This window comes from Crocodylus siamensis, chromosome 1, assembly GCF_052110815.1.
Source record: "Crocodylus siamensis isolate JL-2025a chromosome 1, ASM5211081v1, whole genome shotgun sequence".
NCBI lineage: Eukaryota > Metazoa > Chordata > Crocodylia > Crocodylidae > Crocodylus > Crocodylus siamensis.
Genome location: NC_143395.1, coordinates 419,487,185 through 419,734,526, shown reverse-complemented (window position 1 = coordinate 419,734,526; position 247,342 = coordinate 419,487,185). Strand labels below are relative to the sequence as shown.

General features: G+C 48.8%; 1 protein-coding gene and 1 pseudogene across 4 annotated transcripts; one reads left to right on the top strand and one right to left on the bottom strand.

Annotated features, from left to right (window-relative positions):
- Window positions 1-2,514: 2,514 nt before the first annotated feature.
- LOC149875510 (uncharacterized) lies at window positions 2,515-3,162 on the bottom strand (annotated as a pseudogene).
- Window positions 3,163-20,858: 17,696 nt separating this feature from the next.
- SLCO2B1 (solute carrier organic anion transporter family member 2B1) lies at window positions 20,859-181,293 on the top strand. 4 transcript variants are annotated; one of them, XM_090030908.1, is made up of 15 exons: window positions 20,859-23,618; window positions 84,061-84,157; window positions 102,807-102,944; window positions 103,059-103,221; window positions 105,318-105,545; window positions 107,480-107,578; window positions 112,833-112,963; window positions 133,696-133,804; window positions 151,890-152,054; window positions 153,653-153,845; window positions 155,239-155,398; window positions 172,567-172,736; window positions 176,540-176,604; window positions 178,263-178,383; window positions 180,751-181,293. In XM_090030908.1, exons 2-15 carry the CDS (start codon window positions 84,077-84,079, stop codon window positions 180,923-180,925), a joined length of 1,998 nt encoding a protein of 665 aa, XP_089887034.1. In that variant the 5' UTR covers window positions 20,859-23,618; window positions 84,061-84,076; the 3' UTR covers window positions 180,926-181,293. The 4 variants fall into 4 exon arrangements, with proteins under 4 accessions (XP_089887034.1, XP_089887033.1, XP_089887035.1 ...); XM_090030907.1 differs by lacking the exon at window positions 20,859-23,618 and adding an exon at window positions 57,813-57,909; XM_090030906.1 differs by lacking the exon at window positions 20,859-23,618 and adding an exon at window positions 76,512-76,530.
- Window positions 181,294-247,342: the final 66,049 nt, after the last annotated feature.

The following is a 247,342-nucleotide window of genomic DNA, read 5'->3' as shown; positions in this document are numbered from 1 at the left end:
CGTCGAAGTCCAGGCTTTTGTGAGACGTCTGCCTGGGCTCATATCATCCTAGCAGATGAGTCTGAGAGGCAGTAGCCTGGAGAAAGTAAACTTTCTGGTTCTCAGCTGACAGGCAAGGTGATGCTGACTTGCTCGCTGTCGCTCTCCACAGTGCCAGCTGAGAGGGAATATAAAATAGTGCCCTTGTTGTGCCCGGAAACTTTGCAAATCACTGTGTGCACTGGACAGGAGAAGGGTTGTGTAAGCAGTCAGGCCCAGAGCTTGTTCCACCCACGACGGGCCTTGGCGCGTGTCAAGGCAGGAGGCTCTGGTCGTGCTTTCCCAGTACCACAACCTACCACTCCAGGGGTTTTCAACCTTTTTTGCTTAAGTACTTCCAGTGGCTGGACATGGAAACTGAGGAAGCTGCAGAAGGCGGAGAGGGAGCAGTGGGGTGGAGGGGGTGCCAATATTATTCATGGGATGGCCAGAGCCCTCCACATCCCCCACTGCACGGGGGAGGAGATGCAACCGTCACCCATCTGGAAGGCTGAGAAGAAGGTCCTTATTGAAAACACAGAACGTATCATCTGACCTCTCCATAGCAACATACGGTATTAACCTCTTGCTTATCCCTGGGTCTCCTTAGAGATGCCTCCTTAGAGATGCCATGCTGTGCTATTTCCGGGGCATCCTGATCCCCAAATCACGTCTCTCGTGTAAGCGTCCCCCCCGTGCCTGCTCACATAGCCCTCTGACAGCCTAGACTGGTAGCGGGCCTTGAACGCCGCTGAAATCACCAGGTGAGCGTCCTGATGTGATTTTAGGACTTGGGCATCCTGCATATCCCAGTGTATCTAGGCCGTGTGGTGAAAGCCAGCCCTGGGCCTAGATACACAAGGGATCCAGAGTTCCCACACAGGGTAATAGGGTGCGCGCGGGTGCGTAAGTAAGATTATACACACATGCATCTAATAAATAATATTTATGTGCAATATGTTGGCACACAATGAAATAGCTCCACTTGTTAAAATGTACCGTGCAACCATTTTACTAGTTGACCCTCACAGCACCACTGTAAGAAAGGCACACAGGTATACAGCCTGAAGACCAGACTGAGGGGTGAGCTCCTCCTACGAGGTCATGACAGGTCACTTCTGTACTTGGCCAGTACGGCCTAAATTCAGGGTGTGTGTGTGTGTGTGTGTGTGTGTGTGTGTGCGCGCTGCGTCAGGAGACGCTGGACTAACAGGTAGCAAAGCAAGTTCCAGGGGTACAGGTGTGAGCGCTGTAATGTTTGGGCTTGATATAGACTTTCAGTGCCTGAATAAAATATCTTTTAATGGGCGTAATATGTACTTTCAGCGCCTGAATATCTTTTAATGTCCCGCCATATTCCCTTTACTCTGTGGGCAAGTATGGTGGCAGCTGTAGCAACAGCTCAAGGACTGTCTCTTCCTTCCAGTCATCTTTAGGACACACTGCTGCAGGAAGGTATATTCATAGTATATTTCTAGGCCCCAGCTTTAACGACTCTCCTCAGAAACGCTCCCCTAGTATCTCCGGAGTGCCACTCCTTCAATGAAATCTCGTGTGAAAGGAGCACACGTCTGTTTAGTGACACAGCTTAACCCCTGGGTAGTGAAATGATCTTGTCAAGATGGGAATTTATGGCCAGTCTCCTCACATTTGGTGTTTCCTTCCAAGCCCCTGCCCTGGCATTTGTGATCTGGCATGGGCTGCGCCGAGGCGAGTGGGAGGGAGGGATGTGTTTCACGGTGCAGACACAGTGCAGGGGCAAGGCAGGGATGCCCCAGATCAATCTATTTGAGCTGAACCAGTACACCTTGATATGTAGACAAGCCCTTGCTTACAGAGAAGACATTCACTTTCAGATTTCCTGAGGCCCATTCTTCAGACTGCTAATAGCCTTCAGGAAAGGGATGCTGAGCCCAATTCTTCTCTCACTAAGGGCTGGCTTAAAAGCCTACTGCAGTCAAGGGACCTTTAAATCAGCTCCTTGCACGGGTGCACGTTAGGAGCGATAGCATGCAGTGGAGCATGCATGTCCACCTGCTGGCCAGCTCCATAGCTGCAATGGAGAATTAAAACCTTAACTGCTCTATGCTCAGCCTAGTCCTTTTCCTTTGTCACCTTTTTGGTCCTTTGATAAACTCAGTCTTTTGTCCATTGATAGACTGGTTGTAATGATATCTCTCTAGACTGGATATTTCTAGATCTCATTTCATTCCGCACAACAGAGCCCTGCTCTCAGCTGGGTCTCCAGGTACTGTTGTCATACAAATAATTAACAATAGCCGTTATAACTGGACTCAATCACTCAAGGCTGGCCGAGAGAAGTGGAAAGAAGGGGTAGTTTGCGAAGAGGTTTTGGACAAATTTAACTTCCATTCACCCAACAGACACATGGTTTGTGGATCAGAGGTCTATTATAGGGATGCTATGGGTGTAAAGTAGAAGAAATCTGGCAACAAACCCAAAACTATAAATCTCTTTATTTTAAGCAGATACATTTCAAATTTTGGGAAGACTGGTAGAGGACTTTGGACTGCTCTCTCCAGCGATGCTCGTCCTTTCAGAAAGGGAGGGCTGCCTTAGAGACTCCGCGGAATTACCTTGGTGTCCAGTGGGACAACTGAGGACTTGCTGGCACTCCTACTGGCAATGCTTGTCCCTGGAGAAGAAGAGAATTGCCTTAGGGGCTCTACACAATCCTGGCTTTCGGTGCCCAGTACAAAAGCCAAGGACCTTCTTGCTGCTCCCTGCCACCGTGCTTGTTCTCCGGGAGGACGGGGCTTGCGCTCGGTGCTGCACAGAATTCTCTTCCGTGTGCAGTCAAACAGTTGAGGACTTTCTAGCGCTCCCACTGGTGATGCTCACCCTTTGAGAAAGTGAGGATTGCTTCACAACTTCTACAGAACTTTTGTCTTCCATGCTGAATAAAGCAACAGCTACTTTTCTCTGACTATTAAGTACAATGCTGGACTTTGTAGAAGAAGATCTTTCTTGGAAAAGTTCAACAGAATCCTGCTTTTGAGAGTCTTCTCCGGGTTGTGGTAGATCTTCAGGGAAATTTAGAGGTACTGACTCAATTATGTCTGGCAGACTAGTGATATGTTTCTTAGGAGTTTTCCTGCTGAATTCTGCCTTGCCTCTCACCATTGTTGGTTAATAGTTAACACTGTACTACAACACAGCTGACTGGCAGCAAACCCCACGTATGCCACAGCCATGTGCTCCAAGAGAATTTGATTCATCAAAATTCATGTCTGCCTTAAAACTATTGCACATTAGCTAAACTTGCAGCTTTTTAGTCTTTTAAACACCTTAAATGTGCCTATCCTTAAATGTTCCTAGTTATTTTAATTTGTTCCTAGCAACCATTTCTCTGAATTGTAAACTTTACCAGTAAAGTACAGTCATTCTGCGTACCTGTATCTGTGCCTCAGCCTTGGCCAAACTATTTCATGCTTTGTCAGGAAATCCCACAATTTTCTTGAAATCTGTGATACAGGTTTCAAATATACTTTTTGTGATACCATGGGGGTGATGGAGGGGAAAGAAAGGGGGTTGAAACATAGCATGAACACATTCAGAACATATCACTGGTACAGAAGCATGTCTACTTTGAGGAAACCAACCAAATAACAATAATAAATTCAATGAACAGAAACTATGTATGGGCACGTACTTCATAATACTTGTATGTGCACTACACCCTCTTGCCTAGAAGCCCACGTCTTCTATTCATGTACCTCTTGTATGGTAACTAATTTTTTATTTCTCATAAAGAACTGTGGTCTGATCCAAAGACCACGCGTTCCCAATCCCTTACTAATGCGTGGCATGTTGCATAGAGGCACTAAGCATGCTGTAAAATGTAGCGATCCTGTTTTATTCAACGTGTTACAAGCTACAATCATTCTTCTGTTTTCCCAGGGGGCAGTATGTGAACAAATGTCAATGTATGATAAGGAATGGCCAATGACTAACTTATGAGTAATATTCAATTCGGCCAAGAATATCTCATCATAAAATACAAGCAGTGAAACAATCCAGTTGCACTGTACGATCAAAAAATAGGATGAGGCAGAAAAAGGAAAACTGCTAGAGCATCCCCAAGCCCATAACTATCGACCTACTCAACAGAGCTTCAGAAGGACATGGGACAGATTCTGCTGCAGAGGGAAGTAGCTAGGACAATGGAAACTGCAGACCTGCTATTCGTTGCACAATATGGAGACACACAAATGCTATAAAACTACTTGCGATGGTGGCAAAACCATATTTTCACAGCACTGGGCAAAGGGCATCTGTGTATCCTCACTGAAAATCACAGATCCTCATATTGCACTGAAACCGTTCAGGCTGATAAGTGCCTGAGGACTTTTACTTCAACCCGTCTGACGGTGTGGCGTATGAGTGTCTTACCATATTCTACTGCAGCGTACTCCGCTCTGTGTCCCTGGCAGTTTGGAAGAGTGAAAACCCCAGGCATCAAGCGGACAACACAGGGCTAGTCCTCAGCTACTCTACATCAACACAGCTCCAGATGATTAAGTTCATCCGGAGGGACGGGCTGGACCACGGGGCTGGGCGGCCAGGCAGTGAGGACCTATTGCCCCGACCCCCCCAGCACCCGAGGGCCCTGGCATCTGCCCACTAGTGCTGACCGTTGCCCCTGCAGGCTCCCACCACTACCAGCATCTCTACCCGGGGGTGTCGGACCCTGGCCTGGATGTGCCCCACTTCACTGCCGTGGGCTACGTGGACGACCAGCAAATTCTCCGCTACAACAGCGAGACGCGGAGCCCGGAGCCGCGCAGGGCCCGGGTGCGGGCGCCGTCGGCCCACACCTGTGGGACAGGGAACCAGGTGCTCGCAGTGCTGGCAGCGGGGATTTCAATCCAACGTGGTCCCCTGCTGTATCGCTACAACCAGACTGGGGTGAGTGTGAGCACGCGCGTGTGAGCAGGAGGCCGCGGGGGACCCTGACACTGAGGGGGACAGAGGGCATGGGGAGGCACCTGCCCATCAGCACCTCGGGGGGGGGAGCCGGGAGGGTGTTGTGTTGTCTCATGTCTGGTCCGTGTGTCCCTGCAGCCAGCTCCTCCCTGCACTGGCCCGGGGCAGGGCCGTGTGCTGTGCAGGGCGGGGGGCTGCCCCCTCCCTGGGCACTGTGCAGAGACTTGGTGTCAAGCACCGGGAAACCCAGGCGAGGGGGCCAGATCCTGCCCTCTCCCCTGCCAGCTGCAGGGTCTGCCTGGAGCCCCCTGCGCTGCCCATCCCCAGCCCACGCAGGAGGGACCTGGGATTCATTTGGTTGATTTGGCTTGAACACGAAAAAAAATCTTAAAAAAAATAAAGAATTCTGTAGTTCTTGCGGGCGGGGGCTGGTGCGGGGCATGGGGGGCACTGGGCCGGGGAACCAGCCCCTGCACTCAGGGAGCTCAACCCCCCCGAAGCCCTGGAGAGCGAAGCGTCGCAGTGAAGCCTTGCCGATCTCGGGTGAGTGTGAGCGTGATGGACCTGACCCAGGGCAGGGCACTGGGGCCTTGGGCAGTGGGTAAAGGGGTGGGCTCGGGGCTGGCCCCAAGAAGCTGCCTCGGGGCAGGGCAGTCCTGCTGGGTCTCAGCTCCCCCCGCTGCCAGCCCTGCCGGTGCTCCCCACTCCCGACGCGCAGCCCCTTACTCAGAGGAGGAGAAAGTTGAGGCATTGTGGGTTAGGGTACGCGGAGGTTGTGGGGAAAGGCCATAGCGCAGGTGAGATCCTTTATTACAGCAACTGCGTAGTTGGAAAGAAGTTCTTTGCAAGCGTTTGGGTGCCATCGCCCTTCGTCAGGCACGGCGAGACTCTGCTGTGCTGATACGGGGGGCAGGCAGGGGCACAAGGGAGCTCCTGGATGGCTGCCTGGCCTCACGGTGGGGGTGTCTGACTCCGTTCAGAGGGTCAGAGGTAGTGTCATTTTCCCATCTGTCCTCTCTCTCTTTTTCTTTTTTTGTTCAAAACACCAACTATGGGCAAAAATTTGCAGAAAAGATCTACGCTGGAGCATGAGACTGCATTTAAACTCTCCTGTCCAAGTCATTTAAGTTCCTGTATACTTAGGAAAGCAACACAGCATTTGCCATTACTCGAGCTCAGCGAAGATGTTGAAGGTTCGGCAGCTCAAAGACTGGTCCTCTCCATCCCTGCCCGACTGCTCACGGCTGAGCTACGGGACCTTTAGAGACAGGAATCCCAGCATGTAAAGAAGCCTGAACCGGCACATCCAATTCTAAGACTGGGCAGCTAAAACTTGTGCTTCTTGCTCTCTCTAACGCTCAATTTGTTGGGGGGAGAAAGGAAAGCTTGTTCGCAGTGGCATTAAGTCAAAGGGTTGCTGGAAGCCAAAGCTAGTAAACAGCTGAACGTGCTCCTGAATGAAAGGGGGCGCCTAACAAGTACTTTCTAGACTGTGATGCAGCAGCTCACGAAGAGTGAGTTCAAGCTTTGGCCAGCGGTGTAATCACTCACTTGAAAACTGCCTGAGTTTGGACTCTACTTCTGTGCCTCATGCACATTGTGGTCAGGGCAGACCCAGCGTCTCTGGTACTGCCTGGAAACACAATACGAGGCTTCCCAAAGCATCCCAATGTAAAGCGGGTGGAAGTTATTAACAGCACATCTGCGGGCTTGCTAAACACCTGAAGAAAAAGAAACTTAATTAAATGCCACACTGCAAAATTAAGTCTTTAGTGGACAGTTAACATGCTGGGGGAAGACATTTCTTTTTGCTCACCGGTAGTCCAGAGCTGAACTAGTAGTTCTCTCTCTAGAAACCTCCGGCGTGCCCAGCATGCAGCAAGGGTCAAAACTATTTGGGAGAAGAATCAGGAGAATGGGGGCTGATGTCCAAGGAGAGTGAAGGGTAAATGTGGGAAGGGGCTATGTGCAAAGGGTGGTGTAGCAGGGCACTGGGGTGCCTGCTACTGGTGTCAGGAATATGGGCAGCTGCCACTCACCAGGGCAGCACAGGTGTGGGTTGCCGGGACAAGCCCAGCGGGCCTGGCCTTCAGGAAAAGCCCGGGTCAGGCCAGAGGTCGGTTCCCCTCTGGCTGCCTAGGAAGAGGGAGCTCTGCTGGCGCAAGCAGAGCAGAGCAGAGCTAACAGAGAAGCCTGGTGGCCGGAGAGCGTCTGCTTGACAATACCGGGTGGAGGAAACCCTGATAAGGATATACGTGAAAGGGAGCCAGGTTGGCTTGAAATTTATGTTGGGACCCAGGAGTGGGAGTTTTCTGTTTTGGTTGTGATATTACACCGGAGGACCAGGCGAGGCTGTAGGGGTGGAGGAGGCCTCAGGGGAGCTCCCCAGTAGCGTGAGGGGGTCCTGGCGCTGGAGAGGGCGCTGCGTTTTGGGGTGTCCCAACCCCGGCCCCAATGCGGGCGGGCGTGAGCGCAGGGAGCACAGAGACAGGCCCCAGTGCAGGCGTGAGCGCGGAGAGACAGCCCCCAGTGGGGCACTGTCTGTGCGGGAGAAGCCCCGAGGAGGGGGCGAGCACGTTGAGCAGGCCCTCGTGCGGGCGGCGTGAGCGCGGGGGACAGGCCCAGTGCGGGCGACAGTAGGGCCCACGGGTAGCCCCTAAGGCAAGAGTGCACTGGGGCAATGTGGCGGGCCAGTGGGAGGCGCTCCTGCGTCGAGCCGCCCACCTCCCTGCGCCCGACCCCCCGCCGGCTCCGAGCGCCTCCCTGGGGCGCCTTATGTCCGGCCGACCCCTTCCTGGAGCACACTCGCTAGCCTGGGGGTAACGTCACCGCCACCACCCCAATAATGCACTCATTCCCGGCCCCGTGTCCTTGGGGAAACACAGGCCTAATGTCCGACGGGTACTCGACCCGGTACAGGCACTTGGGGCACTTCCCCAAGTCAGGGGGCAAAAAGTACAGTCCCCCTTAGTCTGCAGTCCTAAGGGGTCTCTTAGGCGTAATTTAGACCCACCCTTCAATATGTCTCCCACACCGGTCACAGAGGAGAACTTTATTGGTTACAGGGGTAGGGTGAAAATAGGGCACAAGACTGAGCAATATCCTAGAAATCCTAGACAGCAAACAGCCTGGCTGAGGTAGCCTTTTGATCCCGCATCTGAGTTACTGCCAGCTAGACCTCTACCCCGATCTCGAGTCGCTTACTCACAAGCATCTTCCAAAGGCCGGTGAAGTTTCCATCACCTGTTACCGGGCGGATCCCAGCCCACCAGGTAGATGCCCCTTCCCCAGGTGCCAGTCCCGTGGGCAGAGGGAGCAGGTCCCCCCTCCCTCAGGACTGCAGCCAGCTCAGGTGACCTAAAGAGACAGGCTGAGGTGTGACTCCTCTGCTGAGCCCACCCTGCTCAAATGGTCACAGCACAGAGATATTATCACATTGTCACAGGGCAGAGATTTGGGGGAGAAACCAAGGTGGCTTTCCGCCACAGGCAACTGGACAGATCCTTGGCTAAGCTGCATCAAGGCACCGTGTCAAAGCAGATAGAAAAGGCAGCCTCCTCTAAACATTGAAAACATCAAAGACGTGGCGGGCGAGATCGGTGAGGGTGCACTGACAGTGGCTTGACACGGTAGCCCGGGGGCGCTGGGGGGGGTCACAGCACCCCAGAGGTGGCCCTGCCGCAGTGGGAAGCATGCTTCGGTGAGTGTTTAGCAAAACATCCCCCTGCCCAAGTGAAATATGCTATGCAGGTCATGGACTTAAATTTCCTCTTTGCTAGATTACTCATTGCCTTCATTTGCAAGGAGTTTGTTGCTCTCTTCTCCCAGCCCACCCGTGTGTACAGCCCACACGGCCCACGTACTGATAACACACCGCGAATTCGGCACGTCTCACAATGTTGCCAGACAATGGCACTGTTTATTTGCTCTTAGACTATACTTCTAGTTATTCATTTCAGTTCCTCCCAATGGCAATTATTCACTGACATGCTGTCAGGTGTCCAGGGTGCAGCCATATCGGTTGGAGACAAAAGGGATCAGGACTCCTGGCAGAGGTGATATCTTTGATTGGGGCAGGGGGCGCATTTCCCCCAGCACACGGGCAGGCAGCAGTGAGGGGGGAGCAGCGCCAGCAGCGCTTCCCCCATCACCAGCAGGGACCGAGTCAAGTTCAACAAATGACACAAAATAGAATGAACATGTTAATCACAGGCGTTAATCACGGCTATTCTCACCCTCCATCAGCAAGGGCATCCAGCCTAGTATCTCCAAATAGATTTGCATTGGAAAATTGGAGACAGGGTGTCAAAAACTTGCCCTTATTACACACCCGTCCGTTCCTTTCAGAGACTCATAGAAAGAAGGACTGGAAGGGACCTGTAAGATCATCAAGGCCAGTCCCCTGCCAGGGGCAGGAGGTAATTGGGCTCAAATGAGCTCAACAAGGTATTTGTCCAGCCTCCTCTCAAAGACCTGCACACCTCTGCTGGAAGTGTGTTCAGATTTCACTTACCTGTACAGAGAAGTTTTTTTTTGTGTCCAGCTGAAACTTTTCCTTGACTAGCTTGTGTCCATTGATCCACATCTTCCCGGGGGGGGGGGGGGCGTTTCCGACAAGTTGTTCTCCTAGTTCCTGGCGTTCTCCCGCGATGTGTGAAGGCGGCTGTCAAGTCACCTCTCAGCCTCCTTCTGCTCAGGCTGAACAAACCCAGATCTCGACATCTCTCCCCACAGGGCCTGTCCCCCAGGCCCTCCATCATGCGGGTGGCCCTTCTCTGCACCCTTTTGAGCTGGCCCACATTGTGAGGGAGTGAGAGAGCGTAAGCAGAGTCCCCAGGCGCCTTATGTGCTGGGCAGGGGAGACTAAGGGAGGAAGAGCGGCTGGCAGCGACAGGGAGGGGAAATGGAAGTAAACAGAGCTCACGGCATGAGCATACAGCGAGGCTGCAGCTGGAGACCAGAGCAGAGGAAAAGCGATCACAGCAACACTTCTGGAGCAGCCTCTTGCTCCAGACTGGAGGAGGGAAGCTGCCAGGAGGTATTTCCAGCCCTGGATGGGGCAGAGAAGTTTGATTCCTGGTGAGCTGTTGAGACAAGTGGTTGCACATCCCTGCAGGCAGGTATTGCTGACCCTGCCAGAGAAACACTGCAGGAGCAACCAAGACAAGGAGGCGTGCGGAGGCCGGCCTACGCAAGGATTTTGGAAAGTACTGAACATCCAGGTGTTCTGTTTTACTTCTGCCCCAAGACCAGTGAGCATTGCCATCATTTAACAAACATGGTTCAGGTTTTACTTGCTTAGACAGGGGGAAAACAGGACTGCATGCAAATAAAAATACAGAGCGACTCTCTCAATTCTACAGGTAACAGAACGGAAGCAGGATGCAATAAAATGTCATGGCAGCATATATTAATGGAAGCCATCCACAGTTTAGAAACCCACTGCTAAAGTGAAGCCTAACAGCCTACAGTTTAATAACTTTTCCAGAATGATTCAGGGCTAGGATTGCCATGGCAGAAAATTCTTTACATTTTTAAGTGACCTCAGATATTACCCAGTATTTTGCCATAACTTGAACTGTGGCTTCTGTGGTTCCCATGCTTTACCTGTGGCGGGTGAGGGTGTTAGGTCTGTGTTGTGTCAGGGTTGACGGTAGTCTTATGTAGCGTTTAGCTCACAGGTGGGCAATTATTTCGGCTGGAGGGCTGCTTACTGAGTTTTAGCAACCTGTCAAGGTGTTTGGGGTGGATAGGTGTGGGGAGTGTGGATGTGGGCTGAGAGAGCATGTGAGTGTGTGTGTGGATATGCGGGGTGTGGGTGGGTATGGGCTTTTGGGGGGGCTGTGTCTGGGGAGAGAGCGGCTGAAGTGTGTGAGGGGGTGTGTGTGGGTGTCTACGTGTATGGCAGTGCGGGGGGGGTGCATGAGTATGGTGGGGTGTGCATGTGGGACTCACCCTACGAATACACACACACACATTCTGTCCATCCCTACACACACACACCCCTTCCGCTCCTGGCCCCGGGGTACCAGCATGGCCCTGTTCTCCCCAGTCCAGCGATGCAGCCAGGAGCCACATGGTGCTGGAGCAGTGCAGGGGCAGGAAGGAAGGGAAATGGCTGGGGGCGGGTCAGGGCTGGGCTGCTTGGTCCTGCCAGCTCCCGTGGGTCCTTCTGCTCCTGGCTCCTGTTATCTTTGACAGGCAGCCAGGAGCAAATAAATATTAATTTACTAATTTTTTCAGGGGCCCCATGAGCTGGATAGAATGGCCTGGCGGGCCAGATCCAGCCCATGGGCTGTATTTTGCCCACCCTTGGGTTAGATTATGGTTTGTATAGGCTAGTTTGGATGGGGTGATCCTGCCTGAGGCAGGGCGTTAAACTAAATGACCTATGGAGGTCCCTACCACCCCTGCTTCTCAGTTTCCATGATTCTATGACTTTGTCCCCAGAATTATTAAAACATGCTAAATAAATAATTGTGATGGAAACATTGTTCAATTTTCCCCATTCATCCCCGTGCATTTGTATGCATACGTACTAGGTGTGCAAGGGGTCTGAAGCTTACCTGAGCTGAGACTGCAGCTTCCCCACTTGATTTTAAAGTCTTCCCAAACTAGGTACCTTCCCTGCAAGAAAAGAAGGAGAACAACAATAATGCATGTTGTTTTGGACATTCAAAGCTCACGTGATGATATGACAGGCTAAAGCAATAAATGCACTCGGTTTCTGTTAATTAAGCCATGAACGCAGTTTTCTAACAATTTATCTGGCACCTTGTTTAAAGAAAACCAAACACATCATCCTAAAAACAAGACTAAAACTTCTGGTTGGTCCTCAGTTTATGCAATCCATCTGTTGAGCACAAGCAGCAGAACGTAGAACAGCACAGGAGCTAAGAGACCAAGAGTCCAAAGACTTTTATGAGCCCAGAAACGTTCATTCAAACCTGATCTCTAATATTGAAGTGTCTACGTAACACCTTAAAATCTAGTCCTTAGACTCTCTGAGCCTCAGTTCTCCAACTGGGAAATGGACTTCAACTCATACTATGTTAGCCCGTTTCCCCAGGGTATCGCAGAAGTGACCCACACGAAGAGACACTGAGCTGGGACACTGTGTTACTGGGGCTGTGTTAGTACCAAAGGGAGAAGACAGACTTCCAGTGCCTGTTGCTGCACCTTCTCCCTGTGACAACTACCAGGTCCCAGGTCTCCTTTTGAGAGCTTCTCAAGCCACCGTGCCCAGTGCCCAGAGGGGACCTCAAAACCATCGTCTCCCAGGGTAAGAGGAGAAAGCTCAAACCAGAGAAGAAGTCCTGGAGGACTGCAGACAATGGGGCTCTTTCGACAACTGCTTCTATCCCTAGAAGTTGTTTCTGGAATAGGTCACATTGACCTTGGCCTCGGACTTCAGAGCTGGCAATGGGAATGAAAGGGCCAATTATCTTTGGGGGCATTTCTGAAGTATATCAAACCTTCCTTCTCTAACAATTCCTGGGAACCTTTTATGGCTTCTCAATGAGAAAACCTTGAAACTTTTTTTTCTTTTGATGGGGCCAGGGAGGGAATTCTGAAAAAAGCAAAGCATATTAAACAAACAGGGTGTCCATTTTTAAATGTTTTTCAATTGCAAGCGACCCTGGGAACATCAGTTCACCCCAGCACACATCCATTTGCTTTCCACCAAACTGCACAGAAAAATACTTTCCATTTGTACTCCTGTAGTGCCCAGCAGCTCTCATCCCAGAGCAGTACACATAATGGACAGTGGTATTAGCACACCACTGGCCTAACCACTGGCAGGTGTTTCCCCCCACAATCGTATTTAGTCTTCAGATAGAGCATTACATGGGAGGGGCAGAGGTCACCCCACTCTCCAGCATGAATTCTGTACCAGGACTGGGTTTTCACTCCTTGATTTGCTGCCAGGCTTGTCAGTAAGCAGAATTATGCCAGGTATCTCCCCATCCCTATCACCTACAGTCCACCAAATTGCAAGAAGAGGAACCAGACCCAACCTCAACTCCCAGGAAAACAACACCTCAGGCTCAGCCCCTAAGAGTCCAAGCGAGAGGAGGAGGACCCATCTCAGTAACTGGGACAAGATTTGCACTGCCCAGTAACAGCACAGATCTAATGGAAGACCTGACTTTTCACCCCAAGATTTAAAAGCCATTTCATTTTTTAGGTTTCCATCTACAGCACACAAGGAGATGGGTACAAAAGGGTACAAACTTACTGCGCAGTAAATCCATATAGCATTACCTGCATGTGTAGACATGCCCAGAGACATCCAAATACTGGTCTATATTTAGTTACACTCTAATAACTTCCTATCAGTGATGGGAGAGAACGTAACTCCTCATTTGCTAGGGGTGACTACTTGCCAAACTGAAAAGACCGCCCAGGGTGGAAGCTAGCCTGTTCAGCCCAGCCTGGCAAAGAGCTTACCGAGTCCCAGCATCCTTACTCTTGCTGGCATCTTTTCAACTGCTGCTATTACAAAAACATATTGCAGCACAGAGCAGAGCTCGACAGAGCAGTTTTTTAGGGTGTGACTGAACCATGTCCGAGGTCTGCGTCCAAGACAGTCTCCGTTCAGACACCCTGATAGAAGCATTCTGCAATTGCTGTCCGTTAGAGGTGAGAGTAGGAATGTGAATGAAGGTGTGTTTGATGCCACTGAGGACTGAGAACTACCGAGTGGAGAGAAGAGAGGGGTGGGTGATTGGTTTATGACGCTGTAATGAATGGATTTGGGGAAGCAAAGGGGGCGGCATCCAGGCCAGAGGAAAGGACGTGGCAGTAGCTGAACTGTGAGATGATAAAGACAGAAATAGGATCCCTTTCCAAATGGCTGGGAAGACGAGGCTGAATCTTTGAGCTAACAGAGAGGTCGAACGGGTGAGGCTTGGAACAGGTGGAGCGAGAGGAGGGCAGAGGATGCCTGGGTTACAGGTCTAAATGAGTGGGGGGAAGCGCAGATTCGTCGGGTAGAACGGGACCCCCAGGGTTACCTGGTCCAGGGCCCTGCCTGCACGCAGGATGCACGTCCCAGAAGCATCTCTGCCAAACACCTCTCAGCCTCCCTCCAGGGAAGGAGATGGCACAGTTTTCCCAGGCAGCTGGTTCCAGCGTCCTCCTAGCCTGGCAGGAAGGAAGCTTCACCTGAGAGCTAACTGAAATCTGCTCTGCTGAGGACAGTTGTCTTCCCTTTCTTTATGGCACCCGTCGGGGATTTGCAAAGTGCCATTACGTCTCCTCCCTTAAGTGCCTTGTCTCCGAATGAGGCATATCCAATCCTCTCAGCACCCTCATACAGCTGTATTCTTCTAACCCCTTTATCATCCTTGTTCCTCATCTCTGGACCCTCTCCAGTTGCTGTACATCCTTCTGCAATAGAGGACTCCTACCCCTCTTATGGGGAAGGAAGAGAGCCAGGCAGAATAAGGAGAACAAAACCAGGCAGCTTGCAGCAAGCCTGGCTGCAACTAGCAGCAGGTGGGAGTAGTCGACCCAAATGGGCTACAGGGCCCAGCCTGCAGGCTGCAGGTAGCGGTCCTTGGGTTGATGATGATGGAGTCAGCAGCGCCTGGACCAGTTAGCTGGGGGAAGGCTGAGGTCTAGCGAACCTGACTGTACAAAAGAACCCTTTTTCATTGTCTTCAGGCCCAATATTTCATTCAAGATAATCATCTGCTTTTGACAAATGAATGTGAAGCTACAATTTAAATTTCTTTCTCATCTATCATGAAGCTAATGGGAGAAAGGGCTTGTTCAAATCTCACTCAAGGACCGATAGAAAAACAGAAGCAGGATCTTTATTTGCAATTAGGAAATAACAAATTAGAAAAACTTTCCAATGGTGGAAATTACTTTCAGATAAGGGAGAAAAATACTATAGATTCCTATAGAGGTATTTAGGAGAAATGACAAGGGTGCAGTACAGCTAGATTGGATGCAAGTATTCATACTTGGAGCCATGGATGAACCTAGGATCTTGAAACCGGGGTACAGAGGGAGCGGTGCACCATTACATATCACATAATACATTTTTCTCCAGATGAAAAAACAAACACGCTAGAAGCTTTACTAATATGCTAGGGGCCTATGGCTATATCATTCAGTTTAGAATTGAAGCAAGAACAAATATAACTATTAGAATGTACGTTCATTTGCTCTATCGTACATTACGTATGAAAAAACACAACAACTAGGAAAAAATACCGAAAAGAAGTTGTTTCTTTAGTCCAGTTATCAGAAGGAACCGTACGTCTCTTTCAGATTCATAAAATGAAATCCAGCCTGTCCTTGAAACCTCCCCATCAGGAGGAAGAGCTGGATCGGGAATTCTCCAGGCAGCTGGGGGAGGCCGTGCGTGCAAGGGATGTTGTGCTCATGGGGGATATGAACTACCCTGACTTCAACTGGGGGGAGCAGGCGGCCAGGTCGAGCCACTCACGAAGGCTCTTGATGTGCGTCCGGGACCTGCACCTCGTGGAGGAGGTACTCATCCCGACAAGGGGAAACACCACCCTGGATATGGTGTTAGCCTCTGGGGACGACCTGGTGGGGGAGGTGCTAGTACAAGGGAGGCTGGGGACAGTGATCATGAAATGATCCAGTTTGCTATTCAGAGGAAGGCGGGGAGGGGAACTAGCACAGCGCAAATGCTTGACTTTGGGAAAGGCAACTTCGCTGTGCTCAGGGCAGTAGTCAGGGAGGCACTCGGAGCCCGGGGGGTAGCCAGTCTGGGGGTCCAGGAAAGGTGGTCCTTCCTCAGGGAGGATATCCTTGGGGCGCAGCAGGACACAATTCCTCTGCGCAGGAAGGTGGGAAAAGGGCCCAAGAAACCTCCATGGCTGAGCGTGAATATCCAGGCTGGCCTGAGGGCAACGAAAAAAGCCTACTGGTGGTGGAAGCAGGGGGCAGGGACCCAGGAGGAGTACACCTCCCTGCCCCGAGCTTGTAGGGATTTGGTTAGGGAGGCGAAAGCAGCACTGGAGCTTAGATTAGCTTCTGGGATTAAAGATTACAAAAAGTCCTTCTTCAAGTATATAGGTAGCAAGAAGAAGTCTCGGGGTAACATTGGACCCTTACAGGGCAGGGCAGGGCAGTGGTTACGGACGCGCGAGAGAAGGCCGAACTCTCCAACAGGGTCTTTGCCTCCGTGTCCCTGTCCGCTGACAACGGGGCGCTCTCGGGTGACAGCGTAGAGAGGCCGGGAAGGCTGCGAGTCCCCGACTGCTAGTTCAGACCTAGTTAAGGATTAACTGGAGGGCTTAGATGTGTCCAAGTCTGCGGGCCCGGATGACCTTCATCCGCGGGTGCTGAGGGAATTGGCTGGTGTCATCGCGGAGCCGTTGGCACGGCTGTTCGAAGACTCCTGGTGCTGGGGCCAAGTCCCTGAGGACTGGAAAAGGGCCAGTGTGGTGCCTATTTTCAAGAAGGGGAGGAAGGAAGAGCCTGGCAACTACAGGCCAGTCAGCCTCACTTCTGTCCTGGGGAAGGTCTTTGAAAAAATTATTAAGGGCCACATTTGTGAGAGCCCTGAAGGGGAAGTGATGTTGAGGGGTAACCAGCATGGGTTCGTGCCAGGCCGATCCTGCCTGACCAACCTGGTCTCTTCCTATGACCAGGGAACAAAGAGCTTAGATGGGAAGGAGGAAGTCCGTGTCGTCTTCTTGGACTTCCAGAAGGCTTTGACACAGTGTCCCCCCCAATTCTGGTGGGCAAGCTGAGGGGCTGCGGCATTTCATAGATTTCATAGACATTAGGGCTGGAAGGGACCTTGGGAGATCATCGAGTCCAGCCCCCTGCCCAAAGGGCAGGAAGTCAGCTGGGGTCATAGGATCCCAGCAAGATAAGCATCCAATTTACTCTTGAAGGTGTTCAATGTAGGTGCTTGAACCACCTCCGCTGGCAGACTGCTCCAGACCTTGGGGGCTCGGACAGGAAAGAAATTCTTCCTTATGTCCAGCCTGAAACGGTCTTGCAGGAGTTTGTGACCGTTCGACCTCGTCATCCCTTGGGGTGCTCTGGTGAACAGACGTTCCCCCAGATCCTGGTGGTCACCCCGAATAAACTTACAGGTGGCCATCAGATCACCCCTGAGCCTGCGCTTTTTCAGGCTAAAGAGCCCCATGGCTCTCAGCCTGTCATCGTAAGGTCTGTTTTCCTGACCTCTGATCCTGCGCGTGGCTCTCCTCTGGACTCTCTCAAGCTTGTCCACATCCTTTTTGAATTGCGGAGCCCAAAACTGGACGCAGTACTCCAGCTGCGGCCTCCCCAAGGCCGAGTACAGGGGGAGAATGACGTCCCGGGATTTGCTCAAGAAGCATCTATGGATGCACGCCAGCATTTTGGTCGCTTTACTAGCCGCAGCATCGCATTGCCGAATGCACGGTCACACGGGTGGCAAACTGGCTCCAGGCACCCACCCAGAGGTGGCGGGGGAGGGGTCGATGTCGACTTGGGGGGGTGTGGTCAGCCGAGTCCCACAGGGCTCAGTCCTTGGGCCGGTGCTGTTCAACATCATCGGCGACCTGGATGAGGGGGTGGAGAGCACCCTGCTCAAGTTCACTGATGACACCAAGCTGGGGGGTAAAGTGAATACCCCGGCAGGCAGGGACCGCGTCCAGGCAGAGCTGGATAGGTTGGAGAAGTGGGCGGATCGGAACAGGATGCGGTTCGACAAGGACAAGGGCAGGGTGCTGCACCCGGGGAGAGGGAACCAGCATTACGGTCATAGGTTCGGGGCTGCCCCTCTCGGCAGCACAGAGGCAGAGAGGGATCTTGGAGTCAGGACTGACTCCAGGATGAATATGAGTCGCCAACGCGACGAAGCATCAACAGCGGCATCACTGACAGGGCCAGAGAGGTCTTGCTCCGCCTCATGCGGCACCGGTCAGGCCACAGCTGGAGTCCTGTGTCCACTACTGGGCACCGCACTTCGGGGCGACGTGGGGAACCTGGAGAGGGTACGCACGAGGCCACTCATATGGTTGGGGCCTCCATGGCCAGCTCTATGAGGAGAGGCTGAGGGACCCGAATCTCTTCAGCCTCTGCAAGAGGAGACTGAGGGGGATCTTGTGGCTGCTACAACCTTATCAGGGTCCAGCAGCAGGGACTCGGGGACAGTCTGTTCCCCAGGGCCCCCCTTGCAGTCACCAGGAACAGTGGCCACAAGCTGAGGGAGGAGAGGTTGAGGTTGGATATTAGGAAGAACGACTTCACGGTAAGGGTGGCCAGAGCCTGGAACAGGCCCCCAGAGAGGTGGTGCTCTCCCCTTCCCTGGGGATCTTCAAGAGGAGACTGGACAGGCACCTGGCTGGGGTCTCATGACCCCTCCACCCCCAGTGCTCCTTCCTCCCCATGGCGGGGGTCGGACTCGATGATCTGTCTGGGTCCCTTCCCACTCAGTGATTCTGTGATTCTATGAGACTCCACAACTTTCCTGAGCAGCTCATTTCACTGCCCAACTCTTCTGAGAGTTAGGAAGTTTTCTCTGAGTTGTAATCCAAACCTGCTCTGCTGAGAAGAGTTGCTCTCCCTTTTCTTTAGGGCAGTTTTTCAAGTATTTGAAAACTGCTATCAGACTTCCTTCTTAATCTTCTTTTCTCTGAATTAAACATACCCTGTTCGCCCAGCCTCTTCGTACAGCAGGCAATGCAACCCCTTTATCACCTTTGTTCATCCTCTCTGGATACTCTCCTGTTTCTGTATGTCCTTCCTAAGACACATTGCTCAAAACTGTACACTATACTCAAGGTAAAATATAACCCATGCCAGCCTAGCCACCCGCCGTGCCTGCCATACAGTGACCCTGTTAATGCACGGCCAAATGGATTTGCCTTTGGTTGTGATTCTGTCCCATTGCTGACTGACGTGGATCTGCGATAGACCAAACCCCCAGGCCTGTCTCAGCAGCATACCTGCTTGGGCAATAATCTCCCATGTTGTATTTGGGTGCTGCTCTTACCTATGTTTACAGAAAATGTTGAAGGCAAGGCCAAGACTAGCTGGAAGGTGCATATTTCATGTCTTTTCCTCTGTATGTGGCCGTCTTCCAAGGGTCTAGGTCATTGATCTGAATTCAATCAGAGATAACAACTCTAACTGGAGATGCAAATAAACCATTTTTTCTCTAATCATTGTGTCCCTAGAGGGTGGTCTTGCCCCGCCGGATGCATTTGGGTGGCTTTTCCCTAATAACATCTCAAATTGGTCTCTCAGTGTTTGCCTCTCCTTTGGGTCTTTTGAAATGTTTTTGATAGTTATCAACCCCCAGGGAAGGGTGATCAGGAGTCGTGCTCTTCATTTGTGAGCAAAATAGAGAAAAACATGAAAGAAGACATGAGCAAAGCTTTACGGGGACACTCAGCAAACTGTATCTGGTCACTGTGGTCGTGCCTGCCTGTGCAGTTAATATTACCTGGCTTTACTGCACAGTAAATTTACTATACGGTAGATTAATCTGCTGCACAGTATCTACACATGCAAACAGAGTCACTTTGTGCAGTAGATTAGTCTACTCTGCAGTAAAGCGTCTCGTGCAGGCACGGCCTGTGAGCCACAAGGAGGAACACGCTGTGGTATACAAAGTCACTGCTGTGCCCGGGACCTGCTGGAGGCACTGCCCCAGTGGTAGCGCTGGGTGGGTTTCTGCCTGCACCAGCCACTGGCCTGCGCCCCTTCCCCCTCACACACCTGTGCATGAGCAGCCTGACTATGGCCCTGCCTGCTGACCATTACAATGAACTGAATGAAGTGAGAGACACCGCATCTAAAGGTATTTAGAAGGAATGATTAAAGGACAAATATCTATGATGATCCCCTCCTTACCTTCAAGAGACTTTAGGTCAGGTCCTTCCTGTATGAAGACCCATAACTGATGCACCATACCGGAGCACTGATACCGGAGCACCGTACTGGAGCACTGATCAATATATCTCCTGCTCATGCAAAGGCTTTGCTAAAGCATTGACTACAATAGGCTGGACCAGCAAACCTGAGTGATGTATGAAAAAACTTGGCATGTGTGCTAGTAGTGGGCTAGATGTGCCCTCCAACCCGAAGGTGGGAGGGGGAGGTGGCAGTACAAGTTGTAGGATAGTCCAGGACCAGGATGATAAGATGGGAACCTGAACACCAAGATCAAAATGTGAAACAAGCTCATGGTACAGGCTGGTTGAAGATACAGACGCAATACATCTTTTGTTTTGTTCATTGGATGAAGGGAGATTTGGAAATCAGGGGATATGGAGCGGCCTGGGGGAGCCTGTCTGCTGTTGTGATGATGAGCTGGCCGCAGGTACAAATGTCTTAACTCCTGGTCTAATGCACTTGTTAGGCCCAAACATCGGGGTTGTGCTTGTAGGCAATAAACCTGACCAAATCTTTGCCACGGAATGGAGTCTGTGGTCTTTCTTTAAGACAAGATTCATGTTAGGATTGTCTGTCAACACTGTCATGCCAAAGCCTTCAACACTGACAACGCATCAATGACACCTGCCACGGACAGCAGTGACAATGACACGGCTAACACCCGAGGACAACTGCTAGTGATCGCATGCCATGTGTCCTCCATGGTACTTATGTGGGAGTGAATTGAAATCACCAACCTCACTGTCCTTGTGACCAAGCAAAAACACCATACATCTATTCCTTGGGTTTAAAAGAATATTTCCTGTACTGTACAGTAACGACAGTTTTCAGCACTCTGTGCTGCGCTGTTAGATTATCCACAAAAATGGGATCATCCAGACTGATGGTGATACATGAACATTTCTGTGGCTCATTCAATAGAAGTCATTGAAATGGCAATTAAGGAAAGACAGCATGTCAAATTCAGATACAAATATCTCATTAATGTTTTATTTCAATCAGGCTTTCATAAATTTGACTTTATATTTAACAGAATGTTTTTTTCCAAGGTTGGGGAAAAAAGCCACCAAAATTTCCCCTGCATAACAGTAGATTGTTACTACTCGGATCCATCTTTTCAGTGTCCAAATGAATACCAGCTGCAGAAGCTTCAATAGCAAAACTTCAGACTGTCCAAGAGCAAATACCCATTTTCTCTTACAAGTATAAAATATAGTGTAGGCTCATTGAGTTCTCTGATTCCAGCCAGGATTTTATAGTCCCGTCTATGTAAAAACTCTTGAACAAATGAGCTATAAATGAGCCCTGCCATGTGGTGAATGCATTATACATGTGCCCGTTTTTAGCCTGTAATTCATGAGGATCCCACAAAATCTCCTAATTTCGGGGTTCCTTCCAGCAGCTGCACTTGTGACCAGAAGGCGGCCTGAGCGGGAGGGGAGATGTCCACGGCCGAGTGAGGAGTACCCCTCCCGTAACCCCGCACAGCCAGTCCAACCAGATAGTACCAAAAGGTGATACAAGATCCCCCCAGTGTCTTGAAGCACTGATATTTTTGTATCCTAGCTATAGTAGAAGAACTGAAGAACTGCCATGTCCGGGCTCGGACCATGGGTCCACCTCGCCTGGTCTCCTGTATCACACGGGGGCAGAGGGCAGGTGCTGGGAGGGAAAGTAAACGGGCGATGACCAGGGGTTTTTTCCCCTGTTCCTCTCCCTCTTGCAGCCTCCAGCATTTAAGGCCTAGGAGGTTTTCATGCAGAGGCCATGCCCCGTGCTCCCATGCTAAATAGTTCTTGATGCCTCTTTCCTCCAAGAATATGTCCACTCCCCGGGGGAGTCTGGCTAAACTCTCAGGTTGCCCCACGTCTGGTGGCAACGAGCCCACCCCTGAATGACAGCCTGGGTGGAAAAGAGCTTCCTGTCTTATCATCATAGTCACTTCTGAGCTTTAAACCCAGCACATATTCAGCTTCTTGCCTTCTCTTCCAGCGCACAACGCGGTGTCTCCAAGCTGCCCTCCAGCAGCAATGCTCCGCAGCTGCTCTCCCAGCGGCGCCGGCACTCGGAGCAGCCGTCTCCCAGACACACCCCAGCTCTCTCCGTGCACACGCAATGCTGTAAGTTAGCATTGCTTTAAGGGCTTTCGGTTTTCCCTGCATTTTGGCCTTTGCTTCTCAGCTCTGTCATTCCCCGTCTTTGCCATTGCACCTCCTGGCGTAGTCGGCTCCGAGCCGGCGAGCCTTCCCGGAGGAGCCTTGTCCTCTCTCCGGTTTTCAGGAGCCCCTGAATGTAATGTCCGTCTCACCGTGCTCCCAGCAACAGCTGGAAGGAGCTGCCCGCGATCCCTGGCTGCAGACGTGACCAAACCAGAGGCCCAGTCGCCCCCCGCGACGTCCCGGGTAACCTCCGATCGCCTCCCACATCCCCGGCCCAGAAAGCCTCCTGGACGCTGAGCGTGACGGTCGGAGAAACGACAGCGGTGCGAGACTGCAGTGGTTCAGTGGATCCAGGTCCGCACTGGAGCAGGCTCCCCCGGGAGGCGGTGGGATCTCCCCCGGGGAGGCTGCGAAGGCCGGGCTGGACAAAGCTGTGGCTGGGACGATGCGCTTGGGGATGGTGCTGCTTTGGGGGGGGCTAGAGGTGACCGCCCTCATTTCCACCCTCATTGTCTGTGACTGTACGACTGGGGCGTAGGCCCGCACCCCCCAGCTCTCCACGGCGCCGTGACAGGGGAAGATACACGCCCGCGGCCTGTGCTCCCCGAGGCGCAGCGCGAGGCGCGGCACGCCCAGGCCCGGCGGTCCCCAGGCCAAGGCCGCGCGCCCCGCCGCCCGCCGCTCCAACCGCCGCTGCCAACCGCTCGGGCTCCGGCCACGCGCCAGCTGCGGCCGAGGCCCAGGCCAGGCCAGGCCTGCCCGGCTGCGCGACACCCATGGACAGGGAGGAGGCCGAGCGGGGCGCTGCCCACGCCTCCTGGTAAGCCTGGGCGGAGGGGGCCGCCCCCGCCCTCCTCCAGCGCGGGTCGGGGGCGATCTCTCCCTCCCGCCCTGGGCCGGGCGCCCGCGGCCCAGGCCCAGGCCCCACGCCCGCAGCCCGCTCTCTCCTCACCACGGGACCCTCCGTCTGCCCCAGCCACAGACGGAGCGGCGTGCGGCTGGGGCAGCCGCTCTCTCCTCCCCCCCGGGGCTGTGCTCCTGCCGCGGCCGCGCGCGTGGGGCCCCGTCCCGCTCCCCTGCCGCCGGCGAGGGCCGAGCCGCTGTTTCCCGCGCGGCCCTCGGTGCAGCGCTCCACGAGTCTTCCCTTGAATGTGCCTGCGCCTGCCTCCGCCTCTGCTGCCGTTTCTGGCCTCTGGGACGGAAGCACTGATCCCTGACCTGGTGATCCGCGTTCACTACAGACCATGCCGCGCTCTCCCCTCACAACGCTGGCGTTGCCGGCGAAGGTTCCTGCTTGCGCAGATGTTCCTGGGCCTGTCCGCTCTTACCCCACGAAGCAAAGGAGTCGGAAACCTGTCCCTGCTCCAGGAAGTCGCCTAGGCCCGTGCTTACGTTCCTCTCATTTCGGTGGGGTTTGCTGTTGCTTGAAACTACGCGTGTGCTTTCCTCTCCGCTGGGCAGGGGTGCTTCCCGAGGGGATCTGTGACAACGCTGCTGCCTCCAAAAGTAGCTCAGGATTAACTCTCTTTTAACTCTTTTGGGATGAGGGCCAGGCCTCGAATCCCGCTGGTAATCTTCATACTGCGTGCTTCTTTTTGCTGGTGAAAGGTGAGTGAATTCTGTACCTAACCTTCGAGTTAGATTGTGTTCATACTTGGGTTAAGAATATCCCCAATGCATCGTAAGTAACTGAGAAACGGCGAATCTCACTGATCCAGCATTTGTGGATGTTTTCTCGTTCTTGGCTCAGGAGTACAGACAAAAACCAAGTGCGCCGGGCAGACTTGTATACCCTTTCCACACCTTCCTGCTCTCAGACCTCGCCGTCAGGATTGCTGCCATGCTGTTCAGCCCAAATCTCCCTATTGATGCCAATAATTTATTACATTTATAAGAATTGCATTTATGCGGTGTACACTGAAAAGGTTCAAATGAGCACTCGTCATGTAGAAAGTTCATGTGAATTAGACTACCGGTTCCTTTTTAATGAAAAGGCAGTACTGAAAATGTACCGGTCTCATATATGTACTCTAATTAGAGTTATGCATATTTTCTAACATCAGTAAATCCCTAATTAGCTCCAGCACGATCCGTCTTTCAATAAAAAGATGAAAAGCAGGATTCATTGTTATAAAACAGGCAGATTTCATCCTCTGTCTCACTGACTTCAAACACCCACGACACCTGCCGCTAGATTATCTCTATCCTCCACTCTGACCGCTTCTGCTTAATTACTTCCCCCTGCATTGTTCTTTCACCTTTGCAAAGATTTGGGCTAACAAATGCATTTTTGTACCATAAAAAAATCAAATGGTTTTAATGCATTTAATTAAAGCTTAAATGTCTCTCCATCCTGGATTCCATCAGAAAAAAAGAAAAAAACCCAAAGCTAAACCCATGTGAAACAGTTAATTAGATTTTAATTTGAATGCCATGGTGTAACCAGGAACTCACTTGCACGTTCAAGTGATGAAAAGGTCTTCCCTGTGGGCAGGGTCACTCAGTGCTAGATGCAAGAATCAAACAACAAAACTTTTGGCATCTGGACTGACTTAAGGCGATTGTGCCTCTTCTGAACAAACTGCTGCATCACCTACAGTCCCCAAGGATGGTAACAGCATTGTTTTCTTGCCTTCAATTAGAAGAGTCGTCTATAAACTCAATTACTTTAATGAGACGTTGGAATCTCAGCGGCATTGCAGACTTCACGGTCACTGTAAATTGCAGCGGGTGCCTTGACGGGGGAGACAATGAAAGCAAGACACTTGTGTAATACGATGAAGCTTTATCCTCACCCATTATTTCCATCCCATTGCTTGCACTAAACTCCGTCCTGCTCCCGTTGAAATCAGCTGGAATTTTTTTCACTGATTTCGCTGGTGGTTGCTCCACCCAGCGGTGTCGTTTCATTTTTCCTCCCAAGAAATGGTTAGGCTGTATTTAAGGAACCATCCAAGCACTCATAGATTCAGTTAATCAAAAGCTCACGTGCTAAGGCCTCTAATGGTAAAGGGTATCTCGAGGATGATGTGGAGGGATGGACTATTTTTCTCCTTCCGTGAAAGCATCTTGGGCTTAGAGGAAAGTGTGCTGCAGTCACCACTGGTCAAAAAGCTCCACGGCCGTGAGGACAGAAACCTGACTCCTGGCATATGCAGTTTTGGCTTGAGATGGGTTATAGGACAGCTGTTAGTGGCGTGACTGAAGGGTATGGGTGTGCAGGTGCCAGATGAGCTCCATTCAGGTCCATTCCCATAAAATCTGCCGTGTTACACAGTGCAGACTGAAATCGTGGAAGAAGGTCGAGAAGCTGGGGAAACGGAGCTGTTTTCCGGTAGTCTGCCTTGCCTTCTAAAGAGCTTGGATAAAGGCAAATAGAAATATTGCCCTGCTCGGAAAATGTGCCTTTGATTGATGCACAGTGTAATATGCCATGAAACTCCGTGCGAAGACATGAGGTTGTTTCAGATTTATAAGGGCTAAACTGTGATTAGAAGCTGCCCCCAGAAACGTCTGTTCACTGGCAAGGTCCTGCTTTGTCCAGGATTGGCCTCGTCTCAGGACACCTTAGAGAGACGTGGCTGTTAAATTGTCTTCTGGCTAAGACTGTTCTAGGTAGTCTAACTGAATCAGGCACTGCACATGTTCTGGGTGGTGGTGAACTGCACCTCTCCCACTTTTTGAGTTTCTTTGGCTCTCTCTGGTTGTCTCTTGGCCCTTTGCTATCTCCAAGTGCAAGTCTCCATTCCTGAACTGTGACTCAAGCAACTGCCCCATGTCTAGCAAACAATTAGGCTTGTCCGCTGCATTTCAAGCACCATCCTTTCTGAGGAGTGACCAAGGCAGACTTTTCTTTTGATCCTCCCCAGGGCTGTGTCTGGGAGCAGCTCACCCACCTCCACCTTTATGCTCCAGGGAGAATATCCTTGTCAACTCTGAAATGTTGGAAGTTTCTCCAAATGATGGTGGGCTTTTACTCACTGCAGTCAAAGCAGCTTTGTTGGTTGGCTGGGAACCTAGCCAGTCATTTAAGTTAACAGACCTGACCTGGTCCCTTCCTTAAGCAGAGGTCATTAGAGAGGGTCTCCTTCCTGCAGACTCTGACACCCAGACATCCCAAAGGATTGCAATAGAGAAATCACAGAGGAGTTGGCCCATGAAGGAGCTCCAAAGGTCACCTGAGGTCCTCATGCAGGATCATTCCTGTCCAAACAATCCTATACAAATCCATTGTCTGACCTCTTAGCAAAACTACCATCAACTCTGACACAACATGATACATCACACCCAAACCTTCCATGGATAAAGCAGAGGGGCCACAGCAGGCAGTGGCTTGCTTCTGTAAAAGGTTATTAATATATGGTCAAGAGATCCCAGGAAAAAGGCCGTGGCCCCTGCTACAGAGGAAAGCTGAAAAAGGTCTGAGTGATGGATTAAGATACAGGATTAACAGTATTCCTCATATTTATCACAAGCATAGAGAACAGAAGTATAATATGCAATATGACCTAAGGAAGGGTACTTCATATCTGAAAATGTGCCCATATCCCTTCCAACTATATTGCTGGCCTAATAACGGAGATCACCCACAAAAATACTGTCTCTCAAAGTTGCAAAGTAAGGCTTTTCCGTTGTCTTCAAGGGCAATATTTGATTCAAGAGAAAAAATAATCCTATCTCACTTTTGACAGATGAAGGAAGTGTTATAAATGCAGAGCTACAATCTACATTTACCTCCCATCTATAATGGAACATGATGGAAGAAAGAGCTCCTGCTAATCCTACTCTAGAGAGAATTAAAAAAAAATAGAAAAAGGATATTTATTTGAAATTAAGAAGTAATGAATGGGAAAAACTTTCCAATCATGGAAATGACTTTTAATTATTGGAGAGGAAGAATATAGATTCCTACAGAGATATTCAGTAGGACAGAGGGTAATGGTAACGAGTACCTAGGTTGGACTCTTGTTCATTCTTGCCTTTGGTGTGATGGGAAAGTTGACATGCATCCAAGAACAGCTGTGGTTGCATAGATGCATTATTATTTGTATTACAGTACAGCCTCAAAACGCCAGTTGGGGGCCAGGCCCCCATTGTTCTTGACGCTGTGTTATAAATGTTATAAAAAGTTATACAAGTTATAACAGAAGTTATAAAAAAGAGCATTCCTGCACCTTTCAGATGTTATTCAGGACATAGGAAGTGGACAAAACTGACATGTTGGAGGCGCATTTCCTTTGCTGGCTCAGGTTGAGATTATGATCCACTAAAACCTTTGAATCCTTCTCCATAACACTGCTACCTGGCCAATTATCACCTCTTGTATTGGGCCATGGTGTTATCTGTGTTAACAGACAACATCAAAGAAGATAAGGCTTGGACCAGATAGATGAATGCATATTCCATGGCTTTTTTCTGTATTATCTGTGGACATCTTCCAAGGCTCGAGGTCATCAATGAATTTGACCAAGGATGATAATTCTAACTGGAGATGCTGACGGAGGCCCAAGCCCTAGTTTTCCTTTTACAGTTATGTCTCCCCACTACCTACAGAGTGTAATTTGCATTCAAACTTGCACATCCTTGGCATTTTCATTCTTATCTCAGTCTCCTCCACGTTACAGTAACATTGTGTCTAAGAGTCATTACGATCAGACAGAAATGTGGTGGTCTGTGCAGCCCTATGTAGAAACTACAGGTGTTAAATTTACCAGCTGTTTTTAGATACATTGCTCCTACAAACACCATAGAGTAGATGCTTTCCAAGCTGTGCAGCATCAGATGTGCTTTATTGTCCTGCTCCTTTCTGCTATAGGTCTGAAACTCTTGCCACTTGTTTTGTTGCATTCAATACTCTTCACAGCTTATCCAAATCATTTTGTTTCATAGATAATGAGGGTTGAAGGGACCTCAGGAGATCACATCTAGTCCAACCTCCTGCTCCAAGTAGGACCAGCCCCAACTCCATCATCGCAGCCAAGGCTTTGTCTAGCCAGGCCATGAAAACCTCCAAGGATAGAGACTCCCCCACATCTCTGGGTAACTTGTTCCAGTGCCTCACCACCCTCCTAGTGAGAAAGTTGTTCCTAATATCCAACTTAAACCTCCCTTGCTGCAACATTTAGTTGTTGGGGACATTTCCTCACAGTCATCTAGAAATAAGGACAGTGATAAAAATGTGAGTTGCCAATGCAACAGATGCAACATTCTTCACTCATCCTTCTTAAAAGGCTAGTAAGTTGTATTTCAAGCAGTTAAAAACAACACACAAGTCTTTAGCTAGCTCAGAAAATGTTAAACTTGGAAGCCTTCAACTACTTGCTGGCACAAATTCTCTGAGGTCAGATCTTTCAGTTGATATGAAATACATATTTAAGAATGCATTGATTCCAGTGCCTTTGATTTGTCCATGCAAAAGTTGCTGCACATTCATCTCATCACCTAGCACTGGCAATGCTACTTTTCTGTGAAAGGGAATGGCCTAGGATTTCCACCTTGCAACTCTCTTCACATCAGAGCTGCAAGGTAGATGTGGGTGTGCTTCAGTTAACTGGTGTATTTCATGTCTGTTTAAATGCATCAGCATCTCTTCCTTTATTACAGTTACCAGATAATATCTGAAAGCTAAAGCTACTGCATAGCATCTGTAAAGATTTGAAAAATATTGATGAATACGGTGCTTGGGAGAGGGGCTAGACTAACAGCCCAGAAGATGGAAGTCTCTTCCATACTGTGCTGAGGCTAGACAGTGTAACAGGGTGTGTCTACACATGTGCATTTAATGCACATTAGACCAATGTAAGGTGCATTAAGGGCACGTGTCTACACATGAGCACCCTTAGTGCCCTTTAAAAATGGCAGTTTAGGGCTATGTGAGCCTAAGTTTGATACCTGTATAAAGGAAATATCAAATTTAGGCACAAATAGCTAAGCCGCATTAGCGCACGTGTAGCTGCGCTAATGTGCACTAACGCGGTGTACCTCAATAGATACACACTGCATTAATGAGTGTTAGTGCATGTGCACTAATGTAATTTAGCTATTTGTGCCTAAATTTAATGTGCCTTAATGTGCATTAGCATGTCCACATATAGACACGTACCTAAATCGCCTTAACCAAAGGCACATGTAGGTGCATGTTGTGGCAGAAAGCCACCTTGGTTTCTCCCCAAAATCTCTGCCTTGTGACAATGTGATTAAATGGGCCAGCACCTCAGCTTGTCTCTTTAGGTAACTTGAGCTGGCTGCATTCCTGAGGGAGGGGGGAAACCTGCTCCCTCTGCCTACGGGACTGGCATCATCCACCTGGGCGAGGGGCATCTACCTAGGGGGCTGGAATCTGCCCAGTGACAGATGATGTATTTCAAATTGGTTGGCTAACAGCCAGCTGGGACTGATCTCCACTGGACCAGGTGAATGAGATCACAGGGTCTATATAGGTTAGGATGGGCAAGGAGGTGGGCTCTGCAGCCATAAGGTGAGGCAGCAGCCATGCGGGGGACACAGAGGAGCTTTACCATCTAAAATTGGCTCTCTCCCCCAAACTCACGAGCTAGAAACCGCCTGCCTCCAGAGGGGAAACTTCACCAACCTCTGGAAGATGCTTGTGAGTAAGCTACTCAAGATCTGATTAGATATCTAGCTGGCAGTAACTCAGATGCGTGATCAAAAGGCTACCTCAGCCACACTGTTTGCTCTTTAGGATTTCTAGAATATTGCTCAATCTTGTACCCTATTTTCACCCTACCCCTGTAACCAGTAAAGTCTTCTTTTGTGACTGGTGTGGGAGACTTATTGAGGGGTGGATCTAAATTATGCCTAAGAGACCCCTTAGGTCTGCAGACTAAGGGGAACTTTACTTTTTGCCCCCTGACTTGGGGAAGTGCCACAAGTGCCTGTACTGGGTCAAGTACCCGTAGGACTCTTAGGCCTGTGTTTCCCTGAGGACACAGGGCTGAGACAGTCTCTTCTCGGGGTGGTGGGGGCGACGTTACCCCCAGGCTAGCGTATGTGCTCCAGGAAGGGATCGGGCCAGACGTAAGGCGCCCCTAGGCAGGCATTCGGAGCCTGGCAGGGGGTCGGGCGCAGGGAGGTGGGTGGCTCGACGCAGGAGCGCCCCCTACTGGCCCACCACACATGTAAATACATGTGTAGACACACCCATAGAGAACTGGTGGCTCCTGTTACTTTAAGAAGAGAAATTGCAGCCAGAGGGGCCAGGCAGTGGGAAAAACCCTGTTGCCCAGGCGGGGGCAGGTCCATCAAGGTAAAGAGTTGCTCCTGCCAGCAGTCAGGCCTAGAGCCAGCGCTGCAAGGGAATAGGCAGTTGGAGACCAGAGGTCATGATTGCTTACTGCCAGCTTGGTAGCCTGCAACAAGCCCACAGGGCAATGCCTGGCCTGAGCTGCAAGAGGGTGCTTGAGTTTTAACTGGCCATTGCAGCCAGTCATCAGGCCCCAAGGAGGAGCTCCTGAAGGTGGTCAGGGAGCGGGCTGAGCTTGAGACATAAGCCCAGGGCCTGAGCTGGTCAGGCAGCCTAGCTCTGCAAGCTGCTGGACAAAGAGCTCTGGGTCAGGGAGCCTGCTGGGGATGCCAGGCAGACTTTGGGAACTGCCCTTTGGGCTGCCAGATGAATGCTGGTGTCTTACAGAAGGACCACAGCCCTGGGTAAGGGCAGAGGCTTGCAAGCCTGGCTGCAAGGCAGCTAGCTACTGCTCTTGGGTGGCTAAGGACAGGTGAGACATGGGGGTACCTGAGCTCCAAGGCCTCTGGGCTTGAGGCCTGCTTGGGTGACTACCTTTTCCAAAGGGGAAGGTCGGACATATGCCCACCTTTTCTGCCTCCCCACCACCGCTGGACCAGAGCGGAGCGGGGGCAGATGTGGGCTGCTCACTGCAAGCTACGGGCTCCCTGCCCTGCTGCCTTTCTGTCAGGAGCCCTGTGCGAGCCACTCACCCCTGCCTGCCCGGCAGCAGCAGGGAACACAATTCTGGGCTGCCACCCCTGCTGCCAGTGGGGCAAGGTATAACTTGCCATGGTGGCGTGACTGGTGCGGGGACCTGGGGGGCAGGGAAGCAGGCCGGGGAGCCCTGAACCCACAGCGGGTGGTCCGCTTTCACCCTTGCCCCATGCACAAATCTGGGTGGGCACATGTTCCCCTAGGTCCCCCCATCTGCTGGATGAGTTGCATGTGGCTCCATCCCACTCCTCGCCCTGGTCCCATGCACTGCCCTGGTTGAGCAGTGCCCCCAGCCCCTGCCCCATTCCTTTCCATACTGCAGGGGCCTTGCTCTGCCCCCTGTACACTCCCTCCCCTCCATAGACTTACCTGCATGGAGCTGCTCTCCAGGTTGCCAGGCTCTTTCCTGTCCATGCGCATGTGTGTAGGTGCATGTGGTGTCCCCTGCGTCCTGCTCCCGGCAGCCCCTTGCAGGCTGGAACACTGCCTGCCTGCAAGGGGAAACCCACCGTTTCCTGTGGATCCCTGCACAAGACTGCAAATCCAGGACCAGGACTTGAGGTTCCCACTCTGGGACTGTCCTGCCCAATTAGGAACCAGTGGTTACCTTGGGGCCTGCACATAGGATGCCTGCCATGGATATGGGGGTATCTTAAGCCCAAGACTGAAGAGTCTGGGAGTGATGAGACTAGCCAGTGGTAGCACCACACAGTTGTGAACAATTGAGCTCTGCTCAGTCCCAATTTGGCACTTAATTGGGAACTAATTTGGCCTTGGAAGCAAAGTATTATTTCGAAAAATAAGCGTTAGGTTCCCATCAGCATTTTTGGCACCAGGGGAGGGTATTGGGGCTTGCTCCAGCCTCCCTGAATGCGGACCTCGTATTGCAATGCCTCCAGGCCTGATGCTCACCCCTTCTGGAGGAACAAGTGCCCATTTTGTTAAGGGACACACACACAGAAGGCTCCCAGCAGCATTTTTGGTTCGTATGGGCCATATGTTTCATAGTTATACTTAGTGCAGCCTGCATTTAATCAGCTTCATAGTTGCTTACCATTTGCCAAGAACACACTGCTTCCAGCCACAGTCTAATGATAGACAATGTATTCAGTGAGATTTCCTTGTACGTGATTATAAGACTTTTATAAGGTTATAAGGCTTTTCTCCCAATGCTAATCAGGGGAAACAAGTTCATTTTGTATTCAAGTAAATACAGTAGTAGGCCAACTGCTAAACTTGATGAGGAACCACTTGCTGTTGGAAATCTCAGTTGGTGGCCACCGGTTATTGCTGTCTTCTCAAACCAACACAGAGGTGCCCAATGAATCTAGGCACCTAATGCAGTCTTGTAGCGGCTGAGTAGGATTAATCCAGATTGTTCTTTGTGAATTGCAGCAAAGTCCATCAAAGGTGCCTATGGGAATGACATGGATCTGCCCCTGAATACAAGCAGCATGCACAGTTTAATCATGCCATGTCACTCTTGTAGCTATTATATGGCTGGATTTGCTAAAGCAATTCAAGGTATTAATTATATTTACATGGCCACGGCTTATTTGGTTTCATAGTTTCATGGTTGGTCAGGTTGGAAGGGACCTGAGTAGATCATCTAGTCCGATCCCCTGCCATGGCAGGAAAGAGTACTGGGGTCAAACGACCCCAGCAAGGTGTTCATCCAACCTCCTCTTAAAAACCCCCAGGGTAGAAGCCTGCACCACTTTTCTTGGAAGTTGGTTCCAGGCCCTAGCCGCCCTGACCATGAAGTCGTGCCTCCTGATATCTAACCTAAACCTACCCTCTGCCAGCTTGTGACCATTATTCCTGGTCACACCTGGCAGTGCGTGGGGGAACAGGGACTCCCCAAATGCCTGCTGGTCCCCTCGGACTAGTTTATAACAGGCCACTAGATCCCCCTCAGCCTTCTCTTGCGGAGGCTGAACAGGTTCAGGTCCCGTCGCCTCTCCTCATAGGGCCTGCCCTGCTGCCCCCGCCCATGCGAGTGGCCTCCTCTGGACCCTCTCCATGCTGTCCACATCCCTCCTGAAGTGGGGTGCCCAGAACTGGACGCAGTCCTCCAGCTGCGGCCTGACCAGTGCCGCACAGAGGGAGAGGATCTCCTCCCTGGACCTGCTCGAGATGCATCTGTGGATGCAGGACAAGGTGCGGTTGGCCTTCCTGACTGCGTCCCCACACTGCCAGCCCATGTTCATCTTGGAGTCAATGATGACTCCAAGATCCTTTTCCGCCTCTGCCCTGACAAGAGGGGAGGTCCCCAGCCTGTAGGTATGGTGCCAGTTGTTCCTCCCGAGGTGCATCACTTTGCACTTGTCTGTGTTGAATCCCATCCTGTTCTCATCCACCCACCCCATAACCTGTCTAGGTCCGACTGTAGTCTGTTGCTTCCTGCTAGCGTGCCCACTTCCCCCCACATCTTAGTGTCATCAGCAAATTTGAACGGGGTGCTTTTTACCCCCTTGTCCAAGTCACTGATGAAGATGTTGAACAGTGCGGGCCCGAGGACCGAGCCCTGCAGAACCCCACTGCCCATGTCCTTCCAAGTTGAGAAGGACCCATCCACCACCACTCTCTGGGTGCGGCCCTCCAGCCAGCTGGCGACACATTTGACTGTGTGGGTGTCAACAGTACAGTCCGCCAGTTTCTTGATGGGAACGGGGTGAGAGACAGTGTCGAAAGCCTTCTGGAAGTCCAGGAAGGCTATATCCACTACTACCCCTGCATCTAATGATTTGGTGACCTGATTGTAAAAGGCCACCAGGTTGGTCTGACAGGACCTGCCACTGATGAAGCCGTGTTGGTTGTCCCTAAGCATGCAGTCCCCTGCTGGCCCCTCGTGGATGTGTGCCAGAATAATTTTCTCAAACAGCTTACCTAGGATTGAGGTAAGACTAAGTGGCCTATAGTTTCCTGGGTCCTCCTTCTTCCCCTTTTTGAAGATGGGGACCACGTTGGCCCTCTTCCAGTCCTCCGGTACCTCACCGGAGCACCACGAGTGCTCGTAAAGCCGTGCCAGGGGACCTGCAATGACCTCAGCCAGTTCCTTTAGAACTCTAGGGTGGAGATCGTCTGGACCGGCTGACTTGAATACGTCCAGTCCCTCCAGAAGTTCCCTAGCGAGTTCCTCACTAACCCTTGGTCCAGGTGTGCCTCCCCCGGGGCCCGAGAGGAGCCTAGCAGGGAGGTGACTGTTCTGGTCCCTACTTAGGAAAACGGAGGCAAAGAAATCATTAAACATATTACCTTTGTCATCTATTGTGACGACCAAATTCCCCAATGTGCCCTGCAAGGGCCCCACATTACCCGGAACCTTCTTTTTACCCCCTATGTATTTAAAGAAGGACTTCTTATTGTCCTTAATCTGGGAAGCTAGTCCTAATTCCATCTCTGCCTTGGCCTTCCTGACTGCCCCCCTACATCCTCGAGCGACTGCAGTATAGTCATCCCTCATGATGCCCCTTCTTTCCATTGGGTGTACGCCACCCTTTTAGCAAGGAGACATTCCCGGATGCTTTTGGTGAGCCATGGGGGCTTGTGTGCTCTCCTGCTTCCTTTGATCCGTGTTGGGATTACTTCCCTTTGGGCTTGGAGGATCATCTCCTTAAGGAGCGACCACTCTCCTTGGACACCTGGCTCCCCTCCCCCCCAGGACCTCAGCGCTTCCCCAACTATCCTCCTTAGATCATCAAGTTCGACCCCCTGTCATGGCAGGAAAGAGTACTGGGGTCAAAAGACCCCAGCAAGGTGGTTGTCTAGCCTTGTCTTAAAGACCCCCAGGGTAGGAGCAGCACCACTTCTCTTGAAAGTTGGTTCCAGATCCTAGCCGCCTTGACCGTCAAGTCGCGCCTCCTGATATCGAGCCTAAATCTCCCCTCTGCCAGCTTGTGACCGTTATTCCTGGTCACTCCTGGCGGTGCTCGGGGGAACAGGCACTCCCCCAGTGCCTGCTGGTCCCCTCGGACTAGTTTGTAACAGGCCACTAGATCCCCCTCGGCCTTCTCTTCTGGAGGCTGAACGTGTTCAGGTCCTGTCGCCTCTCCTCGTAGGGCCTGCCCTGCTGCCCCCACCCATGCGAGTGGCCTCCTCTGGCCCCTCTCCATGCTGTCCACATCCCTCCTGAAGTGTGGCACCCAGAACTGGGTGCAGTACTCCTCATAGAGGGGGAGGATCACCTCCCTGGACCTGCTTGAGACACATCTGTGGATGGATGACAAGGTGCGGTTGGCCTTCCTGACTGTGTCCCCACACTGCCGGCCTGTGTTCATCTTGGCACCAGTGATGAGTCCAAGATCATTTTCTGCCTCTGCACTGATGAGGAGGGAGCTCCCCAGCCTGTAGGTATGGTGCAGGTTCTTCCTCCCCAGGTGCAGCACCTTGCACTTGTCTGTGTTGAATCCCATCCTATTCTCATCCGCCCACCCCTGTAACCTGTCTAGGTCTGAATGCAGCCTATTCCTCCCTTCTAGCATGCCCACTTCCCCCCACATCTTAGTGTCATCAGCAAATTTGAACAGGTGCTTTTTACCCCTCGTCCAAGTCACTGATGAAGATGTTGAGCAGTGCGGGCCCGAGGACCGAGCCCTGGGGGACCCCCCCTGCCCACGTCCCTCCAAGTTGAACATGACCCATCCACCACCACCCTCTGGGTGCGGCCCTCCCGCCAGTTGGCGACACATCTGACTGTGTGGGGGTCGACACCACCGCCCCCAGTTTCTTAACGAGAACGGGGTGAGAGACGGTGTCGAAGGCCTTCCGGAAGTCCAGGAAGACGATGTCCACTGCTACCCCTGTGTCTAATGATTTGGTGATCTGATCATAGAAGACCACCAGGTTGGTCTGACAGGACCTGCCGCTAATGGACCCGTGTTGGTTGCCCCTGAGCATAACCTCCCTCCCGGCCCTTTGTGGACATGCGCCAGGATAACTCTCTCAAAAAGCTTGCCCAGGATCAAGGTAAGACTAACTGGTCTATTGTTTCCCGGGTCCTCCTTCCTCCCTTTTTTGAAGATGGGAACCACGTTGGCCCTCTTCCAGTCCTCCGGCACCACACCAGAGCACCGCGAGTGCTCGTACAGCCGTGCCAGGGGTCCCACAATGAGCTCAGCTAATTCCCTCAGCACTCGGGGGGTGGAGATCATCAGGACCTGCTGATTTAAATATGTCCAGCCCCTCCAGGAGTTCCCTGACTAGGTCCCCTTTGAGCTTTGGTACAAAAGCTCCCATGTTTTAAGTTTAAAGAAACCCTGTAAACATTTTGGAAAGTTTCATTTCAAAACATGTTTATTCCCATCAACTAATTTTTATGCTTAGGTTGTCTGTTGGTAAAAACACTCCAAATTAGTCTCTCGGTGGTTGCAGATCTTCTGTGCCCCAGGTGATGTTTTTCACAGTAATTAATACCCAGGGAAGGAAGTTCAGGGATTGTGCTGTTGGACTGTTGCTTTAACACACAGTAACACTCGAGGAGGCCTGAGCCAAGCTTTAAGCTGAAAATCAGTAAATTGTGTTTTATTCCTTGTGGAAGAACATGTGGCTTTGAAGTCGTGTCTGGAAGCAGTGGGAGCACTGTCCCGGTGGTAGTGGCTGGTGGCCTTCTGCCTGCACAGGTCATTAGCAAGAGGATTATCTGCAAGGGAAGTAGAGAAGGCACATGCCCACATGCAGTGCGTGCCAGGGTCTTCTTCCCCATGTGCCCGTCTTCATGGGCAGCCTAGGGGAGGATGGGCCTCGGCTGTGCTCCGTCGCTCTCAAGGTGGCTTGGATGGTGGAGCTTACTTTACTGCCTTGCCCCTTCTCTCTTACATATCTGCACATGATGAGCCTGAGTGTGGCCCTGACACTTTCCTCCTGCACTGAACAAAATAAATTGAGAGTCACCACTTATACAGAAATGTAAGAGAATTAAACCACAGCTGTCTCCAATAGTCTCCCCATTACATTGAATGGACTACTGGGCAGGCCCTTCACGCATGAGTGATTTTATGCTATGTGTGATGAAGCAGTAATTAGTAGGGGTTTAAATGAGACCTCTGAGGTTGTTGTCCTTGTGATCTAGGACAGACCACAGAAGAAATCTGAGTTCTTGCCTTAGCCTGCACCTTACCCAAAATCCCAAGAGGCAAAGGGTTTTATTCCTCACTTTGCTAATCATTTGCTCTATAGCTTTTGATAAATGCAATGGTGCACAGATGTGCAACACTGGTTTTTATCTTTCCCCATTTTCATCTTGGTGCACACTTAAGTTAGGCACAAAAAGTGTGAAAACACATGTGGATGCATTGTGTAGAAATGTGGGGTGGCACCTCTGTGTCTATTTTTTTTGCCCATTTGTAACCAGGATTTATTCTGACCTGCTCCTGTACAGTGTTGAAACTTGTTGGATGGTACAATAAGGATGAAGTATTAGTAATTCATTCTAGCTGTAAACTCTGTGGATTATTCAGTACAAAACATTGATGTGACAATTCCAGGGAATAAGCCAAATTTAAAGCTGAGCGTCTAGTAAATATTGTATTCCCATCCGTCATTCCTAAATTTGTCTTCTTTTTATAGATTTTGGTTTGCTTTGTTTTGTTTTTTTGCCAGGGTGGGAAATAAAGTAACTAAAAATGCCCCTGCAAAATATTTTCTGATTCATGGTTGGATAACAAGTCTACCTTTCAAGTGGCCAAATGATTACTGGCTGCAGAAGTTTTAATATTAAAACTTCCGAATTTCCAGTAGAGAAGAGTGGCTTTCACTTACAAGTATAAAATATAGTATATGCTCATTCATTTATTTTAATTCAAAGAAGCTTTGTTGGATGTTTCTTTCTAACATGTCTTCTCCCTGAGAAATAAGAAGCTAATGAACAAATAAATTATGAATAAGCCCGGTCTTGTGGCTAATGCATTATACACATGGACTTTTTTTAGTGTGTGCTTCATAAAACATTTGAACGTTTGAATAACTTCTGTAGGCTGTTCTTCTTATTGTAAGGTGCTCAGAAAGGGAGGGGAGATGTTCCTGGTAGAAGAAGGCAAAGCCCCACACAGCCGGCAGAAGTGCCAGTCCAACCACATGCTATTCAAAGGTGATGAAAGATGCCCCAACACCTTGAAATACTGATGTTTTCTGCATCTAGTCTTGCATGTAGTTATATGACCTGTAAATTGCTCTACAGATCATTTGCCCCAAGTAACTTTGTGCTGAGGGATTTGCTCCATCATGAGTGGGGCCAAAGCGGCTAGTTTCCTAGAGAAGCTGGGTTCAATGGGGACTCTATCCCACAGCCAAAATTCTGTTTCACCTAACAAACCTCTAACATATCGCTTCCAGGTACCCTCTGATAAAGGGTTCATACCAAATTCTTCAGGTGTTTAATGAACAAATTAAGTCGTTACAAGATTTTTTTACATGTTTTGTGGTGCCTCTAGAAAATATATTCAACCAAAGGTTTTTTTTTTTTCACTTGAGGGAAAGGAAGGGCTTAGTGTTTTGTCTACCCTTTGGAAAATGGGCGGTTGCTGACAGCTAGAGCTAGCAATGAACAGAAGTTTGACTTAAACTGATGTGCACGTTAACACTTGAGCTCTGATGGGGGGTCTGAAATGGCACGGGACTTTGTTGGGTCTCATGCACACTTGCAGCTAAATTACCTTCAAGACCAGCTACTCAATGAGAGCACCTTTGATCACCCATAGGGGTGTTGCCAGCTGTGGAGGTAATAATGCCTAACTCTTATATTGCATCTCTTATCAGTTGCACCTGACAAAGGACAGAGCTGTGTTATCCCCATTTAACAGATGGGGGAAAATAAGTCGCAAGGGAAATATGACTTGCCCTGGGTTACCTAAGGGGTTAAAACAGAGGTTGGGAAGGAGCCTGGGTTTTCACAGCCTCAGATCAGAACATCTAAGGACACTAATTCAGTAACATGGAAATGGTTTTTAACTGTATACATGAACTCCTAATCAATTATAATTAATTATAATGATATTGCATATACATAAGAGAAATGAAGTCATGCATGTAATAGATAGTTAACTAAATAAAGTCTGTAACAGTGTTATGAGACTGGCCAAAATGTCTGGCAAGGGAACTGCTGATTAATAGCAAATATCTGTGAACAGCAGTGACAGTGAACTTCTGGTTTGTTAATTTTATTTATTTATTTATTATGATTGCTAGGGAAGAGAGGTCTTTCTTCAAGAATGCTCATGGACAGACCAGGAGATATAAAATACTCTACCTACTGACATTTTAGTTAGACATTAAAAAAAAAACAAAAACAGCTGGGAATGCTATTGATGCAACCTTTTGATTTGTTCTTATTGGAAAAAAAAAGTTCATGAATGCTTCCCTGATGCATTTATCTATCTCTGGCTGTTCGCACTGCAGGCGCTCTCATCCTGTAACACTGCCTTTGAGTGGCCGCAGTATTTACTACCTGTAACAGGAGTATGACATGCCTGCAATTCGGAATTGCCTTGCAGCTTCCCTGTTGTTGTGGAGAGACAGTAATTTGTTGTTGGCCCATACTAGCAGGGAATGATAAAAGCCATCCCTGTCTAGTCCTTTGGGTTGGCCAACAAGAAGGTGCTTGCTGAATCAAGTCTCTGGATCCTTCCATGAGCTCTATGGAAAGTAGCTGTGTAGCAAACTGCAGCTCTCTACTTATCATTCTCATTTCTGTGCGTGATTCTATATAGTCCAAGTCGTAATTTAGCCCATTGCTCTATTCATATCTGACCAAACACAGTGGGTTTTTCTTTTTTTCCTCCCTTTGACTCGGATTAGGTTTTGGAAGCACCACCAGCATTTTGGAAACACAGGCAGTCCTCGGACTTATGCCACAGTTGGTTCCTGAAAACTGTATCTTAAGTGGAAACGTTGCAACTCAGAACCAATTTTGTCATAAGAAACAATGTTATAAATGAGGGATTGGTTCCTGAATGAAGGCCCAATACCCTATTTTCACAAAAAATACCCCAGAATGTTGTACTCGATCCATTATAGATGAGTAATGTAGCTACATTAATGTAGTTATACTGTAAATAGCAATCATATTGATTCGGAAGGACTTCTTTGAGGTGACTTTGCTGGACTTTTTGAAGAGCCCTTGGTTGGACTTTTTGAGGGGTTCTTGGCGGGAGTCTTCTCAGGAGTCTTGGCTGCAGGTTTTTCTGGAGCCTTGTCTGCTTTCTTGAAGAAAGTGTCCAAGGAAGTTTGGACAGATGTTCTCCAGGGAGATGGGCGATGCAGCAACCTTGTTCGCTAGCATGGCGTCGCATTGGATAAAGTGTTGTAAGTCGAAAGTGGCGTTGTAAAGTTGAAACAGGGCGTCAGTTTATAAACATTGTAAGTGTGAAATGTAACTCAAAACATTGTAAGTCGAGGACTGCCTGTACTAAATGACTGTGCAGTAATCAGCATTACTACACAGTCGCAGCCCCGCACGGCTCCTTGGTGACATTGCACAGGAGCTTGTTACTACTGCACAGTAAGCATCTACTGTAGAGGGAAAATTAAATTGGCAATAGAGAAGCTGAGAAAAAACAATCCTTGAAATTAAAAAAATCCTATCCCAGTCAAGTTTCATAATGATGGACAGGAGAATCAGATTTGATTAATCACCCAAGTTTTAAACCGTTTCTCTTTTGTGGCTGTAACCAGTGACTGACCTCTGAAGCCTGGCCCAAAGAGGATGGTCTAGTTTCACTGCAGTTGTTCACTATCCTGCACTTTGGATGGAGCAGTGGCATGACCCGGGACAGGCTGGGGGTGACTGGCTGGGCAGCAGGTCTGCAGAAAAGGGCCTGGGGAGACAGGGGACAAGAAGCTGAACAGGAGCCGGCAGTGCGCTCTTGGTGCCAAGAAGGCGACCGGCATCCTGGGCTGCATTGGCAGGAGCGGTGCCAGCAGATGGAAAGAAGCAATCTTTCCCCTCTATTTGGCACTGGGGAGGCCACATCTGGAGTCCTGTGTCCAGCTCTGGCCCCCACTGCAGAAAGGATGTGGAGATGTTGGAGAGAGTCCAGTGGAGGGCAGTGAAAATGCTTGCGGGCTTGGGGGCATGACTGGCGAGGAGAGGCTGAGGGAGCTGGGCTGATTGAGTCTGCAGAAGAGAAGACTGAGGGGGGATTGAATAGCAGCCTTCACCTCCCTGAGGGGGGCTGCAAAGAGGATGGAGCTGGGCTGTTCGCAGTGGGGGCAGATGACAGGACAAGGAGCAATGGGCTCAAGCTGCAGCAAGGGAAGTTGAGGTTGGATATTAGGAAAAACATTTTCACAAGGAAGGTGGTGAAGCACTGGAGCAGGCTCCCCAGAGAGGTGGTGGACTCTCCATCCTTGGAGGTTTTGAAAACTGGTAGACAAAACCTTGGCTGGGATGATGTAGTTGGGGCTGGTGCTACTTGGAGCAGGGGGTCGGACTAGATGTGATCTCCTGAGTGCCCTTCCAGCCTTTGTTGTCTGTGATTGTAAGTGCAGTTTCAAAGTTAGGGCAAAGGGATTTTTTTTTCTAAATTTCTGAATTAGTAGCCTTAGATTCTGTGATGTGGGACTATGAACACGTGGGCTCATTTTCCACCTCTGTTATCTGTTGAATGACCCAGGGCAAATCACTTCCATTACTGTGACTCATTCTACCCCCTCTGCAAAATGGGGAGAATGATAGCAATCTCTTTTGTCAAGCGCAACGGAGAAGAGAAGCAATGTAAGAGTTAGGCCTTATCACAGCCAGTTAGAAATGTCCCTGTGGCTGATGAAAGGTGCCCTTGCAGAGTGAACTGGTGCTGAACATAATGTATTTAAATACTACAAAAACACTGTACATTAGAGGGTATCTAGAGCGGGCAGTGATGGGCCACCTCTGAGCGCATTTGTAAGTACGATATAGGCAGTATGTCATCAGATCAAAGTCACTGTCTGAGAATGCATTAATAAAGATATGAGAAATGGGGATCAAAGCCTAAGGGGCAGAGAGAGGCAAGGGTACTGTAATGCTGTCAGGGTCACCAATTTTCTGTCTAGCCGTGTCTCACTTCATGATTTGCCGTAAACACACCGCTCTGCGAACTGTCGACACCTCTTCCTGCAGCACCTTTGAGGTTATTCCTCCTGGGGGTGACCTATTAGGCTGTTCCTTCATATGCAAAACTGATAGGATCGCAGCATAAAGCCCCATTCTGGAAGAGCATGATGAGGATGACCTTGTCTCTCACAGCTGTGTCAGGAAGATCTTTTCATCATGTAGCTTGAGCTCAGCTCACATCTTCTCAGAAGTGGCCAAGCTGTCTGATCACGAGAAGACTAGCTCTGCACAATGGAGGTTGGCAGCAGAGGAGATTGGTTATCTGGCTTTCATCTGGGTTGAATTGGTCATTTATTAGGCTGTTCTTTGAAAATGTAACACCCTAAATAGTGGTGGGTCTAGTGTCCTTAAGCCTGTCCTTCAGGCTAGAGACCCTGAGGGTCACTTTAAAATCAAGATAAACTAAGCGTCTTAACAAAACGGTTTGGAGTGCTGAGTTTGCTAGGGTAGAAGCCTTCAATCACAAGCTTTCTTGCTAAAGAGAGGGCTTTCTTGCTGGATTAGTGCCACTTAAGCTGGCTCAGCTCCAACTTTGAGTCCTGTTAGCGGTATGCTTGACTCCGAACATCACTTGTGGTCATGCACACAGCGTGGATCCCATGCAGGTTGTTGGCTCACACCACAAGCCAACCCTGGCTAATGGTCTGATCTGGCCCACGGCTGCACCTTTTCTGACCCGTTGTTATTTTGCACTCCAAATGACTCCTCCAGACCAATAATATGCCACTGGTTTGGCTGGCCTTTGTTCCAACTCTCTTTGGGCAGGTCGTTTCAGATGACAATACATACTTGTTAGTGGCATCGCTGTTTATGTAAGTGCCCCGTCAGCAGCACAGGCAGCCTGAAGTCACTGTCCAGATTTGCCAGATATGCACTGATGTAAAGGTGGCTAGAGTCTGTGGTGCTGTGGCCATAAACCTAGTTGGTATGCATTTCATAGAATTATACAAAACGGGGGTTGGAAGGGACCCCAGGAGGTCATATCTAGTCCAACCCCTTACTCAAAGGAGGACCAGCCCCAACTACATCATCCTAGGCACGGCTTTGTCTAGCTGGGGCTTAAAAAGCTCCAAGAATGGAGACTGCATCACCTATCTGGATAACCTGTTCCAGTGCTTCACCACCTTCCTAGTGAGAAAGTTTTTCCTCATATCCAACCTCAACTTCCCTTGCTGCAGCTTGAGCCCGTTGCTCCTTGTCCTGTCATCGGCCCCCACTAATAACAGTCCAGCTCCATCCTCCTTGTAACCCCCCTGCAGGGAGGTGAAGGCTGCTAGCAAATCCCCCCTCGGCCTTCTCTTCGGCAGACTAAATCAGCCCAGCTCCCTCAGCCTCTCCTCCCAAGTCATGTGTCCCAGTCCCCTGACCCTCTGCTGGACTCTCCCCAATTTCCCCACATCCTTTCTGTAGTGGGAGCCCAAAAGTGGACACAGGACTCCAGATGTGGCCTCCCCAATGCCGAATAGAGGGGAAGTATCACTCCTCTTTATCTACCAGCACCGCTCCTCCCAATGCAGCCCAGGATGCCGGCCGCCTTCTTGGCACCAAGGACATGCTGCTGGCTCCTGTTTAGCTTCTTGTCCCCTGTTCCCCCAGGTCCTTTTCTGCAGAGCTGCTGCCCAGCCCGTCACCCCCAGCCTGCACTGGTGCATGGGATTGCTCCAACCGAAGTGCAGGACTTTGCACTTGTCCTTGTTGAACCTCATGAGTTTTCTTTTGGTCCAATCCTCCAATTTGTCAAGGTCTATCTGAATCGTAGCCCTACATTCCAGCATATCTATTACTCCCCCCAGCTTGGTGTCATCTGCAAACTTGCCGAGGGTGTACCGCATCCCATCTTCCAGGTCCTTGATGAAGATATTGAGCAAAACCAGTCCCAGGACCAAGCCCTGGGACACTCCACTTGATACTGGCTGCCAGCTAGACATTGATCCATTGATTACTACCCTTTGAGCCTGACTGTCCAGCCAGTTTTCTATCCACCTTACAGTTCACTCATCCAACCTGTACTTCCTTAGCTTGCTGGTGAGAATTTTATGAGAGACCATATCAAAAGCCTTGCTGAAATCAAGTTATTTCACGTCCACTGCTCTTCCCACTTTCATTGAGCCAGTCATCTCATCAGGGAAGGCAATCAGGTTGGTCAGGCATGACTTGCCTGTGGTGAATCCATGCTGACTGCTCCTCATCACTTTCTTCTCCTTCAAGTGCTTAGAAATGGATTCCTTGGGGATCTGCTCCATGATTTTTCCAGGGACCGAGGTGAGGATGACTGGGCTGTAGTTCCCTGGATCTTCCTTCTTCTCTTTCTTTCTTAAATATGGGTACTAGTTTTGCCCCTTCCCAATTGTCTGGGGCCTCCCCTGATCACCACGAGTTTGCAGAGGTGCTGGCCATTTTCTTTGAAATCACATTGGCCAACTCCCTCAGCACCCTCAGATACATTGCATCTGGCCCCATGGACACACCCAGCTTTTTTAAATTGTCCCTAAACTGTTCTTTCACCACTGGGAGGTCTGTACCTCCCAATTCTGCGATCAAGTCTCTTCCGTGCTATGTGTTGATGCTGGCGCCCCTTCTCTTGACATTGCTTCTGCTAAATTGCATCTAGTTCAGAAGGAATTTTTATTGCTTGTTTGCTTTGTGAAGGCACAGAGGAGCAGTGGTTTTAAACAACAGACTGTGGTGGGGATAACTTACTCCGTTTTCCCAGACAGCTGCATGCAAGATGTTGATTCCTGTAGCCTGTCCTGGCTCTTCACATCCCGCCACAGGACTCTTTAAGCAGTCCTCTGGACTCAATTTAGAAAGGATTATCGACAGGGAGAATTTTAACAGCCCGAATCGTAGTTTCAGGCTGGAAAAATTCCTCCTGAAAAGTGAAAAGCAGAAAGTTATGGATGTCCTGTTCTTCCTTCCTATTTCCTGTTTATAGTTATAATTAACAGGATTGCCAGGCTCTACTCATGAACCTGAAAGTGCTTTAAAAGAGAAGTGATGCTCTTCTACCATTCTGAAGCTTTTTTTTTTAATTTACCGTTCATAATTTTGATAGGGGGCCCTTATTTTATGCAACTGAGAACAGGGATCAGTTTTCATGAATGTGCCAAATGCGAGCTACTAGCTTAAGCCAGTTGATTAAATCTTAAAAAAGCAATTACTTCTGGTTATTGGCTGATGTTGCTGAGGCTAATTTACTTGGACTTACAAAGCAGAAGCTTACCTAGAGCATGAAAGCCGAAATACGGCTCTTGGGAATCTCACCAGGGTGCACTCTCCACAAGATAAATTTCAGTGACTTATTATTGATCAACTATTAGATGGAGGAACACAGAAATCCCCTGGCTGAAAAGAAACCTCTTCATTTCTTCTCAATTGTGGCAGCCCTAGAAGAGGAGACCTGTCTATCTTGTTTGTCTCCATCTTTGGAGGTTTTGAAGACCGGGGTCAACAAAGCCTTGGCTGGGATGATGCTGTTGAGACTAAATGACCTCCTGAGGTCCTTTCGACCCTCATTTTCTATGATTCAGTGCCTATCTGTTGCCCACTAGCTCAGTGTTTGAGGCATGTACCCAGGATGGGGAGACCTGGACTCTAGACTCCAGCGCAGTTTGAGGAGGCTTGAACCCATATCATCCACTTTAAAGTACTAGGCCCTAATCATGAGGCCATGGGCTAGCAGGGCCCAAAGCACTCATGGCTACTTCTTTTGTAACTGGGCCACAGGATAGCAAGCAAGGGAGATCAGCGGTCAATGATCCAGTAAAGGGGACACAGCCCCAAGAGGGGATGAATACAGGAGGCTGCCTGCACAAAGGCTACAAACAAGGACCCAATCAAGGATTTTAGGAAAAAACTTTCTCACAAGCAGGGTAGTAAAGCACTGGAACAGACTCCCCAGGGAGGTGCTGGACTCTCCATCCTTGGAGGTTTTGAAGCTCCGGCTAGACAGAGCCTTGGCTGGGTTGATGTAGTTGGGGCTGGTCCTGCTTGGAGCAGGGGGTTGCACTAGATGTGGCTTCCTGAGGTCCCTTCTCACCATCATTGTCTGTGATTGTATGATTTGGGGAGTTTTTATGTGGTTTTTCTTCTTTCCCTAAGATACAATTGGCCCAGAACGGGTCCAAGGTGGAGACAGACATCCAGGTGGAATTTCTTGATCGCTTCTGAGTATGCCAGAAAGCCCGAGTCTAGTTGCCTTTGGACCTCTTCAGCTTGAAGTTCAGATGCAGAAAGAGTCCAGGCAGGTGTGTGGCTGCTGTGGAGAGTACAATAGGAGTCCCATTAGTGACTTAGAGGTGCCACTTAGCTGCCTTAATAATGGAATAAAATCGGGGCTGAAATGCTTGATACTGCTTCAGGAGTTTTGCAGCTGCTTTTGTGGGCTCGATCAACTCTCCTTAGTCTTCTTAGGAGAAAAGGCCATCTGTGTTGGTTCAGGAAAACTCCAGGGTCCCCTACAGGGACTTCAGTTTTATATACCCTGATTTAGGGTCTGTTGGGGGTTTTTTTCTTCCTCTTGCATGGACACTTTGGCTCTCAGATTTCAGCTGTTAGTTTCTCTGCTCCTTCCACTAATATCCAGAAGGTGGTGACAGCGTATAACAAACGTTCATCTTTTTTCTGAGTCAGAGAGTTTTTATATTTCATGTTCCCGAATTACCTGCAATTCTTTGAAATGTCCCCTTGCTGGGAATTTTTTAATGTCTCAACATGATACCCTCATTAGATACTTACATTTTGTCCTGTATTCTCTTTTCTTTTTTGAGCCACACAATCTATGGCATGTTCACGCCATAATGCAGTAGCCATTTAGGAAGAAAACTGAAATTCTTTCTAGCCCCTTCACATTTTGTGCCCATAATACGCACACTCTGTGATGTCAATGGGACTAACTCACAGAAGGTCAAGTAAGTGCATGCATAACACCTTTGACAGCTGGGGCAGAATACGGGACAGAGAACCAGGTCACGGAAATGAGCCAGACATCACGTTTCTCCCAGGAGAAAGCCTTTTATCCTGGGATTGTACAAGTCCGTTGTCCCATAGTGACCTAGATGAGCTGTGTTTTCCTGGGACAATCATGGCTCCTCCAGGGTAAGTGTCATTCATTCAGGGACAAGCTGTGTGTGCAAAGAGCTGTGTTGCTCTTTGTGCTTAGAACACACATTTCTCCTGGGACAAGACAGGTTTTGACTCAGACCCAGTTCAAATGCAAGATCTGGTTTTAGGGATGTATTTGGCAGCCGTGTTGGTCTCAGACAAAAAAAAAAAGAAGCAAAACTCTAGAACTCTTGATTCAGAGACAATACCTCTTATTAGACCAACCAATATATATATATGTATATATTTAAAAAATTGAAAAAGATCTTTTTTTGCAATTTCTCAGTTGGTCTAATAAAAAAGATCATCTCTGAACCAAAAGTTCCAAAGTTTTGCATTTTTTACATCTGTCTTTAAGCAGACACAGTCTGTTTTGGTCTATAGGTGGCAACAGTGGTAAAGAAATACTGTCCGTTCACTCCCACTTCTCAAGTCCTATCTCTAAATAATCAGCACTCTTTCTTTAGACATCAACAGCCTGCCAGGCACTGTACAAAAAGCAGAGGATCAATGCGCCATGCCCCAAGGATCTTGGATCCTATCTTTCTTATTGCACTCATCATCATTACTAGGTGTCAGGATTTCCATAGGCAATCCTTAACTTATTCTTGGAAAGCTCACAAGTGAGGGCAGAAGAAATTGTTAGCCTCATTTTACCGAGGGAATAGAAGACTTCCACAAGGTGACAGGGAAGGTCAGTGGCAGACCTGGAAAATAAACCCAGTCTCTTTGCTGTAATCTAGCGTACAGTTTGCTCCCGGTCAGCATCTACACAAGCCCTACTGCACAGTATTGACTATGCTGTTAGTTTAGTACTCATATTTACAGGTACTAGCTAACTGCAAACTAGACTAAATTACTGCACGGTAGTTTATGAGCACAGTTACTTGGTGACGCTTTACTGCGCAGTAGATTACTGCACGGTAACACGTCTCGTGTACACACACCCACTCATGCAAACACTGCAGGATACAGAATTTGGTCCTAGAGATGGAACAACTTTTTCTGCCCCTTGGTTTAGCATAATGAGCACAACCTTGCTTGTCGTCAGATGCATTGTTCAACTTCTATGTGTTGGAAAGGGGATGAGCAGAAACCGTAAATTCAAACGGTAAATTGTGTTTTCACATTTCTGTATGAAATGGCATAGGCAGTGAGGCAAAAACACAGGGTGGCTTTCTTCAAAGCTTCCAAAAGAGGCTCAAATAGCAGCTTGGATAGATATAATGTAGTGTTATACTGATCACGGCAGAGCACTGCAGTGTATACTTGTGGCTGAAATCCATATGTACTAACTTGAGCTATAATTATGGCAGCTCTTTAAGCTAAAAATGAATGGCTAGGGTCTAAGGAGAGACCTAAGAAGAGACTTTCCCAGCAATTCAGGGGGCTGGAGAAGTGGTCCTGGTGACTCAAGAGCTGGCACTCCACCTTCAGCTGTTACAAGATCAAGTGCACGGGAGCTTTACTGGAGTTGCAGTGAGCCCAATATGGGGATAAAGGAACGCTCTGATCGTTTTCCCTTTGTGGTGCCTTAAAAATTGTTATCAGGGCACAAAGGCAACCCCAGAACTGTCTCCTGTTAAGTACCTGTGAAGTAACCAAGATCACACTTCTCCCCAGGACAGCTGCTGCTAATTTGAGTTAATTGCCATTCATGCTGTTCCAGCTGGTACAATCGGACCCAGGATAAACCAGACATCTGTTTTTACCCCTTTGGTCCCGGGTTTGGCCATGGATCAATCAACCTCCTCTGAACTCAGAACTAGGGAGTTAGTGCTGGTTTTCCAGCTTGATTGGCATGCTGTTAATTGTACCCTGCCCCTGGACCTTTCCTTTATGTAACATCCTTCTGCACTGCTCATCTTCCACTTTTGCACGCTGTCCTTTGCTCTTGGGAAAAAGTCACATTCCACCCCAGAGGGAGCTGCATTTCATTGATTTATAAGCCAGCATTTTGTTAAGCCATTGTCACTGAAAGAAGATGTGAAAATATAAGATCTTAATAATGCACTCCAGATTTAAGACCTTCCTTTGTGTCCTAGCACAGCCAGAAACCGCCGAAGCTTCTAAAGTTTGCTTTGTCTGCACTGCATTATCTTTCTGGAGCAGTCCTGATTGAGAAAGCAGTTCAGGGTCACTTGGGCGAAGGATATTTTTGCACAGGCTGATTCGCTTGACTTCTACTTAGCCAAGCATATCTCCCCCTCTAATGAAAATAAATGGTTGCTTAATGAGTTTATGCCTCAACAAGGGACATTGCCCCTCCAAAAACACTGATCTCCCTCTACCCGCCAAGAGACGGAGGCTGCGGTGTTGGCCTGTGTCTCTTTGACATGTTCCCTCAATATGCAGCTGGCCAAAAAAGCGTAGAGCCCAGATGAAAGATAATGGAAATCAAGCATACAAGTTGGAGGTTGGGAAGCAAGGAGGGAATGGGGGGGAATATAGGGTGCCTGCGTTTTTGTGAAGCTCGCACAGCAATTCAGAAGTTGCCAAATGGCTTTAAGTTTGTAATCCTTTCTTATACCTGCTCGAGTAGTCCCTAAAGATGATGGCTGGACCCAGATGTTGCCATGCTGAGCAGTGTACGATGTCTGCAACAGCCCTTGCCTCAAAAGACCTCTAAATATCTGATGCATCTTGAATAAGGCAACTACTATGAAGTAGGCTATCACTTAGGACAGGGGTGGACAAAATGCAGCCCGCGGGCCGGATGCGGCCCACCAGGCCATTCTATCCAGCCTGCAGGTCCCCTAAAAAATTTAGAAAATTAATATTTATCTGCCCCGGCTGCCTGTCATGCAGCCCTCAATGGCTTGCCAAAACTCAGTAAGTGGCCAGCCGCCCAAAATAATAGCCCGCCCCTGACTTAGGACAAATAGGTTGCCGCGTAGGCAAAGGAGAGACAAAAGGATCAGTCAGGCAGTCCAGATTGACTTGAATACATAGCAAAACATCCACTCCCTGGCTACTGCCATGTGTTTTATTAGCATCACTTCAGAAGTGAATGTCACAGAAAGATTTAGGCCATTTAAAGCCAGGTTTGTCCCCCAGGGTGATTTTTAGTGAAGTGCGTGCAGTGTAACACCTCCACCAGGTCATATCATCAGAAAGAAAGGCCGGGTCCAATTATCTGGTGCTCACTTCTGAAGACTTAAGTAACTACATCAGCTTAAGATGCCAATCAGGAAGCTAGGAAAATTAAACTACCTCCCAGGGCACCCTTGGTTGGCAGCACTCCCACACTCACAAGCATTGAATCCAGGGGCTTAAGACAAGGGAAACTTTAGCAAGAGCAGAAAATGAGGGGCACTGACTACACATGGGCAATGCAACAGTTAATACATCAGCAATAACTATTAAATAAAACTCTTCCTACCGCCTTGTATCAGTGGGTGCGACCATATCTCTGCACCCCCTGGATCCTTCCCGGATGGCTAATGAGGCAGGGCATCCTTGATTTAGGCCCCTCTTCCTCCCCTGACACCCGCTGTGTGGTGACTGGCTCAGGTCCATCTCCCACAGATACGGGACCTACTGGGGCTGTCCCACCTCTCCCAGTGCAGTTGCTAAATGCCTCGGCCAGGCTGCTGCTTTCTCTGTCTTCACTGTTCCCAACTCTGTCCACAGTTTCAGATCGTTCCCTGCTCTATCTGCTGTCACAACTGGGAATGAAATCACCGGCATACTGGACCCTTCCCAGTCCTCGCTGCAAAAGGAGCGTTTGTAGCAGAAAATGGAAACCTATTTCCTCACTTATTTCATATGCACTATTACCTGCAAGACCAAATAGCATTTTTCTTCTCAGAGCAATCACTTCCCAGAGGCAGAGTTGCTACTGTTCTGTTATCCTTTCACTGCCCAGCAGAGATAATAGCATTTTAATGCTTCAAAATCATCCTCTACCCCCATATTTTAAGCAGCCTGCTCCAAACTGTCACAGCACTGGCACAAAAATGCAGCCTGGCCCTTCCGCTCGGTTCCCATTGCTTGCCAAGAGATGCCGCCTCCCTTCCATCTTTCATAGCTTCATAGTTTCTAGGGTCGGAAGGGACCTGAGCAGATCATCTAGTCCGACCCCCTGCCATGGCAGGAAAGAGTACTGGGGTCAAATGACCCCAGCAAGGTGTTCATCCAGCCTCCTCTTAAACACCCCCCAGGGTAGGGGCCAGCATGACTTCACTTGAAAGTTGGGTCCACACCCTAGCCGCCTGGACCGTGAAGTTGCGCCTCCTGATGTCTAACCTAAACCTTCCCTCTGCCAGCTTGTGACCGTTATTCCTGGTCACTCCTGGCGGTGCTCGGGGGAACAGGGACTCCCCCGGGGGGACCCCACTGCCCACGTCCCTCCAGGTCGAGAAGGACCCATCCACTACCACCCTCTGGGTGCGGCCCTCCTGCCAGTTGGCGACACATCTGACTGTGTGGGGGTCGACACCACAGCCCCCCAGTTTCTTAATGAGAACGGGGTGAGAGACGGTGTCAAAAGCCTTCTGGAAGTCCAGGAAGACGATGTCGGCTGCTACGCCTGCGTCTAATGATCTGGTGATCTGATCGTAAAAGGCCACCAGGTTGTTCTGGGGCTTCCCCGTTTCCCCAGTAGCTCTTGGCTGCTCTCCTCCCAGTTCCCCAACTGGTGTCAGTAGTTAATCCTTGTTCTCTAGGGCTTCCATCTACATAGCTAATGCCTGGGTTAGGGAGGGAATAATATCCTAAAGCATAGCTGGCGGGGGTGATTATCATCCAGACATGATCCATTGTTGTTTTTGCTCCTTAAATACTATTCCTCACCCCCTCCCTGCATCTTTCATTGACACTCTGCCTTGATTTCTTATACCTTCATTGTTTTTCATTAAGCATCACAACCTCTTACCTCTGATGTGTTTTTCCCCCACTGCAAAATAACAGCGGAAGGCAAAGCCAGAAATGTTTCAATCCAAGCCGTATTTCCATATTACATTGTGCAGCCACTCTGAAATGAGATTTCTCAGCATGCGTCTGTCCAAAATTGTGGGAGCTGAGCAAGAATTAGCATAAAACTGTACATCAAAATACAACTAAACTGTTTCTGCCCGGGTCAGAAGCTTATATTTTCAAAAGCACCTAAGTGATTTAGGAGCTCCAGGTTAACAGATTCTGAGAACCATTGGCTTTGAAGTGACTTTGGATTATTTTACCCAAACCCACTAGGAAAATTACCCATGGAAACATCATGAGTCCATTCAAAATCAAGTCATCCCAGTCACCTGTTCTCCGCCCTCCCTGCATCCAAAGCTAAAGGTGCAGGATGACTTTGCAGCATTTCTGGAATACAGTAAAACCCTTTCTTAGATATTTTCCTACATCCTTTCTAAGCCTAACATCCCCCTCTCCCTCCATCTCTCAAAAGACGAGTGCTTGTGAAGTATCTGAGCTATGCAAAGACACTGCTTGTGAGCTGCAGCCGGGTGGTGAGACAGCACCCTTTGATGTAAAAGCCACAGAAAACAACTCTGCCGCTTTTCCCTAATTTGGGAACCTGCCATGAATGAAGTGGGGATGTGAATGCTCCTGGTTCTTCTGCATGAAGAAACCCCGGCTCTCAGGAGCTGAGATGAGAGGCAAGTTGGAGCATCAAGGACTTCTTATCAGGGACTGGGCCTGTTTAAATTGGGGGGCTTCAGGTCAAGCAACGTGGAGATTTGCTACTTGGCAGCATGGCAGAAAGAGACAGGGAGAGGGCTCAGAGAAGCAGCCAGGATGGAAACGATTCAAGGGTTTCGGTGTCAAAATCCACACCTTAGCCTTCACTCTGAGATAGCTTGCTCACCCCTACTGAAAACCAAGGACAACTGTTTTATTGCTGGGTTTTTCTAGGACTTAAATTAAGGATGGGGTAGGATGTCAGATATCTCCTGATGCCGGCTCGGTTATGGCTGGGGCAGCATTTGGCTAGCTGTGTTGGTGTCTGTAGTGAGCCACACACCAAAACCCAGTCCCCCCAGCCCTGTAGGAAGGCTCAGGCATGTGTCTAAATCCAGATCCAAGTGCAGAGCATGGTGAGCTGCTTTGGCACCCTGGGTGGGGTAGGCCGATGGGCCGAGAGGCATCTCTGGCAGCCCCTCAAATCAGTACCCAGGACCGGTCCTCCCTTGCCCATCTCTAGATATGCTTCTGTCCAAGCACCGTGATTTGGGCTGACCTCTGGTCACAGTACAAAACCTATGTGCCCGTGCCCAAACACTGAGATCTCCCTGACCTTTCTTCATACATCTATATCTTATCTTATCTTTTTTTTTTTTTTTTGCCTCCTTATCTCTGAATCCAAAGGGCAGAAACCTATTTCACTTTACCTGCCCAAACAGCAGTTTTCCAGTCGTACAGCTGGCCCTGGGGGCACTTGTGCGCAATTGTAATCCTATTTCCAATGCAGTGCAGATGCTGAAGTGTCTGTGTGGCTGCTGGGCATGATGAGTAGCGCGTGCCCTGGCTGGACAGGTATGTGGCTCTGTACATACGTACTGGAGCAGGTCCTGAAACTATGACTCGGGCATTGTTGATGATCCCTCAGTGGGTCATGCGGTGATTAAGAGTCCAGTCCTTGAGCCACAAACCTAGCCACAAAAGTTGCAGGTCTTTCCGCAGGGGTGAGTAGGCTGTAGGCTGGGATTCCTCTTCTTTTCCTTCCCCTGCTTTCCCTTCTCTACTTCAAGTGCAAGACACTTTTCCTTGAAACAGGCTGCCATTTGCTTGAGGTGAAAGCACCATTGGGTTTGGTTGGCAGCCAGCTCCTCCCCGCTCTTCCTGGGCAAATGTGGCACAGCCTCCAAGGTTTCGGCCCTAATCGTGAGGGCTCAGGGCATTCACAGTGGAAATGAGAGATGCATCCTCCTTACTCAGGGGGGTTTGAATCTTCTTCCCTCTGATATCCCAGCACACTGCTCTCATTACCAGGCCGCCACATAGGTTTTATTGAGGCATCTCTCCAGCCTTCCTATTGAAGCTGGGCCACTGTCCCTTGCCCAATACTATTCATTGGGTAAAACAGATGGAGCAGTGGGGAATTTTTTGCTGCACCGGTAGGAAAGGTCCAGGATATAACCCAAGACCCCCTTCTTTCCAAAGCATACATCATCTAGCTTGCCCCCTTCCTCCTGTTTCTCCATATGTCCCTCACCTGGCTGTCCAGGAACCAGCCTCAAGTGGACTGGACAAAACTGGGTAATGCCAAACTGGCAGCCTGGTGGTGAGAGCATTATGCTGAGGGACTCTGAGAGATGTAGGTTCAGATTCTCTCTGGGCAAGGGCTTAGCTCTCGTCTTTCCTGGGAGTGCTCAACCGCTCGGCTGTTGGGTTAAAATATATTGTGGGCCCTGCTCACGGCTAGCAATGGGCTGCTGCTGGGGAGACTGTTGTGGCTTCCGCTTGCCTGGTATATATGCACTTTGGGCATTGCAAACTGTGCATAAGTGCCCAAAGGGCAGTTATGCAGCTGGAAACCTGCCATGTAAAGTGAAAAAGGACCTTGCCCCCAAAGCACAGGAAATCCAAGGGTAGGTTCAGCACAGAACCATCAGGCAACAAGCCGTTCATACGGCCTGCGGACCCATTTGAATAGATGTGGATGGCAAATTTAACGAGAGATGTCGATGCCCTCGAGTGACTGGCAAGAGACTCGGTAGGCGACTAGAGAGCAGAACGAAGAAAGCTTCTCTGAGCTCGCCCGCGCCAGCTGCTCATCTTATGCTGCAAACTTAATCAGCCCAGTGCAAAGCAAGTCAGGGGAAGGAGAAACTACTTAAAAGCTACCACAGGCCTGACATTATGGAAGGATGGGAGACATCCAGAGCCATAAATACAGCCATGAACATAACTATAGCTGTAAATATAGCCATGGGAGGAGCTGTTCTGTCTGTGCCAGGGAGAATAGCTGCAACATACTCATATGGGATGGGTGAACCGGTGTAGATATGAAAAAAAATTACGCCTGAATGTTCACTTGCTACTTGCACTAAAATGAACCAAACCTTTCATTTTAGATCATTCTCTCCTAGCCATTTCCAGGTTCTCATGGCTGCACGTTAGATTATTTCAAGAGGGGCTGGTTAACGCAATTGCTTCTGCCAGGTAGCACTGGAAATCTTGTGGTTAAAGCTGGCTCCTCCACTACAGCCTGCAGAAGGAGCTTGGATAGGCATGCGTGTGTCTGGATGCTTATTTGAAATAAACTTCCAAGGCAAGGCCCACTTCTCTTTCCCAGCGACATCAAGGCGGCACAAAACGGGCAGCCATAGTCAGATCTAGCTGAAGCACCTGCATTTCCATTGGGCTGTATTCAACCCTGGCAGAAGCAAGTGCAAGCCTACCAAGGGCAATGTGCGAATGAATGAACTGGGACCACTTGCCTGATGCTGGGATTTGAGAAGCGTACATCTCTGCTTCTGATAAACCCACGCTGCATTTCTCTAGTGCTTTCCATGCAAAGATTTCAAACACGTCCCTGACATCAGGGAGTTCAACCTTGCATGCCCCCTTTCGTCTCAAGCAAGGAAATATTGTCTCCATTATACAGATTCGCTTCTCTAAAAGGTCAGTTAACTAATTAGTGAGAGTATAGGATCGGGGAGAAATAGAGCTGGAAAGGATCTCCAGAGGTCACAGCTCATGCAACCCCCTACCTCCGGCAGGATCCGTCCTACCCAAACCATCCCAGAGAAACCCATTGACTAAACCCTTAGGAAAAGCACACAGTCAGCCCTGACACAACACCTGAGTGAATAAGACCCAAATCCCCAGATCCTTAATGGTTTTCTAGCTATTAGATTGTCTGCATATATAAAAGCTACCATAGGACCTAAGGATAGTGCCAGGAAAACAGCTCTCCCTATTTAAGACTGGCAGTCCCTATTTTTTAGTAAAATACTTTCCATTCTGCACACCTTCCAGAATAGCCTTTTATTGCCACTGCATTTCAGCGAAAGCGATGTACTTTTTTGCCCCGCAAAAGGTGCTGTTCACAGCCCTCAAATTTAGGCAATGGATCATTTTTATTCCCTCCATTACTAAAGCACTTAGAGCACCTGATGGACGACCCAGGTCATATTTACAAGGCACTAAATACTCCTATAAAAAGGGAGTTCCCATCCCAATGTAAAAGCCAGACAAGACCACACCAGATGAATAAAAGCAAACAAATGGAGAGGAGGACAAAGTGTGCTAGACATCATCCGGATGAGCTTAACAAGTAGATGTGTCAGTGCATCGTGTGCCACAGATGTAATGTAAGTGATAGAGGAGGGCTGTGTCACACTTGGTGCATGTGGACTGACTGCTGGGAATTGGATACTGGAACAGACCCTGGTTTTGCATCTCCCCAGGGTTCAGAGCTGCGGTTTTGGCTGTGCACTTGGATTTGAATTCCTAAATGACATTGCCCCCCTTCTTTCCTCTTCAAAGTTAGACAATATTGAGAAATTTGGGCTTCCATTAAGGGCTTCTCTCTGCAGGGAGCCTCCAAGTGCAAGTATGGCCTGGAGTGTGGACGCCCTGGATAAATGCAAGCACCCAAAAGGGAGGAGATCCCTAATTCCAGGCAGCAGCAAGTCCTAAAACAACAAGACTGCAAACACTTCAAAAAGAAGCCAAGCAGGGAGATGTGGACAGAAAATCCACTTCTCCTTTAATAGCTTTAACTGGTGCTGTGTGTACATTCATTTCTCTTGTGCTCAACTGCACATACTATAGAGAGTTGTGGGGTTTCTGGGTTTTTTTTAAGGGTGCAAAGTAGTAGCAATGAGCCCTCTACAGCACAAATCCAACCCCAACACTGCAGCTTTCAGGTAACCTGAAGAGTTACTTTGAAGAGCCACCACGGTGTCCAGTGTTGGGCCCCCACTACAGAAAGGATGTGGGGAAATCAGAAAGAGTCCGGCGGAGGGCACTGAAAACGGCTGTGGGGCTGGGCACAGGACTGGTGAAGAGAGGAGGAGCGAAATGGGCTGATTGAGTCTGCAGAAGAGAAGACCGAGGGGGATTGAATAGCAGCCTTCACCTCCCTGCAGGGGGTTGCACAGAGGATGGAGCTGAACATGTCTCAGTGGGGGCAGATGACAGAAGGAGCAATGGGCTCAAGCTGCAGCAAGGGAAGTTGAGGTTGAATATTAGGAAACACTTTCTCACGAGGAGGGAGGTGAAGCACTGGAACAGGCTCCGCAGAGAGGTGGTGCAGTCTCCATCCTTGGAGGTTTTAAAGCCCTGGCTAGACAAAGCCCTGGCTGGGATGATGTACCTAGGGCTGGTCCTGCTTGGCGCAGAGGGTGTGACCTCCTGGGGTCCCTTCACCCCTCATTCTCTGTGATTGTCGAACCCACTGGAATAATAAAGATTAAAAAAAAGCAAAGGAGATGGATCCCAGGAGAAGCTGTGGCAGGGAGCTGCTGGGGGGGATGCTGCATCAGGACACAATGCTTTCCTCCCGCAGGCTGTCGGGCAGAGCTGCCCCCCTTGCAAAGCCAGTGCCCCCAACAGCTAACCTGCCCTAGCCCCACAACCCAGAAAAGGCTGGGAGCCAGCTCCAGGGACCCCGGCAGCTGTCTCTGGGCAGACACACGGAACATGGGCAGGGAAAAGGCATTTCTTGTGAAACCGGAGTGAAGCCCAAGCCACTCCCCTTGCACACTCCCCTTCCCCCAGTCCTTAAACGCCCAAGGGTAAGAGCATGCACTGGATTGCTTTGCAGAGAGCCTGCCAGGGGGTGCCTGCAAGTTGTGAGTATGCCAGCTGCTATGTGGGGCACAGAGAGTGGCAGGGGCTTGCCAGGAGCTGGGGGCAGCTTCAGCCCCATGATCCGCAGCTGCTTTCCCCTTGCAGGACGCCTTGCTCCCTCCAGGACTGAGCAGCTCCGAGCAGGGCAGAGCCCAGCCTGTCTCTGGCTCCTTTCCCCAGCTCTTTGCACTTTGCAAAATGCCTACACCATGGGGTGGGGGGGCAGGTGTGCTGTCAGAGGTGGCAAAAACAGGCTCAAGGGCTTTAGCTCAGTCCCTTTCACTGCTCTGATGATCTCAGTGAGGATGTGAAGGGGAGACCTAAATCCCCACCCTGTCCCTGGGCACTTTGCACTAGTGACGTGGTGCTTGGCTTCCTAATCCCTGGAGGGGATTGTGTGTGTGTGTGTGGGGGGGGTCAAGTGCTTTGCATTTATTCAGAGCAGTTGCGGGCTGTCCTGGGTAGAGTTGATTCATTCAGCGCAGGTTTGGTAAGGCTGGCCTGGATAGAGAGCACCTGGCCCAGGAGTGGAGAGCAGATGTGGCACTGCATGCGGGCACCCAGCTGTGCCTAGCGGCCCTCCTGCTACATTCGATGCATCGGGTGCACGCAGTGCTGGGGAGAGGCGGAGCGAGCAGGGAATGGAAACCTCTAGGCGCTGCACAGCGGAGTTCAGCAGCAGATGCAGGTCTCCTTCTGGCGTCCCGTCCGCCTTGCCTGGGTAGGATCAGCTGGGGGCGAGAAGTTCAGTTATCTACGACCCATTCAGCCCATGATCAGAGACTTGGAGGAGCTGCCTGTCTGGATCAGACCAGAGACCCATGCTGCCTCTGGCAATGACCAGCACCCGAAGCTCCCTAGATAGGTATCAGAAAGCCAGCAGTTGCATGGGATAGCTGGTCCCCCTCTCCCTTGTTTGAGCCCTTGACTTGGAGGTAAGAGCCCTACATGGCACCACTCCACCAGAGACCGCTTCACGGGCACCTCCTCTGCCATGACCTGGCACCTGCACACGAGAAAAGAAAGATGTTGGGTCATGGGCAGAGAAGGGGGACGCAGAGTTCAATTCCTAGCATTTGCTTTATTCACATTCCCCACCTGGAAAGCTCCCTACCTCACTGGGGACTTATAAGGCTCATTTGGCACATGCCATAGAGGTGAAAAACATTACAACAGGGAACCTTCCCTCTGTCACTGCTCGGGACTGGTGTTGTATAAGTCCTGGAGCGTGGGCATTCTTAATTCTTCTTTGCCGTTGTGTCTCCAGTCTCGTCTTTCTATATGAGCTGTTCCTAATATTTTGCACAGGCCACTGCTTCTGGTAGTGGGGTTGGCATTTCTTGTGGGGCGCATTGTGGTGCTACAGGGCATCTCCGATGATCCATGGCATTATTTATGTTTGACGGGAATGGCCAAAACCATTCCCTGACCGTCTGGAAGGGGAAGACTTCTGTGTGATAGCCCGTATGTCTTAGATTAGGAGTGAAAGGAAATATTTGTTAACCTCTGCAAAAGTAGACTTTGTTCCTCTCACACCCATACATGATGGACTAATAGATCAGCAACTAGCAGGTCTGCGTGTGCCCTGTCGCTTCGGCTGGACCGAACAGTGTTGCTCAAAAGTTTTGTATCTCTTGCTAAAATCTGTTACTGCTTCAATAATGAAGTCTCCTCTAGCTCAAGTAAAGACTTGTGCTTTGGGAACTCAACAAAGTCTTAGGCTCTGTCTGTGCTGTATGTAGTTCGCAGATGTGCATCCATGTACTGCCGGTCTTTTTTGCATTTCATCTTATGAGAAAGGCAGATCTGAACATCTGAAATCACTTGGACTGCCATCATACCTACAGGCTGGGGGGTGACCTTCTCAGCTCCACTGAGGCAGAAAAAGATCTTGGAGTCACTGCTGACTCCAGGATGAACATGAGCTCTCAATGTGATGAGGCAGTCGGCAGAGCCAGTTGCACCTCGTCCTGCATCCACAGATGCATCTCAAGCAGGTCCAAGGAGGTGATCCTCCCCCTCTATGCGGCACTGGTCAGGCCACGGCTGGAGTACTGCATCCAGTTCCGTGCACCGCGCTTCAGGAGGGATGTGGACAACATGGAGAGGGGCCAAAGAAGAGCCACTCACCTGATTAGAGGCCTGCAGGGCAGGCCCTACGAGGAGAGGCTAGGGGACCTTACCCTCTTCAGCCTCTCCAGGAGAAGGCTGACGGGGGACCTTATGGCGGCATACAAATTCATAAGGGGAGAGAAACACAAAGTAGGCGACAATCTGTTCACCAGGGCACCTCCTGGGACAACAAGGAGCAATGGCCTTAAGCTACTGAAGAGCAGGTTTAGACTGGACATTAGAAAAAATATTCTTCACAGTCAGGGTTGCCGGGATCTGGAATGGGCTCCCAAGGGACGTGGTGCTTGCCCCATCCTTGGGGGTCCTCAGGAGGAGACTGGACAGGCACCTGGCTGGGATCACATGACCCCAGGCTGGGTGACTCTTTTCTTGCCTGCCAGGAGCAGGGGGTTGGACTAGATGGCCCACTGAGGTCCCGTCCGACTCTGTGAATCTAGACGGTGGGTTTGAAACAAACACACAAGGTGTGCATGCACATACTTCTTGTGCAACGCTGCTGACTTTCTCTGGGTGTGTCTACACATTCATTAATGCACCTTAGTCACTGTGCATTTAGTTCAGTACCTCTCATAAGAGGTGTTAACTGAATGCGCAGTAACTAGAATTACTGCATAGTAGTGCTGGCGCATGTTTTTTAGTGATGCTTACTGCGCATTAGCCTAATAATGCTACACAGCAGGCTATTATCATGGTTAATAACTGCTACGTTAGTGCACAGTGTTATTAGGCTAATGCACAGTAAGTATCTCATGTAGACACATCCTCTGGCTAGGGAATAAATGCAAAAAGGTCAGATTTGAATAAAATCCTAATTCTTCCGGTAATGGGAAAGTAGGGTTGGAAGGGATCTCTCAAGGTCACTAGTCCAGCCCCCTGCTCAAGACAGGATCACCCTGACTATGCCATCCCAGCCTGTTGTCCAGTCTTGCCTCTTGTCTAGCAAAGCGCTTGGAGCAGCAGACCATGGGGCATTTGGGGAGAGATGGTCAAAGCAGCATGGCAGACGCAGGACTCTTTCAGGGATCTAACATTAAAAGTGTGAGTGGATAATGCTAGGCGAGCAATACACTAATTATTCACACGTAGGGCCCCAGGTTCACATGTCTGGAAGCTGTTTCTGAAATGGTTTGTGTGGTAGCCTGTGCCTAGATATAGCCTGATGTGTGGTGGCAGATGCTAACGTACTGTATAATTTGGGCTCGATGGCAGACCCTTCTGAGAAACCCAGGACTGAAACGGGCACTGGCACGGCCACATGTGGGGAAGCTGGGATGGCTAGTGGGAATGTATGCAGTACAAGAATGTCTTATTTCAGCAGTTTGGATGGTTTCTGCTTACCCTGGGGGTGGCTTCAGCTATTGTTTTGACCCTGGCTGTATCATCCCCAAAGCATGGCCAACTAGTAAATCATCAGCAAGGACTGAAGCTTACAAGAGGCATAAATTACCCAAACCAAGGAAGCCACTAGCATGGGTAATATAAACTCAGGCTGTAATGGGACTGCCGTGTCAGCACAAACAGGCTGAAGCAAAAAAACGCTGTGTCCGGAGCTTGTCAGAAATGCCATATCTCCGTTTCCTCCTGCCAGTGTTTGCCGAAAGATAGTCCCGTGCATGGCCAAGTTAAGGCGCTGTGAATTTGTCTGGGGGATTCCTGGACAGACTGCGTTCCCCGGCGTGAGCGGGTAAGGCCTCCCTTACACAGGCCATGCTTGACCGCTCGCCTGCGGGTTGAGTCCCAGGATCGTTAGCCCCCCACGGTCCCATTTGCAAGGGGTGTCCCATCCAGGTTCCAGATCCCTGGGCACTGTGAGGTGGTTGGTCTGTCTTCACCGCTTGCCACGGACTGGAGCAAAATGTCGTGGTCACTTAATCAGCTACTGCCTTTTAGCAATGGGCAAAGCGATGCCTGCGTGGTGCAGGTGTGTGCGCATGCGTGTGTGTGTGTGTGTGTGTGTGATCTGAGGCTCTTCTCATTTAAACTGATGTTGGTCTCATTTAAGCTTGTACCATAGGTCAGTGGGGGCCACCCTTTTTAGCAGGTGTGCTGCATATTAGCTCCATACGCCACTCCACACCCCTTCTCCTGCCTGATCTGCTGCTCTGCTTTCTGCTTCCTTCACCATGCTCCCTGCCTGATCTGCTGCCCTGCTTCCTGCTTTATGCACATGCTCCTTGCCTGATCCGTTGCTCTGGTTTCTGCCATGTGCTCCACTCCTGCTCTGCTTTCTGCCACATCTGTGGGCATGCTGCCTGCCCCTCTGATCTGCCGTGTGCCCACACCACTTGTAGCACACCTGCTGTAGGTTGGCTACCCCTGCTGTGAGTTGTACAGTCAGCTCATTATGGTTTTGAAGGGCCTTGGGGATAACTTTTTAACGTGACCTAAACTACAGGAGGCCCAGTGATTCTCTCCCTGCCGCCTGGTGAATCCAGAGTCTTTGTATCTCTTCAGAGTCATGGTTACATCTCCTAATTGCCTTCTTGTATTTTGAATACCCTAGTTTATGGCACTTGCGATTAAGTTTGCCTAACCTGAGTTTCCAAATGAGTGCCCCTCTTCAGCTTGCATTACAGCTTGTAGATGGCCGTTTCACCTTCCTGGTATTTATTCTCTTGCCTTCCTGTTTCCCTGCCTGAAGAGTTATGTGACCTGGCTGTCTCCAAGATAGGCATTAGGATGACTTTTCTGGCATCTGACTTTAGGGTCTTTCTGTTGAACATCCTCCTTTTCTTTCTTTCTTTTTTTTTCCAAAAGAAAAAAAATCCCCTTTTCTATAGTTCTAGTTTTTGATCAGATGCTTCCCCTTGATGTCCTCCAGCTCGGTTCTGTTTTGGTCCCTCGAACTTCAGGGCTCGCACCACAGATACTTCTGGAGCCAGCTTCTCTCCTTACCCAGGCTCTGCGGAGAATAGCACGCATCTGTGTGTACCGGCACTACCTATCCCAGGGTATAATTATTTGAATGTCTAGAGCAGCAGTTTTCAACTTGCGGTCTGCAGACTATGTCTAAGGGGTCCACGAAAGGTGACTGTGATCAATCAGAAGTATGTGGATACCTACACTTCAATTCAAACCTTACAAACCTCCACCTGGTTTTTTCTGTAGGGTTCTGCAGATGAAAAAAGGTTTAAAATCACTGCTCTAGAGAAGCCTCCTGGTTGGTCTCTGCAGTAGTTGTGGGTGCTCAGTGACACCAAGGTTGGGTCTCTTACACTGAAGGGTTTCATATGGGTCTCGGTACTCGCCTGTAGACACACACCTTTGAAAACATTGGCTTCAAAACAAATATGGCAATAAAGGCAGCTCGGTTCAAACCGCTGCAGGACAATCCATGACGCGGGGACTCTTTGGCCCAAGTAATGACTCAAATATCATAGGGTCCAAAGCAACAGGTAGCATAAGAAATGATGTAGTTGGGGCTGGTCCTACTTGGAGCAGGGGTTGGGTTAGATGTGATTTCTTGAGGTCTCTTCCACCCACATTTTCTATGATTCTGTCACCAAAATCAATTAAAAAATTGTCTGGCCTGTCACAACCCTGGAATTAGCTGGCCTGTAAAACTAAGTTAAAAGGTTTGCCTTCTCTCAGTTGCTTGACTATGAACCATTTTGATAAGCATGTACCTTTACCTGGGTCACACAGAGTGAATGGGTTGATGCCCATGGGTTTTACCCACTGCATTTGAGAAGCTGGGGGATTACAAACAGTAGCAGAGTCTCACAGCTGAGGTTTTAAGTTTAGTCTATCCGTTTATGTGTGCCAGAGGCTTAGCTATTTTCACAGGAAACAAGCACAGAGCTCACTCGCAGGTCTGTCTCCAAAGGGTACTTAAAAAACTGCCAAAAACTGAAAAGGAGGAGAGAAGCAGCATCTCCTCATAGTAAAAAGCATTTTCTGCAACCATTAATATTAAATAACAGAAGGAGGACACACAGTTGTGACATGAATTAATGATGGCCTCTGCAGTATAACAAGTTATTTCACTGTAATGACAGTATTTCCATGAAAAGCGGTGCTGATTGCCATATAACTACTTTGTTCTATTGCTTCTGGATTAATAGAGGAGCAGGGGAAAGAAGTGGTATTCTTTTGTTGAAGTCCTGTAATGAGAACAGTGGTGTCACTTCATCTTCCAGTTAGAGATTTCTTGAATAATGTAAGTTTTCATGGAGAAGCAGAGAGAAGATTGCCAGGACCAGACTGACAAAGCAGCTGCATCCTATGTGGGGAAGACAGGCGACCACATCCACCCTGCACCAGTATACTCAAAAGGGCCCCATTCTGCCTTCAGATATGCATCGGCTGCTCCTGCTAATGCCAATATACAGCCGAGATCAGGATTTTGGCCCATAGTGCTATTCAGGGAGCTTTGCATTAACAGCTGACTCCAAATTTTCTATGTAGGCCTAAGTTAAGGACTGTAGCAGCAGACGGGACCACTCAGGTCACGATTGTTTCAGGCCACCAGGCTATAGGGTACCAGGCATACATTTCTCAAGATCAGTCTTAAAACTAGTTCATACCTAGTACTCCCGTCAGAGGGCTGGTCCAGAGCTTTGCTCCTTAAACTGGACAAAAATCCTTGTATTTTTTTTTCTTTTAATGTTTAGATTTTTAGCCTGAATTTATCCCTGTTTGTTCTAGTGCCAAAATTGTTCTTCTAGGTGCTCCTCCCTTCTACTTCTCTGCCGTACTGCGCGACGGCCATCGTTATCTCCTCCTCTCAGTCTTTCTTCTGCAGGGCGAGGGGAGACTGAGAGGAGGAGATATGATGGCTGTCTCTCAGTGTATCATAGGTAAAGGGGAGGCACACCCAAGCTCTTTCAATGTCCGTCTGCAAGACGGACTCTCCTTTCCACTGGTCAGCCTAACCGTACCTATGTCTGGCTGAATTAATGTTCTTGACCCTGGCCCGTGTTTCAGCGGCTAGCACCAAACACCACCACGTGATAATACAGTCATAAACTTCTACATCAGGTTTTGCGTCCTCTTGAATATTACGTCACCGATGTATAAATCAAGGTGCTTAAAAGGAGGAAAGGAGACGTGCCGCAGAATATTTTAGATACAGTGGACTCCATTTATATGCATACCAGATAAATGTATGCTGTACCAGGTTTTTTGGGTAGATGTGACAACCAGCAACCCTATTTTGCATATCTGCGCCAGTCCCAATGCATTGCTTATTGTTTCCGCTATCACAAACACTGATTATTTGTATATCGTTTAAGTGGATAAATCACTTAAGCGCATATTCTTTTCAGCCATATCGTCTATTTTGTTAGCTAAATGTATGTCCGTTTACTACATGGAAATGTTGAAAGAGAAGCAGCTGTCAACTTCCTGCAGCCAGGAGACTTGAAATTGACAGAAGCAGGTCAGTTTCAAGGCTCCTACTAGAATTAGTCTGTAAGGTGCAACTCTCCCTTGCCTTCTGCTACTAGAAACCTTGAAAAATGAAATGAACTAGTTAGTTTCCTGATTCCTAATACCTTGTTGACATTATATTCAGGTAAGTGCTTACTCTAGATAAGTGCATAGGCAGACAAGATGCTTCAGGTAAATGTGGTATCTTGTATTAGACCAGCTAAATAGTTGGAAAAGATGTTCTTTGCAAGTTTTCAGGTGCAAACATCCTTCTCCAGGGATAGGGAGAATCTGCTGGTGTTTTGTGCTCTCCACAGTGGACTAGAAGGCAAATGTAAAAATGCAAATGCGTGGCAGTGAGGATCAGAGACAATGGGAGATAACAGGTATGAGACAGGTAGGTGGGGAGGGGAAAGTGGGGACTGTCGACCTGGTGAGGGAATGTAGCTAGCAAAATGTACAGAGGTTACCTGGGGTTATCAGACAGCAGGCAGGTTATTATGTGCCTAAATCCAATGTCTATATTTAGTCCATGATTTTTGTATCTAGTAGGTTTATGAAGTGTGTAGGCTTGTCTATGAGAGGTGTTTTGTAATTTCCCCTTGAGGACTAGAATTGAGAGATTGGAGAGAGAGGGCTGTCTTGTGAGAAGTGTGCACCCATGAGTCACTGGTGGAGTCTTTGATAGATTTTTGGTGTGTGCTCATTCTCTGGACCATGCATTTTAAATAGAGTACACAGTACACACTTACTTTGTGTGCCAGCACAAACTAGGTAATTGCACGCAGAGTTTCAGTAACTGCAAGTGCAAATCAGGCTGATTATGTGTATGCAGGCACAGCCCAGTTGTTGTGTAAATAGATCCAATATGCATAAAAATCTGTCTAGACAGGGTGAAGCTGACAAACCACAGTGCCTATGAATATTTTTTGCATGGTTGATTGTCTAAGACTTAGTGGGCATGTCTACATGTGCATTAATGCACCGTAATTATGGTGCATTAAGTTTAGTGCCAGGTACTAAATGTGCAGTAATCGGTGCTACTGTGCAGTAGCACCCATAGATGTCTTTTAAGCAGACTTTTAAATCTTTTAAGTAGACTAATTAAGTCTACTTAAATTAAGTCTTTTAAGTTGACTAATTCTACTGTGCATCAGGGCATTAGCATAGCTTTCGCCGTGTTGCGCTAATGGGCTGTAGAATTGGTCTGTTGCACTTTTAGCATCCTAAAGTGACTTCTTCACTAGCACTTTTGGTGCTTGGATCAGCATCTTTCACTGCCAGCCTCCTTCCTCCAGAGCACTGCAGAAATCCCCATGCTTCAATTAAATGTTCCAGCACATCTAACCACTCTTATTCTTTTGGTATTTTCCCAGTTCGCTTTTCAGCCTGCTAAATTTTGGGGATAGGCATTCATGTATTTGGCACATTTCACCTGTGTTCTCTGGGACTAGGTGCTCTTCCAGCATTATAGGATGGAGAAGACTGAACTGAGGATGCATGAGAAATGTACCGGAAAAAAGATGGGAGGAGAATATTATTTTTTCTAATGCCAAACTTTAGAAACTCTGGAAATTCTAAGTAAAGGCTAAATTCTGCTCCAGATTCATCTTTTCCAGTTAGGTCTGATTAATGTTGCTGCCGGTGCTCAATACTTCCATAAGTTAATGAAAGGAAAAAAAAATCAACTAATGATAAAGCTTGCTTAGCTCTTTACTGCCTTCTCATCTTGTTTTTCTTTTTGTATTGCAAGCTGTTTGAGGCAAGGAATATCCTCCTACCAGGCTTGCACTGAATGCTTATATAATAGAAAAGATCAAATAATCATAACCTGATCTGTCTTTTAGCATTTTATATCAAATCTGTTTACCTCCCTTGCGACACTATGCAGCCCCTCCTAGGGCATAGTCCAGAACGAGACATTTATTATGGTATAATGTTCAATTAAGGAGAAAGTAAAATTTCACATATACCTGATCAACTCGTTGTACAACAAATCTCTCAGATCTCCTTGAAGTGATTTGGCTTCAGTCTAGATTAAACCTGCTGGCCAGGTCGAACAAGCACATAGCTGCTGTAGCTGGCTCCCATGAAGAGAAAAGAAGGAGGGACATATATAATTGCAGCTACTTGTATTACCCCAGACTCATTCCCCTGAGTGGTGCTAATGACACCTAGAAAAGCTTTCTAGGCTTCCATTGATCTGGAAAAGGTGTTCAGTATTTGCTGGTTTAACCTAGTACGGAAGAGAATGGATGAAATCCAGTTTGCTTGCTGCCTCCAAAAGTGAAACTGTGGAAGTGATGCATGTTTATTACACAACCGCCGCCACCTCTCCTTGTACAATATGCTGAGATTTGAAATCCCAGCTTAGAGTTCTTGCTTCCTTCTTTCGCTGCTACCTCCTTTACTTCCTTCCCTCTCTGCTGTTTTGTTCTTTGTCCATCACTGACATATTGAATTTAGTGAACTTTGGGATTCAGGTCTGTATGCAAGATCATTCCCAAACCACTATTTTATAGCGTGGCGACTCATAAGATAGACTTATTACGGCACATATATTCCTTAAAGCACCAATAAAGCAGGTTTGGTACTGATTTCCTCTGTCTTCTTTTCTTCTGTCCAGGGTACAGTCCATTCTGTCCCTGTTCAGCTCCCATGCCGAGTGCTCATTTGGCTCACACCTATCTGAAATGACATGTAATGAACTTCATACTGTGCTTATGAACTGGGGATTTCCATGGATTTACACTGATTGATACGTAGGCAGCTTATACCTGATATTTAAATAGTGGCTCTTGCTATACGTGACCCTCTCTGCATACATTTCTCTTCCTGGGATTATGAACGGCATTGTGCAATGTCTGGACATGCAGATCTTCAGATGAACTCAATGCAGAGAAATAATTGCACAACTCACCTCCTGCAAGGGTAAGACCAAGTGATTGTCAAATGGGGTGACGTTACAGCCTAGGGGGCCGTGAGATCCATTTAAAAGTATGCAGAGAGCTGCGCAGTGGTGGCACTGTGAAGTGTGCAAATATCTACATGGTTCACAAGATAAACCCAGAATCCATAGGGTTCAAACCATTGTGAACTGCTGTGGTCTTCATGAGTTGTTTGCAACAGAAGAATTGCTTTATTATTTTTCCATAGTCAAAGAACAAGTAAAAGCTAAAAGCTGGCATTTTCTGGGGGGTGCCTTGAGTCTAATGAGAGGTGCCTTGAGTTTTAAGGGTTTAGAAGCACTGGGTCAGACATAAGGGAAACGATTGGCAGGGCCGGTGTGAACAATCAGCAAAAGGATGCTAAAGGAAGCGTCCTAAGTGCATGTACACATCGTATATAAAGTACACGCTTCATCACAATCAAATCATTTAAAATTGTTGCTTTTGATACTTGCATTTATATCTTTTCTGGATGTGACCTGTGAGATCTCACTAGGATAGATCCAGTAGCATAAGGGATGGAAGATCTCTAAAGCAAGCTTAAGGACCCAGCAAGCGTGGCGTGGGGCATTATAAAATAAAGGCAAATGGCAGAACGCAAGTTTGCATTTAAAATCCCTTGAACCTCATGAGTGAAGTCATTGTTTCATAGTTGGTCGGGTCGGAAGGGACCTGAGCAGATCATCAAGTCTGACCCCCTACCATGGTAGGAAAGAGTACTGGGGTCAAATGACCCCAGCAAGGTGATTGTCACCGTGTCAGTGTTCAGTTCCTAAACTTCGTATGTCAGCTTTATCTCTATTGGCAACTATTGTTTCCTTTCCCTTTTTAGCAATGTCTTATTTCTCAGGATGACTTAAGAACCCTAGTAATAGTTTATTTTATTTTCATTTCTTGTGGCGCTTCTCTAATACATGACTCCCCGTAATATTTCTCAGTACAGAGCGTTATGGAGTTTGTCTTAGCTTATTTCCATTTTCTTATTGTCTAATGGGTAAGAGTTACCAGTAATCTTAGGGCACATTCTTACATCTGCTTGCTTGCTTTCTCTTTCCAAGGAAGAATAGTTGTGAACATTGTGTCTTTTAGATTTCTTGGTATTGTATGAGGCCTTTTTCTGTGAAAAGTTTCCCAATCACCAGCCCATTTAAAACAGTCCCACAAAATATAAATGAATATAACTTACCTGCGAATTCAAAGGGAAAATAGAGAGCTAGACGTTTAGTGGTCTCCCTTGTTGAGTTTCAGTGTGCTGTATTCATGGCTCCTTTATTTACCCAAGCTGCATAAAGCCGCAGTATGAATAGAAGCAAGTGCTTTTTTTTTTCATTTTATTTATTTATTTTTTATTCTCAATTAATACCAATAGCATTGCAATTAATAAAAGTATCACTATAGATTTGTGTTCTCATAGGAACACAGGACTGGAAGGGATTCCTGGGACATTGAGTCAAGTCCCCTGTTAGTATAGGTGAGCACATTATATCCTCCCTTTTATAATTCATCAGATTGCAAAAAACGGCCTCATCATTAATTGGGAGACCTACAAGAATGTCTAACGGGCACTAAAGGCCTACTGATATTAATGAGTGTGATGACTTTGGATCAAGACTAGCATATTAGGCATTAGAGATGAAAAAACAATGGCAGGGGGGCATCCCCAGGGAGGACAATATTGTGGTTGCTCGGGGGTGCAGTGGGGGGTCAGGAAGGCCAAGGCGGAGATGGGACTGGGACTAGCTTCCTGGATCAAGGACAACAAGAAGTCCTTTTTTAAATACATAGGGGGTAAAAAGAAGGTACCGGGTAACATGGGGCCCCTGCAGGACACGCTAGGAAATTTGGTCATCACACCAGATGACAAAGGCAACATATTTAACCCTTTCTTTGCCTCCATTTTCCTGAGCAGGGACTGGGTCACCCCACCAAACCGGGACCCCCGCAGACCCCAGGGGAGGCGCACCCAGGCCAAGGGTCAGGGCGGATCTAGTCAGGGAGCATCTGGAGGAACTGGACATGTTCAAATCAGCTGGTCTGGACAATATCCATCCCCGAGTGCTGAGGGAATTGGCTGCGGTCATTGCAGGACCCCTGGCACGGCTGTACGAGCACCCATGGTGCTCTGGTGTGGTGCCAGAAGACTGGAAGAGGGCCAGTGTGGTTCCCATCTTCAAAAAGGGGAAGAAGGAGGACCTGGGAAACTATAGGGCAGTTAGTCTTACCTCGATCCTGGGTAAGCTTTTTGAGAAAATTATTCTGGCACATATCCACAACGGGCCGGGGGGGACGTCATGCTTCGGGGCAACCAACACAGGTTCACTAGCGGCAGGTCCTGTCAGACTAACCTGGTGGCCTTCTACGACCAGGTCACCAAATCCTTAGACGCAGGGGGAGCAGTAGACATCGTCTTCCTGGACTTTCGGAAGTCCTTCAACACTGTCTCTCACCCCGTTCTCATTAAGAAACTGGGGGCTGTGGTGTCAACCCCCACACAGTCAGATGTGTCGCCAACTGGCTGGAGGGCTGCACCCAGAGAGCGGTGGTGGACGGGTCATGTTCGACCTGGAGGGACGTGGGCAGGGGGGTCCCCCAGGGCTCAGTCCTCGGGCCTGCGCTGCTCAACATCTTCATCAGCAACTTGGACGAGGGGGTAAAAAGCACCTGTTCAAATTTGCTGATGACACTTAAATGTTGGGGGATGTGGGCACGCTAGACAGGAGGAATAGGCTGCAATCAGACCTAGACAGGTTACAGGGGTGGGCGGATGAGAATAGGATGGGATTCAACACAGACAAGTGCAAGGTGCTGCACCTGGGGAGGAACAACCAGCACCATACCTACAGGCTGGGGAGCTCCCTTCTCGTCAGTGCAGAGGCAGAAAAGGATCTTGGAGTCATCACTGATGCCAAGATGAACACAGGCCGGCAGTGTGGGGACACGGTCAGGAAGGCCAACCGCACCTTGTCCTGCATCCACAGATGCATCTCGAGCAGGTCCAGGGAGGTGATCCTCCCCCTCTCTGCGGCACTGGTCAGGCCACAGCTGGAGTACTGCGTCCAGTTCTGGGCGCCGCACTTCAGGAGGGATGTGGACAGCATGGAGAGGGGCCAGAGGAGGCCACTCACATGATTGGGGACAGCAGGGCAGGCTCTACGAGGAGAGGCGACGGGACCTGAACCTGTTCAGCCTCCAGAAGAGAAGGCCGAGGGGAGATCTAGTGGCTTGTTACAAACTAGTCAGAGGGGACCAGCAGGCATTGGGGGAGTCCCTGTTCCCCCAAGCACAACCAGGAGTGACCAGGAATAGGGTCTGGACCCAACTTCCAAGAGAAGTGGTGCTGGCTCCTACCCTGGGGGTGTTTAAGAGGAGGCTGGATGAACACCTTGCTCGGGTCATTTGACCCCAGTACTCTTTCCTGCCATGGCAGGGGGTCCAGACTTGATGATCTGCTCAGGTCCCTTCCGACCTGATGAACTATGAAACTATGAAAATATTTAAGGGATTATCTACTCAGTCATGCTAGCATTTTATCCCAGAGGACAGTCCTTGTCACATGCTCTCTTGGGTTGTGCTGCACCAGTACTGTAGGGCAGTAGGACACAGCCCCATGACAAGGATTGCACATGATTTTACCTTTAACATTAACAACAGTAGCAAAGTTTCTGGGCTCAGTGCCTTGCCAACCTCTCCTCAGAAGGGGAGAACTGGTGACATGCATTATGGTAAGTCAAGGGCCTGCATTGATGGACCCCAGAGGGAGTCACATCCAGCCTTCCCAGCCTAAAGGAAGGATCACTGGGCACATCTACATGTGCATTAATGCAGAGCCATAAACCTTGGTGCTTGTGTGCTGGAGTTTATTGTTCCAGGGTTTGCTGGTTGAACGTGCGTCCAGGATTTGCAGCACATTGAGCCAAGTTAGAGCAGCCCCAGCTGCCAGGGGGACCCTGGGCAGGGAGGTTAGCCAGCCAGCCCAGGGTTGCTCCGTCACAGCTCAGTGTGCTGCCGAGAGGCTGACTGGGACATGGAGATGCTCCAGTGCAGGGCTAGCCAGCAGGCAGCCCGCTTGCTGAAGCACCTTGTGCCCCATGAGTGCCTACATGTGCAGTGCTGCAGAGTAAAAAACTCTGCAGCAGGGTAGTACTTGTATTTACAAGTACTGCCTTGTTGCGGAGCTTATTAGTTTCCTGGGACCTAACAGGGCTACACATGTAGATGCCAAAACATTTACTGTGAAGCTAATTGGTCAACTGCAATAAGTGTCTCATGTAGATGTGCCCACAGAGGCTCAGGATTTCCTGAGGCACAGAGGAGAAACTAAGAAGACAAAGAATATGCAGAAGTCCTTATCCTCAGTGCTCTTGGGTTAGTTTTTCACTTGGGGTTCATTGGATGAATGACAGCTTGCCCCATGTATCTAAAATCCTAAGACAGCTAACAGAGGTTCCTGTGCCTGGCACACTGGCTCTTCATGCTTGGTTTTCCAGAAGGATGAGCTGTCCTCAGCCTCTTAGCGGGCACGTCTACAGGTGGGCATTAACTGCACAGTAACCAAAATGACTGCGCAGTATGGGCATCTATACGTGCACACCTTTACTGTGCAAGAAATATGACAACTTATGCTGATGTGGGTATAAATTTGATACCTGTGTCATGCAGGTATCAAATTTATACCTTAGTTACTGCGCAGTAACTCATGTCTAGATGCCTTACTGCACAGTAACACTGTGTGTGTGGACTGACTTGGGACTAACTTTAGTCCCAAGTCAGACCACACACAGCATTCATGTACTTTAACGCTTGCACATGTAGAAGTCGGCCCATTCCTGTTTACTGCACAGTAACTTTAAGCCGGCATAAATGCATGTGTAGACACACCCAGCTAATAGCTGGCCTACTCTTCCATGTCTTGCTGGCCTGGTTCAGTTAGATGCTGTACCTTCTGCAAAGCAGAAACAAGGCATGCATGTTTCCAAGGACTTACTTTCTCCTTGCTTGAGCCCTCAGTAGTGCAAATATTGTCTCCTGGAGTTTTGACAGAGGTTGCATACAGAGAAACCGGGCTGCCTTTGCATCTGGTTATACCCTTTTACCCCCTGTCATTCATGTGGAAAGTCCCCACTCGTTTTTCTGGAAAAAATACTTTTACTTTGAAAAACCAAGTGTTTACTTTCAAGCATATAAGTAAATAGTGTTTCCATGCCCCCACACTTCATCCGAATGCAGCAGTGATTTAATAGGCTTTGCTCTTGGGTCAATGACACTATTTAAAATTATTGATCCCACCACGCTGCCAGCTGTTTTTTGGATCCTGCCTCGTGCTACAGATGTTCCTGAGCTTCCTCCCTACTCACACTTAACAAATAAGTCAGGACTCTTATTATGAGGAGGAGATGGGGGAGAAGTGAATGCAGAGTTGGGTAATAAACTGTGCAGTTTGGGGGAATCAATGCTGAACTTGGCATCTCTGCTGGGCAGAGACAGCAGCTCTCTAAGATTATTAATTTGTGCAAAGATTAAATCTATGGTCAGGAGCCCAGTAAACTCATGCAAGCTTTGGGGAATAATAAAAGTGTTCTGGCACTCCAAAGTGCCTTAACAGGCATAATCCTATACCAGTTTACACCCAGAATGACTTAATCCATTGCAGAAATGCAGTCATCTCAGGTGTAAAACATAGCTGCTCCATAGTGAAAAGTTACCCTCTACCACAGTTTGGGACTGGAAGTGAGATCTGAGACTGCAATGCTTTGAAATGAAGACTTTGGTGAAGGAGAGCTTTCTAATTTGGCTATGTGCTAATGCTGTCGGGTCTTGCATGGGCTTGTTCATCACACAGCAACTGAGTGGACACCCAACGACATGCTACAATGCCTCTTGTGTCAGGCAAGGTATGCCCCACTCCACTCCCATGGCTACCAGTCCTCAGTAACATTGCCCCCCTCCCCATCTCACCTGCACAGATATTGAAGTAAGCTTACTAGCTAGACTCCGTGGTAATCCTACACTGCCAGTGCATTGGGACATATTCCACCCACCAACAGCTTGGCTGCCCTCAAGATGCCCAGTATGGTCCACCTTTCAAAACCCTTTTACTTTTCATTCTTCATGCCAATGAGTAAGGAAGAATCAGCACAAGCATCAATGAATCACCATATCATCGCCGACTCTGCAGTCAGTCAGCTAAGATTTGACTGGTCATGCTGTTATGGGGCAGTTCTCAACCGGTTTTGACTTGGACAGGATCCCTCAAACCTATACCTATACAGGGTCCCTCAATCCTATACCAACAGGGCCTTCGCAATGATGACAAATGCTCTCATGGGCAAGTTCAAACCATGCCACGCAATGCTGACTAATTTACTATGCGACCTGTTCACGCTAGTGATGACATTGCTTTAAAATGGCTGAAGCAATATGCCGAAATCACATATGCTAAATAAATCAGGTCTGGGACTTGAGGAAGGCATAGTGTAGCTGCAAGCAGAATTTAGTGTCCCTTACAGAAAGGGCGTGATGTCTTCAGTCTCCACAAGCAGTCACAACCATGTTAAGGGCAGTGCCTCTGATGATAAATAGCTATTATTCCCACGGGAAGGGAAGTCATCAGAGAGAAATCCTTGAAACTGTTCCAGCATGGCCTGGGTGTATCCTTCCTTCCTTCATTGTTATGTCCCTGTTTATCCCTATAGGTAACAATCCCATATGAGCACACGCGCTAAAAAGCAGGATGCCTAACAATAATTCAGTGGATAAACTAAGGGCTGCAAGCACTGCACTGATCTGTATAACACCTCCCAGGGAGCCGCGGAAAGCAATCACACTGGCGTTGATCTGTCCTATGCCCAGCTGTTGCAGTATTAATGGGCACCTGAAAATAGCACAAGGAAATGCATTACATAGAAACCAAACCAGCCAGTCTGCACCACCAAGAGCCTCAAATATAGATTGGAGTGCAGGGATGGATTGTGGGGGGGGAATTATCCAGGAAATCTTGCATAGTCATTATTTAAATCTCCTGCGACTGAAAGAGCTCTGTCTCATACCCCACCCTGCTTTGGAAATGGCTCCTGGATCATTTCTATGAGAGAGCAAAGGACTTACCTTTTCAAGGTGCCAGGTATTTTGACCAGAACCTCCCAGGGGAGGATTTCTCCAGCCATACAAAGCCCTGCCTCAGCATTGGCTAATTGATCTCGTTTAAGGGATTGTGTTCATTACCCAATTACTCACACTGAGCTAATTAAAAACATCACTATTCACCTGGGGGTTGTGAAAAAGGACTGGTCCATGGTAGAACACAAGAGGCTCTGATGCTTTGCTAAGCAGCGTTGTTGTGAATGTGACCTTTGACGCCTGTCACAAAACTGAATTAAATATGAACATATTTACACTGCATCAGCCAGGACTTCTAGTAAAAGAGATTCTTGATTCATAGTCTTGATTCGTAGTCTTGCAAACTTGGCGGTTTCTTGGGAAAAAAGATATTGCAACACTGCTATTTCATGCAAATAGGCTGCAGTCTGTGTAACCCAAGATGACCTTTAAACTTTCACTAATCCTGTTGTGCTACCCAGAGGGCACAGCTACACGAGACACTTTACTGTGCAGTAGAGTAACTGCACAGGAAAGTGTCACCGCCTGCTCAGCAGACCCATGTAGAACAAATTGTACATGTAGGTGGAACCAGAAACTAGTAGAAAATAGCTTCTAGCCTCCCTGCCCGGTTTAGAGCTGCCCTTGTTCACTATCCCGGTCCAATGAATGAAGCAAAATTCATGCTTTGCTCTTTCAGCAGTTTCACAGTAGAGAAAAATTGATTCACGTGAAAGAGCTGCCTCCTTGGTGCATTGCAAGCCTTGGGTCGTAATGTTATCAGAGCAGGGATTAGAAAGGTCAGCCTGCGCATTGCAGCGGCTCAGTATTCAGTGATTGTTTATAACAGAGCTCTTTTGTGGTAGGAAGCTGACTCTGAGATGCAGAAGTCTGTCTGAACAGTAAACAAGTCTCTGTTGGAAGGACGTCTTGTGCGGATTAAAGTGAAGGCTGTGGAGCTGGAATAGCAGACAGGCTGGATTGTGCAATCGCACCTAGTTTTCAGGTGGGGCACTTTGAAAGCTTTCCAAAGGAGAGCAGAAGCACTGCACCCATTTTACAGATGAGCGAACCGAGGTACGTGGCAATGTAGTGACACCCAAGAGGCAGAGCCAGGGAGAACTCCAGTCCCTCGAGTGCTAGCTCGAGTGCCAGCCCAGTGCAGTACCTGTAGCCCACACTGCAAGCAGTTCTGGCCTGTTTTGTAGCCATTCAGAGGGTGCAGACAGAAGTGCAGTCCCCTATGTAACCCAGAGTGCTTTACTGGAAATGACATGAGTTACAGAAATCTCTTGGACCCAACAGTTGTTCACTGTTGGCTTCCAGGGGTTGGAGGATCCAGCTGCAAACTGGAGTGCCTGCCAGACTGCAACCGCTTTCCCCTAGCCTGACTCTTGTGTCCTCCCAGCCCCAACACTGTCTTCAGAACGGGAGGGGTAAAGGGAGAGGGGAGAGCTCGCTCTGGGTTTTTTTCAGCCGGCACTGGAGGATGGGGTGGGGGGATTGCCTGCCTGAGGTGGGTGAGGGGGCTTCAATCTGCCCACTCCCACCCGCTAGTGTCGGCTCAAAACCCCCCAGACAGAACTCCCTGCGCTCCCTTCCCCAGTACCGGGAGCAAAGCTGGGCTGCGTCACAGGGAGCAGGGGGCAGGCCCGGTGCAAGCTGACACAAGTTAATAAAGGCTTATCTGAACCCTCGTGCAAAGTGAAACTAAAGCTGGTACTTCAGCATTTACTGATTTATGGCTGTCGCCCTTGGCGGTGAGGCGCATGCATGAGTGGCAGCGCAGCCTTGGTGCACGGTCTCATTGCTGTGCTGTAGAGAGTCAGAACGAGTGTTCCCGGTAACACAAGTCTTTCGGGGGCTCGGGGGGTCATTCTCAATCCTGCCTGATGGGTTAGGCACTCCAGGCTTAACCCAGCCATGTGTCTGAGTTAGGAACCAGCTGTGTTTTTGCAGCTGGAATGGCCTTGCCCAGGTCCGAGGCCTCCTGGCAGTACGACCCAGCCACTGCCCCTGCTGCCAGCTGTGGCACAGGGGAAACTCCCCACCACTCATCTACAGCTTGACATGGGCTGAGTCCCTGCTGTCAACCCCCCTCCTCCCCCTTGTCTGTAGGCTGAATCCAGTGGCTCCATGAGCCGGATCTGGCCCACAGGCCATAGATCCCTGACCCTTGGTTTAACAATTAAGTAATCCCATGGAAATTGGAAGAAAAGGAGTATTTTTTTTTCTCTACTTCTCTCTCCTTTCACTGTATTCCTAATAAGAAAACTGCCTGTTTTACAAAGGAGCATGTCCTCTGTCTTGTCTCTGCATCTCTCCCTTCCTAAGAGACTCAGTTTGGGGGAGGGATCTTGCCTTTCGCTAAAATACTTCATCCAGAGCCCTTACTACATTGCTCTTTCTCTGCACCAGAACCATTTGTTCATTAGGGAAGAACTGCAAAATGGAGGAGAGTGCTTTTATACAGCAAGCCCGGCCCGCTGGAGGTGGTCTGATTCATTGGAGGAAAGCTAAAAGCTTGTATAGGCAGCTTGGGGAGGGGAGTGTGGTAACCTGGCTGGCTTTTGAAGGAGAGGAAAACCAGTGGGACATTAGTGGCTGTTGCAGTGACTCTTTAAAATTATTTCTTCCTTTTGCATATGAGCATCTATCAATGTAACCTCGTCTATTTAGTTACCCGATATTCCCTTCGCTCATAAAGGAACATTGTGCTTAAAAATAATATTAAAATCCACAGATTTACCTTGTTATGACTTGCGCCTTCGTCACTAAGATTAGATTTAAAATGACGGAGTTTGGAATATCTCTAATTAAAGTTTCACCCTTTAAGCTGAGTTACTTTCACATCTTGGGCCACATACAACGCAATATTGAGTTGTAAATCAAGTAATCTAAATTTAAAATAAAATCTGTTTTAATGAGCTGTTCAGTGTGCACATGATAACTGAGCAGTTTTGATAGGATCTAATCTGTCAGAGGCCCTATATTGTGACCAGCTTGACTCTGTTACTAGCTGCCCTAAAAGGTGAGGGGGACTGGTATACAAGAAAGGGATGATCCAGGTCTACTTGGTCATGGATTCCACGGATACTATTTGCAATTTGGAATTTTCCCTAATATAATGAAAATCTGTCTAATACGATAAGCTTTGTAAAAGCTTTTAAAAAAGAAGTTGGACTATTTCAAACTCCAACTGCTTTCAAAGTGTACGAAGAGGTTAAAGGGGTAGTGAACTAAAATGTGAGGGCAGTAAAGAGGAACAGACTTTATGCTTACATCTGGAAGTGAGCATGCAACAGCAAATGATGAAAGGGGGGGCTCTAACTTGTGACCTGTTACAAACTAGTCAGGGGGGACCAGCAGGCATTGGGGAAGTCACTGTTTCCCCGAGCACCGCCAGGAGTGACCAGGAATAACGGTCACAAGCTGGCAGAGGGCAGGTTTAGGTTGGATATCAGGAGGCGCTACTTCACAGTCAGGGCAGCTAGGGTCTGGACCCAGCTCCCAAGAGAAGTGGTGCTGGCCCCTACCCTGGGGGTGTTTAAGAGGAGGTTAGATGAACATCTTGCTGGGGTCATTTGACCCCAGTATTGTTTCCTGCCATGGCAGGGGGTCGGACTAGATGATCTGCTCAGGTCCCTTCCAACCCTAGAAACTATGAAACTATGAAACTTGCTCCTAAAGTGCATAACAACACAATGAATGCATGTAGCACTGCATACTGCACCATAAAAATCTGTGTATTGGGTTCCTTTTACTCTTTGCCCTCCTATACGTTGGCACCCATCCTGCCACCGAGCACCATTTCTGAGACTATCCTCAAATTCTTATCTAAATAAGCAAAGACTATAGCTGTAAATAATTCATCACACACTGCTTCTGAAGCATTGGACTTTTGAATATAGACATAAATCCAACGTTTTTACTACTGTACCTGTCGTTTAACCTTTCAGTGGTTGGCAGACCATGGATGCTTTGGATGCTTTAACTTAGCAATAACTTAATTTTTTTTAAATCCCATCTTCTGTTTTGCTTCAGCACTGCCCATGCTCTGGAAAGATGTACTCCTTTTGTACAAGACCACAGATAACTTAAGAACAGGCGTTGCTTGGTCCTTGCTCCTGTATTTATGATCCTTGAAGAGCTGTATGCACATGGCAGTTAAGCCAACCTCTGATCCGACTCGAGATGGCCGGGCTTTGCAGCACCAGTAAAACTGTTTGTTTGATCCCAATTACATTAGCCGCTCGATTTCCTATCCTCAGGAGGGAAATAGAATTATAGAAAAATGAAGCATAATTTAAAGCACCCCCTTCACAATTTGCACTAGAGTTTATGACAGCTGCTGCACAGAAATACTAAACAAGGAGACGGGATCATTTATTAGAAGTAAACCGAGGGAAGAAAATGCCAGACAAGTATAGCTAATAAGCTTAATGAGCCTCCAAACTAAGCAGCTTCCCGAACGGGAAGTCTGGATCCGAAAAGCGGAAGGAAGAAATCAGCTTTCTGCACATCATGCAATCTAGATTTCACCAGAGAGGCTGTGCCTGGGGTTATTTTCTATCTGAACTGTTTAGGAGGTCTGTGGTTTGGGCTCCAAAGAGTTTGGGTCAGATGAGCCATTTTCATTATGATACAACTCCATTTTGAAGAGTGCCTTTCATAGATACTGCCCCTCTACCCCCCCTTCAAAGATTTGTATTAAAGCGGAGGGAGTTGGATATTGAAGATATTTTCGTGGTGAGATCAGAAAAGCCTGGAAATGAAAACGAAGCAGACAGCAGAGGAGGCCCATACGGCATCGATGGGAGCATATGAAGGGATAGGGACAAGTGTGCTGCACTTAACATCACCTTCTGTGTGCCCGCAGCCAACCCCAGCTAAAGGGCAGCCATCTCCCCCACACCCACATCGTAAGGTCGAGGCCAAGTATTAATTAACTAAGGATGTGGTCATCATGGGGGACCTGAACTTCCCAGACATCTGCTGGGAGGAGCAGTCAGCCAAGTCTGATCGCTCACTTCGGTTCTTAGCCAGACTGCAGGACCTCCATCTAACCCAGGAGGTGCACAGTCCCACCAGGGGAGACGCCTTGTTGGACCTAGTGCTGGCCACGGGTGATGACCTGGTGAGGGGGCTGCGGGTGATGGGCCACCTGGGAGACAGTGATCATCGCTTGCTGGAATTCACCATCCAGCGTAAGGTGGCAAAGGGCTGCAGCAAGGCAACAGCCCTAGACTTTAGGAGGGCTGACTTCAACAAGCTAAGGAGGATAGTTGGGGAAGCGCTGAGGACCCAGAGGGGAGGGGAATCAGATGTCGAAGGTGAGTGGTTGCTCCTTAAGGAGACGATCCTCCATGCCCAAAGGGAGGTAATCCCAACAAGGGTCAAAGGGAGCAGGAGGGCACATAAACCCCCATGGCTCACTAAGAGCATCCGGGAATGTCTCCTTGCTAAAAGGGAGGCATATACCCAATGGAGAGATGGGGTCATCGCCAAGAAGGACTATGTTATAGTCGCCCGAGGATGTAGGGGGGCAGTCAGGAGGGCCAAGGCAGAGTTGGAGATAGGACTAGCTTCCCGGATTAAGGACAATAAGAAGTCCTTCTTCAAATACATAGGGGGTAAAAAGAGGGTCCCGGGTAATGTGGGGCCCCTGCAGGACACGATGGGCAACTTAGTCATCACGCCAGATGACAAAGCTAACATATTTAACGATTTCTTTGCCTCTGTCTTCCTAAGTAGGGACCAGTTCAGCCACCTCCCTGCTGGGCCCCCCTCGGGCCCCGAGAGAGACACGCCTGGGCCAAGGGTTAGCGAGGAGTTAGTTAGGGTACTTCTGGAGAGGCTGGACGTGTTCAAGTCCGCTGGTCCGGACGATCTTCACCCTAGGGTTCTACAGGAACTGGCTGAGGTCATTGCGGGACCCCTGGCGCGGCTCTATGAGCACTCGTGGTGCTCTGGCGAGGTGCCGGAGGACTGGAAGAGGGCCAATGTGGTCCCTATCTTCAAAAAGGGAAAAAAAGAGGACCCGGGAAATTACAGGCCAGTTAGTCTGACCTCAATCCCGGGTAAGCTCTTTGAAAAAATTATCCTGGCACACATCCAGGAGGGCCTTGCGGGGGAATGCATGCTCAGGGGCAACCAACATGGGTTTATCAGTGGCAGGTCTTGTCAGACCAACCTGGTGGCCTTTTACGATCAGGTCACCAAATCATTAGACGCAGGGGTTGCTGTGGATGTAGTCTTTTTGGACTTCCGGAAGGCTTTCGACACTGTCTCTCACCCTGTCCTCATCAAAAAGCTGGGAGACTGTGGTGTCGATGCCCACACGGTCAAATGGGTCGCCAACTGGTTGGAGGGCCGCACCCAGAGGGTGGTAGTGGATGGGTTCTTCTCGACCTGGAAGGATGTGGGCAGTGGGGTTCCGCAGGGCTCGGTCCTCGGGCCCGCACTGTTCAACATCTTCATCAGTGGCTTGGATGACGGGGTAGAAAGCACCCTGTTCAAGTTTGCTGATGATACTAAGATGTGGGGGGATGTGGGTGCACTAGAAGGGTGCAATAGGCTACAAGCTGACCTTGACAGGTTGCAACGGTGGGCGGATGAGAATAGGATGGGGTTTAACACTGATAAGTGCAAGGTGTTGCACATGGGGAGGAAGAACCGGCACCACACTTACAGGTTGGGGAACTCCCCTCTTGCCAGCACGGAGACGGAAAAGGATCTTGGAGTCGTCATTGACTCCACGATGAACATGGGCCGGCAGTGTGGGGAGGCAGTCAAGAAGGCCAATCGTACCCTGTCATGCATCCACAGATGCATCTCGAGCAGGTCCAGGGAGGTGATCCTCCCCCTCTATGCGGCACTGGTCAGGCCACAGCTGGAGTACTGCGTCCAGTTCTGGGCGCCACACTTCAAGAGGGACGTGGACAATATGGAAAGAGTTCAGAGGAGGACCACTCGTATGATCAGGGGTCAGCAGGGCAGGCCTTATGAGGATAGGCTACGGGACCTGAACCTGTTTAGCCTCCACAAGAGAAGGCTAAGGGGGGACCTTGTGGCCTGCTACAAACTGGTCAGGGGGGATCAGCAGGTATTGGGGGAGTCCCTGTTCCCCCGTGCGCTGCCAGGAGTGACCAGGAATAACGGTCACAAGCTGGCGGAGAGTAGGTTTAGATTAGATATTAGGAGGCGCTACTTCACAGTCAGGGCGGCTAGGGCCTGGAACCAGCTTCCAGGGGAAGTGGTGCAGGCTCCTAGCCTGGGGATTTTTAAAAGGAAGTTAGATGAGCACCTTGCCGGGGTCATCTGACCCCGGTGCTCTTTCCTGCTAAGGCAGGGGGTCGGACTAGATGATCTACCTAGGTCCCTTCCGACTCTAGCTACTATGAAACTATGAAACTATAATGCATCCATCAGTCAGGGTTTTAGGGCTCTGCACTACCCTGCCTTTTGAAAGGAAAGAAAGGTGGATGTCCAGCCTCCATGGGAAGACATGAGCTGGGCTAGCACCTTCTACAAATCCTCTTCAGCAGGTGGTGGTTGAGCTACAATTTGGGATGGAGGCCCAGTGATCACTCTAGGCGTGCCCTGTACTTGAGTCGAGGAATGTCTGGACCCGGCTCAAGCATTAGGTTGATATTCAGCTTGGTCCTGTCTCAACCTGTCCTTCCCTCCCAATAACCCCCAGAGCATCTAGGTTGCCTTCCAGAATATCGGGAAAAACCCTTGTCTTGATGAACCTCAAAGAAAAGCTGTGAGTGACACAGATCTCGCTCCCATGAGGAGGGTGATGAGTACCACCTAAATACCTACGCAGGTAGGCTAAATAGATGGTATGGCACAGTGGAGACAACAGCCAAATCCGGTGTAATGAAGTAGTAGCACTGCGGAGGCCTGGGAAACGACAGGGCGGTAAATATATTGGACGTGAAGGGAGGGTGAGGCACAGCAGATTTCCATTTGTATCTATGCAGTCCTCTCCTGAGACCAGAACCTGACCCAGACAGCAGAGAAGTAGGTGCTGGGAGGGACCTCAAGCAGTCATCTAGTCCAGCTCCCAACTTGAACGATCCTTGCACCCTCGTCACTGAATTATGCTGCGGGATGTGGGAAGACCAGAAAAGGCCTATATTAAGTGGGAAGTTGATCCAAGTGACTGGGGAGATGGAGCAAAGTCCTGCGAGGCAGGCAGAGAGACAAAAGGAATAGCGAGGACCGATGGCTGGATAGACGTGCCGGGGCAGCAAAGCCTCCAGGGAGGAAGGAGGGCAGATGGGAGCCAGACTTCTGTCTCTGGGGTCTGCCTCGCAGCTCACGTTGTGGCCTGGAGCAAGCTGTTTACTCAGTGTTTTGGTTTCCTCACCAGTAAATCCCCTTATCTCTACCATGAGCTTGGCTTAGATGAGGTTTTGCAGGCACAAAGTGCTACGTAAGTTATAAATATTGATAATAATTTATAAGCATGTCTTCTGGCCACGCACCAGTCATGTGGCTGTTTACAGAGCACCCCTGGATTTTGCGGCACCGTGCCAAACAAATAAACTGAGCACACTTAGCAATGTGCTAAATGGCTTTTTTTTCTTTTTTTGGCAGGCAGATAAGTGACAGAATGACAGCCACCACTGCAAAGGACAGCTGTCAGGATCAATCCAGAAGAACATTTTGCAAGAGTCCATTTCTCAGCATCAAGGTAAATGCCTCAAGCTTTCCCTAATCCCCCCGTGGGATTACTGGCCACGAGAAAACGGGGAGTTTGGCTTCCTACTGGAGGCATCCATATTTCTGTCTTTTCATGAGACTGATTTTTAAAGCTTGGGGATGGAGCTTTCTCCTTGCAGAAGCTCACCTAAGACAAAAAGTGCTGGTCAGCTCCAAAGGAAATATTGCAGAGATGATGCTCTGAGATGTGTTTTGCTTATAGATTTGCAGCTTTTTACCTTCCATGGTTAAGCTCTTGGCTCTTGCACCGAAGCCAGATTTTCGAATGAGCTCAGGTGCAGATCCTCAAAGACATTTAGGCAGTTAATTTCCATTGAAATTATTGCACTAGTCACCTAAATACCTTTGAAGATACAGGGCACAGCTCCAACTTGGATGCCTAGTGTAGTGCCGTATTTTCAGACCTACTCGTCACCTAGTATAGGCAGAAGGCAGGGCAGGGTAGCATCTAGAAACTGGTTCAGAGAGGCATATGCTTTAATAGGAGTCAGCCTATTTCCTGAAAATCTTGGTACTTAGGTTGGTGTCCAGCCAGGAGCTGAGCTCTTTTGAACATTAGGTCCTGTGTATCTATAACTAATGCTGTAACCCTACTAACGATTATGTTCATGAGTAACTTTACACATGGGGATAGTTCCTTTGTCTTTAGTGGGATTGCTCTACTCCAGTGGGTATCCTTAACCATGGGTGTAAGTGTTTGCAGGATCAGACATGTGGCTGGTGGCCCTTTTTCGGGGAGGTTCCCTTTATGGCTAGTAGCACTAACAGAAGAAAATGTGTCCTGGCTTTAGAAGTGAGGGGTAGATAGCCATGTTAGTCTGAAGTCAAGCAGAAGGCAGGTTAGATTTGCACCTTACGCTAGCCCTATGTGTACACTTTAATGTGCATTAGCCTACTTTAAGGTACATTAAAGCATTGTTTAAAAAATGTGCTATTTAGTTCACATGCATCAAAATAGGCTAATACGCATGAAGGGTCACCTAAAAAACCATGCTCTTCAGTTGATGTGCATTAAGACAGGCTAACGTGCATTTTCCTAGTATCTCAGGTATCCTGGTTGTACCCATATTGATTTAGAGGAAAAGGCAATCAGGACTCGTAGTAGAGAATTAAAGAAATTAAAGACTTTTTTTGCAAAAATCTTGTTGGTTTAATAAAAGATATCATCTCTACTATGAGTCCTGATTATCTAGTATCTCAGAGCATTTTTATTTGTGCTTTGGGATGCAGTGTCAGGTGCTTTAATTAGCGAGCTGTGCTAATTAAAAGTGCTCGTGAGTCACATGTATCAGCATCCTCACACATCCCAGCACTGAAAAAATGGCAGCAAGGCACTTTGAATTAAAGTGTCTCAAATGTGTTTTATTTCAGAGCGTCCCACTGCCACTTTTTCAGCGCAGAGACACACGGGGGGGTACCGATACGCATGACATGGGAGGCTGCTGGAGCACATTGATTTCTGTGCTCCAGCAGATTCAATTAATCAAGTCTGCTCCAATGCACTGGATTTCCAGTGTTCGGAGCAGACTCGCTGCAAGTCTACAGGAGCCCCACAATGGAAGAACTAGATTTAATGTGCATTAACTAAAGCATATTAATGTACGTGTAGATGCGCCCTCTTCTGATTCTTAGGCAGAAGGCTCATTGCATATAAGGTGAGTAGAAGTTACAAGGTACAAATATAACCTATGAGGTTAGAATCTATAAGGTACAAATCTAACCTGTGTTCTTGCATAAGAAATCATACAACAGTAATTAGACTCTGCAGCCCTAGGATATTATTGGCCTGGTACGTTTCCAGACCAGAAATTGTTGTATTAATGAGACTAGCATCTGCAGTTACACTAGGTAGAACAAAAATAAAGAGAGGTATTGACCGTTATGATTCAGGCCAAAAGCTAATCACCAGCCTGCATCAAGCGCAACTTTAATGCCTAGCATTCCCTGAATAAGCTGCATTTTGGAAATGCTATGCCTGCTTCTGACACATTTGCCATTTATCACTGCAGGATACAACCCTGCCTTAGGTAGGCTGTCGGTTTGTTCTGGAATGACAATTCCTGCCTTCTACAGTATCCATTATTTCTCTCATTATCATTGATTTGTATAGTTCTCTTGTTTGAACGAGCTAGGTTGACAGATACAGAGTGCTTTGCTGTGCCGGTACCCTATGGAAAAATTGTTATTTGTTGAGGCCTGTTGAACTTATTGGGAAGACTGCCCCTAACTTCAAAGGGCTTTAGGTCAAGGGCATGCTCTGTATGGGCCAGATCAGACGCTGGTGTTAGTTGAAGTCACAGAGTAACATTCAAGTTGTATCACCCATCCTCTGCATGTCTAAAGCAAGATTGAAAGTGTTTTTTCCTTATTAAGAAGGGCGCAGCTTTGGGGATTTTTTCAAATGCAGTCTACAAAATAAGCTTTTGACAGCACTGCAATATTATTGTGTCTCTGGAGAGATTCATAGATGAAAAATGAATCAATTATGGCATAATATTGCCAGTAAACTTGCAGCAAAAATGTCTGTTGAAACTGCTATTCTTTTCCTCTCTGCATTTTTATTATCGCGTCAAAGAAAAGTTACAGAGGAAGTATGACGAGGTCACCTTAACTGTGAAAGTCTCACTTAATGTTTAGAAAAGAGGGGTAGAAGTCCACATTTCTTATTCTGCTTGTTGGCTTCTTGTTGTGACCTTGGGCAAGTCATTTAGACCCCCATCCTGTAAAGACTAAGGTCCTGTGGAGTTCAGTCAAACTACTTATGTCCTTAAAGGACACATCTACACATGCATTAACATGCCATAATTACGGGGCATTAAGTTTAGTACAGGTTTCCCTCACTTTATGCGGGTTCTGTATGTGTGGATTCGCTCTTATGTGATGACTCTTTTTATACCATAAATTCGTTATATGCAAGGTAAATTCACTCTTATACAATCAGTATGGTGGCAGCCCGCAGTCAGCTGCGGTGTGCGGTATGTTGTGGGGGGGACACTCACCAAAATATAGCTTCTCATGTGGATCTGTGCTCCTCGTTCCTTGTCTGTGATACGTGTTTCTGTAGTTGCCATCCCCATTATGATAGTGCCCTGTGCTTGTGTGCTGCTGGTGAGTACCAAAACTGTCTTGTAACAGTGGTAGAAATGGGCCTGGGGGTTAGTACGGTCGAGGTCTTGGAACGCATCCCAATTTGTTGCGTTGTAAAGTGGGGTCCATTTATGCGGATTTGAGTTATGCACCATTTTCCTGGAACGTGTATACAGCATAAAGCGAGGGAAACCTGTACCTGTAATAACAGGTACCAACTTAATGCACTGTAATTGGTGCTACTGTACAGTAGTGCCAGCACACGCCTTTTGGGTGATGCTTATGTGCAGAAGAATAATTCTACTGCACAGCAGCACAGCTTTTGCTGTGACACACTAATGTGCAGTAGAATTAGTCTACTGCACTTTTAGAGTCTTGTGTAGATGCACCCAAAGATAAGCATCTGCTCAGCTCTTTGAAGGTTCGAGTCTTTAACCTGTCTGAGCCTTGGAACCTCTGTAGCTCTTTATCAGTTGCTGAAGTTGCTTATAATAATATTTACTACTTGATAGCAGCGGGGTTATGAGGTTTGATTTTTTTTTAATATTTGTAAAGCACTTAGACCTTTCAACAAACAGTGCATTCATACAGTTGGACAGTAGTACTGTTGGCTTCCTCCTCGTGTGTCCTTATTACTAGGTTCAGGGACTTGGTATAGTGTGAAGTCAATCATCTGGCCTTTTGCTGATAAATCATTTGACTAGGTTATAGAGCAATATTACATAACTAAGGTATGGATTTAAAACTCCTGGAATAAAACAGGCATTGCCCTGTCTCATACTAAGGGTTTGTACTTTGAAATGATCTATTACGGTCCCTTCAGCCCTAATTTTCTGTGTTTCTCTGATTCTATGAATCTCAAATTATTTTATAAAAGTTAGTGATTTTTGCCATCAGTCCCTTCTGCCATAGGAAAGATTGTGTCCATTTTGCAGCCACAGAAGTGGAAACTCATAACTTGAAGCATAATTTCATGGGAAATTTGTGAGAGAGCTAAGACGGATTGCCTAACTGTGATCCTGTGATGTTGCCAGAAGGGCAGATTTTTGAGCCATGCTTTTTCTTCATGCCTGTCCAAGTGAAAGCACAGCAAAGGTTAACATTTTTCTACGAAGCTGCTTCTAAAATAGCTTGTACTGTAAATAGTTTGTAATCTCTTGACATAAACAACGGTATGAGCGTGACAGATGTGTGCTGAGTACCAGTTTGCCTAGAAAGCTGCCAGCCCACAGGTAGAATCGGCTTGTGTCTTCCTCTTCCAAGATAAGAAATTCACACAAAAATCTTCCTCGTGACTATTTCAGGCCAATTTCTGATTACAGACCAGCATTTCATGAATTGGAGATTTGCTTACAGATCCTTGAGGCCTCTGTTTGGGAGGCACTGAGCTGAAGCTGGCCCAGGTGGTCACAGAAAGGAGTTCGTGTTTGGGGACTTTACTATTTCTGATGTGACGCAGTGGTCTCAATCCAGCTCCTACCAAACAGGTCACACTTAGCCTCCTCCTTGGTAAGCTTAGCAGGGACCAGTGGCTGATGTCATGGGAACACTGGGTTTTCTTCTTGTCCCTACAGCAGATCCCTCCAAGTTTGGATTGAGCAGTGGTGTACCTAGGGCAGGTGAGTGGGGCCGCGGGTGCCGACTTGGGGAGGGGGCAGGAAAACAGCGTCTGACAACAACTGGAAGTGGATACTTCTGTGCATGACCCCCATACCCGGGTCCCCAGCCACGTTATTACACGTCTGGAATCGAGGCACGTCGTCCGAGCCAGAAGAAGCTTGTACTTGTCTCCGGTGGCTGACCTAGCACCTCTCACCAATGCTAAAGCCAAACTCCACAGTCTGCGAGAGAGAAAGTCGCCCATTCCATTTCGTAATCCCGTGTGCCGCATAAAGGATGAACAAAGCAGCCCAGGCTCCAAGCAAGCAAACCCTCTTTGCAAATAAATCTAGAGTCTGCTTCTAGAGGCTTGGCAAGGCTTCAAAAGACATTTGCCCACCAGAACCTCCTCTGAGAGATTGTTCTTTGTCAGAGAGGAAATGATGGGTCTGTCAGGAATCCCACCAGCAATGTAAACCCGAGGAAATGTGATCCTGTGGTCCGGGAGCGGAAGTCTCTCATGCCGAGGCTGCAGTGTACTGAGCTGGAAGGCGGTGAGAACAGATTATCAGAGCTACCATGTGGATTTATGTGTGTGGCGGGGTGGGGACTCTGCAGGGAAGGTCTCGGAGAGTTTGGTCACCCTTTCCGGTTTTGAAATCAAGGTTCAACTTCACTTTCCAAGGTACAGCTTTAGAACCAGACCAATCCCCCGCAGACAAATCTGACAGCTGCCTCGCTGTCTTTGCCTGCCCCCAGCAGCTGAACCAACCTCCTTGACTTCTGAAATAATGAGGCCCAAGTAATAATTGCCAGATGTCAAAACGTAACTCAAAAACTTGACTCACATAGTCCTTCAGGGGAATGCTTCCCAGATTAAAGTCTTTAAAACACTTAGTGACTTCTGACTCAAACTCTCACAATATGCCTACATAAATCATAAGGATCTTCCACTGAAGTCTATGGCAAAATTCCAGCTGATTTCAATGGCAGCAAGACCTAGCCCTGGTTTTAACAGGAATCCAAGGTGTCAAAACCATTCTCACATGGGCTTTATGAGCTCTTTGCAACACATACCTAGGCAGCGCATAGCGTGTACAAGCGCCCTTATTTCTCCATAGTCAAGAAAGAAGTGAAGACCAAGAGCTGGCATTTTCCAAAGGGGGCCTTGACTCTAACAAAGCAGAGTCTCACGTTTGAATGAGGCTGAGAACCACTGTATTTAAATGTTAAGGGCAAAATTCTTCTCTTGGGTACACAGCAGCATTTCCATTGCAATGGATGTGGTTACATCTGCACAAACAGGACAATTTGCTGTTACACTGTGCAACAGAAGCTATCAGACAGGGTACACAAAGCGTGCTTAAGTAGGCTCGTTTTTTAATTGCTTCCATGAATGTGACGACATTGAAGATGAGTGGTAGGGGGTCTTTCGGCTGCAGCACAGGGCTGGACACCATGGCTCAATAGCTTCCATGGTTTCATAGTTTCATAGTTTCATAGTAGCTAGAGTTGGAAGGGACCTAGGTAGATCATCTAGTCCGACCCCCTGCCTTAGCAGGAAAGAGCACCGGGGTCAGATGACCCCGGCAAGGTGCTCATCTAACTTCCTTTTAAAAATCCCCAGGCTAGGAGCCTGCACCACTTCCCCTGGAAGCTGGTTCCAGGCCCTAGCCGCCCTGACTGTGAAGTAGCGCCTCCTAATATCTAATCTAAACTTACCCTCCGCCAGTTTGTGACCGTTATTCCTGGTCACTCCTGGCAGCGCACGGGGGAACAGGGACTCCCTCAATACCTGCTGATCCCCCCTGACCAGTTTGTAGCAGGCCACAAGGTCCCCCCTTAACCTTCTCTTGTGGAGGCTAAACAGGTTCAGGTCCCGTAGCCTCTCCTCATAAGGCCTGCCCTGCTGACCCCTGATCATACGAGTGGCCCTCCTCTGAACTCTTTCCATATTGTCCACGTCCCTCTTGAAGTGTGGCGCCCAGAACTGGACGCAGTACTCCAGCTGCGGCCTGACCAGTGCCGCATAGAGGGGGAGGATCACCTCCCTGGACCTGCTCGAGATGCATCTGTGGATGCATGACAGGGTACGGTTGGCCTTCTTGACTGCCTCCCCACACTGCCGGCCCATGTTCATCGTGGAGTCAATGACGACTCCAAGATCCTTTTCCGTCTCCGTGCTGGCAAGAGGGGAGTTCCCCAACCTGTAAGTGTGGTGCCGGTTCTTCCTCCCCATGTGCAACACCTTGCACTTATCAGTGTTAAACCCCATCCTATTCTCATCCGCCCACCGTTGCAACCTGTCAAGGTCAGTTTGTAGCCTATTGCACCCTTCTAGTGCACCCACATCCCCCCACATCTTAGTGTCATCAGCAAACTTGAACAGGGTGCTTTCTACCCCCTCATCCAAGTCACTGATGAAGATGTTGAACAGTGCAGGCCCGAGGACCGAGCCCTGCGGAACCCCACTGCCCACATCCTTCCAGGTCGAGAAGAACCCATCCACTACCACCCTCTGGGTGCGGCCCTCCAACCAGTTGGCGACCCATTTGACCGTGTGGGCATCGACACCACAGTCTCCCAGCTTTTTGATGAGGACAGGGTGAGAGACAGTGTCGAAAGCCTTCCGGAAGTCCAAAAAGACTACATCCACAGCAACCCCTGCGTCTAATGATTTGGTGACCTGATCGTAAAAGGCCACCAGGTTGGTCTGACAGGACCTGCCACTGATGAACCCATGTTGGTTGCCCCTGAGCATGCATTCCCCCGCAAGGCCCTCCTGGATGTGTGCCAGGATAATTTTTTCAAAGAGCTTACCCGGGATTGAGGTAAGACTAACTGGCCTGTAATTTCCCGGGTCCTCTTTTTTTCCCTTTTTGAAGATAGGGACCACATTGGCCCTCTTCCAGTCCTCCGGCACCTCGCCAGAGCACCACGAGTGCTCATAGAGCCGCGCCAGGGGTCCCGCAATGACCTCAGCCAGTTCCTGTAGAACCCTAGGGTGAAGATCGTCCGGACCAGCGGACTTGAACACGTCCAGCCTCTCCAGAAGTACCCTAACTAACTCCTCGCTAACCCTTGGCCCAGGCGTGTCTCTCTCGGGGCCCGAGGGGGGCCCAGCAGGGAGGTGGCTGAACTGGTCCCTACTTAGGAAGACAGAGGCAAAGAAATCGTTAAATATGTTAGCTTTGTCATCTGGCGTGATGACTAAGTTGCCCATCGTGTCCTGCAGGGGCCCCACATTACCCGGGACCCTCTTTTTACCCCCTATGTATTTGAAGAAGGACTTCTTATTGTCCTTAATCCGGGAAGCTAGTCCTATCTCCAACTCTGCCTTGGCCCTCCTGACTGCCCCCCTACATCCTCGGGCGACTATAACATAGTCCTTCTTGGCGATGACCCCATCTTTCCATTGGGTATATGCCTCCCTTTTAGCAAGGAGACATTCCCGGATGCTCTTAGTGAGCCATGGGGGTTTATGTGCCCTCCTGCTCCCTTTGACCCTTGTTGGGATTACCTCCCTTTGGGCATGGAGGATCGTCTCCTTAAGGAGCAACCACTCACCTTCGACATCCGATTCCCTTCCCCTCTGGGTCCTCAGCGCTTCCCCAACGATCCTCCTTAGCTTGTTGAAGTCAGCCCTCCTAAAGTCTAGGGCTGTTCATGGTGACTAGTTCGTTTGTAGTCTTAACCAGGATCAGCTTCTGGGCCTGATTTTCAGAGAGGACTGGGCACCAGTCCTCTCTGAAAATCAGGCTCCTTAGGAAGGTATGAAGCTGAAATGTCTGAAGCACCCAAAATCCCTGATCACTTTAAGTAATCCTGACAAATTGTCTCAGTTCTTATATCTGAAAGAAATTTTTTCCACTTTTTCCTTTCCTTTCCTTTCCTTCCCTTTCCTTCTAGTTTACATTTCTTCTTCTTTTCTTTTTCTTCTTTTCTGGTATTGACTTTCTTCTGAAAACCACTAGACACGTTTACCCATGCACCTTAATGCTCGGTAGTGTTTCACTGTGCATTAAAGCATCACATAAAAAAACTGTGACATTACGGTATTGGACAGCAAAGTACTCTACTGTGCATGAAGTGTTATTAAAAAGCATGCATTAACACAACCAAATGTACATTAATTTAGTACCTCACATTGGAGGTACTAAATTTAATGCGCATTAGAAAAGGCACATTAATGCACATGTAGACGTGTCCTCTGAGAGTTGACCTCTACCTGGCCAGGATACACTGGTGCTCCTGGTAGGTCTTGCCCACATGCTCAGGATTAAATCAGTGGCCATATTTGACACCATGAAATAACTTTTCCCCAGGTCAGACCATTGCAACTTTTTTGCCTTCCTCTGTAGTGTGGGGTATGCTGCACTTCCTTGGTTCATCTGGACATACTTTACTGCACATACGACCTTTGTGGCAAGCACCTAAGGCTTTGGTGGTGCTTTTGGTTTCACCTGCTGTCTTCTAGGACACGTTGTAGCTCTCTGAAGCTCTGTTCTTTGCTCTAAAGATCCTAAGCTTGCCACAAGGTATTGGCTTTGGCATGGGAGGGCCTGGAATGGCTGCTCTTGTGGACTTCTTTGGATGAAACTTTTATTCCTTGGTTGCCTGGAGCTGCAGAGGACTGTGCTGGATGATCCAGAATCCCTTCCGGTTCTGTTACCCATATTCTTGTTTCTCGCACTGCTGCACTTTCCCTTGTACAAGTAGCATACTTTTCTGAGCCAGGTCTAAAATTGGACTGAAATGAGATTTAGGCAGAGTTTAGTCCTCCAAGCTGATGCAAATAAAGCCCACTCCGGTGGCCACAAAATCATGTATGTGGCTAGCATCTTTGGCACCTCCCATTTGGTCCGGAAAGGTCTGTAGCATCTAGACTGAGACTTGCGGTCCCGCTCAGGAGCCATCCACACTGAAAACTTGGCTGCCTAACTCCCCTTCAATCTCAGCTGTGATCCCAGATGGAGCTGGGAGATGCCTAAAACTTCAGTTTTGGAGCCATTAGGCTTGACTGTGAACACGTAGCACTGGACAGCCTGAGATTCAGTCCAAAGCCACTCTTAAATGGCATCAGTGTGGTGCTGTTGCCTACTGCTTGCTCATGAGTCTAGTGGTGATGGCACTGGAGCAGGAAGCAGAAGACCTGGGGCCTGGTCCTTCCTCAGCCTGAGGGATTCAATCCCAAATTTCCCACTTCCTGGGAGAGTTGTTTTTCTGTGAGGCTGCAGACGAGCCAGGCCTCTGTAGCCATAAGGGCATTCCCCTGGAAATGAAAGCCTGGGTTCAAGTCCCTGCCTCCAGGGTGAATTCTGGGTTTTAACCAATTGCTGTTGACTGTAAAATGTGAAACCAGCTCTGGGACAGTCCCCTGCTTTAGCCACGTCCTTTCCCTTGTGCTTGAGAACAGCTCTGGGTATTGCTGTGCTTTGCACTGCCCTCAATACTGTCAGCGCGTGGTGCACGTTGTGGCCAGGTGAGCACTGCCCATCTGGGTGCTCCAGATCCTAATCAGATGGCCTAATTTGCAGTCCTGAGTCAGATGCCCAAGCTCCAAGGAGGAGCGGCAGTTCAGAGTGGCTTGCTCTCGGTCAGGGATGCCAAATTCACCTTGTCCCCTGGAACATGGGGCTCCCATGGGCTGGGTCCAAGCTGGGGCATGTGGAAGCTTCAGCTGCTACGTCCTTTGCAAGGACCTGACATTATGTGGGCACATTGCAGCTCCAGCTCTGGCTTTTGCATGGGGCATGCAGTGACCACAATAGCTCTGGCTCCCACTATGTGCCCCTTGCTTGGGCTGCTGTTGTCACTACCACTGCCACATGCCCCATGATGTGGTCGCAGCTCTGGATCCACTGTCAGTGGCCAAAGAGATAGGGCTGTGACCACGACAATGGGCAAAGGGGCAGGAGGGCAACTGGGGTTGCAGCAGGCCACTCCTGGCACACCTTCAATGTCCAGTTGTCTGGTGGTAACCCGGCAGTCTGGATAGAGTGGCTCTGCAGACTGGATCCGACCCATAAACCGGTACGTTTGACACATCAAGTGGAGATACCTGCTACAACAATTTGAGTCTGGTCCTCTCTGCCTCTGGTTCTCCACCCGGAAAGACAAGGGTGTTGTGAGGGTTGATTCATGAGCCTGTAGAAAGTGCTTTGAAGAGTCTCCAAAGCAGTGGAAAGGGGATGTGGGAAGGTCACTGTAATGAGGAATTGCTGCTTGTGTCTTGGTAGCAATTCTCCTGTCCGAAAAAAGGAAGTAAGCAGTGAATACCCTGTAGCCTGTTTGGCAGCAAAGACATATTGTGCATTGTGTGTCATGCTGTAATTAATAGGACCTTTTAACAAATGAGGTGGGCAGTGGGGCATGGGCTGGACTTGTCCAGATGCTACACAGAGAAAATCTGAGGCTGCAATTACAGCGTGGTTCTTTCTGTTCAGATATTTTTGCCCTGTTTCGTATATTCTTATATTCTATAAGACCGGTTTCATGGGCTTTCATGCCCTCCTTCCTGTCGTTCTTCCCAGGCATCAGCCCAAAGGCCAGAAATTTGTCTGAGTAACTCAGATTATAACAAGCAAGTTGCTGTGGTTCAGAAGCCAAGTTTTGTAGGACTTTTAAATAGCTCCCTATATCTTGCCTTTGCCTGGCTGTCAAAGTTTGCTTTCAGGGCTGCCCTGAGGTCACATGCGACCTTTGAAGGCAGCGAGACAGAAGCCCTTGCACCTCTTCAAGCCAGTGACAAATATATTAAGCCTGGATATTGTTGGGCATGATACTGCCAGGCTGCACAGGTGACAGGCGAGATCTCTGCCTCTTTTCCCATCAAAAGTTGCAAGACCAGCAGCGTAGCTAGGGCTGGGTGATGTGGGCATCAGGCCTGGGGGTTGATTTTGGGGGGCTATAAGAATGGTTGCCGGTCACTGCCACCTGCCTGGTCTCTACTACCAACTCAGCCAACCCACTGCTGTTGCCCCAGGGCCAGAAACTGCTTCTTATGCTTCTGTGCAAAGTGCAAGATGGTACATTTACTTTGCAGGGGACAGCTCAAAAATCAGAGCCAAAGTGATTGAGTTGGGGTGATTTTCCAGCCTCTGACCCAGCCATCTCAGAGTCCCACTGAGTCAGGTCCTTGCAGAGGATGAATGAATAATTCCCTGGGGCTAGCTGACATACTTGGGAAGGGAATTTTTTTTTTAAAATGTGGAGTGTACCCGATTGTGCCTGGTATTTATCATAAATGTCCCTGGGGAAGGACACCTTCCTGCTCTCCCCACCCCCTCTGCTTAGCTGTCAGTGTGCTCTGCATTGCTGTTTTGGAGTAAACGGGAAACATTTCTAGCCCTTTACATCAATGGGTTTGCATGTGGCTTAGCCCCAGTGATGACAACAAGCAGATGCTATTGATTTAACGGGAACACCAGCGTTGCTCATCTCTTCCTGTCTCTTAGCACAGACCAGCCTACAGGCTTTTATCACAGACCGAGGGGGAGAATATCCACAGCAGCTGGTTCTTAATATCAGCAGCACATCCCTGAGCAGCAAGGAAGCAGCTTGCGGGCAGCGTGATAGACACTTTCCTGGCAAACGCTGACATTTGGTGCCCGCCTTTTGGAGCGGCGGTCAGTGAGAGGGTTTTCCACCTACTATTTTAACAGCACCGAAAGGAGAGTGGAACTACAGAGAAACTTTTCAGGTCACTTTTTTCAGCCAAGATACCCTTGCTGCATTCCACCTCCCCTTGCCCTCCCCCGCCCCCGCTTCTTACTGCCTGCATAGTCTTGAATAGTTTTTCTCCATCCTCATACCTGTGTCTATTGCCTCATGGGGCAATGAGTGGCGTAGTGGATGTGAGTTTGTAAAGGGCTACAAGCTCCAATGCTCTCTATGGATGCAAGGAATTGCATTATAAAATGCATCACTCTATCTCAGTGCATTTAGGAGAGTGCATAGCTATTCAAACGGTCAGCATGGTGAAGGACCATAGGCGACTAGGACAGGAAGGGACTGCAAAGTCATCTAATCTGGCTCCCTGCGCAAGGCAGGTTCCTCCGTGATGAAATCATCCCAGCCACGTGTCTGTCCAATCTGGTTTGTAAAACTTCCAAGGATGGAGATTCCCCAGTTTCTCTAGGCACCTCTTCCAATGCCTGGTCACCCTCAGTTGGAAAGCTCCTCATCATCTCCAACCTCAGTTTCCCCTGCTGCAGCTTGAGGCCGTTGCTCCTAGTCCTGTCCCTTGCAGCCACGGAGAAAAGCCCATCTCCACTAAGATGCTTAAATGAGAGTTGCTCCTTGTTCTGTCATCTTCCCCTGCTGGGAGCTGAGCAGTCACGGCCCTTTAGCCTCTTGTTCCCACATGTTGTGAAACTAGCTGCACCGAAGCAAGGGGATTGCGTCACGTTTGCAATGCTGACTCCTCATTCATTTCCCTTGCCACTTGGTAAGAGCCCAAGTTCAACCCTGTTTATCGCAGCGGCAAGGATCCATGTCTTCGAAAGTGTGGTTTATTATTTCTGCCAATTTGTTGCTTCCTTCCCAAGATGGGGCACTTACTCTTCAATTAGCAAGGCCAGGGGAGGGACACTCTGAAGTGCTTTGGGTTAGAGTACAAGGCAGTCGAGGGGAAAGAGACTTAACGGCGGGAGTCTACTACAGACCTCCCAACCAAGGGGAAGACCTTGACCAGGATTTCTTGGCTCAGCTCACAGAGGTAGTGAAAGCTAAGGATGTGGTAGGCTTGGGGGACCTGAACTTCCCAGACATCTGCTGGGAAGAGCAGTCAGCCGGGTCTGACCGCTCACGTAGGTTCTTGGCCAGAGTGCGGGACCTCCATCTAACCCCGGAGGTGCACGGCCCCACCGGGGAGACGCCTTGTGGGACCTCGTCCTGGCCACGGGTGATGACCTGGTGAGGGGGCTGCGGGTGCTCGACCCCCTGGGCGACAGCGGTCATCGCCTGCTGGGATTCACCATCCAGCGCAAGGTAGCAAAGGCCTGCAGCAAGGCAGTGGCCCTAGATTTTAAGAGGGCAAACTTCAACGAGCTAAGGAGGATAGTTGGGGAAGCGCTGAGATCCCAGAGGGGAGGGGAGCCAGGTGTCCAAGGTGAGTGGTCACTCCTTAAGGAGACAATCCTCCAAGCCCAAAGGAAGGTAATCCCAATGAGGATCAAAGGGAGCAGGAGAGCACACAAGCCTCTGTGGCTCACCAAAAGCATGCGGGAATGTCTCCTTGCTAAAAAGGAGGCTTACACCCAGTGGAAAGAAGGGGTCCTCACCAAGGTGGACTATTCTGTAGTTGCTTGGGGTTGTAGGGGGGTAGTCAGGAAGGCCAAGGTGGAGATGGAATTGGGACTGGCTTCCCAGATTAAGGACAACAAGAAGTCCTTTTTTAAATACGTAGGGGGTAAAAAGAAGGTCCCGGGTAATGTGTGGCCCTTGCAGGACACGTTGGGGAATTTGGTTGTCACACCAGACGGCAAAGCTAACATGTTTAACGATTTCTTTGCCTCCGTCTTCCTAAGTAGGGACCAGAACAGCCACCTCCCTGCTGGGCCCCGCTCGGGCCCCGGGGGAGGCACACCTGGGCCACGGGTTAGCGAGGATTTAGTTAGGGAGCTTCTGGAGGGGTTGGATGTATTCAAGTCAGCTGGCCCGGACGATCTCCACCCCAGAGTCCTAAAGGAACTGGCCGAGGTCATTGCAAGTCCCCTGGCACGGCTGTACGAGCACTCGTGGTGCTCTGGTGAGGTACTGGAGGACTGGAAGAGGGCCAACGTGGTCCCCATCTTCAAAAAAGGCAGGAAGGAGGACCTGGGAAACTATAGGCCGGTTAGTCTTACCTCCATCCTAGGCAAGCTGTTTGAGAAAATTATTCTGGCACACATCCAGGAGGGGCCAGCAGGGGACTGCATGCTTAGGGGCAACCAGCACGGGTTCATCAGTGGCAGGTCCTGTCAGACCCACTTGGCAGGCTTCTACGATCAGATTACCAGATCGTTAGATGCAGGGGGAGCAGTGGACATCGTCTTCCTGGACTTCCGGAAGGCTTTTGACACTGTCTCTCACCCCGTTCTCATTAAGAAACTGGGGGCTGTGGTGTTGACACCCACACAGTCAGATGTGTCGCCAACTGGCTGGAGGACCGCACCCAGAGGGTGGTGGTGGATGGGTCATGTTCGACCTGGAAGGACATGGGCAGTGGGGTCCCCCGGGGCTCGGTCCTCGGGCCTGCACTGTTCAACATCTTCATCAGTGACTTGGACAAGGGGGTAAAAAGCACCTGTTCAAATCTGCTGATGACACTAAGATGTGGGGGGATGTGGGCACACTGGAAGGATGCAAGAGGCTACAATCAGACCTAGCCAGGTTACAGGGGTGGGCGGACGAGAATAGGATGGGATTCAACACCGACAAGTGCAAGGTGCTGCACCTGGGGAGGAACAACGAGCACCACACCTACAGGCTGGGGAACTCCCTTCTCGTCAGCACGGAGGCAGAAAGGGATCTGGGGGTCATCATTGACTCCAAGATGAACACAGGCCGGCAGTGTGGGGAGGCAGTTGGGAAGGCCGACCGCACCTTGTCCTGCATCCACAGATGCATCTCGAGCAGGTCCAGGGAGGTGACCCTCCCCCTCTGTGCGGCACTGGTCAGGCCGCAGCCGGAGTACTGCGTCCAGTTCTGGGCACCGCACTTCAGGAGGGATGTGGACAGCATGGAGAGGGTGCAGAGGAGGCCACTCGCATGGTCGGGGGCAGCAGGGCAGGCCCTATGAGGAGAGGCGCCGGGACCTGAACCTGTTCAGCCTCCACAGGAGAAGGCCGAGGGGGGATCTAGTGGCCTGTTACAAACTAGTCAGGGGGGATCAGCAGGCACTGGGGGAGTCCCTGTTCCTCCGAGCACCGCCAGGAGTGACCAGGAATAACGGTCACAAGCTGGCAGAGGGTAGGTTTAGGTTAGATATCAGGAGGCGCGACTTCACGGTCCGGGCGGCTGAGATCTGGACCCAGCTTCCAAGAGAAGTGGTGCTGGCTCCTGCCCTGGGGGGGTTTAAGAGGAGGTTGGATGAACACCTTGCTGGGGTCGTTTGACCCCAGTACTCTTCCCTGCCACGGCAGGGGGTCGGACTCGATGATCTCCTCAGGTCCCTTCCAACCCTACTAACTATGAAACTATGAACTCTCAAGGATTGGTTGATACTTGAACACGGACAGTCCTGAAAATAGGAAAGGGTTTATGAGTCAGTTTGGGGTAGATTGTTCTATTCCCCACACCACTATAATACTTGAATAATTTAATACAATATGTACATCTTGTCTGTTCCCTTGTCAGGGCAAGGGTCTTTCCCTGGTCTATTATCCATTTTTTTCTCATTATAAGCCATGGCTTGGCCCTCCTGATGATCACATTGGAGTGCCTTGTCACTGTTAAAAAAATGACACTAGTAGCCTCTCTTTTTGTTTCTTCTTGGCCCATAAGAAAAAGTGCTTGCTTCGGTTAGAAATGCAAAAATCTAGAACCCTTGGTTCAGAGGTGATACCTTTTATTAGACCGACCAAAACTGAAAAAACAAATGTATTTTTCTGCAAGCTTTTAGACTCACATGCCCTTCCTCAATCTCAGGGAAAGTTGGTAAAAAGTCCCCATATGTAGGAAATAAACTTCATTTTTGCACACGGCTACCAACTACATCCCTGATTAGCTTAGAGGATTGTTCAAAGCTTGGAAGAGACAAGAGTGACCACAAAATGAGCCACCTGTGGACAGGGTAGGGTGGCCATCATAGAGGACAGTCCAGTTGTCCTCTATTGATATGAAACCTGACAATTTTATGTCCTCTGTTTCTCTTTAGGAGAAAAATAGAGGACATAAAGGCATCCGGTTTCATATCAACAGAGGATAGAGAACACCTGGACTGTCGTCTGTGATGGCCACCATAGGACTGGGTGATGGCTTCACAGGTCCTATGTTTGACACTCCTGACGTGTTACACTCTGGTCTCGGGACGCTCTGGGGGCTTGCAAAGTGCTTCGAAACAGTTATGGTCAAAGGGTCTATTACTAGCTCATGTGTTGCTTCAGCATTAAAAACATCAAACCATAGAAAATGAGGGTGGGCAGGACCTCAGGAGGTCACATCTAGCCCAACCCCCTGCTCAAGACAGGACCAGCCCCAACTACATCAACCCACCCAAGGCTTTGTCTAGCTGGGTCTTCAAGGCCTCCAAGGATGGAGACTGCACCGCCTCTCTGGGTCACATGTTCCAGTGCTTTACTTCCCTCCTAGTGAAAAAGTTTCTTTCTGATATCCAACCTCAACTTCCCTTGCTGCAGCTTGAGCCCATTGCTCCTTGTCCTGTCATCTGCCCCCACTGAGACCAGTCCAGCTCCATCCTCTTTGCAACCCCCTGCAGGGAGGTGAAGGCTGCTATTCAATCCCTACCTTGGTCTTCTCTTCTGCAAACTAAATCAGCCCATTTCCCTCAGCCTCTCCTCACCAGTCATGTCCCCCAGTCCCCAACCATTTTCACTGGACTCTCTCCAATGTGTCCACATCCTTTCTGTAGTGGGGAGCCCACAGCTGGACACAGGACTCCAGATGTGACCTCCCCAGTGCTGAATAAAGGGAAGAATCACATCCTTCAACCTGCCTGCGACGCTCCTACCACTGCAACCCAGTGTGCCCTTCTTGGCAACACGGGCACACTGCTGGCTCAAATGGAGGCAAATTCTGCTTCCAGCAGCCCCTTGAAGTCATCACTTACCTATAGCCAGACATTTCACCTGCATGTTATTCCTGTGTCCATAAATTGGGACCTGTGGGGACCTACACTGTGGAGGAGGCCTCTGTAGGGGGGGAGGGGATTAATTATGTGGCTACTAGATTTTTAAAAGGTCTCTTTGGAAATGTTGAGCACATTAAGCTTGTTCCCAGTTTATTTGGCAAGGCCTCCATCTCATCCTATTGCCTAACACGGAGGGGAGAAAAAGAATGACTCAAGGCTTTTCCTGCTTCCTGCCTATAAAGAAGGCATTTGCTGAGTTTGGAGGAGTGTTTGTAACCACATCTCAGGTTTTCATTAGAGTCTTGAGTGACAGGATGACACATGGCGACAGGAGAAAAAGTATGGAAGTTTCCTGAACTTAACATCCAAGTCACACTCAGCACAGCTTGGCCATGTCCCTTTGGGAGTGAACTCAGGGTTCTGTGAACAAATGCCACCCACTTCAGCCCAGCTGACAGTAGCTAGTTGGCTTGACAGTCCCAGCAGAGATAGGTTTAATGGCCTGGGTGACTTGAATTGTATAAAGGTTTCTTAGGGTACAGATCAGGGCATGGTATCTAGCGCAGGAAGGTTGTGCTGTAACTGCCTTGGGTGGAACGGGATCTGGGGATTGGCACTATGGCTCATTTTTCCAGCAATGTCCACAATAAATATGACCGAATCCCACCCTAGCTACTTCAAAGCTGGTCCCTTATATTCGATGACTCTGCTGTCTCTCTCTCTTTTTTTTTTTTAAATAGAAATGAAATGGTTTTTTTGTTTCTGTTACAGTTTTTCGTAGCAATAAGGCTGCACACAGACGTTGCATTTGTCCTGGGAGAAATCATTTCATGCCAGGAGAAAGTGCAGTCATGCCCGTTGTCCCAGGAGAAATCCTTAACAGGTTCATGGGTTAAGAAGTACTAATGGTTATCCTGGGACATCACAAATTGCGTCTGAACGGTTGTCCTGGGATTGCATCAAAGAAGCAATGGCAGATTCAGCCGCTCGGTGAACCCTGATTCGAACGGCGATGTGGGTACACGCCCGGTCCCGGGACATTTCTGTTCCGGGACAAACACAGAGACCGCTTGTCCAGGGATAAATGCAGTGTCAGTTCATAGCCTAAACGCCTTGACTGGATTATCGCTTGTCTTTGCAGCTCTTTGTGTTCTGCCATGGGCTCCTGCAGCTCTTCCAGCTCTCTCTCTCTGGCTATCTGAAGAGCTCCATTTCCACCATCGAGAAGCGGTATGGCATGTCCAGCCAAACGTCAGGATTGCTGGCTTCCTTCAACGAGGTGATGCTTGCTTTATTCAAATGTCTCTTCATCTTCCAGTCATGCAAGTCTCCCTGTACTTGCGCGTGTCCCGGGTAATACATAAGCAGCTTCTCGATCGGTCTCTTGCTGCAGGTTGGAAACACGCTGCTGATCGTCTTCGTGAGCTACTTTGGCAGCCGCGTGCACAGGCCCCGGTTCATAGGCTGCGGCGCTCTCCTGGTTTCCCTGGCCGGGTTGCTCATCTCGCTTCCTCACTTCATAACTGAGCCCTACAAATATGACAAGTCCGTTGCCAGTAGGTACTCTAGATGTCTGTCCCTCTTACAGATTAGGGAAAGGAAGAGAGCTTTTCACGGAGAATCCTTGCCTGAAAAGCATAAGGGGTTAGAGACTGATACCAAGACAGCAATTGCTGAATTTTTGTTTTCTGATAATTAAAATGTATTGGCCCCAAGGGGTGAATATTGACTGAGGGGGGCTGCATATTGACTATCTAATGCCAAATGTATGATTAGCTCTGTATGGACAGCCCAGCTGGCAGTAAGGAGTTGACTTGTTGGTCCCAGCAGAGATGGGTGTAAAGGCCCTGGCGATTTGACTACTCTCTGGGCTGTAAACAGGTCCCTTAAGGTGGGGATCAGGGCACTCCTGCTGTCTTACGGCGGTGCCCTCCTTGCTAGGCTACAGGGTCAGGCAGCTTTTTGGCCTGCAGCCCTTGCATCCCTTTCTGCTCAGAGGGCCAGTGTCATCAGGAGGAATGGGGATTGCCTTCAGGCTTGCCAAGACATGCTCTTGGAAAGTGAAAAATAAGGGGTCAAACCCCATCGGGGTCAGGAAGGACCTCTACCCTTGATCTGCCCCTTTATTGGGCAAGAAATGGGTGTTATCTCTCTCCTCCTCGTAAGCATCTTCCCAGGGTGGGGTAGAATCTGGAAATGGCTAAGTTGCGTGAAGTGCAGCCATGGGGTCAGGCGCACCTTTTTGCGCAGCATTTCCAGTTGCCTGCCTGTGATAAACCAAAAATGCCTGATCGTGCAGAGATCAGGCTTTGAGTTTTATTCCCTCCCACCACCATTATTTCTTGATTATAGGGATTGAAATCTTATTTCAAGATAAATCTATTATTATTTTATGACTAGTTCCTTATGATATCTATATCTTTTTTTATCTCCATTACAGTACAGAGTAACTCCATCAAAGCCAGACAAATGAAATCAGATGCTTTAACTGGATTTGATTTTTATCCCTTGAATTTTCTAAAACACAATAGCTGCCAGTCTTATCAGCAGCATCAGCTTGGTTTCATGCCATATTTTGTATCATAATTATTTTTCATAACCCAGCTAATGTGTTTGTGTTGCGTTGCTGATCGGCTGGCTTAGGTTTGTTCATATATAGCTGTTAAATTAAGGCCGCGCGTTCGTTTGATGTACAGGTAGGTGCATGCTGTTTTTTTCTGCTGGTTATTATTGAATAGGTGAGAGATTTGGATTTTGATAGCAAATTCTTTTGTCTGTGCAAGTCATGAAACCTCTCTTGCTCCCTGGGGAGGTGAGGGGGTTATCGAAAGCAGAAGGTAGCCCATTGTTTTAGTTATGTAAATGGTATATGGCTCCGGAGAGCCTTCAAGAACCAGTTTCCAGACTGCAGGATTGTGGGAAGCCCGAAGGACTTCTCAACTTCTGTACTTGGAGTGGAAGGAGAAGGCAATGGGGATGTCTCCACCACGTGTTCCAGAGAGGAGCATCCTTGACTGTGCCCCACTGACCTGGCACATGGCAACCCTGGAAAAGTGGGGGTGGACGCTGCTGCAGGGGTGCTTCTCAAATATCTGAGACAGAGGTCATGAGAATAGCTGTGACGACTTCCCAGGGACGACTTCACCATTGCGCTTCCTAGTTTGGCTCTTGACAGCAGGAATGGGTGGGTGGGATGTGCCCAGTGGCCTGCTTTCCAGGGACCGTCAGGACATCCTGTAGACATAGCCCGTCCTCCTGCACCCCACTGGGCTGGGCACCTGGGCAGGGGCACAAGGAAAGGAAGGTGCTTGGGAAAGCTAAACATCATGCTCTGGGGAGCATGGGGAGGGATTAATCCTCCTATGACCATGCCCCATAGCCTGTCCCCAGTGCTGTGCACTGCCTTTGGTTTAGGAGGTCGCCAGGTGGAGCAGCGCAGGATGCTTGAATACATTTGCTGTGTAGACCTGGCCTCAGCTGCCCCGTGGGGCAGTGGCCTCTTGATTGCCCTGGATTCACAGCTGTACCTAAGTGTTACACAGGGATAAGGGGCAGCCTTCAGTCTACGTGGCATTTCTCATGGCTGTGTCGCCAGCAGTTGCCCAGTGCTAGCAGCCGGGAGCATTCAGAGACGTTTCATTTGCTCCTGCAGGTTTCTTCAGCAATAAGACGGATATCTGTCAGCCTGATGCTTTGGGGCACAACGGGCTTCTTGCCGACGAGACCTGCACACCGCACACGGAGAAGGAAAACCGAATGGTCCTGCTAATTATGTTTCTCGGGCAGGCTTTGCTGGGCATCGGAGTGGTCCCCATCCAGCCCTTCGGCATCTCTTACATTGATGATTTTGCCAGTGAGAGAAACTCCCCTCTCTATTTAGGTAGGACTAGAAATGAGTCCCAGCAGAGCAAGGGAGGGAACCAGGAGGGGCCTTGGGGTGAGGGGTCAGCTCAGTAGGAGGTTTGCAAGAACGGGCCTTTAGAGTTCAAGTGCATTTATTTTTACCGACATCAGACTAATTCCAGTAAGTGCTGTAAATTCCTGAAACGGAGTCTGAAAGGAATAAATGCAGAAGAGAATTGGTTTTTAGATGTGTTTGTTCATTTTATCAGTACTTCTCATGAGAGAGCTTCCTGGTGCAAGATGAAGGAGAGGCAATAAACTAAGGTATGACAGTGATTTATTGAAAGGCTTGACCCATGTGTTAAGGTGAGCAGTGCCAGCATACGTCTCGACTGACTTCTTTGAGCATGAAGGATTTATTTCACCGGGGTCCCTTTTGTCGCTACATGTTCCCCAGCGTGTGAGAGTTAGCAACAGGCGCAGAAACGAGTGACAAGAATGATCGAGGGTCTGCAAAAACTCTCCAGTGAAGACAGACTGAAGAGCAGTCTTGTTTGCCTTAGAAAGGAAACAGAGAAAAGTATATAAACTAATAAATCAGTTAGAAGAGGCAGATAAGACTCCCATAGTGCCTGAGCAAAGGTTGGCCAATTCAATTGCAAGTCAACCCTGATGGAAGGACACTTTTTTTCATTTGACCCATTGTTAGACTGTGAAACTCACTGCTACACAAAGTCATCCAGAGCCAAATACAGATTGGGCATTTGTACAGAGTACAACACTGAATTATAATGAATTGCAACTGTGATTTGAGGGATTATTACATCTCATATTATTCCCCTCTATTCTGCACTGGGGAGGCCACATCTGGAGTCCTGTGTCCAGCTGTGGGCCCCCCACTACAGAAGGGATGTGGGTACATTGGAGAGAGTCCAGCAGAGGGCAATGAAAATGGTTCAGGAACTGGGGGACAGGACTTGTGAAGAGAGGAGGAGGGAGCCGGGAGGATTTAGCCTACAGAAGAGAAGAACAAGGGGGATGGAATAGCAGGCTTCACCTCCCTGCAGGGGGCTGCAAAGAGGATGGAGCTGGGCTGGTCTCAGTGGGAGCAGATGACAGGACAAGGAGCAATGGGCTCAAGCTGCAGCAAGGGAAGTTGAGGTTAGATATTAGGAAAAACTTTTTCACTAGGAGGGTGGTGAAGCACTGGAACATGTGACCCAGAGAGGTGGTGCAGTCTCCATCCTTGGAGGGTTTGAAGCCCTGGCTAGACAAAGCCTTGGGTGGGATGATGTAGTTGGGGCTGGTCCTGCTTTGAGCAGGGGGTTGGACTACATGTGACCTCCTGAGCTCCCTTCAACCCTCAATGTCTATGAATTTAAACCAGTTTCTAAATATTAAAAACAGATATGATCTAATAGGGGAAGCATATCTGGCTACACCTGGGTTTTCTCTCCGAACATCTGGAACTGGCCACTGTCAGGGACAAGGTACTGGGCTAGATACCCTGCTGGAAGTGTTGTCAGGGCACCAAGTTCATGTGGCATAAATTGAGGTGGTTGTTCTTGGCAGCTGCTGCTTGGCTCTGGATCTCCCTTCCTCTTGAGACCCACCAGAGCCTGAGCCTGGACTTCTTTTGGAAGCATTGTAAGAACTTCCTACTTGGGCAGACATTTAGCAAAGAGTCAGGCTGAGATGTTATTTAGGGGGGTGTCTCTGTTTTAGGTTGATATTTTAGTTCTGTTTTCAGTGGCTTTGTTCTCTTATCACTCTCCTGTTTTTCACATTGTTCTGTTCTCTTATTTTAAGCTGCCCTGAGCTCTTGTTGCAAAGGGTGACATAGAAGCAAATAGAGTAGGAGTCTTATCTAGCCTGGCCAGTGCGTATGTTTGCACACATCCTGCCCCCAATGTGCTTTTCTTTCCAAAGCTGAACACCCTTCTGAATAGAAACCTCTTTTTTCTCTTTCAGGGATCCTCTTTGCTGTGACTGTTATCGGCCCCGGGGTAGCGTTCATGTTGGGATCGGCTATGTTGCGTTTCTACGTGGACTTTGACAAACTTTCCAAAGGTGACTTGAGGCAGCGTCCAAAAATCGCCGCGCGTTGCATGAGTATGGGCGGGTGAGAGTAAAAGAGAAACAGAAGGTGTACATTTGAGTTGGGAAGGACGGGAACTCCTTTGTTACTTAAGGCGATGTTATCTTAATTGCTGTGGGCTAGCAATCTCATGCCAAAGAGGCAGAAAGGATTTGAAGCGTAGCATGATGCTGTTTACAAGACATGTTGTCAAGTGAAGCAAAGCCCTGCTTCCTCCCTGTCTGCTGACACACTTCATAGCTGTTGTTTCCCAAATGCCTTAATGAGGCGTCCTGTAATCATTCAGCTAGACGCGTCCTGGGTTCATTGATCTCGAGCAGGTACAGTAAGCGCAGCTGTGGAATTCCCCAAGGAAATGGGTTTTCCTATCTGACTCCTCAGGTCACAGGCTAATATGGAGGGAGTCTCACTAAGCAGGGCCGTTGCAGGAATCCCAGGTTTTGCCCGTGCCTCCTCAAAAACACACACGCCTGCATTGCTACCGTCCCGTTGCAGAAAAACCTGCAACTTGTGTGGACGGCTCGAGGATTGAGCTCTTAAGTTGGCTAAGGAACCAAGGTCGAGAGCAGCCTTGAATTGAGGGACTGCCACTGCCAGCAGTCATTCCAGTAGTGATGCCCGGCTTTACATGCCATGCTCACGAGATTTGCACCTTGGTACTTATGATTCTCTTTTGCTACCTCTCATGACGAGCTGCCCAGTTACGAATGCTTCATCCTGTGCTGTGGATGGGGAGAAGGAGCAATGCAAGCGGAAGAGGTGATTGGGAAAAAGATGAGCGAAAAAACCCTAGATCAGAGGTTTTCAGGCTTTTTTCGGGAGTGTACCTCTTCTGGTGGGTACCCCTCCTGGACTGCACCCTCTTCCGGATGCAGAGCAGGGGCTGGGTCCGGTCGGCACATGGGTGGTGGGGGAGCAGCATGCGGCAGCGGTGCAGACTGCTGGACGGCGGCAGTGGCCCCATCCCCTGCGCTGCCACATCCCACGTACCCCCGGGGTAGACGTACCCTGGTTGACAACCTTTGCCCTAGGTAACAGGAAGAGCAAAGGGAAGGAAAAGATGGGTAAAAGAGGGGGAAAGTAGAGAGAAGAGGAAAAACAGGAGGGAAAGAAAGGCATGGGGATCGTCCTTCAAAGCTTTCCTGTAAGAGCTGGCAGGGAGCCTGTCAGCACAAGGAATATCTGACAGCACAGGGCAAAACGTGGGACCGCTTCAGCAAGTGGAGACGCGTGACGATGCCCCATCCCAACGGAAACAGCCCTGCAAACGCAGCGGGGGGGTGGGGGCTGCAGAAAATCCAGAGCGCGAACAAAGCTGCCGTCCCAAGGAAAAGCAGCCCGAGGGGAAGCTGGTCTGCAGACGAAAAGCAGCAAACCTTGGCAGTCTCCAGTCATGGGCCTGGCAAGCTCCCTGGGACCTGCAACGCAGCTCATGAGAAGCTGTCTGGGCTCGAGAAGTTACATAATCCTGGCCTGAAAACAGAAGAGGATTTTTCAGAGCTGGGAATGCATACCTTGCACAATTCTTGCACTTCAGGAAAACACCGCTGAGAGAAGCTCCCCAGCACTAAGAGCAGACGGCATCAACGTCCGGGGAGCAGGATGAGAAGTGGGTAGTTTGTGCTAGAAATATAAGAGATCCTGGCTCTTCCTTTTGTTTCTGGCATTTTAGTGCATTGGAAGCATGGGTTTCATGAGACACTTTCTCATCTGGATTTAGGATGCTTCCAGGAGTTGCAGTATCATCTGTCCTTAGCCTTCATTTTCCAATATCTTCTGTCCTTAGCCTTAGCTTTCCAGTGGCCACATCCACATGAGATACTTATTGCACAGTGCCTCGTTACTACTGTGCATTAGCACTGCACGGCACGTGTCGCGACCTGACGCTACTGTGCGGCAGTTAGGAGCTGCTGCACAGTCAGCATCCCCAGGAAGTTGTGCGGGGGTGCTACCACACAGTCATTCAGTGCTTGGGTATGCAAGTATTAAATGATTGTGCAGTAACAACTGCGCAGTCCACATCTCACGTACACACAACCAGGATCATCTATCTGGCAGCCTTAGACGCCGCATGTTATCTGGAGAGATTGCACACCCCTCCTGCCCTTTGAAAATGAATCCTGATGGCCTCTGTTAAGATCATCGCCCCCCTTTTTCTAGCAGTGCTGCACAAAAAAGGTCTTTCCCTTTTTCTCTTACCAATCTCGACAACAGTTGTACCTTCGTCAGTCGGGCGGGCTGGTCCTCTTATCCTGCCACGCCGGTGCCCCTTTGGAGCGAGAGCAGGAATTCAGCCGTATCATCAGCTTCAAGAACAGGCGCAACAACACCACTGCTTCGTCGAGACTTGTTGGCACCTGATGCAGCGCCGGGTGCTGGCTGTACCGTGCTGCAAGCAGTCACGTGGGTCTGAGTCCGGCTTGTCCACAGACCCGTTCTTCAGGGATGCTTGTAGCCCAAAAAAGGCCGCAGGTGGAGTGTCGGGCATTGCAAAGGTGTGGGAAGCCCCGAAAGCTCGACTGGCCCTACAAGAAAGGGGCACCCTGAATGATGGTGTGAAAGCTAGCTTGACACAAACGCAGTCTAGCCAAGACTCTCAACTTCTATTCCCCTTGGACCATTATTTGTGGTCCACTGTCCCTGCCAACTCTGCTCCCTGCTTTTGGAGCGGCTACTGCTGGTGCATCGCACACCCATGGGTTAGACCGTACGACAAAGGAGGGGAAGGAAGAGCTGAACCCATGTCACTAGGCCCCAGGAGAGGGGTCACCCACTCAACCAATAGGAGAGGACGAGAAAGCAGGGAACTGCTAGAGGAACCAATGAGATGAGCAGCTGCCACGGCCTCGTGAATATTCAACGTTCAGGGGATAGGTGGTAACCACAATGACACCCCTGTGGAAGGTCTCCAGAGTCTCGGGCAGTCTCGGGGGTTATGTGGGGTGGAGGTGCCACTCCAAAACCTTTACACCTTTTTATTTGATGTCCCTGGAGCAGGAGAAATCTTCTGCAGTTTCTTCCGGGCTCCAGTAATACTGCGCAGACTTTCCTCAGCCCGCAGCTGCTTTAACTGGATCCTGCGTCATCGCTGTCACTGGACAGACATCAAAAGCTAAATCCTGAAGGGAGGAATCAATGGTTCTTTTCAAGCACAATCCCACCCACCCCCCCTTTATTTTTTTTTTGCTTCCATTTTTATTGCCTCAGAACCCAGACAGAAACCGTCCTGCCTGAGCGATGCCTCTCTATTAAACGCATTACCTTTAGATACCGGTTTTTGCACTGATGGACTCTCAAGTTCTTCACGAACTACAGACACCGCAGATCAAAGAAATGCACCCACCTCTGGGATAAGGGCAGCAGCCAACGGACAAGCAGCAGCTCACGTGCAAGGAGAGAAGGGACATTTGGAGCAAGGACACCGGGGTTGTCTGTGCCCACGCAGAGGAGACAGAGCTTTCCATTTATTCTACTCCAGAAGATCCTTGGCTGGTGACTCCATGATATTCAACCTCGGGAGGATGAAGAGTTGGGCCAGTAATTAGCAGGCTTAGAGTCTCCTATTCAAAAAGTCTGCAGACCATGCTTAGATGGTCTGAGTTAGGGGTGGCCAACCTGTGGCATGGGCATGCGGTGGACGGAGGAGGGGACAGGCAGCACAGCAGTAGGGCAGAAAGCAGAGCAGCAGACCATGCAGGGAGCACAGGGCAGGGAGCAGAAAGCAGAGCATCAGATTGGGCTAGAAGCAGAACAGTAAATCGAGCAGGGAGCACAGGGAAGGAAGTAGAAAGCAGAGCAGCACATTGGGCAGACAGCAGAGCAGCAGATGAAGCAGGGAGCACAGGGAAGGAAGTAGAAAGCAGAGCAGCAGATTGGGCAGGGAACGGAAAGCAGAGCAGCAGCTTTGCCAGGGGAAGGGGGTCCGAGTGGCACAGAGGGAGGTTACAGGGATAATGTGTGGCACACCTGCCAAAAAGGTTGACCTCCACTGGATTAGATGATCCAATCTGATATGAGGGATCCCATATTTGAATCATGTTCTGTACTGTAATAGCTAGCCGGCACAGAAAAACAAAGGCATGTAGGAGATCCTGCTCATCCTTTTATAAGTAGTACCGTATCTAATCACAGGACTCCCATGATACTTAGAAATACTTGTTGGTTAGAAATTATCCCATTCGGAAATTTGCATTCTGGCTTCTGAATGTCGTGTTTTTTATGCCCTCACCGCAGCGGGTGTTTTCTTTGGCAGGTCCTGCTGCTACTGCAAAGGAAAGGGGGAAATATTCCAAATACTCTCTCTGGTGAGGCAGCTAGAGAGACAGGGTTCATTAAAGCTGGAGAGAAAAGCAGAAGAGGGAGCAAAGAATGGGAGCTACCAAAGGATTTTAGTCAAACGAGTGCATATGGGTCTGTATGTTGGAAAGGGAGTGTTATGCCGTTGTCGGAGCAGCAGCAGCCTGCAAGGCAGGACACCTGGGTTCAGCTCCTGCATTGCTGCGAGAGAGAGGCCGAGTCTTTAGAGCTAAAACAATCAAGTCTGAGTGTCTAAAGTCTGGCACCAAAAACAACATTTAACCACGCACAATCCTTGCCCAGATCTTAGCATCCTAGGGAAGCAGGGCTGGAAGGGACCTCGTGAGGTCATCTAATGCAGCCCCCCAACTCGACCAACCCAGCCACGCGTCTGTCCAGCCTGCTCCTGAAAACGTCCAGGGATGGAGATTGCACGATTTCTTAAGAAAGTGTTTTCCCTGCTAGGGGACCTTGCTGTGGTGCGCTTGAGCGGGCACTCCTGACTTTTTGCAGAAGTTGGATCAGTCTTTAATCAAGATCGTCATAATGGGCACCTCCTTTCCCACTGGCAGTCACATAATATCCCTGCACAAACTGCAGCCATTGCTTATTGGTAGCTCGATACTGGAAAAGCATTTTTGGGGCTATCGGTGCTTTTATTACTGGTTAGCAGGTGGAAAACAAGGAAAAGCTAAAGTCTTGTATAAGGCGGCTTTTGGTGGACCGCTAACTGGTACAGCGTAGCCCTCCAGTGATCCATGGACCACAGTCTGGGAGCCCCTGCATGAACCTAGCTGGTTAGGTTCAGAGGGTGACATCCAGTGCAAACCACTTGCTGTCACCTTGTGATGTAGAAGGTGGCAGGACAGTTAGGTCCTTTAGTCCTTGTCATCTGTGTTTCTACTCCGTTTTTATCTTTTTGTGTTCCAGAGGAAATCCAGCTCACCAACCAGGATCCCCGGTGGGTTGGCGCCTGGTGGCTTGGCTTCCTGGTTGCAGCCAGCCTTGTGGCCCTATCCGCCATCCCTTATTTCTTCTTCCCAAGGGAGATGCCTAAAGAGGTAAGAATGGGATTTGCAGCTGCACAAATTGTTCAGCTGATTGAACCGGTTCCATAAACAGGAGTTCACCTCCGTCCCCTACTCGACAAGTTCAGTCCGAATCGAGGTGTCTGTGGGGCTGCTGGGTCTGAGGTGTGAGCGAGAACATCCTGAGGCTTTGTAGGGGTACGTGGGGCCAATGCCAGGTAAGATATATAGGATGGATTGTATCATGCTACAAAGATGATGCTGTCTGTGTGCCACCTGCCTCTTCCCCTCCCTGCTTTGGGCCTGTTGGAGATGGCTTCAAGCTGGGAGACCCAAACCCAAACTTCTCCAAAGAACAAAGGGTTATGATTTGGGGGGTCAGACTCTTTTTCAGCTTTGCAAGCCCTCCCATCTCAGAACCAATATGGTAAGGGGAGTCCAGCTTGGCCACGGGTTGGCCTCGTTGCAACTGCCCTGGTCCTTCCTGCTGTGAAAAATCCCTCCTTTTGTAAATGAAAACACAAAGCAATGTGGGCAGCTTAGTAGGTGCCACTCCTGCGTCTGCAGAGGTCTACCCAGATAACAAACCAAAGCAGCAGCTCCTGGACTGTGCCATCTCATTTTCACAAGGACATGAGTGGTAGCATTAGTGCTTTCCCAAATTTCCAGGCACTGCACTATCTCCTGGTACATAAGATGCTCTGCAGGTTAAGCTGCCGAGGTAGTTCTCATGTAAAGGCTAATTGTGCAATCTTACATAACCCCGGGGACACTAGCATGACTGGCTGTTGCTGCACCCCAGACGTGACTGCGTTTCAGTGATGGGTAAAATTATCCCTTGATTCATACCAACATGAGGAACACTCCTTGAGCCCCTGACGGGGCGGTGTAAGCGCGTCCTCGGGTGGTTTGAAAACGTCCTTGAAAAACCCAACTGTTTATCAGCCAGCTACGAAGTCATGTCCCAACCTGTTTCCGCCAGACTGAGACTGGTGTGGCTGTGGCCCTCTCCTTTCCCTGAGCTTAGCAACTGTGTCAGCATTCACTCGTCACCGCGTAGGGCTTCGCCTATGACTCCGCTTGCCCCAAGGAACGAGAGATTTCTGATGGCTCCTGGCTAGAGAGCGTCCTTTTGTTCTGCCTCCTCTCTTTAATGCTCCAAAGCAAAAGAAAAGCCCTGGGCCCTGTTGCAAACTTGCTAAGCTACTTAAGGCAAGTTGCTTTGCTGGCAGTTTTCCAATGGTAAAATAGGGATAAGGATAATTGCTTGGAGAGCGCTCTGAGATCTCTGGCTGAAACGAGCTGCCTAAGAGCTAAACGCTGTCACAGGGAGTGCTGGTGTTGTCCTAGAAAGGCGACGTTTCACATTTCCATCCCTGCTTTGGTGGCAAAGAGGTTAGAAGTGCAATTTTTGTAACTCAACATCTGTTGAGTCCTGCTGCAAGGTCACTTAGCAGTATCTTCCACTGGATCCGATTGAGTTCAGATTGGGAAGTGGTTTTTTCTCTTGTCATCAGGTTTTTCCTTTGTATCAGCAGCCCAGTGAGTGTGTTCATGCTCATGCCAAATACCAGAGAGATTCACAAGCATTGTTGGGGCTTTCTTGGCTGTAGCTCCTCATTTCTGGTGAACAATTTGCTGCGATAGCACTGAGAGTTATTGGAAATGACTTGTTCTTTCAGATGAGGCGTACAACTGAGGCCCTGGTCGTTCCTGCTATTAAAAATCCCATGGCACATTTTGTAAATGATTTGGCATTCATTGCAATGGCTTGGCCATATTCCAGTTGAGCATTGGATTGTGCACTGTTTGTGACAAGGAACAGATCTTAACTCCCATCCCTCCGGTGACTGCATTTCAGCGGTGCTTAAACAGTTCTTGTGTAGGATTCAGAGCCTTCCACACTGGAAAATTGGACCAGTTAAACTTTCCTTCCTGCAGCTTGAGCCCATTGCTCCCTGTCCTGTCATCTGCCCCCATGCAGAACAGTGCAGCTCTGTCCCCTTTGCAACCGTCCTACAGGCAATCAAAGGCCACTTAAAGTTTGACCAGTCTTACGCCTGATGCGGACGCTCTGAATAAGAGTGTCCTTCCTGGCTTAACTGGAACCAGCTCAAAAGCAAAACAAAATCAGGCAAAATCGGGGGTCTGATGTGGGATGAAGTGATACGGGAGCTATTTTGGCACGCCGCTTTTACTGAAACCCAAGGTGACCCCAAGTTGAAGACAACTCCCCAGTAATTAGATTCTATACATGGAAAATGTATATATTTGTTAGCACTTTCCCTCTAATTATTGGAGGTTCATCTTTTATTCAGTCCCTTCATGGTGGACGGCTGGGGAGGGGGGCAGGTGGTGGGGGTCAAGTAGTAGGCCAGGGAGTGGGTGGCACACAGTGGGACAGGTGGGCGGGGGGCAGGCAGCTTGTCCCCACTGCTTACCCTTCTCTTACGCCTATCCTCCCTCAGACTCGGGCTCCTGCCCCCTCTGCACTACTTCCACCCCCACCTTCAGCCTTGGTGCTAGCCGGCCTCTTCCCTCCGCCCCAGCCTGGCCCTGTAGCAGCAGTTTGGGGGGACGTCGAGGGGCAGTGGGGGCCCGAGGCCACAGGAGAGGAGAGACCACAGCTGCCTGCCCCCATTGCCCCGTATTCAATTCCATGAAAAGGGGCTCTCCCCCATGATAAATGGGAGGGGACCTTGTCTTGGAATTGAGTAAATACAGTAATTATATTGGTTTAAATTCCCACCTTGGCTTTTATGGAGACTAGCCTTTATTCTGGCCAAGTGCTGAACCCAGCGGGAAGTGAGGGCACTCAGCCTCTCGCAGGATTGGGTCCACTTGGCTTGTGCACCTCTCTGGGCAGAACCAGGCTCAAGAGGCAAATGCCTCTGTGCTAAAAGCTGTATTATGAATTATAAGCGGGGACCCGCTTCTATCGTGGTTTCATGACTTCTGTGGAAACCGCAAAAAACAGCTGTTTCCACAATCGCTGTGAAAAATGGTGTTTTCCACAATTGCCCCCCCCAAAAGTTGAAGGCTGACCGGACCCCAAAGAAAGCGCAGCAGTCCCTGCAGCCACAGAGCATGTGGTTTGGGACGTAGGCTCAGCCAAGGCGCCAGTCTGGAAAGTGAAGGGGTTTCAGTGCCGTCTTTTTAAGAAGCCAGCGTTGCCGTCTGAAGATGAGTGATTGGCCTCTTGGCCAATCAGTGGTGAGAGACAGGGCTACCAGCACCCCTCAGCCAATCAGCATTGGGGGGCACCACAAAAAGACTGTGAAATCAGCTCCAGGCGCCATGACCAACCTACGAAAATCCCTTTGTTGTACCGTGATTTCGGTAGGGCCTTAGTATAAGTATCCTTGAGAATCGTAAATCAGTGGGCTGGTCAAGAAAAATATAATCTTATAATTAAACCAGACTGCATACCTCCCTCTGCATGATCTGGCCGGGGGCAATTTGGTAGCTGTTGTGACACCGAAAGCAAAACTGCTTTGATGCCAGCAAACCTTGAACCTTCCTCTTCTCTGCCTATAGAGAGTTAAAAGGAGCTTTTACTTGCCTCACTGCAGCGCTGATTTTTGCTGGGGCTCTTTGATTTCACATGCTGCCCATTGAGCCAAAGGGATTTTTCCCAGAAAACTTAGGGGGACACTTATGCAGTGGAATGCATTTCAAAAGAGAAAACCTGAAGGAAAGAAACGGTCCTTGATCCACAGCGCGGGAGAGAGGCGTGGCAGTGGCAGAAGCCGACAGGCTGATTGCTATGAGGAAGGCATTTGCCGCAAAAAGAGCATTGAAGGACTTTGCCTTTAACGGTCGTTCTAATACTTTGACTACGTGCCAGTCTGCCGGCAAGCACATTTGGCTGTCATAGGGGACCCTGAAAAATATGTTGGAAATCTACTTTAGCACACGCTGTTTCCCGCAGCCACCGTAGAAAACCCAGTACTTTATGGCCTTGTCCTTGCAGCAAATTGGTGTTCATTTACCAGCACAATGCTGATCACTTTAACACCAGAAAGAGCAATTTTCCCTCTTTCCCAACGAGTTGGGGGAATTAGAGTTACGAAAGCGCAACGTTCCCCCAGGAGCGCTTTCTCTTGCTAGGGAAATGTTCCAGCTCCCTTGACTTTTCAGGTTGGCTCTTCTGTAAAATCACGAGGAAAAGGTGGGTAGGTGCTAAGCAGATGCCGCACAACGAAAACTAACCCTGGGGAAAGAGAGAAGGGTCTATGTGCGTGTGCTGTTCAGCTACAACTTCACCCTGGTCCCTGCATGTTCAGAGCCAGGGTTTTGTTTCGGCCTATTTCTTTTGTTACATGCCCCCGTCCTTGAGAGACCACAAAGTATTACATGTTGAATAGGCTCCCTTGACAACCCCTGGCCTAATTTTAGTTAAGGAAATAGGATCCAGTTTTCCATTCCTGGCTGTGTCCTTCTCCTCCTGTTTTGTCATTCATGAGCCACAACGGTAGCAGGTGTCATCTCACTTGCAAAGGTACAAATGGTGACACAAAGCATGAAGCAAGGGAATCAGCCCCCTCATTTCCCTCTCTACAGCAGCATCCAGCATTCGCAAAATATGTTTTCTCAACGTTGATTTTACGGCTGGAGATTCCCCATTTTATCCAGCACAAAGTAAACCTAAATAAGCAAAGACGTATGCATGCAGAATGCCAGCAGACTGAATATATGCAGACTGCGGGTTGCCATTATTGCCAGTAAAAAAATTAAACATAATGGAAGAAAGGGGAAGTAGAGCCAAGGCATGCTGGATTCTGGGGTGGCAGTGGTTGTATACTAATGTAACTCTGCTGCCTTGCTCCTGATGTGGTGGAGATCAGTGTCTGACCCCAAATGATTTGAGTACAGTCTGTACAGATAAGTCCCTGATTCTGTTTGTCTCACCAGATGTAGTAGTAGAAGATGGGTATCATAAATGTAAATTAGATGACAGAATATGTCCTCTTTGCAGTAGTCTGTATCCTGGGAGGTAGAACGACCTGGGCCAGTGACAGGACATGCAGCTTCTCAGCATCTCTACAAAACTCCCCCGCCATCTCATGATGGCACCCACACAACAGTGCTGACTTTTGACACTTTTGGCTTTAAAAGACTTAGCTAAATCTCACTGCGGGATTAATGCCCGAGCTTGCAAAAAGATTCCCAGAGTCCTGGAAGCTCGTCCCCTGCCTAACTACCAGACCGCACTCCCTGCTGCAATCTCCCTTTGAACTTCCATTTTATGAAAGCCCTGGTGGGGAGGAAATGTTGCTGCAGAGGGATGAAGAAATATGAATGACTGAGGAGGAGAAGGGAAAGGGAGTTACTGTAGCTATCCTAAATAGAAGTAAGGTTGGGCCCCTTCCATTCCAGTTGAGTTCGGTTATTTCTGAGATCAAAGGCTGAATGAAGCCATCTGGGCTGGGCCATGCCCCCAGTAGCTAGCAGCCATCATCCCCTCCGCAGTGCGAAAGACAGCTTTCGTTTTTATCTGCTTCTAAGGAATTGGAGGGCTGAAAGTTCAGGATTGCAGCCCAATCTGTCAAGCCACTGAGCCTTCACCCTTCCTGCCTGTGCACACAGTGTAGTGGAAGCAGCAGTTAAATGATCATAGAGGAAAGCCTGACATAGAGCAATGTGAGATTGTAGGCTCTTTGGGCCAAGGGCTGCGTTTGTATGACACCTAGCACAGCAAGGTCCTGCTCCACAACTGGGACTTCATGGAGCTCAGGTGGAACAAATGCCTCATCTGCAAAAGAGTCCACATTACTGGCAACTCTGCATTTGGGGCCCTGCATAGGCTAAATTGGGCACATCCACGTGAGATGCTTTACTGAGCAGTGGAGCTAATCAATGCGCAGTAAGCATCTGCATCTGCACACGCAGGCACTTGCGGCACAGTAATTAGTTCTAATCATGAGCAAATTTGCTACCTGCAAATGCAGGTAGCAAATTTACTCGAGATTACTTACTGTGCAGTAGCGCACATGTAGACACCTGTCTGGGAACAAATGTGCTCCAAGTCACCTTAGCAGCAAAGGTTGGGAGACTGCTCCCTACCTGCAGAAGCTGCCTGCTGCTGGGCTGGGCTCTACCACCAGAGCCCGGGTGGGGACAAAGTCCTTCTGCCCTGGCAGCAGGGACCTCCCAACCCCCACTCGATGATTGCAAGGCCAGCACGTGGTGCCAGGCCAGGAGCAGCAAATCTGCTTCTGCATCCCTGCACATTTAAACACATGCCTGGAAGAGTTTACTCTCGAGTCGTTTACTTGAGAGTAAACTGCTTCCAGATTACTTGCACGTGTACATGCGGCCACTGTGTCCTAACAATCATGAAGTATCCCACTGCCAAGGGAAGAAACTGATAGATGGGAAGGTTGATACTTCTAACTCCGCCTCACCAAGCTAGAAGCATTGCAAACAGCAATACCTGCTTTCCAGCTTGCTGCTCCCAGAACCGATACCAGGATCTACACGGATGAGCTAGGAAGAGAAGGGGGTCTAAGAACTTTCCTTCTACTCTAGTAACCTTCACAGGAAGGCATCATTTAGCCAAATCCATTCACGGATTGAAAAAGACCAGTGTGGGAATCTTAACCTAAGGGTCAATGTACAATTCTCTTAGTGTTTCTTCCAGTCTAGATTTAAAAAATGGTAGGAAACTATTCCACAGTTACATCAAACTTGGTGGCAAGAGGTTTTTCCTGAAAGCCCCCATTTTCCTTCTCTGCTATTCATTCCTTCCTCTCAGACAGCATGAGTTGTCCTGGGCTTGCCCTGAGATAAGGATTATGGTTCACAGCACATTGCCCTCCAACAAGTGCTAGGACTTTCTGTGTAGTTTTGCTTGGATTCATCTTGTCTTTGTATGCCAACCTGTAATGCATAATTGTTTCCACAGTGGCATATGAAGTGAATGCCGTAGTGTTTGGAAGTCATGCATTGCAGAATATATATATACATATGCACATATATACATATACATACATATATATATATATATATAAAATATAGATGTAATTTTGTAACTTCTGAAGTTCACATGGAATAATCCTGCTATCAGCAATACAACACTTGAATAACCCCTGCTCTTCTTCCTGACAAAGACCATCTTTGAAAGGGCAAAGCATGTCTTGGACACGTGGGAGCATCTTGAGCTGTCAGACATCCTCGATAGAAACACAGGATTTTCCCACCATAATATCTCTTTCATAAATACACTGAAATCTGGTTAATTAGTCACTAGAATAGCTCATCTCTAAGCTTTATTCACCAGTGCACTGAATCCCTTCCAGAGTCTTACTAATTACAGAAAACTCCTTGGCTAATTTATCTGTTGAAGCATCATTAGTCATTTCCTGATGTAAATGCCTGTAAAAGTCAGAGTAGAATTTGCTCCTGAGACCTAGTTACCCTGAAAGGTACTAATCTGTGCCATCCATAGCACATCTGAAGCCAGCTGATGCTTGCGAAACACTGGATATGTTTCAGGTTTTCTTGGCTCAGTGAGAGAGAGGCAATTTACCAGAATCATCTTCTGCTTTGGTAATTAGTTTCTGTAGGAGTGCAAAGCAAATACCTTTGATTATTTTACTCCCTAATAACTGCAATTCTTATGGCGAGCACTTGAAATTTTCGTAGCAAAGAATTGCATATCAAGCCGTTATCTATGTAATCATACAGGTTGCATTTAGGTTAGGGACAGATATTCAAAAAGCCAGAACCTGAATTGATTCAATCTTTTCAGGTTAGTAATAGTTTAATAGTTTCTAGGGTCAGAAGGGACGTGAGCAGATCATCTAGTCCAACTCCCTGCCATGGCAGGAAAGAGTACTGGGGTCAAACAACCCCAGCAAGGTGTACATCTAACCTCCTCTTAAACCCCCCCAGGGTAGGAGCCTGCACCACTTTGCTTGGAAGTTGGGTCCAGACCCTAGCCGCCCTGACCGTGAAGTCGCACCTCCTGATGTCTAGTCTGAATCTCCCCTCTGCCAGCTTGTGACCGTTATTCCTGGTCACTCCTGGCAGTGCTCGGGGGAACAGGGACTCCCCCAATGCCTGCTGATCCCCCCTGACTAGTTTATAACAGGCCACAAGATCCCCCCTCAGCCTTCTCTTGTGGAGGCTGAACAGGTTCAGGTCCCGTAGCCTGTCCTCGTAGGGCCTGCCCTGCTGCCCCCAACCATGCGAGTGGCCTCCTCTGGACCTGGATGCAGTACTCCAACTGCGGCCTGACCAGTGCCGCATAGAGGGGGAGGATCACCTCTAATTATTAACTCCAAGATGAACGTGGGCCAACAATGCGAGGTCACAGTTGGCAGGGCTAACCGGACCTTGTCGTGCATCCACAGGTGCATCTCAAGCAGGTCCAGGGAGGTGATCCTCCCCCTCTATGCAACGCTGGTCAGGCCACAGCTGGAGTACTGCATCCAGTTCTGGGCACCCCACTTCAGGAGGGACGTGGACAACATGGAGAGGGTCCAGAGGAGGCCACCCGCATGATCTGGGGACTACAGGGCAGACCCTACACTGAAAGACTGCAGGACCTGAACCTGTTCAGCCTCCACAAGAGAAGGCTGAGGGGGGACCTGGTGACCGTCTGTAAACGCACTACGGGGACCAGAAGGGTTTGGGAGAGACCTTGTTTCCCCGAGCACCCCTGGCATAACAAGTAATAACGGCCACAAGTTGTTGGAGAGGAGGTTTAGATTAGACATCAGGAGGCGCTACTTCATGGTCAGGGCGGCTAGGATCTGGAACCAACTTCCAAGGGAAGTGGTGCTGGCTCCTACCCTGGGGGGCTTTAAGAAGAGGCTTGATGCCTACCTGGCTGGAGTTGTTTGAGCCCAGTTTTTCTGCCCAGGCGGGGGATCAGACTTGAAGATCTATACGGTCCCTTCCAACCCTACTTCTGTGATTCTATGATTCAATTTGTACGTGAATAGACATTCCCTTTTAACTCCGGAAATGCAGGCACATGCCCATGGACAACTGATACCTCCTGACACTGGTGGGGCACTAGCGGCCGATGGCCGACCAGGGGGGCACAGCAGCTGATCACCAACCCCAGAAGCACCAGTGGCAAAACCAGAAGTGCCACTGGCACTTCTCAGAGGGGGCACTAGCTGGCACTCCTCACTCCCTGGCTGGCAAGGGCCAATCTCTGGGGGGGCACGTACCCCACCACGCACATCACCTGTGCACACGTCTACAGTGGCTCGGGTCAGAATCTGGGGGATGCTAGAACATGCCCTTGGCTGCAGAGGAGCTGTGCTGGGGAGGCATGGCCAGCCCCGGCAGTTGCCTGGAGCAAACTGGCTGGGGAGGGGGTTTAATTCCCCCTCCCTTTCCCATCAGCACAGACACAAGCCAGGGTCTGCCTCAGAAGGCGCAACTTCACTGTCAGGGCGGCTAGGATCTGGAATCAACTTCCAAGAGAAGTGGTGCTGGCTCCTACACTGGGGGGCTTTAAGAGGAGGCTGGATGTACACCTTGCCGGGGTCGTTTGACCCCAGTACTCTTTCCTGCCATGGCAGGGGGTCGGACTTGATGATCTGCTCAGGTCCCTTCCGACCCGACTAACTATGAAACTATGGTGCTCCCCCTGTGCTGCTGTGGCGGCAGGGGTGGGGGCATGGCCAGACACCAGCTGACATGGCCCCCTGAGGCAAGGGGGGGTTATTACCCCCTCTGACTCTGGGGGACCAGGCCAGAGTCTACCTACCCCAACCACCACCTCCAATGATCAGGGGTGAGCGGTGAAATAAGTTCCTACCCTGCCTCCTCTGCCAGACACCAGAGGGAGGGTGGAAATAACCCTCCCCCCTGCCTTCTTTGCCTAAGGCGGCCATGCCCAGCCAGCCTCTGGCTGCACCCCCACCCTCGCGCATAGAGCAGCAAGGGGGGAGTGCCAGGCAGACCCCGGGCTTGTGCTAGTGTCGGTAGGATAGGGAGGGGAGAATTAAACCCCCTCCCTGGCCAGTGCACTCCAGGCTACTGCTGGGGCTGGCCACACCCCTGCCACTGGAGCAGCAAGCAGAGAAATACCTGACAGACACCCCTGCCTGTCAGACCCTGCTGGGATCCATGATGGTGGGAGAGGGAGGAGGAATAAACCTTCACGTTAGGCGGGGCTGGCATTTGGCCATACCCCTGGCCCTGCCCACCTCTGCTCTAGCAAGGGAGCATAAGGGAGGGGCCTGCCATGCTCTACTGAAGCAGAGAGCACGGCCTAGCCCAGGTCTGCAAAGCATGCTGGGATGCTGGGGGACTCTGCTTTAATTTAAGCCAGGAAGGCACCTGGGACAGAAGTTCCATAAACCGGTTTGAACTTAATCAGTTAAGTCTAATACTACATTCAGCCAGGTTTATCTCAAACTTGTTTCAGTCATTTTGAAACTGGTTTATGTGCACAGAACTCATGTTCTGTTACAGGTTTAAATCTGTTTTTGATCACTTAAACTAGTTTATGTGTAACTTCTGTCCCTAGCCATAGGGAGCTTGAGGGCATACAGTGTGCACTCACTTTTTTGTAATGCATTTTTTCTTCATTATGAATGTCAGAAATCATTCCTTGTCTTTATATGGAAACTGGAATACATCTCCTGAAAAGCTGAAAATGACTAACTACTGCTAATTAGTTACTCACAGATAACTAGTCATTGTTACCAACCACTTGGAGACACAAATTAACCAGATTTTACTGTAAATCAACCTCCATTTTAAAGGTAGCCAAGTTTTTACACGCCATTTTTTCTGCTGGGTCACTGTTTAAGAACCTCATTAGTCTGATGCTTAGAAATCATCTTCTAATTTCCTGCTTAAATTTATTCACAGCTAGTTTTTGTCCTTTAGCTTAACAAGATTTTTTCCCACTCTGGCGCTTATCACCTTGGTACACTGATAGGGTGCATCTATATGAGACATTTTACTCTGCATTAAACTAATCTGATCTGCAGTAAAGCATCACTGTCTACACACATGCAGCAATTACTGCTCAGTAGATTAGTCTAATATACCATGTTCTAGCACCTGTAGATACAGCTACTAGAAATCGGCACATTAAACTAATGTGCCGAAGTGCACGTGTAGACTCTGACCAGAAGCAAATTGCTCCCGGTCAGCCTAAGCAGCAGGCGGCAAGGAGAACCCCCTTCCACTGCCCCACACAAATTGGAGATGCTCCCAGTCAGGACAGCTAGGGTCTGGCACCCAGGGGAACGTGGAGTTCCCCTTGGCTGCTGCAGGGGGAGCAGAGCAGGGCGCAGTTTGCTCCCAGCATGGGTGCATGTGTAGATGTACACTTGGGAGCACTTGAATGAGCCTGAATTTTCTACAGAGAAAATTCAGGAACATTAATTGCAAATGTAGATGCACTCAGCGAGTAGGTATATATCCCTGCTCAGCCTGTGTCTTGCTGAAACAAGGACGCCCTTTTCAGCTTTCTCTTGTCAGAAAGGTTCTCCGCCCCTTTGATCATCCTAGCAAGCCTTCTTTGCTCCTGTTCTCACTTGGCCATGAGTGCCCAGAGCTGTAAAAAGTATTCCAAATGAGGTCTTACCACCATGTAAAACGACATCAGCATCTCCCTGTTGATTTTCCAGTCCTTTTCATCGCTACTTCATGTTGGTAGCTCTTACTCATTTTACGATCCGCTGCATCCCCTGGTCTTGATCATTTCCATTTCACTCACCCTTTGCTTTGAGCAGAAATTCTTTTTGTTGGTCTCTCAGTGCATGATCAGCACTGTTACATTGCAGTGCATTTCTATTACTCTAGTCCTTCACTGTGTCCAATTCTTCCTTGTGATTTCCTGACCCTCCTGTGTAGTGATGATGCCTTCGAATTTTGTCATCCTTGCGGGTCATTAGCACGTGGTCCCCTCTGTGCCAAAGTCATTACTAAAAATAATAAACAAGATCCACCAGTAATCTCCCTCCAGCCCAAAACTTTCTGTGTCAGAATGATTCATTTCTGTCTTCCTTTGGAGATAGTTGAGGAACGAGCTAAACATTCTTGTATTGTTCCCCATCTTTTCCAACTTAATTAAGAATTTCCCTTGTGCACTGTACCAGGTTGTTTTTTAAGTCCAGATAAATTACATCTGACACACTTCCATTGTATTAGAAAATCTATTCTCTTATCCCTAAAATAGATTAGTCTGGCAGGACCTACCTTCAATACACCATGTTGCATTTTATCCCATTTTGTATTTAGTTCCATGTCTTTAATTATTCTGTCCTTTAAAATATATTTTTCTACTGATGAACACTGTGTCATCATTATTAGTCTTTTCTCTCTTCTTGCTTTTAAGTATAAGAATACCCTCAGATAGATTCACTAATGCTAACACAAACCAGAAGAGAAAATATACCCTTTAGTCACTTTATCCTTCTAAAGGAGGAAGAACTTGTCTACGCGCACTTGAAGTATGCAATGAGTGTGTAATGCTTGACATCACAAAAGGATCGAGTGGCAATTTCATGACACTGGGCTGAATGATTTTTTTCTTCAGTCTTCCCAGTCCTGGTTTGTGATCCCTTACTTTCAAAATATTTAATTAAACAAAGCCTTTAAAAATTGCTCTGCTACCATTCAGCCTTGCAAGGTACCGAGAGCAGCCTTGGAAAGTGTTGGGCAATCTCTGCTCCTGCTGCGTTGAAGTCAATGATTGATCACCTTGAAGACAGAGTAGATGTGCACCTTACAGGCTAACTAAATAAGATATATACCTCTCCCTCTCCCTTGCTCTGAAGTCAGCAAGTGCCATGCAGAATATAGGTAGTGCTCACTCCCCTGTGGTGTTGGACTTTTATCATCCCGAACTGCTGCACTTCCACTGTGACTGTTAGAGAGGAATGCAAGAGAGAGCAGAAAACAAATGGGACTATAACTAACGTATTATTCCTTTAACATGATTACATTATGTCACAATGCAGCAACTGAAGGGGATCCGGTATTATGGCTGAGCGCCACTGAATAGGCATCATAATGCAAAACTCATCCCTCCTGGTATATCCAGTACATTTATTTTTATAAACCACTCAACTCTGCAGACAGCTTCATTGTACTCCCAGACAGGTGCTCAACCAGAAGGTTGTACAGCATATGTTCAGCGCCCCCAGCTTGTGTCAGTCAGCTGGAAATAGATGAAGCTGAAATCTCATTTCTTAGCACAAGACACTTAATAGAAGGAAAATGGCAGGTTTGTGTGTGTGTGTGTGTGTGTGTGTGTGTGTGTGTGTGTGAGTGTGAGGTAGTTTAGAAATAATAGAAAGATAACCTGTAAGTCAGCCTACAGCTAGTGCATGTCTACACATGCATTAACATGCTTTAGTTAACATGCATCAAATCTAGTACCTCTGAGCACATCTACATATTCATTAATGCACTTCAGGTAATGCACATTAAATCTAGTACCTCCCTTGTGGGGTACTAGAAAAATGTGCATTAGCCTATTTTAATGTGCATTAGCTAAACAGCATGGTTTTTTCACAATGCTTTAATGTGCATGTGTAGATGCATCCAATGGCCATGTCCACACGAGGCGCTGACTGTGCAGTTGTTAATGCACAGCCATTTATGCAAAATGTGTTTTTGAGGGTGTCACATAGGAGATCTCATTCGTAGATTGTGACTTCAAATCCAACCCAGGTCGGTTGTGACCAAAAAGCATTGCAGTACAATGACTATTCGGTGACTTCAGAAATGTATCTCCTAGATTTCTGCACAGTGTGCAGATGTGGGAACCCTTCACTGGGAGTCAGTTGCTCAGTGTTTTCTCTGAACAAGGAGGCTTTCTCTGAATTTTCCTCGGCACCAAATCAGACAGAGAATTTAGGAAATATTGTCCCACCCCTCCACACACACAGCCTATCGAAGAGTACTGAAAGAGTCTTAACCTTCAAGGGAATTTCTTTGTCCCTGCAGTTCATGATTGTGCCTTTTCCTCTTCTCTCCATGGCATAGGATCTGGGACCAAAGATTGGCCGCGTGGCTTAGGGGCTGCGGCACAGGACTGGTGAGGAGAGGCTGCAGGAACTGGGCTGATTGAGTCTAGAGAAGAGAAGACTGAGGGGATTTGATAACAGCCTTCACCTCCCTGCAGGGGGGTTGCAAAGAGGAAGGCTGGATAGGCATCTGGCTAGGGTCATCTGACCCCAGCACTCTTTCCTGGCTAGGCAGGGGTCGGACTCGATGATCTGTTGAGCATCTATGAATCTATGTTCTCCGTGGGGGCAGATGACAGAACAAGGAGCAATGGGCTCAGGCTGCAGCAAGGAAAGTTGAGGTTGGACATTAGGAAAAACTTTCTCACTAAAGGGGTAGTAAAGCACTGGAATGAGTTACCCAGAGAGGTGGTGCAGTCTCCATCCTTGGAGGTTTTGAAGACTCAGCTAGACAAAGCTTTGACTGGGATGATATAGTTGGGGCTGGTCCTGCTTTGAGCAGGGGGGTGGACTGGATGTGACCTCCTGAGGTCCTTTCCAGCCTGAATTTTCAATGATCCTATGAAAAGAGAATCTTGCTCGAATTATTTAAGGCTGAATTTCCAGAGGTGCTCCAAGCCGCAGAGAACAGCAGCGGGAGGCAGAGGTACTTAGCAGCTGGCAAAAAAAAAGGTGCAGGCAGGTTCCCCCTTGGGGAACACCCAGGGGCATCTCATGGGGAGAAGAAAACCTCCCACCACTGCTGCTGACTGCAGCTGAGCCTGGCTTCCCTGCCGACTCCGCCCACAGGAGCTCTGTCGAGCAGGGAGCAGGGGTCTCTCCAGAGAAGTGATGAGTCTCCGGCAGCAGCTTTTGCTATAACATTTAGGAAAGGAAGTGAAAAAAATAACTTCTTCAATGTTATGCTGACACCAGCTTGGCTCGCTAACCAGGGAGCCTTTTAACGATGAGGCAGCAATTCCTGGGAGTTGCGTGCGGGGTTTCTGGTGAACACAGAGAGCTAAAAGGAAAGGAAAGATGTAGAACTCTTTCCAGCTAAATGTAGATTGAATGAGCCAGCTAAGGAAGAGGGGTTTTCTCACACTTCGAGTCCATGAGCAGGTACCAGAAAGCCTCGAGTGCTGCACCTGGCTTTGTCACAAGCGCTGTCATGTTGGACCTTTGCACTCCATTTTGCCTAGCTGCAAAATGGGGGTAATGGCACAGCCCTACCCACGGGCATGTTTGTGGCACTGTGCTACTATAAAAATAATCATCTAGACAAATATAAATGATTTTCTTGAATAAATAGTTGGGCCCTGCGTTTGCTGGAGGAGACATAATGAGGTGTTTGTGGAGAGTGTGACCTGCTCATTAGCTGAGGACATTAATAACTCTGAATTGATTTTTATGGGCAGCCAGGGAGATTTTTTTTTAATATACCTTATATGTGTAATATTAAAATAATGCCTGTGACCTTGTTTTTCCCCAAGCCCTGAGGGTTGCGTTTTGCACAGCAGGAGAGGGAATCAGCGGGAGCCCTAGAAGAAGCAAAGCAAAGCTGTCTGTCGCAGTTCAGGGTTATTCATATTTAAATTTTGATTTAGATTTCACCCCAAATAACATCACATTGGCCATGCCTGCGACCGCCCTTCTTGCAAGTGAAATACCACAGAGACACAAGCTGGGACTGTATGGTCTTGCCAGAGACCTGGCCCATTTTCAGGCCAACCCCATCTGCTTTTCTCTGCGAAAAGGAAATTGGGTTTTTCCAAGGTTCAGAGTCTAGCTGGCAAATTCCAGTGCAGGGTGGCTCTGGGCCTTCCCCACCATGATGCTCGTCTCAGGGAGGTGCACCCAAATCGTGCTGGGACTTCGTTCCACATATCCACATCCATTATTTGGTGCAATATGGGGTCTCTGCTTAGGGAGAGAAGTCCATCATTCGCGGAGTCCTACAGGTGAGACACTCGAGGGATGGCACTTGGCTAACGCCCTGCTGGAGCAGCATCAGACCACAAGTGGTGGGGAGGAGCTCTCAGTAGCTGGAGCTAATTAGCAATCAGGCTGGGCAATACCTCCTGGAGGCATCCTTGTGAAACGCTCCCCAGATGCCTGCATGGCAGCCCTGTAACGAGCAAGCTTGGCTAATCATTGCATTTGAGACCTGGCAGCACTGAACTCAGTGTTCTGCTTCTCCGCAGGGCAAATTAGCCCACAGGGAGATCCGTGCACCCATAGATAGACCAGTACCTGAGCTAGCCAGTTGAACTGGCTAGGTAGTTTAACTTGGCCATCCTTTCATAGTATTCAATTAATCAGAGACTCCTAGAAAATGAGAGTGGAAGGGAGCTCAGGAGGTCACATCCAATCCAACCCCCTGCTCGAAGCAGGACCAGCCCCAACTACATCATCCCACCCAGGGCTTTGTCTACCCGGGTCTTCAAAACCTCCAAGGATGGGGACTCCACCACCTCTCTGGGTAACCTGTTTTGGGACAACAGTGTAGACATACCCTCAGATCTGCAGGACATAATGGGGGTGGTCCTAGTCACAACTGCTCTTCCTTCTGACTTGGTAGTTGGTGCTCCAGCTGTGGTTAACAGCTGCTTGGGTACCGTAGTCTTCCTTCATCCCAGAGCATTAGTTGCAAGAGAAGAGGTACCTAGTCATTTTGTTCTGCCTCCTTATTTGGTCTCCACTTCCACATCTTCCTGTGCCTAGCTTCTGATCTCTGTTAGACACCAGGGTAACTGCAGGCTCTCCGTTTACCCTTAGGTAACTGAGATCAGTCCAGGGCTCTGGCTTAAAAAGCATTTCCCCATGACACATGTTGGAGAAATGGTAAATCCTCATTATTTTCCTGGGGGTGTTCAGCCCTAGGTTCGCACGTTGTGGGGGGTGCCCTGAGAAACACAGCTGAACTTCCCAAAATGAACACCAAGAGGTGATGGGTGTAAAAAAACAAAAACAAAAGTATGGTAAAACCCAGCCATTGCAAAAGGCTCTTTGACGAATGGTTTTTGAGGAGTCAGTTTAACCCCACTTTCCTCCCCCACAGAAATTATTTATAGAAGCTCAGTTTTCAGGAACTGTGCACCATTTCTCTGATTTCCAGATCACTGTGCAGGAAATACACTGGCCGCCTTACAGAGGGCAGGTTGCCAGATCTGTCCTCCCTGAGTAACAGTGAAACCCCGTGTCCTCGCTCCTCAGTACACCAAGAGCTGTTGGCGAAACTCCTCTGCCGTGTTGGCTACTTCTGCTCCCCAAAACTACTTCTGCTCTTCCCGAATGTAGCTGCATTGTGCACTGAGCTGGATAGCCCTGAGATAGGGAAGAGGGACAAGAGCTGTCAGTGGGGGGGCTGAAGCAAGGGCCAGAGACAGCATTAAGTAGTCGGAGATCTTCCTTGTGTTTAGTGCACGTTCCAGAAGGAAACGTCCTGAGAAATGGGGGGCCGCTCTATGGCAATTGAAGGGGAGCTGTCTTAGGAGCTCGACTTTCCATCTCTCTCCTCCGGCAGCTTCCTCTGCTGGTGAACAACCAGTTGTTGGCAGGCTTTGGCGCCAAGGAATTCATCTCCTCCTTTCCTCCTCCCGGCAAGAAACATCCAAGAACCAAGGGGGAAGAAAGTCAATCAGAGAAAGACAGTGGGGAAAGCTGGGAATGAGAAATGGGAATTTTCTTCTTTGGGATCAGATTTGCACATGTGAGCCACTGGATCTCTAGGGTCACACTAGTGCCTTTGACTTGGATCCTATAAATGTGGGTGCAAGCAGTGTTTCTCAATGCAATCCTTCCCTGGGACTGCTTACATGCTGCTAAACGCATTTTGGATCAGGGACTATTTTTTCCTATGTGGCCAGAGCCTAGCACCTTGTCACAGAATCATAGACCATGAGGGTGGGAGGAACCTCAGGAGGACACATCTAGTCCAACCCCCTGCTCCAAGCAGGACCAGCCCCAACTACATCATCCCAGCCAAGGCTTTGTCCACCTAGGTCTTAAAATCCGCCAAGGATGGAGAGACTCCACCACCCCTCTGGGGAACTCATTCCAGTGCTTTACTACCCTTTTAGTGAGGAAGTTTTTGCTAATATCCAAGCTCAACTTCCCTTGCTGCAGCCTGAGCCCATTGCACTTTGTCCTGTCATCTGCCCCCACTGAGATTATCATCTCGCCTGGGAGACAAGCACATAATAACAAACCTAGGTGGCCTCATTCAATACAAGCTTATTGTGTTTCTGGAGACTAATGATCAAGGTGAACTATAACCTTAGGTCCTTAAGTTCCGACTTCATGAAAACAACCAAATAGAGGATGGATGCTATTATACCATTTAATGTAGTGAAAGGGAAAGTCCTTTTTTATAGGATTTGTTTATTTTGTATGTTTTAAACTGTAATTAAATCAGGTTCTACAAGTGAAAAATGACTTTAAAGAAGGGAGTCTGGCCTTCTCGGTGTTTGCTACTTTGGCCCTTCTAATGCTTTAATAGCCTCTCCTGTTTCCAGAGGAAAACAAATCATTTTAACATAAGAGTTGCTCAATTCTTCTTTTGAATTAATGTTGCTAAGGACAGTTAATCTATATTGAATTAGTTCATTTGCCCCGATTCCCATTAAATTAATGTCAAATGTTGCAGCAGCCACCTCATTACTGAACCAATGACACTGTGTCAGAAGACTACCAGCATAAAAATATCCTGTGGCTCTGTCCTGAAAGCCACAATCCAGCCTGAACAAATTTGAACTGCTATATATATGGTATTAGTCTGCGCTCTAATTAGTTCCTCCCAGCCACTGAGCCTTGCAGCGCCCTGCAGAGTAAGGACTCCTCCCCAGCTTGTAAAGAGCCCTGTCCTTGTTCATCCCCCACAGTTAAGGAAACGAGCACAAAGAAGTTGAGCGACTGTCCTGAGGCCACCCAGTGAGTCCCTGGTACATACAGGAATAGTATCTCTGTCTTCAGCATTGACCTTGCGATTGTGGCCTCCCTGCATGCTTGCTTAGAGAAAGTGAGCACAAAACGGGGCCCGCTCAGCACGGCAGAACGACCCGCCAAGCCCACGGGTCCCCTCAGATCCTACTTGCTGCAGCAAGCAGATGCAAAGTCAGTAGCAGCAGCATTCAAACTGGGAAAAACCAGATGGAGGCTAAACTATATCAGGGACCAGAGGAAACCAGCCCGCTAGCTGCCTTCTGTCTCTGTGCAATTGCTCCCACCGAGACCAGGAGGGAGGGGAGCTATCGAGCTGCTGAAGTGAGTCGGTCTCTTGACCTGGCTCCTTGAATCATCACCCCAGAGATGGGTGGAATGGGAAAAGAATATAGCAAGAACAAGGTCACCCTGGTATTAATTTTTCTCAACATAAAACAACCACAGAAGGCACCTAGAGCAGTGATCCTCAACCAGGGTGCTGGGGTGCTCTAGGGGGTCCTGAAAACCTAAGCGAGGTGAAAAAGAAGCAGCTCAGAGCAGGCTCAAGCTCCAGGAGATGAGCAAGGCTGGCTTTCCCTGCCTGGCAGCTCCTCGAGCCTCCCTGCAATAAATACATTCGTTTTTGAAAGGGGGTGCACCTCCGTTCACACCGTGGGTCCAAGCAGGAAAGCCTTGAGCCTAGCAAGGTTGAAAACCACTGAGCTAACGGCTTGCCCAAGTTCAGCAACGTGCTGGTGGCTGGAGGATGAGGCCATATTATGGGGGTTGGAGACTAACTTGAAGCCCCCAGGTTGGAAAAACACGGCCAGGGATTTGTCCCCTTGCATAGCCCTGCTCCAGGTCACCGTCAGTGCAGTGGATGCATCAGCATGACCCTGCATTACTGCATATGCACACGCAGCAATACTGAATGTGCATTTTGCGCCCAGCGCTGCAGCATTTGGGGGTTAGATGCTCTGCTGCCTTTGATTTCTATGCCTGCCTCACATACAGCCAAGGCTAGGGCAGCCCCTTGGAATCAGAGCTCTTCCAGGCTGGTACCTCTCTTGTCAATGCCAAGGCTAAGTTCCCTCAATTTCCATATTAACAGCAGCCTGGCACATGCTGTTCTGTACCTAGATAATGGTCCGATTTGATATTTATGAAGCACTATTCATTACTGTTAGAAAAATGAAAGGAAGGGAAAGAAAGTCTGGTTCTGTCCCTTTTAATGGAAACAGCAGATTAATTCCTTTCTGCACGCTTGGCCTGCAGCCATGGTGTCTTTGTCAGCCATCTGCTGAGATGTCCAGAATGAAGCAATGCTCTGTAGGGAAATGGGAAAGCAAGGGCCTCTGGGAAGTGAAGCTGGAGCTTTGCTATTTGGCCCTCTTCTGTCTGAGCCAGCAGCGACCAGCAAGATGTTAGGCTCGTCGAGGTGCTGTCTTCATTGTGGGTAGAAAATCAGTGTGACCTGTGCATTTGTGATCATTTCAGGCTTCCTGACACTCCCTCGAGTAGGGGATGTCTGTCCTGGTACCCTGGGCGAATGCTGAGTTGGAGGCCTGCATTTTGCTGCTTCAGTTTCTCTTGCAGTTGCAAGAGCATCCCAGGCTATTGTATGTCACGTGCTGTATTCTTCGCTTCCGGCCCACGTCTATGCCACCCAGTGCTGTTGAGTGGTATTGTTTTTATGTCATGTGTTAAATGCTTTGAGGTTGTTGGGGGGTGAGACGTAAGTCATTCGCGTCCTCCTCGGGATAGAAGGCTGAGCCATGATCCAGGACGAGCGTGTGTTCTTGTAGTTAAACCCTGCAGCTGGGCTGCAGCTGCAGAGAGCAGGAGAGTTCACCAGACCAGCTGGCAGCACGCTCAAAACCTGACAGCCTCTCTGTGGTCTTTTCCCAGGTGGCACGAGGGAAGGAGAGTGATGCTAAGAAGAGCAAAAGCATGCTCAGCCAGCTCAAATCTGAATCGGATGCAATGCAGGACGTCTCTTTAATCAAATTCGTCAAACGTAAGTTCCCCGAAGTGATCCCTCTGCTTGCCCGAGCAGGTGGCGACTGCCTGGCACCAGCCTAAAGAATAACCATCTCCCCTGTACACGGCTGAACGTCTTGCCCAGCGATTCCCAACCCGGGTGCCTTGAGATTTGTTCAAGGGAGCTGCAGGGTGCCACACCATGTTAACACTTGGATGTGCAAACACGATTCATGAGATAAATCTGGAGGTTGCAAACAGGGATCGGTAGTGGCCCACACTTTGAGCTGCTGCGGTTTTTCTGAGTTCTTTGCAGCAGAAGAATTGCTCTATTATTTTCCTGGAGTCCAGAAATGATTGGAAATGAAGAGCTGGTATTTTCCAAGGGGTGCCTCCAGCCTAGAAAGGCCGGGAGCTACTGTTGTAGACGCACTAAAATAAGGCACATTTCAGGTGTACCTGTGACTGCTGATGTTTGATTTATAGATTTCCTGTTGATCTCAAAATGCAAGGTATTTATTGCTGTGGGCAACAGTCAGCTCCCCCCCATGTTCATCTAAATGTCCTGTTTCTGTTTTTCTCTCTGCTCTTTCACTCCCTCTTGGAGCAGTGATTTCCATCCCCAGTGCCAGACTGGAATATGGGAAATAGAAACCCAGTCCCTGCTTGACAGTATTCCTAAAGAGGCTTGTATCTGCATTTAAGCTGGGACCACTGCCTCCTCGAGTTGTGTTTGGGAGCAGGATTCTTGTAGTTAGTCATGCTGCTGGACACCTGCCCTATAATTTATCTCCTTGGCTTTGCGTAGGAGTCCCAAGAAGAGCAGAGGTCGCCTTGTTCTGGTGCAAACCAGCTGTGGTTTCACCCTCGGTATCTTTTGCCAAGAGGCATTTTGAAAGAACTGCTCTCAACTCTGACTTCAGAAAAGTGAGCCTGTGAAGCTGCCCTCCTGCCTGCTTCCTTGCCACAACTTTTTCTCCCTACATTTTTATTAGGGTCGACGCAGAGGTGATATGGCCATGAGGGTGCAGGCTGCATTTTATGCTGCTAGTTTCAGGGCTTGACGGGCAGCCCTGTTTCAAATCAGAGATCCAGACCTAGAGCTTTAGATCCCTTGCTGACCTTCTTGCACCAGGAAGCTGTAACCGGCACACTATATTCCCCGTGCAAGCCATTGCCAGTCAGAAAGTTTGCATGACCCGGGTGGGAGATTCATACCGTCCTGCTTCTGTCTGTCTGCAAAGAGATCTCCCATCGAAATGGATAAAAATGAATTTGCTCCCTTTGATAGGGATGAATAGGGACCTACTAAGCAGTTTTTGTAGTTGGTTACAGCATAAACGGCAAATTTCGTGTCTATTTCCCGGGTGTGCTCTGCTGGCCCCGCCCCTCAGTGCCGATTGGTGGAGAGACACTGATGCGGGAGGAGGGTCGAAAGAGTGGCTGACATCTTGTCTTCTGCTCTTGTCTGTTCCCCATTTGAGGGCCAGCATTTTATTTTTATTACTTTTTTTTTATTTGATTTCACAGATAATCCCGGATTTTGCGGTTTCCACGAATTGTGCAGAATCATGGCTTGAGTAGATGAAGGCAAACACATCTTTTTTTTTGGCTTGGGGCTATGAAAGCAGCAGAGTGAGACTAGGAGATGACTATCTGGGGTTATTCTGCTGCCACAGTGGCTGATGCCACTGATCAAGAATCCGGCCTGTTGTGCTCGGGTCTTTAGCTGCTCATAGACAGGCGCTCATCCTGTCTCAAAGAAGAGACTGTGTAAAGGCCGTGACTTGTAAACACGTGTGGCCTGATTGTTTCATATATAATGTGCCTAAGTGTGATTCCACCCTGTTCACATCACTGAAAAAGAATTAACATGCCTAGTTTTGTAACAGTCCATCATCTTAGTCTTATGACTAGGTCACGAAATGCAGCAATCAGGAGAAGGACGCATCCACTTTTTTATATTTTCTGGTTTTCAGGGTCTTGAACAGCAAGAAGTAGTATCACACTGAGGTACCTAACAGGTGGAGTCGTTTCTGGCCTTTCACCAATGGATCTACTCAGTATTAAATATTATCAGTGGTACCCAGAGTCCCCAGTCAGGATTGCAGCTCCATTCTGCAAGGCACAAGACAAATCCAAGGAGGGACAAAGCCCCATCCCAAACAGCTTACATCTGTTTTATTTGAATTGTAATGGTGCCTCTAATCCTAGATCATGGCACAGCGTGCTAAGGTGAAAGAAAGATGGCTTACTGTTCAAGAGCAGAGATAAGTGAGTACAACCTACAGAGAAGGGCAGAGCAAAGTAATGTGAGATAATGTAAAAGCATCATTTGTGACAGTAGGTCCTGATTTAAGACAATATATTGCAGATAAGTATAATAAACAGCAGGAAGGAGGATGAAGGTTATAAATACCATGACCCCAGAGTTGCAAGCCAGCCATGTTTCTGTCTAGATTGGTGATGGGCAATCGCTTGTGAACGAGCATGATTGTCTTCCAAGGATCTTAATAGTGAGTTTGCCGGTGGCTCCATAGCCCAGTTCTAGATCTGCATGTCTAGTTGCAGTGAGGACATGTGTTTCCAGGAGAGGTGGCCACTGTGTTGCTGTGTTGGATGTCCTCATTTTCTTTTTCACCCGTTCCTCTTTTCCTCTTCTGCCTGCCAATGAGGTGTTTCAAAGTGTTGGGATCCCTCCCAAAGAGCCTTCCTCCACTTTGTTTGGTCCCGAGCGAAGGTCTCCCAAGTATTGATGTCAATGTTACCCCATCTAGATGACAGGCCAGCTCAGCAGTAGTTTCTTTCCAGTTCTGGTGTAGTAAAATAATACTCCCTAAATGTGTCTGCTTCACAATAGTGGGACTTCACTTTTTTTAATGGTACTTTGTAGTGCCAGTTTTCATTAACCCACATTTAATAAACAGCACAAATATTTGTGCCTCCCTTCTGGTATGAGCTGAGGATATCAGATGTTACATGGAAATGTAGGAAGACCTGGGATTATCTAGTCTGGGGAAGCAAAGACTGAGGAGGAATTTGATCGTAGTCCTTAAATAGCTGAAGGGTAGTTATAAAGGGGATGCTAACAGACAAGTCTCAGTGGTCACAGAGGACAGGAAGAGGAAAAAGGGTGTTAAGATACAACAAGGGATATTTAGGCTGGATACTAGGGAGTTTAAACAGAGATGATCCTTCCTTGATTAGGGGGTTGGAGTCAATGACTGGTGCCAGGGGTGCTCCTGCTGCAAGCCATGTGTTGGCTTGCATTCCCTCGGACCTTGACATCATAGAAAGCATGACCACAGGTTCAGCTAGGTGGCAAAAGTACCACTTGTGACAAGGCACTCGCTAGCCTAAATCACATCCCCGCATCTCATGCAATGTTACAACTGTTTCCTGTTCTTTTTTATGTGCGGATCAAAACAAATGCTTGTTCCACGTGCATCATACACACCCCATGCCTTGCATCTAACAAACACCCTTTTCCCCTGTGCATTTTTCATCCTGTGCATTTTAGACCATAAAGTACCATATTATTTACGATCAGCTTTGTCATGGGGCTGTGCAACCTGTGCCCATCCCCACAGCAAACATGCACTCATGCTACTCTAAGGTCATTCAGCCATTGGTGCTAGTTTGAAGTTGCCACAGTGACCTCCTGAGGTCCCTTCCAGCTCTATTTCCCTGCGGTCTTCCAAGTACTGACCTTGATTGTCAGGTCATGCATTTTTCAAGCTAATAGCCCATTGGCTTAGCCTGGTTAAAGCACACCAGTTGCAACAGCCCTCAAGGGAGGGTTTTGGCCAACATCCAATCTACTCACCTTCGACTCCACAAGTGACATGAGAAGCTGACTCAAGGTGGGCTTGCTCTTATGCCTCTGGAACCAGAGCAAGAAGCCTTTTCTGCCATGCCTGGCTGTAAAATGCCTAGTACTATAGTAATAACAGTTGATAAAGTCTGCATTAGCTGTGATAAGATAGTAGTGTAATGCTGCCATACACTATTGAGCTACTGGGACACTGTGCTAGAAATACAAATAGTCTAGTCACTGTTATCACTTAACATCTCTTTCTACAAACAGTTATCATCACAGTGTTGCCTTTCAAAGCTCCTGTCCCACTTCTAGCCTATCTGGCAGTTCTAGGGCACGATCAGATAAGTGCCTCCTGCCTTTTTGACTGGACTCAGCAGATAGCAGCGCTTCTTGTTTGGTCTATTCAGGCAGGACTGTATTGTTCTAGTACAGAATAACGAGTGGCAAGTGATGCTGGTATCTTGCTAGGCTTGATGGCCTTTGGGACAGGCAGCCCAGTACATGTGTCTGGTACGGAGACAGAGAAAATGTTGATATCCACTATGGCTTTCAGGTGGCCATCACGTTAAATACCAGGGCCCCCATTAACTTTGGTGGAACCAACATTTGGATGGTAGATATTATAGTAGAAAGCTGGAAGAATCAGCTTTAGGGACAAGCATTCAATGCATTTGCCCCCCTTTAGCTTCTGCCCATGGCCCCCATAAGCCTAATACCAGCTCTGGAATTCTGGGTGAACTGCAGAGAAGTCAAGGTTATCCCTACTTTACCCAGTGTAAAGGAGATTAGAGTTTTGCCCACAGTTTATATTATTTTCCTTGTTTATTTTGTTTATTCTTTCTGGAGCTAAACTTTATTGCCTCATTAGTTTTAATATTCTTTTGTACACAGCAGCTTCTATAAAAGCTATATTTGGAGGCCTTCCAGTCTGAATAATCATTAAACTTTTATATTTCCTATTGCTAAAACAAGGCAGAGCAAAGTTTACTTGATAGAGAAATGAGGGAAAAGAATCCGATTTACACTCCACATTGCTGGTCTATCATTTTAATGCATTAATATAGAGGGAGCAGTAGTTTCTTAAGGGAAAATTGCCCTGTTTTTCTGATCTCAACCATCTAAAAGTTCATTAGCAAGGAGTGATTTGTTGCCCTGTAAAAGCCTCACAATATTACTCTTTAATGTTTTTAATTAAAACCAGCATTTCTGTGCATTTGTACTAGAGGCATCCATCTTGCTGAAAAGCAGTCACGTTCATGACCTGGGCAATAGAAGAGTCCAGTGGAAAAGAAGACTTCAAACCAGAATTCAACTCCTAAGAAAAGCATAGGACACTTTAAACAAAGTAGTTACTCTTTCAAAAGTTACACACCTTTCTTCTTCTGCCCATAAAGCAAATATGACTGGGATGTATAAGCATGTAGTCAAAGAAGGTCATTCGGGTAAATGTGTTATCTTTTATTAGACCAGCTGAATAGTTGGAAGAAAATGTTCTTTGCAAGCTTTCGGGCACAAGCCCCCTTCTTTAGGCATAGGGAGAGTCTTTTTCAGGCAGAGGGAGAGGGTGTGTGTGTGCTCTCTAGGGGTTGAATAGAAGCTTAAGCCAATTTGCAAAATGCAGGTCTGTGAAAATGCAAATGCGTGGCAGGGAAGATCAGAGGAGATGGAAGTTAATGGGTGCCAGACAAGTAGGTGGGAGGGGAAACAAAAATGGGGAATGTTAACCTGGGATAAAATGTAAAATGTTAACCTGGTAAAATGTAGAAAGGTTACCTGGGGTTATCAGATGGCAGGCAGGTTATAATGTGCCATAAATCCAATGTCTATTTTTAGTCCATGATTTTTTGTATCCAGTAGATTGGTGAAGTGAAGTCCATAGGCTCATCTGCGAAAGGTGTTTTGTAAATTCCCTTTGAGGACTAGAACTGAGAGATTGGAGAGAGAGGGTTGTCTTATGAGAAGAGTGTACCCACAGGTCATTGGGTAGGTTTGTCTTTGATAGATTTTCGGTGTGCATTCATTTTGGTGTGCAGCTGTTTTTTCTCCTACCTAGTTTCCATCAGGATATTCAATGCCCTGGATGAGATGTATTTCATTTCTGGAGGTGCAGGTGTAAGATCCAGGAATAGTGAAGGTGCTGTTTGGGGGCGCACTTATTGTGGGAGTGGTGATATATTGGCAGGTTTTACATGTCTTGTCCTGGCATGGCCTGCAAACGATCCCAGATTAAGGCTGGAAATGTGGACATCAGAAGTTTATGGGAATTAGAGGTGGGGAAGACCTCGGTACCATACACTCCATAGCGCTAGAGGCATTACAAGATTATTGCCTGCACTGAATTATCTAGTTGGGATCTAGATATGAATTCAAACACTGCTGTCTGAACCCAGTCCTCATCAAAGGCATTCACACTGAGGAGCCCTTATCCTGGAAGTCCCTATGACCCCCCATGTGACTACACATGGGACTGCTTCTCTACATAAACAGGCAGAATCAGGTGCCAGGTGAGGATTTTACACAAGATCCTTTTCCTGACATCCATCCCAAATTTCCCTTTTCCAATTTAATCTGTGCACTGAACAATCCCTCTCCCTCCTTGGCATTTACACTCTGCATATACTTGAGCATAAATATAAGATGAGAATAGTCTCACTCCATACTGGGCTTTGGTGAGTCACACTGGGGAGGGAGGAATTACCACCAAGAATGACCATCTGCAGCACAGATGGTACTTGAAGGAGGTAGTACTTGGCTGACCCTAGGGGTCAAGGTAAAACATAAGGGGCAAGGCAGTCCCTTAAGTTCATAGGGTCTGGATCATTTAGAATATAAGAATATTCTAAATATTCTCCTCTAAATAACATAAGGATATCCTTCAAGTAAAGCATCTTCTGAACAACTTTGTTGAATAAAGTCTTAAATTGCTAAGTTGACCCAGAAAAGAAGGAAATCCCAGAAGGGTTGCTCAGTATTTCTTATAGCTTGACAGGGCACGAAGTGGAATATGGTAGTGAAGGTTGAACTGCACTGGCACTTACACTTGCACTTGCACACCATTGAGATCCATGGAGCTGCATGGATATACCTGAGAGCAGAATTTGGCCCCAAGGCTCAGATCCTGCACCCACCACTAAAACTAATAGGTGAGGTCTAAGTCGACCAAGCTGGATTCCTTCTTAAGAACCCATAAGTACCTGGTGTTCAGTCTTTGTGCAGTCATTGGGTGTTGTGAGAGGTTTGCAGTTTTCAGGATCAGCCTCGCTGAGAGTGCTTTGGGAAAATGAATTTGGGAAATGAATGTCAAGGACGGGAAAACCCTGTGTTTAAAATGTTGCTACTAATAATAACTAGAAATAATAGGATGAGGTTGTGAACAGGGTAGAAATTCAGGCAAGGCACTGGGGATTCATTCAGACAATGAAGCCAGTTATTTCAGAGGAGTGAGCCATGCTTTAATACTGGAGTTATTTGAAGTTTCCAAATTAGGAAAGTTTATGTACTGTAGGAAACAGTCCTGGTTCCTGCACAGATGGTTTGGATAGTATTTGGGCTACATCCTGCTTTTCACCTATGCTTGCACCTCCCATTGCAGACCCAGGAGCTGTTCATCCTAACAGGAAGCAGCATTTAACTTCCAGTAAGTCAGTCCTTTCTCTAATTGCTCTGCTTCTGTTACTCATCTCACAACTTTAGTACAATCATAATTGCTGTTAGAGATGAACTGCAAAGCCATGGAATGATTTTTTATGGCCATTTTTGCTTCTTTATGATACCTAGTGATGGTCTCAGAGGTTTTTAATTTTCAAGTTTGAAGATTTTTTTCCCCCTTGATCTCTTGTATCTCAGAAGCATCAAGAGTTAACTTCCTTGTTTGGCACTAGAAGACCGGGGAGATAGTAGGACTGGGACCACCATCCTTCAGCAGACAGAGGAGGAGCTTTTCACTGCGACCATTTCAGAACTTTGATTGTGTTGCTCTTTAGTTTGACTCAAATGCATGAGATATTCTAGAGAAGTAATGCTTATGGAGCAAGATAATATCTCATTGGACCAATTCATGCACTTGGGAGAGGCAAGAAAGGCTGTTTTTAGCTTCTAGTGCCCTTTGTGAGGTCTGAGAAAGAAGCAGTTACAGTTTTAGCTAAGTACAAATCAGCACGGTTGCTCTCCTTTTAACGAGAGGCGAGGATTTCTTAGACAGTATCTGTTATCAGACCAACTGGGCACATCTACATGTTCATTAATGTGCTGTAGTTACTGTGCATTTAGCTTAGTATTCACTGAATGAATTACTAACTCAATGCACAGTAACTACAGTTGCTGTGCAGTAGCACTGGCGCACGGTTTTTTAGTGACACCTACTGCACAGTAGCCTAATACCACTATGCAGTAGCATATTAGCAGGTTTTTTTGCCCGGCACACTATTGCACAGCAACTGTAGTTACTGCGCATTAAGCATCTCATGTAGATACATCCGCTGTATAGTCGGGATCAAGTTAGACACATTTTTGAATGTAAGACATTCTTCCTTGGGTCTCTGATTGATCGGGTCTTTTAAGCTAATTGTGCTAATCAACTGGGTGACTTGAGAGACAAGAGGGTAGTTTGCCCCTATGAAGCAGAGGCAGAGGTGAGAGAGAAGTTGTAATAGGCCCTAAAACCAAAATGTCTGTTAAATGCATTCCCCATCCTAGGGAATTTCTATCCTAGGCGTGTCTTCTGAAGGCATTGTACAGGTTTCCCTGGAGGAGGACTGTGCTGTTAGAGGTAGAGCAGTTGCTTTCTTTCTGTTTCCAACTCTGCAGAGAAATCAAACAACCTCCACGTTCCAGAACGACCCCCTGCAGAAAAGCAACAAAGGACAGAAATCCCGTCAGACAAAGCCAACCTCACCTCATAACAGCCATTGTTAACAAATTCAAGTGGGAAAAAAATCCCCGTGACCCGATGACGTTGGCTATGTTCCAAGTGGCTTTTCTAGCAAAACAGGAAAGTCAAGACTTCGTATTCCTTATTTCATAGGTAAAAACAAACACAAAAGCAGTTTGAATCTCAGTGTATATATTGTAGAAGAGCAGCACTAGCATTCCTCCCCTGCACGGTTCTTTCTTTCATCTAGCCCGTGTGCCTGTCCCTCATGAGCCATGTTTCCCTTGTAGTAGTGACTTGACAGCTCTTTCTATGCTATTTATGATTCTTTTTTCTTAGCATATGATGAAGTAGGTTGTTACCTAGGCAAGTTCATGCCTCTCTGCTGCTCCCCTACCTTCTGTTGTCTTTTCTTAATCTCTTTAAGGCACCAAGAAGGAAAGAAAGACAAAATAATGCAAGTTTTAAGTAGCTGAGTGCTGTTAAGTCTGGTCCTGCTCCCATTGGGCACATCTATATGTGTATTCATGCGCCGTAATTACGGTGCATTATGTGTAGTACCTGTAATAACAGGTACTAACTCAGTGCTCAGTAATGGGCACTACTATGCAGTCGCACCAATGCAAGTTTTTTAAATGATGCTAAAGAGCAGTAGACTAATTCTGCACATTAGTACAGCTTTCTCCGTGATGCGCTAATGTGCAGTAGAATGAGTCTACTGCGCTTTTAGCCTCTCATTTAGATGCATCTGTTGACTTCCAGTTGACAGACCCTTGGTCATGATTGACAAGAGAGCTTCACCGCTATTTAGACCCGTAAGCATGGGACATTTGCCCCTTGTGACGCAGATTTGGAGTCACCTGGTCAAGACTCTCACAAGTTCCAGCCCCCTCTGAAGGGACGTTTATGAAGCGTTCAGATCTTCCTTACCCAGATGCAAAGCTATGGGCAAAAAGTAAAACGCTGACTGTTGATATACTGGTATCACCAGTCTGTCCCTGTGTTCTGAGATTGACTGCTACCAAAGACTAATTTGGACGTATTGCAGAAGTACATGAGTTCAAGTGGGTACTTCCTTTGGGAGTGATGTGCACTGAGCGATTTGGCAGCTGAGCAGAACAGGCAGTGCCCCTTCATCCCAAGGGCTAGGCATTCGAGTCCTCTTCCCAGGAGATGCATATGCTGCCTTTGGCTTCATGCCTGGGGCTTCACAAAGGCCAACAATGATGATCAGGAGTATGGAGCTGCTGCCCTACCATGAGAGACCAAAAAAGTCTAGCCTCTTCTGTCAGAAAAGGAGAAGGCAAAAGGGGGAATGTGATAGAGGGCTATAAAATCAAGCAGGGCATGGGTAACGTGAACAGGGAACTGCTATTTACTGAGTCCCAGCATGCTACGACTAGGGGGCACCCACAGAAAATTAGCGGGAGAGAGATCCAAAATGAATGAAAGGGCTTTTTTGGATGCAGCACATAGCTGAGTTGTGGAATTTGTGGCCCCAGGAGGTTGAAGAGGTAGATGGTAGATCCAGGTTCAAGAAGGAATCGGACACATTCATGGAGGACCAGGCCATTGAGAACTGCTAAATAAATCCATCAGGGATGGATCATTTTATATCCTTATTAATGCCAGGCAGGGCGTGACGGAGAATGGGTTATACTAGACATGCTTCATTCCTATGCTGTCCCTTGAAATCATCCACTACTTGTCACTGTCAGAGACAGGAAGTTGGACCCGATGGACCATTGGTCTGACACAGCTCGATACTTCTTACGTTCTTATATTCTTGGAAGTCTGTGCAATCTTGAGAAAGTTCAGCATCTTGCAAGCTTGCACTCAAATGCTGTTAAACCATCTACCCAAGTCCTGCTCTGGGGCATCTTCAAGACCAGTGCTATGGCTGGGATGTAAAACCCGGTGTGACTTAGATAGGAAGCCCGGTGTGACTCAGATGATGTGGGAAAGACTAGTCCCTCCATTGAAAATGGCCCCAGAAGAGCCAGACAAGGGTCCCAGGCAGCATAAGGGGAGAGGTCCACTAAACTCTTGGTAGGAAGCACTAGATCAGTGCCTGACAGAAGAAACAAGTATGCTCAGTGTAGAACCTGTTCACAGGATGCCAAACCCAGCACCTCTGGGAGTTCATGCCTGACACATGGCACAGATACTGAGACCAAGGGAAGGAAGGTGAGAACATCCAAGGAATGAACATTCACCTGGGAGGACCATGCAACCTTCCCATGCTCCAAGTTGGTGTGCAGTCCTTCATGCACTAGGCCCAGTTCTGGGTAGGAAATCTGGAGTTCTTTGCTGTTTCTGAGTATACCTCAGTATCTGGTGCACCCGTTCCTCACAACAGTGCCCATATCCCTCTACCCCATGGTCTGTTCAAGCTTGCCAGGGACACAGTATCTCCAAGAGCAGAGCGGGAATAGAATTGAGTGCCAAAGAGGTTGGTTTGGAAGGTACCTTTGTGTCCTTATAAGGTCTTGTTAACCATGTCTATCTCGCAGTCAACATGATGGAGATTTCCTTAATGCAGAGAGGAGACATCCTGGCACAAACCCATTCCCCTCCAATGTCCAGTTCGTCTCCACTGACACCCCAGGAAATGGAGAGGTATAGGAAGTATCCTACTAAGCACAGGAGGCGTAGAGCACGTCCATGTTGCAGAAGGCGTTACACCTTGTCTTCATTGGGCCTGGTGAATGTACAAGCTACGGTTTTCCTGTTGATGGCCTCTTTGCCTTCTCTGCAAAACTTTGAGCAGGGGGTTGGACTACATGTGACCTCCTGCAGTCCCTTCTAACCCTCATTTTCTATGACTCCATGGAAACCATTCCACATTTGCAGCCAGAATAGACTGTGACACTTTCCTCCGACAACGTGCACAACTCAGTGTAGGAACAGGAGGTCCCTGCTCCCTTGAGATGCAGATAAACCTCACTTGATTTCATAGATTTCATAGACATTAGGGCTGGAAGGGACCTCAGGAGATCATCGAGTCCAGCCCCCTGCCCAAAGGGCAGGAAGTCAGCTGGGGTCATAGGATCCCAGCAAGATAAGCATCCAATTTACTCTTGAAGGTGTTCAATGTAGGTGCTTGAACCACCTCCGCTGGCAGACTGCTCCAGACCTTGGGGGCTCGGACAGGAAAGACATTCTTCTTTATGTCCAGCCTGAAACGGTCTTGCAGGAGTTTGTGACCGTTTGACCTAGTCATCCCTTGGGGCGCTCTGGTGAACAAATGTTATTTGGCATCAGTTGTGATAATCAGATGCAGCTTAGTCCCTCCACCATTCAATTCCAGTGCTTTACAGTTAAACTAGACATGCCTCATTCATATCTCCTCCCTCAAAAGCGTCTGCTACTTACCACTGTCAGAGAGAGGATATTGGGCCACATTGGTCTCACACAGCTCAATACTTCTTATGTTCTCATATTCTGAATAGCTGATGACATGCAACATGTGGCAGTGAAGAGCTATGGGAACGCATGCAGGTGAATGAGGGCAGACAGTTCAGTGCGGCTTATCTCAAGCAATGCAGAACGTGACACGGCCCTCATCGCTTTTTATTGTGGGGCAGCTTGATTGTGGCCAGCCTCAGGGGAGGACGGGTGTTATAAGAACAAAGCACTGAGGGTTAATATTAAGGTTAACATTGAAGATGAAAATGGATGAGGGAAAAGGAAAGATCTGAAAGGATAAAAACACCCTGAAAAACAAAAAGAGATATTGGGGGGGGGGGGAGGAGAAGCAATCTGAAGCATTTTAAGAGGCCTAAAAACAAAGCCATTAAGATGCACTGGGGGAAAAAAAAAGCCCAATGCCTCAAAATAAAGAAGTGGGCAAAAATAGAAAGAGAGAAGGAAATTGGAAAAACAGGAACAAAGCGGCAGTAAGCGAAGGAGACAGGAGAGGATGTGCTGTTGCAAATTGTCTGCACACAGCAGTTTAGACGCCGCGATGCATTTGGGATGCCGTGTGCTCTGCCAATCAGTTTCTTCCCAGTTCTCGACACGGAGGCATGATACCTTCCCCCTGCAGAAAGCCGTCTGCGGTAAATGCCAGGTTAAGAATTGTCCTCATTTGACAGGTATTCTCCTGCTCTTAATGAGCTGCTGAGAATGAATTTATGCTGGGTGCTGGCATGAGTCTCACACATTCGTTCCTCCTCCGTGTCGACATGTTCGTGTTTAGAACGAACATCTGGGGAAAGCAAGTTGTGCTTGTGCAGAAGCCGCGTTCAGCTGCGTGCTTTGGGTTCCACAAAGATATACAAAGAGGAACAGGGAAGTTTTCTGTTCATGGGGAAGCAGAGACAGGCATGGGACGCAGGCTTCATAATCTGTGTTAATGACAGAGGTTGAAGTACAGCTTGATGAACGACCGATAAAGTGAACTTCAATTCATGAAACCTCAAGCTCTCTAGGTATCTTTAGCTAGTCTAGAAGGTGCCCAGTGACCCTGCCTGGCTTCAGACTAACACAGCTAACTATGCGTCTTAATGAGAAATCTTTGCGAGTTGGAAAATTCCACTGTTCCAGATGGTGAGAGTTACTCGTCTTTTTTTTTTTGATTCCCCAGTGGAAGCAATTGTTTATTTTAGTAGCTGATTTTCCCCTTGCTGTATGGAGTTAAGCTGTTTTCTTCTGTGCTTTCCAGAACCCCAAGAGGGGGTTGGCTGCTGAGGAAGTCACTAAAGTATTCAGGGTTTGTCATGTCAAAATGTTTTTCTTGTGCAATCCAAATGAAAAAGGATGCCAGAATCATAGCAGCCACAGCCAGCAAAGAGCAAACTACGGGCCTTAGCCTCTTACAATGTCAAAGACCCTTTCATATTTGCTTTGCAGAATCCCTGCAAAGACTCAGGGAAAGGAAAATCAGATGCAAATTTTGTACGGCAACCTGTGTGATAGCACAGCCCCAGGCAATGTGACATACATGCTATATCAGGGACCAGATTTTGCAGCACTTTCTCGATTTCCACTCCTGTTCGTTGCAGCGTGAGTTCACCTGCATCATGAAGAGAGTAAAAGTGCAGCACTGGCGTCAGAATTTGGCTTGTAAGGGAAAGAGACTCTTTTTCCCATTCAGATCTCAGCTGCGGCAGTATGGATTCATGCCAAAACCACTGAAGGCAGTTGAGTTGCTCTGGATTGGTTTGACTGATGCGTGTGGTCCCTCAGTTATTTATGTGGGCTATAGACCTCTGCACTGTATAAGCAGGAAATATTAACACAAGCAAAGAGAGGTGAAGTGCAGGGACTAGCACAGTGGGCTCAGAGTCCAGACTCTGAGGATATTATTCCGACTCTCATCAGAAGCCCATTAGGGGAAGATTTGTGGCTGGCAATTGCATTGCTAAACAGGGGTTGGAAACACACAAGTAGCTCCCCTGCAGCACGAAGCCCTACCACGTTCAGTCCCTGAATCCAGATCGTTCCCTCCACCTGCTCTTGAAGGCCAGAAATCACCCAAGAGGAGGAAAGACCAAGCCCTTCCCTCCCAGTGGGTGTGTCTAAACATGTATTCATGTGCGCCTAAATTTAATGCGCCTTTGCTTAAGGTGCATTAAGGTGCATGTCTACACATGCGCTAATGCACATTAAGGCACATTAAATTTTAGGCATGAAATGCAAAGTCACGTTAGCGCACATGCAGGCATGTTAATGAACATTACTGTGGGGTGTTTCTATTGACGCATACCATGTTAATGAACATTAGTGTGTCTACACATGTGCTGATGCACTTTAACTAATCATGCCTAAGTTTGATGCTTGTTTTATGCAGGTATCAAATTTAGTTTGGATTAGCCTAAAATAGCCATTTTAAGACACATTAAGGGCACACACGTAGATATGTGCCCTAAATGCACCTTAAACCAGGCTAATGTTCATTAAATGTGCATATGTACACATGCCAATGTCTCACAGAGTAAGCCTCATTTTAAGGTGTAGGCCGCATAATTCTGGAACATGGGTGGCCAACCTGAGGCATGCATGCCACAAGAGACATGGGCAGCCTGTGCACATGGCATGCAGAAGATCAGGGAGGGGACAACTGGCATGGAGGTAGATCGGGCAGAGAGCAGAAAGCTGAGTAGCAGGTAGGGCAGGAGTGCAGGGAAGGAAACAGAAAGCAGAGCAGCAGATTGAGCAGGGGAAGGGCATCAGAGAGTCACCCAGGGAGGGTGCAGAGCTCCTTTGCAGCATGCCTAACAAAAAAAGGTTGGTCTCTACTGTTCTAGAAGATGGTATCAACTCAAAGCATATGCACATGCCCAAATACCGAGGAGCCCAGAGAGAGTTGTGCCCAAATGGCACAGCCATGCCCTCGCCCTCCCTGTGCTTGTTTCACCATCTACAACAGAGATAATGATATGTAATTTTGTAATGACTCTTCATATCCTTGGGTGAAAAATCCTGCAAAAAAACAAAAAATTCTGCTCCGTATCAGTTATGCCACCTGAATGCATAATGAAATGATTTCTTGTGACGTGTTGTGTTGTAATTCAATTGGCCGTGTCAGTAGTTCATCTAAAACTCCTTTATTAAATTCAAAACCCAGTAGCCATTATACAGTTACTTTAAATGAACACTAAAATACTATGGCAAAATACTCATTCTGTATTAGATAGCAGAGTCACACTGCTTACTAGTGTTAAAGACTGTGCCCACATAGTAATTACAGATATAAGCATTTGTTCAGACTACTTTGACTGGGCTCCTGAAGTGTACCTTATTATTCCCAGTACACAAAACCTTATTTGCTTTTCCTTATTCCTGAGGGGCTTCCTTCTAGGTTTCCAGGAGCCAGAGTTTGGCCTACCAGTCTCCTTGTTCCTACATTAGTGTATCTGTGGCTTGCCACCCTTTAGCCTGGCAACAGTAGGGTTTGACTGTGTGTGCACGTGTGTGTGTGTGCACATGCATGTATATGTCTGTCTCTGTTCTTTTCTCAAGATATGGATTCCTGGAAGATTGCCATGCTAATATCTGATATAATAAAACATCCCATCATCTAGCGCATAATCCCAGGAAGTTTCATAATTCCTGTGTACCCACATAAGGGTTTGGGGTACATTAGAAACCTTCACTGTGTTTCCTGAAAGTCAGTATTGCATGAACTGATGACTTCTATATATTTCTCCTGTGAGTTGAGAACAAAAGGACATTGGGTTTCTTTAGCAAAACCTGCCCGTTCAGAATGCCAAAAGATCTCGATAAATTGGAGAATTGGGCTTTTCATGCCAAAATGAAACCCAACAAGGAAATTCATAATGTGTTTCCACTGGGAAGAAAAAATGATATGCGCATGTCCAGAATGAGAGAGAATTAGCTAGGCCCTAACACTGCTAAGAAGGATCTGGAGGTTATGGTGGAACACAACATCAACACGAGTCAGCAACGTGGTGCATTTGCAGCAAAAGCAAATGCAGTTTGGGGCTGTGTTAGTTTAAGTATTGGACGTAAGACATGGGAGACGCTCGTACCATTCTCCTCGGCACTGGTTAAGCCTCAGCAGGGGTATTGTGAGCTGTTCTGGCCTTCTCGTTTTTGGAAGGATGTAGTAGAGGAACAGGAGAGGATTCAGGGGTGAGCAATAAGGAGAGGACAGTTGTTGAAATGCAAGCACGATGAAGAAAGGCTGAAAGAGCTAGATATGCTTAGTTTGAAGGAAAGAATATTAAGGAGAGATATGATAACAGTTGTCAAATATTTGAAAAGCCAACTCTTCATGTTCGCAGAGCAGTTGATCCTTGAGGCCCTGTCCTGCCTACCATGCTCTGTGTTTCAGTTGTCGACACATTCGCAAAGGCTTTATCAATGATAAATAGAGTGTATTACAAAGTCTAGAGATCATCCTTGTATATATTTTCCTTTTGATGCCTTAGCCCCTATGAGCTGCTTTGCCCTGAGTTGTCTCATGTCAGTATGGGTGCATATTGCTGGCTGCCCTGCAGCGGCAGCAGGGTCACTTACTTTGAGTCATCTGCAATCAATAAAACCTTTTAAAGGTACCCCTGGAAAATCAGGAGAGGAACTGCTCAAAGTTAAAAGTACTTACTTACATTCATCTGACACAGCACCATGCTAGCTCTCCCTCTTGCAAAATTATTCCCATAATGACACTGGGACAGACGCCACTACTTTGCAGTTTGTGGCAAGGAAAAGTTGAACAGAGCCCAACCAAAAGTCTGTGGGATTAATGGCTCCAGCAGCCTATCCATGGCACTGGAGGGAGGAGAAGTGTGTGGGAAACATTTAGTCTTGGCTGTATACCTCATTTGGTTTCAGGCATGTTTCTCCTTGGACATTTTGCTTCTTGAGCCGCACTCACTTACCTTCTGCATCTATAATATACCTGATGGGGGTGGGGAGGGAGTGTGCAAAAACTGGACGGGAACCTTGTAATTGCATCTCTTGCTAGAGCTACATGGCTAAGGAAGCTGTACAGCAGCTTTATTCCCATTTTCTGGGATCTGTAGGGCTAGGAGGCGGATCCCCTTGCCAACCCTTATTGGTTTAATTTAGAAAGGCTGCAAATAGCACAGAGTTTCCCAGCGTTCACTGCGGGTTTCCTACCTATGAAGTGACATCTGTGCTAGCCTGGTGCAAGGCAGCTGTTTCAAATTTCTGGCTGCTCCTATCCCTTCTATCACATTTGCTGCCTATTGTTACTGTTGCTATTGCTGTATGAATAGAACTGGCAGAACATTTTCTGATGGAAGTTTTTCATCCAAAAATACTGATTTGATGAAGCCAAAATGTTTCGCGGGAGTGTGTTGATTTTTGTCAACCTTGGCACCAGAAAAGCATCAAAATATTTTGTTTCCGACTTATCCAAATGTTTTCTTTCGGCAAGGTCAAAATGTTGTGATTTTTTGAGTTAGGACACAATTAAAAATGGATACAATACTGTCTAAACAACACAAAACATTCTGACCTTACCTAGATGACCTTACCGGACAGAACAAGGGGCAGTGGTCTCAAGTTGCAGCAAGGGGAATTGAGGTTGGATATTTGGAAAAACTTTTTCACTAGGAAGGTGGTGAAGCTCTGGAATGAGTTACCTAGAGAGGTGGTGGAGTCTCCATCCTTGGAAGTTTTGAAGACCCGGGTAGACAAACCCTTGGCCGGGATGATGTTGTTGGGGCTTGAAGCAGGGGTTGAACTAGGTGTGACCTCCTGAGGTCTCTTCCAGCCCTCCTTGTCTATGATCCTCTATGAAATATTTTTTATAACATCAACCTGAAATCTTTAGAATGTTTCATTTTATGAAAATTTTCAGGAGTTTAATTTTTTCCCCAGTGTTAGAGAAAAACCAATGTTGAAATCTTGAAATTTCCCAGAGGATGCACATTCCGGGTTTTTTTTGGCTTTTTCTATACTAATAAGATAAAATTATCCTTTTTTTTTTTTTTGCAGTCTTTCCTACAATCTTATTGAGAAATCTCCGACATCCAGTCTTTATGCTGGTGGTATTGGCTCAGGTCAGTCTGTCAGCCATGGTTGCTGGTTTAGCAACATTCATGGGCAAATTCCTGGAGAGGCAGTTTTCGCTCACAGCATCCTTTGCCAACATGATCATAGGTAAGTCTTGCCCATTAATATCAGAGACATTCCAGTTCTTAACAAATATGCTGGCTAGTACTCAAGCTCTTATTTCATGTGGGGCTAATCCCAAATGCATGGGAATATTATTACTGTCATAACAAATCTCAAAAAAATCATCAATCCAAATGACACCAACCAAAAATATGGCAGACTTTTTTCTTCAGAAGTAAGGGAGGCAGCAATGGCTTGATTTATGAGGTCAGTCAAGGGGCATACATCCATACAAAAATAATGTTGGTAACAAAGTGTGGTTCCTGCAGCCAACTGAAAAGCAATCTGGCACAGTTTTCCATGTGGGTATCTCACAAGACTTGTTCTTTCATGCAGCTGATTATATGGCCCTGGGTAAACCCCTCAAACTTTGTGCATCATGGTCCAAAAAATGAGTCTCACCCTATATCTTGGGTGCAAACTTCAGATTGATTTTTGTCAGGTTAAAATAATTCTGATTCAGACTCATGGAGAAGCAGGGCTGGAAGGGACCTCCAGAGGTCACATCTAGTCCAGACCCCTGCCTCAGGCAGGACCATCTTTGTAAAGATTCAGACTAAATCATTCAGATGAAATGTTGGTCATATTGTCTATTTATCCTGCAGTAATATCTAAAAGCCCCCAACAGGTAGCCGGATCCCATTATCCCAGTGCTACACAAACATAAATGAGAAAGATCATGCTGTTTTTCTCTTTCTTTCTCTGGACTGTAGGTTTTCCATCCTTAAAATCAAGAGTAAGAACTTCCTTCACAAAGTGTTTTGAGCTCTGCCGATGAGAGTTAGAGGTCCACTTACACCTAAAAGTTCATTGCATTTGCACTTAAAGCACACAAGGAAGTGACATGGGCTACATACACACATTCAAAAGCCTGGGAGAATTCTCCCAGAGTTGTTCTCATGACAGAGAAGCTTATCCAGGGCCATGTGTACTGATATTTGAATGTTGAGGCCCTGAAGGGTGGAGAGCTTGTGAGGCTGATACTGTGCAGCCAGGGGGCGGCCTAGTGCACACATCTTAGTATCCTTTTCAGGCTCCCTGAGTCTTCCTGGCAACAGATGACAGCAATGAATAGGGAAGCCCTGATTAGCTTACCAAGATGGCCCATGGTCAGCCTGTGTTATCAGCTGACCATGGGCTGATGGGAGAATCCCTGTGTGTTCACGAATTATTTTTCTCTTGGAATGGCCATTTTTACTGTGGGAAAAAAAGTCCACACATGTGGTACACTTGCGGTTTCTCCTGGGAGAATAGCAATGCTCCTGGGAGAAACTGAATGCCTGTACAAGACTGTAGATAGCACTGTGTCCCTCTCCCTTTGACTCCCCAGCCCAAATGTCCAGGTTCCCACATATAGCTGGGGACACAGCTTGAACTCCTGCCATGGCAGGAAACCTTAATGGCTTAGCCACCATGGTCTCCCCTTATGGCAAGCATTGGACATGATGTTATTTACAAATTGCTCCTCACAGCCTATCAAGTAACCATGTTATCACCACATTTCATATGCACCTCCTTAATTGGAAGGTACTGAGGTATTCTCCTTAGTATTTGGATCTCTTGACATCATTTCTTTTTCCCAGGTGCCGTGAACATCCCTGGAGCAATGCTTGGAATAGTGTTGGGTGGAGCCATCATGAAGAAGTTCCAGATATCTTTGAAACAATCTGGTGCCCTGTGTGTCTTTGGCATGCTCCTCTGTACCCTCTTTGCCTTTCCTCTCCTTTTCCTGGGGTGTCCAACACAGAAAGTTGCTGGCCTTTATCCAGTAGAAAGGTACTAACAGTTTTAGTATAGCTGAGATACCGGTCTTCCACACTGACATGTTTGCTGATTTATAAAGCATTTTATTACAGGTACATTCTACAGACTTTAGACAGAAATTGAGAAATGGAACAAAAACTGGTTACGGTGACCAGGACAAAAAGCCATGCTCTTTAATGAAATGAGTCATGGTGGTGAATAAGACTGAAAGTGATAGTGAAGGTGTTTGTGTAATAACAGAATGGATCACATTCTAGAGTTTGGGGTCATATTTTTCATGAGTATTCTGACGACAGGAGATTTAGCCATGGGAAGGTCACCAAAGTTTAATGGATTTTTAACACAACTAATTGAGGATCAAAAAGTCAGACTGGAAAATGAAGAGCACTATTCAGTGGCTGATAATTCTTGGCAACCTCCCTACAGACTGAAATGTAGTTTTCATAACCTTGATCCCACTCTTGTTAAACACCATATAGGTAGCTTCCCATAAAGTTAAACAGAATTTGGATCAGGCCCTGAGATAGACATTCATTGTCTCCATCAGCTCTGGACCCCACTATTGCCATTGCAAATCCCCCCTTATTGAAGTAGCTGTCTCATTACCACACCCAAATATTAGGGAGACAGGGGTGACCTTGGGGAGATTGAGGGTGCAAGATGCTAAATACACAGTAGACTAATACTACTGTGCATTAGCGCATTGCTAATGCACAGTAGATTTAGTCTACTAGGCATTAGCATCACTAAAACGGCATGCACTGGTGCTACTGCACAGTAGTGCCAGTTATTATGCACTAAACTTAATGCACCTTAAGTATGGCACATTAATGCATGTGTAGATGTGCCCTGAGAAAGCCAAATCTGAGGGAGGAGCACTCATTTGCTACTGCACATAAACTTGTAGGGAAGACTTAAGGTAGACTCTATTGTCTTAAATTTCTTTTTTAATAAAGCAAAATACAAGGATTAGTTTTGATGCTAAGCAGAGTATGCTTATAGGTTAGAATAAAGTGAGAAAAGAACATGTTCACACTACTGACAGGAAAATGGAAATATTCATTTCTAAATAGGCTGTATTTTTATTTTTATTTGTTACTGATGTATTGACCAACAGTTTTCTTCTTTGACTAAGTTCCACTTGGATGGGGCAGTAGTTAATGAAGAAGAAAGACGAGTCCTGAATGTACTGACTGAATTCCCTACCTGTTCATGTCCCAAATTTCAGGCTTTTGAGGATGTTTTTGTTTAAATTAATCTACAAAAATTATAATTTATGTGGATTAGGCAGCGGCTATAGATAAACACTCTGGCTGTTAAGAAAGCAAGTTTTTGCTTACCAATAGCTATGCAGGTACAGTACATCATGTTCAATGGGTACATTTATATCTTTCCTTTTCCCTAGTGCTGAATTTGACCAACACTCTTTGGAATGTAACAAGAGATGTAAATGCCCTGATAAAGCCTTTAACCCTATTTGTGGGTCCGATGGGACTGAATACATTTCTCCATGTTATGCTGGCTGCGAAGTTGTAAACCTTGATAAGTTGGAAAATTCAGTTCTGGTAAGTAAGGTTTCTTTCTCTTCACCCTGAATCAGTGCCCTGAGCTGGTATGACTATACAGTAAGAATCCAGTGCAAAGCTCAATCTTGATAATTGAGTTCAATGTTATTAAATAGATAAGCTGCATAGTGGGAAAGAGTGTCTTTGTTTGAATTGGGGATGGGCAGGAAAACCCAGCTCCCTCTCCTCAGTTATATCTGGCCTGTTTTCTCTTTCTCATGCCACCAGTGCCATAAATGACGCAGCTGGTGAAGAATGAGTCTGTGGAACTTTTGGCACAGTCAGACTCTTAGCAGCTACAAGTATTATGTTATCTTTCCCAGATCAGTGCTTCACTTTCTCCATCCGTTGCAAGGCAGGGAAATCAGTCAGCAGAGCTGAAATCCTTGATTTTAGGAAAGCTGGCTTCCACAAGCTTAGGAGTTTAGTTGGCAAGGCCCTGAGGGACTGTGGTCCGATAGGGCAGGGGGTCCAAGACGAGTGGTCGTTTCTCAGGGACGCAATCCTTGGACCATTAAGGGAGTCCATTCCAGCTTGCAGAAAAGGTAGCAAAGGTCTGGGAGACCCCTTTGCCTCAATAGGAAAGTCATGGACCTCCTGAAATTGAAAAGAGAAACTTACAGGGAATGGAAGTTGGGAAATACCACCAAGGAAGAGTACACAGCAATAGCCTGCACCTGTAGGGAGAGGATTAGAAAAGCAAAGGTGGAAACTGAATTCAAATTGGCAATGGAAGTCAAGAACAATAAAAGGTCCTTCTTCAGATACATAGGAAGTCAGAGAAAAATAAGAGAAACATTGGACCCCTCCTGAACAAAATGGGACAGCTGTCAACTGATGTGGCGGGCCAGTAAGGGGCGCTCCTGCATTGAGCCACCCACCTCACTGCACCCGACCACCTTCCAGGCTCCGAGTGCCTCTCTGGGGTGCCTCACGTCTGGCTGACCCCCTTCCTGGAGCACACTCGCTAGCCTGGGGGTAACATAAGCTGCCACCACCCTGAGAAGAGACTGTCTTGGCCCTGTGTCCTCGGGGAAACACAGGCCTAATAGTCCTATGGGTACTCGACCCAGTACAGGCACTTGGGGCACTTCCCCAAGTCAGGGGGCAAAAAGGAAAGTCTCCCTTAGTCCGCAGACCTAAGGGGCCTCTTAGGCATAATTTAGACCCACCCCTCAATAAGTCTCCTACACCGGTCCCAAAGGAGAACTTTATTGATTACATGGGTAGGGTGAAAATAAGGTACGAGATTGAAAATATCATAGAAATCCCATACAGCAAAACAGTGTGGCTGAGGTAGCCTTTTGATCACGCATCTGAGTTAATGCCAGCTATGTATCTAACCAGATTTCGAGTAGCTTACTCACAAGTGTCCTCCTGAGGCTGTTGGAGATCCCCTCTGGAGGTAGGCCATTCCTAGCTCATGAGCTATGGGGGAGAGAGCCAGTTTCAGATGGTAAAGCTCCTTTCTAAGTCTGAGTCCCCGGCATGGCTGCTGCCCCCTCCTCCTGGGCAGTCGTAACTTATAAAGCCCTGTGACCTCATTCACCTGGTCCAATGGAAGCCAGCACCTGTTGGCTGTCGGCCAACCAATTTGAAATATATCACTAGTTGCCGGGCAGACTCTAGCCCACCAAGTAGAAGCCCCTCACCCAGGTAGGTGATGCCAGTCCCGTAGGCAGAGGGAGCAGGTTTCCCCCCTCCCTCAGGACTGCAACCAGCTCAGACTACCTAAAGAGACAGGGTAAAGGTGCGTCTCCTCTGCTGGGCCCATCCTGATCAACTTGTCACCGAGCAGAGACTTTGGGGAGAAACAAAGGTGGCTTCCTGCCACAACTGACACCCAAGAGAAATCCGAACACCTAAACGATTACTTCATGTCAGTATTCCACCAATCAAAGGGTGCTGTCCAGCTTGACAGGGTACAGGATGATCAAGATGGGAGTGATCACCCATCAACAGTTGGCAAAGATCTCATGAGGGAGCATCTAGAGAGGCTGGACAGCTACAAGTCAGCAGGCCCAGATGAACTACACCCGAGAGAGCTGAAATAATTTGTCAAAGTCATTACACAACCCACGGCAAAACGATTTGAGAGCTCATGGTGCTCAGGAGAAGTTCCAGAAGACTGGAAGAGGGTCAGTGTGGTACCTATCTTCAAGAAAGGAAGGAAGGAAGATCCAGGGAATTAAAGGCCAATCAGTTTGACCTCAGTCCCAGGAAAAAACCCTGGAAAAAATTGTCAAATTGGCCTATTGCTAATGGAAGGCAGCATGCTAGTAGACAGCCAGCATGGTTTTGTTGGGGGCAGGTCATGCCTGACCAACTTCAGTTCCTTCTATGATCAGCTAACTCGCCATGTGAATAAGGGAGATGAGGTTGGTATCATATACTTGGACTTCAAAAAAGCCTTTGACTTGGTCTCCCATGACTTGGTCTCCCATGACATGCTCATGATAAAATGGGAGACCTGCAGCCTGGATAACCCAGTGGTCTGGTGGCTAGGAAACTGGCTTTGAGGCAGGACTCAGAGAGTGGTAATAGACAGAGCTGAGTCATCATGGTGCTTGGTAACCAATGGCATCCCTCAGAGCTGAGTACTTGGACAAGTGCTTTTTAACATGTTCATTAATGATTTGGACTTGGGTGTTAAAAGTGGACTGGAAAAGTTCACAGATTACACCAAATTATGGGGGACTGTGGTCATGCTGAAGGATAGGCTGAGGATACAGGCTGACCTGGTCAGGCTCTCAAGGTGGGTGGATCAAAACCTGATGATGTTCAACACTGAGAAGTGCAAGGTGCTCCACCTGGGAAGAAGCAACATGCAACATACTTACAGGCTCGGCAGTGCTACACTTACCACCACCATAACTGAAAGAGACCCTAGGGGTCCTGGAAGACCAAACAATGAACTTGAGCCACCAATGCAATGCCGTAGCCAGCAAAGCAAACAAAACCGTGACATGCATCTACCGATGCATCACAAACAAGACTAAAGATGTTGTCCTCCCACTTTACTCAGCCTTGCTGAGGCTGCAGCTGGAGTATTGCATCTGTTCTGGGTGCCACACTTCAGGAAGGAAGTGGAGAAGCTTGAGAGAGTCCAAAGGAGGGCTGCACATTTGGTTAAAGGTCTGGAGAGCAGGCCATATAATGAGAAGCTGAGAGACATGGGTTTGTTCAGCCTGGAGAAGAAAAAACTCAGAGGGGACTTGGTGGTAGCCTATAAGTATATAAGGGGTGTACATCAGGGAGTGGGGGAGCATCTGTTCACCAGGGCTCCCCAAGGGAAGGCTAGGACTAACAGTCATAAATTGCTAGAAGACCACTTTAAATTAGACATAAGGAAAACTTCTTTACAACTCAGGTGTCCTGGGGATAGAATAGACTCCCCCCAGAAGTGGTACTCCAGTTTCGCTGCTCCCCCTCACCCCCCAGTTGACAATCGGCCATGGACGGTAGGGCGAAAATGTAAGCATTGGCCCCCAGGCACCGGAGACCCAAGGTACACCACTACCCAGCAGTCTTTCCTGCCCAAGCACAGGGGGACTGGACCTTATGATCTCAAGTGGTCTCTTCTGGCCCCTAACATCTATGAATCATCCAGGGATGGGCTTCTGGGAAATAGGAGTTTTTAAAAAGGTCAGGCAGTCTGAACACTCCCCTCCTCTCTTGGTTTTCATCAGATCCAGTTTTGCCATTGGGACCCTTATCTAATCTCTGATATCGTCCATGCTCTTCAGAGGTCCCTCTTGATTTCTGCTAGGACAAGTGAAGGGCATATCACATTCTCTTCCCAAGTTTTTGCTTTTTTATGGTGTATCTATGTCATGGAACAGCCATACAAAGACATACGTTATGTGCTGGAGAGAGTGGCCAGCCTAGTACACTACATTGATAACACAGTGGTGTTTGCAGCCTACCAAGTGGTTACAGCAATGGTTCTCAACCTTTTTTATATTTGAAGCACCTCTCTTTAGACTTGAGATACCCCTTGGAAAATGCCAGTATTTAGCTTTCATTTATTTCTTTACTATAGAAAAATACTAGAGCAATTCTTCTATTGCAGATTGCTCAGAAGGACCACAATAGGTCAGAATGTTTTTAACATTATAGAGTCTTATTTAAAACCTCTGCATTTTTCTTGTGAACCATGTTTGCACAGCTAACAGTGCTAATATTCTGGGGCACCCTTGAAAGGATCTCAAAACACCCCAGGCTGCTGCGGCACCATGGCTGCAAATCCTTGAGTTATAACATCTGCAGTAAACCAGAGTTATTAACTATGCAGTGATGTAGGTGTCAGTCCAGTCCTCAAGTAAAACGTTGGGCAAAGTATCCCTATCACCATCATTACTGGTTCATCTCAAGCGGGAGGCCAGCGATTCAATAGATGTGGTAGCTGCCCCTCCTTCCTAGGGATGATTCAGACAAAGACACATGCACCAGCTAGAGAAGTTTGCCCAGCTAAAGCTTTTGCTGTTTTATTCTGTATATTGACAGTTTTTCCCACCAATAATGACTTGATCCAACTCTCAATGACTCTAGCAGATTCAAGCCCCACAGGAGCAGCTGTAGTACCCCCCCTCTTCCCTCCCCCAGTGACTGGACTTAGGCTCCCTGGGTGTCCTCCCTCTTATCTTTCCTGCCATGCCTTAATGTACTTAGTTGATTTGTAAAAGGGAGGCTGCCGTAGGGTCCCAGAGTGAGCCCTCATCCATCCTACAGCCAGAAGGTCCCTCCCGGACCACACTGGATCTAGTCCTGCCCCTCAAGCGCTGAGTGGGTCCTCCTGGCTCATCTATGCCTCGGGGCACCTGTTGCCTTGAAGGCTATTTGTGTCTGCCTTCCTGCCCGAAAGCCATGCCCATACCTCGTAGATGTCACCAGTTATCATTTCAGGCTTCCTCAGGCCTCCATACCCTTGTTGTGGCTCCTGGCTTTGGCTCCTTTTAGCTGACAGGGCTCCTCAGCCTAGGCCCACTGCACTCAGCCTGGCTTCTGGGCTCCAGCCCTTGGCTTCTCTTGCCTTTCTTCGTTTTTGGTGTCCTTAGCCTTGGTTTTTCCCCTCTCAGGCTTTGGGGCACCTGGCCTTGGTTGCGTCTGTGGCAGAGCACCTTTGCGGGTGCTCGCCACTAAAGGGCTCCCACAGGCTCCAAGGGGAACCTGTTTTGGAGAAGCAGCAGGGGAAACCTTCCCCGGGTACCATTTAAAGGGGGAAGATATGTGGCAGGTCACTGTTTGTGCTGGCCACTTTAAGACCAGAGCCATGTAGCCAGCAGGTGCTTGATTGTGGCAGCCATTTTAGATCCCTAGATGCCTATATAACCAGCTCAGTTCCCTGCTGCCTGGGGAAGCAGTAACATTGTCTGGTTGCAAGGCTCCATAACATCCTGGAGGTAAGGTAGGAGCTGTAGGGGACGGATTGGAGGCTCCTTGTCCTGGGTATGACCTAAAACTGCACCCTGCCAGGGGTGAGTGGACTGGTGGGGCTCTCAGTGGCACAGGAGTCCCCAGGAAATGCCAGGGCAGTTACCACCCCAGTGAAAGGCAGGGTGGGGCACCTTAATCCTAGCCCTCACCTTCAGGTGTGTTAAGTAACACTAGAGGTAGTTGGGGGCCAGGCATGGCTGTGGCCACCTGAGCCCCATGGGGTGAGAGACCCTGAGGAGGGAGAGTGGGGGCCAGGCACAGCTGCAGCCACCTGAGCCCACCAGAGAGTGAAGCCCCATGACCCCGAGTGAAGGGGGCAGAAATGAGAGCCCTGAGTGAGGGGGCGGTGTGGAGCCCCAAGTGGAGGGGGAGAAGAACCAGAGGGCTGAGGGCCCAGTACATATACAGACACTTAGTGTGACCCCAAAAGGGGCCAGAGTAAGCTTAGAACCTGTCGGGTAATTAGCTGGCCACTACCCTGGTGAGGGTTGCAGGAGAGCCCCAAAAGATGGTACGTCTGCCACCCAAGGGATAGACTAGCTAAGCCTATGGTCTAAGGGGCCCGCTCCAAGAGGGAGCAAGGCAGAATAAGTTGTTGCTGGACTGATGGATGAAAGAGCCCCTGTGAGAGAGGGTGCGGTGTGTGAAGCCCGAGTGAGAGGTGGGCGGTATGAATGTGCATGTGACTGAGGCCTGACAGCGCGACTTAAGCTTGCGCCAGCGGTAGGCCAGGAGCACAGTAACATCTGGATGCCATCTGCGAGTTATGGGCTGCCGTATAGGGGAGGTACAGAGCTGCAGTTAGCACCCCCTGGCATTGGGGCATGAAATGGGCAGCCTTCCATCTAATTAATATACTCATTAATTAAAAGCAAGACATGGCAGACAAGTCAGGTGTGAGGTGTGCCCAAAGGCAAGTGGGGAACCTAGCACTGTGGGTAGGTGGGGAGTCCCACTTTGCCAGAGCGCCCCACTTGAGCTGTGGATTTCTGTCCCAGGTTGTGCCCCTCTTGGACTATGGCCCCTGTCCCTGGTTGTGCCCTTCTCAGCTTTATGCCGGCCTGCTCTTGAGCCCCAGCCACTGGCTGGGCTTCAAAACTGCACGTGCCCCTTGGGCACCAGTGTGCACATGGGGTGTGTCTCCAGCACCCCTCTGTGGCCTCCTTATCACTCTTTATAGCCATACCCAGTCTGCCAGTCTGAAGCTGAAACAAAAACACAACCCCACTGGCTATAGCTAAAATACCTCCCCACAGGGTACCACTTCCCTGCAAGCCTCTTACTTGCAGTTCCCAGGGCAGCTCCGGAATCAGATAGTTACTCTTCTGCACTCATCCTGCTCCCCCTCAGGGGTTTCCATCCTGGGCCTGATGACCAGCCTGCTTTCCCTGCTAGGACTTAGCTCAGCTGCCTGCACCCCTTTGCTTCGGGGCTGCCTAGACGCCTGCCCTGGGGCAGCCTGTGTCTATACGCCTGTCCCCGAGCAGTTAGCCTACTTTCTAGCTGCCAGCCCTCCCTGAGCCAGCTATAACTTCCTCTTAAAATAAAAGGAGCCTTTGGCTCTCCGTTACAGGGACCTCAAATGGGAACTGAATCAGATCCAATGTTCACCCAAGATTTTACTCGCACAAATGTGTTTCACTGGCCTATTTTTGAAGCAGCAATGCAAGATACTGCCTGTCATTATGATGAGACAGTTTCTGATTAAAAAACCCCAAAAACATTAACATGGTATTGCAGGGCTGTGAAAAGTTGAATCAAAATCTTGAAAAAAGTTGCCAGATTTCCATTTCTCTCAGTGACATGGTAGCTGCATACTTCTTACCCAAAAAATCTTGGACAGGCAGACAGGACTCTGTGTTCTTCTCAGAGCCTGGAATCGGTGATACATCAGCTGCCTCAAACTGCACTAACTCAGAAGATAACCAAATCCCAAACTCTCTCACGGCCACCTCTTTTTCTCTAGTGCCACAGCGCAAGCTGACCAGGGTTATTAACACCCAAATACAGAACTCGGAGGGAATACAGCTGCCTTTTAGCTGAGTGGAAGCAGATCTGTTTGTTATAGGAGAAGAAATTGGTGACATAGAAATAGACCCTGGGCATTTGTTTTATTTAACTAATTCTCTATATCAAGGCTGTCCAGTGAACAGCAAGGGACTAATTTGCAGTCCCCCAGCTCCCACCGAGCAGCAGCTGGGGTATCTGGGTTTCCACTCCTTCCTCTGATTTCTGCTTCCAGATCTCACCCCAGGGTGTGGGGTGGCTCAGCCTGGCACAGCCTGCTGTGCCAGGGAGACCACATCTCCTTAGCACAGTGCAGTAGGGGAGCCCACAGCCAGGGAGCTGAGGGTGGGGGCCAGGGCACCCACACACTGTGGTGTAGCAGGGGGATGTCCATGCAATGTACAGCTTGGGGGGCCCGTGGTGCGGCCTGCATAGTGTGTGACCCCCAGCCACGTAGAAGCTGGACAGCCCTGATCTATATATTATTTCACCGGTCCTGGAACAGATGCAGCCACAAGTAGACAAATTCCTGTTTCAGGAATATCAAGCAAAACACCTAGATCCAGTTGGCAGGGAGCAACTTTGCACCTTAAGTGTTAGCTAAATCTAAATATATCACTAACTCAGGTGCATCCAATAACAGCCACTGTTACTGTCTACAGCTGTATACAGGAAAGAATCATTCTTAAGTTTGCTCTGGTCCCTGACACCAGCATCCGAGAGATGCTGATCCCATATGGAAGCACCACTGCTGGCAATGGCAGACCCATAGCAATTAAGAGATTTTAGAAGAATCATTCTAGGGTATAGGCAGACTAGGCTCTTTGGGTAAATCTGATATCTTTTCTTAGACCAACTCAGATAGTTGGAGAAATTCTTCTTTGCAAGCTTTTGGACACAAAAACCCTTTGTCAGGCTGAGGGAGCATCTGCAGTTGGTGTGTGCGCTCTTCATGGGTGGAATGAATAGTAAAGAAGCCAGAGGCTGGTGTGCACGCCTATCATTTTGGGGTATTAATTAGGCTTAATCCTTAGACAAGTATGTTGAGGAGATTTTACTAAACCAACACTTAATACCGGTGGATATCTGCAGACATTCAGCAGAAACTGCCAAGTGTTGGTTGTGGTTGTTACCTTTCCTAAGGTGCCTCTGGTCAAGCATCCCACTTGAGTAGCAGCATAGCTCAGCCACTAAGCAACTGGAAACACCTTCTATTCCTAGCTCTATTAATAGACAAGACGCTTCACCTTCCTGCAGCCGTGTTCCCTCTTCCATCTCCTGTCAACCCAGGTGATTAGATGACATTGAATCATAGAGAATAAGGGCTGGAGGAGACCTCAGGAGTTCACATCTAGTGCAGCCCCCTGCTCAAAGCAGGACCAGCCCCAACTGCATCATCCCAGACAAGGCTTTATCTACCCAGGGCTTCAAAACCTCCAAGGATGGAGACTGCACCACCTCTCTGGGTAACTTGTTCCAGTGCATTACTACCCTCCTAGTGAGACAATTCTTCCTCATATCCAACCTCAACTTTCCTTGATGCAACTTGAGCCCATTGCTCCTTGTCCTGCCGTCTTCCCCCACTGAGACCAGCCCAGCTCCATCCTCTTTGCAACCCCGTGCAGAGAGTTGAAGGCTGCTATTCAATCCCCCTTCAGTCTTCTCTTCTGCAGTGCATGGGATTTTTCCATCCTTAGCACAGGACTTTGTCCTTTTCCATATTAAACCTCATGAGATTTCTTTTGGCCCAATCCTCCAATTTGTCAAGGTCACACTGAATCTTAACCCTATCCTCCAGCATATCTACTACTCCCCCCCAGCTTGGTGGCATCTATAAACTTGCTGAGGGTGCACTTTGCCTTCTTTCAGGTCGTTGATGAAGACATTGAACAAAACCGGCCCCAGGCCCAACCCCTGGGGCCCTCCACTTGAGTCTGGCTGCCAACTAGACATCCCGCTGTTGATCGTTACTCTTTTAACTGGACAATTCAGTCAGTTTTCTATCCACCTTACAGTCCATTCATCCAACCCACACTTCCTTAGCTTGCTTGCAAGAATGTTGTGGGAGACTGTAGGAAAAGCCTTGCTAAAGTCAAGGTATATCATGTCCACTCGTCTCCCTGTGTCCACAGAGCCAGTTATCTCATCGTAGAAGGCAATCAGGTTGGGGAGACGTGACCTGTCCTTGGTGAATTCTTGCTGACTGTTCTTATGTTTATACACACAAATCCTAGCACGGGCTGGGGGGCAGTCAGCTGAACACTACCTCCATACAAATAAATATTAGGTACCATCATTTTTTACAGAAGCAAATAAATTCTGCATAACTTTAATAGCCTCTTTCAAGCAAGAAGCCTTCCCTGGTACACACACAAAATAGGAACTGAGTGGACGCCATTCTTGGGAGTATTCATTTTAACCGATAAACTTCCTGCCTCACTTCCGAAAGTGCTCATCTGTGGCATTGTTCTTGTTTCAGCCTAGTTTCCTCTGCTTTAAAGTGCTCACACTATGGATTTGTGCTTATGTGATGCATGCATGTGTTATTTGTCTTACAGAAATCTTCCAAAGCCCCACTGAAAATCAGGGCCCCATTAGACTGGGTGTTGTACAAGCAGCGTTTGCTTAAGTCAGCAATAGCATTTCTGCAGGCTTTATGAGCTCTTAAGAGGCATCCCCTGCAAATTCCCAACCTAATTGCACCAGGGATATGCATTCTTCTGAACAGCAACCAGCTATTACTATGTGTTTGTATAATGCCCAGCACTATCTTGACACAGGAAGTGAGGCATGACATCTGTCCGTGCACGCAGGTCATGGCAACAGAGCGATGCTACCCACTTGCCATCTGAAGGGCTGTACACCCAGTTTTCTGCAGGACAGCTTTGATATCTTTGTGCTTCGGGTTCAGCAACGGCACTGTCAGTAGCTCCCGGTTCCTCAAGATTAAAACTTAAGGCCTATCTGTCACGCAGCGAGAAGACGAGTGTGCCCATGACAGGGTGTGTGTCCTGCTGCTAGCTAGCCTAGATAACAGAGCCAGGTGGACTGCATCTATATGAGAAGGAATGTGCGCAAACACAGCTGAACTTTATTCTCCAGCAGTAAAGCTACGTTATTGGTTTCATATTCTCTGCTTGCAGAAACGGCACAGGAGAAGGAAAAACGAGGCTATTACATTGATGGTATTACTCCAGCTCATGCCATCATAGCTGTAATTAAGTTTCTGTTAGGGTTTCCATTTCTCTCAGCTGCTCCTCACGGTGCTCAGCCCTTCTCCATGCGTGGCTATGGAGCGGTGATGCCGTTGTCTTATTCGCTGCATCGCCACGTACCTAAGCACTCCTCCTGTGTGCAGAGCTGGCATCCACTTCATTTCTGCAGCCCGTTTCAGGGGAGATGCACACACCGTGCCTTCCTCTTGCTTTCCATACTGCAGTAAAAAAAGGCCTTGTGGACTGAAAGCAAATGCTTTGGCCTTTCTGAACGGGAGCATCAGAATAATCACATCTCCCTGTGGTGTATGACAGGGCTGCCCAGACTGCCCAAGTTGGAGGCTGCACTCTTCTTTCCGTATTTTTAATTTATTTTTGCCAGGAGCGGCCTTCCTAGGTTAAGACAGTCTCCTGGGGCTCTCTGCCTGCAATCTCCCTGCTACTGTGTGCTGTGGCCTTACGCTGATATACCACCCTGAACCCAGTCCCTGCAAACCCAGTATATCAGAGCTGGTCTTTCAAAGGCTGTCTTCTACAGTGTTTGTACTGAGGATCGCTTCCCCAACACCTGATTAACTAAAGAGCTTTTAGGGCCCTTTGTACCCTTTTACATGATCTATAGGGGCCAGTAGGAGGATGAGATCCTTCACCCCTGGAGTGCATTACCATATATTTCCCACATAACTTACTCCGTTTCCCCAGGGTTGAGGGGTCTGGCCTCCAGGGTATCGCCTTTCATGCCAGCTGTGGATGAGACTTGAACCCGTCAGTGCCAAGGAAGGTGTTTGTACCCTGTAAAGAGTAAGGAAACTCCAGAAGTTTAAATACCCACCAGGAGAATGGATGAGGGAACAGGCACAGGTTTGAGGCAGCCTAGTTTTCCCTTTGAGAAAACAATTGGCAAATATTACTGTTAATATTATTTGACTTCCTGCTATGAAAGTGCTTGTGCTTGGCAGCTTGCCCAAGCAAAAGCTTAGCTGCTTTTCATTCCTGCAAACCATAAGGCTGTGTTCAGTGGCCTGATCAAATTATTTTCCTGGGAGCCTTGATTGGAAACGCTACGATTTTTTGATTGGAAATTTGAGCTCGGGTTTACCTTGTGTTGCACTTGCATAGTAATAATAGTATATATTGAATGGAGCATGGTAGGTGACAGCACCTCTTTGCCAGATGCTCTCAGAGCTGCTCAAACACCCATGGTTTTGTTATGTGTTACCCATTAGAGGCGCTGTAATGAACCTGTGACTCGCTTGGTACTGGATAGTTTATTGAGATGCTCAAATGAAAGGGAAGGAGCATTTTGATATGCTTTGAACTGCACCAGTACTGACTGGCTAAGCAGCAGCTCTGCAGAAAAGGACCTGGGGGGACAGGGGACAGTAAACTGAACAGGATCCAGCAGTGTGTCCTTGGTGCCAAGAAGGCTACCAGCATCCTGGGCTGCATCGGTAGGAGCGATGCCAGCAGATCGAGGGCAGTGAGTCTTCTCCTCTATTCAGCACTGGGGAGGCCACATCTGGAGTCCTGTGTCCAGCTGTGGGCCCCCCGATACAGAAAGGATGTGGACAAGCTGGAGAGAGTCCAGAGGAGGGCAATGAAAATGGTTCGGGAAGTGGAGGTTGGATATTAGGAAAAACTTTCTCACCAGGAGGGTGGTGAAGCACTGGAACAGGTTACCTAGAGAGATGGGAGCATCTCCATCCTTGGAGATGTTTAAGACCCAGGTGGACAAAGCCTTGGCTGGGATGATGTAGCTGGGGCTGGTCCTGCTTAGAGCAAGGGGTTGGACTGGATGTGACCTCCTGAGGTCTCTTCCCGCCCTCATTCTCTTTGATTCTATGATGTTTTTGGTGACTGAATTAGGGGCATGAGACACAAAAGTCTTGGGAAACTGTTCTGACTTGAGGTTTGGGGCAAATTGATTTCTACACGATTCAGGTTCCTTGTAATTTATAGACTGCCATGCTTGTAGATTAGAGAGGGGCTTTAATTAAGCTGAGCTAATAATATTTTGTTAAGCCCCCTGTGTTTCTCTGCTGAAAGATATTGTAGAAGAAAAGAGTGTTATGTTATGCAAGGTATCCAGGTTGTAGTCATATTGATCTAGAGGAAAAGGCAATCAAGAGTCATAGTAGAGATGTATCTTTTATTAGACCAACAAGATTTTTGCCAAAAAATTTCTTTTTCTTTTTTTTTTTTTTTTGCAAAAATCTTGTTGATCAAATAAAAGATATAATCTCTACTATGACTTCTGATTGCCTTATGTTATGCAAGACATCCACACGATTAAGCAGCTGTGGACTTCAACCTGAAGAAAATGGTGTGTGGTCTCAGAGAACTGAGGTTTTTCAAACCTAGTGTTGAAGTACAACATTCATATGCTACAGCCCACTATTGTATTTACGTGATAAAGCATAAACCCGTGCCTGAAGAAGGAAGACGAGTGCCTTGATTTGTAATTTCTCTCATGCATGGCACTGCTGATGAAGTTAAAGGAGTGCCTCTTTATCTGAGCATGGTTACCAGAAGGTCCCAACGGGCTGGTCGCTGTCCAAATACAGATCAATTGGGTCATTGGCCCAAAGAGTTTAGAGTCCGGTTGGACAAGACAGATGGCACATAAACAGTATCTCGGTGACACAAGCCCTTTTAGTTTCATACCAATCTGGAAACTCAAATCCTGCATCCTGCCTCATGACAGCTGATTTTTTCCCATGGAACAGAAGTAGTTGCTTCTAAAGGAAGCACATTTTTGCTGGTAGCAAATGCAGACAAGTTGGAAAACGTGACGTACAAGGAGCGTAGTTTGTCACCCTTCTGCCTGTATGGATTGTGTGGCATCCTATAGCATGAGAAATCCATTTAAAGAGATGTAGCTCATGTGCAAAGTAGCTTTATTCAATCTACTTCCTTGAGGCTGAAGGAAAGAGCATGTCCTGTCTTGCTCAAAATCCTCCCCTTTTGGCCCAGTGTTGTGAGTCAACATACTGCTCAGCTTGGCTCTAGTTTGTGGATGCAGGTTGCTTCTCATGGAGCTGGAGTGATTAACAGCAGGGTGGAGCCGTGAGCCCGCCTGCCATGCCTGTTGTACCTGTTCTATAAAGAAACAAGGGAGTTCAGCTGTCAGGTTATGACGCCAGCCCCTTCTGCGAGCACTGACATTGCCCTCAGCTTGTTTTAAAGCAGCTGCTAGAGAGCGAGATTCCCTGTAAAAAGATGAATGGTAACTAAAAACGTAGGAACTGGAAAAATCTATATCCTTTGCCTATGGGATCCTTTCTTAACTAATAACATGCCAGTTATTTATGGCCCTCTCTCAAAGGCGAGGCTTTGCATTTCCCCCAAGCAGAGTTTTTAATTTAATATTTCATGTGGGCTTCATGAAAACAAGCGATTAATGGCTTTGGCTAGGACAGGCCCTACAGGGACAAGCAGATAAGTTTGTTCGAAGTTACCTACTCAACTCCTGCCAGTGCCATTCGGCCTTATGCAGCAAGACAGTTTTATTTACACTCTAGACCCAGTTGAGACTATCAGCTACACTGGATCTGGTGCTTTAAGATGTATTTCTCTAGCCATTCTTTTGCTTTTATTTTATTGGTTTGAAAGATACAGACAAGCCCAACAGCCCACTTGACTAGGGTGACTCAGACTCTAGTTTCTTAGCCACTGGCACATAAGGGAGTGTTTTACCCAGTAGTGCATCCCACTGCCTGTGCTACTCCAGCCCAACTTAGAGCTGGGTCAGCTTGGCATAAGACAAACTCAGATCCCCTGCACCATAATGAGACACCTAAGCTACTCTGCCACCCACTCTGTTCTCATGAGGGGTCACCAATCATCTGATTCTCCTCATCCCCCTGCTTTACCCATGGTAGGTTAGGGTACTTTTGGTGTCTGTGGGCAATTTGCCCTGTAAGTGTGCAGCGGAACTGATTATGTAGTTCAAGGAATAGATTGAACAAAGACTTGCATGGGATGGTTTGATCCTGCTTTGAGCAGGGGTTAGACTACTTGTGACCTCCCAAGGTCTCTTCCAGCCCTCGTTTTCTATGATTGTATCCATGATGGGCCCTGGCTGCAGAAAGCAAACCCGCTTCATGCCAGAGATTGCAGACACGCTAAGGGCATGTTGCTAAATCGAATAAAATCAGCACAGGAACCTTACCCAAAATGAAGGGGAAGTCATTTCAAATGATGCATGGACCTACTAAACTCATTCACTCATGATCTGAATTATGTCTGCAAGCCCTCAGCTTCACAGCGTCACTGGCTTCCTTGGGACTTGAAGACTTGGGCCCAAGTCAGAAGACCTCCTCAAAACAACCAAATGTAGTCATACTACTCAACAGAAGAAGAGATGGTCTAGGTGGGCCTCTGTGACTCTGGACAGGCCTTCATGTAGACCATTGCTGTCCAAATGGCACCTCATGGACCACGAGGCCCACAAATGGTTAAGCTGTGGGCTTCAGGGCTTATTAGCACAGCTGCCAGATCTGCTGCATTGGCCTAGCTTGCCTTCCTGTCATAGTTTTTGGATTATCACAGGATTTGGGGGCATCCAAATTCCCAGCTGGCAGGGCTGGAGGATCAGCAGAAAAGCTAAATAGTGGCAGGACCTCTCAGAGGGGCTGGGTTGTAGCCAGATGAGAAGGGAAGAAACTGTACTTGACTTTGTGCTCTATCTTCAAACTATAGGGTCAGATTTAATTGTGTAATTCTTTTCTCCTGTATAATAAATCCGTTGGCTGTTTTCTGTCCTTTGTGACTGCCTATGGTAAAGCATTACATGAGGGCAAGTGGTATTCCAGGCTAGGCCATTCTGCAGAAAGGGGAACCTAAAATTGTTTCACAACCCAAGAGGAAACTACCTGGAGCTGGGAGAGATTCCCCTACTGCCACTGTGAGATGCGGTATAAGGGCAATGGAGCTGAGGCTTGTGGGGATAAGGAGTTATCCCAGGGCAAACCTTGGTCCGTTCCTTGAGACAAGCAGTGAGCGGTGGGGAGGAACTTGGAGCTGCGGCAGTACCCCATGGCTGGCTTTGTAATGGACCCATAATTAATGTCATCCTTTGCAAGCCAAGGATGAGATTGCTCTTTAGCAACAAAAATATGATGTGACTGCTCTTAGGTGCTAAGATGTTCAGCTGCACTAGCAAATGCTGCCATGGCAATAAATTCATGTGTAAACATCTTATGCATATAGGAAGCATGAAATGAAATCCTTGAACAGCAAGGAATGAAGAATCACTGCCAGAGCAGGCAGGGAGGAGCATATTCAAGCTGTGGGCTCAGCTGCTCGACGGGACAGTGGGTGGGAAACTGGCTGCATAGTAGGACACAAACAGCTCTTATGAACGGACCTACCTCATCCTGGTGCGAAGTGGTCAATGGTGTCCCTCAGGGGTCCATGCTTGGACCAGTGCTTTTCAACATCTTTATCAATGATTTGGATGGGGGAGTGAAAAGCTCACTGGCCAAATTCATGGATGACACCAAGTTATGGGGCAGTATGGCCATGCCAGAAGATAGGTTGCAGATACAGGTGGACCTGGACAGGCTTGAATTAGGCAGACCAGAACCAGATGAAGTTTAACACTTCCAAGTTTAAGGTGCTCCATCTGGGGACAAACAGCCCTCGGCATACATACAGGCTCAGAGGTGACAGCCTGACTTGCACCACAGTTGAAACGGAGCTACGGGTAATGATTGACTGTCGCATGAATATGAGCCATCAGTGCAAGGTGGTGGTCATCAGGGCAAACAACATGCTGGCATGCGTCAGCTGACACATCTCGTGTAAAACCAAGGAAGTGATACTCCCGCTGTACTCAGCAGTAGTGAGACCACAGCTGGAGCACTGCATCCAGTTCTGGGCGCCACACTTCAACAAGGACATGGAAAAACTTGAGAGGGTCCAGAGAAGAGCCACCCATATGATCAGGGGTTTGCAAGGCAGACCATGCGAGGAAAGCCTGAGGGACCCTGGCCTCTTTAGCCTAAAGATGAGAAGGTTGAGAGGGGACTTGATAACAGCCTACCACTATATCAGACAAGTGCATCAGGAGCTTGGTGAACAACTGTTTGCTAGGACACCCCTAGGGAAGACCAAGACCAATGGATATAAACTCCTGGAAGGCCACTTCAGGCTTAATACCAGGAAAAACTCCTTCCCAGTGTCCAGGCTGTGGAATAAACTCGCTCCAGAGGTGGTGCAGTCACCCACCCTGAAGGTTTTCAAGAGGATACTGTCCAGTCACCTTGCTGGAGTCATCTAACCCCAGTTGTCTTCCTGCCTAGAGTGAGGGGACTGGACCCGATAATCTGCAAAGTCCCTTCCAGGCCCTAACAACCTATGAATCTGTGAAACCCAACTGATGGGATGCATGGTCTGACCTGTGTGGGAGGCCCCCCATTCTCACCTTCCCTTACATCTGCCCTCTGCCTCTTGCATCTCCACAGCCTGGGGCAGCTCAGCACCCTCTGGCTTCTTTTGTCTTTTCAGAATTACACAAAATGTAGCTGTATCCTTGGAAATGGGCTGGAAGGATTCGCCAAGCCTGGCACCTGTGGCACCAACTGTTCCCGGTTCCTCATCCCCTTTATTGTGTTGTCCTGCCTGGCAGGCATCCTGGCGAGCATTTCACATACGCCTTCCTTCATGCTCATCCTAAGGTAACGTGGCACCACGTGCATGCACTGCGCGTTGTCCGGTAGCTCCCCTTCCTGATGGCATAGTCTGGGGATGGGATTATGAGGGTAGGAACCGTGAGCCAAGTACATTTTATCCAAACCACAGATGTTTGGGGTGGAGGGTGTTACACTTACCTCCTCTGCTAGACTCATGCCCAAGTTAGGGCTCATGTCCCACCCATGGGGGCTCTGTAGAAATGAGAACAGGAAGATAATTCCTCCCCCCGGGCAGCACTATGACAAGACCCAACAGGTGGATAAGTAGACAAATGGGAATGGGCTCACTGACAAGGTAACAGTAAATCTGAGTCCATTCATAGGCCTGATTCTCATCTCAAGCTGAGTTTGCACCTGGGGAATAGCTCTGGGGCCTGCTCCCCCAGCCTCACACCTTGTATCACAATGCACCCCAATGCAAAGTGGGGATAAAATACAACCAGAGAAGAATGATAGCACATGCCATACCTTTGCTTTCAATGGAGTCCCTGCTGGTGCCACTCCAGTCTCCTTCTTGTCCTTTACCACGTACAGCTAGCGTGACCTAAATCTGCTGCTGGCTTTGCCTTGGTTTCTCTCTCTCAGTCCTGGTGCCTGTGTCTTTACATTAGAGTAGATTGCAGACCCAGAAAAGGTAAGTACAAATTCTATATAGTTCTGCCTTTGCAGCAGCATGCAACAAACTTGACCTACTAACCCCGTTTGCCAGCAGATATGCGGAGCCCTCTTATGTGCCTGAGCCAGAAAGAAAGAGCTGTTTTTCAGTCAAATGTCAGATCATTAGGACTAATTTTCTGTTCTTGCACAAACCCTTCCTAAGGGCTGTGACTTGTTAGTAGACCCGGCATAGGGCTGTACTACAGTAGGTCCCTGCTCCTCTTCAACTGCAGAGGCTTTTTCCATCTCTCTTTATCCACTGCAGCTCCATCCTTTGCAGCACTAAGCAGTGAGTCAACAACATCAGGCTGTAAGCTGCTCCCTGGGTGTGTCTACACGTGCATTCACTCCACAGTAAGTTACTGCGCAGTAAGTGTTTTTACGCCAGCATCTACACGTGCAGATGTTACAGAGCAGTAACACTGTGTGCAGACTGACTTAGGACTAAAGTTAGTCCCAAGTCAGTCCACACACACAGCGTTACTGTGCAGTAAAGCATCTACAGGTGCCTTATTCCACAGTAACTTTTTGGGGGTTAATTTATGCCCAAGTTGCCATAAGCCACCATAGTTGCTGCGCAGTACAGGCACGCACATATAGACATGCGCCCGTACTGACCAGTAATTTTCAGTTACTGTGCAGAAACCTAAGTTACTGCACAGTACCTGTGCATGTGTAGACGCGCCCACTATGGGGCAGCCATCAGCACTGAGGAGCTGTCAGCATTTCAAAACATTCAATTCATCTCCTAGGACCTGTGACATTGTCCACTGGAGCAGCTGTTTCTATCCCTGAGGACTTGGCCATATGTATATCCCGCTCTTGGCACATCTGCAGATCAGAGTCTGTTGGCTGGCAGCAAGTGCTGGGGCTGGGCATGTGCCCAGGTTCCCTTGTACTCTGTGTCAAGGGTGCAGGGTATGGTCAAAGCCAGCAGCTACCCTGACCTCACTGCCCATGGCAGATATTGTAAAGAGGTGATAAACCAGTTTAGGACTGGATTGTTTGAGACTAGTTTTTATAAGTCTTGTAGTTAAGAGATTGAGTTGCCTCCTGTCTTTAAATCAGAGGCTTAGGATAACACATCCTAGGTTTCTTGGGCACTGCCCATCTTGGAAAAGTGCAACATACATAAGGCCAATGAAGCAAAGATGAAGGGGGAGTTACCTGCTCATAGGATGACCCACGTACTTTGCTGTGTGTTGTCTGTGTGTATGCCATGACCCACCAGCCTTCCCTGCTATGGTTGCTTATGTGCTGGTAAAGTGGCTGAATGCTATGGTCAGATGCTTGCTGCCCTTTCTGGCATCAGTACGTAGCACGAGAGCACAGGTCTCTGATCCCAAGTACCTGAGCTATGTGTGCAGAGCACACCTATGGACACCACACCCTAAAAAACTCCAGCCGTTATACTGGTAAATAGTTTCTCCACTGATAGCACGTGTGTATGTAGGACTGCTCACCCTTTGTGATGTGAGGGGCTCAGCTGACAACCAGAGATGCCCTCCTCACAGATGTATTTAAAATACATAACTTCCATTATTTCTGCTTGTACATGCTACCCCCTTCAGACGTTCACAGCATTTTAAAGCCAGGAAGGGGTCATGATATTTATCTAGTCCAATCCATATCGTGGTCCATTGGCGGGCAATGGCAGTGACTTCATTGAAAGCAAAAGGCTTGATCTGGCCAAGGTATTCTATCATTCTGGTGTAGTGCGCCCCTGGTGCCAAGAAGGCGACCGGCATCGTGGGCTGCATTGGTAGGAGCAGTGTCAGCAGATGGAGGGCAGTGATTCCTCCCCTCTGTTCAGCACTGGGGAAGCCACATCTGGAGTCCTGTGTCCAGCTGTGGGCCCCCCACTACAGAAAGGATGTGGACAAGTTGGAGAGAGTCCAGCGGAGGGCAGTGAAAATGGTTGGGGGCTGGGGGACATGACTGGCGAGGAGAGGCTGAGGGAGCTGGGCTGATTGAGTCTGCAGAAGAGAAGACCGAGGGGGATTGAATCGCAGCCTTCACCTCCCTGCAGGGGGGCTGCAAAGAGGATGGATCTGGGCTGGTCTCAGTGGGGGCAGGTGACAGAGAAGGAACAATGGGCTCAAGCTGCAGCAAGGGAAGTTGAGGTTAGATATTAGAAAAAGCTTTCTCGCTAGGAGGGTGGTGAAGCACTGGAACAGGGTCCCCAGAGAGGTGGTGGACTCTCCATCCTTGGAGGTTTTTAAGCCCTGGGTAGACCAAGGCTTGGCTGGGATGATGCAGTTGGGGCTGGTCCTGCTTGGAGCAGGGGGCTGGACTAGATGTGACCTCCTGATTCTGTAATGCTGGTTACATTGTGTTATTCTCCACAGAAACTGTATGTTACACATTTTCACTTAGGACCAAAGCCAGCGCCAATGAACCCAAATGGATTTTTTTGTTGAGTTCATAGAAGCTGCATCAGACATTTATTGTTTGAGCTGAAGCATATGCTTATGGGTAAAAACCAGAATGGCTCTCGGTAAATTAGTTCTGTTCCCAATGCTACTCACGTCCCATTATGATCCTGGATATATCACTAGTGGCTCCATGCCTCAGTTTCCCCATTTGTAAAGTGAAATCATCTAGTAAGTGGTGTTTTCCTAACTTTCCCATCAGGAATGGGGCAGGAACACCAAGCACATGCACTGCTTTCCAGCAAGCATGACACGGAGTTGATTGACTTTGTCAGGCTTTTCTAACAATTTATCTTCTGTGTTTCCATGTAGTAATTCCGGTCACCTGGCATCAAGAACTGTCTTTATTGTTAGGTGATATTTTGAACACTCAAACACACACTAGGTCCTGAGGTGAACCTCTAAAACGATGGCTACTGGCTGCAACAGGGAAGCGCTAAAACCACCACCCGCTCAAAGTCAGAACAGTCTTTGTTAAACACATGAATGCTTGGAAACAACATCAATCTTAAAAAAAAAAAGTTAGCTGTTAACAGTGAATTCCGTTGGGCAAAATATGAACACAAAGGAACAGGGAGATTACAACCCCCTGGTTGTGATACATCTCAAGGACCGAAGCCAGAGCTCCAGGATTTGTGTGGGTGTAAATGAGCAATGCTTGTTGGAAGGTAGCCAATCCCTCTTGCTATTATTTTTCAGGACTGTTCAACCTGAAGATAAATCTTTTGCTGTCGGGATTCAGTTTATGTTGCTGAGAGTTTTAGGTAAGTGAAAAGCTGTTGCAAAGCAGACATGAAAAGTTATGCCACTCCTTGGCATCCACAGGGCGCAGGTGAGAGGTGAATGAAGATACCTTGGGGGGAGAGAAGAAGAGGTATTGGGGGTTAAGAGGGCATCTTGCTTGCCTCAGCCAGTGCTGAAACATTATCACCAGCCAGGGGAGACGGTGGTGCTGGACCCCTGGGGTCTGTCCAGGGGGAAGTGGGGAAAAGATCTCTCTAAATAGATTCTGCAAAGACCTTGGGGACCTTTCTGGTACTTGGACAATGTCTGGGCCTAAATGGCTATTTGCTTCCAACACATCCTAATGGCTGGAAATAATGTTCAGCAATTAGGCCCATTATTTTTATGATGATGGGAATTAATCCTCACCCAGGGAGCATTGCACTTGCTACTGCATTCCTGATAACGAGCATTCTCATAATGTTCCCAACAAACAGGCAGAAATGAGTTTGCCTTTATATGCCACAGGCCTTTAATATAGAAAAGCATGAAAAGAAAAAGCCATCACATCTCATCCAGCCCTCAGGCAGGCCAGGGCTGTGCCCTGCTCTTTGGACTGAACTGATCTTCAACTGCTTTATATATGGCATCTGCTCATCAGCGAGTGAGGGTGGATAGTGCAGTTATTCTGCTGACTGGTGGGGCGTTTTCTCTTGTGGCTGTAGAGACCAATGTTAGACTTGCAGGTCCTGCCACAGTGGTCACAGGTGCATGTGGCATATGGGGCTGTTTCCTTCGGTCACGTTTCTGTTGTAATTTGAGTGGCCAGTTCTTGTCATGATGTTGGGCTCCATGGTGGAGAAGGGAGCACCACTTTGTCCTGTCTCCTCCTAAGGCCTGCCCAAGATTTAGGCCAATTCCAAAAGCCTTCATATCCTACATGCAGATGTCTTTCAAGCACAATTTTGGGCACCCTACTCTTCTTATAACTGCTTTTAACACTCCAGTAATCACTGGACATGTCTACACATGCATTTACGCTGGCTTAAATTTACTGCGCAGTAAGTTACTGTGCCATAAGTGGGAATAGGCTGCATCTACATGTGAAGGCTACATGTGCCTTAATGCTGTGTGTGGACTGACTTGGGACTAAAGTTAGTCCCAAGTCAGTCCACACACACAGTGTTACTGTGCAATAAGGTGTCTACATGTGCATTACTGTGCAATAACTAATTGGGTGTTAATTTGATACATACATGATGCAGGTATCAAATTTATGCTCAAGTCAGCATTAAGTCACATATTTGCTGCACCCTATGGGCATACACATGTAGATGCACATCCATACTGCTCAGTATTTGTGGTTACTGTGTAAATCTACACATGTAGATGCACCCACTAATTTTCACCATGTGTCTGTTTTGCTGTGGCCACAGAGTGAACTTGGTCCTGTCTGGTAGAAGACCTGCACTGTTCCTTCCCCGCTGCACTAGCTTTAGGCATCCTATAGCTACATGGCCACTTCAGGCACGGGACAAAGCTCTCTGCTCATTGCTTGAGTCTCTCTCGAGCGTCAGGCCAATCTCAGGAGACCTCCCCCCAGCCATTCTGCGATTTCTCAGATCTGCCTAGGAAGAGAAGCAGAATAGGTCTGTCCTTGGGCATGGAGATGCTCATGTGCCATCTGCTTGGTTTGCAGCCTGGATGCCAGGACCGGTGCTATACGGGAGCGCCATTGATACGACCTGCATCCTCTGGGAAAGGAAGTGTGATCAGAAAGCCGCTTGCCGGTACTACAACAACGATCTTTTCAGACAAAGGTACGGCCCCTGCGCGGCTGCCTCTCCATGCTCCTTTTGCATAGGCTGGGGGCATCCTTAAGAGCAAGATGCTGCCTCAGTTCAGGTAGCCAGGTGATGAGCACGAGAGGGGAGGATGGGCAGGTAGAACAGGAGGAAGGCAACGTCATGAGTTTTGCTCAGTGGGATTTTCACTCTCACAGGGAGGCACCAATTAGCTTTCACAGAGGAGCATCCACAAACCATCTTGCATTTTCTGAGATACCTGAGTTGGTAGAAGTCAGGTGAGGAACCAGGGACCTGTTCATTGGTTTCCCTTATAAATATGGATACCTTCTCTAGCCGCTGCCGAGCACAGGAGCCTGCTCTGCCCAATGGACAGCCTTCCACTCAGTCCTGAACAGCTGTGCACCTGCTTCCTGGCAATGGTCTGAGTAGGACAGAGCGCTCAGCGGAAAGCAGGGTGGAGGGCTGCCAGGGGGGTTCAGGGCAGTCGCCAGAAAGCACTTGATGCACAGTGCAATCCCATGTTGACGTGTGTTTATGACATCCTTAGGGATTCTCCATCTCTCTCAGGGATGATACTTCATCCTGGGGTGGCACATCCATCCCAAACTGTCCCACGGTGCATGAATGAACACAGGGCACCCTAGAGCCTATGAGAGCCACCCTCTGACATGTCACCGATGCCCTGTCACCTAATGCTGTTGGTGACTTCAGTGGAGCAGTGAGGTTGAGCATCTAGCTCTTAGAGGCCTCTGTTATCATTGGGAGGTTGGAAGGGACCATCCCACCTGCCCCACAGCAAGACTGACACTCACATTACATTCCATTATCACCCCTTGCAGTGCAGCTGCATCTAGTGTCAGTGTTTCATCCGTCTGCTTCTCACCCACTGTCAGAACAGCTAAACTACGGTGTTTCCACCCCCTGTTTAAGTTAGGATTAAGTGACTGAGGTTTAACTTCACTTCCTGAAGATTAGGAGCAGACGGATGAAGCGGTAGGGACCAGCAGACACGCGCCACTCAGTGTTAAGTCTCCTCTCCTTACACCAATGTCATTCAACAGTTGTCCATGCTCTGAATTCATTAAACAGCTCCTGATCAAATGACCTAACTTGTGGCCTGACTCTGTCATCCTTGCACTGAGCAGGATTTGCTGCTGCCCTGAGGAGGTGCCCATCAGCCTGGATTCTGGGCACGACCTTTTGTCAAATGTTTCCCTTTTGCAGTAATACAGCTCGACACAGCTCTGGCTGTGGTGATCTAGTTGGGGATGGCCCTGCTTTGAGCAGTGGGTGGACTAGACCCCCTGAAGTCTCTTCCAACCATTATCTTCTATGATTTTATGATTCTATGTGATTTACTGGCACCAAATTAGGACAGGGGCATTATCCTTTGGTTGTGCTATGCTGTAGGGATTCAATCCTCCAGCCATTACTACACCGAGGTCAATATTCAGTTCCTGTTTCCTTTTCTCCACTGGCACCATTGTCAGGGAGCAGTCACACGTCATCAAACCGATACCCCATGTCACTGATTGGGGATTGGTCTACAGCTTGGGGGGAAGTGTGGTGTGGAGGGGAGTGCTTGGCGGTGCATAAGCTGTGACTGGGGACATTTTCACTTGTTTTTTGCTTTCCCTTCTCTCCTAAACAGCAGTTCAGAAAGGTTTGTCTGGATTGGTTTGGATTGGGATGATCCTGTCCCAGGCAGGGGTTGGACTAGTTCACCTTTGAGATCCCCTCGATCCTTAGTTGTCTATGAGCCTATGCTTTGATAGCCTGCATTTGACTGATACCTGCAGTGTACTTGGTGGGGGGGTAGGGTTTGGACCCATATTCCTGAATTCCCAAGGGCTGAGGCAGGGGTATGATGATGGGGGACCATGATTGAGGGGAAGTGCGGACACGTCTGGCTGTTAGAACAACAACTTTTCTTGACGAAGCAGTGCAAGGGAGCTGAGTGAAAAAAGTGCCGAGAAAAGCCAAGAAAGGGGCAGTAGAGTTCTGGAAGTGCAGGAAGGCGGTGGGGGAGAGAAGAACAATGCAATGTGGGATGTCTGGAGGACCAGCCAGACCCATGTCACATAGCACTGGTGCCCATATGTAACTTTGGACCACTTCAAGAGTACTTGATTTTCCAGGTACGCTCTTGAACCATTCCAAGCCGCTTTACACCAATTGAATAGGCTTGTATGTCTGTCTGCTTGAGATTTAATAGCATTTAAGCCAGTCTAGGTGTTACCTGCCCTCCCTTTGAGTTGACTGAAAACAGCTAGAGCTCAGGGCTCGTTTGCTGCCCACCCTGGGGCGTTGTCTGCCAGGCGCCATGCTCTGAAATTCCTCTCCCTCAGCGCTCCCCTTTTCTGTGTTTCTCCACCCCAGGTACCTTGGACTCCAGCTTTTCTTTGAAGTGGGAGCCCTTCTGTGCTTCTTGGCTGTGTTTTTCATTCTCAGACAGCAGGAGAAGGAAATCAGGAGCGCGGCGGAGCCAAAAGCAAACCCAGAGAAGGAGAAGCTGGCGGAAATTTCAGAGAAAACCCCAGATTCCAAAGTCTAAGAGGGAGAACGTGAATCCCGTTTGGTCCCCGGGAGACAAGAGCCACGCAGCTTGCCTTTGACTGTGAAGGAGGGATGGTTGGATGGAGACTGAGCTGGCAGGGAGACCACTACCCATCTTTCTACTTGGAATCGACAGCTTTTGCTCTGCCTTTGTTTTTAAATGCGCTCTTTTACATCTAACCAGGACTGAAGGGTGCTCAGACACGTTTGCTTGGATTCATCCATCCTTATGTACCCGTATCAATTCCTCTCCTCCTAAGCTTTCATTTACCTGGCAGGCAGGAGGAAGCCAGTGTTTTAAGCATTTAATGCGCACAGCTGAATTGTTTTAATAAAAGGTAGGGTTGGTTTTTTACAGTTTACAAATGTCTCCCTGTATGGCATTGTGTCCTTGCCTAGAAACCTCAGTGGTCACAACCCAACACCTTCCTGCTCTTCCTTTTGCATGGTGGGATTGTTCCTGGCTGCGGAAAGACTAATCCACAGACACATATAGCCCTGCCTGCACACAGCGCCAGCCCGGGAGAAACTATATGTGCAGGAAGTCGGTGGTGGAGAGGGAGTCGGGGCAGGACTGGGGAGGGAGTGGCACCAAAGCCGTGCCCCCATAGGAGTCACTGAGCATGCCCGGGAGAGCGGGCTCTGAGCAGGAGCCAGGTTGCAGCATACAAGCATTTGCAGTAATCCTAAATTGTGCTTTTCTGCTGCCTGTGCGTGTCCAACCCATCTGTAACAACACAAAGTATTACTACCCCTTTTACAGCAGCAGGAGGCAGGGCAGGGTTGCCTCTTCGAGACTGACTGGTTCAGAGGGGCATGAGCTTTCATAGGCAACAGCTTCCTTCGTCAGAGGCTGTGACTTCAGATGAATGCAGCTCACCACCTCTCACTTTACAACAGCGGAGACCAAGCCAAAGACTTGGCGAAGGCCACACAGCCAGTCAGTGTCAGAAACCGGGTTAGAAGCCCGGGGGGGCTGAGCCCGCAGAGCAGAGCGAGCCCTGTTATCAGTCAGAGTTGATTCAGCAGAAGCTCTAGGCTAAAAGTCAATTCTGGTTTCATTTTACCCTCTGCTGATACCTCTCTCTACCACATTTACTGCCTGCATCCTGGCTCTGGGACACACCATCTATTGCAGATTACCGTAGTGGTCGCATTCGAGCCCCCAATCCACCACAGATCTTGGCTGCTTTTACTCCGGGGCAGAAGAAGCCAAAGCCCCCAAATAGTGAACTACATGGTCCAGAATAAATAAGAACTATACAGCGGTGTCACAGAGTCCTAGAGAAGTGGGGCTGGAAGGGACCTCCAGAGGTCATCTAGTCCAACCCCCTGCCTGAGACAGGGTCATCCCTATCCAAACCTCCTCAGACAAATTCATAATCTAAACTCTTGCTAAAACTATCATAAACCCTGATGCAGCTCCAGGCATCGCACCCGAACCTGCCGCAGGTGAAGCAGGGTGACCGCGGCCACCAACGTCCTGCTGCTGTAATAAGTTGTCAATATGCACTCAAGAGATAGAGGCCAGAGCCCCCGCTACAGAGGAAGGCAACCTCAGCCCCCACCCCAGCCTGTACCAATCTGACCACGGGGTAATATTCCTTCCTGACCCCAAATGCAGCATCGGTCTGGCCTTGAGCAGAGGGGCAAGACCGTCTAGCCAGGAGCCTCTGGCCTTGGTCCCAGCAGAAGCACTGGCACAGCCCGGTCCCCATCCCCAGCCTTGACTGCCGCCAACATCCAGTGCCTCTGGGGGAGGCTTAAAAACACCCTGACACATGTAGTAGAAAGGGGGTGGGAAGACAACCAGTGTCTGTAGCCAACAGCATGCAAGGGAGGGATGTGACCAGCATCATGTCCAGCCACCTCTGACTCCCTAACCCAAATGACCAGGTAGCCAGTTACAGCCAGGACAACCAGAGGGTCTGTGAATCCCACCACCACCTCACCCTCAATACCATGGCAATAACTCCCCTAAAGAAACCCTGTCCATAAGCGTATGGCTTTGCTATCTGACAGGTGCCATTAAAGAGAAAACAAGCTTTATTCTATTTGCATAATTCAACAGGATTTGTAACTAGGGTACCAGGTGCAGGAGGAATCTGCAAATTTACAAGCTCTACTGTTAGCGCATGTGAGGCAAGAGCAACAGTCCAGCTGACAGGTCAGCTTCTCCTCCCAACACATATAAGCCCCGAAGCAATGCTGACCCAGAGAAGCCAATGCTCCTTCAACCCATTGTGGGCCCCTCTGTTGCAGCTTAAATAACCTCCAGCTGTACCGTCCATCTCCACTTTCCACCAGCTCTTTCAAGATAGGCCACTTGCCCACAGTGTGGCATGGCATGCGATGATGCGCTTGGTGTGCAAATGTGCTACAAACATCCACTGGGCCCACAGGGTAGCCATACAGTGCTGCAGAGTAGAACAAGCCATGATAAAGGAGGCTTGGATGCTACTATAGACGGTTCACCAAGCATGTTGCCTCTCTTCTAGTCAGTCAGTCAACATGTGTGTAATCGCTAAGCCATGCTATAGTGCTCTCAGTGGCCATGTTCAATTCCCATAGTCCACCGCTGAACTGAATCAGTGGGCAGCCCTCAACAATATGTGACACGGTGTGTGCTTTGCCATAGCTACAGTCTGGGTTGTCACAAAGACCCCAACAGTGGAGATGGCCAACACGGATCTTGCCCTGTCCAGAACCTATTCAGCAAGGCCCACTGACAGCATGGCAGGTTGAAGCCAGGTGGGCAGACTGTAGGGTCTGTGATAAGGAACTTGTTTGGTGGTGATGTCAACCCCCATCCTCATACCAGGGGGTCTCTGCTTTACAGTCTTGGTGTGGCATTTTGAACCATAGTGGGTGTTGTGATGGTAGATGTGCAGCAGGTGGATTTTAAGAGCTCACCATACAGTGGCAGGCTTGGTTTGGCGCAGATCTTCTCCAGTAGCTTGCAAGTTGCAGCTTCCCATTAGATATGAGAAGTAAGAGCTGGAAAAAACCCACTTCATTCTTCTAGTGAGAGATGGAAAAACACTCCCTCCCTTTTGTTCATCAAAGAGAAAGTCAGGAAGTGATTTCATCATTATCTCCACGTGCCCACTGGCAGTGGAGATTTCTGATAGCAGACAACTATTGTCTGATAGGAAGAGGTGTAATTGGGAACCAGTGTTGGGAAACCCAAGCTAGACAAATTCAGACAGGAATAACAGCTAGGTTTATAATAGAGAAGGTAAGTGCTTAGGGTTGTAGGAGTTTCTCTACTGCTCCAGGTCTTCAAGTCAACTCTGGAGGTGTTGCTGAGGGAGGTGCTATAGCTCCAGCAGGTGATTGGCTTGATGCTGAAGTTGAGTATAATTCTTCTGCCAGGGTCTGGAGGAGGTCAGACAAGTTTCTCAAAATAATCCCTTCAAGTAAAAAGAAAAAAATCTACCAATCTCCCTTATCGTATCCATATGAGAAGGAGCAGACACTTTCCTAGTGCTGTTCCATCTACACAAGCAATTCCCACCAACCACAGAAAAACATTCAAGGGTGTATTCAAAACCTTCACATGCTGATAAAAACTCAGTTTTCTCTTAAAGGCATGAGGGGTGTGTTGTCTGGCATAGCACTGTGCTAGAAGTCCTGGGAGGGAGTTCGAGCAGGGCTGGCAAAGACACAGCCCATGGAGCCACATTATGCAGTACCTGGTGCTGGACCCTGGTCTCAGGTTGACCTATGGGCATCAAGTGGTGTGTACCACACTGGCCCCACATGCAGGCCCTGGGACACATGCCACACTTGGTGCCTGCTCTTGGACCTGTGCTGCAAATAGCACACGTGGGGGGCCAGTGTGGGCCCCTGCTATCCCCACATGGAGGATCCAGGACCTGCAGCACCCTTTCCAGCTGGTCTGGACATGAGCTTTGCATTGTGCCTGTTCCAGCCAGTCTGAGATGGGCACCATGTGCAGAATGCGATGCAGTCCTGAACCAGGCAGAACAAGTGCTGGATCTACCATATGGGGTGGGGAGGAGCCCATAGGGCTACATGAGTTTGGCACCCCTGAGTTAGAGAGCTGCTGACCCAGGGGTTAAAGTTGTCAGGCCTGTGCCTGCAAACTCATCCTTACAGCAGCATTGTGACCAATCCCCAATGCAGGCAGAAATGAGCCTGGAGTAAGGCCAGCTCAGCTGAGACAGAGTTCACAGCCCTGGCTGCCTGTGCAGTAAGGATACTTTCTATTCCTATAAAAACTTACAGAGGGACCTCAATTAACTTTATGGAATTAATTAAAGGCAATTTGCAATAAACACCTCTCCAAGGTGGGGACATGTTCTTGCCTCATGTAAACATGGACCTGCTGAAGCCCCGAAGAATTAAATGACATGCTCAGGTAACACCAATGAGTCTGGCAGAGCCAAGAATTGACCTCAAGGGCCCTGATGCCCATCAAATCCCTGGCACACACTACATAAAACCACATTCTCCTTCTCCCTCACTGAGTCCCCACTACATCACTGTCCAGTGTTTCTGAGCTCACAGGCACTTGTGTGATGCTAACATTGCTTGTTATACTGGCTGACTAGGCAGAGACCTTGGCTACATACACGTCCAATTAATCTGAGAGCATTATCCTGCGTTTGTTTTCCTGATAGAAAAACCTACCTGGAGATTCCTGAACAGATATTTGAATGCTGAGGCTCTGAAGAGCAGAGAGCTTGCAGTGCTAATGCTGCTTAGCCAGGGGACCCCAGTGCACATATCTCGATATGCTCCCCAGGCTCCCTCAGTCTGCCTGGAGACAGATGGCAGCAGTGCACAGGGCAGCCTTGGCTGGCTGGGATGCTGAAGGACTAGGATGCTAGAGGACTATGCTATGGCTTCTCTCATTCGTCCTCCCAGGAGAAACTTCTGGGAATGATTTAACATTGGTTGTTCCCATGTTTTCTCCTGGAGTAGCCATGTTTGCTCTGGGAGAAAAATCCTGTCTGTACACCTGTAATTTCTCCTGTAACTCTCCCAGGAGAAACTGAATGTCTGTTTGCGCCTCTTGCCTCTTCTGTATTCCAGCCATATGGTCAGTTCTCAGCAAATCATAAGGCATTGCACTGGCGATGAGGAGGGTCTTTGCCACTGCCAAAGGACTCAACAGGCTGAAAGAAAAAGAGAGCAAGTGGAAATAAACTTTATTTCTTAAAAACAAATGACCAGGTGAACAGCCGGGATGGCGAAAGGCAATGCACAAACACATTTGGCCCTTTCATGGACAATGGGGAAGAGTGAGATAGGGGTGTGCTGGGATTCAGGTTGGGGACCCATTGTCAATGAAACTTGGATTGTATTTTTATTTCTTCCTCTGGGACCTGAAGTCAATAGGACACCTCCCCCGCCCCAGGAAAATGGGGCTAATGACAGGATAAATACTCCATAGCCACCTCTGGCTTGGTCATCACTGGACACAGCCAAAGCTTCACAGCACAGTCAGGACTCAGAGGCCAGCAGTGCTGTCCTTGGTGATCCAGTCTACTACCGACCTTCCTCCCACTCTCCTAAAGCACAATGAGCTCCTCAGATGAATAAGTGCAAAGTCTTTTTGTCCCAGCAGTTCACCCAATTGAGTCAGGTGTTTCTTAATCCTCCTGATTCCCAAGCCCTTGCTGAAAACTCAGTGTTGCTGTGTGCAAGACTGAAAAACCCTGACACAGGACTTTGTCTTGTAACACCGGTCGCAAATGGTGCCGTGCAAAAATAAACAGCGAGGCCAATTATGCTGCTTAGGATCTGCCGTTCTATTTCTGACCACGGCGGAGCTGAACAATCCCCCGGCCGCTCAGCTGGAACAATGGCATGTCTTGCTACGCTGCCGAATGCAAACTGCTGCGATGCCCTGGCTCGCTTATGTTCAGGCACCGGCTCCTTCCTGCTGTTGGGGGGGAAGGTCTGGACATCTATTTCCCACATGGAAAATCACATAAAGGTTTTTCCAGGCACAGCAGAACCTCAAACATGAGCCTGTTCCTTCCTCATTATCTTTCCATTAGAAAGGAGCATCCCGCTGCTAAGCAATTGGAGCCAGCTGAGGACAGCAAGCCATTATTACACTTTTGCTGCTGTAATCCCATGCATCTGAACTGCTGCTGCCATAAACAGAGATAAAAGCCATCCTCTCCTCTTCTGCTCCCCAAAGAAATCACTTCAGGGGAACTGACTTGTGAGGGGAGATTAAGAAATGCATATAATGGCCAGCTTCAGACCGAAAAAAAACAGGCTGCTGTTGTAGGAAGGATGTGAAAACCTATGTAAGAAGTGGATTGCTTAATAATGTGCAAAGGGATGTAGGCAGGAGGAACAGGATGAAGTAGAGCAAAAGGGATAGATAACACCAGGGAAAACCGCCTACTCCTCCTCCTGTTCTTCTCCAAACTCAACAATCCCAACTCCTTTCACTCTTTGCATAGGCCCTGGTTTCTGAATCTCTCGTCCTTCCATCACTATTTTCTGGTTTCCTCTAGTTCATCCACGTCTTGCATTGTGCTCCTGCTGAGACCTCCACAGCGCCCAGTGGAGAAGAAACCAGGTATTTCTTAATATAAATACAGCTGGAAGATAGCTGTTCCCGAAACCCGGGTTACGTGGGCCAGGAGCAGGATTTGAGCAACCTCTCATAGCTGTGGCTGAGCATGTGTGTACGTGCGGCTGTTCAGCTGTTTGTGCGACAGCTGTGGGGCATAGTTGTGGGGTCAGAGACAAACCATTTGTGTGCTGACAGACAGGAGTGAGACAGTAGCAAGGCCCTAGTGCTCCCTTTCCAAGGCCAACCTTAAGCCATGATAAGGCTAAATATGTGCCATACCCCCTCTCAGCTGGGGCCGGGGATGCCTGCCCTGTGCCAAAACAGCAAGAAATGATTGCAGTGAATGGTGAGAGTAAAGCCAATGACAACACTTGGTGGTTCTTATAATTTATCTCTGCATGCAAAGCTTTGTCCAAATGGTCAGCTTACACTATACCAGGCTCACTGCCATGAAGGGCCGACTAATTGTGACTTGCTCATCCATGTGAATTAGCCCTACTAAAGCAAGGTCTGAAGGCTATTATGCTTCAGTAGGTACCTTGGAGCACTTGTGAGCACTGTGTTCACTGTGTGGACACAGCCAAGGGTAGCTTATCAGAGCTGGTCCCCATCTCAGTCTCACCAGCGTCCTGCCACCCATACAGTCAAGGAGGAAGAGGCATGATACCCTTCCCAAGCCAATATAAACTGCCCGTGCCATCATCTGGGGCTAGATACTCAAGGGGCCTCAAGCATCGCGGCACTCAGCCCTGCACTGCCTTAGTCCAAGGCGCACTGCTGAGCCGGGCCCAAGGCTGCGCCACACAACGCACAGGAGTCGTGGTGCTTGCCAGCAGCACTCACAAGACCCAGACTGCTGAGAGGAGAGGTGGACATCAGTCCCAGCCTCCTCAAGGACAGAGGCACCAGCCTCCGGGCTGAAGGGAAGCACCAGTCTGCACATGGGTTTCACATGGGTTGCTACGAGGTGCCTGAGGAAGGGCCAGTCCACCCAAAAGAGGTTGTCTTTCCCCTGGGAACTGACTTCATGGGGCACTTGCCTGGGATCTGGGAAACTCCCTCCCTCTGCTCGGGTGGGTTTAAGCCGGGAGAATGTTCTAAATGCCAGGCTACAAGGAATCCCACAGCACCTTGCCAGTCCCCTTGGTTGAATCAGTTAATCTATTCATTAAAAATATGCATAGTGCTGCTTATGAAAACTGACACAGCTTGGACAGTGTGCCTTGCACAAAACTGTAGGAAAATTGGTGGGGCAAGGCTGGGTTGTGGTAATAAGACTGCCACAAGAAAATCAAATTCCGCTAATGGCTTGCAACCCATTAGGCATCGAGGCATTGTAGCTTGAGATACCCAATAGCAGACCTGATGCTCATCACACGTGACTCTCCAAGCTAAGAAAGCCAGTGGAAGAGGCTGAGCCGGTGTAACTACAGGAGGCAAGGAAACTGTATGTGCATTTTAACTGAACGGGCAACTAAAGAAAACAAAAGACTAAATATGCATTTCAAGCAAAACCCATAAAAGGTGCATTGAGTACAGGAAAAGTGTCCTGTATGTGACATCCTCACATTCCTCAAAGCAGGCATCCAACATCTAAGGTGTTACAAATGTTTCACTCATTCAACGTATGTCCCCACTGATAAACAAATACCCAAAGGCAGGTCCAGTAATTAATGCCTCTCGGTATCCTGTTTGACCACTGCAGGCCCATCCCATGTAGCTGACCTTTAATTGCAGTGGCTGCAAGAAACACAAGTCTTCACACCTAGGCAAATCCAAAAACTGGAGCCAGGCAGTTTAACAATTGTAATATAATGGTCACCCTTTTCCTCCTTGTTTTGTTTGGCCTTTAATCAGCCAGCCATCAAGGAAAAATGCTTTGAAGCCATACATTTCAACAGTATAAAAGCTAAGCAGATATTCCAGCAAGATGTGTGCAGTCCAGGGAAGACCAAGAAGCCATCCTGCTAACCAGCCGATAAGCGAAGGATCCCTGCAGTGAGGCCTGCCTGCATCGGGTAAAGATCTCTTTGCAGCTAAGATAATACAAGAACTAATAGCTCATTTTATATTAAGAAAGAGTCTTTTTCTGACATTTAGTTTTGTAGCCTGTTGGTCGTTATTAAAGCAAGCCTTTCTGCTATTCATCAACCAAGTGTTGTGTCAATTCTAGGTTTAAAAATCATTTTTAAGTGCAAGACATAGGAGCAGGGAAGCAAAGCCAGATCTCCCATTTGCCATGTAAATGCCCTGCTCGCTGGGGTATTGCCACTTTCTCTCTCCTCCCAGCCCAATATGTACTTAGCACCTATGCTCCTAGAGAAATGAGGGTCTCCAGCATCTGAAGCAAATACCCTAAGCTTGGGCTTTGTAGGCAAGAGCAAGAAATATGGCGTCCATCAAGTTTAGAGGTGCCGGCGAGACAGACAGAGGATCAGCTATTCATGAACCATTCTCCCCCCACCCAAAGGGCTTTGGCATGAGATAGACACCAAGCAGAGGACAGCCGTTAGGACTTCAGCAGTCACAGCCATGCCCAGCAGCAGAAATTCATGCACTTAGGAGCCTTCATGAGTAGAGCATGAGGCAGTGAAGAGTTGATGTGCCTACATTATTAGGTCGGGTTTTGGTGTAGGCCAGTGGGGCCTTACTGATGGACTTAGAAATGAGTGGAAGCAGATCCGTGCACAATCTAGCTCACTGGTGCAAATGTGATTAGAAAGACAATGGCAAAATTTGACAAACAGCCGCTGACCACGGTTCACGTCTGTCTCTGGCTCAGGAAGGAACCCGCAGAATTTGGATGTTGGATCCACTTACAGAGCTAAACCCAATGCTCTTTCTGGTAGGAAAGAAGGAAGCTAAAGCTTTGCAGCATCTTCATGCTCACTGGCCCTTTTGTTATGTCCCTGTCCCTTGTGCTCCTGACCTCCTTGCCTGAACCAAAGGTCTTTGCGGGCTGGAAAGGGTAGCCTTCCAGCTCAGGGACCATAAATAGTAGGCCTGTGCGAGCCGGCGGCGAGCCAATCCGACTTCGGATCCGGCCACTTCGGATGGCAGCGATCCGATCCGGAGCTCGGGACCGGGTTTCCGCCTCAATCTGGCCAAAACAGCTCCAAAGCTTCAGAGCTGCCTTAGAGATCCAGCCATAGGGTGTAATGGGAGAATTAATGAAATATCTATAACTTTGTTGTTTTATGTCCAATTTGGATGAAACCTTCCAAGATGGTAGCTGCTGCTGAGAGCATGAAATCTGCCAAGTTTCAAGAAGACTGGTACAGAGGTTTGGGGGGAACTGCACCTCAAGCTGTGGACGAGCAAAACTCATGCCATGGGTGACACTGCGCGTGTTAAGGCACAGCGGGGTGACAGCTGCAGGGATGGTAGCCCCGGATGCGGCCATGACACCTGCCAGCTGTGGAGCAGATCGGTGCAGGGGGGTTCTGGGGCCTTGCACCCCTCGCTGCTAATGGACAAAACTCGTGATGTGGGTGCTTGTGGGACTGACTGTGTCTGTCTTGGGGCAGTTGATTGTCTGTATTGATTCTTTCCTCTCCTTAGTCTGGTTTTGTAGGTGCTAATTGATGGCAATTAACTGGCTACATTAGCTAGGTCCTGTGTATTGAGCTGGTCCAGGAGTGAATCATGATTGATTGGTAACTGGTAACACAGTAGCTTAGCAGCCAGGCCTCCAGTAGTGTCTCCCACGCCCCAAGACAGATGCAGTCAGTCCCACAAGCATCCATGGTATGAGTGTTGTTCGTCAGCAGCTAGAGGTGCAGGCCCCAGAACCCCCCTGCACCCATGCACACATGTATGGTCCCCAGCGGCATGGTGCCATATTGGTTCAGTGCCACTTTGGTGAAAAAGCCGCGTTTTCACCAAAGCAGAGAGAGAACTATTCAATAGCACAAGGAAATGGCAAACAAAATGGAAAGGCAACACATTAAAGACCAGCCTGGGTTCGGAGTGTGATTGTGGATGGGGGTGGGTCAGCTATGCTTAGCCCTGTCCTTCCTGGGACCCAAGACCATGGCTGGGCGTAGACAAAGCCCAGGAGATACTTTCTCTGAAGCATCTGTTTCTAGCCACAGTCAATGACCTATCTGCAGCCCTTGTCTGAGTCCACCTGGACAACTCCTGCGTCTCACATGAAGCGTCCATCACGGGCCCAGCTTGTCATGTCTCCCAGCCACAGGAGATCCCGTTTCTGTGCAGGGGACCATGAAAAGTGGCTTCCAGAACAACAATCGGCCTCTTCTCGCTTGCAGCCGGGCCTTAAGGAGCCGCGAGAACCAGTGTGTGAACGCTGATTGAAAACCCTTTAAAAACATCCCACGCTCTGTTCACAAATAGATGGAAACCTGTGTGCAGCTGGGTCACAGGGGAAGAGCATCGCGGGCAGTGGGATGGTGCTGTGGCTAGATGGACTCCAAGGTCATCAGCAGCTCCACCTCGTACCGCAGGCACATGGGTCCAAAAATCAGGACCTTGGCGGAAGGAGAATCTCACCAAGAAAGCGGGCTGGGCTATATGTAGATCAGGCCCTTGCTGCCAGGTGGTGTCTGCCTGAGGAGGATGTGGCCCTCAGGAGAACTGCAACCAAATGTCAGGGGTTAGCACCACCCGGCCTTTCCATGGTGGTAGATGGGAAGGAGGGGTCTTTCCCCAGGACTAAGGGTCTGAAGAAGTTTTAGGAACACCATTTGGTTCCACTGAAGGCAGGTGGCACATTATAGCAGCCAACATGCCCCAGCGTGACCCCTGCGCCATGTTAAAATGGGGATTACCCAAATCTATCATGGGTGGTGGAGTTTCTGAGGAATCTCTAACATCACTACTGCCAATACCCTTCTTTCCCTCAAGCAAAATTTGACTTCTGACTTCAGCACAAATGACCTGCAGGTAGGAGACCACCAAGAAGTACCAGGATTCTTCATGAAATGGCGCTGGCAGTTTAATAGGCTGCATTCTTCCCTCTGCATCGGCACTGAACCAATATGGCACCATGAAGCTGGGGACCACATGTGTGTGCATGTGTGTGTTAGAGAGAAAGATGCTTTGACATTGCTTTTTTTCGTGATGCGTGAGAGCTAGTAATCACAAACTTTCTCTGTTGCTAAAACTCTCAGCAGATTGTTTTAGAAGGTGAGAACCTGTGCCCTGCTCATATTTTCCAGTGACTACATTTGAAGTTACCTCGAAGTTTCAGCACAAAATATTTCAGGGACCACATAAGCTTTATTGTGCGCATTGATACTACTGGTAGGAATAAATTGTTGCAACACACTAAGACAGACGGAGCGACCTTTGCTGACCACATGGTCAGCTTTAAGGTAGTGGGGCACCAGGAGGGCCAATGAGCATTTCTATCACAGCTACAATCTCAATAAGCTACATCTGTAGCTCAGAGAGATGACACACAGATTCCCAAATAGGTCCTACACAGTGGATGTGTCCACACATGTGCATTAACTGTGCAGTAAACAAAATTACTGCACACTACGGGCACAGATCTACATGTGCATGCCCACGTGGTGCAGTAAATATGGTGACTTATAGCTACTTGAATGTAAATTTGATACATGCGTTGATCATGTAGGTATCAAATTTATGCCCAATTAGTCACTGCTCAGTAAAGCACATCTAGACACCTTACTATGCAGTAACGCTGGGTGTGAGGATTGACTGGGAACTAACTTTAGACTCAAGTCAGTCCACACACAATGTTAATGCACTTCAATGCCCTCATGTGTAGATGCTGGCCTATTCCCACTTACTGTGCAGTAAATTTAAACTGAAGTAAATGCACATGTAGATATGTGACTGACTGGCATTAAATGGCTTGCACTTTATCCAGCCCCATGGACCAGATTGAGTAGCACGGGGCCAGGCCACAAGCCAGATCTGGCCACAGAATGACCGTGTGTGCTGGATCCAGCTACAAAATAACCCTACATGGAAGATCCAGCCATAGAGTGGCTACTGTTTCCTCACCTCCAAATGTGCAGACTCATAGGGCGCCCCAGGGGCCAGACGACAAGGCCCCATGGGCCGTAGGCTGAGCAGCACTGATCTATAGCACCACCACTGCAGGGACTCCCAATAACCTTCTTTCTCGTTTCCTACTTGGCAATCCTAAGTGAAGTTGTACTGCCCTTTTAAAGAGGTGTTTGCACTTGAGGGGTAGCTGGTTGTGTTAGCATTCCTCTGCTCTGCTGCAATCCCAAACACAGCTGATAACCCTCCACTCCCATGATACGTTTTGTCCAAAGGGATCTCAAAACACTATATGAAAAATCACTGCATCCAGCAATGAAATGCAGGCATCCTTGTAGTGAATCAGGACAACTGTGATACTAAGCAACGTTTTATGACAGGAAATGAAACATATCATCGAGCAAAACACAGAGACCAAGCACAATGTGCTGCACCTACCCCACTGGATTTGGGCCAAGGCACTGGGTTTTTCTCATAAAAATTGGACTTTTATGTTCATATTATCCCTTTAGATTAAATTAACGTTTAACAAAATTCATTTCCTATTTTAGCTGGATGTGAGACCTTGTGCATACAAATCTCTCACACTTGGATATGCAGATATGGCTATATTGATGAATTATACACGATCGCCTATTAATTTGTGAGTTTGTCTTTTTTCATCCATGCCTGCCTGAAGGTCCAAAACAAACAGAGTGGCATAAATCAGGAACCTCTTCTATGTTTAGAGACAAGTTGAGTAATTATTACTCATGAAATATGAAATTCATTTTTTGGGCTTAATGCACTTATAATGAAGTTAGGCAAGGAGCTTGCTTTTGAAGGTCCTGCAATTATAGCAGTGAAGGAGCAGCATCCTTTATTCGCTGGATCCGATAAGGGATGACATTGCATCACGGTTAGTATTGCCCGTTTCTTCCTACTCTGTTGCATTCAGGGCACTGGAGAACAGAGTGTTTTCAAATGCCGCTGATAATGGCTGTCACCACATTTTAATTCTTATACCTTTGCTTCTTGATATAAAGTGACTTTTTCTTAGAAGACCAGGGACTTTAGATAGTTTGATGTTATGCACATGACTATAAGCTTTGAAGTGACAACTTGCAATTCAAGATAAGCTTACAGAAAAGAGAGAGAACATTCATATAACAAGCAATTTCCCTGGCTGTTTGCCTGGCTGAATTCAAAGTGATTAAGGGTTCAAATGAAGCTCTGGTTTCTGGAATCACTATCTCATTAGAGACTCACATTCCATATAATCACAGAAAATGAGGGTTGAAGCAACCTCAGAGGGTCACATCTAGTGCAACCCCCTGCTCCAAGCAGGACAAGCCCCAACTACATCATCCCAGCCAAGGCTTTGTCTACCTGGGTCTTCAAAACCTCCAAGGATGGAGAGTCCACCACCTCTCTGGGGAGCCTGCTCCAGTGCTTCACCACCCTCCTAATGAAACAGTTCTTCCTCATATCTAACCTCAACTTTCCTTGCTGCATCTTGAGCCCATTGCTCCTTGTCCTGTCATCTGCCCTCACTGAGAACAGCCCAGCTCCATCCTCTTTGCACCCCCCTGCAGGGAGGTGAAGGCTGCTATTCAATCCCCCTCGCTCTTCTCTTCTGCAGACTCAATCAGCCCATTTCCCTTCAGGCTCTCCTCACCAGTCATGTCCCCCAGCCCCCAACCATTTTTGTTGCCCTCTGCTGGACTCTCTCCAATGTGTCCACATCCTTTTTGTAGTGGGGGGCTCACAGCTGGACAGAGGACTCCAGATGTGGCCTCCCCAGTGCTGAATAGAGGGGAAGAATCACTGCCCTTCATCTGCCGGCAGCACTCCTACCAATGCAGCCCAAGATGCCGGTCGCCTTCTTGGTGACAAGGGCACACTGCTGGCTCCTCTTCAGCTTCTTGTCCCCTGTCCCCCCTTGCGTCCTTTTCTGCAGAGCTGCTGCCCAGCCAGTCACCCCCAGCCCGCATCGGTGCATGGGATTGCTCCGTCCTAGGTACAGGTCTTTCCACTTGTCCTTGCTGAACCTCATGAGATTTCTTTTGGTTTAGTCCTCCAATTTGTCTAGGTCATTCTGAATCCTAGCCCTGCCCTCCAGCGTATCTATTACTCCCCTCAGTTTGGTGGCATCTGCAAACTTGCTGAGGGTTGTACCGCATCCCAACTTCCAGGTTGGTAATGAGGACATTGAACAAAACCAGCCCCAGGGCCGACCCCTGGGGCACTCCATTTGATGCTGGCTGCCAACTAGACATCAAGCCACTGATAACTACCTTTTGAGCACAACAAACTGGCCAGTTTTCTATCCAGCTTACAGTTCATTCACTCAACCCAGACTTCCTTACCTTGCTTGCAAGAATGTGGTAGGAGACAGTATAAAAAAACCTAGTTAAAGTCAAGGTTTATTACATCCATACTGCTCTCCCTGCATCCCCAGGGCCAGTCATCTCATCATAAAAGGAAGTCAGATTGGTCAGGCATGACGTGCCCTTAGTTAATCCATGCTGACTGTTCCTAATCGCTACCTTCTCCTCCAACTGCTTAGAAGCTACTTTTCTCACCTGCTCTGCCTGTCTCCTGTTTCATCTGTACTAGATAGGATCCCATGTGGGAGACTTACTTGCGCATAAAAGATGGATGTATCTAAACACCTTGAAGACTCTGGGTTCATATTCACAACCACAGTTTTGGGCTAGTAGATTATCAAAGCACTTAGTTGCATGCAAAGATATGGGATGGTTTATAAAATCATAAAATAGAAGGGATGGAAGGGACCTCAGGAGGTCACATATAGTCCAGCCCCTTGCTCAAGGCAGAATCATCTCTGTCTAAACCACTGTAGGCAGGTGTTTGTCTAACCTGTTTTTACAGACTTTGGGAACATCCCTCAGGGACAATTACCAGGCATAATGCCTGAACCATCAAAAGCATCCTTCTCTCAGGTGGTTGGGGACAAAGCAGGGGGTAAAAAGGGGGTCAAGGACATGGTCACTGCCCTGGCAATGCAAAGCCAGGAAGTTATTTCTTCATATATGCTCCAGAGGTCCAAGGAAGAGACCCATGCCTCTGCTGCAGAGGAAGGCAATCCCCTGCTACAGTCCAGCCCAATTTGACCTAGAGATGATATTCCTTCCCAATGCCAAGCATGGTGACTGGTCTGACCTCTAGCAGGGAAGCAAGAACTTCTCATCAAGGGCTCTACTGCTGACAAAGTGCTCACCTACCATTGTGACAAGCAGTTTATAAATACCTGGGTAGGCAGGTGGCTTAGTAAGGGGAAGCTGTCCCTAGGTTACAAAACCTTTGAGGTTCCACAATGAAATTTCCATGAAAATGCACTTGGCTTTATTATAATGGGTCAGTCTTCTGCCTCAGCTTTTTCTTTTTCACCGACCTCTGGTTTTAATAACAAGATTAACCAACCAAGGCCCAACTACTATCACAATGAGCTATGCCTGTAGCTCAGAGAGATGGCACATGGATCCCCAAGTAGCTTCTACACATTGGTTAGGAGGGCAAAGGAAGCATAGTTGCCCAAGAAATCATTTAAAGGACATTTTAAAGACTCACCTGATCAAGTGCAACCTGCTGGCTACCTCTTCTGAGTTTCTAGCTGTCAATAGACAGCAGTGGAGTACCAAGGCAAGGCAAGGGCCAGGCCTCCTAAAAGACCAATGGTGTGGCCTTGGGCAGGGAAGTGATGGATTAGCATTAAATGGCATTGCAAACTATGAGACGTGAGCAGTTTATCACACATAGGCCTGCATAATCCTCTGTGCATCCACCACCCTTGACTCAACAGCCCCCACCAGAGCCTTGTCGTCCTCAAATAGGAGGGGGTCATCCTGACAATGACAAGTACAAATTCAGGCCACCGCTGGTGCTGGGAGATAAAAACCATACCAGTATCCAGGGACCATCACATACTGACCCATGCTACTCAACTTGCTAGACACCAAGGCCTTGGGCAAGAAGGCTAGGATACTGGTCTCTGGAAATATTTCTAGCTCTCTAGACAGCAGTGTGTGGCACACCACTTGACAAAAGCTAGAAGGGGGCACAGCCTGGTCACAGGAGTGAAGTTGACTGGGCACCTTGAGAAGGTACCGATGGTATCAGTAGTGTTGTCCATCAGTGCTCAGGCCATAGTCAACTGCATGGTCTTTAAAGATGACAGGAATGGCATGAACCATCCTAGTCATTCAAAAAGTTACTTTCCTTTGCCCAGTGAAAATGATACCCAAAAAGTCTTTTTCCATGGGCAAACAGTCGTGACAGCCATTTATGCCCACCATGCACTGCAACATGCCATGATCCTTGAGCATAACAACAGCAATGGCCAATAATAGCAGTAATGCTCTTAAAGAAGATGGAGGGAAAGTGTTCAATTCTTAAAATACTAAAAGGAACTTCACCAGTATCATTGGGGAAGAAACAGGTTAGGGGAAGGTAGGAGACCTCCATAGTGTCAAATACGAGAAAAGCCAGACAGGGCAAAACAGGACCAGTGCTAGCTGTTAAATGCCCTCCTGTTCAATGTGTGTATGAGGCTGCTGGGTGAGGCAGTGCAAAGATTTGGAGTGAGGCACCATCAGTATGCAGATGACCCCCAAAGCTACCTCCCTTTCTCATTTGACCCAGGCCCTTCCACTTCAGTCATCTCCCAGTGCCTGGCCGCCATGGGGGTCTGGAGGTGGTGACCCAATTGAACGTGAATGTAGACAAGACAAGGATAGCGGTGGGAAGACTGCAGGGGCACCTAGGGAAAAGCCTCTGACCCTTTCTTTTAGACTTGGATGTGGCCACAGTCATCCCTGCCTGTGCACCTTCGAGGACAGACTACTACAACGCACCCTGTGCAGGGCGGCCTTTGAAGATGGTCCAGAAGCTGCAGCTGGTGCAGAATGGCGTGGTTCTTCTTCCGATGGGTGTGCTTTGGCAGAAGCACATCCTTTGGCTATAGTCTGGCAGAAACACAGTGCTTAAGAGTCTGCTCTAGCTCCCCACAGCTTTTTGGGTGCAATTTAAGGTTCTGGTTTTGACAGCTAAAACCCTAAAGGTCTGAGCCCTATGCACCTAAGGGACTGCCTTCTTTATGCCCCATCACCGTCTCTGAGATCAGCCAAAAGCAACTCATAAATAGCTCAACTCAAAAATAACATCAGTGCGTTGGAGTTCATTTGGTGACAGCGCATGGGAGGTCATTCTCAGCAGTTGTTCTTCAGCTCTGGAGCACCCTCCTCCTAAGGCCGGCCAGAGCCTAAGCCTGGACATGTTTTCAAAAGTGTAGTAAGGCCTTCCTATTTGTTCAGGTGATTAGCACTTCAAGCTAGGCTGGGATATTGTTTTGGAGATTTCATTTTATGTTGACAGCCTGCTTGCTTTTAAAACTCTTTTCTTCTGTTCACTCTTCTATACGATACGGTAATTTGTTTCCTTACCGTAAGTCTCTCTGAGCCTTAGCTGGAAAGGGCAGCACATGCATACATACTTAGATAACTTCTTCAGATGGAAAAGAAAGACCATTTTAAGAAGATCAGTAGACAAAGCTCTAACAGATACAGTTAAAGCAAAAGATATAAAGACCATTTCAGTTATACGGTGTTCTGCTGTAATAGTAAAGTGGATGAGGATTCGTCTAAGGCAGTGGCTCTCAACCAGGGTGCTGCGGCACTCTCTGGTCCCATGAGAGCCGTTGAAGGACTCACAAGACAAACCCAGAGATTTCAAATGAGAATCCATACTGTCAAAAACACCCCGACCAGCTGTGGAGTGTCTGAGCTCTTTGCAACAGAAGAATTGTTCTATTAAATTTTTCTGTAGGCAACAAATGAGTGAAGTGAAGTGAAAAGCTGGCATTTTGTGAGGGAGGCCTTGAGTCTCGCACAGCTGAGAACAACTGAGCTAAAGAAAATAAACAGACAAGAGGAAAAAGTTAGTGGTATCTAAGACAATGGGCCTGAACTCAGCTGCAGACAGACTTTATATTGAGAGGAAGGATGGAGGGAAAATGGCTATGAGTCACTGAGGATGTCACGAGGATCAACTGCCTAAGCTGCAGCTCTGCAGAAAAGGGCCTGGGGGGACAGGGACCAAGAAGCTGAACGGGAGCCAGCAGCGTGCCCTTGGTGCCAAGGAGGCGGCCGGCGTCCTGGGCTGCATCGGGAGGAGCGCTGCCGGCAGATGGAGGCAGTGATTCCTCCCCTCTGTTCAGCACTGGGGAGGCCACATCTGGAGTCCTGCGTCCAGCTGTGGGCCCCCACTGCAGAAAGGATGTGGAGATGTTGGAGAGAGTCCAGTGGAGGGCAGTGAAAATGGTTGGGGGCTGGGGGACAGGACTGGGGAGGAGAAGCTGAGGGAAATGGGCTGATTTAGTCTGCAGAAGAGAAGACTGAGGAAGATTGCATCGCAGCCTTCACCTCCCTGCGGGGGGTTGCAAAGAGGACGGAGCTGGGCTGTTCCCAGCGGGGGCAGACGACAGGACAAAGCGCAATGGGCTCAAGCGGCAGCACAGAAAGTTGAAGTTGGATATTAGGAAAAACTTTCTCACAAGGAGGGGGGTGAAGCACTGGCACAGGCTCCCCAGAGAGGTGCTGGACTCTCCATCCTTGAAGGTTTTGAAGACCCAGCTCGACAAAGTCTTGGCTGGGATGATGTAGCTGGGGCTGGTCCCAGCTGGAGCAGGGGGTTGAACTAGATGTGATCTCTCGAGGTCCCTTCAACCCTCATCTTCTATGATTTGATGGATTGGGAGCATGTAATGAGAGCTAGCTAACCGCATGAGAAACCAATGACAGACTGACTGGATCTTGGATCATGTCCCACAACTAAATGGGGACTATGCTCCTGCTGAGAGTCAGTCATTAGGCAGACAACTACTAGAGATGGGTCAGCAGAAGGGGAAAAGAACCACACACAGAGGTTTTTATTAGAAAAAAATAATGGAAAGAGGGTGGCAAATTATAAATGGCTTGTCAAAGAAGAATTGAACAGAGAAATGGAGAGCCTAATTATGGCCACTCAGGAACAGACTGTTCATTTGAGAGATGTTAGAGCAAAGATTAATGACAAGAAAGATGTAAGTCCAGAGAGTAGGCAGAAGAGCCCAGAGTTGTTTGAAAACTGGATGTACCAAGTTGGATGGAGATTGATGCAAAGTATGAAAGGACCAAGTCCGTGGTATTGCGAGACGTGAGGAAGGCACATAGGAGAGAGAAGCATTCCCACCACCATAGACCAGACAAGGGAGAATAACAGTGCCAAAGTATTACAGCATTTCGTAATCATTCCTATTTATGGAAGCATATCCTACAGTAGAGCTGGACACAGAGGTTATAAAAAGGAGGGAGAGCGCTTCTTCATGGATTCGTCTTTTCTGGTTTGATGAGACCGTTCGACTGGAAACACAAGCAAATATTGACAAGTACGATCAGTGATGGCAGGAACCGAGAAACACCAGGGGTGTGAAAAGGATGAGCATAGCACCCATAATTTGTAGGGCACAGAGACCTTAGGAGGGGGTCACAACAGCACTGTATTGATTGGAAATAAACTGAGTTTTCCTTCTCTTGTCTCTACGCCACATTTGACCATTTTGGCATGCAGGCTTGTGCTGGTTTGCTGTACTTTGCAGGAACTTTCACTGTACGTGTGCCTTCAAGCGGCAGGCATTGCAGTAGGTGTTGCATAGTCACGGGCTGCGTGCCTGCTGTCAGAGGTGGTCGAATCAATGGGTAGCACCACTTCTTCATTAGCTCCTTGGAGCATCTAACTCCGGCGCCGAGGCGGCTGAGACATCACTACCTCTGCCATGGTTCATCAGTCCCTGGCAGTCAGGACTCAGTCCCTGCAACGTCCATTTTTTTCCCTGTCACACACATTTTTCAGCCTCGTGTTCAGCATTTGTAGATGTGTCTCCTGGGGCGTGGAGCTGGCGAGGAAATTCCAGCGTGACTCCAGATGTCTGTGTGCTGCGGGACCGTCTCGCATCTTCACTTTGTCTCCATTGCTCTGTCCACAAGTATCTTCATTAGCAGACCGCTGATGCTTAAGAAAGCAGCACTGGTGGGAATTCCTACACTATCGAGTAAGCCCACGGGCAAACAGGAACTCAGCTACTCCCTCCCTCCGTGCCAACGACTCGAGGACCTGCCTCTCTACCCCGGACGGTCCCAAACTGAAGTCTCTGGCTGCGTCCCTCACACAGGTTTCTGGATATCCAACCACCTGCCTGACTTCAGCCTGGCCATCCCCAAAAAGCAGTTAATTATTCTTTCAACCTACCCATCCCTCCTTTTTCAGCCACAGGGACACTTTCCAATTCTCCCTATCACTCAAGGCCAGACTCAAAATTGGGATAGAGGCTAGAGTGATACCGTCACCTTTGACTCAGATTTCGGCTGAAACTTATTTCACCCTGGCCAGCGGTCTGCAGCAATGACTTGCACCCTCAAAAGGCCAACAGCGCTTCTAGCAACTGGGACTGATAAGCAAGCCCAGAGTACATGTGAATGAGATCCCTTCCTGGAAATGACTAGCTAGGGATGATTGATAATGATCCGACTAAGCTGCTAGCTTGATGTTGTGACAGCCAGCCTGAACTTTCCAAGTTCCCCAGAACTCATAAATGGGAAGAAAACATTTTTGTTTCCTTAAAAGAGCAGATGTAGAAATCTGTTTTGCGGCATTGAAGTGACTAAAACAGGAATGCGGCCTGCAGAGAGCAGAATAGGAGAGCCAGCCTAGCATGAGTATCGTAAGGCAAGCAAAAACTTATGTCCCACAGTCTAGCCACTTCTGCAGTCTTGACCAGTCGAGTGTGCGACAGAGCAGTTCCAACCAGCTTGCAAATATATCCCGACCACCCCCTTTCACAGAAAGGAAAACGAGGTCTACAGCTTGAGCCACTCACCCAAGGTTGCACGGGGCGGGGACTGAGACCTTGTAGTGGTGGACAGGTCCGTGTGTCCCCATGAGCCTCACAGCTATGTCTCCTGGAGTCTCACACACCTGGCAGGGTCACCCATGAAAAACAGGCCTGAGGGGAGGTACCAGATAAACTACGTTCGAACTGCAAGTCCTCACTGGGGATCCAGGATCTCAGTGGCTGCAAAGATGGGAGAAGGTTGCACCAAAATGGAGGTGTCCTGCCATCCAGGGTTATCCCTTGCCAGTGGGCTCAGAGTTATTGCTGTACCCATGCACCAGCTTCCCCACATTAAACTAAGTCACACACAGGCTTGTACCACAGGAAACGACTCACTTTCTTGCACCAACCTGTTCAGAGGGTGGGCAGCACAGCTGGGCATGGCTCTCAAGTCTCTCAGGGCTCAGGAAGCACTAAAGCCATCACAGCCTCTGGTCTCTCACCAATGCCCATCCAGGGCAACGGAAATCATTAGAGGACGGGGCACATGATTTCCAGGGTGAATCTGGGGGAACTGGGCTGATTTAGTTTGGAGAAGAGACGACCGAGGGGGATTGAATAGCAGCCCTCACCTCCCTGCTGTGGGTTGCAAAGAGGATGGAGCTGGACTGGTCTCAGTGGGGGCAGATGACAGGACAAGGAGCAATGGGCTCAAGCTGCAGCAAGGGAAGTGGAGGTTGAATATTAGGAAGAACTATCTCTCACGAGGAGGGTGGTGAAGCCCTGGAACAGGTTACCCAGGGAGGTGGTGGAGTCTCCATCCTTGGAGGTTTTGAAGTCCCAGCTAGACCAAGCCTTGGCTGGGTTGATGTAGTTGGGGCTGGTCCTGCTCTGAGCAGGGGGCTGGACTAGATGTGACCTCCTGAGCTCCCTCCTACCCCTCATTTCTATGATTCTATGATCAACAACCCTACTTAATGATCCTTTCGCCTGGCTACTCATAGGAGCACAGAAAAATCAGGCTGGGAGGTCACATCTTAGAAGGTTACATCTAGTCCAGGCCCCTTCTTAGGAGGTTACATCTAGTCAAGGCAGGATCATCCTTGTCTGAAGCATCCAAACGAAGTGTCTGCCTAACCCCCCCAGTCCTCACCATTATTAGATTTAAGGCACCCCTCAGAAAATGCCAGCTAGTCATTTGCTCTTGTGTTTTGACTTTGAAAAAACAATAGGGCAACTCTTTTGTTGCAAAGAACTCAGAAAGACCACTACAGGGCAGGAGTTTTCTTAAACTCTGGATTCCTATTTGAGTTGTCTGGGTTTATCTTGTGAATCGTGTTCACCTTGGGTGAGTACCAGCACCTGACCTAAACTATTCTTACAAACATCAGGAAAACCCCTCTCGCAATTACTAGGCACAATGCCTGAAACATCACAAACACCCTAACTTTTCCTGGGGGAAGCAGGGGAATAGGGGCACTGTCAATCCCTGCCACTGCACAATGTTAATGCATCCAGCCATGGCAGGTCCTGAGAGTTTAGATCAGGGATGGCCGACCTGCAGTATGCATGCCACAAGTGGCACGGGCAAGTCTCTGTATGGCGATGGCAGATTGGGGTGGGGACAGACAGCACAGTGGAAGATAGGCCAGGGAGCAGAAGGCAGAGCGGCAGGCAGGTCAGGATGCACAGGACAGGGAGCAGAAGATCAGTAGAGCAGGATGCACAGGACAGTAGAGCAGAAGATCAAGTGGGGGAAAGGGATCGGAGTGGTTTGCCAACAAGATTAGTCCCTGCTGGTTTAAATGATCTCTGAAGAGATTCAATGGTTTGCTGAAGATCTGAAAACCACTTCAGGTCCTTCAGAGAGAAGTTGCTCCCACTTCAGCTGAAAGCTGGATACATCTGGCTTTACACGTGAAAATGCTGCTGAATGGCGCCTGTAACAGGGGACCCCTACCGGGTTACTAGGAAGACTTGAGTGGGTAGGAAACCTGCGGCTAGGAAGGGCAGCAAAGGGTAGCAGCCCAGGACTAATCAGACAAAGCAGCTAATGACGCAATTGGTTGCATCTGGTCTCTGTGTGCAGAAGATCAAGTCATGTGGCCGAAGAGAGGCTGGACTTGGCGATATAAGCCCAGTCTCTGACCATGCAAGGGGCAGCCTCTGCTTGCAGCAGGAAGAGTTGCTTCCAGGAGAAAGGGGCTGCTGGAGATGGGCCGGCAGGCACCCAAGCCTCCCAGGGGAGCTGGGGTGAGATGACAGCATTTGCCCTAAGGGAGGGAGACTGGTCTGTGAAGCAGCAGACTTGTATTTTTGTTCCTTGTTGAACTGGAGGCCGGAGAACTGGGTCGTGACTACAGGGGTGGAGGAGGCCAGGATGGGACTGCCTGGGTGGAAGCTAGTCCCGAGCCAGAAAGGCTGAGACTGACATGGCACGACTGGAATAGTAGAAGGGGCTGCTGCCAATGCAGGGCCAATACTCAGGAACTGACATCCTAAACAGTGGACCAAGGCTGAGGGTGCAGCCAGAGGAAAGGGGGACAAAGTTACAACAGCTGCAGCCCCACTGGGTGCTTGGAAGCCTGTGGGAGCACCCCCTCGATGGGGAAGCACGTGAGGGCAAGAATAGACCCCAGATGGGGGGCAGACAACATGACCAGCAAGGTTACTTCCAGCCCTACAGACCAACTCCTCCAACAACAAGCAAAATAATATCAAAGTCGTGGCAGGAAAGAGACTGGAAGTGGGGTGAGGCTGGGAAAGTGCTGGCAAGTGGGTGGGACCAGGTGCTGGGGTGGCAGCCCCATTAAAGGTACCATGGATCCCGACAGTGATGGGAGACAATGCAAAACTCGCTGCTTCTGCAGGTGTCCCTATTTGATTGACCACTTAGCTTTCAAGGTCTGAAAACCCTTTACTGCCTGCAGGCAAGTAGGGTCAGTCCTGAGGCCGGTTTTGTTCAATATCTTCATTAGCGATCTGGAAGATGGGCTAGAGTGCACCCTAAGCAAGTTCCCAGATGACACTGGAGGGCAACACTAGGATTCAGAGAGACTTTAACAAGTTAGAGGATGGGGCCAAAAGAAAGCTCATGATGTTCAGCCAGGATAAGTGCAAAGTCCTGCACTTAGGAAGGAAGAATCCCATGCACAAGTATAGGTGGCATCTCCATCCTTGGAGGTTTTGAAGACCCGGCTAGACCAAGCCTTGGCTGGGATGATGTAGTTGGGGCCGGTCCTGCTTGGAGCAGGGGGTTGAACTAGGTATGACCTCCTGAGGTCCTTCCACCCTCGTTTCTATGACTCTAAGTAGAGCCCAGTCAGCACTGTAAACTGAGCAGCCTGCCGGACACAGGAACCAGCATTTTTTGAAGGAAAACGAAGTTCTGACAAAGGACACCGGAAATACACCCTGCAGCCCCCCCGTGCAATAATGTGTATTAAAGGATTCTCTCTCTCTATCTCCCATTTAAACAAAATTTCCACCTCTGGAAAACACAGCGCTGTGCACCAGAGTGCTCTGGAGGGCTGACATGTAAATGCTTAACATATAGACTGGTCATAGGCTGGAGGTTCCCATCACAGAGCTGACACAATACACCCAGGTACTTGTTCCCGCACATCAGAGACCAGCCACTAAGCAAAGGAGACAGCTCAGAGCAATCTGGAGGATGTCTTGGAGAGCCAGGGAGAAGCACTGAGCTGTTTAGCACCACTACAGAAGGACCTTCTTTAGCAAAAGAGCGGTCCACTGACTGGCAGATGCAAGTCACTGGAGATAAGCATAAAGTGATGCACATGGGCAAAAATAACCCAAATTATGCCTGTGCTGTGATGGGCTCTACAGTAGCTGTTACTATAGGAAGGGGATCTGGGATTCATTGTGGACATTTCCCTAAAAACATCAGCTCTGTGCTCAGCAGCCATCAAAAAAAGCAAGCCAAAAGTTAGGGATTATTAAGAATGGAGTTGTAAATAAAATACTAAATATGTTTTCCCTTTATAAACTCATAGTGCGTGCACACCTTGAATCCTGCGCCAGGCACACCTCAAAAAGGAAATGGAAGAGCTGGAGAAGATGCAACAAAGAACAACAAGTATGATGAGCAGTACAGAGGGGCTCCCCTATGAGGAGAGACTGAAGAGGCCAGGCTCGCTTAGTTTATAAAAGAGATGCTTGAGAGTGGAAAGGAGAAGGGTTTACACACTAAGAAATGATGAAGAGAAAGTTAGTGGGGATTTATGAATGACTCTCTCTCAGCAGACAAGAACTAGGGGTCACAAATTAAATGAGCAGTGGTAAATTTACTTGATGATCTGCTCAGGTCCCTTCCGACCCTACAAACTATGAATTTAAAAATGAACAACGAGCTCTTTTTCATGCCGCATGCAATGCAAGTGGGGAACGCGCTGCCCCCAGGTGCATATTGGACGCTCCCTTCCAATATACAGTCTTGGCGGGAAGGAGCATCAGTAGCTATTGAGTACGGGAGTAAGTGGCACAGTCTCTGCATCAGAACTTCCCTAGACCCTAGATGCTGGAGGCTGCAAGTGAGAGAGGAACGGGGAAAAAACCCCTGGTCGTCCCCTGTCCGCTCTCCCTTCCAGCATCCGCTCTCTGCCGTGGCGCGACACAGAAGCCCAGGCAAGGTGGACCTAGGGTCTGACCCACTAAATGGCGGTTCTTATGTCCTCCGAGCCACTTTGCTTGCTGGTCCTTGGTGCACTCACGTTGTGGGAAAAGAGGGCAGGGCTCGTTTTGTGCACAGCCGGCCCCGGGCTGGGAGAAAACCCGCATAGACATGGGCAAACTGCCTTTTGGGTGTCCTTGCCTTCATGTGAACATGAGGGTGAGACAAGATGCTGCCTTGAGCTCCCAGCCAGCTCCATGATTCTCCACCCATCTGGATGTCACAGCAGTGGCCAGATCCTCCAAAGGGCTCAATTGCCATTGCAGCTCTTAAATAGTGACCAACTTATCGGGAGCATACAGCAGCTGGCACCTCTCCCGCTATGGCACTTCTGGGCAGGTTTTCAACTGACTCGACCCATGTGTTATGGGTCAGATATTGGAGATCTGGTGAATAACTGAAGTCAGTGAGAGGCCTTGGATTGGGCCCTCAGCTCCTTCGTGGGCTACACGTCAAGGGGAACCAACCGCAAGCTTTCATTTTACAGCCTCTTTCCTACAAGTGGTCCCCAGCTGGTAATGCAGCGTTAGTTAAATAATACATAGGAAGAGAGCAACTAAGCAGAAAATGCACCTATTAATAATACATGGGGAGGGAGGGCTGAGCAAAGGCAAGAGCAGGAGAAGAAACTTAGGCAAGCTCCGAAAGGAGGCACGAAGTCAGCAAAAAGGGGTTGCGGGAGGTGACGCTTCAGATGGCAGGAGCTGGGAGAAGAAGGGTCCAGGATGCAGCCAGGTCCCCCTTGGATGGGGTCATAAGGGATATTGATTTTGCTGAGGCATAAATACTTCTTTCCTGATTTGGGGTAGGGTGCATGGTTGTGGGTGCAGAGGGGAGTGGGGAGGGGTCTTGAAAGGGGCATCCAATATGCATGCAGCCTGGGGCACCTGTGGGTTACCTTGCTCTGGCCCATGGGTGTGCGTCCCCTCTGCTGCGGCCCACGTGGCATTCAGCCCTCAGGCACTGGCCACTGCTAACCCACTGGCCTAGTGCAGCAGTCTTTATACTGCAAGCCCAAAGCCCTTTGTGCACGTCCTGTTTGTCTCCATCTAATCCCTGGTGCACTAGGTGCTGTCTACCGTCACCGGCGAGGCCAACAAAACGGTGGGAAAAGCCCAAGAGGCAGACTGGGGAAGCAGCTGCTTCAGAGCTGGGGATAAAACCAGGTCTCCTGACTCCAACCCAGTGCCCAGATCTAAGCAGGTTCCTGCAGAGTGAGACTCATTACACTCAACTCTAACCAGATCTGGGCTTGGTAAAATGTATATTGAATGTACCACTTGATGGCATCTCCACTGCACAGCTGAGGGAACTGGGCTTATTAAGTCTGCAGAAGAGAAGACCGAGGGGGATTGAATAGCAGCCGTCACCTCCCTGCCGGGGGGCTGCACAGAGGATGGGGCTGGGCTGGTCCCAGTGGGGGCAGATGACAGGACAAGAAGCAATGGGCTCAGGTTGCAGCAGGGGAAGTTGTGTTTGGATATTAGGGAAAACTTTCTCACAAGGAGGGTAGTAAAACACTGGAACAGGCCATCCAGAGCAGTGGTGGTATGTCCATGCTTGGAGGTTTTGAAGACCCAGGTAGACAAAGTCTTGGCTGGGATGATGTAGTTGGGGCTGGTCCTGCTTCGACCAGGGGGTTGGACTAGATGTGACCTCCTGAGGTCTCTTCATCCCTCATTTTCTGTGATTCTACATAGGAAGAAAAATGCCTCTGAACATACGTGATGCTGAAGCTGTGAACAAGGGTCGAGGACCTGTGTGATGGTCCCCAGTTGGGTGACCAAAACCCTATGTGGGGAGTTGCCTCTTATCTCTTAAGGCACAAGAAGGTAGTGATGTGTTCAGAAGAGAACTGAGCATGGAAGGAACGAACTGCTGCTCATCTCTAGGTGTTGGATTCAAGAGAGGATAAATCCTCATCACAGGTCACCCCCATCCCCTTGCCACAATCCTGGAAGAGAAGCTTGCTTGGACAAACCTCCACCAGAGAATTAACAAGGGCAGAATTGGCCCCTTGAGAAACAAGTTGCCCCATGGTTGTAGGCATTTCCCATAATGCAGACTGCTATATCTAAGAGGTAGCCAAGATTGCACCCAGGCCTACAGCTATGCTACTGGGTTTTAAGTCAAAACATCACCTTTAATTAAGAGCCCATCAGTGACCGCCTATCACCCCAGTCATAAGCCAATAGTGTACATGCCCTAATTGTGGTCACGTATCTGCCCACTGGGTTATTCAGTCCTCCCCCACTTGGTTTCCAATTGAACATGTTCCAGCCAAGATTGGCAAGGTCACAAGGGAGAAGAATGAATGCACTGTGCACGCCGCCGGGCCATCATAACAAGGAGAGATTGCTCCAGGGCCATTTACCTCATGCTACTGTATAAATCAACCCAAGGAGAAACGGGAACCTTCGGGGAAATCCCAGCAGCAGATAAGAAAAGATTAGGTAAGGCAAACAATATGGAAACCACGTATTGCAAAGCACTTGTTTCACAGCAAGGGAAGAGGCAAGGTGCTGAGAGACAAAAGCAAGCAAACAATTTATTGTGAATGAAAGCAGAAGGAAAGGTAAGCCTCCGCGGCCTGAAGAGAGCTGCTGGAGCAATTATTCTCCAAAGCCAGAGGGGAATGCAGGCTTGGGCTGAGACGGAAGCTGATACAAGGGTGGTGACCCCCACCAGCACGGCTTCACCCTAGGCTTTCTGCACCGTGGCAGAGATCACTACCTCTATTGCTCACAAAGCAAGCCCGTATAGTGTCAGCAATCCCAGGCTCTTGCCCTCTGTGTGAGCTAGCTAATAAAAATCAGAGTAGTGCCGGAAGGGACCTCCAGAAGTCACATCGAGCCCAACCCCCTGGACCTGAGGCAGGATCAGCTCTTCCCAGACCAGCCCAGAGAGCCCATAATGCAATCTCTTCATAAAACTACCATCCACCCTGGCACAGCACGAGGCATCGCACCTGAACCTGCCGCAGGGAAAGCAGGGGGCCCACCTCCTGCTTCTATAAAAGGTTGTTCATATAAGGTTGTGACAGACTCGGGGCCACGGGATGGCCGTGATGCTCCCTGGTGGCCTTGCAGCCACCCCCTGCCCAGCTCGGTCTCCAGTGTCATTCTCCCTACATCGCTTGCCTAAGTGACAAGGAAACCCATTGACTTTCAGTGGGGTTTCAGGTCCTAGGGCCCTCACCCAGAAATCCTGAGCACCTACAGCCATCACCTGCCCAATTTTTCAGGACGTTGGGTGCCAGAGGCATAACGAAGAATTTGTGTGCCCTCCGCAGCGGTGGGCGAGCTGGCAGTGGCTTCCACTCGTGTCCCCTCTGAGTGCCCCGCTTGCCCACCCGTAGTTACACGACTGCTGGGTGCTGAGCACTTTGATGAACCTGGGCCCGTTTTTAGACCATATCAGATACCAGACCTGGTTGCTGTCAGATCTGGCAGCAGCTGGCATATATGTGTATCACCACTGCTTCCCACAGCTGGAAGGCTAAGAGACTGGCCAAACTCCATTTCCTTTGTAACTTCATTGGGAGAATACATTGCATCCATAAGACTAGGCTGGGTTTTTTAAGCATAAGTCATGGAGCACAGGGGGAAAGGCATGAGGAAAATTGTAATCCGTTCCCTTCCCATCCATGAATTAACCATAATGCTAACATTTTTTAAAGGGTCTAAGTGGCTAAGGAACCTGAAACCCCACTGAAAGTCAATGGGTTTCCTTGTCACTTGGGCACCTTTTAAAACTTTATCCCCCTGACACCCCAAATCTTCTTTTTGTGTGTGTTGCTGTGGGGTGAGGAGGCTGCAGCATCGGGTGCAGGGATTCCTCTTTTCAGAGGTGACCCCCAACGCCAACCAAATAGCAGCGCATCCAGTCAAGCCAACACTGCTTGTACCCAACCTGCTGAGCACCCAACAAGACTATTTAGAAGGCCAAATGCTAAAGACCTCACAGGAAGGAGATTCACTGAAGACAGTGGGCTTCAAAGAGTGTTGGCCCAAGGTGACCTGATGGGTTTGCGAGGAAGTGGAGACAATTTAGCACGGGCAGGTGACACGATTTGCAGCTTTGGGGGAGCCAAACTACTTCCCCCGGACCAGCAGCTGGTGCCATTCCCTGCAGGGATCAGTACCTCACTCTTTCAAGACAGATTGACCTAATTGCTATGATTGCATTTGAATATTGGGGGTTACAGCTGAGAAAGTAGACAGGCACAGTTTATTAGAGTAGTAGGTGAGATTCTCCTGTCATTTAAAAAAAGAGATTTGGGCCCTAGAAAGATGCTAAATGCCGAGGCCAGCACTGTGAAAGAGTTAAGCTTTTCTGTATAAAATCTTAGGGTTGTTACCCAAGTGTCTCCCAGGACTCAGTCCATGTTGTCTGTTATCCTGGCTATGGGAGAAGGCCTGCCAAACTTCCTTGTGAAGGGGTACTGTGATTACTGAGTGTGTCACCCCTGCTTCCCACATCTGGAGGGCTAAGAGACACCACGTCCTGGCCAAAGTGCACTGCCTTTGTAACTTTGGTGGGAGAATATGTTGCAGGCAAACCATCCATCATCTGTTCATTGCCTTGGCCTCGATGTCAGTCCAGGGCCTGATCCTTTCATTTGGCAGATCACCCAGTGCTCTGCATGGACCACTTCTGGATTCCTTAATATTTTAAAGTGCTGAATGACAAAAAGCTGTTTGGTAATCTCTGGTTGGCTGCAGACAGAAACCTTAGGTCAAGGTCCAGACCAAAATCAGGCTCTGCAACCAATTGCACCGCCACAATATGGTTCCAGGATGTTATTATCCGCTCTCTTTTACAGGTGGATGCTGCCGATAGCAATAGCATCTGCTGCTGGGACTCTGATTCAGAAGGGACGGCGTGTATGCAAGGAGGGAGCAACCCCTGGATGTAGTAGTGGTGATTCACAAGGTGGCTGAAGCGTGTGGCTGTTCTCACGCACATCAGAGTAGCTGCGGGGACTTAGGGGAGCGATGCTGTATTTATGCCTGTGTAACAACAGCTAGAGCCTGCTCTGCGGGCTGTATTGCAAAGCTCAGTTCCCAACCCTATGCCTGCATGTTCTCCCAACCCCTTGCAAAACTGGCATTGAGTTCTTCACGCCCTATACTAAACTTCTGTACAGCGTGCTCTGTTACCTGGATTACAGGTAACCGTCTGGGCAGACTACTGATAAACGAGGCAGAAACAGGTCTGCAGCCCAACCTTTTATTTGCTGGCACCTTAAAATGTGAGAACAAATGTCCCAAAGTCTACCCGGCTCCCCGCAGCAGCCCAACATAGACCCTCACCGATACCAGCTTGGGAGGCTCGAGGCCTGGGAGGAGGTGGCGCACAGGCTGACAGCAAGTCTTCTTGAATTTGCAGAGCTCTCCAAATTTCCTTCTGGGCTGAGCCCACTATTTATAGATGCCTGGTTTTAATAGTCTCATGAAGGACCTCTGACTGGTTTTATTTAACTTTCTGTGTTTCACTGAAGCTGACCTGAGCCAGATCTTTTATGGACTTGGGGAAGAAGGAGGGTTTCTTATCTCCATTCCTTCCCCACTGAGGAATGCTGTTTCTGTTTCTTCTTTACTTTAAAGTTTAGGGTCTTCCCTGAAAGGCTGTTTTTGGTTTCTACAGATGATCTAAGCATTTTAGTGAAAATATATCAATTATAGCAAAATAATATCTAGTGCATTTGGTTACATCACTCGCTACTCTTACTATTTTAAGGTAAAGCTATGATTAGGCCCCTTGAAAATGGCCAAGGCTGGCAAGAGCTCTGCACCGTTAAACCAGTTTCACTTGAACCTGAGCCGGGATTTTGAGTGGGCATTGCCAGTGCTCCTGCTGGGACTTAACCCATGAGGGTCTTGCCCCTCTGCTTAGGGTCAGAGCAATAATGAGATTTGGGGTCAGGAGGGAATTCTACCCCCTGGCCGGATTGGTATGGACCGGGTGGGGGCAGAGCTCCAGCCTGCAAGGGGATGCCTGGGGCCCCCCATACCCCACTCGCTGACCCGGGGACAGGGGGCAGCGGGTCGGGAGTGAGGGGCACTGGGTCGGGACTGGCCATTGATGTTTACAACTGAGTCCTGGTACAAAAATGGTCGAGAACCACTGGACTAGGTGGCCTAATGGGCCCCTTCCAGCCCTGCTTTTCTATGATGCTTGGAGGGCCGTGAGTCCCGGTCAGTCTCTTCTCTCAGCGTGGAGCGCCCGTGTGCCCTAAACTCAAATGGCACGGCTGGAATTTGAAAATAGGTCACGTAACTTCAAGAGAGCAAATCTACGCCATCCTAGACTCAGTGTTATGGCTTTGCACCAGGGTCACTGAGAGGAGAATTTGGCCCCTGCAAGGTAAGATGGTAAGATGATGGTTTGCTTGAGACCCTAAGTGGTCACCATCGGGATGAGGAAGGTTGACCCGTCGAGTTCTCCTTGGCCCCTGGCATCAGCACAGGCAGCTCCCATCTCACACCCTCCAATATTTATGTCCTTTTTCTGTTGTTTCCCCACAGCTAGTGCAGCTGCATGGGAAGGCTGAGCACCACTTGCCTGGGAGCTATTTGGGGAAAGCACAGACAGTGCATGTGGTTTGAACACCGGTATTGCATGGAGGTGTCCACTGATGTAGGACCTGTGCAGGGGCGTGGGGAAAAGCCTGGCCTTGCCCCAAAGAGATGGCAGTCTTCATAGGCAAGACAGGCCAAGGAGGGGTTGGTATCCCTTTCGGCAGGGCTAGAGAAAAGAAGCGTTTTGCTCAAGACCAAGGGGGAATGTATGGCAGGGCAAAGAGGAGAATCATAATACAAATAAAGGTAGCAGGACCCTCAAGAGGTCCAACGCCCTGCTCAAAGCAGGATCGCCTCTGTCTGAACCATCCCAGTCAAATACTTGCCCAACCTTTAAAACTTCCAAGGAGGGTGATCCCACAGCTCTTCAGGCAGTCGGCCCCAGCACTTACCCACCCCCAAAGTGAGAAAATCCTTCCTAATATCCAACCTACATCTTCCTTGTTGCAATCTGAGACCATGACTTCTAGTTCGGTCCCCTGCAGCCGCAGAGAAGGGTCTATCACCATCCTCTTTATAACCACCCTTGACTGTATTCGAAGACTGTAGAGCCTGGATCTTCTGGATCCCATCCCAGTGTCTTATCTGCAAGGCCATCCTGCCCCTCTCCCTTTCACAAGACATCCTGTTTTGTTTCTGACCCAGTTCCTGCAGAAGGACCAGTGATGCACAGGTCTCGAGAGCTGTTATCACCACTTGCCCATGAAGTTAATTACTCATTGTTATCTGTGAGGAAACCTGGAGGGAGCTACTATATTACCAAAGGAAATGAATGAGATTTTCCTTTCTCTGCTGAGTCTCTTGCTTACACATTGTCTGGGGGCTGTGCACCTATTCAGTCCTTCTTTGCAGCTGTCTGTCTCCTTACAGCCCATTCACCTGCTGGACCCAGCAGCTTAATCTCTGCTTGTAAAGTATTGCAAGATGACCAAGGCACCAGTCAGCCTTTGTCTGCTGCTCTATAGCTACTCTCACACAGCTTCAACTGGAGGTTTAACATGCGAGGGAAGAACAATGAAGCTGTGACATTTGGGCCCTGAGGGAATGTTGGACATTTCACGCCTTTGTCCATTTGAGGCACACTGGGCAAAAAATAGCAGAGAGAACAAGCACGCGGAGAGTCCCAATCCCCAAAGTATCTCAGCACTCTGCAAACTTTATGACTGCACTGTTTTTAGCCCCTTGCTAACCATGCAGGTCCAAGGCATATTATTAGACCCATTTCCCAGATGGCAACGGTGACACAGAGATCAAGTGACTTGCTCAAATTTATATAGCACCTTTCAGTCCCAGGTGCTCTATAAAGAAATACTGCTATATAATGCTAAGTATAGGAACTACTCCACCCACTCCAGACATGCAGGTTCAAGTGAAACAGGCTCACTTGAACCTGCATTTCATGGGGCGGTGGCTCTTGCCCAGAGGGTGTTCCCCTCTTTGCCAGTGCTTTGCTCTAGTTGCAATTTTCTTTTCCTCTGAAAGGGCATGGCGAGGGACATGAACTGCAAAATAGAATTGAGCATCTGCAGTTCCTGACCACGCAAGAGAAGGAAAGACTGTAGTTACAGCACGCCCTTGTTGCCAAGAAGGCGACCGGCATCCTGGGCTGCATTGGAGGAGCGCTGCCAGCAGGTCAAGGGCAGTGAGTCTTCCCCTCTATTCAGCACTGAGGAGGCCACATCTGGAGTCCTGTGTCCAGTTTTGGGCCCCCACTGCAGAAAGGATGTGGACACACTGGAGAAAATCCAGTGGAGGGTGATGACAATGGATGTGGGGCTGGGGGACAGGACTGGTGAGGAGAGAAGGAGGGAAATGGGTTGATTTGGTTTGCAGAAGAGAAGACCGAGGGGGATTTGATAGCAGCCTTCACCTCCTGCAGGGGGGTGCAAAGAGGATGGAGCTGGACTGTTCCCAGTGGGAGCAGATGACAGGACAAGGAGCAATGGGCTCAAGCTGCAGCAAGGGAAGTTGAGGTTGGGTATTAAGAAAAAACTTTCTTACTGAAACAGGCTCCCCAGAGAGGTAGTGGACTCTCCATCCTTGGAGGTTTTGAAGATCTGGCTAGACAAAGCCCTGGCTGGGATGATGTAGTTGGGGCTGGTCCCACTTTGAGCAGGGGGCGGAACTGAATGTGGCCTCCTGAGCTCCCTTCCACCCTTATTTTCTATGATTTTATCATAAGCACCACTGACAGAGACCTCCTCTGTACGCCTATTTCGACTCATGTGCATGTGCTACGTGGATGCAATGGGCAACTTGGAGCCCCACCGCGCAGGCCCCTAGCAGAGGGCCCTGTGGAGGGGATGGCACGGGACACTGATGCCTCCCTCATTTTGAATCACTCCATGAGTCACCCCTGCCTGCCCGCCCATTCATGATTTCAAAGAGGAGTGAGGCCGCAGAGCTTTGATTGGTTGCACAGTACTCCCGTCCCCGATTGGCTGAGCAAAGCTCTTAAAAGCAGGCTTCCTGGGGAAATGTTTGCAGAATGAATTAAAGCTTCCCTATGCATGGGGAAGCGAGTGTGTAACCATTCAGGGCAGGACTCAACTATGAGGCAGCAAATGCCAAAAGGCTGAGAGCAGAGCCAAGGTAAAGGGAGCCTTAAGCGTGAATGTATATTCCCAGACTTTTTGTTGCCTTCATTTCCTCCTTTTTGTCAGAGAAAAAAAATTCTCCATTGTTTCCCTTGCATGTTCACAAAGGTCTGCTGTTTGGGGGGCATTTCATATCACCTCCATCATTATTACTTGCATTGCCAGGGCACCTAGAGTTTCAGTCAACCTCTTGACACAGAGAATCATACAGAATCATGGAGAAGGCGACCTGGAAGGGACTTCCAGGGGTCACATCTAGTCCAACCCCTGCTGAGGCAGACTCAGCCCTGTCCAAACCAGCCCGGATAAATCCATCATCTATGTATTTGTAAAAAACTACCATCAGCCCAGACGTAGAACCAGACATCACACCTGAACCTGCCACACTTAAAGCAGAGGGACCGCGGCAGCCGATGTCCTGCTGCTGTAAAAGGTTGCTAATATATGGTCAAAAGACCTCAAGTAGAAGCAACACCCTCCCACTACGGAAGAAGGCAAACCCCGCCTTGCCTATACCAATCTGACCCCAAATGCAGCAGTGGTCTGACCCTGAGAGAAGAGGCAAGAACCTCTAGCGAGGACCCTCATGGTTTCAATGCCAGCAGGAGCATTGGCACAGCCCGGTCCCCATCTCCAGCCTGGGCTGCAGCAGCACCCAGCACCTCTGGGAAGGTTTAAAAACACCCAGACACATGTAACAGGGAGTGGGGAGGGGACAATCAGCAAAGCCCAGTAGCCTTGAAAATCCTCAAAGTACCCACCTTTGTGCCACGCACTGTACAAACTCATAGCAAAAGACAGTCTCTGTAAAGATCTCAAAGTTTACCCAGACAAGCCAGGTAAAGAAAGTATCATCATCTCCATTTCCAGGCAGGAAGCTCTGGCTCGGAGAAACTAAGTGTGTGTCTACACATGCATTGATACCAGCTTAAATTTATTGTGCAGAAAGGGGGAATAGGCCAGTGTGTACACATGAAGGCATTAAAGTGCATCAACTCTGCATGTGGACTGACTTGGGACTAAAGTTAGTCCAAGTGAGTCCTCACACACAACGTTACTGCGCAGTAAGGCGTCTACATGGTAGTTACTATTCAGTAACTAATTGGGCATAAATGCGATACCTGCGTGATGCAGGTACCAAATTTACACTCATAGTTTCATAGTTGGTCGGGTCGGAAGGGACCTGAGCAGATCATCAAGTCCGACCCCCTGCCATGGCAGGAAAGAGTACTGGGGTCAAACGAGCCCAGCAAAGTGTTCATCCAGCCTCCTCTTAAACACCCCCAGGGTAGGAGCCAGCACCACTTCTCTTGGAAGCTGGTCCCAGACCCTAGCCGCCCTGACCGGGAAGTCGTGCCTCCTGATGTCTAGTCTGAATCCATCCTCTGCCAGCTTGTGACCGTTATTCCTGGTCACTCCTGGCGGTGCTCGGGGGAACAGGGACTCCCCCAGTGCCTGCTGGTCCCCCCTGACTAGTTTGTAACAGGCCACTCGATCCCCCTCGGCCTTCTCTTGTGGAGGCTGAACAGGTTCAGGTCCCATCGCCTCTCCTCGTAGGGCCTGCCCTGCTGTCCCCGACCATGGGAGTGGCCTCCTCTGGACCCTCTCCATGCTGTCCACATCCCTCCTGAAGTACGGCGCCCAGAACTGGACGCAGTCCTCCAGCTGCGGCCTGACCAGTGCCGCATACAGGGGGAGGATCACCTCCCTGGACCTGCTTGAGATGCATCTGTGGATGCAGGACAAGGTGCGGTCGGCCTTCCTGACCGCGTCCCCACACTGCCGGCCCATGTTCATCTTGGAGTCAAGGATGACCCCAAGATCCTTTTCTGCCTCTGCCCTGACGAGAAGGGAGTTCCCCAGCCTGTAGGTATGGTGCCAGTTGTTCCCCCACAGGTGCAGCACCTTGCACTTGTCGGTGTTGAATCCCATCCTGTTCTCGTCTGCCCACCCCTGTAACCTGTCTAGGTCCCATTGCAGCCTATTCCTCCCTTCTAGCGTGCCCACTTCCTCCCACATCTTAGTGTCATCAGCAAATTTGAACAGATGCTTTTTACCCCTCGTCCAAGTCGCTGATGAAGATGTTGAGCAGTGCAGGCCCGAGGACCGAGCCCTGGGGGACCCCCCTGGCCACGTCCCTCCAGGTTGAGAAGGACCCATCCACCACCACCCTCTGGGTGCGGCCCTCCTGCCCGTTGGCGACACATCTGACTGTGTGGGGGTCGACACCACAGCCCCCAGTTTCTTAATGAGAACGGGCTAAGAGACAGTGTCGAAGGCCTGCCAAAAGTACAGGAAGACGATGTCCACTGCTCCCCCTGCGTCTGAGGGTTTGGTGACCTGGTCGTAGCAGGCCACCAGGTTGGTCTGACAGGACCTGCCGCTAATGAACCCGTGTTGGTTGCCCCCAAGCATGATCTCCCCCCACTCGCCCCTCGTGGACATGCGCCAGGATAACTCTCTCAAACAGCTTGCCCAGGATCGAGGTAAGACTAACTGGCCTATAGTTTCCCGGGTCCTCCTTCCTCCCCTTTTTGAAGATGGGAACCACACTGGCCTCTTCCAGTCCTCTGGCCCCACACCAGAGCACCACGAGTGCTCGTACGGCCGTGCCGGGGGTCCCGCAATGACCGCAGCCGATTCCCTCAGCACTCGGGGGCGGAGATCGTCCGGACCCGCTGATTTGAACACGTCCCGTCCCTCCAGACTCTCCCTGACTAGATCCGCCCTGACCCTGGGCCTGGGTGCACCTCCCTGGGGCCTTAGGGGGGCCGGTGGGGGCTGATCCTGTCCCTGCTCAGGAAAATGGAGGCAAAGAAATCGTTAAATATGTTGGCTTTGTCATCTGGTGTGACGACCAAATTTCCTTTTTGCCCTCTATGTATTTAAAAAGGACTTCTTGTAGTCCTTGATCCGGGTCGCTAGTCCCAGTCCCATCTCCGCCTTGGCCTTCCTGACCCCCCTGCACCCTGAGCGACTGCAGTGCAGTCCTCCCTGGGGATGCCCCTCCCTGCCATCGGGTGTGCGCCTCCCTTTTAGTTAGAAGACATTCCCGGATGCTTTTGGTGAGCCGTGGGGGCTTGTGTGCCCTCCTGCCCACTTTGATCCGTGCTGGGATTACCTCCCTTTGGGCTTGGAGGATTGTCTCCTTGAGGAGCGACCACTCTCCTTGGACACCCAGCTCCCCTCCCCTCCGGGACCACAGCGCTTCCCCGACTATCCTCCTTAGCTCGGTGAAGTCTGCCCTCCTGAAATCCAGGGCTGCTGCCTTGCTGCAGGCCTTTGCCACCTTGCACTGGATGGTGACTCCCAGCAGGCGATGACCGCTGTCGCCCAGGGGGTCGAGCACCCGCAGCCCCCACACCAGGTCGTCACCCGTGGCAGCACCAGGTCCAACAAGGCATCTCCCTGGTGGGGCCATGCACCTCCTGGGGTAGATGGAGGTCCCGCATTTGGGCTAGGGCCCTACGTGAGCGGTCAGACCTGGCTGACTGCTCTTCCCAGCAGATGTCTGGCAAATTCAGGTCCCCCGTGCCTACCACATCCTTTGACCTAACGACCTCTGTGAGCTGACCCAAGAATTCCTGGTCGAGCTCTTCCCCGCGGCCGGGAGGTCTGTAGCAGACCCCACCGTTAAGTCTCTTTCCCCTCGACTGCCTTGTATTCTAAAGTCAGCATAATTTGCCATATTTACTGTGCAAGGAGTCTCACCCAGGCCGCTCACACTGGGCTCTGGGTTTGATTCCAATATTTCTGTTTTAAATGTGTTCCTATTATAACATAGCATGCCTTGATTTACCTCATTAGCTTGTGCACAGGGCATGGAGGGTTTTGTGCCAGGGCTGGCTACCTTGCAGGACAAGACAAAAATTATCTTAATCCTTAACTAGCCCTGTTTTGCTTCAGGGTTGCTACTTACCCTCTGGAGGAGATGGCCCAGACACATCCAAAACGGAAGAAAGAGGCCAGCACAACTATAGGAAGGGCAGACTGGAGAAGGAGAGTGTCTGCTTGGGGGAGACAGACTGGCGAAGGAGACCAGCCGAGCAGTTTGCGGGGCTCAGAGGCTGTGCAGACAGGGACAAGAGCAGCGAAGCAGTTTTAGGGGGGCTCTGGCCTCACAAAGAACCAGGGATGGGAAGGGACCAAAAAGCCTGGGTCTCAGAGTGGGAAGAAGCCTGGCTGGCTTTGAGGGGCACTCCCAGAGACCAGACAAAGTCACGGTTGTTCTGAGCAAGTACCCTCTCCTGGGGGGCTCCTTGCCACTACCCGTATCTCAGCCCAGGTCCCTAGTCCCAAGCGTGTTTCCTGCATCCATTGAACACTGCCTTTAAGATAAGGGCTTGTCTACACAATGACATAAATCTGAATTCATTTTTAAAGTGCATCAGTTTAACTTTAGCAACTCCCCTGCCTGGGAAGTCTTACTCAAAACCGAACAGGCTTAAATTGGATTTAGCTCCAGAGTGAATTAAGCTAAATCCAATTTACACCACTTTAGCTCTGAATCAGAAAGACTCTGTATGAGGTTTTACTACAGCTGAACTAATTCACTTTAAACCCACACCTTTCCTGAATTAAGATAATCCTTCTTGAGAAGCTGTGTGTAGACAAACCCCAAGGGTATTCTTAGCCTGCCAACATTACAGGAACTGCTTTCAATTATGTAGGTGCAATTCTTCCAGTGACGGAGGTCAGGCTCCTTTCAGCAGCTGTGAGTGTTAGATGTGTCGGAGATATAACATGAGGACTAATTGCTTGCTGGGTTTTCGGTGTGTTGGAGCTGCCTAACCTCTCCTGAGGGCAGCATGAGTGACATGGCAGTGTGGACAGGGCAGTGTGAACAGGGCAATGCGCATGACATGGTTTCTCAATGTAAGACAGGCAGCCAGGAACTGACACTGCTCCTCTCTATGCCCTTGGTCAAGTCACTCGACCACTCTCTCCTTCACTGTCCCCCGTCTTTATTCCGGGGTGATTATCATCCGCCTACTTTGCACTGGGATCATGACCCCTGACGATGAGCCACGTCATTCCCAGCAGTCTCATGAGCCAAAACATTGCTTATTCTTTAGAGAGAAGTCTGCTAGGACAGGCCAGTAGAAGTTTCCCAGGCATCTGCTACACCCAGAAAATATCCAGGGATGCACCTTGAACCAAACAGATATTGGAGCATTGGAGAATTTGGATCCAAGTGAAATCGGCAGGTTGTGGACAGTCCACATGGAAGAGGTGCCATAGCATGGGGAATGCAAAACCTTTGTGGTGGACGTATGTCTCGCATGTTGTGGTGCTCGGGCTGAGTGCAGAACAGGGAACCATCCCGGGCATATTGGAGCAAGGTTCCCCTGCAGATGTTCTCTGGCCGGGGGCGATACCTCCATCCAGCTGTGCAACACTCAAAGTCTCCAGACAGGCAGGGGCTGGGGTTATATTCTCATATCTCCTAATTGCAGGCAAACAGCTCAAGGAGGGGCTTCATATCAGCAGTGGGAATGGGAATGTGGAAAGGAACTTGATTCTGCCAAGACAGCAATTCAGCGTTCGGCAGTTCCTCTTGGCTTGAGGGGATCTGACAGCTTTCAACCCCTTATTAAACAAGCTGTTCTTCTTAGGACTTCCATAATCACCATGTTTGTGGTAATAAAAGACGCATGGAAACCCCCAGGAAAGTGTTTGGCTGCTGCCTAATTGAAAGTAACCTCCTTGCTGTTCTGCACATGGCATGGAGAGTCCTCGTGCCCCTGGCTGGGATTAGACACCCACCAGCTTTAAAAAGTCCCTGGACCACATCTCTTGCTCATAAATCAGTGGTGTGGCCTGAATTCCTGGGGGAGCTGGCTTCTTGTATCTTTATTTTTGTGGGGGATCTCCATATGTCCATTTGGCTTCTCAGGCTTCACTCCCCCCTGCTTTCACCACACTGGTTCCCACCCTGAAATGATCAGCATGGGCCAGGAAAGCAGAAATCAGTTGTGAAATGGGTGACATGGCCAATTAAATGTTTCAAAATCGCTCTCCTCAATGAAAGGGCGCTGATGGGTTTTGCACATGAAATATAGTAGCTTCAGAGGGAACCTCCTTCGGCGGGCTTTAAACTAGGCTCGTCGGGGGAGAGGGAAGATGAGGGCGGAGGAGACAATGAACTACCAGGCCCAGCAACAGCCAGCGAGCCCAGACCAATGGTCAAAAGGGAGAAACAGGTAAGTGATGGGGGACGGGGCATTGCTGAGACTAGGGGGTCAGTGGGCACAACCGTTGGAGGCCTCAAATGCCTCTACACGAATGCTCGAAGTATGGGGAAGAAGCAGGAGGAACTCGCCCTCCTCCTAGCTGTCACCAGCCCTGACATAGTGGGGATCACAGAAACGTGGTGGGACTCATCGCATGACTGGGCGGTGAGTGTCAAGGGCTATAGGCTATACAGGAGGGACAGGATAGGAAGGAAAGGTGGAGGAGTAGCACTCTACATCAAGGAGGAATATACTTCCTCGTCAATTAGCAAGGGGGTAGAGGGGGGGCACTCTGAGGTGCTCTGGGTTAGAGTAAAAGGCAGTCCAGGGGAGAGAGACTTAACGGTGGGAGTCTACTACAGACCTCCCAACCAGGGAGAAGAGCTCGACCAGGAATTCTTAGGTCAGCTCACAGAGGCAGTGAGGGCTAAGGATGTGGTCATCATGGGGGACCTGAACTTCCCAGACATCTGCTGGGAGGAGCAGTCAGCCAAGTCTGACCGCTCACGTCGGTTCTTAGCCAGAGTGCAGGACCTCCATCTAACCCAGGAGGTGCACAGCCCCACCAGGGGAGACGCCTTGTTGGACCTGGTGCTGGCCACGGGTGATGACCTGGTGAGGGGGCTGCGGGTGATGGGCCACCTGGGAGACAGTGATCATCGCTTGCTGGAATTCACCATCCAGCGTAAGGTGGCAAAGGGCTGCAGCAAGGCAACAGCCCTAGACTTTAGGAGGGCTGACTTCAACAAGCTAAGGAGGATCGTTGGGGAAGCGCTGAGGACCCAGAGGGGAAGGGACTCAGATGTCCAAGGTGAGTGGTTGCTCCTTAAGGAGACAATCCTCCATGCCCAAAGGGAGGTAATCCCAACAAGGGTCAAAGGGAGCAGGAGGGCACATAAACCCCCATGGCTCACTAGGAGCATCCGGGAATGTCTCCTTGCTAAAAGGGAGGCATACACCCAATGGAGGGATGGGGTCATCACCAAGAAGGACTATGTTACAGTCGCCCGAGGATGTAGGGGGGCAGTCAGGAGGGCCAAGGCAGAGATGGAGATAGGACTAGCTTCCTGGATTAAGGACAATAAGAAGTCCTTCTTCAAATACATAGGGGGTAAAAAGAGGGTCCTGGGTAATGTGGGGCCCCTGCAGGACACGATGGGCAACTTAGTCGTCATGCCAGATGACAAAGCTAACATATTTAACGATTTCTTTGCCTCTGTCTTCCTAATTAGGGACCAGTTCAGCCACCTCCCTGCTGGGCCCCCCTCGGGCCCCGGGAGAGACATGCCTGGGCCAGGGGTTAGCGAGGAGTTAGTTAGGGTACTTCTGGAGAGGCTGGACGTGTTCAAGTCTGCTGGTCCGGACGATCTTCACCCTAGGGTTCTACAGGAACTGGCCGAGGTCATTGCGGGACCCCTGGCGCGGCTCTGTGAGCACTCGTGGTGCTCTGGTGAGGTGCCGGAGGACTGGAAGAGGGCCAATGTGGTCCCTATCTTCAAAAAGGGAAAAAAAGAGGACCCGGGAAATTACAGGCCAGTTAGTCTTATCTCAATCCCGGGTAAGCTCTTTGAAAAAATTATCCTGGCACACATCCAGGAGGGCCTTGCGGGGCAATGCATGCTCAGGGGCAACCAACATGGGTTCATCAGTGGCAGGTCTTGTCAGACCAACCTGGTGGCCTTTTACGATCAGGTCACCAAATCATTAGACGCAGGGGTTGCTGTGGATGTAGTCTTTCTGGACTTCCGGAAGGCTTTCGACACTGTCTCTCACCCTGTCCTCATCAAAAAGCTGGGAGACTGTGGTGTCGATGCCCACACGGTCAAATGGGTCGCCAACTGGTTGGAGGGCTGCACCCAGAGGGTGGTGGTGGATGGGTTCTTCTCGACCTGGAAGGACGTGGGCAGTGGGGTCCCCCAGGGCTCGGTCCTCGGGCCCGCACTGTTCAACATCTTCATCAGTGACTTGGATGACGGGGTAGAAAGCACCCTGTTCAAGTTTGCTGATGACACTAAGATGTGGGGGGATGTGGGTGCACTAGAAGGGTGCAATAGGCTACAAGCTGACCTTGACAGGTTGCAACGGTGGGCGGATGAGAATAGGATGGGGTTTAACACTGATAAGTGCAAGGTGTTGCACATGGGGAGGAAGAACCGGCACCACACTTACAGGTTGGGGAACTCCCCTCTTGCCAGCACGGAGACGGAAAAGGATCTTGGAGTCGTCATTGACTCCACGATGAACATGGGCCGGCAGCGTGGGGAGGCAGTCAAGAAGGCCAACCGCACCTTGTCATGCATCCACAGATGCATCTCGAGCAGGGCCAGGGAGGTGATCCTCCCCCTCTATGCGGCACTGGTCAGGCCGCAGCTGGAGTACTGCGTCCAGTTCTGGGCGCCACACTTCAAGAGGGACGTGGATGATATGGAAAGAGTCCAGAGGAGGCCACTCGTATGATCAGGGGTCAGCAGGGCAAGCCTTATGAGGAGAGGCTACGGGACCTGAACCTGTTTAGCCTCCACAAGAGAAGGTTAAGGGGGGACCTTGTGGCCTGCTACAAACTGGTCAAGGGGGCTCAGCAGGTACTGGGGGAGTCCCTGTTCCCCCGTGCGCTGCCAGGAGTGACCAGGAATAACGGTCACAAGCTGGCGGAGGGTAGGTTTAGATTAGATATTAGGAGGCGCTACTTCACAGTCAGGGCGGCTAGGGCCTGGAACCGGCTTCCAGGGGAAGTGGTGCAGGCTCCTAGCCTGGGGATTTTTAAAAGGAAGTTAGATGAGCACCTTGCCGGGGTCATCTGACCCCGGTGCTCTTTCCTGCCAAGGCAGGGGGTCGGACTAGATGATCTTCCTAGGTCCCTTCCGACTCTAGCTACTATGAAACTATGAAAGAGGACCAAAAAGGAGAAGGACAAGAGGAGGAAGAGCAAGAGGAGAAATCTTGCCACGTCCTAGAGATAAGGGAATCATAGAATCACAGAGTCACAGAATCGCCGAGTCGGGAGGGACCCAGACAGATCATCAAGTCTGACCCCCGCCGTGGGCAGGAAGGCACACTGGGGGTGGAGGGGTCATGAGACCCCAGCCAGGTGCCTGTCCAGTCTCCTCTTGAAGATCCCCGGGGAAGGAGAGAGCACCACCTCTCTGGGGGCCTGTTCCAGGCTCTGGCCACCCTTACCGTGAAGTCGTTCTTCCTAATATCCAACCTCAACCTCTCCTCCCTCAGCTTGTGGCCATTGTTCCTGGTGACTGCAAGGGGGCCCTGGGGAACAGACTTTCCCCAAGTCCCTGCTGCTGGCCCCTTCCGGAGACTGAAGAGATTCGGGTCCCTCAGCCTCTCCTCATAGGGCTGGCCACGGAGGCCCCCAACCATGCGAGTGGCCTCGTGTGTACCCTCTCCAGGTTCCCCACGTCCCCCCGAAGTGCGGTGCCCAATAGTGGACACAGGACTCCAGCTGCGGCCTGACCGGCACCGCATGAGGGGGAGCAAGACCTCTCTGGCCCTGTCAGTGATGCCCCTGTTGCTGCAGGACAGGGTGCGGTCGGCTCTGCCTATTGCTTCGTCGCGTTGGCGACTCACATTCATCCTGGAGTCAGTCCTGACTCCAAGATCCCTCTCTGCCTCTGTGCTGCCAAGGGGGGCAGCCCCGAACCTATAACTATAATGCTGGTTCCCTCTCCCCAGGTGCAGCACCCTGCACTTGACCTTGTCGAACCGCATCCTGTTCAGATCCGCCCACTTCTCCAACCTATGCAACTCTGCCTGGACGCGGTCCCTGCCTGCCGGGGTATTCACTTTACCCCCCGGCTTGGTGTCATCAGTGAACTTGAGCAGGATGCTCTCCACCCCCTCGTCCAGGTCGCTGATGAAGATGTTGAACACCACCGGCCCAAGGACCGAGCCCTGGGGGACTCGGCTGCCCACACCCCCCAGATAGACATCGGCACATCCACCACCACCTCTGGGTGCGCCCCTCAAGCCAATTTGCCACCCGTGTGACCGTGCATTCATCCATGCTGCAGCCCCTCAGCTTGCCCACCAGAATTGGGGGGGACACTGTGTCGAAGCCTTCTGGGAGTCCAAGAAGACGACACGGACTTCCTCCTTCCCATCTAAGCTCTTTGTTCCCTGGTCATAGGAAGAGACCAGGTTGGTCAGGCAGGATCGGCCTGGCACGAACCCGTGCTGGTTACCCCTCAACATCACAAGGGAGGGGGAAGTAAAAAGAGAAGAGGAATAAATGACCCTAATTTATATCCATGCCCTATGTGCCCCCAAGTAAAATACAGATTACTGCATCTACCATTACTGGTGGCAGCTAGTGCGGCAAATGGAGAAAGGCAGGGAAGAAGAAGGAGAGCTAATGTGGCATTTTCTGATGAAAAGTCTTGTCACTGAAAAAATGCTGGTTTTTCAAAACCAAAAACCCTTTCCCAGGAAAACACAGCTCAGTTTCAATAGGACAGATGGCTTGTCAAAGCCAGAGCAGTGCTGCTAGCACCTGAGGGATGGCAGAAAGAGGTAAAGGGCATGAGTTGGACCTTCAAGAGCATCCCTAGAAAATAGATGACATGCTGCTTATGTTGAGCTGATACAAGACACCAAATACAGGACAAGGAGCCCCCAAAGGTCACAACATCCAGCAATACACCTGCTAAGTGGGTAACACCAAATGGGAGATACGGAAAGAGAGAGAGAGGCCTCCTCCTCAGAATAGCTCGATGCCTGGTGATTAGGGTACTTGTGTCAGACCTCAGCACCTTTTGGTTTCCTAGCTCCTGGAGCCCTGACCTGAGTTTCTAGGTTGTCAGCAGCAGTCCCTTGATTCGAGGATGATCTCTACCACAGCTCACTGATGGGTCTTAAGGTGACTTAAGATGCCAATCCTTGAGCCACAAATCTGTCCACAGAAAGTGCATGTCTTTCTGCATCAAGAGTAAGCTGCAGGTTGGGATTCCTCTCCTTTTCTTTCCTCAACTCTCTCTTCTCTGCTTTAAGGTTCAGACACATTGCCTTGAAATGGGCTGCCACTTGGTTGAGGTTGGAGCACCATTGGAGTCAGTTACCAGCCGAGCTCTTGATGTCACCATCCGTTGTCTTAGAATCATAGAAACTTAGAACCAGAAGAGACCTGTAAGATCATCAAGTCCAGTCCCCTGCCATGGCTCCCAGGCCCAGTGTTGAGACCAGCCCACTCCTTTGTCCTTGGGCAAGCTGCCTTGTTCGCCTGCCATGCCTTGTTGTAAATTGACGTCTGCCTTCAATGTGTTCTTCCAGGATTTCCCTTGGCCACCACAAGATCTCAGGTCGTAACTAAGCTGGGAGTGAAGCACTTGTTTTGAGAGTCAGAGTCGGGCTTCCGCACACAGTGTCCAAGTGGTCCAGCAAATCTGGTGCTTGAGGATCACTGACTCAATGTTGATAACATGGGCTCCAACAAGGATTTGCACCAAGACCTTCCCATTGGAAGTGGAGGATTTTCTGGAGGCATCATTGGTGATACCTGTCCAAGCGCTTGAGATGACAACAGTAGGTCACCCATGTTTCACATCCATTGAGGAGAGTGGGAATGATGACTACATTGTAGACCTGAATTTTGGTGATCAATGGGTTGAATAAACACAGCCATGCACAACTGAAAAGAACTAAACAGCAACTTTTATTGTGGAGCAGTAGGCAGCCTCTGCAGATCCTTTGTCTCTCACTAAATAACTCCTCCCTAAATGAAGAACTGTCTTTCAGTTTCCAGTGCTTCTGAATTAGGGAGTGTCTCCAAATGAAAACTTTTAGCACTACAGCCAGCAGTTGGCTCTAGCTGTCATGGATGAGACTGAGCCTTCTTCAGCAGGCTGCTCCTAGCCATGGTCCCCGCTGACTCAGGGTAAATGGCCTCCTGAGGACCTCTGGTTTTCTATGGGGCTTCTATAGATGAATATTGGCCTTGCTTAGCTCAGGGGCTATGGTAGCTATTCAAAGTCGACACTCTCCTAGGTAGCAATCCAGGCCAGTCCAGTGACGAAGACGAAAGACCTGTGATATGAGCCCACACCCAAGCAAACATGCAGCACTTCGTTAAGCAATGCCCACACAGCCATATCCTTTCTCTTCCAGGCAGCTGTTTGCAAAGGCACACAGAGCATTTTCTTGAGCGGTTTTTCTGGTTGCGTTCACTTTGATAGACAGGCTGATGATGAGTTTCTGGAAGGCCGACTCCAGCAAACTGCCTTCCAGATTCTGGAAGCGACACAGAAAAAAGCAACTTGGATCTGTGTTTGGTGGCAAAAGCTCATAGAGGCTTAATGTAGGTGGACAGTGCCTCAGCTGGTCTGACTGATGGCCAGTCCATCTTAATGCACCTTGTCCGACCCCACCATACGCTCTTCACTCTCCCCTAGGGCTGCAGGAGGGACAACTTCCCCAACCCTTGTATTTATATTGGTGTGCCCCGCGTCTCACCAATTCTTCTCTCTCTCTCTCTCGATATTCATCCCTACCTGTTTCTTTTGCTAAGTTGACACACCTGCATTTTGGCTCCTAGGATCTCTGTTGCATTAACGAGTTCTTACTTTTTACATTTGTCTTCATGTTTTTTAGCTGCTGTTTTCATATTCCCTTCAGCATCTTTTTGCCCTTTGGCATGTTTTTATTTTTTATGTTTTTCTTTCTTACTGGGTCATCCGGCGGTCAGGAGGCCCCTTTCTCCCAGACTGCTTTTTGGCACTGTAGCTTACTATAGCTTAGCATAACCCAAACTCCTACAGCAACCTTAAAGGAAAGGCCAAAGACTGGAGGGGCTGTAAAGACCAAATCCCCTTTTCACACCAAAGACTTTTCCACTCACTACAAGATGAGGCCCCCTCGTAGGGTCGGTCTGAGGAAGATCATGCTGCCACTCCTTTATCAAACCACTTCTCTGGGCAAACAAAGGGCTCTATATTTTCTAAGTGTTTAATCCAGGACCAAAAGGACTTATGTATGGAATAAAAGGCACCGTTGATACAAATGGAAAGAAGGTCTTTATTGTATGCAGCGGCTTTGGCAACTGTTAACATCACCTGAAACACATATGCTGACGTTATTAATTGGAAATCTCCTGAAGGTAGTACCATGTATATAGTACATGTGAGTTTGCCTTCCTCCTAGGGTCTCCTGTAGGAAGGGATGGAGGTGGCCATCCGATAGCTGTAAATCTCTGGTGTCTTGGTTTTTTTTTTCTATCCGGTGCATTTGCAAATTAAAGAGAGCTCCGCCTTTGCGTGATGGCAGCTGCTCAGACTTTTGTTCATTCTTGTTGTTTCTGTTAAAATCAGTCATTTGGGCTGGATGCAAGAGGGAAACCTCATCTGTGGGGAAACCTACGGTCAGTCCATAATCTGAGGAGTTCTTGCCTACACCTGTTCCTGTGCTGGGAGGATCTGCCCTAGCGGGATAACCTTTGCAAGGCCAAACCTTGACTCCATCCTGCTCAGGTGGATGATCTGGGTACCACTGAGTTTCTTCTGTAGATATCTTTCTAAAAAGGCATCATCCTCTCTGTGTGGGTGTTAAAGACACCACAATGTTCCTGTTAAGGGCAAAGGTTTTACCCCTGAGCCACGAGCCAAAGCTTTCCCTTCTTCTACTGTCCTGGCTGCCGTTCTCTGTTGTGTCTCTGCAAGACTCAGAGCAAACCTGTCTGTTGACTGTGAATGTTATTTTAATTGAGAGAAGGAAGTAAAAGCCACCGTCCTGGCTGACATATCGGAGACCGCAGAGGAGCTTTCCAGGACTCGGAGCATAAGCTGCTTCAGCTCCAGCCAAACCCCTCTAGCTGCAGCCAAGTCACGTCCTCTGCGGAGCAGCCCTGACGAGCCCGGCAGCACCCACCCACCGCTGCATTATGCTGCCCAAGGTGGTTCCAGCTCGGCCTAATCAAATGGCTACTGCTCTGTAGACCAACCACAGGGCTCCCTTACACCTACTCTCCAGGCCAGAGACACCAGCATGTCTGTGGTGGTAACTGGATTCCTGTATGTCTAGCAACATCCTTAGCGTTTGTGCAGTTTTTTATAACTTCAAGATCTGGACTGTGGTCTTTATATAACTTTCTCACTCTGAAATGCTCTAAATATACAATATAATTGTCAGGGCTAATAGCTTATTGCATCTAATAATCACTTTGCTCCAGTGCCATAACCCTTTTTTCTTAAGATTTCCTGACTCATTACTTCCCTCCATTATTATCCCCTAAACTCAGCGCTCTTTTGTTAGGTGGCTCTTAACAGCTGCTTTTGCAAACCCAGAGTTTGAGATGACTTGCTCCTTCTGCACCTTCATCAGCTGTTCCCCTCCAGTGGGTTTTTTGTCCTCTCCCATGTCTGTTATGTCTAATTCTCTTTAGGCCTTGATAAATGAGAGGGAGTTTGCTGCGGATGAATTGCATGCCACATTTTTTCTGAAAGCTCAGGAGTATCTTAATTGCCTTCCCCGTGTCATATATCCTCATTCTTCCTTTCCCTGACAGCCATGTCCTCAGTAATTTCTACACTGTCAAAGTGGCTTTCAGAGCAAACCTGGTCCCTGTGAATCAGGGTTCATTTATCTCCTGTGATCTTGAAGCGTTAAGGTTGCCTGGGAAAGTTGTACAATGTGAGCCCCAGAGTCCTCCTCTCGCTGTGTGCACAGCTCAGCAGAGACTTGATTTCCCATTATCAGACGATAGGTTTAACGGTACGTTAGGGCATCCATCTGGCTCGCGCGTGAAACCTCTGCAAAACTCTAGGCGCTTCAGTGCAAGGGTTTCTAGAGGGCCGGTGGGTCTGGCTCAGTCGGGATCTGGTTGACAGTGAAGAAGGGGGAGAACTCTTCCCTCTCTGTCACTGGGAAAGAAATTAAGACACTCCTGACTTCCTCCTCCTTTTTTTTCCCTTTCCTAGCAATCCCTCCAAAGAAAACACTGGAGGAACAGACACCACAAGCGGCATTCTTGAAAACCCCAGCTTGGAGGAAGAGCTCATTTCTGGAGTCTGCTCTTATTTAAATGCAAGCTTCCATTGTGATATTAGAGGGGTGTAGGCTGTCGCTGTGTTGGTCTAAGGCACAGGCAGACAAGGTTCTTTGGGTGAATCTGAGATCTTTTATTAGACCAACTCAAGCATTTAGGGCTAATGAAATAGTTGGATGTATCATAGAAACATAGAGAAGGAGGGTTGAAGAGGCCTCAGGACGTCACATCTAGTCCAACCCCCTGCTCAAATCAGGACCAGCCCCAACTGCATCATCCCAGCCAAGGCTTTGTCTAGCCATGTCTTCAAAACCTCCAAGGATGGAGAGTCCACCACCTCTCTGAGGAACCTGTTCTGGTGCTTCACCACTCTCCTAGTTAGAAAGTTTTTCCTAATATCCAACCTCAACTTCCCTTGCTGCAGCTTGAGCCCATTGCTCCTTGTCCTGTTGTCTGCACCCACTAGGAACAGTCCAGCGCCATCCTCTTTGCAGCCCCCCTGCAGGGAGATGACGGCTGCTATTCAATCCCCCTCGCTCTTCTCTTCTGCAGACTCAACCAGCCCGGCTCCCTCAGCCTCTCCTCGCCAGTCCTGTCCCGCAGCCCCCAACCATTTTCATCACCCTCCACTGGACTCCCTCCATCCTGGCCACATCCTTTCTGTAGTGGGGGCCCAAAACTGCCCCCAGGCCATTTTTCTTGCCCTTATAAAAGAATACTGAACAAGACTGGGAAGATGATACCACCTGGTGGGACAAATGCTGCAATACTGATCCATTGCTGGGGTGGGACAATCACTGGACTACCAGATCCATTGCTGGGGCCACATGGTGAAAAGCATGCTGAAAACTGGGAGACAATTCGGAGAAGAGCTATAAGAATGACTCCGATTCAGGGGGGAAAAAAAACCACTCTGTGAAATGTGAGACCAGAGGGGTTCAGGCTACTTAGGTTTATTAAAGAAAAAGATTAAAAGGCAATTTAGTGATGGCATATAAGCACCAACAGAGGGGGGAAACAGTTGTCAAGCAACTCTTAAATCTAGCATTACTAATGGCAATGTACTATAAAATCCAAGGGCTGAAGGCTGGAGTCAGATTTCAAACTAGAAATAAGATGCAGAAGGAAATTAAAACAGATTACCAAAAGGGTGTGGAAAATCTCTAGCACTTGAAGACTTTAAATCCAGACTGGATGGTTTTCTGAAGAGCTCTGCTTTGACTTTTGGAAAATTCCCTACAGGAATGACTAGATCTTTGTAGCTTATGTGACCCAGGTCACACACAAGGGTCTTAATGATCTCTTCCAGCCTTAAAAAACCCCATACAGGGGTTTTTATAAGGTCTGCAAGGGCAGACTTCTGAAGGAGGAGCGGGGAGGTCTCAGAGCCTTTTTGCCAGTTTTATTGACGTTTCAGGTTGATGCGAAGTCTGAAGCTATGATTTCTAAATCTACCAAAAGAAGCCCATGCACTGAAGAAAGCCACAAGGCAAACTGCCAGTTGTGTGGCACGGAGGAGAACTATACCCTATGGGTCTGTCCAGATGTGACCTGTGGTTTCCTATATCTTGAAATATGCGGTTGAGCCGTCATACAACTGACAGCCGGGGCTGTCCGCCTGGCTGCTCGCACCGGCTTCCGTTCGCTAATGCAGTCTCTTTTTTTTTTTTAGCTTTTTAATTTTAAAGTTTGTGTGGCTTTTAGTCACATCTTTAAAATCAAATCAGCAGTGCAACAAATGCTTTTCTAATTTGCAAACGAGCGGCATAAAGGTAAATGTCCAGCCCCTGCTGTGTCTATGTCTCTTGTTAATTAGGGTAGAAACCAAAACAAAAAAAGCTACTGGCAATTTTCTCCAGGGTCAGGAAACAGGTCACTGACTGGTTCTCAAATCCTCTCAAGAGCACAGCACTTTACCTTAATCTGGGGAAAATGGATTGGAAAGTTGCAGTTACATTTACCTCAATATTTTGAGAAGCCAGGCGCTCTGCAAAGCGGCACTTTTTCTCCCCCTGGATGTTGGCTGGTGTGAGAAACTCCAGTGTCTCTATTGGTAACACGACGCCCAGATGAATAGCGGCACTAGCATTTATGGGACAGGCCCACTTTTTTTTTTATTTGAAGAAAAAAGAAAAAAAATCTTTATAAACAGAACTAGATGTTTTCTTTTCTCTTCTGGAAGCTCTCGATAATGAGACTATCCAGTGCAAGAGCAAGGTCAGATAAATATAAGGGTGAGAGCAAAAGGGTTATAATGTTAATTTTAATTATGTGGAAGATGGAGTGCTCCAGCACCTACCTTTCAGTCTGATGATCACCAAGAAATTCATGAGTGGACTATAATTGAACTGTAACCTGGGCAGTGCATAAAAATTAAGCAATCCTGTAAAGATAATGACATTTCTAACGTTCCGATTACCGTGGGGTATACAAACACCGTAAGAACATACCTCATTGTCCATCAGAAATATAGGATTTGTCTCATATGAAGAAGCCACCCAAACAATTATATTATCTTCCGTCCTGTTGGGGCAAAACCCAATGCGCAACAACAGTGAGTTTTCCTACCTCCTACACCTGACAGGTCTTTGCACGATCATTCCTTAGGAGAAATACTGATACCAAGGTAGATGGTCATTGATCACCAATCAGACTCTCCACCCCTTTATAAAATGTAAGGTACATGCCTCTGAGCAAAGTGTTGCATGTATGCATGCATGTTTGTCCCCCAGGGGTGCGTACGCATACCCTGGTTTGAAAACCACTGCTTCACAGGAAGGTGACTAGTCCCCATCACACAACCAAGATAGCAGCCAAATTTGGGTCACTGCTATGTGATCTCGTTCCAAGATGACTCTGTTGAAGCATGCAGACTCACTCCAGTTTTACGGGGGTGTAACTAAGGACAGAATCCTGCCAGAAGGTCACCATATAAGTCGTGTGCTCAGGCAACTGCTGAAAGGTGCTGAGTCTGGTGGCCTTTCTTATTAAAGTCACGTTCTGACCAGTAAAGATTATCACCTTGTAGAGATAACAGAAACCTGGTGGGACTCCTCCTACAACTGGTAAGTGAGTAGATATAGAAGGCTAGACTCTCTACAGGAGCGATAGTGTTGGGAAGAGGGGTGGTGGCGTAGCTATCTCTGTCAAGGAGCTGTATACGTCCCTTAAAACTGAGGTCACTAACCATGCAGGGCATCTTGAGACCCTCTGGGTGAAAATATGGGGGAAACATGGGGAAGGGGATATATTTGTAGGAGTCTGCTACAGACCTCCTAACCAAGAAGAACTGGATCTCGAATTCAATAGGGAACTGGCTGCGGCCACATGTTCCCAATGCATGATTGTCAGGGGAGACTTCAACCTCCCAGACATTTTGTGGGAAGAGCACATGGCCAGGTCTGACTGGTCGTGCAACTTTCTTGCCTGCATTGATGAACTGTACTGGTACACAAGGTAGAAGGTTAGGCACGTTGGGTTGACTGGGACTGCATGCTAACACCACACCTATATTGACATCAATTCCATTAACTTTACACCCACTGAGGATTTGGCCCTTAGGGTGGAATTGATTTGGAGTCACTTCTGGCAGAGGGGAGCTGACACGAATTCTGCGTGTCCCTGTGCTTTTATGGCTTGGGCTATATCTTAATCTTAGAATCGTAGAAAATGAAGGTTGGAGGGACCTCAGGAGGTCACATATCATCCAACCCCCTGCTCAGAGCAGGACCAGCCACAACTGCATCATCCCAGCCGAGACTTTGTCTACTTGGGTCTTCAAAACCTCCAAGGATGGAGACAGCACCACCTCTCTAAGGAGCCTGTTCCAGTGCTTTACTACCCTCCCAGAGAAAAAGTTTTTGCCTAATATCCAACCTCAACTTCCCTTGCTGCAACCTGAACTCATTGCTCCTCGTCCTGTCATCTGCCCCCACTGAGACCAGTCCAGCTCCATCCTCTTTGAACCTCCCCACAGGGAGTTGCCCCCCTCGGTCTTCTCTTCTCCAAACTAAATCTTCCCATTTCCTCAGCCTCTCTTCCCAAGTCCTGTCCCCCAGCCCCCAAACCACTTTTGTTACCCTCCACTGGACTCTGTCCAATGTGTCCCCATCCTTTCTGTAGTGGGGGCCAGAGCTGGACACAGGACTCCAGATGTGGCCTCCCCAGTGCTGCATAGAGAGGAAGAATCACTTCGCTACATCCGCTGACACCGCTCCTACCAGTGCAGCCCAGGATGCAACAGGGCATCCCCTTCTTGGCAACAGGGGTGCACTGCTGGATCCTGTTCAGTTTATTGTCCCCTGTCCCCCAGGCCCTTTTCTGCAGAGCTGCAGCCCAACCAGTCTTATCTGTATTGCAGTAAGAAACACACTTTGAACCTCGTGGATGTTGTAGTGCTGCTTACCACTGCTGCTGGCAACTTTGTGGCAGCCACTGCAATGCCACTGGGATAATCTGGCCTAAAAACAGAGGTTTTTTGTGCAGGTTCTGTACGTGCTAATTCACTCTTATTCCACGGCCCTTTTTATACCAAAAATTCGTTATACGCGAGATAAATTCACTCTTATGTGATCGGTGTGGTGGAAGCCTGCAGTCAGCTGCTTTGTGTGGTGCACTGTGGGATCGATGCACACCAAAATATAGCCTCCCGTGTGGATCTGTGCTCCTCGCTCATTGTCTGCGACACGTGTTTCTGCAGTTGCCATCCCCATTATGATAGCGTCCTGTGCTTGTGTGAACTGTCTGCTGGTGGTGAGTATCACAACTGTCTTGTAAAAGTGGTAGAAATGGGTCTGGGGGGTCAGTGCAGTCGAGGTCTTGGAACAGATCCCTATTTGTTACATTGTAAGGTGGGTCGCCTTTATGCGAATTATGCGCCGTTTTCCAGGAACATGTGTTCGGCAAAAAGCCAGGGAAATCTGTACTAGGAATAAACAAGAATCACTGTCAGCAGTACAAAGCCGAAAACGCAAGGGGGGAACAGTTCTGATTCAGAGCATGGGACCGAGGTAACATCGTGCTCAACCAATACACTGAGGTATTGCGACACACTGGCTGTGCCTACACATGCACTTACATTGGCTAAAATTTACTGCGCAGTAAGTTACCAGGATAGGCCAGTGTCTACAAGTGCAGGCACAAAAGTGCATTAACTCTGTGTGTGGACTGATATGGGACTAAAGTTAGTCCCAAATCAGCCCACACACACAACGTTACTTTGCAGTAAGGCATCTACACGTGTTACTGCGCAATAACTAACCAGTCACAAAGTTGATACCTGCATAATGCAGGTATCAAATTTATGCTCAAGTCAGTGTAAGTCACCATATTTGCTGCCCAGTACGGGCATGCACATGTAGACGCATGCCCACACTGCGCAGTAATTTCAGTTACTGGTCAGTAAATGTGCACATGTAGACTCACCTACTAGGGATAGAAATGGCTGTATTACATGGCTGTAGGGGGGCAGTCACCACATTGTAGAAACTGGGACCTGCTGAATGGGATACTCCCAATTACTGTTGGATTAATTATGGCAAAGAGCACAAGAGAGAAAAAGCAGCCAGTGGCTGTTTTTGCTGCTAACAAGCACGATGCTTTTAGCTAGCAGTTCCAAAAAAAGAACCAATTTAAAATGGTTTTAGCAGCCTAACCCATCCAACAGACTCTCTAAGGTTTTATTTATAAGGCACCAGCAATTCTTCCAAGTTTGTTATACTGTAATTGGCAGAGAATGAAAAGCATGAATGTGAAATGATTGCCGGCGCAGACCAAAGTGTTAGCCATGGAGCCGATACAAGGGCCCAGAACTCATTTACAAAGAGGTTCATGCTGTGATGCATGAGGTTGTGTGAAAGCTTGTTGAGGCCCTTTATTCTGGATGAATATACGAAGAAATGATGTTTCTTTATGGACTAAGAGAGCTGAGATTATAGGACCCATTGTCCAAAACACAGATGGTATGTAAGGGAAGTCAGGAACTAAAGGGTGTGTGTGTGTGTGTGTGTGTGTGTGTGTGTAAGAGAGACAGAGAGAGAGAGACAGAGAGTTTTGAAATGCCTTTATTATAAAAATATTAAAAATAGAAAGTGCAAAAGTGTGCATGGCTCCCCCAGCAGCCAAGCAAAAAACATTCATCAGTAGCAAAAGACCAATATTACCAGAGACTGAAACCAATTCAATGTCCAATTCAACGTCCTTTCTGGGGCACACATTTAGGAGAAGACTGGCTGCGTCTACATAAGATGCTGACTGCACAGTTGTTACTTGCATACCCAAGTGCTAGATGACTGCACAGTAACTGGTGGTACTGAGCAGCAGCATCCCTGCACAGCTTCCTGGCAATGCTGACTGCGCAGTAGCTCGTTACTACTACATATTAGCATCACGTCACCCTTCGTGCCCTGCAGTGCTACAGCGCAGTAGTAACAAGCTACTGCGCAATCAGCATCTCGTGTGGATATGGCCACTTCATTTGATAGAAGATTTTATCTCCCTGCAGGGGGTTGCAAAGAGGACGGAGCTGGGCTGGTCTCAGTGGGGGCAGATGACAGGACAAGGAGCAATGGGCTCAAGTTGCAGCAAGGCAACAGCCATTTCACCATCCAGCGTAAGGTGGCAAAGGGCTGCAGCAAGGCAACAGCCCTAGACTTTAGGAGGGCTGACTTCAACAAGCTAAGGAGGATAGTTGGGGAAGCGCTGAGGACCCAGAGGGGAAGGGAATCAGATGTCGAAGGTGAGTGGTTGCTCCTTAAGGAGACGATCCTCCATGCCCAAAGGGAGGTAATCCCAACAAGGGTCAAAGGGAGCAGGAGGGCACATAAACCCCCATGGCTCACTAAGAGCATCCGGGAATGTCTCCTTGCTAAAAGGGAGGCATATACCCAATGGAGAGATGGGGTCATCGCCAAGAAGGACTATGTTATAGTCGCCCGAGGATGTAGGGGGGCAGTCAGGAGGGCCAAGGCAGAGTTGGAGATAGGACTAGCTTCCCGGATTAAGGACAATAAGAAGTCCTTCTTCAAATACATAGGGGGTAAAAAGAGGGTCCCGGGTAATGTGGGGCCCCTGCAGGACACGATGGGCAACTTAGTCATCACGCCAGATGACAAAGCTAACATATTTAACGATTTCTTTGCCTCTGTCTTCCTAAGTAGGGACCAGTTCAGCCACCTCCCTGCTGGGCCCCCCTCGGGCCCCGAGAGAGACACGCCTGGGCCAGGGGTTAGCGAGGAGTTAGTTAGGGTACTTCTGGAGAGGCTGGACGTGTTCAAGTCCGCTGGTCCGGACGATCTTCACCCTAGGGTTCTACAGGAACTGGCCGAGGTCATTGCGGGACCCCTGGCGCGGCTCTATGAGCGCTCGTGGTGCTCTGGTGAGGTGCCGGAGGACTGGAAGAGGGCCAATGTGGTCCCTATCTTCAAAAAGGGAAAAAAAGAGGACCCGGGAAATTACAGGCCAGTTAGTCTGACCTCAATCCCGGGTAAGCTCTTTGAAAAAATTATCCTGGCACACATCCAGGAGGGCCTTGCGGGGGAATGCATGCTCAGGGGCAACCAACATGGGTTTATCAGTGGCAGGTCTTGTCAGACCAACCTGGTGGCCTTTTACGATCAGGTCACCAAATCATTAGACGCAGGGGTTGCTGTGGATGTAGTCTTTTTGGACTTCCGGAAGGCTTTCGACACTGTCTCTCACCCTGTCCTCATCAAAAAGCTGGGAGACTGTGGTGTCGATGCCCACACGGTCAAATGGGTCGCCAACTGGTTGGAGGGCCGCACCCAGAGGGTGGTAGTGGATGGGTTCTTCTCGACCTGGAGGGACGTGGGCAGTGGGGTCCCCCAGGGCTCGGTCCTCGGGCCCGCACTGTTCAACATCTTCATCAGCGACTTGGATGAGGGGGTAGAAAGCACCCTGTTCAAGTTTGCTGATGATACTAAGATGTGGGGGGATGTGGGTGCACTAGAAGGGTGCAATAGGCTACAAGCTGACCTTGACAGGTTGCAACGGTGGACGGATGAGAATAGGATGGGGTTTAACACTGATAAGTGCAAGGTGTTGCACATGGGGAGGAAGAACCGGCACCACACTTACAGGTTGGGGAACTCCCCTCTTGCCAGCACGGAGACGGAAAAGGATCTTGGAGTCGTCATTGACTCCACGATGAACATGGGCCGGCAGTGTGGGGAGGCAGTCAAGAAGGCCAATCGTACCCTGTCATGCATCCACAGATGCATCTCGAGCAGGTCAAGGGAGGTGATCCTCCCCCTCTATGCGGCACTGGTCAGGCCGCAGCTGGAGTACTGCGTCCAGTTCTGGGCGCCCCACTTCAGGAGGGACGTGGACGATATGGAAAGAGTTCAGAGGAGGGCCACTCGTATGATCGGGGGTCAGCAGGGCAGGCCTTATGAGGAGAGGCTACGGGACCTGAACCTGTTTAGCCTCCACAAGAGAAGGTTATGGGGGGACCTTGTGGCCTGCTACAAACTGGTCAGGGGGGATCAGCAGGTATTGGGGGAGTCCCTGTTCCCCCGTGCGCTGCCAGGAGTGACCAGGAATAACGGTCACAAACTGGCGGAGGGTAAGTTTAGATTAGATATTAGGAGGTGCTACTTCACAGTCAGGGCGGCTAGGGCCTGGAACCGGCTTCCAGGGGAAGTGGTGCAGGCTCCTAGCCTGGGGATTTTTAAAAGGAAGTTAGATGAGCACCTTGCCGGGGTCATCTGACCCCGGTGCTCTTTCCTGCCAAGGCAGGGGGTCGGACTAGATGATCTACCTAGGTCCCTTCCGACTCTAGCTACTATGAAACTATGAAACTATAAGGGAGGTTGAGGTTGGATATTAGGAAAAAGTTTCTCACCAGGAGGTTAGTAAAACCCCAGAACAGGGTTACCCAGAGAGGTAGTGGACTCTCCATCCTTGGAGGTTTTGAAGACCCGGGTAGACCAAGCCTTGGCTGGGATGATGTAGCTGGGGCTGGTCCTGCTTGGAGGAGGGCGTTGGACTAGATGTGACCTCCTGAGGTCCCTTCCAGCCCTCGTTTTCTATGAGTCTCTGATTCTATGATTAGCTGCCCATTTTCCACCTTGATGGCCCAGCATGACACAAACTGGTCCACATTTTGTTACAACTCAAGTGAGTCCAAACTCAAATGAGACCTGCACCAAGACCAAGAAGTGGAAGAGTTGGAGGGCATCACTGGAGCTGGCCCCTGCAAGCCAGTTTCTGTGGCTTTTCAGGGTCACCGTCTTGGCCTGGTCTGGCAAGGATATTGGCCAGGTAGATCACGCTCCCCTTGGCCACTTGGTACGGGATAGAGGAGATGTGCACAGTCTCTGAGAAGTCCAAGTCTAGAGCACCAAAGAGGTCACTGAGGCCAGGAAAGGGCAGCTGCAGCCAGGGGCAGTCCAGGAAGGCATGGAAGGTGGCAGAGAGTCTCCTCCAACTCCTCCTCATAGAAAGGCAGGCTGCCAATGCCTCCAGGTCTGTTGTGGACAAATGTCCTATCATGCCCATGGCCCTTTGCAGAGAGATGGGGTTGGGGGGCATGGAAAGGACCACTCATTGGGCCTGACTCGTAACACGTTGACCCAAGCGTCTGAATGAACACCCACAACAACAAAAAAAAAGGAAGTCAACTGAGAAGGCAGAAGAAAATCAAGGACAGCCAGAGAAGCCTGTGTGCTTTGTCCCTAAGAAAACACTACGAGCGAAGGCTTTTTGGGTAGAGGGCTGGCTGGAAAGAGGCTCGGAGAAGCAAGGAAGTTGTGTCCTGTTTGAAACTGTGGTCAGAGATGCAGGCCGGCGTGTGTGTGCTTCCTTAGTCAACAGCAGTGCTTCAAAGAAAAACCTGACTTCCACATCAGTTTGATCTCCTAATACCAACACCCCAAATCCCGAGGACTGGATGGGGCCAAAAGGTGTCCCAGAGTTGTCTATAGCTACTAAGAATTGTAAAGGCTGTTGGAAGATTTCATTGTTTGCTTTGGCTGTTGTTCCTAATAGCTATGGATATTATGTGATAAGGGGAATGGGTGTTGGCCCTTAAGAATAGGGAGGCATTTCTTAAGTGGGCTTTATCACCTGGAAGACAAGCAACCACGCAGGAAGTCACCTCCTTGACAAAGATGTACTGAGCGGGCTAACAGAGCAAGGGCATTAGACAGGAGGCCGGGGGACCTGCAGTCCTGCTCCTAGCCCTCCCTCTGCAATGAGGTCCAACATTTGCAAGCCACTTCTTCTCACCGTGCTGCTGCCCCCTCCCTGTCTTCATTAAGCTGCAGGATCTTCCAGGGCCGGGGGTGGTCTGCCTCATGGGACGCATGCACACAGGATCGGGACCGGGACTGAGACTTGTAGCTGCTCCAAATAATGAGTGAAGGGAACCATTATCCTAAGGTTATTCCTGCCACTACACTTAAAGCTCCACATTTTCTCACTCTCTATATAGGATTTGAGGCTTTTATTATTTTTTCCCCTGATCTACTCACCCTCCTTCTTTTCTCCACAGTGGGGTTTCTTGACAACAGCAGCAGTGAAAATAGCTCCTTTCTTCACAGAGCAAGATATGCCAGTACTATTGATCCTGCCCATTTGTACTATGATAGCATTTGAGGCCTGCGATCAGAGGTCAGGGCCCCCCTGAGCAAAGCACTGTACAAATAGAGGGTTTCTGTGTCCAAGAGCTCATAATCCACATACACGATGAAAGAGAAGTTTACAGCATGGGAAGGCAACAACTAGCCAGGAGGGAGCAGGAGACGGCAGGGTCATCAGCAATGGTCACAGCACAGAAGCTCTTCTTCCACGTGGAGGAACTGCTTCCCAAGTATTTGCAGGGCATCAGGAAGAAAGCAGAGCTACTGTTGATGAACAGTTCAATTCAATCGGGCAAGCAAGAGAGTCCAGGCCAGCCCCACCATGGCTCAGGGAAGCCGCGTCCTTCCTGGGGAGGTTTGAACAGTGGCTCGGTCCATGAATGAAGCTCAGATTAGAACCAGCACAGCCGGCCGTGAGTAAACCCTCATTGCCAGCATGTACCCGGGGCTAGAGTTTACCTGTCATCCCGCTCCTGGATTGCATAAACCCCAGGCCAGGATCTGGCATCCAGAGACAAGGACATGCTCCCGCTGAATCTAGACATTTGGATGTTACTCAAACAGAAAAAAGCCTCTGCAGTTCCTGTAGCCATGTGGAACAAATGGCTTCATTTTCTGGTCAAACATTTGTATTTTATAAATACTCAGTGCTGTCTCTCAGGGCCATCTCAGAGCCCCAGGCAAGGTGGACGTTTGGGGGTGACAACACCCCATATTCACAGTCAGCCTCCCAGTTCCCACCCCTTGCCTTGCCTGGCCTTTAGTACCTCGAGTGGCAGTGGCAGATTCCCACCTGTTGTACAGGTGTTGGTGGATAAGGGTTCAAGACTGTGGCAGGGAAGATGAGCAACTGGGAGAGTCTGCTTTGATGTCACCTGAAGGATGGTGTTGACTTGGATCTACCCACAGCCTTTTGCGTGGCAGGGTTTGCTTGTGTCCACACATAAGGGAGGGAGGAAGGTCCTAGAATTTTCTTGGGGTTCTTGCATTTAAGACACGTCTCTAATAACGGTGTGGTTCAATCGTAGAAAAGAGAATCACTTCTCTAAGCAGAGACTCAATCACTGATGCCCTGGATTTCATTGCTATTCTGTCAGTGCCCTCAACTTCTGCAATAAATATAGAGACACAGGCCTGGCCCCTGCATGCTCAGTCCTGCATCGAGATGAAGTATAGACTGGGCCCATCTACACATGCCTCTTCTAAGTGGGCTTCGCCAAAAATTGCCATTTTTAAAGTGCATTAAGAGCACGTGTCTACATGTACTCACACTTAATGCACCTTTAAAATGGTGGTTTAAGACTATGTAAGGCTAAATGTGATACCTGCATATTAATTTGATTCCTACATATTTGATACCTGAAAATTTAGGCACGAATAGCTGTTGCATTAGCACATGCGTAGATGCACTAATGCACATTACTGTGGTGTGCATCAATGGATACACACTATGTTAATATGCCTTAGCACATCTACACATGCACTAGTGCAACTTTGCTATTCCTGCCTAAATTTAGTGCTCCCTAATGCGCATTAGCGCACCCACATGTAGACATAAGCCTAAATCACCTTAATGAGCCTTAAGCAAAGGCATATTGAGTTTAGAAGCGCATGAATATACATGTAGACACCCTCACTGAGTATGCAGCCAAGCGAAGTTCATCCTTTGAAAGAGACTGCAGGTCCTTCCCTGTCTTGGGCATGGGTTCAAATCTACTCTTGGCCAGTAATGATACTTGGCTGTGCAAGGGTGATTCAGGAGTTACTGCATTGGTGTTAATGAAATGACTCTCCATTAATACTGGCCTGAGAGAGAGTAGGGCTATCCCAAAAACTGGAAGCCAGGCCACTTCTGGTGTTCTCCAACGCAACAAGCAATCATGGGTGGCCAGTGTGACTCATTCTGAGATCTGCTGGGGACTGAGAGCAATATGGAGATCTAAATTTATACTGCAGCCCAGCGATCACAGTAAAATAGAATTTGACCTCTACAGAATTGGTTTACACAGACAGGCTTCAAATATGTGATCATTTGTCCAATTCAGATCTCCAGTTGGGTGCAGGGTCTGGATCCCATCCCAAGGAGATGGGCTTGGAGCAGGGGTTTAAGGGCACTGAAAATACACCCAGTGCTGCTGCTGGTAATTATGATAATGATGACTGTTTCTTACAAGCTGGATCCAGGTGATGGCCCTTCTCCTATCTTCTCCTTAGTGGAAGACAAACTATTGCCACTTCTCTGAGGCAAAAGCTCATTTAAACCTATTGATCTCTTGATTTGTGCTTGAATTTCATCTCAGGTTTGTGGACTCATCACAGGAGTAAACTGAAAGCAACTGCTATGGACTATTACAAGGCAAACAATGCTTTTGCAATATAAAATCCCACCACTTATTAAACACAGGGTGTGCTTCAGTGCTATCCCTTCAAGCAGGTGGCTCAATCCTTCTCACCGAAGTCAAATTTCATCAAACAGGCAGCAGTGGCAAAATGGAAATGTGGTGATACATAATTCATGAAAGAGCAGACACCATTTAATGGCCCTGGCGGTGGTGTCTTGCTCAGCTGGAGCCCGGGCATGCTGCACCATTTGCTGTGATGATGGCAATGTCAGAATTCAATGGGATTAGCCAGATTAGGTTTTGAAACTCCTTTGTTCTTACACATTCAGCTTCCCCTGCACCAGGGCCCGCGGTATCCACCTCACAGAGGATAAGCAACACACTTGCAATAAATTGCTGAGCCTGTTTGGCAGCAAAAAGAAAAGGGCTTATTTGCACATAAATGAGAAACAAAAATTCCCACAATAGATGCCAGCAGCCGCAAGGAGCGGGTGCATTATTGGCAATCTCCTTTGACAAAGAAAAGGAGCCCATTGCACCCACGCACACTCATTCATTCACTCACACACACACGTCCAGCTTGATGCCAGGCATGAGCGGGAGTGACTTGATGTTGTCCCTTCTTCAGGACTGGATGGGGCAGGAAGCAGCCCAGGGAGTAGTCTCCCACCTGCCACAGACACTTCAGTGACCCTTCCAAAATCAGCAGACCCGGGGCTAGGCATTGCAGAAACCCGTTCCTAGGTCTACAAGCACAGTACACTCCTCTCCCCCTCTCTCCATCTAAAAGCCTTGTTACGCATTAATTTGGACAGCCCCTATAGCTCTTAACCTCTGGACTGTACGCACATTAACACCCTTAAGTGCCTTAAAGCACTTGTTATGTGGCTCAAAGTTACACCACTCCAGGGCGGGATCATCTCGTGATCTGTATAACCCGACTCCTGTTCCAGGAAGATGTGGCCACTCCCCACAGCTGTCCAAATCCCCAGCAAGTGCTCTAACCACTGAGCCATAGGTTTCAGGGCGCCAGATCCCCACGATGCTCTCCTCTTGAAGCATCTTCATTCGTAATCATGGGCCCACTTCCTTGGAATACCTCAGGTCCAGCCACTGCTGCAATTAGTACTTATACAAGGCAGCATGGAGGGAATAAAGTCCTTCTGTCCACAGAATGCGATAGTGGTGGTGGATGGGTGGGTATCGACCTGGAAGGATGTGGGCAGTGGGGTCCCACAAGGCTCGGTCCTTGGACCTGTGCTGTACAATGTCTTCATCAGTGACTTGGACGAGGGCGTGGAGAGCACCCTGTCCAAATTTGCAGATGATACCAAATTATGGGGTGAAGTTAACACACCAGAGGGTAGGGAACAAATCCAGGCAGCTCAGCAAAGACAAGTGCAAAGTGCTGCACCTATGGCGAAGAAACCGCCAACACACTTACAGGCTAGGAGATGACCTTCTCAGCAGCGGAAAGGGACCTCAGTGTCATTCTGGACACCAAGATGAGCATGAGTCGTCAATGTAACGAAGCGATCAGTAAAGCTAACTGCACTTTATCATGCATTAATAGGTGCATGACGAACAGGCCAAGGGAGGTGATGCTTCCCCTCCATGCAGTACTGGTCAGGCCACAGATTCAGTACTGCAACCAGTTCTGCGCGCCGCACGTCAAGAAGGATGTGGACAACCGCGAGAGGGTCCAGAGGAGGCCCACTCGTATGGTTAGGGGCCTGCTGGCCAAGTCCTACAAAGAAAGACTGAGGGACTTGGATCTCTTCAGCCTCCACCAGAGAAGGCTGAGAGGTGATCTTGTGGCCACCTACAAATTCATCGGGAGGACAGCAAGGAATAGGAGATGCTCTGTTTAGCAGGGCACCCCTTGGAGTAACAAGGAACAACGGCCACAAACTGACGGAGAGCAGATTTAGGTTAGACATCAGGAAGAACTTCCTCGCAGTAAGGTTGACCAGGATCTGGATTGGGCTGCCAAGGGAAGTGATGCTCTCCCCTACCTTGGGGGTTTTCAAGAGGAGGGTAGACATGCACCTCGCTGCGGTCATCTGACCCCAGCGCTCTTTCCTGCCCAGGGCAGGGAATCGGACCTGATGATCTGCTGAGGTCCCTCCCAACCCTAACATCTATGACTCTATGAATCAAGATCTCTCCAGGCCTTGGCTGCTCGATCCCTTCTGCTAACGATGATTGACCACTGCCCACCTGCCAGACCCTTTGGATGCTATCTGCCAGTTACCTATTTTCGTCAGCGATGGAAAGAGGGGCAGTTGTTTCCAAGGGAAAGGGCAGGAGCTCGGCTCCATCAGTGCCCTACAATAGCAGGCCCCTGATTCTGTGTAAGACTCCCACGAGATTCCCACTCAACACTACCAGGAAAGTCCAAAACCCTGCCAGGTTCTTTCTAATGTGGCTTGAGGGAAAGCATCACCTTCCCTTCCCCACATTCAGTTCATAACACTGATTGCGGTAAAGTAAAGGAAACTGCATGGGGCGTGGGGCTGGGGGGGAAGAGGCCGAAAACTATTTCTCAGCAAATTCTCAAGAATGTACAGATGCTGACACTGCTCCCAGGAGATGAGTTGATGACACAAGGAAACACATTGTGGCCAAGAATTATTTTTTTGTCTCATTCTTTTGTCCAGAGACACTTAATTCTTTGGCTGAGCCGTCCTCGAATTATGGCCAGATGCAAAAGGAGATAGCAGTGAAAAATGGTCCTACTTAATCACGGTGCACATCTCTGGCAGCAGGCCATGGGGGAATGAGTTTTCACATCAGAAGCAAACTCGTCTTAGAACAGCATCTGCTCCTAGAAACTGACTCATTATAACCTGTTAAAATTAGTTGCATGGAAGTGGCCTATGGTGTATTTAGCATTTTCACCAGAAATGCAGGCCAGCAGTGAGGCAGGGCTGCAGCACACTCTGCTGGCT

Bases quoted from the DNA above. Each gene is read 5' to 3' on its own strand.
- SLCO2B1 (XM_090030906.1), top strand. The intron at 102,945-103,058 runs GTGATGCTTGCT...CTCTTGCTGCAG, and splicing joins TGCTGGCTTCCTTCAACGAG to GTTGGAAACACGCTGCTGAT. The intron at 133,805-151,889 runs GTAAGTTCCCCG...TTTTTTTTGCAG, and splicing joins TTTAATCAAATTCGTCAAAC to TCTTTCCTACAATCTTATTG.